The sequence below is a fragment of the Mauremys mutica genome, chromosome 13 (assembly GCF_020497125.1).
Source record: "Mauremys mutica isolate MM-2020 ecotype Southern chromosome 13, ASM2049712v1, whole genome shotgun sequence".
In the NCBI taxonomy this organism is placed as follows: Eukaryota; Metazoa; Chordata; order Testudines; family Geoemydidae; genus Mauremys; species Mauremys mutica.
The window spans coordinates 31,039,824-31,283,443 of NC_059084.1; the positions used below are offsets into that span (position 1 = coordinate 31,039,824).

At 46.3% G+C, this 243,620-nt stretch overlaps 1 protein-coding gene across 3 annotated transcripts; it reads right to left on the minus strand.

Annotated features, from left to right (window-relative positions):
* Window positions 1-27,432: 27,432 nt before the first annotated feature.
* RALGAPB (Ral GTPase activating protein non-catalytic subunit beta) lies at window positions 27,433-173,264 on the minus strand. 3 transcript variants are annotated; one of them, XM_044985326.1, is made up of 30 exons: window positions 173,114-173,264; window positions 161,812-162,027; window positions 159,664-159,866; window positions 151,285-151,448; window positions 150,317-150,503; window positions 138,395-138,526; window positions 128,561-128,739; window positions 123,846-123,994; window positions 123,505-123,724; window positions 112,766-112,967; window positions 110,085-110,252; window positions 98,936-99,050; window positions 98,023-98,173; window positions 97,036-97,100; window positions 96,699-96,831; window positions 93,954-94,087; window positions 86,948-87,130; window positions 74,662-74,813; window positions 73,120-73,307; window positions 71,068-71,174; window positions 69,167-69,319; window positions 67,932-68,141; window positions 66,507-66,665; window positions 60,676-60,841; window positions 58,701-58,823; window positions 55,998-56,134; window positions 43,509-43,617; window positions 43,205-43,283; window positions 37,343-37,491; window positions 27,433-32,351 (listed from the first exon to the last, which is right to left on the minus strand). In XM_044985326.1, the coding sequence occupies exons 2-30, from the start codon at window positions 161,995-161,997 to the stop codon at window positions 32,158-32,160; spliced, it is 4,497 nt and encodes a 1,498-aa protein (XP_044841261.1). In that variant the 5' UTR covers window positions 161,998-162,027; window positions 173,114-173,264; the 3' UTR covers window positions 27,433-32,157. The 3 variants fall into 3 exon arrangements, with proteins under 3 accessions (XP_044841261.1, XP_044841262.1, XP_044841260.1); XM_044985327.1 differs by having other exon boundaries at window positions 93,954-94,075; window positions 172,941-173,204; XM_044985325.1 differs by having other exon boundaries at window positions 172,941-173,204.
* Window positions 173,265-243,620: the final 70,356 nt, after the last annotated feature.

Here is a 243,620-nt window from a genome sequence, read left to right on the forward strand (position 1 = left end):
ACCACAGTTGGGACTGGATCACCCAGGCAACAGAAGTCAGGGACGCTTTGTGTTCTCACATTATGAGCTTGCATGGCCCAATGGAAGAGAAGATATAGTACCTCTAAGAATGTGCTTTTGGAGGGGGGTAGGATCAATTAAATTGGGGGGTTCAGTGCTTGGGAGGTGTGGGGGCTTGAGTGCCATCCATGCAATGTTCTTACGAAATATTTGATAAATTATGATATGGCGGGGATAGGAGTCAGAGTATGGGTTCATATAAGGAAGTGATTGAAGTGTGATTTGCTATACATAACTTTATAGAGCAATAATGTTTGCTTAGTAATGTCTAATTGCTCCTGATCATGTGTTTAACTTTATTATTTCAAATCAAAATTGTATGATTGTCACACTGTCTGGAGTGACTCACAACTGTCAGTGCCTACCTCAGGGCAGACTGTCAGAAAACAGGGTCGATACCTCAAACTGGTGGTATGTTCTATAACTAGATTTCACCAAGCTAGTGACAAATGTGAATTTCTGGATCACTCTACCAGTCTTACCATGGAGTCACAGACAGTCTCCTTAGACTCTCCAGTCTACCTTATCACCCAGACAAACTGGACTTTGTGATAAAAAGTCACTTAAACCAAAAAATCACACCACATCAGGTTGTGCCCTGTCCCAAGAGACTAGTCACCCCAGATGAAATTGATACTCTGATCAGCGGTTCTCAAACTGTGGGTTGGGACCGCAAAGTGGTCCACAACCCTGTTTTAATGGGGTTGCCAGGGCTGGCGTTAACTTGCTGGGGCTCAGGCTTTGACCCTGGGCAGTGGGGCTCAGGCTTTGGCTTCAACCTTGGGCAGCAGGGATGAAGCCCTTCGGCTTCAGGTCTGGCCCCCCCTCCGCCCCGAACGGGCTCAGGCTTTGCCTGGCGCCTTGGGGTCACATAGTAATTTTTTTTGTCAGAATGGGGTCATGATGCAATGATGTTTGAGAACCCCTGCTCTAGATCTTACACCAAAGACAATGCTGGGAGCCAATTCTATAGTAAACTAACTAAAGGTTTATTATCTAAGAAAAGGAAATGCGAGTTATTGAGAGGTTAAAGCAGGTAAAATAGATGTGCAGGTGAGTCACAGTTTGTAATTCCAAATGGTGGCAGTGATGTAATAAACTTCCAGTTTCCCAAAAGTCAGGGTACCCAGATTGTCTCTGGGATCTCTGGTTTGCATCTGGTACACTTCTCTGTAGGAGTCCAAGCAGTCCAGAGATGAAGGATCTTTCCCTGAATCCAGACTTGTAGCTTCTTTTCACAGAAAGATCATGGTTTCACTACCCACATGGGCTTTTCCTCTGATGATGGAGAGTGAGGAATGCATTTTGAGTCTTTGACCTCCAGTCATCATACACAATGACCGCTTCCTTTGAAATTAGCACTTTTCGGTTAAAGTTCTTCATTTGCATTTCACAAATCTTGCTTGTATGACCATGAAGCAGCTTGCTTTTCAAAAGGCTTGTTCTGGCTGGTCTCCATTGCAAACACAGAAGGCTTTCTCATGGAGTGTTTTCAGCATGGTGGTCAGAAGACAATGGAAGGATTAATGCTGATTCACTGAATTAGTGCTATGCGCAGGGGAGTGGGGTAGCTTCCATTTTCAGTTGAGTCATCTGGAAATTTTTGGGCTAGAGAGGACAAAGGAAGTTGGCTGATAGGATTGTGGGATATCTTTGACAGACTCCTGAGACACATGCCAAGAGGGGCTGTGACTATACTGTAAAGCAATAGGGCTCAAATTGCTTGACACGGGCTTGGACCCTCCACCCATAGGCTCCTGGGACCCTAGCTTCTGAGCCCGAGTCTGAGAGATTTGTGTGTAGACAGAAGGGACGTTTGGGCACATGCCTGAGTCTGAGCCCAGGTTTACATCGCACTGTAGGCAAACTCAAAGGCTTGGTGTATCCCCAGCTCCAAGTGTGGACATAGCCTTAAGTAAATAAATTGAAGATAGTAAAATCTGAAATCAGTTTGATGCTTTCAGTGAGGTGTATTATTTTTTTTGAAGTTGAATTTGTTGGTAGCTTAACGGAAAATGTTTAGGGGGGGCATTTCAGATTAGACAGTTTAAAGTAAACAACTTTAGGTAGAAAGTTCAAATTAGTTTTGGGATTAAGGTAACTTTTTTGAAGGGGAATTTAGGTTGTTTGAGTGATTTAACTGATGTGACAAAAAGGGGTGTCAAATTCCAAAACCATGCCACTGAAAATAAGATGAATGTAGGGAGAAAAATCGCCAACAAGTTCAGCGGTTTAACTGAAGTGAACAAGTTTAATCAAGAAAAATTTAAATTGACTGGCATTTTAAGAAAAACAAATGCAGATTGTGAACCAGCAGGCATTGCTGTCCATGTATGACTTTGTAAATTGGACAGCTATCAACTATCCTCCTTGCATTGACTCAGAACAACTGATTTCCTGCTCTGGGGCTTCAGGATGCTTACTTCCATTTGGTGATTCTCCCAAGTCACAGAAGATTTCTCTGGTTTGTTGTGGCAAACTGTTACTTTCAGTACACTGTCCTTCCCTTTGGTCTGTCTCTTGACCCCTGAGTTTTTACTAAATGTACAGTTGTGGTGACAGCATACCTCAGGAAGAAGGGAATCCACGTCTTCTCATATCTGCATGACTGGCTACTCAGGGGCATGTCCAGGGAAAGAGTCCTTTCTCACATAGTCATTACACTGTGTTTACTCGACTGTCTGGGTCTCATCCCAAACACCAGAAAGTCAGTGCTGGTCCCCACACAGAAAATTGAGTTCACTGGGTTCCTAATAACTGTACGATTTCATGAGCGTTTCTGCCAACTGACCATTTCCAGACAATTCACTGCTTTTGTCTCAATCTGCAGTCTCAGCTTTCCATGACAGTTTGTATTTGCCTGAGGCTCTTAGACCACATGCATGCAGGTCCACATGCATGCAGGTGGTTCAGTTCACTAGGTTGCGCCTTCACCCTCTTCAAATGTGGCTTAGGATTGTTTACTGTCCGGTCCTTCACCACCGGGACAGGTTGGTCTGTCTCCTTCCATTGATCCTGGACTTCTTGTAGTGGTGGATGGTTCAGGGAAATGTAGGTCAGGACATTCCCTTTGCCTGGCCCTTACCAACCAGGACTGTTGTCACTCCCTGGTAGGTTGGGGTCACTGAAGGTTCAGGATCTGTGTTTGGAGCAGGAAACTCTGCTGCATATCAATGTCTTGGAGCTTCAGGCCATCTACAATGCCTGTCTCGCTTTCCTAGACTTCATCAAGGGTTTGGTAATTCACATGCTAACCAACAATACCACCACATTGTATTAAGCGAACAGGCAAGGCTGAGCACACTCCAGGGTGCTTTGCCAAGAGGTGATCAGGTTGTGGCAGTCCATACTCATCTTGTGAACCATCGCAGCAGCAATTTTTCCCTGAACCACAAGTGGTCTCTGAAGTCCAGTGTTTGGAGAGTCATCTTTGCATTGTGGTATGTTCCAGTGGTCAACCTGTTTGCTACAAGGAACAAAAGAAAATGCCATCTGTTCTGCTCTTGAATGACGCTTTCCACCTCAGCTGGCGATTGGCTATCCTGTGTGCTTTTCCTTCGATCCTGATTGTTTCACAAATCATTCTCAGACTGAAAGCAGATTGGGCCAAGGTCACCCTCGCCCCAGCATAGCTGAGGTGGTGCTGGTTTTCCGACCTTCTTGCACTGTCAGTTCACCTCCGGTATCCCTTATGTTCCAGCCTGACTTGCTCATACAGAATCATGGTCACCCATGCATTCCATGCTCAGCTCCCTGCATCTCACAATATGGCTGCTCTATGGTTGAATGAGGAGGAAGAGTGATGTTTGGAGACTGTTTGTTTGATAGGTCCTACTCAGTAATAGAAAGCTCTCTACCAAGATGGACTATTCAGCAAAGTGGAAGCTTTTTTTCAATGTGGTCCTTGCCCTGCAGAGTTCAGCTTGACACTGGCTAGTATCCAAGGCATCATAGAGTATTTGTTGCATCTTCAGTTGTCAGCCTTAAGCTTAGCTCAGTGAGGATGCATCCAGTGGTGATCTCAGCCTTTCATCCACCCATTCATGGAAGACTGGTGTTTTCCAATGCGATGATGGTGAGATTCTCCATTCACTGGCATGGGAACTGGTGGGACCTTAATATGATATTAAGAGCTCTCATGGGACCTCTGTTTGAGCCTCTAGCATCTTGCCCCTTTTCTCTGTTATGTAAAAAAAATCTGCATTCCTTGTGGCAATAATACCTACGAGGAGAGTGCATGAATTGTAGGCTTTGATGTCAGAGCCTTGTTACACACCATTCTCCAAAGACAAAGTGATGGTGGAGCTGCACCCAAAATTTGTGTCTAAAGTGGTCTCTCTATTTCATTTATACCAGATTTGCCTGTGTTTTTTCCTAAGCCACATTCATCTCCCGAGGAGCAAGTGTCTTCACCCTTTGGACACCCTTCAGATGATGTTTGGTCTTTTATCTGGAAAGGACTAAGTCCTTTCAGTCTTCACCTCATCTGTTTGTGTCATTTCCAGACCATATGAAGGGACAGGCAGTCTCCTCAAAGATGATCTCTAAGTGGATAACTTCCTGCATCAAGACTGCATACAAAACAGCTTCGGCTACACCCCCTTCTATGGGTACAAGCTCATTCTATGAGAATGCAGTCTACGTCAATAACATTCTTAAGTGACGTCTCAATATTGGATATTTTCAGGGCTGCCACATGGCCATTGATACATAGGTTTATGAATCATTATGCCATTACTGTGGCATCAAGAGCAGATGCAAACTTTAGGAAGGCAGTCCTGCAGTCCTTGTTTAAATAGACTCCAAGCCCCATCCCCTGTGGGTACTGCTTGTGAGTCACCTAAGAGGAATAAACAGCTGCATTTACTCAAAGAAGAAAAGGTAACTTTCTATAACTGTGTTTTTTCTTGATGTGATACAGATGTGTATTCCATGATCACCCTCTGTCCATCCGTTGGAGTCTAGTGCAGGCCTGCACAACTCGTAAAGCAGCAAGGGCCATATTACTCCAAAGAAAACAGCTGAGGGCCGAACCCCCTGGCCCCACCGAAACGCTCTCCCTAGCGCTGCCCAGCCCCCCCTCCCATTCCTCGCCCCAGCGCTGCCCGGCCCTATGGAAACAACCCCCGCCCCCCAAGTATAAAGCCTCACCGCCACTGCCTGCCCGCGTGCTCATCATCCCCCCATGAAATAAGGGGAGGGGAAAGGGGGGCAGTGTGAAGGAATTGGATGTGACTGTCCAACACACAAACAGGAGCTGCAGGGAGCCTGGAGGGGGGGCAGTGTGAAAAGGGCCAGGGTGGGGGAAGATCTCTGGACCAGGGAAGGGGGCAGCAGTTGGAGCGGGGCAGGGCAGGTGCAACACGCGCACATACACACACAGAGACACACACACACACACGTCTCCCCTGGAGATTTCCCGGCTGCCCACAGACAATTCAACCCCCGCCCCTCTGATCACTACGGAGGCTGCCCTGGGACCAACCAGTGCAGTAGCCACCCCGCCCCCAACCAAAGGGGGGAGTTTGAGGGGAGGGGGTCTCGGCCCAGTCACCACCCCCCGCACCCGAGCTGCGGCTCGAGCCCAGGCTGGGCGCCCCTCCCCTCGCTCGGCACTTACTGGCTCTGCCTCGTGCCCAGCACTTCCCGCCTCAGTGGGCCCCGGAAGTGATGCACCCACTGTATGCCAGGCGGGGGGAGTGGGAGACGGAGATACATGCGGTGCTGGCCGTTAGGGTGGTTGGAGCGCGGCATGCGGGGCTGTGAGGTGGCCCCCCCCCCGGGCAGGGGGCGAACCCAGCAGCCCCACCCTGCCTCTTGCCCGCGGGCCGCACAGTGAGCCCGCACGGGCCGCATGTTGTGCAGGCCTGGTTTAGTCTCTGAGTGTTCACTGTGAAGGGACTGAGGGGGCTTGGGGTGGTGCCACCTAATTAGCCAGGGGAGGGGCTATGGCCATGAGGCAGGCACAAGCCCCACCCCTCTGCGAGTATTACTAGGCAAAATTGTCTGGCTCTGGTGTGCTGGGTGTGCACACACTGAAGTGGAATACACATCTGCATCACAGAATCATAGAAGACTAGGCTTGGAAGAAACCTCAGGAGGTCATCTATTCCAACCCCCTGCTCAAAGCAGGACTAACTCGAACTAAATCATCCCAGCCAGGACTTTGTCAAGCTTTGTCACATCTCAAAGAACCACAGTTACAGTAAATAACCATTTCTTTCTGACTATATGCCACTTTTATGCATCCAGCTTATAGGGAATGCTGGGCCAAAATTGGTCACTAGTCCTTGCTTGCACCAGAAAATAATGCCCCGTGCCTGCTCAAGATTCCACCATGACAGGGGAATACTTCTCTACTGCCTAGTCCTCTTTGTGCTGCTGACTTACCAGGGGTTAAGGATCTGGTCTTATGTCTAATTAGTAGGGCTGCAGATTTGTCACAGTGGAGAAAATGTCATGGATACCATGATTTTTCTGTTTGCGTGGGAAGGCTCTAGGTGGGCCACCAGCACTGTATGGAGGACAGATCTCAGGGGGGCTGTTTGGAGGGTGAGCCTGGTGTGCACTTATCCTGCAGTGGTGGGTGGCTCCTGTGTCCTGCAGGGCTTCGGGTTTGCAACTTGGCACATGAGGTTGCGGTGCCTCTCAGGTTTGGCCTGACAAAGGGGTAGGAAGGTGTGACACAGAAGCTCCTAGGAGAAAGGTCCCTTGTTCTTTGCAAATAACTCTTACTTAGACTTGACAAACTCACTATACGAAACATGTCTTACAGGATATTTATCCATAAAGGGTAACATGTAAGATATCTATGAGAAAGCTTGTAACTTGTCAAGATTCATAATCATTATGAGGTGTATGTATGGGGTAATATATAAGGAATAATGTATTTATATATATATTAAAAAAAGAGGAGTCTGGTGGCACCTTAAGACTAACATTTATTTGGGCGTAAGCTTTCGTGGGTAAAAAACCATGCATCTGAAGAAGTGGGATTTTTTACCCACAAAAGCTTATGCACAAATAAATCGGTTAGTCTTTAAGGTGTCACCAGACTCCTCGTTGATTTTGTGGATACAGAGTAACACAGCTACCCCTCTGATACTTTCAATATAAATACAAAGTATGCTTTATGGATTTGGAATAACTCCTAGTCACCAGGGGATAATACGTCTCAGCAAAAATTCAGGCAGGAAGAAATTGTCATCCTGCTCTGTTTAGCTGGTGGTGCAATGCATGGCTTAATTGTTTAGCCTTTTACCCAATCCTAAGAAGTTCATTGGAAAACCATCAGAGACAACTGCAAACAATCAAAATCTCCTGAAGGTATATATAAAAAAGGAACATTACAACAAGACAGGGGTTTGCCCTGTCTATGAACAGCAACAAAAGACTATTTAATGAAAACGTAAGCTGGGGAAAGACCCCCTTATCCTTTTTATTGAGGAGACATCCTGAGGAGCAGGGGTGTTCTAATGAAAAATTGGATTCCTGTGAAGCCAGCTCTGCAGCATACTGAACTTTGGGGGGGGGGAACCTACTTTATTAGATAGGAAAGGTACTTATTAATAAGTATAGAGACAGGTTTGCATTTTATAGTTGTGTATTTTAGCAATTTGTTTCTACCACACCTTCCTGTTTTTGTAGAATGTCTGTTTTTTCATTGCAAGTGCTGTGTGTTACACAAGAAAGGGGGTTTAAAGTAAAACTAGTAAGCTGGGGCACAGTGTTCCTCTGGGGACAGAGGATCTGGGATTTCTGTGAATATCCAGTGTCAGGGGCTGGATATCTCAGAGGAATGATTCAAAGGGACTCAGTGACAGGCTTGCATCTCTTTTTTAATCTACAAGACAAAGATAGGGCTGGTATAATCTAGAGGAAAGTGCTGAGTATCTGAAAGGCTGGTGTTAGGGCACAGACACTCAGTCAGGCACAGGCAAGACTTCCTCAAAGTGACCCAAGAACCATCACAGTGGGCCAAACCTGAGTGGCACTGCAATCCTGGAGTGAGTGTTTGTGTGGGGAGTTTGCTCTCCATCTCTGAACCCAGCATCCTGGGACACAGGAGCCACCACAGTAGGGTGAACGGAGGGTGGGCTTTCCATCCCCCTGGCCACATGGGGGCCTTCTCATTTCCCTGGCCAGGTATTAGGGTTGTGGTGCTGGGGTAGGGGGTGTTACTGCAGCTGGTTGCTGCCCCTTTGGCTTTGGTGAGAAGGACACTATAGTTGAATTTCATATGTCATGGCTTTTTTTAATAAAAAATTATGGAGCGATAAACCTGTTACTTTTACTAGATTTACTGTGACTGCTTTGTGATTTCTTAAAAAAAATAATACTGTGACAAATTTGCAGCACTACTAATTAGCCATGTATTTAACTCACTGAAGTGTGTGTTTATTGATGGATGTTTTGAGTTGTTTCCAATTCTTATGTGATGCTGGCAAACTAGATGCCAACTCATGCCAAGGACCCATGCCTCACTTGGGGTAGGTCTACACTTACCGCACGGGTCGACGGGGAGAGTTCGACTTCTCAGAGTTCGAACTGTCGCGTCTAATCAAGACGTGATAGTTCGAACTCCCCACGCGCTCCGGTCGACTCCGGAACTCCACCACTGCGAACGGCGGTGGCGGAGTCGACCTTGGAGCCACGGACTTCGATCCCGCGGCGTCTGGACGGGTGAGTAGTTCGAACTAGGGTACTTTGAGTTCAGCTACGCTATTCGTGTAGCTGAACTTGCGTACCTTAGTTCGACCCCCCACCTTAGTATAGACCAGGCCTTGGATATTGTCAAATATATAGTTGGAGTCAGTCTTGTGCACCTGTATGTTAGTATTGTTAAAATAGATATTAGAGTTATAAAAATGTGCTGAACGTTTACTTTATTGAATGCTTTTAAATTGCTGCATGCTCTAATCTCTTAAAACATCTGTATCCCATATTTTAAGGTAATATTTGAGCATTTGCATTGTAAGGCTGTATAACTGTGTAAGGTCTGGTCTACACTACAGAGTTAGGTCGATGCAAGGTAGCTTACGTCAACCTAATTATGGAAGTGTCTACACTTAAATTTCACTCCTGCCTATGTAACTGCCCCCCTATGATGACTTAATAACTCCACCTCCAAGGGTGGTGTAGAACCAAGGTCGGTGTTGTTTTGTCAACACAGTATCAGTGTAGACACTGCCTTGCTTATGTTGATTGTTACTGGCTTTCTGGAGCTGTCCCACAATGCTCCACACTGGCAGTACAATTGATACAAGTGCTCCTGGTGAGGACACGCACCACTGACACAAGAAGCAAAGTGTAGACACACACAAGTGATGTAATTTCTGCTGTGGCTGTATGCCGATGTAAGTTAGGTTGACTTAATTTTACAATGTAGCCATGGCTTAAATCACCAGACAGAAGAGAGACATTAATTAGTGTGAAATGTTGGCCTCCAACAGAAGGTGTTGTGTCCTGCCTCACAAGGAAGATCAAGCAACAGTAGACAAACTATTGTGGCACATCAAAATGGACTTTCTCCCCTCTTCCCCCACCATGAAGAGGAGATGTGCAAGTGAATTCTTCCCATCAGCTGAATTTGCAATTTGAAGCAGAAGGGGGGAAGGGATAAAAACCTCTAACAAGGAGGAACTATATCTTTATGCTGCTTGGACTATGAGGGGCAAGGATTATGAAACATAAGCAAAAGATCCACAGTGCTTAGCCTGGGTTAGCCCTAAAGGACACGCAGAGGTTGCTTATTTAAAGAACTTCTTTTGAAACTTCAAATTGGAACTCATTTGTGTATGTATATATGTTTACTTGATTTAATCTTGTAAATCTATTTCTTTTTCCTATATAATAAATCTTTAGATAGTTTATTATAGGATTGGCTACAAGTTTTGTTTTTGGCATGAAATCTAAGGTGCACTTGACCTGGGGTAAGTGGCCCTTTGGGACTGGGACTAATCTGAATGTTGCTGTGTTCTTTGGTGTAAGGGACCATCTATCATAAAGACAAGCCTACCTGGGTGGCAAGACAGATTGGAGTATCCAAGGGGACTATCTGTGACTCCGTGTTAAGGCTGTTTTAGTGCCCGAGGAATTGACAGTTGATAATTGGCTGGTAAAATCTAAGTATAGAACTCTCAGCCAATTTGGGTTTTTTTGCTGTTTCCTAACAGTCTGCCCTGAGATTGGTACCCACACTCTTCAGCCACTGCAGGACAGACTGACATCTTAATTTTGTAGGGAGACCTTATCTTGGTGGGGCTGTGTTGCAGAGGCTGCAATATTTATGAAGCTCATATGGAGCACAGACCATACAGATGCTCAGAAACTGACAGTAAGTGTTGGTGGGCAAAGGAAATGAAACTTCTTGTCCAATGGGAGGAGCAGAGCCCACTTGAGATACTCACCATGGGCTGCATAGATGGATGGTAGATGCAGTGTTGAAGAGAGGGAGTGGGGATGTCAATGCAGAATTAGGATCCTGAAGATTAAAAATGATGGGATTTGCAGGCAGATCTTGCAAAATATCTCAATGCAAAACCCACAGATTCCTATCTACAGGCACAGTGACTGAAGGTACTGTTATATCCTTGGGGCAGCCGGTGTAGGAAGCAATCACTTGAGGCCAGAGAGCAGACAGCTAACCAAAACCTCCATTTTATTTACAGACACAGAGAGCTCACTCAGCCGGTTGAAACCGGCTGAGCTATCCCTTAATAGTCTAACTCAGTTGCCATAGTAACAAAACCCATGACAACCAAATACACAACATATTCCTCCCCCCCTAATAAGAACATCCCCAAAATAAAACACACACTAAACTAGAGAAGGAGGGTAGACTGCCCCATTCCCGGCTAAACCCTGGGGATTATTTTGCCCCATAACCGTGGGTTCGCCCTAACTAAAGATCCAGCCGATGAGGAGGCCTTCTGTCTCTAGGTGGATTACGGCGAACTTCTGGTGTTGTTGCACCCGAAAGTACTAGGGGCTCAGGGTCCGCAGCACGAATAGGTGAGGAGGTGGTATCAGCTCGTGCTGGGCAAAGGGGTATCTCAGCTGCCGGCGGTAATGGAGGAGAACAGTCAGGAACAGGTGACTCATGATTCGGTGTCTCACCAGGAGGGGTGAAGTCAGACCCCTCAACTGCAGATGCATCCTGAAGACTGGCATGACCTGGCAACAGCTGATCTACATGTCGCCGCCAGGTAAGATTCTCTGCAATCCGGACTGTATAGAAAACAGGTCCTGTTTGAGTGATGACTGTGGCCAGGACCCATTTAGCTCTGGAAGTATAATTCCGAGCCAAAACTGGCTGTCCTGGGCTAAAGGTTCGGTCTTTTGCTCTGGGTGCCCGTCTGATGACTTGATATTGCTGCTGATGTTGCACAGTTTGTCTGGGTTCAGAAAGTTTCAGCAGATCAAAGCAAGTGCGCAGCTGTCGTCCCATCATTAGAAAGGCTGGGGAAGCCTGGGTCGTAGCATGCGGTGTGTTCTATAGGAAAGTAAGAAGGTATCCAGACGCTTTTGAATGGAGTGTTGTCCCTTTGCTGATTTCAAAGCATTTTTCATTGTCTGCACAAATCTTTCAGCTAATCCGTTGGTGGACGGATGATATGGTGCTGACGTGATGTGGTGTATCCCATTTGCCTTCATAAAATTTTGAAACTCCTGAGAGACGAACTGCGGTCCGTTGTCGCTCACAAGTTGTTCTGGCAGACCAAAACGACTAAAGAGTCCTCTTAGTTTTTGGATAGTACTCTCTGCAGTAGTGGACTGCATTATAGAGACTTCTGGCCATTTAGAATGGGCATCTACTGCCACCAAGAACATGCTTCCTTCAAGGGGGCCAGCAAAGTCAACGTGAATACGTTGCCACGGGTTTTCAGGCCAGTCCCATGGGTGTAGGGGTGCCAACTGGGGTGCATTTCTTACACCCTGACATGACATACAAGCTTTTGCCTTCTCTTCAATAGCACTGTCCAATCTAGGCCACCAAAAATAGCTTTGTGCAATTTCCTTCATGCGCACTATTCCACAGTGACCGGAATGTAGCTGTTCTAACATCTGTGATCTCAGGGGTGGTGGAATAATGACACGCCTCCCCCACAACAAACAACCAGATTGGACCGATAACTCCGTCCGCCTGGACATGTAGGGAACAAGGTCGGGTGAGACCGGAGAGGTTTGTCGAGATTTTCCATGCATCACCAGGTCCATAACTTGGGACAATACTGGGTCAACGCGGGTTGCCTTCTTTATCTGAGTAGCAGTGATGGGTGTATTCTCTACCTGTTCAAAGTAGAAGATTTCCTTTTGGGCACTATCTTGATGTTTGACCGGTAAAGGCAACCTTGAGAGGCCATCTGCATTGCCGTGCAGAGTGGATTTCCGATATTTGATTTCATATGTGTGTGCAGAAAGTATCAATGCCCAACGTTGCATACGACTAGCAGCTAATGGGGGAATGCCTGTGTAGGGTCCAAAAATTGATGTCAGAGGTTGATGGTCTGTAAGAAGAGTAAACTTTCGCCCAAACAGGTACTGATGAAACTTCCTAATTCCAAAAACAATTCCTAATGCCTCACGTTCGATTTGGGCGTAGTTAGTTTCTGCTTTGCTTAGAGTGCGTGAAGCAAAAGCAATAGGTCTTTCTTCTCCCGAAGGCATAATGTGTGACACGACCGCTCCCACTCCATAAGGGGAAGCATCGCAGGCCAATTGCAGGGGTAAGGATGGATCAAAGTGCGTTAGAACTTGAGAATTTAACAATGCATCCTTAGCTTTGTTAAATGCAACATCACAGGCTTCAGTCCACTTCCAGGCCTTGTTCTGCCCAAGGAGCTCATGAAGTGGTTTTAGCAGTGTGGCTAACTGTGAGATGAACTTTCCATAATAGTTCAGTAGTCCTAGAAATGAGCGCAGCTGGCTTACATTTCGAGGTGGGGGAGCCTCCACAATAGCTTTAACTTTTGCAGGGGCCTTATGAAGACCTGCAGAATCGATGATGTGTCCCAAATATTCAACAGAGGGCTTGAAGAATTCACACTTGTCTTTGCGAACTCGTAGGCCATACTCTTCCAGTCTTTGTAGGGTAGCCTCTAAATTCTTTAAGTGATCCTCTTCATTTCTTCCAGTGACCAGGATATCATCCAGATAGCACTGAACTCCTGACAAGCCACACAAGATCTGGTCCATAGCCCTCTGGAACAGGGCGGGAGCCGATGTGATTCCGAAGGGTAGGCGACAGTATCGATAAAGCCCCTTGAGAGTCACAATAGTCAACAGCTCTTGGGACTTTTCATCGACATGCATCTGTAAATATGCTTGACTCAGATCAATCTTACTGAACTTTTGTCCCCCAGCCAGGCCTGCGAAGAGGTCATCGATGCGGGGAAGCGGGTATTGCTCTGCACACAACACTGGGTTGACAGTGACTTTAAAATCACCGCAAATCCGGAGAGAGCCATCTTTCTTCACTATTGGAACGATAGGAGTGGCCCATGAGCTATGGGTAACTGGTATTAGGACTCCATTGGTGACCAGGCGCTCCAGGTTTGCTTCAACTTTTGGCCTGATGGCATATGGCACAGTTCAGGCTTTCAGATATTTTGGTGGACTGCCAGGTTTAATGTTCAATGTCACTGTAAGATTTAGTCTCAGGCTTAACAGGGTGTAGTAAGCTGCGTAGCAGAGAGTAGGTTTTAGCCCCTACAACAGTTAAGAATATTGGCACCTTCTTCGCTTCTGTAATGTCATTTGCAATACCAAAAAGCTCAAAACGCTCAGTATACACATGCCACTGCTCTGTATTCTCATCAAAAGGCTCCAGGGGCCTGGTCAGAGTAGCCATGATTTTTAGTTTCACTTTCACAGTCAGTGCAAACAAGCAGCTTTTTTTCTTTGTTTGGTCTTTACCTTGACTTCTACTTCCTTCTGTTACTGGAGCAGCACCAGGATCCCATCCTCGTCGCCAGTGTTATATCCTTGGGGCAGCCGGTGTAGGAAGCAATCACTTGAGGCCAGAGAGCAGACAGCTAACCAAAACCTCCATTTTATTTACAGACACAGAGAGCTCACTCAGCCGGTTGAAACCGGCTGAGCTATCCCTTAATAGTCTAACTCAGTTGCCATAGTAACAAAACCCATGACAACCAAATACACAACAGGTACCATTTGGAATAGGTATACTGAGTGGAGTCACCTATGGTTTCCTTTAGAAACTTTTATATTTTCAGAATTGTTCTTTGAAAATTGGCAGTGCTCAAGACATGAAACCTTAATGTTAAAGACAACCTTTTCAGACCTGATCATTAGACATTAGGTGCATCCTTTTGTGGGTTCTCAATTTGAGATGCATTGGGCCTAATATTTTAGAGGTGACGAGCAACTTCAACTCCCATTGATTTCATGTGGATTTGTGGTTGCTCAGTGCCTCTGATAATCAGATCCAAGCTATCCCAGGTTTTAAAACTGTCTGAAGGAAATTAAATCCAGCATATCAGTTCCACTCACTTAATAATTAAGGAGTAGAAGTTGGCTACAGATTTATGCTGGGAAAAAAGCCTCCAAATTTTTTGAATAGCCATGAAAGTACTTTAATGTGGCTACCTAAGTTTAGTATTTTTAAATACAATAGTTCATTTTGTGTGTGGAGTAAGTAATGATAGAAAAACAATCCTAAACTCTAAGAGGAATTTTTTTTCCTTTCAACAGTCAGCTGTGGTAGCACTAAATTGTTTTCATCTTACACAGACACGAAATGTCCCTTTTACTACCAATTTTACTACTCTCAGCAATTAAATCTCCAGTTAGTAGCAAAATGTGCAGAATTATGGGGTTAGGTTCAAGGGAGATCCAGGGTACTGGTCTGACAGGCAAACTTGCTCTAGAATAAAAGTTGTATGTATAATACTCTTGTCTTCTACTATGAATGATACAGACATGGATTGGGATGGATTTAATATTTTTAACATCTGATTTCTCTTGCTTACCTAGGTTGGTATTCTGAAAAAGATGTTTTTAAAACCTTTTACATATCCACTACCCGAAACAAGGTTTCTTCATGCAGGCAGAAGTGTATATAAACTTAAAATCAGATATGGCAACTTCCTCAGGTAAGCAAGTTTCTTACTCCTAGGTATGAACCAAACCCATACTTTCAGCCCACAACAGCATGAGGCTACAGTAAGAATGTATTGTACTGCTATCTCAAAATGAGGATTTTGGGAGATTTTTCATTTACTAAGCACTAGCACCACTTCTGAAGGTTCCAAACTGCAACAGTTCTATTTTTGGTCATGTAGGACTGGATATTTCATCTTCAAAGTTCATTAACACCAGACTGAGCATGGCCCGAGACTATGAAATGGTCTTCATGCTCTCTCTTCCAGACGAGTTGAGGACACTGCCCTTTTATTATTATTGGTGGAGCTCATACCTATTACTGTAGTTAAGATTGCCTAACACTTTCCATTATAAGGCCTTGTTTTCAGTTGCTTATAACTTTAAAGATTAGCAAATGTTTTGTCTGAAATTTTCCTGTTGAGTATCTGCCTCAGACTTTTTTGAAACTTTCATCAAAAGTAGTTCAGCTATTTACAAGAATGAAGTTAAGGAGAAATATGTTAATTCATGTTAAAATACTTACAAATGTTTAACTGAGAAGCTCTAGTGCCTCCATTGTTTGGAGCAGGGATTTGATAGGTTGCCCTAGTGTTAAGGATGTGCCTTTTGCTGTCTCTAGATAAGTTACAAGCCTCTGAAAATCTATTGATACATGCTTAGTAGAGGTTTGCTTGCTATATTGACAGCCTTATTCCACAGAACGTTACATTTGCACTGCAAGTGCTCCAGCTCCTCACAGCACTCTAGAGCTCCCCATAGAGCAACAGCATGCCTCATTCTGGGGCTGCAGGCCTTGGGATCTGGCCCTTTCTGAATATGGGATTTAAAAAATGTATTTTATTTTTGAAGATTTTCTGTTCGTGATTATGCACATGGATTCCATTCTTCATGCGCATGTGCCCCATTCATGTGAGATCAGATTCTGTTGGCCAGCGGTGTCTATTTCAGTTGCAACTGTGCCGTATATGTCCTTTTGACCCTCCCCAAGACATAAAGGGCAGAGCAGGCCCAACCATCGCTCAGTTCTTCCTTATCACTCATGACAGTGAGATGCCTGCTTTTTCTCTATGCTCAGTGCTGGAGTTATTTAGGATTATTGTTAATCAGTTTATTTATTTTGTTTAGCTAATTAACTATATAAATATAGGAATTTGATTCTTTGTTATGTATCAGAGGGGTAGCCCTGTTAATCTGGATCTGTAAAAAGAAACAGAGTCCTGTGGCACCTTAAAGACTAACATGTATTGGAGCATGAGCTTTTGTGGGTGAATGCCCACTTCGTCAAGACCCCATTCTGTGCTCCTGGGGCACTCTACTCAAAGGCCCCATTGATCTATTATTCAAGCATTTGTGTCTTCTGACAAAGGCAGAAGGAAGCACCACCCTAAGGATAAGTGAAGGATCGGGTTATAGTCTCTGGCACCTAGAAAGCCAAGACACAAGAATCATCAGACTTCTAACTTGTCTCAGGTTCAACCTTCCAAGGGCCAGAAGACTGAGAGGGCCTCTTCTGGTGCCCTGATACAAATCACTAAAATGACACAAGTGGTGTGACCTTATCTGCAGATCGTGTTTCTCTTGGTACTGACCTGTCAGCATCAGGTGTCTTAATTCTGCTGGCCATATATTTGGCCTTGTGTTCCTTGGCTTCCCTTATCAATTTTCTATAATTCCTGATTTCTAGTTTATATTCATTACTATCAACTTCCCCCTTTTTTACTTGCTATGTATTATTTATATCTGCATTCACTTTCCTTCTAAACCAGGTTGTTTTTTTTAGCCAGCAGGGCATTCTTCCTCAGTTGTGAGGATATGGCTTTTTTGGCATCTAGTAAGGTTTTCTTAAATGATTTGCAATTATCATTCAAATTTTTATGATTAAATTCTTCCTCCCAACTGATTTGGCTCATAATTGTTTTCAGCTTTGTGAAATTGATCTTATTAAAGCACTAAGTATATATATTACTGGTATGGAGTTTATTCTGTTTGCACATGATAAATGTGATCAAGTCATGATCACTTGTACCTAAGCTACTATTAATTTTTAGATCTCTGGTCAGTTCCTCTTTGTGTGTTAGGGTGAGGTCTAATAAAGAATTCACTTGTGTTGAGTGCAACGTGTTTTGAATTAGGAAATTGTCATCTATAATGTTTAGAAATTCCAAGGATGTTTTTAGTACTGGCAACATGAGACCTCAAGCTGAAGTTCCCCCATTATCACACTGCTTTCCCCCCCGTAAAACTACATATAGGTGCACAGTGAGGTAGTTATCCTATTCCCTAGTGTGATTTGGTGGTTTATAGCAGACACCAACTAATGGCCTGTCTTGGTTTTTATCTGTTAGGATATTGATCCATAAGCATTTAAGATAATTTTCATCTGAGTTATCAATCAACTTTATGACCACCCAAGAACATTAGTGAGAATATGACTCAGACTTTTGGGACCTATGATCCCATGCACCTGTGTGATGCTGTTTGGCTTTTTTCTCCTGTGCTCTATGGAAGGGTGGTTGAAATCAGTGTATCTACCCAGCAAGCAGCACATGGACATGTTGGTCATGGTCCCACAACAAGTCCTGACCTCATTAAACTGATGGAAAGACTCTCTTAAAGTGTGCACCTCCTCCTACCAACATTCTGGTGATGGATACCGCCAGTCAGGGATCAGGGCTCATCTAGATTACCTTCAGATTTAGGGCCTATGGTCCTCTGAAGAGGCTTGCCTCCCCATAAATGTTGTAGTGCTCAGAGCCATCGGACTGACATGCATCTGATTCTTGCCTCTTCTCCAGCAATCTGCAGCACATGTGCTGACAGACAACACCACAGCTAGCAAGGTCATCTCCACTCTCTCAGGAAACCATGTGACTATTGAATTGATGCATTCCAAAGCAAATCACACCGGTGGCTTTGCACCTTCTCTTCCTTATAAAGACCTAAGCTGATCAACTCACCAGGCACTTCTTAGACAACCAGGAGTGGTCTATCAAACAATCAAACCTTCAGAACATCTTTTACAAGTGTGGATGCCCAGAAATAGACTTGTACCACAGACCATAACAAGAAGTGTCAACATTCTGTTCCGGAGAGAGTGCAAGCCCAGGCTTCCTGGTAAATGCCTTTTTCATTCCTTGGATATCAAGGTTGGTATATGCCTTTCTACTGATCTCCATGATGCTGAGGGTTCTGAGGAAATAGAGATAAGATGCAGGATAGATGATTATGATAACCACAGTATAGGCCAACCAGTTCTGGTATTGGGATCTGACAAACCTTTCAGCACAGCCCTCCATCACCCTACTAGTTCTGCCTGACAGTCTCCCAGAACAACAGTTGGATCTTGCATCAGGACCCAGCTTCCTTACAACTGAAAGACTGGATATTGGCTGAATGACAAACTAAAAGAAGCTGTTCAGCTGAAGTTTGGAACATTCTGCTCCAAAACAAGAAACCCTGAACCAGACTGACTTAACGCTAAGTTGGAAGAGGTATTCTATTTAAGCATCTCAATACTTTTCCCTTGATATCAAACAATCTCCCTTTGAGACCTTAGCAATATGTTCCCTAATCATCTGTCTATATCACCTATCAATGAATAATGCTTTTTTACTAGCCATTGCATCAGCTAGAATGGTAGGGCAGATGCAGGCCCTCATGGCCCTTTATACAGTGCTTTGTAAAGATAGGGTTACTCTCAGGACACATCCCAAATTCTTGTCCAAAGTTGTTTTAACATTTCAAAGGAACTAATCCATCCATCTCCCAGTTTTCTCCCCAAAACTCACTTAACAGCAAGGGAAACTAAACTTCATACACTTGATGTATAAGGGCATTGTCAGACAACTTTATCAAGACAAAATCATTCAGGAACACACCTAGATTCTTCATGGCCTTTGCTGATAGAGCTAAGGGTCAAGCAGTATTATCTCAGAGGTTATCAAAGAGTCTCCACCGGTATAAGAACATGCTACAAGCTAGTAAGAATAGATTCTGTTAGCCACATTAGAGCTCATTCCACTAGAGCACAGGTAGCCTCTGTTGCCTGTTTGAAAAATGCCCGTGTCTGAAATCTGCTGGGTAGCTACATGTATTTCAGTCCACACCTTTACAAGACAATGTTTCTTGGCAGAAGCTTACAGATTGGATGCCTCTTTTGGTATGACTGTCCTGCAAGCATTGTTTAAGTAGGACTCCTAGAACCCACCTGCAAGCAAACAGATAACTGAGCAGCAAAGGTATGAACTGATGACCAAGTGGCAGCTCTACAGATCTCCTGTATTGGAACCTGGGCCAGGAAAGCGGCTGATGAGTCTTGAGCCCTCGTGGAGTGGGGTCGGGACACCGGCCAAGTCATAGCAAGCACGGATACAGGCCGTGATCCACAAGGCAATGCGTTGCGAGGAGCCTTTCATCCAGTTGGCCACTGCAACGAAAAGTTGGGTCGTCTTCCTGAATGGCTTCGTATGCTCTATATGGAAGGCGAGAGCCCTACGAAGGTCAAGGGAGTGCACACGTTGATCCTGCCGCGTAGCTTGTGGCTTCGGATAAAAGACAGGGAGGAAATACCATTGTCAGCGTCTTTCTGGTCCTAATAATTTTCAAAACATCGCCTTGTTGTCCTTAACTCCTCTACTGGCCATAGATTTCTCTTTATATCTCTTTGCTTTGCTTATCAATTTTCTACAATTCTTAACTTCTGGTTTATATCAATTATTATCAATTCCCCCTTGTCCCATATTATATATATAAAATAGCTGCCTTCACCTCCCTTTTAAACCAGGTTTGTTTGTTTTTTTTAAACCAGCACAGCCTTCTTCCTCAATGGTGGGATTTTGGTTTTGGGCATCTAGTATGGAACTCTTGAATATCTCCTTAGTATCATTCATATTTTTCTGATTAAATTCTTCCTCTCAGCTGATTTGGCTCATAATTGTTTTCATATTTGGAAACTGGTCTTATTAAATAACATGGTGTATAAATTACAGGTCTGAACTTTATTCTTAGTCCAATGGTGTTTTAGTCATGGCAACATTAGATCTCCAGCATATATCGCTCAAAAGTTCCCCCATGATTAAGCAGGTATTTTCCCCTACATGTTGTAGATAAGTACGTAAGGAGCCAGGCAGGAAATCCTGCTCCCCATTGTGATTTCGGGGTCTATAGCAACCACCAGTAATATTCCATCTTTACCTATTAGGACAGTGATCCATGACGATTTCAAGACCATTTCTTCTGCGTATCAGTGGTTCAGAAGTAGGTAATGTCACTTTGGATAGCGAGGGCCCTCCGCCTTTCGCCTACTCAGTCCTTCCTTAATAGCTCATAACCACTGATGTTTAACATGCCAGTTGTGTGACTCATCCACTACGTTTCAGTAATACCAACAAGACAGAATCTATGCTCATAAATGAGCAGCTACAGTTCCCTCTTGTTTGTTACCCAGGCTCCTAGTATTGGTGCATAGGCAAGTCAATAACTTATTCTCTTCATGTCCTTTGGTTCCTTGATGAATTTTGTTCTCAACATATTGATTTTGTGGTGAGTACTCATATCTCCCTTCTTTTTACCCTCCCTCTTTGCTATTAGTTTAACTCTACACTTCCTGTCCCTGAAGGAGCTTGGTCCCCATTCTACTGAGGAAGCGGCTAGCCAAACAGCATTCTCTCCCCATAGAAGTTGGACCGATGTTCCACAAAACCCAAATCCTCCACCGTACACCACTTGCCAATCCAGCGATTCACTTCCAGATTTTCCTGCCTTCTGTCTTCCTTTGTTCTTGGGACAGGAATGCTCACAGAGATGATCGCTTGGATACGCTTCTTCTTCAGCATGATTCTGAGTTCCCTGATATCATCCACCGTCTGCGAGATACCTCACAATGCACTGTGATTAGTGCTGTATGAACCATCACCAGTGGATCCTGGCCCTTTGACTTCAGAAGCCCATCCAATCGTAGAGTGACATTTATTGTCTGGGCTCTCGAAAGGGCGCGTGCTATCCTGTTGGCTGCCTGTCCCATGCAGAATGTTCTTTTGATTCTTCTGAGTATTGCATCTCCAACCAGGATTGTGTGTCAACCTTGGATGACAGGATGAACAGACGGAGGGAGTAGAAAGAACCAAGGAGGTCATGGTGGCGCCATTCTCTCCTGCTTTCTCCCCGTGAGCAATGGAGCACCCTGTTCCCGATCCCGTCCCTGCCTGTGAGCAATGGGTCAGTCAGACCCCTGCCCCCTCCCCTCCTGCGAGCAATGGGTCAGTCTGCTCCCTGTCCGCCCACCCCAAGACCAGGATATGGGATGGGTCCATGGGGATCCCACTGCAGCCCCACTAGCCTGAGTGGGGTGAAGGGCCTTGGAGCTGCAAGAGGAGCAATGGGGGGACAGGAGCGATATGGGGAGCAGAAGTGATGAGGGCAGGCGGAGCACAGAGATAGCAGATCATGAGGCTGGGGTGAAGCAGGCAGCTCTGTGCTCTCGGGCAGCAGTGAGTCCACAGCAGGGGGCTGTTGGCTGCCCACTTGTGGGTTTTGCCCTGCTGGGCATGGCTTTGGCGTATAATGGTTGACGCACATGAACTGCTGAGGAAAGTCCCACAGCAGCTAGCAAGTCTGTGGGGCAGGCCACACCATAAGAGAGGCTAACACGCACAGGCCTGGCCGCATTCATGGCTAGATGAGACACAGCCAGTGGCCAGATCCATGACAGACAGGAAAGATGTGGGGAGAGGCTGCCACTCTGCCATTGGGACGTTGCGGGGGGAATGTGCCGTGCAGTGCCAAGCCTGTGAGTAGGTGCAGCAGAGGGCTTTGTGACCCCACCAGCCATTGAGTCTGGGTGAGCAGCAGCCGAAGGGCAGGCCTGTCCCTGTAGCAGCTCAGCACGAGTGCAGCCGGGCTGGGAGCACTCAGAGGGGCTGGGCAGGGAGCACCAGTGCTGTCCCCGTTGGGCCGTTGAGCAGCAGCCAGCACACAAAGGAGGCACAGCGGAAGGGCGGCAGCAGCATAGGCAGGCTCTGCAGTGCTAATGGAGGACAGCACCTCAGTGCCCTGGTCTAGGTGATAACGGGTTTCTTCTGCTCGTCATGCTGGTTGTGGCATGGTGGCACCGTGCAGGCCGTTCTCAGCAGGGAATTCTGAGTGGACAGGCGTCTTCTGAAAGCATGCTCCACACCTCATCCCTCTCAGATTTTTGGACAGCACTTCACATTCTTAAACCTTGAGTTGAGTGCTGTAGCTGTCTTTAGAAGTCTCATATCAGTACCTTCTTTGTGTTTTGTCAAATCTGCTGTGAAAATGTTCTTAAAACAAACGTGCTGTCACCTTCCGAAACGGCTATAACATTAAATATATGGCAGACTGCAGGTAAAACACAGCCAGAATCATATAATTCTCCCCCAAGTTTGGTCACAATTTAATTGACACTTTTTTTTTTTTAACAAGCATCATCAGCATGTAAGCATGTTCTCCGGAGTAGTGACCGAAGTATGATGGGGCATATAAATGTTAGCATATCTGGCACATAAATACCTTGCAATCCTGGCTACAAAAGTGCCATTCCAACACCTGTTCTCACTTTCAGGAGACATTGTAAATAAGAAGTAGGCAGCGTTATCGCCCATAAATGTAAACAAAGTTGTCTGTGACCGATTTCAGAGCAGCAGCCGTGCTAGTCTGTATCAGCAAAAAGAACACGAGTATTTGTGGCACCTTAGAAACTAAAATTTGTTTTGTTTTTTAGTGCAGTTATGTAACAAAAAAACTATATTTGCAATTTATACTTCAACGATAAAGAGATTGCACTATAGTACGTGTATGAGGTGAACTGAAAAATACAGTGCAAATATTTGTAATAAAAAGTATATAAAGTGAGCACTGCACATTTTGTATTCTACGTTGTAATAGAAATCAATATATTTGAAAATGTAGAAAAACATCTAAAATATTTAATAAATTTCCATCGGTATTTACAGTGCGATTAATTTTTTTAAATCATTATTAATTTTTTGAATTAATCGCGTGAGTTAACTGTAATTAATCGACAGCACTAGTCTATTCTCTTTTTTCCTTTTTAGTTTTTCCATATCATATGAGAGCCAGGGGCGGGAACTGTGGCGAGAGGAGTCCGCAGATTGGATTGAACAATGCTGCTGGAGACAGCCAGAGTGCCCAGGAGCCAGGGATGTCTGTTTGTACGTCAGCAGCTTTAGCAGCAGGTTCTGGAAAGTGAAACCTCTTGCCTGCTTGAGCCGTGTGATCCCCAGAGATGCACCAGTTCTCTTTGATTAGCCAAGCATGATTCGTTCCCTCCTTGTGCAGCACTTCAGCTGCTTTTTCCTTGCCCCACCCCGCTGAAAGCTGTCAAATGTGGCGGGCGGGCAGGGGCATCTCCAGGGCAGACGAGGTCTTTAGTGCCTCATGTATCTAAAAACTTAGAACACTTTTTCAGTACAAGACAAAACCTTGGTCACTGGGCCTCATTCACTTCCTGGTTTGAACTTTGCAGCTGTGCCGGCCGCTAACATCTGTAACTTTGCCAATAGGCTGAGCAGACAGCAAATGTGAAAAATCAGGATGGGGTGGGGGGGCAATAGGAACCAGTATAAGAAAAAGACCCCAAAATCGGGATTGTCCCTATAAAATCGGGACATCTGGTCACCGAGCAGCGGCAAGCCCAGCGCTGGATCATGTGAGTGCTCTAGTGCAATGCCTACTATTGTGAGCCAGGCGCCAGCCTCGGGGCCGCCTTAGCATCAGAAACATTCCAAGCTGTCACTCAGGAACATGGCACCATTTGGACAAGTCCAGGGTGTGATTTTTCAGCGGTGCTGAGCACCTGCAGCTCTCAATGAACCAGGCCCTAGCTGTGGTGCCGTGGCTGGAGTCTGAATGCTGCTTCTTGGCGTGCTGGCGCTCAGCATTCTACCAAATACAGCAGCACTGCAGCATCCCCGGTTAGAGATTAATTACAGTGATTGACTCCAGGAGCTCAGTTTTTAACTTAAAGAGAAGGCTAAGGGGTGACTTGATTACAGGCTAAGTATCTATAATGGGAACAAATATTTGCTAATGGGCTCTTCAGTCGCACAGAGAAAGGAGTAACATGATCCAGTGGCTGGAAGCTGAAGTTAGGCCTGGTCTACACCGGGGGGGGGGTCGATCTAAGGTACGCAACTTCAGCTACGTGAATAGCGTAGCTGAAGTCGAAGTACCTTTGCTCGAATTACTTACCCGTCCTCACGACACGCGATCGACGTCCCTCGTCGACTCCGCTACCGCCACTCGCTCTGGTGGAGTTCCGGAGTAGACGGGAGCGCGTTTGGCGTTCGAACTATCGCGTCTAGATTAGACGCGATAGTTCGAACTCCGAGAAGTCGAACGCTACCTGTCGACCCGGCCGTAAGTATGGACGTACCCTGAGACACATTCAGACTGGAAATAAGGTGTAATTTTTTTTTTTTAATAGTGGAGAGTAATTAACCACTGCAACAATTTGTCAAGGGATGTGGAGGCTTTTCCCTCAGTGACCATGTTTAAATTAAAGATTGGATGTTTCTCTTAAAGATCTGCTCTGGTAATTATTTTGAAGAAGTTCTCTGGCTTGAGTTCTCCAGGTCAGACTAGATGATCACAAGGGTTCCTTCTGGCCTTGGAATCTATGAATCAAGACAAGAATCCACAGGAGAAATTTGAGGCACAGAGGGTTCGAACTGAATCTGCTGTCCAGTGTCTAAGGCAGAACACCAAATGAACTGCCACTTCTCTCTGATAGTGCCATGGTGTCCAGGTGACATTTCAGCAGGAATGCAGTACCTGGCAGTATTTCCCTTGGACTGACTTGAACTGATTCTAGGGACAAGGCTTTTTAGGTTGTGGCTTCATGACACAGTGAGAGATAAAAAGACTTCCTTTAAAAAGTGGAAGTCAAATCGTAGTGAGGCAAATAGAAAGGAGCATAAACACTGCCAAATTAAGTGCAAAGAGTATAATAAGAAAAGCCAAAGAGGAGTTTGAAGAACGGCTAGCCAAAAACTCCAAAGGTAATAGCAAAATGTTTTTTAAGTACATCAGAAGCAGGAAGCCTGCTAAACAAGCAGTGGGGCCCCTTGATGATCGAGATACAAAAGGAACGCTTAAAGATGATAAAGTCATTGCAGAGAAACTAAATAGATTCTTTGCTTCAGTCTTCACAGCTGAGGATGTTAGGGAGATTCCCAAACCTGAGCTGGCTTTTGTAGGTGACACATCTGACGAACTGTCACTAGAGGAGGTTTTGGAATTAATTGAAAAACTCAACATTAACAAGTCACCGGGACCAGATGGCCTTCACCCAAGAGTTCTGGGAGAACTCAAATGTGAAGTTGCGGAACTATGAACTAAGATTTGTAACCTGTCCTTTAAATAGGCTTCGGTACCCAATGACTGGAAGTTAGCTAATGTAACGCCAATATTTAAAAAGGGCTCTAGAGGTGATTCTGGCAATTACAGTCTAATGTCAGTACCGGGCAAATTAGTCAAAACAATAGTTAAGAATAAAATTGTCAGACACATAGAAAAATGAACTGTTGAGCAATACTCAACATGGTTTCTGTAAAGGGAAAGCGTGTCTTACTAATCTGTTAGCGTTCTTTGAAGGGGGTCAACAAACATGTGGACAAGGAGGATCCAGGGGACATAGTATACTTAGATTTCCAGAAAGCCTTTGACAAGGTCCCTCACCAAAGCCTGTTACGTAAATTAAGCTGTCATGGGATAAAAGGGAAGGTCCTTTCATGGATTGAGAACTGGTTAAAAGATAGGGAACAAAGGGTAGGAATTAATGGTAAATTCTCAGAATGGAGAGGGGTAACTAGGGGTGTTCCCCAAGGGTCAGTCCTAGGACCAATCCTATTCAATTTATTCATAAATGATCTGGAGAAAGGGGTAAACAATGAGGTGGCAAAGTTTGCAGATGATACTAAACTGCTCAAGATAGTTAAGACCAAAGCAGACTGTGAAGAACTTCAAAAAGATCTCACAAAACTAAGTGATTGGGCAACAAAATGGCAAATGAAATTTAGTGTGGATAAACATAAAGTAATGCACATTGGAAAAAATAACTGCAACTATACATACACTATGATGGGGGCTAATTTAGCTATAGTGAGTCAGGAAAAAGATCTTGGAGTCATCGTGGACAGTTCTCTGAAGATGTCCATGCAGTGTGCAGAGGTGCTCAAAAAAGCAAACAGGATGTTAGGAATCATTAAAAAGGAGATAGAGAATAAGACTGAGACTATATTATTGCTCTTATATAAATCCATGGTACGCCCACATCTCGAATACTGTGTACAGATGTGGTCTCCTCACCTCAAAAAAGATATACTGGCACTAGAAAAGGTTTAGAAAAGGGCAACTAAAATGATTAGGGGTTTGGAGAGGTCCCATATGAGGAAAGATTAAAGAGGCTAGGACTCTTCAGCTTGGAAAAGTGGGGATATGATAGCGGTATATAAAATCATGAGTAGTGTGGAGAAAGTGGATAAGGAAAAGTTATTTATTTATTCCCATAATACAAGAACTAGGGGTCATCAAATGAAATTAATAGGCAGCAGGTTTAAAACAAATAAAAGGAAGTTGTTCTTCACGCAGCGCACAGTCAACTTGTGGAACTCCTTACCTGAGGCGGTTGTGAAGGCTAGGACTATAACAGCGTTTAAAAGAGAACTGAATAAATTCATGGTGGTAAAGTCCACAAATGGCTATTAGCCAGGATGGGTAAGGAATGGTGTCCCTAGCCTCTGTCAGAGGATAGAGCTGGATGGCGGGAAAGTGATCGCTTGCTCATTGCCTGTTAGGTTCACTCCCTCTGGGGCACCAGGCATTGGCCACTGTGGGTAGACAGATACTGGGCTAGATGGACCTTTGGTCTGAGCCGGTACGGCCATTCTTATGTTCTGTTCTTATGTTAGAGTAAGGCTGGCCTTTCTGAACTGCAGTTCCTCATGCATAACAAGGGTGTAGTGAGGATAAATTACTGTGTGGTTGTGAGGCACTACCTCCCTAGATTGTGACTTGAGGGGGTCTTGGTTTACTTAAAGCCAGGCCTGTGCGCTGTAACCAGAGGAGCTCTGTAATACAGAGCAGCTATTTCAGTACCTCCATGCTGACTGTGGACATCCCTAAGGAAAGCAACTAGAATATGTTGAGTGCATGTGAGTTGGCTTGGACAAAAACGTGCTACCAAATTGACCACCACACAGGTACTAGATAAGAATGTCTTTAAAATTTATTGGACTAATTGTGTTACATTCAATATCTGATGTGTTTCTTCTGGACAAAGAATTGGCCTAAATACATACAAGCCTTTGTGCCTTCCCTAAACAAATAAGAGATAAAGTACTAGAGACAAGGGAACATAGTTCACATCTTCATATTTACAGTTTGCCTTTACTTTACAACTTAGCGCCAGTAATATTTACAGAAAAATACAATAGGAACAAAAAGATCATATCTTGGCAACATACAGAAGTTCACACAAAGTGTACATGATTTTAAGCACATGATACCTGACAATCGCATTTCAAACCACTCCTGCTAAAACCCAATGTGGAAACAGTATACGTTTGGTTTCTTCAACGACATCAACCCTTAAACTGTGTGATCATTGAATCATATCTAACTTTTTTTCACCATTAAAAGTCACATTTAGTTTTGCTATCCTTCTGGGCTAAACACCCAGAACACTGCATGAGAAAAATGCACCGCTACCTGTTGTGAAGCCAGCAATTTGATGTTAGGCTACAAATGACTAGCTTTGCTTCCTACGATTTCTCTGAAGATGCTGTCCACAGAGGTAGCTAATCTTTCACAGACATGGGTTTTCCCATTCATTTGCTGTAAGTTTGTAATACCCTTTGAAGTACTTTAAAAAAAGATACTTCATAACGCTTTAAATGAGACGTAAGGTCCTAAAATTATTGCAACTCTAATGCAGAAATACTAACAAGATGACAGTATGTTACCTTTTCTCAAATTCTACTGAAATAATTTATTAAACAGAGTACTGTCAGTTAAAAAATTTTTACAGACCCCCCCAACAGAATGTTTTCAGGATCGAAAAAGGGAAAAAAGGAATATTTCAATAGAGACCTGTGTAATGTTTGTAACCCAAATATTGTAGTGCCATGCTGGTGCCTGTTACTCGACGGAAAATAAACTATATGCAAGTGAAACAGTCAATATGTTTTCTACCAAGAATGAAATGCAAGACGTAACTAGGCCATTTAAATGTTAAGAAAATTGTGGGGCACTTAAATTTTCAGTTGTAGTAATCTATGGTGTTAGAAACGTGAGGAAATCTGGATTTTTAAGCTGTCAGTGTTCCTTTAAGCATGATCAAGTCAAATCTCTCTTATGTGGTCTAATGATTTGGGGTAAATACTCAGGGTGATATGCTGGTTCTACTGAGGAGTCATTGTGTATTTGTGTACTCACTATAGTTTTATATTGGACAGTGTCTCTCCAGAAGTTCCACCCTTTTCACTATTTCAGGCAAGTGAAAAACCATTAATGGCCAAGCAGTAACAGTCATGTTAAACAGCCAATTGTAAAACCAAAATAAGGTTGTGTCAGCAAGGTATAACGCCCCATTCCCCAGGCTCTGGCTAAATACAGCAGTGATATGGGTTCGCTCATGGTGGGTGCCTTCTTGTACAGTAAAAACTTACAACTCACGTCTCAGTTGAGCTTAGCGACTCAGAAATAAACCATGAAATAGTCTTCACCCAAGAGCAGATTTTTAATCTTGCTAAAAATAAAATGTGAGGATTATTTGGCTATCTTGGACTTATCAAAAAAAAATACTCATGCCCCTCTCAATACAGATGTCTTGATGTTTTGGACACTTTTCTTCAGGCCTGAACAACAGACAGATGTCTTTTGCAGCCCATTGCAGTCCATACGTGAACTATTGGCTTTATCTATAATATTCATACATTGGTCAAATATATATGGTGGTTTGTTTTTTAAAAAGTTATTGATAATGTGCAGACATTGATTGCTTAACATGGTCATTACACCACTTCAGTACACATGCACTGGTCATGCCATTTATTCAGTGGACTAAATGTGTTCGGTCATAATAGATCAAATAGGTACATAAAGATTGTGGTTAAATTTAGTGCTCATGAACTGAATGAGCACTGGCAAGATGCTCCACAAGCTTCCCTCTACAACTCTACCACTGGACTCCAAGTCCGACCTGCCGCAACCCCTTGCTATTTGACCCCTGGGCATGGCATGAGCAAGGGCCAGCAATCATGCAAATGTTCGCAGTGTTTCTTTCTGGTCTCATTTGTCACTTGTGATCCACCTGAATTTGAACCCAGATTCGCAGAGCTGAGTGACTAGTGCTCTAGCCCCCTGTAAGGAGCACACTCTATCACCCCGCCCTCCCCTTTGTCACATCCTCAAAAGTCCTTTCAGGGGGATTTTTAGGGCACTTTTTCCAATTTATTCTTTGTAAAAGACCACTTCTTGTTACATTAGTCTTGTGTGATGAAATACTTTCCTTACTAAGCCTGTTTGGAAGTCAGAACTGTTGCAAAAAGTAACACTCAAAAATATAAAATTGAAATAAATATCAAAACTTATTGCGATTTGCATTAAAAGTCTCTGAATGTCTTTTCATAATAAACTACAATAAACCTGCCAAACTCCTCCTCCTTACACCAATCCTTTCTGCTGATCTACTGTATCAGAAGAGCCCACACATCACCCCCCGTGCTCTGGCAAACTTTAGCTATTCATTCATGCAATGCAAATTGAATTTTTTGGGGGTGGAGGAGAAGAGGAATTCTGAACGTTGTATTACACTTTTCAGCATCATATTACAGTGGATTTTGGAATTTCCAATACTATATTTGTCAATCTGACTTCTGCCTCCCAACATGTCCCTCGGTGAGCGTTTGTGCACTGCATAAAGCAATTTTGGTATCCTAATGTAACGGCAGATGCCTGGAAAGGGGGCTGGGCACTATGAGCCCAGCAGAGGGGAAACGTTCTACCTAAAGAGCAAAAGCGCTCAAATGGAAACCCAGTAGCTTTGCAGAGGACAGAACAGGCATCAATAGTCACAGAATGCAAAATCCACATTTCATGCTACAGGCCTGTTTTATTCGGGACTAAAATATTTATATTTAATTGTTAGTTTATGACACAGAAAGGGGGAGGGGGCACACTAGAGAAAACTTTTGACCTGTGCTCACTAAAATGAGGGACTAGAGGAGTTTAGAGCTTACGAACAGCTCTCCTTGCTGTAAAGGGCAACTGGCCACTTCCATCAGTCCTTAGGAAAAGAAACCACTTTCATAAACAGTAGCCATTACTTGAGATGAACAAACTAAACACACAGCGTCTTTATAATATTTTATGCTGAATTATGAGCCAGTTGCACAATAGTCACTCTAAATGGGCTGTGGTAGCCTGGATCATCCCAGAGTGGAGAAGAAAGCGAATTTGATGGGTGATTGTTCTTTAGGGGAATAGCTGAACAGTTTGAGGAGCAGCCTGACACCTGCACAACTATCAAAGAGTTAAACATTCTCTAATGGGCAAGCCCCCAAATCATTTCTGCAAAAGTAAAGCAAATGTTCTGGACCACACTGGGTAACACGGCTCCTGGTAACAGTCCTTGTGCATACAGCTCTCTAAACAGTCTTTCTGGAGACACTCATTTTTGATCTGGTGGTAAGCAACCCGGCAATTTAATCATAATTATGTGCTATTTAGATAGCGGCATAAAACCAGATGGTGACATCTTGCAACAGACCTTAATGCCTTAGCTTTGTTTATACACAACTGTAAGACAACTCTTATCTAGTAGAAAAAATTCTTGAAAATAAGGTAAGCTCAGGTTTTCTGTGTATACCTGGTATAAGTGTAAATATGCATAAAACTCAGTCATGCGAACACCAGCAGTAATTCTGGAATTTATTGAGAGGTAACTATGGAATCACAGCACTTCAGCTATGGATTTAATGACTTGATGTTTATGAACTAACTTTTTTCTCCTTCAGTTTGTTATAGGAGTTGAACGGTCTTGGTCAGAGAAGTCTCTTCTATTGAGTTTGGAGGTATTTTTAAGAACTTCTATTTAACTCCTTACAGTGGATGGTTAATGCTCCAAGATGGGGGAGGGTCTCTCTCTTCCCCAGAAGGTATGAAGGGAAGATGACTCTGTTCCTTTCTTCTTTTGTGCATGTGTGCACTTAGACACCTTTCATTCAGATGTGGGGGCCAGGTTTATCTGTATTTCATTTTCCATCCCCCTATACAGAGATGGAGGTCTGTATTCAGTGCGTTCTTCTCACTGGATGAGATATTTGCTCCTTCCTGTAATTAGGTTGTGCTAAGAGATGATGTTTTGAGTATCCAGGAGGACTGGTGTGGAATGCAGTGGTTGGTTGTCAGTGGGTGAGTGGGCAAGGTAAGTTAATATTCCAGCTACCATGTTCTTGATTTCACGTCTTGTAAGGAACTGGTCTCAGGATTAGTTCTTGAACCGAATCTCCTGGAGCAGTGAGGAGGGAAGCCCCAGCTGTTATTTCCTGAACCTACGCCCGGCACCCGCAATTTTCTTTGAACTCGGGAAGCTGTCAAAGCCGCATTCAAGCCTCTCTCAGATATACTTGCTATATTTTTTTCTAACAGAATGGGAAAATGTTTAAATGGTGAAAGCGGGATAATTTTTGCCTCCTCTAGTGCAGGGGACATTGTGTTCAAAGATGTGGTCTTACTAGGACGTTGAAGGTTGAGAACCTATTCATTCCTGACTCCTCCTGCAGTGTATCCACCGAGTCATTTCTCTCTACTCTGGAGGACTGAGAGGGAGATTTTTTTGCAAGGTGGTTTGGGTTTTTTTGGTTGTCTAACTGTTTTGATTACTGTAGCCACCAAGCTCTGATCTAATTGTCCTGGAAGGATATTGGTCTAGGGATTGCAGTTCTTGAGCCCAACCTCCTGGAAAAGTGAGGTATAAAACTCTGGCTCCAGCTGCTTGTTTCTGTATTTATTGACAATGTCGGCTATCTTCTGTTTTCGGCGGACATGTGGAGGGTTGTATGAATCACTTTCTAACCTCTTTCTCCGACAAATATTTATTATTGTTTGTCTCACTAAGAAACCTGAAAGAGAAAAAAGTGGTGCTAAGTTTAAATAAAATCAATCCCACTTCTCCTCCTCCTCTGCTTTCCCAGCTAGAGGACGGACATTTCAATCTGGGCTCTGTCCCAGCTAGAGCCCAATGGCAACTGTTGTCAGCGCTATAGGTACAATGCCCTTGGTTCAAGGGTAGCTAGTGAGGAATCACAACTTTCCACCACCGAGAGGTCTCTTTGTTATTAAGCTTTAATGCTTTAGAGATTGCCTGTTGGGCTCCTTGTTTGGCCAAAGCAGAGCCTGGATGAAGGATCACATCTGCTATTCCTTGACTGACCAGCAAAAGAGTAGTTTGTAAGCTGAGTCTCAGCCACCCCTAGTGATGGAACATGCTGCCTGCCCCGCTCTCCCAGTCCCGAGGGGCTGAATGCACCTCCTCTATAGCATTTTGGCCCACCTGGGAGTCATGGGCAGCTGCAATCCTGCCCAGCTCTCTCGCATGGCAGTGCAGAGAATGAAAGTACTAGAGTGCGTAAAACTTAATTCTGTTAAGGCCAAGTTCTCTGGGCCACCCTACCTGAGAGGCACCAAGAGAGGGAGGGACTGACTGCATTATTCTACCTGAGTATTCCCCTGGCATGGGGAAGCCCCAGTGGGAGGAGAAGTGGCTAACCAACTCTCACACCACCCTCCCTGCAGCCCCCAACAAAGGGAGGAGCATGCTGGGTGTGCTTTCCTACCCCAGCTATCCTTAGCTGGCCAGGTGTCCTTATGGATTGCTGCCATCTGGCACACATTAGAGCAGCCCCAGTGTGCTCTCAGCTAGGCTTGGGCCTGGCAGAGAATCCAAGAGCCATAGCTGGCTCCCTAAAGGACCCTTCTCATTTCAGTCTGAGTGGAGACATAGCAAAGCACAATCAGACCCTTAACATCTAGTGTGTCCCAACTCTAAGGACTGGGGCTGCACACAAACGTGCACCTATTCAGCTACATCCATTTCCTGAAACTAATTTAATTCCAGGATAAGTCTGTGTGTGGGCTCCCGTTGAGTTAACTCAAGTTGATAAGACTTTAGCCACTTTTTTTCTGAAATAGAGCCCACACACCAGTTTGTACTGAACAACAGTGTGCATTTTAATGAACACTTTTGTTACGCCAGTGCAAGTTCATGTGTGGGTTCGGCCATAAGAAGTCACTGCAAACACAGTTTCTTCTTGCTGTTGTGCTCCCTGGCTGTGTACAGAACTAGATCTGCTAACTTTAGAGCCAAAGTATGGTTTACTCTGTCATACTTCTGTTACAACGGCAAAGCCAGCATAGCTCTGGGAGAGTGATCTTGATTCTAACCTGTTTTATGCATCATCAACAGACTTGTCTAGTAAATTACAATCAGTTACATCTGTGCAAACTCACTGAAAGACAATAGGATCGCACAGGTATCACCAATGGCCTAATTTAGCCTACAGAACCTTTGTTACCAGTGAACTGAACACATCAGACCTGAAGTAACTGAAAAACAACAAAACTAGAGCCCCAAATTATTTTCAGAGCAGTACTGTGCTTTAATGTGGTCTTTTGACAACACAGTCAATGGCATGGAATTCCCCTGCCTCCTTTTCATAGAAGTTCCATTAGGGCAGATATCTACGAAGACATAGCCATGTATCCATTCATGAGGATAGGAAAGAAAAGTGTTAAGTGCTTCTGGAAATACAAGGCACTATTTACTGGGATGCTAGGGAAAGAGGATTTTTTTTTTTTTTAGTATCTGAAGCTCAATAGCTTTCCCCTGTATCTTGGAGCTGGACTAGAAGGGATGAACACACTGCGACAAAATACTCAACAAGGGAGTATTTAACATGTATCCTTTGGTAGCTGACTACATTTTTGTCTCAGGGGATGTCTACAAAGCCCACAGCAACAAGCCTCCCAGCCCAGGGTCAAGAGACTCGGGCTCGCGAGGCTCATGTTAGCACTCTAAAAATAGCTGTGTAGGCAACACTTTGAAGTTGCAGCTTGGGCTGGAGCGTGGGCTCTGGGGCCCAGAGAAGGATTTGGTTTCACAGTGTGAGCCGCAACTTCAATGCACTGTCTACACAGCTATTATTAGAGTGCAAATGCGAGCCTTGTTACCCACATCTCTTGACCTGGGCTAAGCGGCTCACTGCTTCAGGCTGTGTAGACATTCTTAGATCTCAGGGTATGTCTACACTACGGGATTATCAGGATTTTACAGAAACCAGTTTTTTAAAACAGTTTGTATAAAGTCGAGTGCACGCGGCCACACTAAGGGTAGGTCAATACTTACCTGCCGGGTCGACGCGTACCGTTCGACTTCTCGGAGTTCGAACTATCGCGTCTAATCTAGATGCGATAGTTCGAACTCCGAACAGGCTCCCGTCGACTCCGGAACTCCACCACCGCAAACGGCGGTGGCGGAGTCGATGGGGGAGCCGCGGACTACGATCCCGCGGCGTCTGGATGGGTGAATAGTTCGAACTAAGGTAGTTCGAGTTCAGCTGAACTTGCGTAGCTGAACTTGCGTACCTTAGATCGAACCCCCCCAGTGTAGACCAGGCCTAAGCGCATTAATTTGGTGGTGTGCGTCCATGTACTGAGGCTAGCGTCGATTTCTGGAGCGTTGCACTGTGGGTAGCTATCCTGTAGCTATCCCATAGTTCCCGTAGTCTCCCCCGCACATTGGAATTCTGGGTTGAGATCCCAATGCACGATGGGGCAAAAACAGCGTCGCGGGTGATTCTGCGTAAATGTCGTCACTCAATCCTTCCTCCGTGAAAGCAACGGCAGACAATCATTTCACGCCCTTTTTCCCTGGATTGCCCTGGCAGACGCCATAGCATGGCAACCATGGAGCCTGTTTTGCCTTTTGTCGCTGTCACCGTATGTGTACTGGATGCTGCTGACAGACGCGGTATTGCAGTGCTACACAGCAGCATTCATTTGCCTTTGCAAGGTAGCAGAGACGTTTACCATCCCTATTGCACCGTCTGCCATTGTAAATTGGAGATGAGATGATGGTTATCAGTCATTTTGCACCGTTTGCATTTGGAAATTGGCAATGACGATTATCAATCCTTTTGTACCGTCTGCTGCTGTCATGGGTGCTCCTGGCTGGCCTCGCTGAGGTTGGCCGGGGGCGCATGGACAAAAATGAGAATGACTCCCCGGGTCATTCCCTTCTGTATGTTTTGTCTAAAAATAGAGTCAGTCCTGCCTAGAATATGGGGCAAGTGTACTAGAGAACCAGAGAGCACAGCTGCTCCGGGTCAGAGCCCCAGAGATCCTGCAGAAATGATGAGCTGCATGCCATTCTAGGGGGTGCCCCTGCAACAACCCCACCCGTTGCTTCCCTCCTCCCCCAACCCTCCTGAGCTACCGTGGCAGTGTCCCCCCATTTGTGTGATGAAGTAATAAAGAATGCAGGAATAAGAAACACTGAGTTTTTAGTGAGATAAAATGAGGGGGAGTCCAGGGAGTACAGAATCTTCTTTAGACATGAAAGGGGTGGGGGCTGATGGAGCTCAGCCTCCAGCTGCTATGATGAGGACAGTTACCAAGCCTTCTGTACCGGGAGTCATTCCCATTTTTACCCAGGTGCCCCCGGACGATCTCACTGAGGCCAGCCAGGAGCACTCACAGGCTGATGATGACGATGGATACCAGTCACTTTGCACCATCTGCCACCGGGAAGGGGATGCTGGTGTTCAGCGCTGCAGCACCCTGTCTACCAGCAGCATGCAGTAGACATAGGGTGAAATTGAAAAAAAGGAGTGAAACGATATTTTTCCCTTTTCTTTCGGGGGGTGGGGGTGGGGGTGGGGAGAAGGGTGTAAATTGACGACATACACCCTGAAACACCCGGGAAAATGTTTTTGACCTTTCAGGCATTGGGAGATCAGCCAAGAATGCAAATGCTTTTCGGAGACTGCGGGGACTGTGGGATAGCTGGAGTCCTCAGTACCGCTCCCCTCCCTCCGTGAGCGTCCATTTGATTCTTTGGCTTTCCGTTATGCTTGTCACGCAGCACTGTGCTGAGTCTCTGCTGTGGACTCTGTCTATCATAGCCTGGAGATTTTTTCAAATGCTTTGTCATTTCGTCCTCTGTACCGGAGCTCAGATAGAACAGATTTGTCTCCCCATACAGTGATCAGATCCAGTATCTCCCGTACGGTCCATGCTGGAGCTCTTTTTGGATTTGGGACTGCATCGCCACCCGTGCTGATCAGAGCTCCACGCTGGGCAAACAGGAAATGAAATTCAAAAGTTCGCGGGGCTCTTCCTGTCTACCTGGCCAGTGCATCCGACTTCAGATTGCTTTCCAGAGCGGTCACAATGGTGCACTGTGGGATACCGCCCAGAGGCCAATACCGTCGAATTGCGGCCACACTAACCCTAATCCAACATGGCGATACCGATTTCAGCGCTACTCCCCTTGTCGGGGAGGAGTACAGAAATCGGTTTAAAGAGCCCTTTATATCGATATAAAGGGCTTCGTTGTGTGGACGGGTGCAGGGTTAATTCGGTTTAATGCTGCTAAATTCGGTTTAAACACGTAGTGTAGATCAGGCCTCAGTGAGTCACCAACATTAGAGCCACTTAAATCTTTTCCCCACAACTTTATCCACTTGTCTTTCTCCCGCCCCCTTTCTCGCCTCTCTCTCTATTCAGTATTTGCGCCCCTTGCCTCGGTCACACCACTGTTAGTGCAAACAACAAAGTGACAAAAAAGTTTCCAAACCAGGAAGCATGGATAAAGTGCTTGTCAATTTAAATGTACTGTTCCCTCTGCAGGGGGGACTGCAGGCAGACTGCCTCCACCCACTGTGAGCCAGGAGGAAAACTCAGCAGCTATTCCTGAGTCAAAAGTATCTCATACCAGTTGGGAAGGATCCAATTCATATTTTAATAAAGACTAATCATTGAACGGTCAGGTAGCAAAGGCTCTACTAGCTCCCATATATTTTATATATATATCCTTTCACAAAACAGAACTTACCAAGAGCTCGCCTACTAACTATCATTCCATCTACCAGGGGGATGACCATGTTGAATTTCCCAGTAGCGCCTTGCACTTTTATCCTGAATAACCCAGTGTTTAAGGGATGGATGAAAACTACAGGAACTTCTCTTTCAGGAGTGGTTGATCTAAAGGAAAAAAACAAACCACTTGTTAAATTAGCAACACAAGACAGTATTTTGAGAGAACATTTAGGGGAAGGGGAATGGAGACAATGTGCTTAGCAAGAACAGACATTCAAAAATGGTTTGTAAATAGAACAAGCTTTTCTTTGTGCGAGATGGTCAATCATACTGTACACCATGTAGCTGTCGGAAGTACCACAACCTTTTAGGATGCCAGCAAAAAGGTGTCTGTGAGCCTGGCCCGTAAGAGTTTCCACTGGCCTATGATCTGTACTTAAGAATGGTGGGGGATCAACTATAACAAAGCACTTATATATCTCCTCCTGTCACAAGAGTCCAAAGTGCTGCAAACACCAATTTAACAAGTTTAAGCCATTTTGTAAATGAGTAAAACAGAGGCCGAGAGGGTTCGGTGGCTGGTCACATAACCAGGGAGAAAAATAGATGGTTACTCACCTTTGTAACTGTTGTTCTTCGAGATGTGTTGCCCATATCCATTCCACTTAGGTCGTGGATCGTCAGAGAATTTTTACCCTGTTAACACCCGGTGGGTTGGCTGTGGAGCCCCCCGGGAGTGGTGCCTTAATGGCGCTGGATATATACCCCAGCCGACCCAGCGCCCCCTCAGTTCCTTCTTGCCGGCTACTCCGACAGAGGGGAAAGGAGGGCGGGTTTGGAATGGATATGAGCAACACATCTCGAAGAACAGTTACAAAGGTGAGTAACCGACTTTTCTTCTTCGAGTGCTTGCTCATATCGATTCCAGTTAGGTGACTCACAAGCCTTACTTAGGCGGTGAGGTCAGAGTGAGACATCGCTGAGTGCAGAACCACTGAACCAAATGCGGCATCACCTCTAGACTGCTGAACTAACGCATAGTGAGCAGCAAAGGTATGAACTGATGACCAAGTGGCAGCTCTACAGTTCTCCTGTATTGGAACCTGGGCCAGGAAAGCGGCCGATGAGGCTTGAGCCCTCGTGGAGTGGGGTCGGGACACCGGCCAAGTCATAGCAAGCATGGATACAGGCCGTGATCCACAAGGAGATGCGTTGCGAGGAGCCTTTCATCCAGTTGGCCACTGCAACGAAAAGTTGGGTCGTCTTCCTGAATGGCTTCGTATGCTCTATATGGAAGGCGAGAGCCTTACAAAGGTCAAGGGAGTGCACAAGTTGATCCTGCCGCGTAGCTTGTGGCTTCGGATAAAAGACAGGGAGGAAAATGTCCTGGTTCACATGAAAAGCTGATACTCCCTTGGAGAGAAAGACAGGGTTGGGATGAAGCTGCACCTTGTCTTTGTGGAAAACTGTATACTGTGGCTCCAACGTGAGGACTCTAATCTCAGATACGCGTCTCGCTGAAATGATGGCTACAAGGAAAGCTGTCTTCCAAGATAAGTAGAGAAGTGAGCAGGTGGCCATTGGCTCGAATAGGGGCCCCGTGAACCTGCAAAGGACCAGGTTAAGGTCCCATGCCGGAACTGGTTGTCGCACTTGTGGGTAGAGGCGAACTAAACCCTTCAGAAATCTAACGACCATTGGGTTGGAGAAGACAAAGGAAGCATGTTCTCCTGGATGGAAAGCTGAGATGGCTGCCAGGTGCACCCTGACAGATGATAATCGCCAGGCCCTGCTACTTTAGGAATAGGAGATAGTCTAGGATGAGAGGTATCGACACCTGCAAAGGGGGTGTGGTACGCTGCTCGCACCAACAGGAGAATCACCATGGAGGGGTTTCTGCTGCACCGATTATGAGCAGAGTAACTCCAACTGAGTTAGCCATGCAGCATCCACGCTGTAAGGTGGAGCGATTGCAGGTCGGGATGACAGAGGCACCTGTGGTCTTGTGAGATCAGGTTCGGCCACAGCGGGAGTGTGACTGGAGGCTCTACCAATAACTCCAGGAGCGTGGTATACCAGTGCTGCCTGGGCCATGCTGAGGCGACCAGAATCATATGTGCTTTGTCCCTGCGTAACTTGAGCAGGACCCTGTGGACTAGCGGGAATGGAGGGAAGGCGTAGAACAGCTGGTCCTTCCACAGAAGTAGGACAGCGTCTGGTAGGGAACCCGGAGAACGCCCCTGGAGAGAACAGAACACTTGGCACTTCTGACTGTTGCGCGAGGTGAACAGGTTGACCTGCGGAAACCCCCACCTCAGGAAGATGGAGTGGATGATGTCTGGGCGAATTGACCACTCATGAGGCTGGAAGGACCTGCTGAGGCGGTCTGCCAGCGTGTTCTGGACCCCCGGGAGAAACAACGCCACCAGATGTATCGAGTGGACTATGCGGAACTCCCACAGGTGAATGGCCTCCTGGCATAGGGGGGACGACCGGGCTCCCCCTTGCTTGTTGATGTAGAACATGGGGGTAGTGTTGTCTGTGAGGACTGCCACACAATGGCCATGTAGGTGCCCGCAAAATGCCTGACACGCTAGGCGTACTGCCATCAGCTCTCATACACTGATGTGCAGAGTTAGTTCGGATGTGGTCCAAAGGCCCTGAGTTTGGAGTTCCCCAAGGTGGGTGCCCCATCCCAGAGATGATGCATCTGACTAGGTACAAGGAGGTTGTGGGGTGTGAAATGGTACTCCTACGCACTCCGACGTGGGGTCCAACCACCAATGGAGGGAGGTCAGAACCGATTCTGGGACAGTGACCACCATGCTCAGGCTGTCTTGACCTGGTCGATATACTGTTGATAACCAGGCCTGAAGTGGGCGAAGGGGATTGTACTTGGCCCCTGGTGTGGCCCCAAATGAGCCAGTCGTCGAGATACGGAAACACTTGGATCCATTGTCAACGAAGGTAGGCTGCCACGACGGCTATACGCTTGGTGAACCACCCTGGGAGCTGTGGACAGCCCGAAGGGAAGGGACAGCAAATTGGTAGTGTTTGTGATTGATCAGAAAGCGAAGGAAGCATCTGTGCGCTGGGTAAATCACTATGTGGAAGTACGCGTCCTTCATGTCGAGGGCGGCGTACCAGTCTCCAGGATCCAAGGAAGGAATAATGGTCCCCAGTGAAACCATGCGGAACTTCAACTTTACCATGAATGTGTTGAGTCCGCGCAGATCTAGGATGGGCCGAAGCCCACCCTTGGCCTTGGGAATTAGGAAGTAGCTGGAGTAAAAACCCCTGCCCCTTAGCTCCCTTGGAACCTCCTCAATTGCTCCCATGGACAGGAGTGTTAGGACCACCTGTATAAGGAGTTGCTCGTGAGAGGGGTCCCTGAAGAGGGACGGGGAGGGAGGGGAGAAAGAAAACTAGTTAAATTGGTGTTTGCAGCACCTTTTCCCCCATGCGAAGAACCCATCGGTCTGAAGTTATACAGGACCACGCATGGTGGAAATGGGAGACACGATCTCGAAATGGAGGGGAAGGATCCTGGATGGTGACTGGTACGCCGTCCTTGCGCGCACCTTCAAAAGTTTTGCCTAGGCCCCGTCGATGGTTTGGGAGGGCCTTGGTTCTGATCGGGTTGGTGGCCGGTGGATTTCTTTCTACCACCTTGTCCGCGTCTTCTATAAAAGTCCTGCCTTGAGACGGCCGGGGGGAGGGGGGAAGAAGAGAGAGAGCAGAGGGGGAGGGAGGAGGAGTAGAACTGTTACCGGGATGTGCATTCCCAGGAAGCACATGATAGCCCTGGAATCTTTCAGGCTCTGTAGTCTAGAGTCCATTTTGTCTGAGAACAGGCCCTGTCCATCAAATGGCAGGTCCTGCAGGGTCTGTTGTAGCTCTGGTGGTAGGCCAGATACCTGCAGCCAGGAGATGTGTTGCATGGCTATGCCCGATGCCAGGGTCCTAGCCACAGATTCTGCCGCATCTAGGGAGGCCTGTAAGGAGGTCCTAGCCACCTTTTTGCCCTCTTCCACTAAGGCCTCAAACTCATCCCTGGACTCCCGTGGAATTAACTCCTTAAATTTCACCATGTTGCTCCATGAGTTATAGTCATAACAGATCAGGAGCACTTGTTGGTTTGCGATCCTGAGCTGAAGACCCCCCGCTGAATAAATCTTGCGCCCAAACAAATCGAGACGCCTGGTGTGTCTGTGTCGACTCTCCGGGGCATGGTGTGTACCAGTACCGGGATCCAGATCTGGATTGCAAAGACAACTGCCTGCGGGAGCAGTGCTGGGATTGGCTCCGGAAAGGAGACTGGTACTTTGATTGGTGCCGGGAGCGACATCGGGAGTCCGAAGGGTACTGCGGCCCAGAGCCGTGCCGTGAGGCAGATAGGTGCCACGAGTACGACCAGTGCCACGAGTGCGAGTGGTGTTGGATCGGGACCAGCTCCGGGATTGGGAGCAGTGCCGTGTTTCCACACTAGGAGATGGCAGGCGTATTAGGGTTGGCTTGCCCCTAAACTGTACTGTACGGGTCAGAGGCGGTGCCATAGTCTGCACTGGTGCTGGCTCTGTGAGGGCGATGAGGTCTCTCGCTGTTGCAAATGTCTCTGGCGTCGACGGAAGCTGGGGCTCAGCCACGGTCCAGGTCGGGGAGCCAGTGTGCACCGGACTCAACGGCTCCTCCCTCGGTGCCGGAGTCAATGGTGCCGATATCGGTGCTTGTACCCTCGGTCGCTCCAGTGCCGGACGCGACTCCGAGGTTGGCAAAAGAGGTGCCAGCGCCTGTTGCTGAGAGACAGTCACCTCCAGCTTGCACTGTCTCTTCTGGCCTGGAGACAGGGAACAGCGCTGAGTCACTTGCACTGGACACGGTGCTGGAGAGGTCTGGTGCCACAGGCCTCTATCTGAGTCCACCCGCAGTGCAGTACCTGAAGCTGCCGCTGGGGCACTGTGCACTGACGTGCTTGGTACCGGAACTTGGCTTGCTAATGGGGGATCCGTGCTAAGGGCCGCCTCCATAAGGAGCTGCTTGAGGCTCAAGTCCCACTCCTTTTTGGTTTGAGGTCTGAACGCCTTACAGATCCTATACTTGTCGGCCTGGTGAGACTCAGACACTTCAAACAAGAGTCGTGGGGGTCTCCCGTTGGCATAGGCTTTGAGCAGGCTGAACACAGTTTAAAACCTGGAGCCTTGGACATGAGCCCGGGTGGCAGGCAGAGAGGAAGGGAGAGGACCCCTTCCAACCTGCTAAATCTAATTACAAACTTAACACTATAACTATAACAACTACTGCACTATACTAACTATGCAACTAGAACAACTATCTAAACCTGGGAAGCAAAAGCTAGGGAGAGTGGGGGACAGCTATGCCGCACTCCACAGTTCTAACGACCGCCACGGGCGGTAAGAAGGAACTGAGGGGACGCTGGGTCGGCTGGAGTATATATCCAGCGCCATTAAGGCACCACTCCAGGGGGCTCCACAGTCAACCCACCAGGTGTTGCTAGGGTAAAAATTCTCCAATGATCGTGCACGCTGTACACACACACTTAATTGGAATCGATATGAGCAAGCACTCAAAGAACCACCCCAAATTGTCTGATTCCCAGTCTCATGTTCTAACCCCTGCAACAGAAGAGTCCTTTCATTAGTGGTCAGAAAAAGAGAAAAGGGAAGACTGGAAAACCATCTGAAGAGCCTCAATGCATCATTCTGAACAAGACTGCATCTTTGACGACATTTTCATGCAGCTGTCTTAAGAAAACTGAAGAAAGCTATTGTAGCCAGTTAGGAACTATTCTGAAGCCCTGCATAAGCAGTTGCTCGCAAAAAGTAGAGAAATTGTAATGAAAAGAAATTCAAAGTCATACCTGAGGGAAGTGCTACTATTTGATGTAGTTTCTACACCAGTGCTGGTCTCAGAAACCAGATCAGAGAGGGGAAAGTTTTCTGGAAGAAAAAGAGGTTTACAGTACAGGTTAAGTATTCACTTGTAAAATTTGGACAGAAATCAAAACAACTAAAGTTTAGATAATTTAAATGTGAACTACAGTGGTAAATCACAATCTACTATTTACCTAAAAACAGAGTTCTGTTTAATAAAACATTTCACATATAACTCAATTACTGGCCCTGTTAGTACATTAATTCATTATAGAAAGCAGGTCAACACACCTATATCATCATAACGTTCAACCCAGACCACAGACACCTTGGTTTCAGGTCCCATTGGTGGAATGGTCCGGCCCCGAGGCAACTTCTTTGATCTGGAAGTAGGACTGAGCTGTTTTGAAGAAGAGTAGAATGGCATTTGCAAAATAATGAAAGTTAAATTAAACATTTAAAACAAGCAACAATACTGTAGTCACTCTTAAAAGACATTTTTGGACATCAGAGAGACAAGAGGTACACTGCTAGGAAGAACACGTGACAGCCACAAGATGGAGCTGTTGTTGTTTAGGCTACCGCGGCACTGTAGTCATCAGCCAATTATGAGCCATGATTTGGTTTTTTTTTCACATTTGGTTTATAACACTTATTTTTATTGCTTGGGAGGTTAACACTGAAATCTGTTTTGTCTCAAAGATTCCAGAGCAAATTTGCTCAGTTAAATAAAAGTATTGTTCTTAATTCCCTCTACTGCAAACTCAATCTGGAATTGACCAAAGTTCTTTCTGGCTCATGAATCATCAATCAAAGATTCTGCCATCAGTTACACGTGTTCAGCCCCACTGAAAACAGACACAGCTGTAAGTAACGGAAGGTAGAATCTGATGCTGCAATGGGAACGTAGCTCATAACACTGGGGATGATGTGTGCAGCAGAATCCAGCTCCTTTCCCCATAGCTACAGGGGATCAGCTGTGCTAATGGAAGCAAAAGGCAGTCACCCTTATTTTAGTCACTACAGTATGACCACAGAAGTGGGGAGGAAGGAAGAGCAGGGGAATGGGCATCAGACCTTTTTAGTTCTCTTACTGGCTGTGCCACTAGCTCATGTTACCTTCTTGTGCCTCGTTGATTCCACTGTACAAGGACATTGCTCAGAGACAAAGTGAGACTCAAGGTTTTTAAGGTACTTTAAGATACTATAATGAAAGGTGCTAGGAAGGCAAAGGAGTGATACGAAAAATATTTCATACCTGTTAAAAAAAAGTTTGACACCTCTCACCTATCAAACCCAAATGATTTTATTTTAACCTTTCAAACAGACACATACACAGCCCTGTAACAGTGGAGGGGGAGATTTTCAAACACATAAAAGGTAATTGGGCTCTTAACTCCCACTGACTTTCAAGGGAAGTCGGGCGCCCAACTGTCATTTGCCATTGAGTGCTTTGGACATTAGAAGAGATTTTGTTCTGAACTAAGTTATGGACAAAGAAAGCATAAGGCAGCCGGTTGGAAAATTCCATCAGAGAGAGAGAGAGAGAGAGAGAGAGAGAGAGAGAGTGTGTGTGTGTGCGCGCGCAAACACACACACACACGCGCTCTCCCCAGGGTTACCTGCTCATTGTTTCTTTTAGGGAACCTATGTTTTTATATAAGAGTATCTAGCCCTTCAGGTTCCTGAAGGCAGTCATTGAAATGTAAATGGAGATAGCAACGGCCTGGAATCTGCAGACACACGAACTGGAGGAGGCGGCAGAGTTCTCATCATACTTGGAGCAGCTGATAGTATAGCTGCAATATTACACTGAGATCATAAAGGAGAGAAGGCAATAAGCATCTAGGACAAGATCACCAGGGGGTCTTGGCAGCAAGCTAGTCTTTCACGTTTCCCTCTCCTATCATGTGCCACACTCTGGTTGTCATACGACCTATACTTGTCTGTGACCGGCCCCTGGGAAGTACTGTTCAGGCTCTCCTTGGCAGCTATTTCCCAGTGGTTTGAGATTTTTGTATTCAGTCACTGCATCAACACACAGCCTAGTAGATATAATTGCCTAGTTGTCAACATTAATCTTAACACTGCTGATTGTACCAGAATTATCCTGTTCTAGTGAAGTTGGTTAAACCTGACACATCTTGGTGATCCTTCATTTGAAAGGATATTCTATCATAATAAGGCTGCAAGTGTAAAACGTGCAGAGTCTTCTCTGTCTCACTAATCTGGATAACTGATCATCTGACAATATAAACACTGCTTTTACCCTATTACATTTAGACAGTAGCATTAGGCAGATGTTGATCCCCCATTGTGATAGGGAGGGGTTAGTGATTTTCTATAGAAATACATCCAACAGCATCAAGACAATACTGATAAATGGACCTCATAATAAGGGTTTGGGGTATGAGAATCTAAAAGCAGGTAGTGCCATGCAGAACAGGCAATGTCAGGAATAATTTGGCCAGAGATCAACTGTCCCTGGTCATAGGCATTCAGACATCTCTCCATAGTTATGGTAGCAGCTAGTTCAAGGCCCAGTGCTGCAATCTGATCTGTGTGGGCAGGCAGGCAGGCAGGCAGCCACAAGGAGCTCTACTGACTTCAATGGGGTTCTACTACCTACATGGATCAGATTACTGAATCTGGGCTTTATGAAGCGCATTTTGATTCTAGTCCTCCCCTTCAAATACCTTTAAAACAGGCCTGCACAACTCGTAAAGCAGCGAGGGCCACATTCCTCCAAAGAAAACAGCTGAGAAAACCTCCGGGCCCTGCAGAAACACCCCGCCCCAGGGCCACCCAGCCCTGTGGAAACAAACCCTCCTTCCCCAGCGCCGCCCCACCAAAGGAAGGTGGGCCAAAAAGGAAGGTTGGGGGTGGGGAGGTGATACTTTATTTTAAATCAACCGGGGGCTCCCAGCTGAAGAGGTGGCTGGGAGCCTCAGGGGCAAATTAAAGGGCCCGGGGCTCTGGCAGCTGGGGGAACCCGGCAGGGCCGGCTCTAGGTTTTTTGCTGCCCCAAGCAAAAAAAATTTGGCTGCCCCCTGTCCCAGCCCTGGGCTCCCCCCTGTACCCTCCTGCTGCCCCAGTCCTGGGCTCTCCCCCCACCCACACCCCCTGCCACCCCAGTGCTGGGCTTCCCGCTTTCCTCCCCACCAGTGCCCTCCCTCACCCCACTGCTGCCCCAGCCCTGGGCTCCCCCCCACCAGTGCCCCCCCACACCTCCTGCCGCCCCAGCCCTGGGTCACTGGTAACTCGCTCCCAGGGTGGGTCATTCAGCAGGAATTTTGGATGTGCACAAAACACAGACAGGATTGGTTCCCATATGGTTACAGAGCTGCAGTAAAGTGGAACAATTTTCAGCTTGTGTGATTGGAGAATATCTGGATGCATATTGTAAGACTGTCCTCCATAAATGAGGAAAAGTTGAGATGCCTTTATTATTCTTTTGTTCCACTCTTTCTTTCTATGGGGAATTTGCCAATGCAATATCACTGTCTTCCTTTTAAACAAACAAAAAGGCAATGGCTGTTGAAAATAGCAATTCCAGTCTAATAAGCATTTCTTGCTCAATTTTATCCTACTTTTTCTACAGCAAGTTACAGTGGATCAGTATATTTGATTTGGGAGAAATGAAGTAACAGCTTCCCAAACTGAGCTTGAGCACTCCTGAATTTTGAGGTCTTCAAATCTGGAAGGCAGGTGCTAGGGGTGTGGGGGGGGCTGTGGGCTCCGCGGGGGAGCATGGCAACAACGTGTCTGGAGCTGCTGGAGCCAGACACGCTGGTCTGAGTGGCACGGTAAGGGGGCTAGGGGTTGGAGAAGGGTTAGGGGGTTCCGGGGGGCAGTCAAGGGACAGGGATGGATGGGGCGGAGGTTCGGGGGGGGCAGTCAGTGGACAGGCAGCAGTTGGATAGGCATGGGAGTCTCAGGGGTTCGTCAGGGGACAGGTAGGGGGTGAGGTCCTGAGGGGAAGTTGGGGGGGATCTCAGGAGGGGGCAGTTGGGGACAAGGAGAAGGGAGGCTTAGATAGGGGCTGGGGTCCCAAGGGGCAGTTAGGAGCAGGGGCGGCTCCAGGCCCCAGCACGCCAAGCTCGTGCTTGGGGCGGCATGCCGCGGGGGGTGCTCTACAGGTTGCCGGGAGGGCGGCAGGCGGCTCTGGTAGACCTCCCACAGGCGTGCCTGCGGAGGGTCCGCTGGTCCACCAGACCCTCCGCAGGCACGTCTGCAGGAGGTCCACCGGAGCCGCGGGACTGGCGACTGGCAGAGCGCCCCCCCACGGTGTGCCGCCGTGCTTGGGGTGGCAAAAAAGACGGTTACTCACCGTTGTAACTGTTGTTCTTCGAGATGTGTTGCTCATATCCATTCCAGTTAGGTGTGCACGCGCCGCATGCACGCTCGTCGGAAGATTTTTACCCTAGCAACACTCGGTGGGTCGGCTGGGCGCCCCCTGGAGTGGTGCCGCTATAGCACCAGATATATACCCCTGCCGACCAGTCCGCTCTTCAGTTCCTTCTTGCCGGCTACTCCGACAGTGGGGAAGGAGGGCAGGTCTGGAATGGATATGAGCAACACATCTTGAAGAACAACAGTTACAACGGTGAGTAACCGTCTTTTCTTCTTCGAGTGATTGCTCATATGCATTCCAGTTAGGTGATTCCCAAGCCTTACCTAGGCGGTGGGGTCGGAGTGAGACGTGGCAGAATGTAAGACTGTTGTGCCAAAGGCTGCATTGTCTCTGGATTGCTGCACCAATGCGTAGTGGGAAGCAAAGGTGTGAACGGAAGACCAGGTAGCTGCCTGACAGATTTCCTGGATGGGGACATGGGCCAGGAAGGCGGCAGAAGAGGCCTGTGCCCTCAGAGCAAGCAGTGAGATGGCTAGCCTGAACCTGAGCAAGCTCGTAGCATGTCTTGATACAGGATGTCACCCAAGATGAGATCTGCTAAGAAGAGACTGGCATGCCATTCATGCGGTCTGCTACTGCCACAAAGAGCTGGGGCGAACGCCGGAAGGGTTTTGTCCACCCTATATTAAAAAGCTAGAGCCCTACGAACGTCTAGGGTATGAAGCTGTTGTTCCCGGCACGATGTGTGCGGTTTCGGGAAGAACACAGGGAGGAAGATGTCCTGGTTTACATGAAAGGCAGACACCACCTTGGGGAGGAAGGAGGGGTGTGGCCGAAGGTGCACCTTGTCTTTGTGGAAGACCGTATACGGCGGGTCAGCCGTCAGGGTGCGAAGTTCAGAGACTCGTCTCGCCGAAGTGATAGCGACGAGGAAGGCCGTTTTCCAGGACAAATATAAAAGGGAACACGTGGCCATAGGCTCGAAAGGGGCCCCCATAAGTTTGGCTAAGACCAGGTTTAAATCCCAAGTAGGGGCCGGGCGCCGGACCTGTGGGTACAATCGTTCTAGCCCCTTAAGGAAGCGGGAAACCATCTGATTAGAAAAAACAGAACGCCCACCCTCGCTGGGCCGGAAGGCCGAAATGGCTGCCAGGTGCACCTTTAAGGAGGTGATCGCGAGGCCCTGCTCCTTGAGGGACCAGAGGTAGTCCAATATCTTTGGAATAGACACCAGGTGAGGATCGAGGTCGCTCTGATCGCACCAGTGGGCGAAACGCTTCCACTTGGCGAGGTAAGTCGACCTAGTGGAAGGTTTCCTGCTCTCGAGAAGCACCTGCTGTAGTGCAGCAGAACAGTTCCGCTCCGCTTGGGTCAGCCACGCAGGAGCCAAGCTGTGAGGTGAAGGGACTGCAGCTCCGGGTGGTGAAGCCTGCCGAAGTCCTGCGTTATGAGATCTGGCCATATCGGTAGGGGAATGGGATCCGCCACTGATAGGTCGAACAGCAGGGTGTACCAGTGCTGTCTCGGCCATGCCGGAGCAATGAGAATAAGGTGGGCCCTGTCCCTCTGGAGCTTGAGCAGCACCCTGTGAATGAGGGGGAACGGAGGGAAGGCATACAGCAGGTGACTCGTCCACGGGAGGAGAAACGCGTCTGAAAGGGAGCCCAGGGAGCATCCCTGGTAGGAGCAGAACCGGTGGCATTTCCTGTTCTCCTTGGAGGCAAAGAGGTCTATTTGGGGAAAGCCCCACCTCTGGAAAACTGTGTGAATGATGTCGGGACGGATCGACCACTCGTGAGACAGGAATGACCTGCTGAGACGGTCCACCAGCGTGTTCTGTACTCCCGGGAGAAAAGACGCTACTAAATGTATAGGGTGGGCTATGCAGAAGTCCCACAGTTGTATGGCTTCCTTGCAAAGCAGGGAGGAACGCGCCCCGCCCTGCTTGTTTATGTAGAACATTGTTGTCGTGTTGTCTGTGAAGACGGACACGCAGCGGCCTTGTAGATGGACTCGAAACGTCTGGCACGCCAGGTGAACCGCTCTCAGTTCCCTGATGTTGATATGCAGAGCCAGCTCGTGTGTAGATTGTTGAGATGTGCACCGCACCCCAAGGCCGAGGCGTCTGTGGTCAGTGCGACGGAGGGTTGGAAAGGGTGGAATGGGACTCCGGCGCACACTACCGCTGGGTCTAACCACCAGTTGAGGGAGTCGAGGACTGACCCCGGGATCGTGACCACCGTGTCCAAAGTGTCCCTGTGCGGCCGGTATACGGACGCGAGCCATGTTTGAAAAACTCGAAGGCAGAGCTTCGCATACAGGGTCACGAAAGTGCACGAGGCCATATGGCCTAGGAGGCTGAGGCAGGTGCGCACCGACGTTGTCGGGAAGGCCTGGAAGCTTCGAGTGATCGAAGCCATGGCCTGGAACTGAGGCAGAGGGAGGCAGGCTCTGGCAAGATTGGAGTCCAGCACCGCTCCGATGAATTCTATCCTCTGCGTTGGAGTGAAGGTAGACTTCTTGCTGTTGATCAGAAGGCCTAGCCTGTGAAAAAGGTCTGTGACCACAGTCATGTGCTGCGACACCTGCTGCTGGGACGTCCCACGGACCAGCCAGTCATCGAGATACGGGTAGACGTGTATCCGACGATGGCGGAGGGCTGCAGCGACCATCGCCATGCACTTGGTGAAGACCCTCGGTGCTGTGGACAGGCCGAAGGGAAGTACCGCAAACTGGTAGTGTTTGTGATTTACCACAAAACGAAGGTAGCGTTGATGAGGCGGGTAAATGGCGATATGGAAGTACGCGTCCTTCATATCGAGGGCGGCATACCAGTCTCCCGGATCCAGGGAGGGGATAATGGTCCCCAAGGTCACCATGCAGAACTTGAGCTTCACCAGGAATCTGTTGAGCTCTCGGAGGTCTAGGATGGGACGCAGACCTCCCTTCGCCTTGGGAATTAGGAAATAGCGGGAGTAAAAACCCCTGCCCCTCATGCCTTCTGGCACCTCCTCTATGGCACCCAAGCTCAACAGAGTCTCGACCTCTTGTAGGAGGAATTGCTCATGAGAGGGGTCCCTGAAGAGGGACGGGGAGGGTGGGTGGGAGGGAGGGGGCGAAATAAACTGGAGGTGGTAACCTGTTTCCACCGTGCGAAGTACCCAACTGTCGGATGTTATATGGGACCACGCCGGGAGGAAACGGGAGAGAGATGGTTGGAAAAAAATGGGGAAGGATCCGGTAACGAAACTGATGGGCCGTCCTTGGGCGTCCCATCAAATGTTCTGCTTCGACCCTGAGGCAGGTTTCGTGGGCGGCTGGGGTTGGTTCCCCTGGTTGCCCGACTGCCTGTGCCGATTCACCCTGCCACGATGCCTGGTGTCTGGCCGCGGCCTGGGCTGATTGAAGGGGCGGTACAGCTGGGGCCGGAAGGAACTCCGTTGGGTCACCGGGGTGTGCATACCTAAGGAGCACATTGTAATGCGATTGTCCTTGAGGCTCTGCAGCCTCGGGTCAGTCTTCTCTGAGAAGAGGCCTTGGCCATCGAAAGGCAGATCCTGAATTGTCTGTTGTAATTCAGGTGGGAGAGTCGAGGCCTGGAGCCACGAAACGCGCCTCATAGTTATTCCGGAGGCCAAGGTTCTGGCCGCCGAGTCCAAGGAGGCCTGGAGGGCCGATCTGGACACTTTCTTACCCTCCTCCAAGAGGGCCGTGAACTCTGGACGGGAGTCCTGTGGCAGAAGCTCGGTGAACTTGGCTATAGACACCAGTGTATTAAAGGTGTATCTACTTAAAAGGGCCTGCTGATTGGCCACTCTCAACTGAAGGCCGCCAGCCGAGTAGACTTTGCGGCCTAAGAGGTCCATGCGCCTGGCCTCTTTAGACTTAGGCGACGGCGCCTGTTGGCCATGCCGTTCACGCTCGTTGACAGACTGGACTACCAGCGAGCAGGGAGCAGGGTGAGTGTACAGATACTCATAGCCCTTTGACGGGACCATGTACTTTCTTTCCACTCCCCGAGCAGTCAGTGGGATGGAGGCCGGTGACTGCCATATGGTATCTGCATTGCGCTGAATAGTGCGGATAAACGGCAGGGCCACCCGAAGGGGCGCATCCGCCGTTAATATGTCCACAACTGGGTCCTCAACTTCCGCCACCTCCTCAACCGGCAGGCTCATATTCTGGGCCACCCGCCGCAACAAGTCCTGATGTGCCCGAAGGTCAATAGGAAGAGGGCCTGAGGAGGATGTTCCTGCCACTGCCTCATCAGGGGAAGAGGAGGAGGACAGGCCCGGTACCAGAGGGTCCTGTGGAGGCTCGGTGAGCGGCTGAGGATCCTCTACAGGTAGAGGAGGCTCAGGTTCCTCAGATGCCAGTGGCACGTCTTCCAAGTCAGCGGGAGGAGGCCTGCTAACAGTGGCTTCTGGAGCTCGATGGTTGGAGGGCCTCGAGCGCTGAGCCGCAAATGGGGCACCTTGAGCCTCGTGGTATGCCCACGGGGTCCAGAAAGCCCATTGAGGAGGTCCTTGGTCCTGGCCTTGAGGCTCGGTCTGCTGGTAAGCAGCACTGTTGGCGTGGGAGGAGACGGATGGTTGTCTCGAAGGCCAAGGCGGAGCCGAGAGGCTGTGCGACGGTGCCGCCGATCCAGCCGTTCTGTCCCTGGATGGTACCAGTCTTGTCGGTGCCGGGAGCGAGATCGGGACCATCTACTGTGCCGGTGCCGGGAGGTCGACCGGGATCTCGAGTCTCGATGGCGAGAACGGCTGCGGGACGAGCGGTACTGAGAGCCAGACCGGCGCCGACCTTGTCTGTCCGGCGACCGGGAACGGGAGCGTCTCCGCGAGTACGACCGGTACCACGATGGAGAGTGGTACCGGGACTGCGAGCGGTGCCGAGATCGAGACCGGCGTGAGCGGGAACGTCTCCGAGACCGAGATCTGGAGTAACGTTTCTCCTGCTGATCAGGGGAAGGAGACCTCATTATGGTCAGCTTGCCTACTGATTTGATAACCCGCACTGGCGGCGCCGGGGGCTGAGGTTGCGTTGGCTCCGTCAACACAATCAGCTCGCTTGCCGTCGAAAAGGTCTCTAGCGTCGACGGGAGAGCGAGCTCGACTGCGGTGTGCACCGGGGAGCAGGGTGGAACCGGACTCGATGGCTCTTGCAGTGCCGGAGTCAACGGTGCAGCGCTCGGAGCTTGCGCTTGCGGTGCCGTAGGTGGCGGTGCCAGCGTAGGTGCCGGAGTCCGGCTTGCAGGCCTAGACGTAAAGTCCTTTTTGGACGAGGTCGGTGCCGCCTTGCGTTTCCCCAAAGGGGAAAGAGAACGGTGCCAAGGAGCCGATGCCGGCTGCTGTCTGTGCCGGACGTCGGTACCGGATTGAGCCGGAGCTGAAGGCGCGCTCCTCACCGAAGTTGACTGCAGGGCGGTCGGTGCTGGCGCCGCAGGGCTAAGTGCTGACTCCATTAGGAGCTGCTTTAAGCGAAAGTCCCGCTCCTTTGCTGTTCTAGGTTTGAAGGACTTGCAAATGCGGCACTTACTGGGTAGGTGAGACTCTCCTAAGCACCTCAGGCAAGATTCGTGAGGGTCTCCAACCGGCATCGGCTTCTGGCAGGCCGACCACCGGGTTGGGGAGAAAAAAGGAGGCTAGCCCCCCAATTTCCCCGTAAGCTATATACTAACTACAACTAAACTAAACTATATACAACAACAAGGTAGAAAACAAGCGAGAAGCTAGGGTTGTGGAGAACAGCAATGCCGCGCTCCACTGTTCCAACGACCGTCACGGGCGGTAAGAAGGAACTGAGGAGCGGACAGGTTGGCAGGGGTATATATCTGGCGCTATAGCGGCGCCACTCCAGGGGGCGCCCAGCCGACCCACCGAGTGTTGCTAGGGTAAAAATCTTCCGACGAGCGTGCACGCGGCGCGCGCACACCTAACTGGAATGCATATGAGCAATCACTCGAAGAAGAATTGCTAGAGCCACCCCTGGTTAAGAGCAGGGGTCTCGGGAGGGGGCAATCGAGGGACAAGGAGCAGTGACATTTAGATAGGGGGTGGGAGTCCTGGGGGGCAGTTAGGGCAGGGGTCCGTGGAGGGGGCAATCAGCAGCCACAGGCAGGGATTCAAAGGGCTCTGGGTTGCCCGCAGCCGCGGGGAGCCCAGAACCCTATGATTCCCTGCCGCGGCTGGGATTTAAAGGGCTCTGCGCTCCCTGCGGCTGCAGGCAACCCAGAGCCCTCTGACTCCCGGCTGCGGCTGAGATTTAAAGGGCTCTGCGCTCTCCGCGGCTGTGGGTAACCCAGAGCCCTCCGACTCCCAGCCGCGGCTGGGATTTAAAGGGCTCTGCGCTCCCTGCGGCTGCGGGCAACCCAGAGCCCTCTGATTCCCGGCGGTGGCTGGGATTTAAAGGGCTCTGGGCTCTCCGCGGCTGCAGGCAACCCAGAGCCCTATGATTCCCTGCCGTGGCTGGGATTTAAAGGGCTCTGCGCTCTCTGCTGCAACCCAGAGCCCTTTGATTCCCAGCCGTGGCTGAGATTTAAAGGGCTCTGGGCTCCCCGCGGCTGCGGGCAGCCCAGAGCCCTTTGATTGCCCGCCGCCGCCGCTGCGGGCAGCGCAGAGCCCTTTGATTGCCTGCCGCGGCTGCGATACAAAGGGCTCTGGGTTGCCCGCAGAGCCCCGTGTGCGGGGGGATTCGGAATCCCCCCGCGGGCCACACAGTGAGGCTCCGTATGTTGTGCAGGCCTGCTTTAAAAGGTTAATTGGGCCTGGCAGTTTGCACATGCTGTGTTTAGTTGAGGAACATGTGCTTTTATTTTCAAAGTTTTCAGACTGTTTGTGATATTTGGAGATTTAAAAGAAAGATCCAAGTTTTTTAAAATAATGCTGATGGTTTTGGTCACATTATCTCTCAAAAATGGTCAGTCAGGAAACTTCAAACTTGTCAAATTCAAGAGTCCTTGAGGAGATATCACCTGAATAGAACTGGAGGTTTAGGGTTGGAAAAACACAAAACTGAACCCTAACTTAGAATGTCCTGGCTTTCTATAATGTTTGCTTACTATCTCTACCTAAGCTCCAGTGTGGCCAAGACTCATGTCCTGGAATATATGCTGCAATAAATATAACAATCAATTACCTCAGCTCCCAGCCTGTTACCTTGTCAGTTCTCATAAGTTAAGCCGACTGGATCTGGACAGAACTGGTACACTGACACAACAACTAGTATAGCTGGGGTAAAAAAATTGCCTGTCCCTCCCATTCTGGTTGTGTGTGGAATGAGGACAAATGTGGGCATTTCCTAACTCCAGGATCAGAGTAAGTGTACAGCTCTACTCATTAGGAAGGACTTATACCTCCTCCTCCTATTGCCCTGGATCCCCCCCCAAGATTGACCAGCCTCCAGAGGGCAAGGAAGAATTGCATCTGCTTCCAGGCTTTAGTTACTGTAGCGACAAGCAGCTCTCTGTAGGAGGTACTCACAAAGCACCATGTTTAGCAGGCATTTGTTTTTAAGCGGATAAACATGTCAGATTGAAGTCCCTGTGCTTCTCATTGACTCAGGGTACTAGAGCCCTAAGGGCCCACTGAAGTCAGACCAACTTAAAGATGGAAGTTTCACATGATACTGCCTTACATAAAAGGAATGTTCTCTGCAGACATTCCCTTGACAAATATACATGGAAGACCATTGCAATTAGTTACATCAACTGTTTTATCAGATAATGCAAAATGTACCTTAAAGCAGGATCAAGACATTTTGTTAAAAATGTTTAAGGTCCCAAATCAGTAACTGAATGTACTTTTAGATTTTGGGCCAGTGTTTCATATAAGGAATGTGTAGTTTCTAAAAATCCTTCATTTACAAAGTTATGACAGGATTGGTTCTGTACCCACCATAAACAGAACTCTTCCAGGCTTGTAATTTCAGCTGCTACAGGAGGACTCAGCACCTTGAACTCTACATATGTACTGTAACTAACATGGGATTTTAAACAGAGCAGGTGGAAAAGCTCTGCAATTTCAATACATACCGGTCCATTCTGAATTTCTAGAATATGGGTTAGAGTCTAACCAGTTTCATAAGTACAGCATGCCAATTTTCTTTGGACATATTTCAGGAGTTTGGGACGTACCCCAAGGGTTAGAATATTTAATCTAACTGCAGGGTTTTAAATATATGTATAAATACCATGACCCAGCAGCCTCCTACTGCTACTGCAACTGTGGGCGTCAACAAAATCAGAACAGACACTCCAGATTGCTGTTAATAATCACTAAGGCCTATTGATGAAGAGTTTCAAATACTAAAAAGCTGGATTACAAATAACAGGGCTATAAACATCTACTGTATTTTCTCTGTATTTGCTTAGAAACAACAATTTGCAAACAAAACAGCCCTTTGCTACAAACAATATGTTGCCTTACCCGCTGCGAGGAATTGAGATTGTCTGTATGATTGGGGAAGAGTTCAAGTGTCAGAGATGGTTGCTTTAGTATCCCAGGCAGAAGATCCATGTTAGAGTCACTTTCTTGGTCTGAGACATTGCTTTCCAATGAATCAGCTGAAAGCCAAAGGAAGAGGAAAGAATTTTTTCCTTCTGGCAAAAAAGGCTAAGTTTAAGATTCTGAAGTTAAATATGAGTAATCATGGGCAGAGCACACAGCAAGGCTACACATATTGTTAAAAATGGGACTGGATGGGAAAAAAAACATTCCAAATCCAACAAAGGGTGTGACGAAGAAAGATAAGAGGAAATAGCAAAAGCTTATTTCAAAGAAGCACTTGCCTTTTACAGAGCCCTCTAGCGGTGTGTCATTAAGGGTATGTCTACACTGCACAGTTGTCGCCAAAACTTTTGCCTTTCGCAGGTAATAAAAAAGCCCCCTCCCCCCGCAAGACAAAAGTTTTGCCAATGCAAGCGGCAGTGTGAACGCGGCTTTGTCGACAAGAGCGCTCTCCTGCTGACAAACCTTACACCGCTCGCGGAGCTGGAAGTATTTTGTCAGCAAAAGTGCCGACAAAATACCACAAAAGAGCATTCACACCCGCTGACTTTTAGCAACCCCAGCCAGGCCCCCAGAGAGTCAACACTTCAGTCAACAAAAACAAAGGCTGTTGAATAATCTAATAAAACCACCATGACACATGACCCTTGTCCTTCATTAGGAGGTGATCAATGACCATAGATTTCTCTGCAGTCTTGAAGTTATGCACAGGTCTCAAACCAGACTGATAAGAGACAGAGAAACTGTAGGAATCTAGAAGACAGTAAAGTTAGCCAGTCACTGCTAACCCGGTCATCTGCCCTTTTCCTTGGCAGTTTTCTAGACACGGAAGTAGACAGCACTTGACATCAGGAAAGGTGGTATCTTGAGCAGACTCTAAACTGACTGGCACTTTGGCTTCACGAAACAGGAGACCTTAGCAATCCTAGTTAACAATAGATCCAAGCACTCTCTTCCCCCCTCCTCCATTTTTCACCAGCCATGAATGGCAAGAGTCCATCTTCCAGATGGTAGAGAGACGACCATTCACTATATTCAAAACTTTGGTCAGCAAAATGTAGGTGAAACTTGACCAAAGCTAGCAGTCTGTTTGCCACCTTTTGTTCTGACATTGCAAATCGTATTTGCAACACATACAGGATTTTCTTTCACTATTTATTTAGATTTACCTAAAACAGAGTTAGTGACTATCCAGATACTTTTAATGCTGTATATAAATCCCAAAAGATTAGATTTCCAGTGAGACCTGAAGGTCAAGAGACCTACCTATTTAGGAATCTGAGGGTGGTGAATTGGCATGAGCTCTAAAATTCCAGGCTCCTCTCAGAGAATGCCCTGCCAGTGAGTCTGGGAGCTCTAGACACTGAGAGAAGCTAAGATCACTAGGTATGGGGGTCTGCTTTTGATAATGTCCCATTAGGTTTCATGTTTCCTATGCAGTACGATTTCTCATCCTCCAAGTCTAGCATTCTCTCATTTCTGAATTCATCTGAGATTTTATCTGGGTACTGGGGTGCAGCAGAGAAGCAGTTGGATGGAATAGGCAGGGTTGGTTGGTGTGGCAGCTGGATTAGGTGAAACTGTAGTTAGCAGGATATGGGGTGGAAGCTTTGGGTGGAGAAGGAAGAGTGTGCATATGTATGCATGCTCCAGTGGAGTGGGAACAGACAGGATGAGAGATCTAAAGCAAAGGTTCTCAAACTGGGAGTCAGGACCCTTCAGGGGGTCGCAAAGTTATTACATAGGGGGGCGTGAGCTGTCAGCCTCCATCCCAAACCCCGCTTTGCCTGCACCATTTATAATGGTGTTCAATATATAAAAAAGTGTTTTTAATGTACAGGGGGGGGGGTCGCACTCAGAGGCTTGCTGTGTGAAAGGGGTCACCAGTACAAAAAGTCCGATAACCCCTGATCTAAAGGGACCCCTGAGAGAGAAGCTGGGGATTGGGTCAACGGGAGCTAAGAGACAAGGTGTGTTCAGGGGAGGGAAGGGACGTCTGGCAGTGCAGACAACAGCACAACCACTCTTTGATCCAAGAGTGACTCCACTGCATATTTTGGGGTAAAGAGTTAGCAAATGCTCTAATTCTTGGAGCACATAATTAAGCATGTATTTCTCTACGCGTGTCCTAGGGGCACATTATCCAAGAAAACCCCCACAAAGCAGTCCACTGCCTGTGGAGCTGTTCTGAACTCTCTAGCTCAGTGGACACATGCATACTGGAATCACAGCCACAGTGCAGGGGTGCCATCCCCTATTCTACGACAAGCTCAGGAGACTGCACTCCTGCAGTGCAAACCTGAATGGCAATTCAAGGCTTAGGCTCCATCATACGAAGGAGTGGGGAATAGATGATATTCCCACATCAGGATTTCTTTAATTATACATTTTAGGAACTAATTTTGTAACAAATCACTTACAACTGACACTGCTAATTTGATTCCCCCCACACATTTATATGGTCAAGAATCTATATTTGGGGCTCTGCTTCTAATTGGGGTCTCTGGGTGCACCAGTAACATAAATATTACATTATCTCTGTTAATCAAGTTCTGGGTCAAAGAAGGGCTATGTAAACAAAGTGTTTTTAAAGTACACATGGCATGTATACAGTGATCTTACTTAAGGACTCCACTGGGGAGGGAACAACGAATGCTATTTCTGTAAGGGCATCAGCATAATACAGAACCTTCTTTTGCCCATTGAATATGCTCGCTCCGGTGTCTTCTGAAGAAACGATTTCATCTGAGAATGAAGAAACAAAAGTTAAGTCAAAAGAAAGTGCTTCACAACTCCTCATGCACTTCACCAGTAAAGGATTTGCAAGCACCAAGACTCAACTGGGATAAAGGAGTAAAAGAAAGAAGTTACTTAGTTAAGATGAAAGCCAAAGTGCACACTCAAATCTAGTTATTACCGTGTAACAACCACAGCCGTGGCAATCTTCTGTACTTGCTTAGTGAGAGTACAATTAATCCATGGCCATATTGCAGTCTCCCCTCAGATATTTGTGGATAGCTATGTCTCCTCCTCTGTATGAATGCCCTCTGCTCTCTCAACCGGCCCACTCATTTCCCCACGCATTTCATCATTAATTCCTTTCCTCTGGTGGTCTCCAATTTACCTCTATTGTCAGAAATGTGGTGGCCAAATTGGAATTCAAGATTCCAACTAAGGACTAGTCAGAGCAGAGCAGAATAGTTTCCTCACTTATTTGACATTGCTTGTGTGACACCGCTATTACTACAGCCCAATATACATACTAGCCTTTTTGCAGCAACACTGCATGGTTAGCCACTCAGTTATCATCTCATCTAAGCTCTATACCAGGGCTGTCAGACATATAGACCACAGACCAGATCCAGCCTGGATGATGTCATGAGAGCCACATATACATTTAGGCTCCCCAGAATCTTGCCTTACATTTAAAAAAGCTTTGAGTCCTCATAGTCATAAAGAAAACCTTCCAAAGGTGAACCAAGTGTAAACCAACACATCGATGTCTGCCAAAGTCTCCTGACAGCCTGATACAATAGCTCTGAGGGGTGTGAACTGCCATGTTCTCCAATCATCTCATTGGAGCACCAACACTAAAGCCCAAGAATACTTCAGCCTCCACACTGCATTGCTGATCATTTGAGCTGACAGAACAGGAAAATGGATGAGAATGAAGCCAACAGAGAAGTGAGAGTTGCTGCTGGGAAGAAAAGCAGAATGAAGAACAAAGAACTCTCACAAAGAAGGAAAAAGGAAGAAAAATAGGAGGAGAGAGAGAGAGAGAGAGAGCGCGCGCGCGCAGCAACAGCAGTGGTCTAAAGGCAGCAATTTTTCCACTGAATTATACTGAATGTTACAAAAAGGGACTAAATATTAAACATAATTACTACATATAGGCTGCATTCTCCCACTGCTCTCTCTTCAAACACCCACTGACATCAGTGTGGGAGTCTGCTGTGGAACTAAGGGAGTATGAAGTCCTGAATTTATATCCTGGCCAATGGACCATAAATAAACATGGAATCCGATCCTTGCATCATAATGAATTTGACACTCCTATATGGTACTTCTGAGTAGCCAATATTACCCTAATCTATATTTTTGCTATTTCTTTTAAGTTTATCTTGATCAAATCTCAATTTAATAGATTTACAGCCAGTTTCTCAAGTTGCACAGTATTTTAATGCTGTCCACTGAGACACGTCAAACCTCTGATTCTACCTGAATATTTGCTTGTATCACATCACATTACACTCCACCCTCCAGATTGTTAATTAAAATATTGAACAGGCATGGATGCAGAGTTGACCTGACTCAATATCTGCTCTCAACAGTACACAAGACCATTATTGTTCTGTACTTCAGGTTTGAGCACTTCAGACTCAACTTTAAATAAATAGCATAATTAAAAACAAAAAGTCTTGGGTATAATAAAAGCTGTACACCAAATACTAGCAAATGTAGGCAGACTTATATGGAAAGAAACAAGATTTAAAGTGGTCCAAGGAATTAGTACATCCTGAAGCAAGAAATTTAAACAGACTATGCATTCTGAAAGAGCTACAGAGTTACAATTCTAGTACTTGTTTAGTGATCTTACCTTGCTCGGATCCCTCTTCATCACTGCAACTGTTAATGGACCAACTTGTTGAAACATGCCCAGTCCAGCCAGGGTGCTTTCCCACATCTACGGCCCAGCCAAGAGACAGCAAGAATTCTAGGAAGTGTGGCTGAACATTTCTGGAAGACTCTACATTCTTCAGAATCTGCAACATATTCCAATTCACAATATGAACAGAAAGCTGGAGGAGGCTGTTTTCACTGAATTTTTCTGTACAGCAAATGTGCTGACAAAAAGTCCTCTATTGATCCCTAGAGCAGTACAGCCTTGGCCACATTACTTAGGTGCCTCAGTTTGGTTTTAAAGAAGCTATCTCTATGAGTAACAATAGTTCAGTCTCCCTGACTCTTTCATTTCCCTTTGCTGAGACTGAGGGAGCCAATTACAAGTTGGTGAGTTTTTTGCTTTGTTTTGGGCAACACTGACATTTCCCACTCATTCCAGACAGCCCCCAGGGCCCCAATACTGCAATGAACACATCAAGAACAGACCTTGGCGCCAACACAAAGCCTCATTTAGTTCTGGGGTCTTTCTATGCAAATCTCATTGCAGGACTGAGGCAGAGAGATGTCCGGTGCCAATTAATCGCTGCTGACCTGGATGAAACCTGAACAGTGATGTAAAGGCAAGGCCCCATGTCTTACACAGCACATTAGACCGAAAGGAATGCAGCAGGAGCTACAGACCTGTCCCCTTCGCTCTCGCCTCCTGATCCTGGGCAGTATTATCAGTATGAAGTTCCTTGCTTATTCTCAGGCTTGGAAGGATTAGATTTTTAAATCGGTAAACTTTCACCACGCACACAAACTGATGAAAAAAATATTTCCATAGATGATTATCGAAATTTACAGTCAGGCAAAGTAAGAAAAATGGTGTTTGAGAACTCAGTTTGATTTACGGATATTTACATTGTGTATTTTGATATGTTGACAATGTGTGTTTTAATGGTTATAAAGGTTTAACTTTTTTGAACGTCAAATGTCTGCAGCCATTAATTGCCTGCAACTGAAAATGTAAATAAAGAAAACACTATAAACACTATAAAACTGCATAATTTTGTGTAACTGTGAAAATGTACATCTATTTTACAAATGCCTAAAAATAAACATTGATATTATCCATCAAAACTATACACAAAAATCTAATTCTGCCATGCCTTGTTATTTGGAGTCTGAGTTCAGTTTTACTCTCCCCTCCATGCTCAGTTCCACAGGTTTTATATAGAACACACAAAGAGCTGCATTTTAGGTATATCTGAGGCCAGGTGGAGGTTTTGAAAAGCGTATCGGGGACAGTGGAGCTTCTGCAGGCAGGAAGGGGTAGGAGGCACTTGTGGTGTTTAGCACATTGGAGACAGTTATGAGTTTTGATCCTGAAGAAGGGAGCAGCTCATCTCTCTCTCCTTCTTGGGACGCAGGAGAGAGGACTTTAAATTTGGAGCAAGAAGGGTCTGCAGTATTCATACAGCGTTCGCACACAGGGCCCCAGTGTGCTAGGGACTGTACAACCAAAACAAACTGCTTACAGTGTCAGTAAGAGCCTCCTTGCACCCACCCATCCCAACAACGGATACACACATTACACTGAGGGCGTTAACATGATCAGCAGCGAGACAGTTAATGTTAACATTCAGTGTTATGGTTCAGCCTCATTGATATGAGAGTTCACGAGTCTCAGAAGTATTGTTCTGGGCCATCTGCAAACTCAGGCATACACAACTGAATGGATTTCTCTCTCATTCACATCAGAAAGGCTGATCTTCAGAGCTCTAAATAAGGCTAGAGATGTTTTTAAGGAAAATTTACATTCTGGAACATAACTATGTGGCTATTTTTAAAAAATAGTTATTATGCAGCCATTTCCATTTGCCTGGATAAATAATTACATCATACGTGAGGCCCTACCAAAAGGCGAAAGAAGATCATGGGTACTAATAACACTGCCCATAAAGATGAGACACAAGACCAGTCAGGCTGGAAAACTGTTAGTTGTCTGAAGTGTGTAGCACCTGGTAATACATTGTTATCACTGTGCTTCCTTAATGAAAGCCCAAGAGTTTCAGAATTGTGCACACATTTCCAGATATAGAAATGAGCACACATTTGCACATGCACGTGGATGGTTAGATACGCTACTTCCCTGTATATGTGGAGTTACTATAGTTAAGCATGCTAATGTTATTACTGTATACCACAACTAGGCAAGCAAATGCAACTCAGATGATCAGATTTTAATGACGCAGACTTTACATGTATTTTAATGGTTCTGTTACCACATATGGACTATACCCACATTTTTTTTTTTTATACATATAGACCTCTGAAAAACAATGTAGTAACATACTGTTTCTCAGGGGGAGGAGGGCTAGCTCAGTGGTTTGAGCATTGACCTGCTAAACCCAGGGTTGTGAGTTCAGTCCTTGAGGGGGCCATTTAGGGAACTGGGTTTAAAAAAACAAACCCCAACACACACATAACTGTCTGGGGATTTATCCTGCTTTGAGCAGGGGGTTGGACTAGATAATCTCCTGAGGTCCCTTCCAACCCTGATATTCTAGGATAATTTCCTATGATATAGCAATGTTCTATTTGAGTGTACCTTTATGCAGCTGTTTACCCAATGTGTTTCTCATAGAACCTGTTCTTACACTGATTCAAACTGCATAATCTACTTTCAAAGAGTATTGAATACACATTAAATTGCTGATATGTACCTATAAATCCATGGGAGAAGTGACATACAGAAGCTGTACAGAGAGTCAAGTGAAAGCTAATTTTTCCTTAAGATGACATAAAAGTGTAGGTTTTTCCAATTCCTAAATATTTCAATTATATTCAGCAGTTTGGACTGATTGCATGCTTGCCTAAAACCAACCACAAAATTAAATAATATATTTAGAAAAAGGTGATTACAACCCCCTACAATATGCCAGCACATAATGCTGCTCATTACTACTTCAATTTACTATTCTGCCTCTGCAGCACTACAACATCATCATGTTTTTTCTGGGTACTTTTCATATCAGTGATTTTCAAGGACACTGTTGCGTGTGTACAGTGCTGTGTTGTACAGCAGTATAAGATATTATTTGTGCATTACGACACATTCAATGCTGTTCTGTAATAGCCCATGAATACTGTAGGTGACTTGATTATTGGAATAAGAACAGGAATACTTGTGGCACCTTAGAGACTAACAAATTTATTTGGAATGTGTACTGTATGCACACTGGGTTAATTCAATAGCAGGATGATCAAGAAATGAGGACAACAGCCCAGACAACTGCCCCTCAGCAAATACCCGGGACTATTGACTCTAACACTACTGCCCCCCACCCCACCCCCACGCACAAACGCTCCTGCTGAGATACCCAAACTGGTTGAACCAGGCTCAGAAAATACAGGAGAAGAGAACTTTGGCCTGAACTAAGAGAGACGCTCAGGGAGGGGAAAGGTGAACCCAGACTCCAGAGGCGAGGGGTCTAAGGGAAGTTACACCTAGCAGGGTCCCCATAAGAGGATGGTTCAGGCCTTAGTTGTTTCAAAACCTTTTCTCTTGTATTATGCTTTGTTCCTACTGTTAAGATAAAACAATACTTTGGTTTTAAGAAGCTGTTTGGAGTCACTGATTTACTGCTATTTACATGCTCCAAAACGGAAAACCTTTAGAGATGGAGTCCAGTTGGACCTGCTGGACAAACACGGTTAACGCACAGGGTACTGTAGCCTAAGACACAATCTAAGAGTGGGAGAATCACAGGTTTCCATCCCAGGAAAGGAAAAAACTATGAGGCCTAACACTTGTGGGGGTGCAATCAGAGAAGGAGTCAGAGCTGCAAACGGGACATGTGCATTTAAGGCTACAGAAACAATTTTATATTGTGCTATTTGAAAAGAGGATATGGCCACCATAAAGACAAACCATGGAACAATTTTAATGAAGCTGCTGAAGAGAGGAATAAGTTATATGCCATCCTGGCCCCTTATTCTGCAGGGCTGTTTCACCTGGAGGGAGGGCCAACAGTGCTGCTGCTACCTGTCCTCCCTCAGAACCTGACAGTAACAACAAGTTTGAAGGGAGTAAATTCCCCCCAAAGAACAAAAAAACCCAACTCTCTCCAGCTAGGTCAAAGAGCTCCCTTCACTTGCTGTATAGAGTAAAAACAACTGGGTAGGGTCAGCCAGCTAGCATTTCAGAGGCAATAACTTCACTTGGTCTTCACTCTGATCTTGTCCCTCTGCAGATAGGGCTCAGCCACTCATCTAGGCTAGCACTGGATAACACTGGAAAAGAGGTTACATTTTATCTTAAGGTGATTAAGGTCAGTGCAAACTCCATAAAAATAAAATCTCAGTACTTTTAAAAAGTGGAAATACCCTGAGTTCCTCACCTACTTCAGTCCTGCGGAGATAGGAACAGTAGTACATTTTTAATTAACTTGGCTTTGATCACCATGACTTAGTGCACGTTAGGTGATTCAGGAAATCAAGTACATTACCTGAAGACCCTAGGGAATACCCAAAACCTTTGGATAATTAGGAGTACTTGTGGCACCTTAAAGACTAACAAATTATTTTAGCATGAGCTTTCGTGAGCTGCAGCTCATGCTAAAATAATTTGTTAGTCTTTAAGGTGCCACAAGTACTCCTGTTCTTTTTGTGGATAATTAGGCTTACTAGTGCTACAGAGTCTGAAACAGTGTGCTCAGGGCCTCCTACCGTACCACCAAACATCAAAGTCTACAGAACTGACCCCACAATTATAGACTTCTGGTTGGGCTCCTGCAGGCTGTCCTTTATCTTTATCTGCCTAAGCTCATAAAAATGCATGGATTGGAACAGCTGGCTCAGCAGGAATAAGGTATTTTAACTTGAATGCCTTAGCCCTATTTTATCGTACTAAGATGTCTGGCCTGGGAAAAGCCAGGGGACAGGCTTTCTGCACCCAAACCTCACTCATCTGAAAGGTTGTCAGGTGGCATGACCCTGGTTTCAGGTAACAGTAAAAATATGTTCCACTTGTGCGTTTTAAGATAAACAAGGTTGTGCTGCATTTTGTTAGCTAAACATTTCCAAGCTTATAAGATGTGGAGAGGGTGCCTGGAGTAAACTAATTAGTTCTGTGGCAGACAGCTACATTTACACTACATACAATGTGGAGTACACAGGGAATGAGGGGAAGGCACTATAAAAATGTCTCATTAGGATGAATTTATACACTCTTTTATAATAGTGGGTTTCCAAGGTACAGTTCGGATGCAAAGTTGTCGCTGTTAGGCTCTGCAGTCCTCTAACCTGATACTCTCACTACTGATAACATCTGAATGCAAACAAGTACAGTCAGTGCAACATATACCTTACAAAGCAGTAATTCCTTTTTACTTGTACATTTAGTTTTCCAATTCATTGCCATCTGTTTGAAATGAAACCCTACAAAAGCAAACTACCTGAACTTTGCACACCACTGGAACAAGTTATGGTATTGCTCGTACATTGGGCCTGTGAACCTTGAAAGTGTCCCTCTAATGTCAGGTTCTTCAGACAGGTGTTTCCATACATTTAGAACAGTACTGGATAACAAAGCATTATTAATCCTTTCGGCATACGTAACTAATAAATGATCCTCATTTTACAGATTAAAAGAAAAACAAAGCACAGTGACTTGTTGGAGATCACACAGCAACTCAGTGCAGATCCAAGAATCCTGAGTCCCAGTCCTCTGCTCCAGCCATTAGACCGCAGTTATATAACTAAGAGGTAAATGAAGCAAAGACATACCGAGACCAATCAGTGTGCCAATTTTTCACATACCTCCTGGCTTGTTTTCTGGCCTGCCTTCATGTAGAAAATGAAAACTGTATCAAAAGGACGACAAGGCAGTAGATCCAAGTAACCAAGGTCATCAAAAAACCCAGGGAGAGCAGAGTCAAGTGCGATCAGATGAGGAGGTAGACGGCTGTTAGCAGTTTCCTACCAAGCAAAGAAAGAGGTTCAATTTATTAACTATTAAAGAACATTACCGGTGAAAAGGGATTTTTTTTGATGGTTTCACCATGATCCATTTTAAAATACAATGAACAAAACAAATGCAATTTTTTTCTAAATAAGATCAAAACCATAACTTAATCTTTAACACGATATAAACGCGACACCACAAAAGCCTTGATTTGTATGGTTTCGCAAAGAAGCCTGTACTATTTGATGTCACAGTGTCTCTGGTTCATTGAAGAAATTCTAGAAGTACCAAGAGATTTCACTGAGTGGAAACAACAGAAATAATTTTGAACTTTTTAATATTAATGCTTTCCCCCACACCCAGGCTAGTGAGGACTTGCAGCACACTAACACTGTGCTGAACTCCACATGGACTTTGTTTTGTAGATCACCACTAAGTACTTCTTGGGATTATTATTTCTGCAACAGCTCAATCCTCTGTTTGTTGACAGTCTGTACATAGCTAGAAACAAACTCCACGGTGAGATATAGAGAGCCCAAAAGCAGTGTTTCCCTCTGAAAATTGGATTATCTGTACTAACTCATAAAATGACAATTTGTACATTTAGCTAGTGTTTCCATTACATGGATCCAAAAGTGCTTTATGTAGCAACTTACAAGCTATATATGTATGGATAACTGGATCTGTTTAACAGAATACTGTAATCCTACATAATGACAGGTTTCAGAGTAGCAGCCGTGTTAGTCTGTATCCGCAAAAAAAACAGGAGTACTTGTGGCACCTTAAAGACTAACAAATTTATTTTAGCATGAGCTTTCGTGAGCTAAAGCTCACTTCATCCGAAGAAGTGAGCTTTAGCTCACGAAAGCTCATGCTAAAATAAATTTGTTAGTCTTTAAGGTGCCACAAGTACTCCTGTAATCCTACAGAAATGTTTAGGGCTGAAAGCAACTATGGCATCCAACTGAAATTGCAGGAAGAATTTCAAGTACACAATATGTAATTATCCCAATTTAGGTACCTTTTGTAAAGCCAGCTTAGAGCTCTTCAGTCAAAGCTTGAAGCATTAGACCTCTGGCTTCCAGAACTCCTGAGAAGTTCTGGGTTCATTTCCCTATATCTGAGCAGACCACAGCTATCGTAACAGTGAGTAGCTCTAGCAGTATATTTACACAAGAGAAAACTCCATTAGCAAAGCTGCTAAATGACACTGTTCTGTCCTACAGGATATTGGGGTGTTTGAAGCCATTTGTACAATATGAAGGGAGATATCAAGTCACCTTCAGTGCCTCTAGGGACAGAAATCCAAAGTGTGACAGGAAGAGGCGGGCTGTCTGGAATTCCTGGGCAGGAGGCGGGGGCTTACACTCAGTGATTGGGTCAGGGAAACTCTTCTTGCGCCACTCCTCTTCACTCTGCTGATCTATAGAAGTCTCGTAAGTGATCTGTTGGGCCATACCATTCCTCAGCTTTTCATGCCGCTCTTCCAGCTGAAACACATTATTTCACAGATATGGAATACTGATTCCAGTAACATCTCTTTCCCAGCATTTCAAAGCACCTCCCTAGCTAGTTCACAGAGCAACAAACCATAAGCTTGAACAGTTCCTGGAACATTCCCCCATGTTTATGGGAGCACTGAGTACTGAGGTCCCACAGATGTGGAGGAGGGTCAGTGGATGTGACTTGAAACCCCCCAATCAATATCATATTTCTTTAGGACAACTGTGACAAATGATCTAACCAGTGTCAACTCCAATATTGGTCCTTCAAAGGAGCTGGAAGAATGCCACATTTACAAGAGCTCTCACAAGACAGAAGAAGAGGTGCTAGCCTCTTTCCCTGGAGCAGCAGCAAGAAACAAGTCACTGCTTCAGGTCATCATAGTGTGTCAGGATTGGGGCAAAACATATTGTGTGGGGCTCCCCAATTGGCCAATAATAGGTAGGGTCATATCACAGGTCCTACTATCATCCCTGGATAGTTCCTAGACTTCACTAACCTGCAATGAGTTTGTCACCTCGTTAACGGAAGTTGGTAACGTTCTACTGCAGGGGTCGGCAACCTGTGGCACGTGGCTCACCAGGGTAAGCCCCCTGGCAAGCCGGGCCAGTTTGTTTACCTGCCACGTCGGCAGGTTCAGCCAATTGCGGCTCTCACTAGCCGTGGTTCGCCGTCCCACACCAATGGGGGCGGCGGGAACCCGTGGCCAGCACATCCCTCAGCCCGTGCTGCTTCCCACAGCCCCCATTGGCCTGGGACAGCAAATCACGGCCAATGGGAGCTGCGATCGGCCGAACCTGCCGACGTGGCAGGTAAGCAAACTGGCCTGGCCCGCCAGGGGGCTTACCCTGGCGAGCCGCGTGCCACAGGTTGCTGACCCCTGTTCTACTGCAATACCCTTTACAACAGGAAAGCTTTACAGTTAAGTGCCCCGTACAGGGTGTAATTTACCAAGTGGACTCGGAAGCTGACAGGCAAAGAACAAAGGAAATCAAAGACTAAAACCTCTTACTTCCTCATTAACAATTTCATGCAAGTCTGGAATGCTCAGGTCAGCTTTCACAAAGGGGATCTTGTCCACCTCCTCAGGAAAGGGCCGGTGTTTTACACTGTATTTGAGTCCAACATCATTTTTAGGAGCTGGTCGAGGTTCTGGTAAAAACATCTGTTACGATGAAGGGAACAATTTTATGTCCAATTTAAATGCTTTGTCCTGTAGTGCAATACATTTATATTATAGAAATAATTTTCTTTAGGTGTATCACAATATCACAGCTTCATAACCATAGGTAACAATAGGTTTTATTTATTAAGAAAGCATTCAGAAAACTAAATATTATTCACTTGTAAGAATTGATTACAAGTTTTAAAGCAAAATTTGATATTCAGTCCTACTCATTATGGTTCTGCTCATGGTACCTATGAACCGTGGTTTTCAACACAGTCTCTCTGCCATCAATCCCATTCGATTACATGGAAGTTGCAAGCCTTTCTGGGGTTACTTTAGTTTTAGGTTAAAGCAATTCTAATAATGTTTAAAGAGAGCTGAAGATTATTTCTGGTAGTCTCCACCTAGGCCCTACTGAATATGTGACTAGATGAGGGAAGGGTGCTGCATGTCAGGCTGATGAGCCTAGGGCTGCATAGGAGCGATACTGCAGGTCAGGATGAACTCACTGGCTGAGGTATGCAAGCAGCTTGCATACTGCTTGTAATTACTGTATTTTGCTCTCAGCAGTACAATCAGTTCCTCATGACCATCAGAGTTATTCAAACCCCAAAGTCTGAGTGGGAACACCACCACATAAGCCATGGGGGATAAGTGTCTTTGGGGTTGCCACGTTACTAGCTTGCTTTTTTATTTATTTATTTTAAAATTAGAGGTATAAAATGCTAAAAAGTAAGAAGTGCTGTATCCTTGCTACACTCCCACTGACACCAACAAGTATTTCACATGCCAAGAGAGAACCTTCCCATAGTCTCTATCAAACCTCACTATCTTGCCATTCCATTAAGTGTCTCAACTGTGTGACACATCTGCTTAAGTGCCAGGGTAGCTTTAAAAGCATCACAAGGATTATATGCTTCCCCAAAGCTTGCTTAGCCATCGGGGCAGCTCCAGGCACCAGCGCACCAAGTGCGCGCCGGGGGCGGTCTGCCGGTCACCGTGAGGGTGGCAGTCAGGCTGCCTTTGGCGGCATGCCTGCAGGAGGTCCGCCAGTCCCGCGTGTACTTGCCACCGAAGCCGCAGGACCGGTGGACCTCCCACAGGCATGCCGCCGAAAGCCGCCTGACTGCCATGCTTGGGGCGGCAAAACACAGAGCCGCCCCTGTTAGCCCTGGGCAGACTGCTAAGAGCAATTTAAGTTTTGCTTGGGTTTCCTATAGTTTTAGATTTGTGTAAGTGACCTAAATATAAAAGGGACAGCTGAGTCTGACAGCCCTGAATTTCAACCACAGTCTGAGTGTCCTTGTTTCACTGTAATAAATCCATTTCCAGTCATCCCAAAAAGCCAGAGAAATGTTTGTCAAAACCATAACGCTGGAAAATGTTCACAAGAGCCAAGAGTCCCAGAAGCCATGGCATCACCTCCACTCAAACAATTAATGCCTGAACACTGAAGGACAGACACAGTCCCACCACATGACACTTTCCAAACAATGCAGGGACTGTTTCCCTTACACACACACAAACAATATGGAAGTAAGTAGCATTTTTGTTCAACACTCACACTGTAGTATTATAACAAATTTGTAAAGTGCACCAGAGATGTGTCTCATTACCCACAATTAAGGGCACTGTGACTCAGCCATACATACAGTAACCAATTCTGTGGGTTATCTTGCAATTTTAGTGAAATTTCTGCTGAGCATCTGTAAGTTACAGATTTCCCACTGGGCTCTGATAGAGACCTTTTGATTTGCTTTAGCTCCTCTTGGCAAAAGGCAAAGTTGCTGGGCCCACGCAAGTCTTCCAGACACCCCACGGATCAGAACCGTGACAGAAGGGAAAGAGTCATCTGCAGAGTGCACAGATAAAACATACTTTAATATATTATGTAATAATTTGCCAATTGCATTAAACACCTAAGTGATCAGCACAGACGGAAATGTATTCATACCCATAAAAGTGTCAATATACTATATCACCATGTAAACTTGTGTGATTTTCAGGGTAACTCCTCCCATCTGACCCATAAGACAGATCCCTGAAGGGTAGCAAAAATAAAGGATGATCTTTGTTGCAACATGGAAATACTGTTCTGCTGGGCTCTCTGAAGATTTCAAGTGGACTTCTACCCTTGTGCCAGATCACCTTGGTTTGATTGCAAGAAGTGGTCAATTTCATTACAACTCAGCTAACAGACTAATTTCTGCATGCAGAAGTAAGGCCAGTAGATCAAAAAAAATCTGCCTGTTTAGATGTACAGCAAGTGGATTCATGGAGGGATAAGTATGTTTGTACATTTATTTTACTGTATAGGCCCTGATACAACATCATCAGCATCGGAGAATATAACATGGATTTGGACCAGTCCTTGGAGGATTTTAATGCCAGTGATATTTGACAATTTAGGACAAAACGTTATTCTGAGAGAGAAGAACTGCTCCCTTCAGAGAGTGTGTACACTATTCCAAGAAAGTCAAGGAGTGTTATTGTAAACTTGTTGGATTGGACAGATATGGGTGTGGGTGTTTATCAGTGTCCAAACGGAACAAAAATTATCTGCTAGAATTTAAAATTAGTGATGGTCAGTGAAGTTCCAGGAGTGCTATGGGCACTTTGGGCCACAACCTGGTAACTGGATCCATGTTTCTTTTTGGCTGGGAAAGATGACAGGCCCACTGTGGTGGATACTGTCAGTGTCCATCTGAGGATAGGGTGCCAGCCACTCTCACTGAGGCATGGGTGAGGCCCCTACTCAAGTCATCCTTGATACTGATGACCTTGTAATTATAGGCTAGTATCACATTTCCCATTTTGGAGAAAGATTACAGAGATTCCGAGTCTTCAGATTTCCTTGATCCTGGTCAGTCCCACATATGGGAATGAACCAGTGTCATTGGTCAATGGCCTTCTGGCTATGGACAAGGACCAAGTGCCCATGCAAACTGTTAGATCTGTCTGACGTGTCTATCTACGATATTTGCCAGAGAGGATGGAATCTTAAGTGGCCCCCTTTGTATATAGAAGGCCCAAAGAGTGATTTGGGGCTAGTGTTTGTCCATCTCTAGGACATGCTTGCGCAGGATATTGCAGAGCTCTTACACTAATTCCCTTCTTGTTCAAAGTGCACATGAAACTGCTAGGAGAGTTAGTAAGGAGCAGGGGTTATGGCACATATAATACCCTGTTGCACATCTCCTTTACAGCTAATCCCACTGGTGCAGTGGAATGGCTCACTCAGTGTCTGCTAGAGACTGGAGCGCAATTGAAGTTAAGCCCCTACAGATGAAAAGCAATGACACAATACAGCTGCTGGGAGTCAGTCCCCACTGAAATATTTAATAGCAACTGAGCCTTAAACTGAGCAAATCAATACCACACACAGCAGTTGCTGGTTAAACACCAATCCATATAGTCTGACATACACTTTAAACATTCACCCTTTTATGGAGTGGAACGTGTGACTTTTTAAAATGTACTGAAGTGTTACTGGTTTTATTCCTTCAGCTGTATTTACAGAGCAGTCAGCTAAAAGCATGTGATCTCACAGGTTAGTGCACATTTATTTGGAGAATTTGGCAGGGTTTATATTAATTGTAACTACAGTGACACTTTGTTGATCTTATTGCATGAATCTCTATAATTACATGCCAGGTTTCACACTTCAATGGAACACCCTGTAGAACAGGTTTCCAGTGTGTGAAAGGCAAAAGAACTGCCTAACTAAAACATTTTGCAGATATGCTACAAAGAATGGTAATCTACTGAACCAAGAGGACACAAAATGTTTAACTTACTTTGCTCATTCCCTAAAGGCTGCTCCAACATTGCCAGGATGACACTATTATCAAGGACAAAGTAGCGGAAGCTGTGTTTGTTAATGGTAGGTAGACGGGAGTATTTAATTAAGGTGGTTTCATTCACCAGGCTGCAAGGAGAAGCAGGGCCACTGGGTGAAGGAAATGCTCCAAGTAACTGCATAATACTGCAAATAAGAGAAGAATTCAGTCAACAACACATCCTAAAAAGATGCATCTTGATCCCATCTGAGATGGGAACTTTTAGACATGTTGTTCCTTTGCATCCTGACATAGGAATTTGACAACTGATCAAACCAATGATCCACATAATCCAGGTCCCATCTCAAACAGGGACCAATAATTGAAGGCTTCAGAGGATAGTGCAAGAAACCTCATGAGGAACAAATAACCTGCCCATGTGGGAAGTTACTTCTTTAACACAAGACATAAGCAGTTTGGGAATGCTTTGAAGCATGAGCATTTCTACCCCTTTTTTATTTATTTTAACTTTTCATATACACATCTGTGAATATTCTTATTGTCCATTGAAGTGTTGAATTCCTAATCCCTTCTTGAATTCCAAGCACCTGTAGCAGCCATAGTAGGTGTGCTTGCTATCACTGCTTTAGTGTTACTTTGAACAGAAATTATCCAGCAGAGCTTTCATGAACCTAGACCCCTAATTTGAGGAGTGCAGCCTTTGAAGGCTTCAGATTGCAAACTCTTCAGGACAAGGACCAGGTCTTCGTATGTGGTTGTATAGCACCTAGCATAATGGAGCCCCCGACCAGATTGGGGTCCATGGGCACTACTGCGATAAAAATATTCAATAATAATTTGAAATTATGCATATTTTTTTAAAAACTATTTTCCCAGATATTATCTGTCTCCACCAATGCAACAGCACTATCTCAGGGTTTAATTTCCAAAGAAATTCCCTGGCTAAGAACAGTGAATGAGGGTATGATCATGTCTGGTGATGATACAACATCTAGACAGAGCTTTTTTAAAAGGCGTAATTTCTGGGGGAGAGATCAGGTAGGTGATTGCTGTTGATCACCTACTTGATCTCCTCCCTAGAAATTACGCCTTTAAAAAAAAAAAAGCTCTTACTTCTGGTCAGATCACCACCAGATATGAGCATATTTAATAGTTAAAACTCCCCCCCCATTAATAATACTTATTTACATAGATAAAGGGAAAGTGCCTGGACTACAACAGTACATGCATAAGTACTTTTATGCAATACTAAGTTCATCTGCAAGTTCTGGTGAATAGTTACATTTATCTTGGTAACTACATGGAATCATTTTATAGTTCACATTAAACTGTATGGCAATTTACTGCAAGTGGAACAAAGGAGAAGGCAGGTACCCCCTTTTGCAAGCCACTTGTAAAGTTAGCAAGTTACTATCCATCCCAAGTTACCCAGTCTACCACCCATCATATCCACCCATTAAAACAGTGTTCTTCTGAATGTTAATTTCCCCAGCAGCAATATCCTGCCAGGCAGCTGACATATTCTGATGAATGCCATACCATGTTAACGTAGCTTCAGCTGCATCCTTCACCCTCATTGACGCAGGATTTGGTTCTTTATCTCCTTTGTACTTGACCTCTTGTTCACTGTTTTTGGATTTACTTCCTGAGATGCCCAATTCCACAATCTCCAACACCTCTTTTAAACAGTCCTAAAGTGGGAAAGGGACAAATTGTTTAAAGCAAAACACTCCGATCTTGTCCTCCCTAAAGGATTTCATGAGACAATGGGGAGGGATTGCCCACTGGTTTGAGCACTGGCATGCTAAACCCAGGGTTGTGAGTTCAATACTTGAGCAGTCCACTTAGGGATCTGGGGAAAAAAAATCTGTCTGGGGATTGTCCTGCTTTGAGCAGGGGGTTGGACTAGAGGATCTCCTGGGGTCCCTTCCAACCTTGATATTCTATTATCACCATTATAGCCACCCCAAGCACACCAAAAAATCTGTTATCTACAGCAAGGCACTCCGATACCACGGAATATGCTCCAAGGAGAAAGTCTGGAATATACGCCTTAACACACTCTAAACCACCTTCACCCAACAAGGATACTTCAGAGAAGTAGAGCACATCATATAACGGGCCACCCAAATACCCCAAGAAAACCTGCTTAAATACAGAAAACTCCCATCAACTGTACACTCTTAAGTTGTCACTTACAACGCCACATTGGAAGCCATATGGGGTACAAACAACTACAACCCATATTCAATGAGGAACCCACCCTGAGAGAAATCTTTCCAGAGCCCCCACTTCTGGCCTTCAAACAATCCCCCAACCTCTCCAAGATCATCAACAGAAGTAAACTCCCCACAGACGAGGACATATTAACTCAAAGTGGCACCAGGCCCTGTGTCAAACAGATAGTTAAGGGTTAATGTCTCTTTTACCTGTAAAGGGTTAAGAAGCTCAGTAAACCTGGCTGACACCTGACCAGAGGACCAATGAGGGGACAAGATACTTTCAAATCTTGGTGGAGGGAAGTCTTGGTTTGTGCTCTTTTTTTGTTGTTGTTGTTCGTTCTCGGGACTGAGAGGGACGGGACATCAATCCAGGCTCTCCAAATCTTTCTGAATCAGTCTTTAATGGTTCAAACTTGTAGGTAGCCAGGCAAGGCGGATTAGTTTTAATTTTGTTTTTCTCAACTTGTAAATGCTTCTTTTGCTGGAAGGATTTTTACCTCTGTTTGCTATAACTTTGAACCTGAGGCTAGAGGGGATTTCCTCTGGGCTATATGAATCTAAGTAGCCTGTAAAGCATTTTCCATCCTGATTTTACAGAAATAATTTTTACCTTTTCTTTCTTTAATTAAAAGCTTTCTTTTTAAGAACCTGATTAATTATTTATTTTTCCTTGTTTTAAGCCCCAAGGGGATTGGGTCTGGACTCACCAGGGATAGGTGAGTTCAGATAATCGTTCATTTGTGCCATCTCTTTTTGTTTCATCTCCAGCTCTCTCCTGTGGGCAGCTTCTTCCCTGGCTGTTTCTGCATTAATTAGTTCCATCCGTCTCCTATGTTCGTTGTCTTTCTCTGTTGCTTCCAGCCTAGCCAGTTCTAGTTTGTTAGTTGCTCCACTGGTACTCATTTCCCTGCTTTCTTGTGCTGGCCACACCCCTCTGCAGTTCACTGAAACTGGGATGTATTCAGCTCAGGGTTGTTTGGTTAACAGAGACTTTCTAACTAGCTATACTCGAGAGGTAGAAAGAAAGAAAACAATTCAGCTTGTAAATTCCTCTTTGCTGTCTGTTTGCTCCCAGCTTGAAGCCTCTTCTTTAACAAAGACCCTTGTTAAAAAAAAATTAACACCTCTGCCCTCAGGCTGCTTTCCAAGCAGCTAGAGAGGGAAAAAAAAATCTCACTGGCTTTTGGTTCTTAAAAAAAAAAATCCCACACCGCTGCTCACCATGTCAAGGTTTCCTCCCCCACTCTGAACTTTAGGGTACAGATGTGGGGACCTGCATGGACCCTTCTAAACTTAATTCCTAGCTTAGATCTGGTAACACTGCCACTATCCAGAGATCAGTGTCTGGCACACTTTCTGTTTCCCCAAAACCTTCCCTGGGGAACACAGATCCAAACTCCTTGGATCTTAACACAAGGAGAAATTAACCATTCCCCCCACCCCCAGACTTTCCCCTCCCTGGGTTGCCTTGAGAGGCTTCACACAGATCCCAACTTCTTGGATCTTAAAACAAAGAGGAATTAGCCATCCCCCCTCCTTTTCCCCCCACCAATCCCTGGTGAGTTCAGACCCAATCCCCTTGGGTCTTAAAACAAGGAAAAATCAATCAGGTTCTTAAAAAGAAAGCTTTTAATTGAAGAAAGAAAAGAGAAGAGAAAGAAAGAAGAGAGAGCCAAAGAGGCTGACCACTGGAAGGCTTTGGAGCTCCAGAAAGAGGCCCTGGAATTAGAAAAGGCTAAGCAGGATGGAACAGCCAACCCTAACAACCCTTCTCCAAGTACTGTTACCCAACCCAGGAAATTCCCCACCTACAAGGCAGGTGATGATACTGAGGCCTTCTTAGAAAATTTTGAAAGGACCTGCCATGGGTACAGCATCTCTGCAGACCAGTACATGATAGAGCTGAGGCCACAGCTCAGTGGACCCTTAGCAGAGGTGGCGGCTGAAATGCCTAAGGCACAAATGAACGATTATAAACTTTTTCAAACCAAGGCCAGAATCAGAATGGAGCTAACCCCTAAGCATGCCCGTCGGCAGTTCAGAGCCCTAAGGTGGAAACCCGATGTGTCATTTACCCGACACGCCTACCACATTGAAAAGAATTGGGAGGCCTGGATATCAGGAACAAGTACTGAATCTCTGGAAGCTCTGTCCTTCCTAATGCAAATGGAGCAGTTCTTAGAGGGTGTTCCTGAGGAAATAGAAAGGTACATCCTAGATGGGAAACCCAAAACTGTAACCGAGGCGGGGGAGATTGGAGCCAGATGGGTGGAAGTGGCAGAAAAGAAAAAAACTACTAGCAAGGGGAGCGAATATCAGAGGGGGCAAACCGACAATAAACCCTATCACCGTGGGCAACCCAAGACCCCACCTACAACCCAAGGAAAGCCCCAGCCACCCTATTGTCCCACCTCACCAGTCTCCAGCAACCCACCTCGGCCCAGTGATGTTTTAAATGTAATGAACTGGGACATATAAAGGCCAACTGCCCCAAGAACCCCAACCGAGTACAGTTCATTACACCACCATTACACCAAAGATCTCCAGGCCCAGATGCCTCTCAAATACCCTCGGAGAGAAGGGAAACCTTGAGAGTGGGCGGAAAGAAGGTTATCGCGTGGAGAGACACCGGGGCACAAGTGTCAGTTATCCACCAATCCTTAGTGGACCCCAAATTCATCAACCCAAAGGCCCAAGTGACAATTCACCCATTCATGTCAAAATCTTTAAACTTGCCTACAGCTGAATTGCCTGTCCAGTACAAGGGCTGGTCAGGAAGGTGGACTTTTGCCATCTATGACAATTATTCCATCCCCATGCTACTGGGGGAAGACTTGGCCAACCATGTGAAGCTGGTCAAGAGGGTGGGAGTGCAGCCAGGCCAAGCAAGCTTCCACACCCATCCCTGTTCCTGAGCCGTCCACCCTTCTGTGTTACCAGAGACCCAGACAGAGGTGGTGGAACCGGATCCCCTGCCAACGACTGCAACAGCCATAGTACATCCAGTCCCAGAACCGGAACTGGAAGAGCAACCAGCACCAGAACCGTTGCCAGCACTGACGCCAGCACTCGCAAACCCATCTACCACTCCAACGCCAGAGGGCACCAGCGGGCCTGAACTGGCAGAAGCAGCAGACAACCCTACCCAAGAGGCTCAGCCAGAGCCTGAAATATCACCTAGCGCACCAGCGGAGAGCGGTTCACAGTCAACGGAAACAACCTCATCACCTACATCGCTTCCACAGGGACCAAGCCCAAGTCCACAGTCTAAGGAGGAACTGGTGTCTCTAGCCTCAAGGGAACAGTTCCAGGCTGAGCAGGAAGCAGATGACAGCCTTCAGAAAGCTTGGGTGGCGGCACGGAGCACCCCACCGCCTCTCAGCTCTTCTAACCGATCCCGGTTTGTTGTAGAACAAGGACTTTTATACAAGGAGACTCTTTCTGGTGGACACCAGGAAGACTGGCATCCTCAAAAACAGTTGGTAGTTCCAACTAAGTACCGGGTAAAGCTCTTAAGCTTAGCCCATGATCATCCCAGTGGCCATTTTGGGGTGAACAGAACCAAAGACAGATTGGGGAAGTCCTTCCACTGGGAGGGAATGGGCAAGGACGTTGCTAATTATGTCCGGTCTTGTGAGGTGTGCCAACGGGTGGGAAAGCCCCAAGACCAGGTCAAAGCCCCTCTCCAGCCGCTCCCCATAATTGAGGTCCCATTTCAGCGAGTAGCTGTGGATATTCTGGGTCCTTTCCCAAAAAAGACTCCCAGAGGAAAGCAGTACATACTGACTTTCATGGATTTTGCTACCCGATGGCCGGAAGCAGTAGCTCTAAGCAACACCAGGGCTAAAACTGTGTGCCAGACCTTAGCAGACATTTTTGCCAGGGTAGGTTGGCCCTCCGACATCCTCACAGATTCGGGAACTAATTTCCTGGCAGAGACCATGAAAAATCTGTGGGAAGCTCATGGGGTGAATCACTTGGTTGCCACCCCTTACCACCATCAAAGCAATGGCATGGTGGAAAGGTTTAACGGAACTTTGGGGGCCATGATACGTAAATTCGTAAATGAACACTCCAATGATTGGGATCTAGTGTTGCAGCAGTTGTTTTTTGCCTACAAGGCTGTACCACATCCCAGTTTAGGGTTTTCACCATTCGAACTTGTGTATGGCCACCAAGTTAAGGGGCCATTACAGTTGGTGAAGCAGCAATGGGAGGGGTTTACGCCTTCTCCAGGAACTAACATTCTGGACTTTGTAAGCAACCTACAGAGCACCCTCTGACACTCTTTAGCCCTTGCTAAAGAAAACCTAAAGGATGCTCAGGAAGAGCGAAAAGGCCTGGTATGATAAACATACCAGAGAGCGTTCCTTCAAAGTAGGGGACCAGGCTATGGTCTTGAAGGCGCAACAGGCCCATAAGATGGAAGCATCATGGGAAGGGCCATTCAAGGTCCAAGAGCGCCTGGGAGCTGTTAACTATCTCATAGCATTCCCCACCTCAACCCTAAAGTGTACCATGTTAATTCTCTCAAGCCCTTTTATTCCAGAGACTTAAAGGTTTGTCAGCTTACAGCCCAGGGAGGAGATGATGCTGAGTTGCCTGAAGGTGTCTACTACGAAGGAAAAAGTGACGGTGGTGTGGAAGAGGTGAATCTCTCCACAACTCTGGAACGTCTGCAGCGGCAACAGATCAAGGAGCTGTGCACTCGCTTTGCCCCCTTGTTCTCAGCCACCCCAGGACGGACTGAATGGGCATACCACGCCATTGACACAGGTAATGCTTACCCAATTAGAACCCCACCCTACCGGGTGTCTCCTCATGCCCAAGTTGCTATAGAACGGGAGATCCAAAACATGCTACAGATGGGTATAATCCGCCCCTCTACCAGTGCATGGGCATCTCCAGTGGTTCTAGTTCCCAAACCAGATGGGGAAATACGCTTTTGCGTGGACTACCGTAAGGTAAATGCTGTAACTCATCCCGACAACTATCCAATGCCGCACACCGATGAGCTATTGGAGAAATTGGGACGTGCCCAGTTTATCTCTACATTAGACTTAACCAAGGGGTACTGGCAAGTACTGCTAAATGAACCCACCAAAGAAAGGTCAGCCTTCATCACCCATGCAGGGGTGTATGAATTTAATGTGCTTCCCTTAGGGCTGCGAAATGCACCCGCCACCTTCCAAAGACTTGTAGATGGTCTCCTAGCAGGATTGGGAGAGTCTGCAGTTGCCTACCTCGATGATGTGGCCATTTTTTCTGATTCATGGGCAGAACACCTGGAACACTTGGAAAAAGTCTTCAAGCGCATCAAGCAGGCAGGACTAACTGTTAAGGCTAAAAAGTGTCAAATAGGCCAAAACAGAGTGACTTACCTTGGACACCAGGTGGGTCAAGGAACGATAACTCCCCTACAGGCCAAGGTGGATGCTATCCAAAAGGGGCCTGTTCCAAAGTCAAAGAAACAGGTCCAATCCTTCTTAGGCTTGGCCGGATATTACAGGCGATTTGTACTACACTATAGCCAAATCGCTGCCCCACTAACAGACCTGACCAGAAAGACACAGCCAAATGCAGTTAAGTGGACTGATGAGTGTCAGAAGGCCTTTACGCAGCTTAAGGCAACACTCATGTCTGACCCTGTGCTAAGGGCCCCAGACTTTGACAAACCATTCCTAGTAACCACAGATGCATCTGAGCGTGGTGTAGGAGCAGTTTTAATGCAGGAAGGACCGGATCAAAACTTCCATCCTGTCGCGTTTCTCAGCAAGAAACTGTCTGAGAGGGAAAGCCACTGGTCCATCAGTGAAAAAGAATGCTACGCCATTCTGTATGCCCTGGAAAAGCTATGCCCATACGTTTGGGGACAGCGCTTCCAGCTACAAACCGACCATGCTGCACTAAAGTGGCTTCATACTGCCAAGGGAAACAACAAAAAACTTCCTCGATGGAGTTTAGCTCTCCAAGATTTTGATTTCGAAATTCAATACATTTCAGGAGCTTCTAACAAAGTAGCTGATGCACTCTCCCGTGAAAGTTTCCCAGAATCAAATGGTTAAAAATTGTTCTTGAAATGTGGAAAATCTTGTAGTTTTACATAAATTAGTAGTATATGTAAAGGTGCATGTGTTTTATTAATCTGTTTATTCTAAAGTTCTAGGAAGAAATCACCGCCAGTGTGGTTCCACACTGTCTGAGATTTGGGGGGCGTGTCATAAACAGATGGTTAAGGGTTAATGTCTCTTTTACCTGTAAAGGGTTAAGAAGCTCAGTAAACCTGGCTGACACCTGACCAGAGGACCAATGAGGGGACAAGATACTTTCAAATCTTGGTGGAGGGAAGTCTTTGTGCTCTTTGTGTTGTTGTTGTTCGCTCTCGGGACTGAGAGGGACATCAACTCAGACTCTCCAAATCTTTCTAAATCAGTCTTTCATGGTCCAAACTTGTAAGTAGCCAGGCAAGGCGGATTAGTTTTAATTTTGTTTTTCTCAATTTGTAAATGCTTCTTTTGCTGGAAGGATTTTTACCTCTGTTTGCTGTAACTTTGAACCTGAGGCTAGAGGGGATTTCCTCTGGGCTATATGAATCTAAGTACCCTGTAAAGCATTTTCCATCCTGATTTTACAGAAATAATTTTTACCTTTTCTTTCTTTAATTAAGAGCTTTCTTTTTAAGAACCTGATTAATTTTTTTCCCCTTGTTTTAAGACCCAAGGGGATTGGGTCTGAATTCACCAGGGATTGGTGGGGGAGAAAGGAGGGGGAATGGTTAATTTCTCCTTGTGTTAAGATCCAAGGAGTTTGGATCTGTGTTCTCCAGGGAAGGTTTTGGGGAAACAGAAAGTGTGCCAGACACTGATCTCTGGATGGTGGCAGTGTTACCAGATCTAAACTAGGAATTAAGTTTAGAAGGGTCCATGCAGGTCCCCACATCTGTACCCTAAAGTTCAGAGTGGGGGAGGAAACCTTAACACCCTGCCAGAACAAGAGATGCAAAACCCGCAGACATATTTCCACTGCTACAATGATCAATACCTCCCACAACCCACCTTTCAAGATTCCTGGGTCCTACACATGCCTATCATAACATATGTTGGACCTCATCCAGTGCACTAAGTGCTCCAGAAACAACTATGTGGGTGAAACCAGAATCACTACACACTCAAATGAACTCACAGGAAAATAATAAAAGACAAAAGCACCCAATCACCTGTGGGCGAACACTATTCATGAAGCGCTCACTTGTGACAAAGTTTCTCCTCTACCTTGGTGGGTCCTGAGCTTATTGGTGGATTTGCTCACCTCAGAGATTCACCATGTGGGTCAGGAAACAGCCCAGAGACCTTCCCCTCTGGTAGAAGCCACAGTCCAGGCCAATTCCTTCTGTGTCTGATCAGGAGTTGTGAGGTTTGTGGGGAACCAGGGTCGACCTCTACCCTGGGTTCCAGCCCAGGGCCCTGTGGATTGCAGCTGTCTAGACTGCCTCCTGGTACAGCTGCGCGACAGCTACAACTCCCTGGGTTACTTCCCCCTGGCCTCCTCCCAACACCTTCTTTATCCTCACCACAGGACCTTTCTCCTGGTGTCTGATAATGCTTGTACTCCTCATTTCTCCAGCAATATGCCTTCTCACTCTCAGCTCCTAGTGCCTCTTGCTCCTGGCTCCTCACGCTACAAACTGAAGTGAGGTCCTTTTTAACTCAGGTGCCCTGAGTAGCCAGCCTGTCCTAATTGATTCTAGCAGTTTCTTCTTAATTGGCTCCAGGTGTCCTAATTAGCCTGCCTGCCTTAGTTGGTTCCAGCAAGTTCCTGCTTGTTCTGGAACTGCCCGTTACCTTACCCAGGGAAAAGGGATCTCCTTAATCTGGGACTAATATCTCTGCCTTCTAACACTCTCCTGTAGCCATCTGGCCTGATCCTATCACACACCATATATCTGACCTATCAGTCTTCATTCTCAAAACTGCACAAGAGTTTCAAAAGAGAAGTCTGGGAGCTTAAATCCGTAACTGTGCTAAATACTAAGAATCATGGTCTTAATACAGACACTAGATTGATGGCTTATTACAATAATCTGCAACCCACTACCCCCCCCCTTTTTGTCCTAGACTGCAGGGGTGTTAATGGATCACTTCACCTTGAATGATCCCTTAGAACATGTGCTAACTACTTATGCTAAACTATTTGTTCGACCTTGCATTTAAACTGTGACACGCCTTTCCTGGACCTAAAGAAGAGCTCTGTGTAGCTCAAAGATTTGTCTCTCTTATCAACAGAAGTTGGACCAATAAACAATATCATCTCACCCATCTTGGCAGGACCAAATACTGTCTAGACAGTAGAAAGACATGAGGGCAGGGGACTGGACTCGACCTCTCGAGGTCCCTTCCAGTCCTAGAATCTATGAATCTATGAATCATGTATTGTCAATTCAAATGAAGTTCTGCCATGTGAGTTTTGCTGATCAAGTACATTTTGAGGCTCTTGCCACTGCTAGAAGACTATCCCAACTGCACACATACATGGTAGAATGCAAAAACCTAAGCCCTCAAAAAAGCTTTGACGAATTTGTACAAAAACACATTATAGAGAAAAAGTCTCTTATAAAAATATTTAAGCAGACATGCATTAAATGCATTTCAGAGAGATTGTGTCATGCGTCTGATGTTTTAAGCAGAATACCAGTGTTGCAGCTCTTTTCCATAATTTCTACTATTTCTTCACAGTCAGCTTTTCTTCTTTAAAGTTTCTAGCCCTTGTACTTGCAAAGAACCTTCATAATGTAAAATGAAACCCTTAGCTTGCTCATTCAGCCTCAATGAAAAAGCTACAACTAAATAGCTAAGCAGCATCAAATCTATTGAGACACACAAGTTGTGAATTAGTGCATCCATAGCTGTGACTGAGAGAAGGGTTGCTGGTGACGAGGCCATTCTGCTGAACTTTCTTGAACTGCAGTCATGTCACATAAAAACCCAAAGAATGAAAACTTTTCTTTGTGAGCTGTTGCAAGGTAGGCTGTAGCTCCCAGTGTTGTTGTAGAAGGGTCAAACTTGAATATTCCAGGGGAGAAATATCGTTTGCAGTAGAACCTCAGAGTTATGAACACCTTGGGAATGGAGGTTGTTTGTAACTCTGAAATGTTTGTAACTATGAACAAAACATTATAGTTGGTTTTTCAAAAGTTTACAACTGAATGTTGACTTAATACAGCTTTGAAACTTTACTACATAGAAGAACAATGCTGCCTTGCCTTTATTTTTTTAGTAGTTTATGTTTAACACAATACTGTACTATATTTGCCTTTTTTATTGGGGGTGGGGGAGTTTCTGCTACTGCCTGATTGTCTACTTCTGGTTCCAAACAAAGTGTGCGGCTGACTGGTCAGTTTGTAACTCTGGTGTTCCTAACTCTGAGGTTCTACTGTATCTTGTAGAGGAAAGCCATGGAATTTACACATGGTTTACTAACACACATTGAATTCCCTTCTATCTGGGGAGCTATAGCAATTTTTCCCCCTTATAATCCAGGAAATTCCTGATGATACACTGGTCTGCACAAGATACTGCCAAGGAATAAGGTGCCAGGCCTCTAACAGACCTAAGATGGCTAGGTGACAAAGCTCTGCACTGCTGCCATCCCACGACAGTGGCCTCTAAAATATTTTTAAAGGAATTAAAGACCACCTCATGAATCCAGAATGAGCTGGATTATATGGAATGTAAAGTGATGATCTGAGTTAACTGCATATAGTCAATGTGTGATCAATGTTAAAAACCTTCAATGTGTGAAAGAACACACAAAATCCACTGAGACCATTCTGCCAAAGACATAACAGCTCAGCCCCCAATTCACTGGGGAAAGCCATTTGATAAAAATGAAAACCTTTTAGGACTCTGACCGCTAATGGTGTATAAGTGCTACTTCAAAATACAGATCTTCATATTGCTGCGTTGAGATTGTGGAGCATTGGCAGTGTGTGTATTTGTGCACACACCTAGGCTATAACTGTTTGTGGGTGCACATTAAATATTGGCCCAGAGTGTTCAAAATATGCAGATGCAGAGACAAACTGATTTAAAACAACAAAATATAAGGAGCACTGTCACCATAATGGGTGAGCTCCTCAGCTGAGGTAGGTCAGTACATCTCCACTGAAGTCAATAGAGTAATCTGCCCCTCGAAGAATGCCCTACACTTCTATTTAAGCCTACTCTTGCTAACCACCACCTAAGACCATGATTCTCAAACAAAACACTGTTTACAGAACATCGCTAAAGGTGACCAAAGGATTTTTTTTTTTTAACTCGGCGTATGTTCTTTTTTTGCTTCTTTATGATGAAGTGGTGTTTTTTTCCTCCTGCTTATTTTATCTCAGAAATTTTATGGAATGTCAACTCTGCTCTCCTTTCAGTTTTGCTGAAGAATTTGTTGTGGGTCTCAGAGCTTGTTTACTGTAAGCTCCCACACCTTAATTGAAGGTTTAAGGATGCTGGATCTTTAAGGAAGGCTTCCTTTAGCTAAAATGTTAGGCATGGAAGTTAAATGGGGGTTAACAGATAAAACAGAGTGAGATGAGATGGGTGAGGGAATATCTTTTATTGATATTACCTCATCCACACCTTGCCTCTCTAATACCCGGGGACCCACATGGCTACAATCACACTGCATAAAACAGTTTTAAGTAATCTGACTAAAAATCCCTTTCTCCTCTCAGTTATTTGACTTTCATTTCATGACTCATCACATCATCATTTCACTAGTTCTCAAGTTATCAATCTCCCAGCCTATGCAGATGAGAGTGAGCAATGAAGGATTGTGGAGCATTGGGGAATTAGCTAGAGCCCTCACTTTTTCATTTTTGGATACTTGTGAAGGTTGTTTTTAGGCACAGATTTTTGTAAAGAAAGTGAGTGAGTGGTTTGTGTGAGTTAGTTGGACTTCACCTAAACACAACTTCAACTTAACTCCCTGACAGAAAGTGAGTTTGAAAAGAATTTTCCTGTCTTTTCAATGAGTGCCAAAATTTTAAGTCGGTTTGTCAATAAGGTCTGACAGAGAGGAGTCCTGTTCAGACACATCTGTCTCCAAGTCTCCTCTCCATGCCCACCCCAGGTACCCTCTTCCCCCTTGTATATCTATGCCCTCTTACCCCCTGAATTTGCTTTCAACTTCCCACAGCCTCCACCCATTCTGAGACCAAGGAGCACAGCTCCATGACACCCCTTTAAGCCCCTACAATTCCAAATCTGTATTCCCCCAATCTAACCCCATTTTCATAAGTCCCTCAGGTGGTTCCACTTACCCCAATCCCCTATATTTTCCCCACCACCAATGCATTTCACCGTTCTCCTACCCCTCACCCCACTCTCCATGCCCTCTCACCTCTAGCAACACAACTTAGAGTCAGACAGAAGTTAGTTTATGTTTATAGGATTTCAAATTAACTGCATTTCTTTAACGCTAGAAATATACACATGAAAAGTACACAAGAACAGGTGGTTTAGATGTGCAAGCCTTCTAGCACAGAACAGCAAGAATTTAATTTACCCTACAAACTTCCCTCCATTAAACAGGAACAGCACAGATCCTCTCACCTTCTCATCCATCATGTCGGGATGTTCAGTGAGCCAGACACAGAGGCATTGAAATGCTGCAACGATCATGGAGTGAAGATCTCTAGAGTGGAGTGGAGCTGGACGGCTGCACTGGTACACAATGTAACTGCATACTGAACTGACAGCTCGCTTTCTGTCAGCTGAATCAACAATCACCTTCACCTAAGTAAAGCAAGCAGTGGAGACACTATCAGCTGAGAATTTCTTCAGGAACTCTTTCAGAAAAGAGAAAACCTGTTTTAGTGCTTCTAAATGCTAAGAAATACAAAACAGTTGAGCGCCGCTCTCTAATATACAGGAAAGCACTGTGAGTAAGACAGGTTTAATGTAATGCTGATGTGCAATGGAACACCAAAGTCACAGTGAAGAGATTGTGCACGAATCCTACCGCAGTATGTACTGGTTTACATCTAAAGAACTGAGGACACCAGCTGGTTTACTAGTGGACTTGCTGCAAGATGGATTTCTGCTTAGCTTCCTTATTTTGGAACTTACGGGTTGTCACCTCTCTCATGCAGGTAATTGGACCTATCCACTTGTCTGGGTTTTGGCATCACTAACCTCTGACAACTCTTTTGTGTGACTTCACTCCAAAATGGAACTTTCTGCTCTCAGCCTTCAGTTAATATCGCAGCTTTCTCGCAGGAAAAGAGGAAGTGAAAGGAAAGCAGTCTGTGGAGCAGATCCTTTCAGCAGTAATTACTTTGCTTCTTTCGCCAGGCCCCTCTCTGACTAATTAGTGGGAAACTCCCCAACATATAAATGGGAAGGAACTTCTGGCCTGGTAGGACAACCATAGAGCCAGAGTCCAAGATCTTGGAAGCTAGCGAACAGTACCACAAACTAGGGGGCAAAGGTTGGCCTGATACAGAGTTAAAGATGAAAAACTGTCCTCCTGTCTTCCCTCCTCCCAAATTGGATTGCTCTAGCCATACAGCTAACACTGATGCAATCAGCCCACTTGCATTTCCCTGCTCCCTATAATTTAGCCACACCTTAGAAACATCTCATGTAACAAGGCAGTCCCCGGTGCCTAGAAGAGGGAGCTACAATTCCTGGCCTCAGACAGTACTTTGCCTGCTAGTGTATACATCTACATCATGCCTATTTAGAAAAGCTGGACAAGCACAAGTCCATGGGGCCGGATGCACTGCATCCAAGGGTGCTAAAGGAGTTGGTGGATGTGATTGCAGAGCCATTGGCCATTATCTTTGAAAACTCATGGCAATTGGGGAGGTCCCAGATGACTGGAAAAAGGCTAATGTAGTGCCCATCTTTAAAAAAGGGAAGGAGGAGGATCCGGGGAACTACAGGCCAGTCAGCCTCACCTCAGTCCCTGGAAAACTCAAGAAGCAGGTCCTCAAGGAATCAATTCTGAAGCACTTGGAGAGGAAAGTGATCAGGAACAGTCAGCATGGATTCACCAAGGGCAAGTCATGCCTGACTAACTTAATTGCCTTCTATGATGAGATAACTCTATGATGGCTCTGTGAGTGAGGGGAAAGCAGTGGACATGTTATTCCTTGACTTTAGCAAAGCTTTTGATACGTATTCTTGCCAGCAAGTTAAAGAAGTATGGGCTGGATGAATGGACTATAAGGTGGATAGAAAGCTGGCTAGATCATCGGGCTCAACAGGTAGATCAATGCCTCCATGTCTAGATGGCAACTGGTATCAAGCGGAGTGCCCCAAGGGTTGGTCCTGGGGCCAGTTTTGTTTAGTATCTTCATTAATGATTGGGAGGATGGCGTGGACTGCACCCTCAGCAAGTTTGCAGATGACACTAAACTGGGAGGAGTGGTAGATACGCTGGAGGGTTGGGGTAGGATACAGAGGGACCTAGACAAATTAGAGGATTGGGCCAAAAGAAATATGATGAGGTTCAACAAGGACAAGTGCAGAGTCCTGCACTTAGGACGGAAGAATTTCATGCACTGCTACAGACTGGGGACCGAGTGGCTAGGCAGCAGTTCTGCAGAAAAGGACCTAGGGGTTACAGTGGATGAGAAGCTTGATATGAGTCAACAGTGTGCCCTTGTTGCTAAGAAGGCTAACGGCATTTTGGGCTGTATAAGCAGAGTCATTTCCAGCAGATCGAGGGATGTGATCATTCCCCTCTATTCGGCATTGGGGAGGCCTCATCTGGAGTGCTGTGTCCAGTTTTGGGCCCCACACTACAAGAAGGATGTGGAAAAATTGGGAAGAGTCCAGCGGAGGGCAACAAAAATGATTAGGGGGCTGGAGCATATGATTTATGAGGAGAGGCTGAGGGAACTGGGATTATTTAGTCTGCAGAAGAGAAGGATGAGGAGGGATTTGATAGCTGCTCTCAAGTACCTGAAAGGGGGTTCCAAAGAGGATGGCTCTAGACCAGGGATAGGCAATCTATGGCATGCGAGCTGATTTTCAGTGGCACTCACACTGCGTGGGTCCTGGCCACCGGTTCAGGAGGCTCTGCATTTTAATTTAATTTTAAATGAAGCTTCTTAAATATGTTAAAAACCTTATTTACTTTACATACAACAATAGTTTAGTTATATATTATAGACTTCTAGAAAGATCTTCTAAAAACGTTAAAATGTATTACTGGCACATGAAACCTTAAATTAGCATGAATAAATGAAGACTCGGCACACCACTTCTGAAAGGATGCTGACCCCTGATCTAGACTGTTCTCAGTGGTAGCAGATGACAGTACAAGGAGTAATGGTCTCAAGTTGCAGTGGGGGAGGTCTAGGTTGGATATTAGGAAAAACTTTTTCACTAGGAGGGTGGTGAAGCACTAGAATGGGTTACCTAGGAAGGTGTTAGAATCTCCTTTCTTGGAGGTTTTTAAGGTCAGGCTTGACAAAGCCCTGGGTGGGATGATTTAGTTGGGAATTGCTCCTGCTTTGAGCAGAGGGTTGGACTAGATGACCTCCTGAGGTCCCTTCCAACCATGATATTCTATGCCTCTGTTGGTGGGGGGGACAGCTCTGAGCCCAGAGACAGGCAGCCTTTCCTACATCCCAGAGCTGGATGTCACACAGTGGGGCTGCTGTTAGAGACTGTCACACCTTCAACTTGCGTGTCATTGAAAGTCCGGTGCCTCTCAATTCTCCAACTGTTCTTAAGGCTGGTCTCAGGCCAAATCATCTCCAGTGATTACAACAGACTTCCCAATGGCACTCTGATGGTTATTCCCATGTTGAATTTGGATTCTCACATCGGCTGGTATTTTTATTTATTTACTGAGTACCAAACAGTCTTAGTGATGTCCAAGACACAAGTTGGGGCAGATCCTAGCCAAAGAGCTTATGTCATTTATTATGCAAGGACTTAATTGATATTATGTACGTGGGGACGTCTGGATGGAGGTCACTAGCTGACTACAGAAGGCAACAGCGGCACCAGAACAGGAAGAAAAATGGCTGCTCTGCGGGAAGGAGACCTCAGGCAGTACATAGTGCTCCACCCTCACCCAGTCCATCAAGGTCAAGAACCAGTATGCTGTACTGGCAACAGGAGGAGATGATCAGACCTCATGGATGAGGAAGAGAAGCCATCTCCCCCAAGGCTGGGAGGCTCAGGGCCACCACCCCTAAGAGGAGACAGCATAGGGTGGGGGTGATGGCGATTCCCCCCACCCCCTTCGGAAGGGGATGGAAGCATCTATCTACCAACCTGACTTGCCATCCCAGGAAGTTGCTGCCTGCCTAGAGCCTGTATCCAAGACATTACAGAAAGATTGCCAAGGCTCATCTGTCTCTCTACTGCTCTCTTATTAGTGGGCACTAATAATAATGCCAGATGTAACCCTGAGCAGATCTGTAGTGACTACAGGGCTCTTGGAGCCAGGGTGAAGGAATCATGGGTGTATGTGATATTATCATCCATCCTCACAGTTAAGGGTAAGGGCCCAGGCAGGGGCAGATGCATTCTGGAGATGAACACGTGCCTGCACAGATAGCATTGACAGGAGAGCTTTGGCGTCTGTCAAGGTTCCTCCCCCACTCTGAACTTTAGGGTACAGCTGTGGGGACCTGCATAAACACCTCTAAGCTTAACTACCAGCTTAGATCTGGTCTCGCTGCCACCATCCAGATTTCTGAGTACCTGGAACATTCTCTTTCCCCTCAAAACCTTCCCCTCCCTGGGAGAGACTTCTTCACCAAGTTCCTGGTGAACACTGATCCCACCCCTTGGATCTTAACACAAGGAGAATTTAACCATCCCCCCTCCTTTCCCTCACCAATTCCTGGTGAGTCCAGATCCAAACCCCTTGGATCTTAAAACAAGGAAAAATCGATCAGGTTCTTAAAAAGAATGCTTTTAATTAAAGAAAGAAAGGTAAAAATCATCTCTGTAAAGTCAGGATGGAAAATAACTTTACAGAGAAACCCCCTCTAGACTTAGGTTCAAAATTACAGCAAACAGAGGTAAAATCCTCTCAGCAAAAAGGAACATTTACAAGTTGAGAAAACAAAAATTAAACTAACACGCCTTGCCTGGCTGTTACTTACAAGTTTGAAATATGAGAGACTGATTCAGAAAGATTTGGAGAGCCTGGATTGATGTCTGGTCCCATTTAGTCCCAAGAGCGAACTACCACCAAAAAAAAAAAAAAAAAAAAAAAGCACAAACAAAAGCCTTCCCCCTCACCAAGATTTGAAAGTATCTTGTCCCTTTATTGGTCCTTTGGGTCAGGTGTCAGCCACGTTTTCTGAGCTTTTTAACCCTTTACAGGTAAAAGGATTTTGGTGTTTCTGGCCATAGAATCATAGAGTATCAGGATTGGAAGGGACCTCAGGAGGTCATAGTTATGACAGCTTCCTTGACCATTAGATGAACATAATTTGTTGGGAAATAGTCAACATGGTTTTTGTAAAGGGAAATCATGCCTCACCAATCTACTAGAATTCTTTAAGGAGATCCAGTGGATATAGTGTATTTAGATTTTCAGAAAGCCTTTGACAAGGTCCCTCACCAAAGTCTCTTAAGCAAAATAAGCAGTCATGGGATAAGAGGGAAGGTTCTCTCATGGATTGGTAACTGGTTTAAAGATAAGAAACAAAGGGTAGGAATAAATGGTCAGTTTTCAGAATGGAGAGAGGTAAATAGTAGTGTGCCCCAGGGGTCTGTACTGGAACCAGTCCTATTTAACATATTCATAAACGATCGGAAAAAGGGGTAAACAGTGAGGTGGCAAAATTTGCAGATACAAAACTACTGAAGATACTGAAGTCCCAGGCAGACTGTGAAGAGCTACAAAAGGATCTCACAAAACTGGGTGACTGGGCAACAAAATAGCAGATGAAATTTAATGTTGATAAATGCAAAGTAATGCACATTGGAAAACATAATCCTAACTATACATATACAGCGATGGGGTCTAAATTAGCTGTTATCACTCAAGAAAGAGATCTTGGAGTCATTGTGGATAGTTCTCTGAAATCATCCACTCAATGTGCAGCGGCAGTCAAAAAAGCAAACAGAATGTTGGGAATCATCAAGAAAGGGATAGATAATAAGACAGAAAATATCATATTGCCTCTATATAAATCCATGATACTGCCACACCTTGAATACTGCGTGCAGATGTGGTCGTCCCATCTCAAAAAAAGACATATTAGAATTGGAAAAGGTTCAGATAAGGGCAACAAAAATGATTAGGGGTATAGACCAGCTTCCTTATGAGGAGAGATTAATAAGACTGGGACTTTTCAGCTTGGAAAAGAGGCACCTAAGTGGGGATATGATAGAGGTCTGTAAAATCATGAGTAGTATAGAGAAAGTAAATAAGGAAGTGTTATTTACTCCTTCTCATAATACAAGAACAAGGGGCCACCAAATGAAATTAATAGGTAGCAGGTTTAAAACAAACACAAGAAAGTATTTTTTCACACAAGGCACTGTCAACCTCTGGAACTCCTTGCCAGAGGGTGTTATGAAGGCCAATACAATAACTGGATTGAAAAGGGAGCTAGATAGATTCATGGAAGATAGGTCCATCAATGGCTTTTAGCCAGGATGGGCAGGAATGGTGTCCCTAGCCTCTGTTTGCCAGAAGCTGGGACTGGGTGACAGGGCATGGATCACTTGATGATAATAATCTCTCTGTTCATTCCCTTTGGGGCACCTGTCATTGGCCACCGTCAGAGGACAGGATACTGGGCTTGATGGACCTTTGGTCTGACCCAGTATGGCCGTTCTTATGACCATGGGATGCTGCTCCAGGATGGAGGACGGCTGGGAAAGATGGGGTCCACCTGCTCAAGAAGGGGAAAAGCATCTTTGCACACTGATTAGACAACCTGGTGAGGAGGGCTTTAAATTAGGTTAAAAGGGGCAAGTGACAATTTCCCAAAGGTAGGTATAAAAAAAGATGGCTTGACAGATAGCTGGAGTTTTTTTGGGGGTAGGGAAAATGGTAAATTACAATAGGGTCACAGGAGTAATAAAAAAAGAGGAATACAGTGGGAGGAAATCTGCTCAGCATCTGGACTGCTGCAGGGAATGCCAAAATCCAAGCTAGTGGATTGATCTAACTACTCAACTGGGAAGAGGGGAGAAGCAGCAAGCCCAATTAGCTTCAGACTGAGGAGCAGAAATACAAATTTCAAAAAGAAAGATACTATTTCCTTATTAAAAATATAATCTGTATATTTTCAGTTTACAAGAATGACTGTTTTCAGGGCAGAAGGAAGGGGAAAAGCAGTATGTGGCCTTTACAGCAAGGATTTTTAAATGGGCTCATTGCCCTGGTAGATTTTCCAAGCAGTGAACTGCCCTGGAACTGCAGTGGTAGCCTTTTAAACCAAGGTTTCTCATTAAAAACCTGAATGTGTTATACAATTATCTAGTCTGCAAAATCATTCCAAGAATAGCAGCAAAACATGCTTCATATTTCAATCAACAGAACTCGTTTCTTTTTGTAGGACATCTTGTGGCTTGACAGAATCCCTGAATTATTTAAAACCAGAACAAGTGAAACTTCAGCTCTCACCTTTGCCAATCCAGAAAGAAGCTCTAATGCAGCTAGTGAGATACTCATGTCCTGTCTCCACTGTGAGTTGAGTCTTTGTGTTACCAGATGAATACTGCGAATCAGTAGTCCAGCCGCTGTATCTGTATTAAGAGCTAGGATATAATCCCAATACCACATCCCACAGAGAGGGAAAATAACTAAGCATTAGTAACAATAAGCAAAGCAATCTGTCAGGCACAGGCCAAAGCAGCCACAATAAGCACAGAAAACAAAATTACACAACACCTCAGAAGCTAGCAATTTAGTAAATTTCACATGGATTAATTAATTGGTTTATAACTCCAGCATGTTATATATCTAAATCAGACTAGCTTCTACTCTCAAAGCATACTCTCTTTCTGCATATGTACACATTTTACCAGATTTGCCATTTGAATGTAGTTAGAATAATTCATCTGAAAACACATTTTAGGTGTCCACTGCATGCTGCATAATACTAGCTACTACATTTAAATTGTGGAGCTGTGGAATGGCTAACAGCAGGTTTACTTTATACAGAAACTTTTTGCTATAGTGTTTCTAAGTTTCTATAAGAGTTCATAGTTTGAGTACTTATAACTTCAACTAATTAAGACATTAATATGATGTGCAAATATTACATAGCGTTCTACTTAAAATACATATGCTGAAAATTACTATAGGATTTCATAAAGATTAGCTCCAGGCATTGAGAGAATTAATCCTGGGGAGAAAAAAAGATGCAACGGCACTACAATCATTTCCAAACATTTGATTTTCCTGCACCACAGGCTTGAAATTAAATGGTACGTTTTCAGTATCTGCTTTCTTTATAATTTCATATTTGAGGGTCATTTAGGTTCAATTTGTTAAGACTGGAGTAGGGGAAAAAACTGATTTCAGAAATGAAAGCTGTTGGGACTGGAGCACCCAAAAAAAAATAAAAAAAAAAAAAATTAGTGGATGCTTAGCACCCACCGGCAGCCACCTCTTCCCCACCCAGCACCTCCCATCCCTCGCCAACCCTGCCAATCAACTCCTCCCCCTCTCTCTCAGTGCCTCCCACCCACCATGATCAGCTGTTCAACGGTGTGCAGGAGGCACTGGAGGGAGAGGGAGGAGCGAGAATGGGGTGCACTCAGGGGAGGGGGCTGAACTGGGCAGGAAGAGGCAGGGTGGGGCCTGGAGCAGGGGCAAGAAGAGGCGGGGCAGGGGTGGGGGCTTGGGAGAGGGATAGGGTGGGGGCAGGGGTGGGGCCTGGAGCAGAGTGGGGTTTGAGCACCCCTGGTGCCCAGAGGAAGCAGGTGCCTGTGACTAAGAGAGAGGAGAATTATGATGGAAAAAATGAATCTTCATTAAGAATACATATCACACATTTAAAAAAAAAACAAAACAAAAACCAGGAATTCTTAGTAAGACATTCTTTGGAACACTAGTAACAGAACTCAAAGTATCAATTATAGTTAAAATTTGAAAATAGACCATCCTGATTCTTTTGAACTTTCCTTAGAGGCTCCAGATGAAAAAACTGTGTTTATGAGCTTCCCAAATTATGTTTCTATTCTGAACACTATATTTTGTCTGTATAGGGTACAAGAATCCAATAAAATCAATGTTAACAGTGCTAAAAAGTCTTTGGCCAAAACATTATGAAAGTCAGTCTTTAGACTGTATCATAGTCACAGAATTCAGTAACTGATACATAGAAGAAAGGTCACTATGAACCCTACAAACAGATACTTTGCATAAGACATGCCAAAAGCACTTGTCTCAGTGCAAACTCATACCAATTAAAACATGCATATTAAAAACAAACCCATGTGCTGAAAAGCAGCATTCAGATATCAAGTAAGCCATTTCCAGACAAACTGAATTCCTGCACAGATACAATTCAACAGCGGACGTGAAACTTCGAGCATACATTGATTTCCCCTGCCATTGAAGTCAATGGAAATACTCATCTTCAATGGTGTAGGACCTGGCCCCTAGACTCTACATCTTTAGTAGACAGCATACTAAGGTGGTCTGTTCTCAGGTACATCTGGTTAACATTAATGATTTAATCAAAGACCGACAAATAGATACAAATGGGAATCCAGGCTTTCACTAAACTCAGCTGGATCACTGCATACTGATTTAATACGGGGTGGATTTTATTATAAGGTCAAACAAACTCCAAACTATATCAAACTAAAGCAAAACAAAAATTTAACATATTATATATCAAGTGATCTGTGTAGCTGATGTCCTGTTTTAGAGGACTATAATTAATTTTCAAACCAGAATCCTTTTAACTATGATTTAAGAATGGCAGATCATCAACTTGCGTAAATTGTCACACCTGAACCAAAATCAATGGAACTATGGCAATTTAAACTACCTGACGATCTGCCCCAGTATCAGCTGCAAATTGTAAGAGGCTCAAAAACTACATTACAAAGATAAGCAGTTTATTAACTTCTTTCCCATTTTTCATAAGCTTTCAAGCTCACTCTACTATTATAAGAATACTAACAAAATACCTTATAACAGGACTGAAAGCTAATAGATAAATACAAATAGGAGCAAAATTTAGCAGTTAACGCCAGATCCAAAGGGCTACCCACAATACCCATCACCTCTGGTTGAAAATATCCTTCATACATCTAAAGGTCTCAGTAAGTCAAACACAACCTGGAAAGGAGTTTTGTAAAATTGGGATATAATGGCAATTTAAAAAAAAATAAAAAAAGCTTCACTCCTTACCGTAATCTCTTAGAAGTGCTTGTGCTGGTCTCTCACTATCTGGAGTTGTGGGCTCTGTGCTTCCTCCACTTGCTGTACTAATGCCACTGTTAGTGCGACGGTGGTTTTTCAAAAGGTTATTTTCGCCACCATTCTGTAAATTGAAATCAGCATGAATGAGGGACAAGACTGTATAGGTTAGTGGTTCTGCATATCTGAAAACAATCTTAGAAGATGTACTTAGAAGAATAAAAAGGCAAAACCTAATGGAATCAGCTTAGATATCTTGGAAAAAGTAGGTATAATACAGTAATATGTTTTTCTAAAAAAGTTCATCTTTAACACAAAAAAAACTCACCATTTCCATCTGACAGCCAATGGCTTCTAAAAGTGCTGAGTCTTGAACAATATTTAACATCGCTCCTGCAACATTAAAACACAAGAGGTAAACTGCTTACAGTTCAAATGTGTGAAAAGCAGTGTGTGTGCTGCTTAAATCTATAAAAATGTGTCAGTGCTCACTTTTATAAAAGATCTGTTTAAGGGTTTATGATAGCCACAAGAATTTGCTTCAGACTCTGAAATTCAACACAGAGGGTGATAGACTAGCTCAGATTTTGCTATACATTATTTTAAATTCACTTGGCTTGACAAAAGTTCCTTATGCTCCTCTCAACTCGGAAAGGCCTTTGTTTTTTAATAAAGCTTTTTTTTTGTTTTTAAATCTTAACTCCTTCTTCATTAAAAACTCCCTGAACTCAACTCCGAAAAAGCTGTCCACTCTCTGCAAGCATAGAAAGTATGGAGATGGGATTTTTTTTAATGCACTGCACACACTACCTTTACAAGGACAAGGCATCAGACACTGATTTAAAAGGAGCTGGGCAGGGACCGACTTTGACTATGTGTATGTACAGCACCTAGTTCAATGGGTCCTGATCTTGACCCTATCCTCTAGGTGCTACAACAGTCCTAGTGACAGATAAATATAACTACATGTTCAGAGGGCTCAATGAACTAGCTGTGCAGACGCAGTATCTATGATTTCCCCATCTGTAAAATGGGGATAATACTTACTAAACATTACTGGGACAATTTTAGTTGTCTATCGGAATGCTTTCACAGTGAAAAGTGCAACGTAAGTGATTTCTTAAGCAAAAGAACTTAAGGCTGGAACTTTGTCTCTTTCCACTTGCATAGCAGCACATAATTGTTTAAGTCCTACATGATCCCTGGTAGTTTGCACAGTATTCTGTTGTATAATATTGAGAACTCAATCCTAGAGTTCAGGATTTTTCTTATAATCCAGCATAAAACAAAAAATAAATAAATACATTCAAATAACCTAGTATCATTTGAGTGTTGTTGGGGTCTGTTTCAGTTTGCAAAGCTCCTATTAGTATATTCACAAGCCTCAACTTCAAGGATAGGAAGGTTACTGGTTTATCATATGATGATGAGCTGTCATCATTGCTGAATTTTCCTTCCAGGACAACCTGAAGAAAGAATAAATTTCCTTTAATATCAATTAGCATAGACATGGATTTGATAATCTCAGAGCACTTGCATCGTTATTTGATTGGTTTTACTATTAAGTAATTTAACTAACCCAAAATGAAAGTATTTGTCTCTCTGCAGCATTACCAACATCTGTGATGTACCATATTATTTCTTCTGTAAGTGAAGAGCTGGATACAAGAAAGTCAGTGCTAAATGGAGCAGTTAACTAGACAGCAAAATTGGCCTTGGTATAATTGCAGCATAACAAAGAAAGCAGAGTAAGTCAAACTCCATCGGAAGATGGAGGAACCTTGTGGATTTTTAAGATATTCAGACTTTGAATATCCTTAAACTAAACTGGCCTGACATCACACGTGAGCACAGTAATATCCTAACCTACACTTTTCTTCTCTCTCTCCACAAGTACATCCCTATTGCCATAATTTCTTACCCTGAGGATGGAGGTACATCCCTTGGGAACCTTTATGGAGGCTGTTCTTATATTAGCCAGAGGGAATGCTGGAAAGCAAGGTATACCATCTGCTTTCACTTCCCCTACAGCCTGATAAGAGTTGAGCTTGCTGCTTCAACAGCCCTAACAATCTGGAAGACCGACCAAACCTGTACCCTTTTGTGCAGAGGACAAACCACAGGACCATTGAGTCAGCACTGCAACGTCACGTGTAACATTCGTAGATTATTTCTGAAAAATGCTGACAAAAATAATCTCACAGAAATCAATCATGCTAATTCGTTACCTCAGATTTTATGGTCCCAAAATGATGAGGGAGAGGCAATAATGACAGCAAAATATTGATAGAGGATCTTCTCAGCTCTGTAGGGTTTACATAGGTTTTAAACTTTGAGAGCTCTCTGCCAATAAGAAAAAGCGTTAGAAAGTTAATCAATTTTTCACAGGAGTTTGGAATTAAATGTAATTCCATACAGATTAAATTTACAGGCACAAAAGATGCTTAACAAAAAGCACACAGTATAATATGGTATCTATTTCACTTTGGGTTTAGAAGCCTTACTTTGTGTTATCAATGATCGGACTTTGAATTCATATATGTCATTTTATTTTTTAACAGAAAGGTGTATCTGTAGCTCTGGCTTCAGCATAACAACCTAAGACTTTAGAATTCAACTTTAACAACCTCGGCTTTAAGAATTCGAGCTTTAGAGCCAGAAAGACCCTCAAGGCGAATCCTCCAACTGCAACATGAAACAGTTCAACAGCTTGATATACAATGCAGTAATGAGCTAATAAGTTCCACAGAACCATGTGTGATGGAGCAAGGCCGGATGGCTATAGGAAAGTACTCAGGAACAGGTATGTTAGCCCCAGGCTAAGCAAATCCCTAGTACCATGGGAACCAAAATGGCAGTTGCTCCAGGATAATTAAGGCACCTGGGGCCAATTAAGAACTTTCTAGAAGGCACCAGAGAGAGCTACACTGATTGGAGCACCTGCAGCCAATCAGGACAGGCTAATCAGGGCACCTGATATAAAAAGGGGAGCTCACTCCAGTCAGGGGTGGAGGAGCCAGAGGAAGGAAGTGTGTATGAGGAGCTGGGAGTCAGAGACACAAGGAACTAAGAACTGAGAGGGTATACTACTGGAGGATTGAGGAAACACCATACAATCAAGCAGTATCAGACACCAGGAGGATCCTATGGTGAGGATAAAGAAGGTGTTTGAAGAAGGCTATGGGGAAGTAGCCCAGGGAGCTGTAGCAGTCAAGCAGCGGTTACAAGTAGCACTATAGAGACTGCTGCAATTCACAGGGCCCTGGGCTGGAACCCGGAGTAGAGGGTGGGACCGGGTTCCCCCCAAGTCTCGCTACTCCTAAACAGACATAGGAGGAGTTGATCCAGACTGTGGGTTTCATCCAAGGGGAAGACCACTGAGGGGAGGAAAATCTGCCAATAAGCGCAGGACCTACTAGGGGAGAGGAGGAACTTTGCCACACATGGTAAGTGTCGTCATTTCATTTTCAGTGAGTTCAAATGAAGCTTATCTACCCCAAATAAGAACATACATGCTTCCATGGCTGGTTTTTAAATGCAGTTTGAAACCCATCCATTAAGCCCTTCCAGTCTCATGACCATTTCACACCTACCATCTTCAATAGCATGTCATCTCATACTAGTCCAATAGTCCTCTTAGTCCTGATAAAACATTCTATGTATTTTATCAGGTGCCAACCCAGCAGCTGAGTGTATACTCTTTGGTACCCACGAGCTAGACAAGGATACAGCAGCAAATATTTCCTCTAAACCATTCACACGCTACATTTTAAACCAGGGATCGGCAACCTTTGGCACGCAGCCCGCCAGAGTAAGCCACCTGGCAGGCCGGGCGGGTTTGTTTATCTGCCGCATCCACAGGTTTGGCCGATCGCAGCTCCCACAGGCCGCAGTTCACTGCTCCAGGCCAACGGGAGCTGCAAGAAGCGGCATGGGACAAGGGATGTACTGGCCGCCGCTTCCCACAGCCCCCATTGGCCGAGTGGTGAACCGCGGCCAGTGGGAGCTATGATCAGCCAAACCCGCGGACACAGCAGGTAAACAAACCAGCCCGGCCTGCCAGGGGGCTTATCTTGGCAGGCCATGTGCCAAAGGTTGCCAATCCCTGGTTTAAACTAAGGTAACCAGTTGTGCTTAGGCACACAGTCACACACAAGTTAGCTATATATGGTATTGCATCCATTGCATGAGACCTAGAAACAGGATCTCTTTTTACAAAGAGAAGACAAATTGCCTCTTCAATCAAACTGAAGGAAAAAAGAAGCATGTGACATGGTTTTAATCTGTACTTTCCTTGTCAGAATAAGGCTCTTTAGCGTCCACTCTAATCTAACATTGAAACCCAGTGTGATTGTGCATACAATCAAAACACAGGGGGCAATTGACATTTAACCTCTTACACTGAACTCCCAGAAGGAATAAACACTTCTGTGAGTAAATACACAGATATACACTATATTTCAAATATAGAGATTTGGTAAAAAGGGGTTTAAGCCCTTTGGCAAAGTCAAAGCCATGCTAAAACCTGGACCCAAACAAGGGAACCCATGATTGAGAATGTGCTCTTAGTCCTTTGGAGGGATAACTTGTGCTTCTGAATGGTAGTTTAGGAGCAATATGTACAGCAAGGAAATTCACCCCATTTTCCATTAAATGCCACCTCCTTTTTAGCAAAATGTGCTCTCTTCTTTACCCTGTGCCACATACTCTCATAGAAGGTTAGGGTTGGAAGAGACCTCCCTGCTCAAAGCAGGACCAACTAAATCATCTCACCCAGGGTTTTGTCAAGCCGGGCCTTAAAAACCTTTAAGGATGGAGATTCCACCATCTCCCTAGGTAACCCATTCCAGTGCTTCACCACCTTCCTAGTGAAATAGTTTTTCCTAATATCCAACCTAGACCTCCCCTACTGCATGAGACCATTGCTCTTTGTTCTGTCATCTGGCACCAATGAGAACAGCCAAGCTCCATCCTCTTTGGAACCTCCCTTCATGTAGCTGAAAGCTGCTATCAAATTCCCCCCTCACTCTTCTCTTCTGCAGACTAAATAAGCCCAGTTCCCTCAGTCTCTCCTCCTAAGTAATGTGCCACAACTTCATCAGGTATCAGAGGGGTAGCCGTGTTAGTCTGGATCTGTAAAAGCAGCAAAGAATCCTGTGGCACCTTATAGACTGTTAGTCTATAAGGTGCCACAGGATTCTTTGCTGGTTTAACGTCATCAGATTTCTTTTGGCCCAATCCTCCAATTTGTTTAGGTCACTCTGGACCCTATCCCTACCCTCCAGTGCATCTACTTCTCCTCCCAGCTTAGCGTCATCCACAAACTTGCTGAAGGTGCAATCCATCCCATCATCCAGATCATTAATGAAGATGTTGAACAAAAAGGGCCCCAGGACTGACCCCTGGGGCACTCCGCTTGACACTGGCTGCCAACTAGACATTGAGCCGTTGATCACTACCCATTGAGCCCGACAATCTAGCCCGCTTTCTATCCACCTTATAGTCCATTCATCTGATCCATACTTCTTTAACTTGCTGGAAAGAATACTGTGGGAGACCGTATTAAAAGTTTTGCTAAACTCAAGGCATATCATGTTCACTGCTTTCCCCATATCCACAGAGCCAGTTCTCATCATAGAAGGCAATCAGGTTGGTCAGGCATGACTTGCCCTTGGTGAATCCATGTTGACTGTTCTGATCATCTTCCTCTCTTCCAAGTGCTTCAAAATGGATTCCCTGAGGACCCGCTCCATGATTTTTCCAAGGACTGAGGTGAGGCTGACTGATCTGTAGTTCCCCAGATTCTCCTTCCTTCCCTTTTTTAAAGATGGGCACTATTTTTGCCTTTTTCCAGTCATCCAGGACATCCCCCGATTGCCACAAGTTTTCAAAGATAATGGCCAATGGCTCTGCAATCATATCAGTCAACTCCCTCAGATGCATTGCGTTTGACCCCATGGACTTGTGCATGTCTAGCTTTTCTAAATAATCCTTAACCTGTTCTTTCACCATTGAAGGCTACTCACCTCCTCCCCACACTGTGCTGCCCAGTACAGGAGTCTGGAAGCTGACCTTGTCTGTGAAGACTGAGGCCAAAAAAAAAAAAAAAACACACCGAGTACTTCAACTTTTTCCAGATCATCTGTCACTAGGTTGCCCCCCGCCCATTCAGTAAGGGTCCCACACTTTCCCTGACCACCTTCTTGTTGCTAACATACCCGCAGAAACCCTTCTTGCTAGCTGCAACTCCAATTGTGCCTTCCTGATTACATCCCTGCATACTCTAGCAATATTTTTATACTGCTCCCTAGTCATCTGTCCAAGTTTCCACTTCTTGTAAGTTTCCTTTTTGTGTTTAATCTCACCGAAGATTTGTTAAGACAAGATGGTTGCCTACCATATTTGCTATTCTTTCTGCACATAAGGATGGTTTGTTTCTGCACCCTCAATAAGGCTTCTTTAAAATACAGCCAGCTCTCCTGGATTCCTTTCCCCCTCATATTAGCCTCCTAGGGGATCCTGCCCATCAGTTCCCTGAGAGAGTTGAAGTCTGCTTTTCTGAAATCCAGGGTCTGTATTCTGCTGCTCTCCTTTCTTCCTTTTGTCAGGATCCTGAACTCGACCATCTCATGATCACTGCTGCCCAGGTTGCCACCCACGTCTACTTCCCCTACCAATTCTTCCCTGTTTGTGAGCAGCAGGTCAAGAGGAGCACGGACCCTAGTTGGTTACTCCAGCACTTGCACCAGGAAGTTGTCCCCAACACTCTCCAAAAACTTCCTGGATTGTCTGCACACTGCTGTATTGCTCTCCCAGCAGCTGTCATGGTGATTGAAGTCCGCATGAAAACCAGCGCCTGTGATCTGGAAACTTATGTTAGTTGTCTGAAGAAAGCCTCATCTACCTCATTCTCCTGGTCTGGTAGTCTACAGCAGATGCACACCACAACATCACCCTTGTTTCTCTTGCCTCTAAACTTAACCCAAAGACGCTCAACAGGCTTTTCTCCAGTATCATACTGGAGCGCTGAGGAATCCTACTGCTCTCTTACATACAGAGCAGTAGGATTGCTCTGAGCTCTGCTATGAGTTCTGCTGCACAATAGGTCTAAACATGTATGACTTGCCCCTATCCTTGTCATGGTTCAGTTCACGCACATGGGTTGAAATCTTGGCCCCACTGAAGTCAATGGAAGTTTTACCATTGACTTCAACAAGGCCAGGATTACACCATGGGTATTTGGCAAGTGAATTGATGTATCAGGTATCATTCAGAGACAGAGCACCCTGAAAACAGGAACGGCACTGTCACAAACTACTACACTTATTACTTGTGAAACCAACAGTACCATCAATGATGTTAAGGTAGCTCTTCGCATGCATACTGCACCAGATAGAAATTGCCTAGGAAAATATCTTTAGATTAACTTTTTTTCCAGTAGCAAATACCAGGTAAATTCTCCTGCTCAGAGTTAAGACCTTTTCCAGGCCAAAAGGAACAGCAGCTCAAAATTTCACAAGGGACAGATTTACATAATAGTTCTTTTACATGACTTCAGGATAACAGCAATATTAATTAATATCTAAGAAATATAGTGTAGAAAGCCTGCACTGAATAAAATGAAAGATTATTAACTATTTGTCAACATGTCAGACGTATAGCCTCCTGGACATAAGGCTCAAGTAAAGTTTTATGATGTTCTTTACCATATTCAAATCAAGTTTATCTTTTATATACCAAAACAAAAAACCCTAAGTGGCAGCATTATTCTCAAAATTAAGAAATTAATTCACAGGAATAATACAAATGTAAAATAGAAGAAAAATTCCATTGTGCATCAAATCTTTAAGAATAAATAGGTTATAAGGGCATTTGGAGCTAGGCTGGGCTTTTCCATTGCTTCATCTCTCCTTTTTGCTGCATATTTTGTTTTTAAAGAGACAAGTATATAATCAATGCAGTTTATGTACACTGCCTCTTAAAATGTAATTTTAATTGTTAACAGTAACAATTATGTAGATATATATTTGAGAATCTTAAAAAAAATCAAAGTATTATTTAAAAATCGTTAACAGAGAGATGCATTGCTTACATAAAAAAGGCATTGATCGTCGGTCATCTCAGGGAAGTTATCCTTGACATGTAGGACTGAAAACATTTATTCATCAAGCTCATAGTCAGTATCGTCTCTATCCAGGGCACCACTGACGGACACGTTATCACACTAATCCTCATCCGTGCCACATCTGCACAGCTCCATACAAAGCAAGCTGCTGGTCAAACATTTGCAGGGTGGTGAGCACCTCATCTTTGCACACAAGCATTTCATTAGCTGAAGGATTGGTACAGGAGCATATAGCATTTCACATGTGACTGGTGTGATCAATCCATCCACCAAGACCCATCCATGCCTGATAGCAACGGATAGATTTGGATGCACTCAATCATCCCAGAGACATTCCGTTGCTTGATAATGTGACCTCTTCATGGCAGGTATAAATGCACTCTTTGTTGGTGGCAATTTTTCTCTGTTTATCTGCTTCTTGGAAAACCATCCACCAATGTAGCTCTGCAAATGCTGTAATGCTGGTCTTCAAATGGTAAACTCGGCATACGAACACCTCTAGTGCATTTGTTACCTCACTAGTTTTATTAGTTACGTCCAAAACAGATTGCGAAGAGTTACAAAGGGATCTCACAAAACTGAGTGACTGGACAACAAAACGGCAGATGAAATGCAGTATTAATAAATGCAAAGTAATGCATATTGGAAAACAATCCCAACTCTACATATAAAATGATGGGGTCTAACTTAGCTTTTACCAATCAAAAAAAAGATCTCAGTCATTGTGGATAGTTCTCTGAAAACATCCACTCACTCTGCAGTGGCAGTCAAAAAAGCAAATAGAATGTCAGGAACCATTAGGAAATAGATAGACAATAAGACAGAAAATATCATAATGCCACTATATAAATCCATGGTATGCCCACATCTGAATACTTCATGCAATTCTGGTCATCCCAGATCACAAAAGATATATTAGAATTGGAAAAGGTACAGGGAAGGACAACAATGATTAAGGGTATGGAGCAGCTTTTCTATGAGGACAGATTAAAAAGATAGTTGTCTCTTTTCCAAGCTGAACAGTCAAAGGGGAGACATGATAGATGTCTATAAAATTGTGATTGGTGTAGAGAACGTGAATAAGGATATGTTATTTACTCCTTCACATAACAAAAGAACCAGGGGTCACCCAATGAAATTAATAGGCAGGAGGTTTAAAACTAACAAAAGGAAGTACTTCTTCACATAACACACAGTAAACCTGTGGAACTCTTTGCCAGAGGATATTGTGAAGGCCAAAACAATCATGAGGTTCAAAAAAGAACTAGATATGTTCATAGAGGATAGATCCATCAATGGCTATTAATAGGGCCCTACCAAATTCACGGCTATGAAAAACACGTCACAGACCATGAAATCTCATCTCCCCCCATGAAATCTGGGTCTTGTGTGTGCTTTTACCCTATACTATACAGATTTCACAGTCCAGACTAGCATTTCTCAAATTGGGGGTCCTGACCCATAGGGAGTTGCAGAGAGGTCGCAAAGTTATTTTAGGGTGGGGGGGGGGGGATGCGATATTGCCATCCTTACTTCTGCGCTGTCTTCAGAGCTAGGTGGCTGGAGAGTGGCGGCTGTTGGCCGGGCATCCAGCTCTGAAGGCAGCACCCCACCAGCACCAGTGCAGAAGTAAGGGTGGCAATACCATACCATGTCACCCTTACTTCTGCGCTGCTGCCTTCAGAGCTGGGCGGCCAGAGAGTGGTGACTGCTGACTAAGGACCCAGCTCTGCAGGCAGCAGCACAGAAGTAAGGGTGGAAGTATCACACCAGGCCATCTTTACTTCTGTGCTGCTGCTGGCGGCAGCTCTGCCTTCAGAGCTGGGCTCCCAGACAGCTGCCACCACTCTCCAGCTGCCCAGCTCTGAAGGCAGCACCACTGCCAGCAGCAGCGCAGAAGTAAGGGTAACAGTACCACAACATCCCCTACAATAACCTTGCAAACCCCCAATAAACTCCTTTTTGGGTCAGGATCTCTACAATTACAACACCATGAAATTTCAGATTTAAATAGCTGAAATCATGACATTTATAATTTTTAAAATCCTATGACTGTGAAATTGACCAAAATAGATAGTGAATTTGGTAGGAGCCTAGCTATTAACCAAGGTGGTCAGGAATGCAACTCCGTGCTCTGGGTGTCCCTAGCCTCTGATTGCCTGAAGCTGGAAGTGGAGAACAGGGAATGGATCACTTGATTTCCTTTTCTGTTCATTCCTTCTGGAGCACCTGGCATTGGCCAATGTCAGAAGACAGGATACCAGGCTAGATGGATCATTGGTCTGACCTAGTATGGCCGTTCTTATGTTCTTAGTGGGAAAAGTCTCAGTCATCCTATGCACCTTCAGAGTGAGAGAGTGTATTTGGAGGCTGAATCAAATGCCTTCCAGTAAGATATTTTGATTTTTTCCAGTCAATCTTTCAGTAGTGTCACATCCTGAAAGGGCGCAGTAACCCAGCAGTGTGGCAGCTTTTAATGGTCTGACCAATAGGAGTATCTCTCTGAGGGATATACAGTGATCTGTTCCCCAGCATCGGGGTTAAAACAATGTTGAAGAAGGCTCATACTTTCCCAAAGTCTCACACATATCAACATCACACAGATCTAGACACAACCAGGAGACTAGCAAAATAATGACTTGTCTGCAGTTAGCTCTGTAATAGTCCCTGCCATCTTCACTCTGATTTTCTTCTTTGCATTCAAGCACAACTTTAGGCTGTTTTTCTTGATTGTAGCCCATGATAATTCTTTGGATTTTGAAGGCTTCATACAAGTCATGACCCAAAGTATCCATTCAACTGACATTTTTAGCTATCTCATCACTGAAGACTACTTTCATCAAAATATTAATGAGCTCCTGTCTGTCATATGTGAATGGGTTGCCAGTCCGAGCAAGCTCAACTGTAGCTTTAAAATTGCCCCTTTTTGGCATTTGACAGCACCTAATGAGTCTAGCCGGTGCTTGGTTATTTCTGGGGAAGTCACTCAAAATCTGGGGTTGGGATGCAACAGTAAGTGATGTAGTTCTGAGGTTGCCAGGAAAAACTGGGAAAGGCCATTTGGAAGCTGTGTTATGCCCACAACTCCCCTTTCCTCCCAAAAAACTTTTAATGCTCTGTTTTCCATGTTTCCATATTTTATGGCTTCGCCTGAACCAAGCACACAGAAGGGAGCTAGTGATCTTTTAACAACCCAATTTCCTTTTCAAAATTCCTCCCTGTTGTCAGGGTCAGACTTTTCTAAACCTCTTATTTCAGCGAAGCCCCAGGCAACCATTGCAGAATAGTTGGCAAAAAATATTTCAAAGTCTTCCAGTGCTGCAAGGTGCAAATTCCAATTAGTAGTCCTGACAGATCAAATAAAGGGTAGCAAAGACTCAATCATGTTCATATATTGCTGCACTATCTCAAAAGTTGGCTGATTCACCGATTCAACCTCACTGAATTGCTTGATCCATTCTGCAGTATTGCAGCTCCCCATCATGTGGCAATAGGTCATTAAGAGCAGAATGTACACTGGATGTGTGGAACTGGTCTTGCAAATCCTGTGCCCCTTCGAAAAGGACTTCAAACACATTCATCTGTTTTTCAAAGACAACATCTAGGTATCACTTTTAAAGGGCAACAAGTGTTCAGGTGTGTGCTTCTATACAACAAAAGAAGCAGGTGTTCTTTTTGCAATGCATGCCCTGGGACCTAATATAAGGTGAGTCTTGCCGACAGCTGGCCATTGTCCCAGCATCTTCAACTTTTTCTTGATGTACTTTTTCTCTAACCTTACCAAATTCAGTTTATGAGTGCACTTCTTATAGTAAGGTGCCATTGAGCCTAACCAACTCCCCTATTGGGGTATTTTCCAAAGATTTAGCTACTAGTCAGTACTCTGTCTCCCCATTGATGCCTGAAAATTATCAAGACCAAAAGTAAAAAACAAGGATTTTGTAATAAGTTATTTTGATTATAATTCATTGTGTTATGTTATGTATGTTATATAACTATGTGCATACCAATTATAGATGGATTCAAGTAATTTCTGGCTTGATGCAGACATCTTAACCAGTCTCATTACAACTCTTTTGGTATAATAAAGCAAGCTGATAATCAATACGACCGAATCACTTTTTTTGCCTATGATGGCAAATCAACGTGAAGTGCTCCTTCCATTTATAGTCATCCGTAACATTCAAAAAATTAATCAGGGATCATGTTCTGAGCATTGCCTGATAACAAAGCCTTGTCAATTGAGGGCCACAATTTAACGTTGTGAGGAGTGCATGTCTGACATGTCTGTGTTAAAGAATAATTTTTAAAAGTTGATTTTTAAACATGTTCTTGAATACATATCTACATAATTATTCTAAGTTTGTCACATTCAGTAGCATTGTGTTAGCAGCTTCCTCCACCCACGAAGATATTATGATTCAGTAGATTTTTATCAATCAAAATGACAACTCCCTTACTTTTCTATCATTAAACTCGCCCACAGAATTAAACATGCTCCCAAGCAGAGGTTTGCTGGATTCTCATGGGCACCCCAGAGACAAGAACATTATATTCTTTGGAAAGGTAACATGCCATTATTGGGTCAAAACCCCAATAACAATTAGTTAAAGCTAGGCTTGGAGGGATTCGATTTTTAATTGGTAAATGTTGATTTCACTGTGCACACACAAACAGACAATAAATATTTCCAGCAATATTAATCAAAATGTACAGCTAGGAAAAGAAAGAAAAATACTGTTTGAGAACTTATTAAAGTTGATTTAAGGATATTTACTTTGTATATTTTGACATGTGATGTTGGCAATTTGGGTTTTAACTTTTATAAAGCTTGAACATTTTGAATCTCAACATATAGAATCAATTAAATAATTATTGTCTGACTCCCTTACTGGCTGAGCTGCCCATAATTTCCCAGAAATGCAAAAACTTAAATAATTAAAAATAAAAAATGCTTTAAAATAAATATTGATATTATCCATCAAAATTATATACATATAAAAAAAATCAAATCCGCCAAGCCTTGTTAAAGGTAAGGAAATGCAAGAGCCTGTATGCACTATGATTATCATTATAAAGCCAGAGTTATTACCAAGCACTAATGTTGCTGTTTAACATATATTTACTGGGTCAATGACCCTCAGGGTACAGTTTAGAATGCACTAATGAAAACTATTCACAAGTAACATGTGACAATTTTTCTTTTGACATCTACATGGAAAAAAAAAAAAAGAAAAAAAAAAGTATTTTACCTGTCAGGTAAAATTGTTTCAAGGGCAGAAATGAAGTAAGGAACCACAACATCAATCCCTTTCAGGTCGCAGCAGAACAACGGAGGAGAGTTTAGAATAATGCTGGCCAGCACTGGGTGGCAAATGAAATCTGCTATCTGCAAACCCTGAATTAAAAGCATGTAAAATCTGAAAGAGAGAGTCAGGATTAAATGGTTTATACAACAAGAGCCTTTGCATTAGCAGTTAGACTGGTCATTAGTCAATAACTATTTTTAACCTTTTAAATTAAAATTCAGACCAAAATGTTTCATTAACCAGGAGCCTACAGTTATGCTCCTGAATCCATATGCACCTAAGGGTGGAATTTTTAAATGCTCCTAAATGACTTCGGAGCACATATTCCATTGACTTCAGACTGCAAACCCTGATGGAGTAAGATAGCCAGATCAAAGCATTTCAGCTTTGATTTGTGGGAAGTTCATATTTGGAAGGTGATGTTGGTCACAAATATAGCACAGGTTAGAGTCTTACCAATTTTGTTTGAATTCCTTAGTAGAATTTCAGATTTTTACAGATGTTTCTACTAACGTTTAGAAAACTAAAGAAAAAAATATAAAGCATTCAATTTAGCAATATAAAATGAAAAGTAAACAACAAGTATAAAAAAAAAAATCTATTTTGGTTTAAATGACTACTTTTATCCAGCCTGCGATACTTTCTACTGAGTCCTCATGCATAGGTTTTGGGGTTTTGCCATTCCTGCTTTAAAAAAAATATTTCCCTCCCACCTGTTGGTTGCGTGAATCTTCCACAAAATACAAAATGTACAGTGCTCACTTTATACTGTTTTTGATTACAAATATTTGCACTATAAAAATGATAAAAGAAATAGTATTTTTCAATTCACCTCACACAAGTACCGTAGCGCTATCTTTTTAACATGAAAGTGCAACTTACAAATATAGATTTTTTTTGGTACATAACTGCACTCAAAAACAAAAAAAGTAAAACTTGAAAGCCTACAAGTCCACTCAGTCCTACTTCTTCGCTAAGACAAACAAGTTTATTTACATTTACAGGAGATAATGTTGCCCGCTTCTTATTTACAATGTCACCTGAAAGTGAGAACAGGCATTGCAAGATATTTACGTGCTAGATTAGCTTAATATTTGTATGTCCCTTCATGCGTCAGGCACCATTCCAGAGGACATGCTTCCATGCTGATGCTTATTAAAAAAAATAATAATTACATTTGTGACCGAACTCCTTGTGGGAGAATAGTATGTCTCCAGCTCTGTTTTACCCGCATTCTGCCATATATTACGTGTTATGGCAGTCTCAGATAATGACCCAACACATGTTTGATTTAAGAACACTTTCACTGCAGATTTGACAAAAATGCAAAGAAGGTACCAATGTGAAATTTCTAAAGATAGCTACAGCACTCCACCCAAGGTTTAAGACTCTGAAGTGCCTTCCACAATCTGAGAGGGACAAGGTGTGGAGCATACTTTCAGGAGTCTTAAAACAGTAACATTCTGATGCAGAAACTACAGAACCTGAACCAAACCAAAATCAACTTTCTGCTTTTTTCATTATCTGAGTTAGATGCCAAAAATGAGTATGTGTTGGTCCACACTGCTTTGGATTGTTAGTGAGCAGAAGCAGTCGTCAGCATGGATGCATGTCCTCTGGAATGGTGACTGATGCATAAAAGAACATATTAATCTTTAGCGCATCTGGCATGTAAATAGCTTGTGACACTGGCTACAACAGTGTCATGCGAATGCCTGTTCTCAGTTTCAGGTGACATTGTAAATAAGAAGCAGGCAGCATTATCTCCTGCAAATGTAAACAAATTGGTTTGTTTGAGCGATTGGCTGAACAGGAAGTAGGACTAAGTGGATTTGTAGGCTCTAAAGTTTTACATTGGTTTATTTTTGAATGCGGGGTTTTTTTTTTTGCTTTTTGTTTTTAAACACATAATTCTACATTTGTAAGTTCAACTTTCATGATAAAGAGATTGTACTACAGTACTTGTATTAGGTGAATTGAAAAATATTTCTTTTGTTTTTTACAGTGCAAATATTTGTAATCAAAACTAAATATAAAGTGAGCATTGTACACTTTGTATTCTGTGTTGTAATTGAAATATATTTGAAAAATGTAGAAAACATCCTAAAATATTTTAATAAATGGAATTCTATTATTGTTTAACAGCGCAATTAATCGCACCATTAATTGCTTGACAGTCCTAATCATAATGGTTCTGGAAGAGAACATCTCATGATATTTCCATACTCAAATTTAAGACTACGTGGCTTCATTTTTGTAAAACTGGAGACCATATAGGAACATCTTTCAATGTCTAATACACAAACATGCCTTGTGTCTGTGTAGTAAAAAAAATTTTAGTCTTACAGTGGATAAGAGAAGAGAAAAGATCATCATGGAAGAGCCAAATAAGACCATCAAAAGGAAGGGACATATTCTGCATCCTCAAGAAAACCCTGATATAACTGAGGTCATGAGAGAGGGCAAGAAATCCCTCCTAGATGCAGCATCTTTAAAGACCTGAACAATTATCCACTGATTGGCATTACAAGATTCAGAAGCAAACTGGATGCTGTTTACTCAAAATAAGTTAGATTTTCACCACAAAATTATAGCAAGAAAGCAACTGGAAGATGCTTTAGTACCGGGATAAGTAAGCTGGCAGTATATCCTCCCCAGTCTTCTTGCTACAAAATATCCTACATAGTGTTCCACATGCCTCTGCTCTTCCTGCTTCATAGTTATCAGGAAAGTCACTTGAATCAAATGTGGAATTGGAAGTCATGGTGTCTGTTGACATTTGCGATCCTTTCCGACGAAACTCCATGCTAGCTTGGGTTGCTATAGCTGGAAAGAGAAAAAGTAAGAGAGAGTTCATTATGTTTGTCAACATACAAAACAGGCTCATGGGATCCAGGACACAAAGATCATGTCAAATTTAGGGATTATGATGAAGCTGCTAGTTTACTGTATTTGAATCACTGCCTCTGTTTAAAAACCTATTTCAGGGTATTTGATTTCTTCCCTAACACAGGAGTGATTAATTCTTCAGACCCTATGTATAAGTATATTCACTCTCAGCATTGTGTACTGAAGAAGAGTACACGTATGTTGAGTATGTGCGCATCGGTGTGCATCAGTCCAATTCCCTGAGTTGTGCGCAAACAAAAAGATCCACCATACCCCTCATCTCGCTTCCCGCCTCCTCTTCCCCTTTAGAAAAGTAGACATTCTAATTTCCCTTCCCATCTCCTAAGCTATCTTGTCACTATCTGAAGTTGTTCCATTCCCCTCCCGCCCCCCCAAAAAAGCAGAGGACTACTTTTATGCTTCCTGACGCCGATTTTTTTGGCTGTCTCTTGAGCACAGAGCTACTCTGGCCCAGCTTATCCCTCTGGCCTCTACTGTTGAAGTAAGTCTCCTGCCTATTTCCAGAAGTCAGGAGAGAGACAGGACCCATATCAGAGTGAAAGGGATGGCTGTGAGAGAGGTGGGACATGTCTGAATGTGTTGAAAGTTGCTGTTATAATCTGGTCAGTGCCTGTAATTGCCATGGGAATCTTTGAAGTTAGCCAGTCCCGGGTGTCAGCTACCAGGAAACTGGGAAGTTGCCTAGTGGCTACTTCACAGTATTAATGAAAGTTTTTAAATACACTCTTTAACATACTCTACAAACATTTCTAAAATACCAAAATGGCTTTGGGTGGCCCCATGGACCTAACTGGGGTTGGTCATTCTTTAGCACTGTTTTCTTTTCCTGCAGAATATATCTGAGAGTGATATAACAAATGTAGTTTATGAATTCCTCTTAGAGATATCCCTAGCCCCTACGTCAGTGCCACGTGCACAACATGGAGAAAGCTAGGCACTTTGCTTGCCCCATTATTTCTTCTGGAGTGGCAGCCAAGAAGGATGTACTGTGTACTCCCTGGGCAACAGAAGAGCCACTTCCCTGTGGGATCCCCAAAGACTGGGGCAGCACATTGCTTGTGATTTTCAGGAAAGGCAATCGTGCCAGTATTACTTCAAAAACCATAGCGGCTAGTTTGGTTTTGTGAAGAAGCACATCAGAATTCCACTAGTAACAGACACAATTTAGGGCCTGGGACACTGCAGGGGGGAAAAAATCAGATTTGCAAAGGATGAGGAGTTTGAAGTTGTACTAACAGAAGTCCTGATTATGCTTTGCCAGTTACATTATTTACAAATTATATGGAGGGTTAATTTTTAGAAAGTTCCTAACAAAAGTCTTTTCTCAGTTTTTCTTTTTAAAATGCTTGGGTGTAAACTATTTGATGTTTGTTACTTATTCTAGAAAAATCTTTAAGGTGACAAATAAGCACAAATCTTTATGCATCTTCCCATGAGCCATTTGTGTCCTAGCTATCCAGCAATATAGTATAGTTGGAAAAAAAAACAAAAAACACTACATGCACAATGCATACAAATCAAACATTAGGTCTGTATAAAAATAAGCTTTAAGTTAAAAAACAAAACAAAACATGGTTAGTGCAAAGTCCTGAAATTCATGACATGATCACAGACTATAGTACATAAATGATGGGACTGATTCAGGCAGATTAATTTGCTTTTGCCAACAATCTTCCCCATTCAAAAAACATACACACAAAAAAATTACTTGTCTTTCCCAAGTAAAAGTGCAAAAGCTACAGGAGACAATGACAATGACATTACAAATAAAAATATGGGATTATGAAAAAGAAAAAAAAACATGACTGCAATTAAGGAAAAGCTACTGGTTCCTACTTACAAGATTTATAAGAAAGAAGAATTTGGATAAAAGATGCTGCAAGATAATAGAAATAAAATGGAAACAAATCAAAGGACAGCAGTAGTTATAAAATACTTTAAAGATGGTGAAATTGTAATATAAGTTAAGAAGCTTTTGGCTTTTTTTAAAAAATAGATTAAAAGCTTTATGACATAGCAAGCTTGTTAAACACACAGGAAATTGGCATTCAGGTCCAAAATTATGGTTTTGAAAGTACCATGGAAAACAATGAACAAAGAAATCTACAAAATACTAATAATGTTTAGTTGTGTTCATATTAATGTACATTTGATCTTTAAATAAATGTATTAACCCATCCCAGCTCAAGCTGTGCTTCTCCTGAACTATCATAGAATCATAGAATCTCAGGGTTGGAAGGGACCTCAGGAGGTCATCTAGTCCAACCCCCTGCTCAAAGCAGGACCAACCCCAACTAAATCATCCCATCCAGGGCTTTACATGCTGTACATGAAGTATATTACAGGACTACACTAGTACAATAATCATAAGACTTGCTTACTTTGGGTGAACCCACATGGGAAAGTTACTTACCAGTAATGCTGCTTGCCCCAATTTTCCTCTTTCCCCAACCACAAATTCTTTATACTAAAGTGTTATGGCTCCAGTTTCCAGGAAGCAAGATGACAAAGAATCCTTAACAAAGGGCATTATAAATGTACAAGCCTGCCCACTTCCATCTCAGTCAAGAAACTTCCAACGCAGAAATAAACAGGTAGCAGAATAATGACAAAGATTCAACACCTTAGACGCAATTCCCAAGGAAAGGTGGAAGAGAGGGAAAACTTCAAAGAATTACCAGTAAGGGAAAAATTACTTACCTTGTAAAAACTCCTTCTCTAAATATTTTGGGACAGATCATGAGCTGAGATGCAGTCCCTCAGTGATATTCTGGAAACAAACAGCTGGGAATTCCCACAGCTGGACCCTGACTCCTCACATCACATCCCCTAGAGTAAGGCATATGTTGGGGGCAGAGAGGAGCAAGTAAAGAGCATGGCTTGAGCAAATTCTGCCCTGCCTGAGACTTACTAGACTTTCTCCTGCAGGCAGGTTATAGATCCCCAGAGAATACAAAGTGGTCCCTGGAATCCTTTAATGTGTACAAAGATTCGTCTGTGCTGTCAACAAACAGTTAAGTGCCATCAAAAGAAAGGTCTTCAACCATATTCTGGACCTCCTTTGGAAATCCCGGGACCTGAAGTAAGGAGGCCCTCCTCATAACTACTACCACAGAAATCAGAGTGGCAGTATCGGCAGCATCAAGAGAGGCCTGCAGACTAGCATTCTACAATTGCTCTCTATGTTCTGCTGGTAGATGCTCAATAAAGGAGTTAAGCCTGGTATAATTTGTATGGTTGTACTTTGCCATCAATGCCTAGAAGTTGGTGATTCTGAATTGTAAAGCAGCTGATAAGTATCAAACAGGTCAAGGTGCTTATGATCTTTATATAGGGCACAGATTTAGAGTGGTGCTGCTTTCCATGTTTATTAACTGCCTCGACCACCAAGGAGTTAGGTAAGGTATGAGAAAATAAAAATTCTGAGTCCTTAGAATGGACATAATATTTCTTATCTGCTCTCTTGCACATAGGCAGAATTGTGGCTTGGGTGTCAGATAATGGAGCCCTCCTGAACCCTGCAGAGGTTAACAGGCAGGGTAACTCAGGCAGATGAAGCTGTATGAAAGATGTCAAGCAGCTTATGATGTGATTCTTTAACATCCTCAAGAGGGCTCTGTATATCAACTCTCTTGATAAGGTCTTGAAACTGCTCAAAATCAACAGCCAGAGATGGTAGAGGTTGCATAACCGCTTCATCCATGGATGAAGAAGAGGAGTTGCTGGCTGACGGAGAGACCTCTTTATCAGCCATAGCTTCCTGTTCCTCAGTGGTTTCTTCCTGAGGTTCTGGTCTCCTAGAGAGGAGGGGTGATGAAAGTTGTCTCTCTCCATCAGGTGGTGTTCAAGGTGCTAAAGAATTGCTGGCAATACTGGGACCCCTGGTGGCCTCAGTATGGCCAAGGGGGTGATGCATGTAGCATGGGTGGAGGCATCCATTGGTATGAGTGCTCATACCAACAAGATGGTGGTTGTGGACATTTCTCACAAGCGAGATCCATTTCCTCAGAGACTCTGAAAAAAAGCCTCTCTGGGGATGGAAACGAGAGCCTTGGACAGTATTTGAGAAACCAAGGCATGGTCTTCATCAAAATCTTCCTCTTCCAAATCACTCCGACATTGTGGAGCACTGGAAGAAACATGAGTGTACTGGACAGGTGTTTGAGGATCTAGAGGTCTTTGGTACCGAGACCAGATCACAGCTGAGCAATGGCGAGCCACGTGTCTCAGACACAGCAAGGTCTTAGGGAAAACTAAACTCCTGTGATACAGAGTGTCATAGATACAGTGTTCATAGCCTGAGTTGAATTGATGGTGGCTGAGGGAGTTGACAGTACTGAGTCTCAAACACTCCAAGGGGAGTCTAGATGGGGCCTGAGTGAACATCTTCAGTATCGAGTGAGCAGAGACACCTGATGGCTTATTGGAGCCTGATAGTTTTAAGTCTTTAAGCTTAAACAGTGCCCTGGAACCTGCGGAACAAGCAACCTCGTAGGTATTGGGTAGGAGACTGACGAGTGCTGAAGTCATCAGCAACTGCGACTTCTTTGAGGCAGATTCCCTACCTGGAGAACTCGATGCACGGTCTTCAGATAACTTATGAAAAGAATCTTGGTTCATCCTATTAGTTGCCCCCAAGGACTGAGGCTCATAGGCAGCCGACTTATTCTGAGACTGGCATACTGGAAGGACGAGTCCCGCTTGCATGGATCAGAGGCTGGGCACAGCAAGCTCCCCATCATATGTAGTTGAAGTTTGATCTCCCTATTTTCTCTGGCTCTAGATTTTAATTCTACACAGAAGCTGCACTTTTAGGAAACATGAGATTCCCCGAGGCAACGGATGCTCTGAGAGTGTCTTTCACTGTCTACACTGCAATTTTAAAGCCACGTAACCCAACCCTGCTGACCCGGGCTCTGAGACTTGGTGTCGTAGGTTTATCATCACAGTGTAGACATACTACAAGAGGCAATCAAATCTCTCTGTCAGTTAACTGGACCCAAGGGATATCATCCCACATGCGCTAAAAAAAATTTAGTCTTAAAAGATAAATTGTCAAGAGGGCTGGGTTAACATCATTACATTTTACTTGACACATGGTCTGGAGAACTCAGCAGAGCAAAGCTCTATTAAGAAAATAGACTCAGCCATGACTGTAGCACTCAGGGGATAGCCTTTCAGGGTTTCCCAAATGCCCAAGAAAAACTCGTTAGCAGCTGACATTACACAACTGAGGGGAAGCATTTGTTCTAAGGCAGCCAGGATAGCAAGCCGACCAATTACTGAGATCCAATGCATCACCCATCTGGAGTTTCCAAACTGCACAGCTGAAGGTATCTGCTGCCCAGCATGTTGCATAAAAAGTCATACAGAATTCCTCACTGAATTTAAAATTACTGAAGCAGTTACAGCATACAGAGGAGAAATTAATATCTATTGTTGATCAAGTAATTAGCCACCAGCAGCTAATGGGCAGCTCTGCTGACAGAAAGACGAACTGGACATCAGACAGACTAATGAAGGAACAGTCCTTGGAGTGGGGACCTGCCATGTGATCTAATTCTAGAGAATGAGACACACAAAAAACTGACTTTCCCCACAAAGCAAGTGCCTGATTCTAGAACAGATCACTTCTCCTTTACTCCAAGACTTCATAAAAGGAAGAAAGGAAGGTAAGTCTTTTGGATGCATATTATGAAGCAGTAGATCTTAATATCATCCATCTCTTATCAGAGATGGAAATTTCTAGCCAGCTGGAATGCAACTCAGTCCACTGAATTCCTGCACTAACTGACATAGGACCCCCAAAGCATAAGAATCTTGGCTAGCCAGCAGACAAGTTGCTGCTTCTGAGTCAGAATGCAAAAGATCATGTTGAAAGATAGGCCTGAGAATGCAGTGGCAAAAGATCCTCCAGATGTACTCAGAGTCAGATGTACTCAGAATTATACAGAAGTTACCCTGAAGTGGAGTCTCATTAATACTCTTTGCTTGAAGGAAGACATGCCACACATACCCCAAAGCAGAAGCAGACAAGAATGGACTGCTTGAAAATAACTTAAGAGATGTTGCAGGCTATACTCAGCTGTGCAAGGGACATCATTGTAAGTTTTCCCAATGACAGCAAAGATTAATCTGAACTGGCTGAAAAGGGGCAGTGATTGCATTCATTGTGAATGAAGGTCCAAAATCAGAGAGTCAGAGCCCCTGAAAACAGAAAGGGTTCATTACATTTGGGTTTACCTTGCCAGCTGCTGTGGTGGCTAGTAATCTGTCATTCAAACAAAGACTGCAGAGAGATCTCAGCTCAGGGAGGAGTTTGGAGGCTGGCTGCCTAAACAAGCAGAAAAGTCATGCCATGTTGAAGGAGCCAGATGATCTGTAGGAACAGCTCATGTTTGCCAAAGGAGGCAGGCTGACCCTAAACTCCCCTCTGGTCATGAGAAGGTTAGGTGGAAGGGACAGTTTTCCTGCTAGATCCTTAGAAGATTCTCTCCTGTTTGACCAAAGATGCTTTTAGCTGTGATCCAGCTGTGGAATCTGTAGGAAAGGTTATTTGCTTGCTGTCCAACCCTCCCTCTCCCTTTTTCTCCCCAACAGCCACATTTTTCTCATTCTTGCCTTCCCTATGGAACGAGAGAGTGTTAGAGAAAAAAATTAAAGCGGAGTCATGAGGTATGGAGTTCTAGGACAAGGAGACAAAGAACTGAGGAGAACGTTTATGGGTTGGCTCCTTTATACTGGCTATGACCGACAGCTTTTTGCCTCCTTGTTTCATGGAAGATCGAGCCTTAAAGACCATCACAAGGAATCTATCGTAGGATGGGAGAAGAAGTGATGTGTGACACAAAGTTTAATAAAGGGATCTTTTTGAAATTGCCCATGTTCTCCAGGGAGTAGAATGTCAGAATGCACCTTGTTCGTATGGCAGAACACACTGTGTTGCTCTCTGGCAGCAGCCTCTCTGCTCAGGTACACAGACTCATAGCAGCAGCAGTGTGGATCTTGCTGCACTGGTGGAAGCTCGAGGTAGCCACCCAAGCTTGGACTCAAAAAGTCAGGGAGGATAGGGGTCTGAGCTTGGGTGGTGAGCCCAAGCCTCTGCAGGTGCAACAACATCCACACTGCTATTTTTAGCGCACTAGCTCAAGCCCTGCTAGCGCAAATTTGTCTACCCAGGTTGGGATGCTCTCTCAGCCTTAGCTAGACAGCATTTTATTTATATGGGACCTGGTACATGCTGAAGCATTCTAGGTGTCTCACACAATACAAATAAGGTAAGTATAGAATTCTGGGAAACAAAAAGGTCTTCAGGATCCTTTCAACAGGGAAAGTTGCAAGTGTGACCATCTGAAGGATTAAGTACAATTTTAATGCTACTAGTGGTAATTTCCCACCTCTATTTTGGTTACTTCAAATTCCTCTATTCCATTCCACAAAGTAGGTGTAAGTCCTTCAACCATCAGATGGAGACAGAAGCATAGCTCTGTGGTGTTACTCATCTATATGATGAAGATGTCTGGCTAACACTGTGCAACTAAGATCTCCTGAGCACTAAAAGTGTTATAAAATATTTAAAAAAAAAACTATTAACATTTCTGCACTGATATCACAACAGGCATGAATGTAGTTATTTAAGTGCTAGTGTATGTGCAGACAAGTCATAAGCATACAAGCCACTGTGATGAACTGAAAGCCAAAGGCCCCTAACGATCAGTACTGACCCAGAATGAAGAAGAGAGGGGTTTCAGCAAGATGGATTATTGTACAGGCAAATAGTCTGTAGGTGGCCAGCACAAAGCAAACTACCTGGACAGCTTGAGTCATGGAGCTCGAGTCTTCATTCAGCAGGGCAGCAAGTGGAGAAGGGACTTTTTACTGACTTCAGGTTCAATACAGAACGGGTCAGAATCCAAATGCCTCGACATACCAAAGAGTATGTTCTGAATCTGTTTTGTACTAGAGCTTGAATCTTTACCAGATGACTCAATTTCCTGGATTGCATTCCTTTTTGTATGAAGATGAGGAAGAAAGGTATCTCACCAGGCATATAGGCAAACTCAAGTAAGAAGCCATGAGGCACAGTGACCAGTCAGTTCACATGAAGGCAAACCACTAGAGCCTCCTAAGAGGCTGGCTGCTGTGGACCTAAGTCCATTTGTATGCAGGAGCTGCCAGGGCTAGACTAGTCACTCTTGCCCTGAAGAAAGGATCAGGCAACCTATAACTCTGAAAAGAAAAGGAACTGTATTTTCCCTAGTCTACAGGGTTTGGGAGTCTCAAAATCAAAAGGGCTGACCCTGAAAAGGATTTTTATTTTCTGGGAGTGTTATATTAGCTTTCTCCTTAACGGATATCACGATGTAAATAAGACTGTCCCCAAGAAGGCACTCCTCCTTGTGGGAATGGGAGAAATGCACAAGTAGTGAAATCAAGGAATTGCATGGACTGAGTCTGACTTCCAAATTCAGGAGGTTTCTGCTCACAAATCAAACCTCTACCACTGAGAGAAAGAGGGACACACTAGAAATAGAACACTATTTTCTATCTATCTGGATCTTCATCATTGTATCTTAAGTGCCTTCTTGCGGGGCAGTTCTTGCTAACGGAATCAGCAATACATGTCAGGCAAAGGTTGGCCTCTTCCTGTAGGGCTCTGGAGAGCATAAAAGAGGGACAGAATTGACTGCAAAGCACTCCATTCATGGGCAAAAAAGGCGGGGGTTAAAATTTCCTATTCAACTACAGACACAGGTCTACCTCAGCCATCCAGAGAGCTATGTCTAACTGCTGGAGGCAGGAAACAACTGCAAAGCATCATCCAGAAAGTCAAGTCCCTCCACTGGGGCACAAATATTACAATCTCGCTCTAATGGCATAGGACTTATATCCACTGGCTAGGCTAACACAGAGCAGCTTTGGAGAATGAAAGATTTACTTCAACCAAGTTACAATTTTTGGATGACCAGATGTTTTAGTTAACACCCCAAACTATTCCTTGGTCTCTCTCTCGGTCTCTGACATTTACTGGTATGTAAAAGTAATTTGTGTGTAAGAACTACTTATAAAAACCCACGCAGCAAGAGCATCTGTAAGGAAGTGAGTGGAGTAAACATACAGCTCAGTTGTTGTGCACACTGGAAAAACAATGCACATTTTATTCAAAAATTGCTCAGACTATATTTATATCTACACCTTGTTCTAAGAGAGTGCCTGTAAATTTTTAAAATAGTCCAACTTTAAAATAGTCCAACAAATAGACCAAGCAGTAAATTCAATGTTTAAAGTGGTATGAAACTCCTATTAAAAGGGGAATGGTATTAGTTCCCTCACCTGCGCATGCAGGTGTGAATTTACTCTTAAATTGTTCAGTTTTCCTAAGCTCAGCCACTTCTCTCTCTCTAAATGTGTATTACCGGCTTGATTTTTCAGAGAAACTGAGAACATATATTTCCTACTGAAGTTAAGGGACTCTGCAGGTGGACCTCTGAAAATCAGGCCTTATATGCCTGACATACGTATTTAGAATGAACACTGCAAAACTCACTGAATGATATCATCATATCAGCTTAACACATCTAAGAACGTATTTTCTGGCAGGACATGCATGGAAGCTAGCCAGTATAATTGCTATTGAGTGCCACCTCTAAACCTAAACTTGCTAATACAAACCTCTCCTACCCGGTAATTGATTTGATTTTTTCTTTAGACCACTAAATCTGACCTATTACATGAAGAACATGTTGAATAGACCACCACCAATACAGAGAGCACTTCTTCTGCAAGATGTCATATCTCAAACAGATCTAACCATGGAAACCAGGTACTCTAGAGTACTGAAAATAAATCTAACAGTTAGGAGGACTGAAAACTACCAGTCTGTTGATGTGGTTAACCATCACTGAAAGTGAATGATTTTGCTTGACTTTTTGCTTTTGTGAAGATGTAGAAATCCTGTTCTCCCATACTAAGACCAAGTGAAGTTACATGATGCAGAACGGCATCTGCAATGATGCTGCCAGTCTTTTCATACGTGAATTTATTAAAGCACTGCCATTATAAGAAAAAACTGTTCTTACTCAAAGTGATGCTTTTCCAAGACACAAAGGGAAACTCCCTCACTACACTGCATTTCTTTTATTTAATAACAGTCTCCTATCTGACATAGTGGAAACTGCCTGGTTATCTAATTAGTAACATTTGATTTAACAAGTATGTACTATAAAGTCTAGGTGATATTTTATTTCTAAGATAAAACCAAGCTCAAGAGATATCTTTGCTGAGCTGCTAGCAAAGGTGCCAGTTTGGGTTAGTTCAGCTGGAAAGGGTTAACCATAATAGAGTGCTTTATCAAGTTATTTATTTCTTTTTGATTAAGCAAATATTAATCTTGCAGGTAGGAAATGTCAGTAAGCAAGGAAAGAGTTGCATATATTTGGTCAGCAATATTTACCAGTCATGCTGCTGTCTCTATTTATTCCATTATGAAGTTTACAGTGAACAAATGCTGCATCAAATAACCATGATCCAAAGAGGTTCAAGATGCTGTTAACCTTTGGCCTGTGAGGAGCTGGTAGTGGTCGAGGCTCAGAACTAGTCTGGTTTGGGCTAGACAATGGAGAGGTGGAGGACGACGGCTGGTGCTGCACTTTTGATGTGTGAACAGTGCTAACCTATTTGAATAAAAGAAAAAAGTTTCACCCTATTAGAAATTTTTAAGGAAATTTTATATTCCTTCATACTCAGAAACAGATCAAATGGAAAAATACTGAAGTACTAATCATAACATCTTACAGTGCTGGTTTTCATTGTTGCCTTATTCACAGTCACGGCCCGATGCCTTCGGTTATGAGGTGGAGTTGTGTTGATAGCGGTATTCTGGGGCATGCTCAGCCTATTTACTGGCGTGGGGGGAGCACTGTCTGACCGGGGTCGTGAAATGCCTGAAGAATGAAATAAAGCAAATCTCAGTGCAAAGTACTTTTAGAGCCCTATGACATAGATATTAAGGCATTCTGTAAATCATTAGCATCAGAGATTCCCCCAAAACACCAGAGGGTTAAAAAGCATCTATCATTCAGTATTAGTAGAGATTGACAAGTGGTCCAGAAAAGCATTTGAGTTAAATCTACATGACAGACCACTGCTTATCAAAGGTGAGCAAACACCAACATAAGCACCTAAGAAAGTGGAGGAGTGAGGGCACCAACAGATGGTAAAAGGGAATGCAGACGTTTTGTAGAAAGCCATTTTCTTTCTAGTCATGGGTTCAGAACAACCAATTCACTTTTACTCTACATAGAGCGGTCTGAATGAAACTCAAAGGACAATCCACTTCACCCCCCATTTCAATGAAAAGACACCCCCTCCCCAACATCTGTCCTAGAAAATTTGTGGGATAGAGCGCTTAGTTTCTCTGCAAACCACAAAGATTCATATCTTTAAGGCCAATCTGAGAAACCCGGATACAAGGTGAAAGTGTGCTGCAAGATTGGGGGGGGGAGATTAATGATAGGCTATGGCAGGGCATTTAAGAACATAAGAATGGCCATACTGAGTCAGACCAAAGGTCCATCTAGCCCAGTATCCTGTCTTCCAGCAACTAGCCAATGCCTCAAAGGGAATGAACAGAACAGGGTAATCATCAAGTGATTCATCCCATCATCCAGTCCCAGCATTTGGCAGTCAAGAGGTTTAGAGACACCCAGAATATGGGTATGCATCCCTAACCATCCTTACTTATACTGATGGACCTATCATCCATGAATTTATCTAATTTTTTTTTGAACCCAGTTATAATTTTGGCTATCACAACATCCCCTGGCAAAGAGTTCCACACATTGACTGTGCACTATGTGAAGTACTTCTTTTTGTTTGTTTTAAACCTGCTGCTTACCCGTTTTGTTGGGTAACCTCTGGTTCTTGTGTTTTGTGAAGGGATAAACAACATTTCCTTATTCACTTTCTACGTGAGATGCTTAAGATATTGAACCTGTCCAGACACTAAATCACAGAAACAATCTACCAATATTTTCAGGACAAAGAGAAAAAGAGTTTAGTTACCACTATCATGGTTTATTACCCATATTTAGTTTGAATATTTTAAAAAAATGATGTTTCAGGTGGGTAGTCTAAGGCTCCATGCCCGCAGAGGAACTGAAGAATGTAAAAGAAAGCTACACAGAAGCAATATTGCGTATCTGAAACAAGTATTTGTAGTTAGCCCACAGGCTTCTGCTCTGAATCCCAAAGTGACCACCTTATTTTCTGCTGGGTACAGCATTCCAGACTGATACATAACTGGAAGTAGGGAGCTACAGTTGGTCCTTATTCACTTTCACCCCTGACCTTTCACTGTATAGTGTCTCTGACACTAATGGACAAAGCAGTTTTGCTAGGTTAGTTACTAGGTCGCAACAAAAGTCTCAAGACCAGCCTCCCAATCTAAGCCAGGAGTTAGCCAACCCAAAGGCTGATTTTCCCATTTGGGAAGAACCAAATATGTGGGAGCAGGCTTAGAAATGCACAATCAAGCACTATACTTTAAAGCTCCATCTCTTCATAAATATTTATACCAGTGAAGTTTCTTTTAAGATTAAAATGTAAATTCTATATCTGCACTGTTCGACAACTTACAATAAGTCTGCTGTGTAGAAGGTCACTAATCTATTATTTACAAGGCAGTACCAGGTTATTAATAGACATTTTTATCAAACTGCTGAATTATAAATTCTTCACATGTAACATATTAAAAATAAAATCAGCTCCAGGTCATTTCATAAAATCAGGGCAGGAAAACAGTGCAGAGAGTCAGGAATGCAAGACTTGGCAGCCTTATCTAGCCCAGTACAAACTGACAAGGACAATACTTTATTTTCAAGTACTTTTACCCTGAAAATTCATCCTGAACACAATATGTACTTCAAACCCTTAGTCACCAAGTAATGTATCAAGAGTATATTTAAAGTATGTATGAATCTAAACAAATTCAAAAGCTTAACCCATGTAAAACTGAAAAGACAGTGGCAGTTAGCCAATGTGTAATGTGACACCTCTGCACTTCTGCCTGCACTGGTGCAACATGTAGCACAATACACAAAGCAAATATGATTTACACAGTGTTGAGAGGATTATTAATTTTGTAATTACAAAGAAGCAGTATTCTGTATTAAGCAAACTAACTCAAACGTCCAGTTTGAACTTTATGCTTGATAGCAGTTAAACAAATTGTTTAAAGGGACACTATTGGCAGGAGCCCAGGAGCATGATTAACCTTGGTTTTTTCCCTATAAATGTCTAAGGGCACCTCTTTCACACCGGAACAAACTTGAAAAGAGTCTATATACGAAGTGAAAGTGGCTTCAAGCACTCTGTGTTCCCCACCAGAACTAAAGCTATTTTTTATTTTAAAAAGTCCACATTCATCAAAGCCCAGCTTCTATTAGATCCTGCAGTGAGGTCATAATTCTTCATTTATGACATCATTCTTAGCATGGTTATTGTAGCACAATTGCAATGTTATGACTTCACTGAAGCTCAAATAAGCAGCAACGATAGCTTAGGGATCAAAATGTTGTAATCCGTAGTAATTCTGAGTAAGATTATGTAAAACAGAAAATATTTTGTTAATACAAATATTTTTTAAGTTGATGCATTTGGAAGTTTGTTCCAATGTGAAAGTTTTACTCTACATTTGTTTGCAAAGTCACTACAATTTACATACAATGTTTTAAACACCAAATACTTCATAGCTTTGTTTAAAAGCAAAAACAAAACAAAAAACCAGCCCTGTGACCAACCCTTTGACAAACCAATGGGTAAAAAAATTGGAACAGATTTCAATTTTAGATCTCTTCAAGGCTATAATAAATAGTTAACATTTTTAAGTCACTATACCATAACAATGTCCTTTTAGCAAATTCAAATATATTTCTTATTACACAAAAATTGAAACAAACACTTTTACAAATAATGACAGAATACTGCAGCTTTTACAACATTGTTTGGTATATCAGTATTAGTTATCAACCCTTCTGCCCAGATTCTTGCTACCAAAATGAGTGCAACAAGACTTAATACCATAGCTGGGTAATCTTTCACACCCACTGTTCGTAAAGGCTGCAACTCCTAGAGAAGAAAGAAATTAATTTGCTGCTTTCTGCAATATACAATAGAAGCATTTAATAAAGCCATTCTTTAGAAAATGAAATTATGTTTGCAACAAGCAACATGCTAGTGAAAAAGGATTAGTAGTATACAAATATTACATGTTAATATAAACAAGTATTACTAGTCAAAAGAATATTCGTTGCTTTATAAAAAGCAGTGTGGCAAATAAGATTTTTCTTTTTATTTGAGGGAACTAAACTCTCCAGGTTCCTTCAAAGGAGGAAATGTAAACTAGGTAGCATTATGTTACAGATTAACTTTTTTTTCTGAGCATAGTAGTGACGTGTTTATTCTATAGTCTGCCACAACCTGTTTTATCAGTTCAGACTTCTGGGAGTCATAACAGATTATTTGGTTTTTAATATTAAAAACCATCAGTCAAAAAGCAGAGAAGGGGCAGTAAGATCTGAAGTACAATATAGCACTCAGAACTCTGATGAAGTTTTAAGTCTAGATAAACCTTCAGGAAGGCAAGAGGCATAATGCCCAATGGTCAAAAACTCTACATAAATTATATAATGTTACCAAACAACATTTTTAAACCTGGGGGCCTAAATTAGACTCCTAAGAGGCACCTAAATAAAAGTGGCTCATTTTTCACCAATGCTGAGCATCTGCAAATCCCATGGACTTCAATGATTATTAATTTGTATTGCAACAGCAATACAATCAAAGACAGTGCTTCACAGGAATAACCACTGTGCCTCAAACAGCTTTATAAATTAAATTGTTGGTGCTCAGAATCTCTGAAAAAAGGTGGTGACTTAGCCCTGTTCTACACCGGGAGGGGGGGAGGGGGAAATCAATCTAAGTTACACAACTTCAGCTACGTATCGACATACTTAGATCAACTTACTGTGGCATCTTCACCGCAGTGAGTTGACTGCTGCCTGAGCCTCTCACAGTGGTTGAATACAGGAGTTGACAGGAAAGCGCTCAGGGGCCGATTTATCGGGTTTTAGACTAGATCATTGGATCGATCACTGCCCACCAATCCGGCAGGTAGTGTAGACATATCCTTAGAGACCTGATTTTGGAGGCTCAGTTTACAAATTTTGGCCATACTGTATTAAGCCCAGCTTTTCAGAACTGTGTACACATTTGTAGGATGATTTATGCAAATATAATAACTATGCACATAACTGGCCAGTTAGAAGTCTTATTTGCCATTTGCAGGTAAATTCGCTGTGAGAATGTGGGCAATAGCGTTGTGCATGAAAAAAAACAAAAAAACACATGCACACAATTCTGAAAATCCGGACCTAAAAGCATAAACAAAGATTACTTGAAGTCTTGTATTAAATTATGACAGATAATACACAAATAAGTGGAAAGATTACCTAGGAACGCATCCACTAAACAGCTGATCCCACGCATGGCACGAAAGAATATATGAGGCAGATGTTTAAGGCAGGGATACTGATTCAATTCTTGAGTCATTCCACTCACATTCAGAAACTGCTCCTGAAATTTGGGGGTAGAGCTTATAATGGCTGGGTTACTCAAATCCACTGGATTACTATTAAAAAAAAACAAAAACAAAAAAAAACCACACACCACATTTTAGTGTACTCGTAGCAGTTAAAATCTTAACACCGAAATATGCAACCTTTGATAGTCAGACAATGTGTGTAACTTAAGAAAATTTAAAAAGGACACTCAATTTAAGATGGTTTGGTTTTACAAAATCTAATTTCTTTGCCAACACCTTAGATAATAAGAGAATTGTTTCTAGTTATTCTCTCAGCATGGACAACTAAAATCAGTTTCACTTTCAGGGTCTTAATGCTACAACATTTTGGTTTTAAGGCTGCAAGAGCATGCTTTCAGGTGTTATAATTATTTTTATTATAATTTTTTTTAGAAAGCAAAGAAATATTTCTACTGACCTGAAGTTTTTATAAAAATCATCAATTATAATCACGGTCAGTGAATTGAGCTACCATCTCAAATTAAACTTGGTGAAGATCTAGAGAATACATTGTAGATAACAATCCCGCAATTGCAGAGGGATGGATCAGTTACAGAGAAGGTCTTTTCCATACGAGTTCTGACTAGCTAACAGAACCTAACACTGGTTAAGAGCCGTAGCCCTCGTTAGGGTATTTCTTCTAAAACGACGGGCAGTGAATAAAATATTGACATTAAGCATTATAGAGCAGTGACCAAATCTAAAGCTATGCTTTGTAGAGGGTTGAGATGGCACTTATTCAGAATATTTAAATTGCTGCCATCAGATTTCAGACCTGCTAAAGAAGACCTACAAAGGAAAAAAAAGTGTGCCTTTTTCTTTTCTTATGATTGATACAAAACCCTTGAAAGCCTATTGAGGCTGGAAGAGTATGGCAAATGGAGAACTAGCCCAATGGTGACATCAAGAGGACCAGGAATGAGAGATGAGCAATTGAAGAGGGGGTGGGGAAGGGGAAGGGATTTTTAGTTAGTAACAAACAAAAACAGTTTTAACAGAAACACCTATATAACCACAATAACTAGTTACATAAAAATTTCCTTTAGCTAAAATGTTAAGATATAACAGCCATTCATAAGATATCAGAGTTCACAAAGGAATGCCTAAAGATTCTTTAAATAAACCAATGCAGACCAAACCTGACATATTTGGATATTTCTGATTAAAAAAAAACAAAAAACAAGAAATACACACACTGTAACAACCTTCCACGTCTTCATCATAGATAAACGGTTACTAACCTTCCGTAACTGTTCAAGATGTGTTGCTCATGTCCATTCCAATGTGCCACATGCACCACCGCCAAAAAGTTACCCCTCAGCGGTATATGTTGAGTTGGCTCTGGTGCCCTCTAGAGTTGTGCCCTCATAGCGCCAGTATACAGGGGCCTGTCACCCTGCCAATTCCTTCTTGCCAGCTAACTCCGACAGAGGCACAGGCTGCTGGAATGTGGAAGGACATGAGCAACACATCTCGAAGAACAACAGTTATGGAAGGTTAGTAACTGTTTTTTCTTCAAGTGCTTGCTCATATCCATTCCAATGTAGGTGACTCCCAAGCAATTATGCAGGTGGAAGGTTTGGAGTTCATTAGCATGCTGACTGAAGTACCACTCAGCCGAAGCCCACAACATCTCTGGCTTGTTGGGTGATGGCATAGTGTGACACAAACATGTGGACTGACGACCAAGTTGCCGCTCTACAGATACCCTGATTGGAACTTGTGCCACAAATGCCACCAACAATGCTTGAGCTCTCGTAGAGTGAGCTGTCAACTGAGGCTCTGGGAGCTTTGCTAAGTCATAGCATGAGCGGATACAGAAAGTGATCCGTGATGACATTCTCTGGGCCGAGACTAGATGGCCTTTTGTTCTGTCTGCAATGGGTATGAATAGCTGGGCAGTCTTCCTAAAGGGCTTGGTCCCCTTTAAACAGAAAACTAACGCACGCCTCACATTCAGTAAGCGGAGTCTCTGTTCCTCTCTGTTTGTTTGTGGATTAGGATAGAAGACTGGCAGAAAGAGGTCCTGGTTACTCTGGAATTGACAGACCACCTTTGGTAGAAAGGATGGGTGTGGCCGCAGCTGTATCTTGTCCTTGAAGAAGACAGTATACAGTGGCTTGGAGATAAGAGCCTGGATCTCTGAGACCCTTTTGGCAGAAGTAATGGCGACTAGGAAAACCACCTTCCAAGACCGACAGAACAGGGAGCATGTTGCCAGTGGCTCAAATAGGGGTCCCATTAGCCTAGTCAGCACCATATTGAGATACCTATGGGTACAGCCGTTCAGATTGAGTCTGAGAAGACCGGCTGCCCACCCAAGGGTGAAATGCAGAAATTGCAGCTAGAGGGACACTTATGGATGACCCCGTCAGACCCTCCTGCTTTAAGTGAAGCAGGTAATCTAAAATGAAGGGCAGTGATGACTCAGTAGGCGAAACACCCTTCTGCATCGACCAGATCGAGAATGTCTTTCACTTTGCCAGGTAAGTGGCCCTAGAAGATGGCTTCCTACTACCCAAGAGCACCTCATGAACCGGCCCTGAGCAAGCCCATTCTGCTGGGTTCAGCCATGGAGCTTTCATGCTGTGAGGTGGAGAGATTCAAGGTTTGGGTAACATAGGAGACCGTGATCTTTGAAGGATCAAGTCCAGAAATAGTGGTAGGGTGATGGAGGTGCCCATCGAGAGATCTAGGAGGGTGCTGAAGTAGTGCCTGTGCAGCCAGGCCAGGCCCGGCCCAGCCCGCCCATCAGGATCAGCCCTGTCCTATCCCTTCTGACCTTCAGGAGGACCCTGTGTATGAGAGGAGTGGGAGGGAATGTGGAGAAGACCTGGTCCATCCAAGGGAGGAGAAAGGTGTCTGTGAGTGAACCCAAACTGTGGCCTAGGAAGGAGAAGAACATGACGTCTGCGTGAATGGACACTCGTGATGGTTGGAAAAGGATTTGCTGAGACAATCCACTAACTTGTTCTGCGACCCTGGGAGGTAGGAGGCTTTGAGGTGAATGGAATGGGCTATAAAGAAATCCCATAGACGCAGAACCTTCTCAACAGGGGAGAGGAGCGAGCTCTGCCCTGCTTGTTTATGTAAAACATTGTTTTTATGTTGTCTGTGAGGACAGACACGCAGTTGCCCTCCAGATGCAGTTGGAAAGCTCGGCAGGCTAGGTGCACCGCCCTCAATTCTCTCCCACTGATGTGCAACTCAAGTTCCTCTGGGGACCAGCAGCCTTGAGTCCTGAAGGTCCCTAGGTGGGCCCCCCATCCCATCTCCGATGCGTTTATGACAAGAGACCTTGACGGTGGAGGTCTCAAGAACGGGACTCCTGCACACACCGTCTCCAGGTCCAGACACCAAAGGAGGGTGGAAATCACCAAACAGGGGAAAATGAGACCACCTTGTCTAGATGACGCCAACCAAGACTGGAGGGGTCTTAATCGCAGTCTTGTGCATTGCGCCACATAAGTGCATGATGCCATATGCTCCAGAAGCATTAAGCAGTTTCTTGCCGTGGTGATCTCTCAGGCTCTTTAGGAGTGCCTCTATAGCTCTGAACTGACTTTCTGGGAGAAAAGCTCTGGCCTGGTTTGCATGGAAGACTGCTCCTATGAATTCTATTCTTTGAACTGGGGAAAAAGTGGATTTTTGCATATTTGTCAATAGCCCCAGGTCCTGAAAAATTAACTGTATCAGTTTTACATCTGCTTCCGCATGGCCCCTGGACCAATCTCTGACACCAACACCCCTTGTCTCCTTAGGAAGGCTGCAACAACTCTCATGCACTTCGTGTACACCCATGGATCTGCTGACAGACTGAAATGGAGTACTGTAAACTGGTAATGTCTGTGGTTTACCACAAATCATAAGTACCCTCTGTGCCTTGAAAGACAGCAATCTAGAAATATATGTTCTTTAAATCAAGGATGGCGTACCAGTCCCCTGGATCCAAAGAACAGATAAAGGAGGCCAAGGAGACCATGCAGAACTTCAGTTTCTTCATGAATCTGTTGAGGTTTTGCAAATCCAACAATTGTTCTGAGGTCGCTGCGATGCTGTATGGAATATGATTCCAATATTATAAAATTGTAAGGAATCTGATCAGATATGCCATGTAAGGTGAAATGTTGTGATTTGCCAAGTATGATAATCTTGTTTACGTGTTCGTATCACCTTTGTATTGTGAGAGTTATAGATATGTATATCTGTATTTCAAACTTGTTCTGTGCATCTGGATGACACCCCAGAGAGACAGGCTAGACAGTGCTGATGCCAGTTTGATGGCCCATCAAGGGTTCAGCTGTACAATGAACCCATTGAAAGGAGCCAGGGAATACACTTTAGGAGTCAGCAGGACTTGTAGGGACATGCCTATGGACAGAGAAGAACTCTAAGGCTTTTCCAAGTGCTGTGAAGCTTGTGTTTGAGACACAGGAAGTACAAGCCACATGGAAAAAAGAATATAAAGGGCAGCTGCATTGTCTCCATTTTGTCTTCATTCCTGCTTCTTACCTCTGGAGTAACTTTCCTACAAACAAAACTCTGAAAGACCTATCTAAGCTGTGGATGTATTCCAGAGGGACTTTCAAGCCAGCAAACTCACCAATACTGCCAGGGGCGGCTCTAGCCATTTCGCCGCCCCAAGCACGGCGGCACGCCGTGGGGGAGGGGGCGCTCTGCCGGTCGCCGGTCCCGTGGCTCCAGTGGACCTCCCGCAGGCGTGCCTGTGGATGCTCCACCGAAGCCGCGGGACCAGCGGACCCTCCGCAAGCATGCCTGTGGGAGGTCCACCGGAGCCACCTGCTGCCCTACCGGCGACCGGCAGAGTGCCCCCCACCGCATGCCGCCCCAAGCACGCGCTTGGCATGCTGGGGCCTGGAGCTGCCCCTGAATACTGCTAAGAACCTCCTATATGGACTTTAAAGTCTCTGTATGTATCTGAGTGCTTTGTCACTTAGAACCAAGAAGAGAGTTTTTTTCTTTTTTTCCCTTATAACATAAACACTAAAGGACTGGCTGGCAGTGTGGTATTTTGGGGAAGATCCAAACTAATATTGACCTAGTAACATGGCTGACCCTTTAGGGTCAAAAGGGCATTTTGTAGATGTCAGCAAAAAGTTTTTAAATAACTTCTCACTGTACTGGACCTAGGTGCTGATTGGGAGCCAGAGAACTGGAATGCAATAAAGGAGGCGGTATGATTTCTTTTTTTAGCTTCTCAATAATCAGTGTGGGGGACCAGTAGCACAGTTTGTGACTGGTTGGTGAGTTTAACTTCAGTGTTAACCACCAGTTTTGGGAGTGTCTGCACTCTTTTTTGCAGCCTGCCCTGACCTTGGCATTTTCAGTGAGGGCTGCCCCAGGCACCCCGGGTCACGGTTGCCATTGGTCTTTGGGATTAGGAAGTAATGGGAGTAGAACCCTCAACCCCTTAGCACTGGTGGAAATTCCACCACTGCTTCCACAGATTAGGAGTGACTGCACCTCTTTGGCTAGAAGTCTCTCATGAGAAGGGTCCCTGAAGGAGGACAGGGAGGGTGGGAAGGAGGGGAACATCCCACTTCCACCATGCACAGCACCCAGAAATCCATGGTAATTCAGACCCACGCCTGATAGAAGTGGGACAACCGGTCAACAAACGTAGGGGAAATAGGCTCCAGACACTGTCCTGGTATGCCATCCTCAGGCATACCCTCAAAAGGCCTGTTTAGACACCGTCAAATGGCTTGGGCGGCAGGTGCTCGGGCACACAAGGACTGGGACAGAGGCCTCCTTCTATAGCATGTTCTTTTTCCTGCTGTATTCCTCTCTCTTCTGCGGAGGGTAGAACCTGGCCATTGGTTGGGGCTTATAGTGCTTCCTAGCAGGAGCTGATGTATGTAGACCCAAGGATTTCAGAGTAGCCCTCAAGTCTTTCAAGCTATGAAGATTCAAATCAGTTTGCTCTGAAGAGAGTGATTTGTCTTCAAAACAACAGGTCCTGGATTGCCTGCTGGACCTCATAGGGCAGACCGTCATGATCACTACCACCAAAGCCATGGAGCAGGCTACTGTGTCCAGAGCCGCCTGGAGGGACGCCGTGGCCATCGCTTTGCCTTCCTCCACTATGGCTGAAAACTCACCCCTGGATTCCTGCAGCAAGAGCTCCCTGAACTTTGCCATAGCAGGTCAAGAATTAAAGTCATACCAACCCAGGAGCACTGGGTGGTTGGCAATCCTGAGCTGGTGGCTCAGTAGAGTAGACCTTTCTGCCAAAAAGGCTGAGTTTTTTGTCATCTTTTGCCTTAGGGGCTGGCCCCTGTTGCCTCTCTCTCTCCCTTTTGTTCACCGCAGAAACAACCAGCAAGCCTGTTGGGGGGAGGGGTAATATACAAAAACGTATACCCCTTGGGAGGGACAAAGTACTTCATAGAATATCAGGGTTGGAAGGGACCTCAGGAGGTCATCTAGTCCAACCCCCTGCTCAAAGCAGGACCAATTCCCAACTAAATCATCCTAGCCAGGGCTTTGTCAAGCCTGACCTTAAAAACCTATAAGGAAGGAGATTCCACCACCTCCCTAGGTAACCCATTCCAGTGCTTCACCACCCTCCTAGTGAAAAAGTTTTTCCTAATATCCAACCTCAATCTCCCCCACTGCAACTTGAGACCATTACTCCTTGTTCTGTCATCGGGTACCACTGAGAACAGTCTAGATCCATCCTTTTTGGAACCCCCTTCAGGTAGTTGAAAGCAGCTATCAAATCCCCCCTCATCCTTCTCTTCTGCAGACTAAATAATCCCAGTTCCCTCAGCCTCTCCTCATAAATCATGTGCTCCAGCCCCCTAATCATTTTTGTTGCCCTCCGCTGGACTCTCTCCAATTTTTCCACATCCTTCTTGTAGTGTGGGGCCCAAAACTGGACACAGTACTCCAGCTGAGGCCTCACCAATGTCGAATAGAGGGGAAATGATCACATCCCTCGATCTGCTGGCAATGCCTCTACTTATACAGCCCAAAATGCCATTAGCCTTCTTGGCAACAAGGGCACACTGTTGACTCATATCCAGCTTCTCGTCCACTGTAACCCCTAGGTCCTTTCCTGCAGAACTGCTTCCTAGCCATTCAGTCCCTAGTCTGTAACAGTGCATGGGATTCTTCTGTCCTAAGTGCAGGACTCTGCACTTGTCCTTGATGAACCTCATCAGGTTTCTTTTGGCCCAGTCCTCTAATTTGTCTAGGTCCCTCTGTATCCTATCCCTACGCTCCAGCGTATCTACCACTCCTCCAAGTTTAGTGTCATCTGCACATTCCTCTTCATCTTCTTAGCAGTAAGTTGGAGGGATGTGGGAGTCTGCCAGAGAACTTTTATAGGCTCCAGGATGGCATCCTTCAATGGCAGGGCTACCCGTGATGGTCCTGAGGCCATTATAATATCCACTAAGGCATGGGAGGATTCAGAGGACTCTTCTGGTTGAATGCCCAGGTTCTGGGTTACCCTCCTCAGCAGTTCTTGGTGCACCCTATAATCCTCCTGGGTGGGCACCATAGCTGTTCCCATCACTGTCTCGTTGAGAGGGGAAGATGGAGAAGCCTGCACAGGCACCTGGCCCTATATTTCTCCCTCTGCTCCAGATGGGTCCTGTGAAGGGGCATCCTCCTGCTCAGCACCAGGCTTGGCAGAGGGGGACCGATCCTTGTTCCAAGAGGGATGGCTGGGCAGCTCATGCCGCCAATATCGCAGAATACAATCTTATGGACTGGGACCCCTGGATAGGTTGGAACACTCAGGGATTCCAAAATGGCCACTTCTGGGGCATTTGCCATTGTGCTGGTGGCCATGCCACCAGCAGCATTCCTTGGCCCATGTCCAGTCGCAGAGTGCTGCCTATCGGAGCAACATCTGCTCCTGCGTGAGGCTTAGGACTCTGCTTCCGAATCTGAGAAGTGGCTTCTTGGCAACCAAGGTGGGGCACTGCTGACCAGTGCCAGAGAGTGGTGCCATGAGTGAGGGAATTTGTGCCACACCATCATGACCAGCTTGCCCTTCACCAGCACCTGTCTTGGTGCCATGGTGGCCCTCGGTTCTGGTGCGGCCACTGACTGCTCCCGAATGGCAAAGGATGGTGGCACCATGGGGGAAAAGCAGGTCTCTCACAGCCTCCAGCATAGACAGTAAAACCAGGGCTGTCACGCCACGGTGGCTCTCCCTTAGCGGGGAGTCCAATGGTACCAGTCTCAACAACACCCTTTCCAGGGCTGGAGTTGATGATGCCGCACACCCTGTTGGCGCCTCTAAGTGGTCCACCACAGGTCGCACTCTACCAGAAGCCCTACCACCTGCAGACCTTGGGGTTGGAGGGTGCCTCCAGTCTGTCTTTTTCTGCTTTTTCTTAGGCACCGGCGATTGTGCGCGGTGCCGAGAGTCCCGTGCCAAATTGATTTCCTCTGTGCTGGGGACTTACATCGGTGCCGGAAGCCCCAAACCATCAGTAGCAAAGTCCTTTCTTGGTAACAGGGATGTGGAATGGCAATGCACCTAGGGTGACCAGACGTCCCGATATTTAGGTGTTTGTCCTGCGTCCCGACCGATCTTTGGGCAGACACCCCCACCCACCCCCATGTCTCCTGATATTTTCTCCCTCTCATCTGGTCACCCTAACTGCACCACCTTGAGAGACTCCAGAGCACTTCTTACTAACCTAGAAGTACATGGTTGCGATTCCCCTTGAGCAGCTCCAAAGGGGGACGGAGCGCTGCTTCCATATGGGGGAAACTTACGTCTAGCATCCCTGTCTTTTTTTGTCCTGGGTCTGAAGCTCCTGCACCATTCCTGCATGTGGGTCTCTCCCAGGCACTTAAGACAGGTATGGCGTGAGTCACACATGGTTTGAACCCTTGGGACTGAGGCATACTGTGGTGCAGGGCGGCCTAGCCCCACTAAGCGGGGATCACTACTACCTGTATTACACTACATAGCTAACTACTAACTTAATCCTAACAGTAGCTATGAACAATTTTTTCTGAAAAAAGTCCACTGAAAAAAAGGCATTTGCAGAATGCAAGGGATGAGCAGAAGTTCCAGCAACCATCACGGGTGGTAAGAAGGAATTGAAGAAGTGGTGGGGTGGCAGGTCCCTATATGCCGGCGCTATGAGGGCACGACTCCAGGGGCACCAGAGCCGACATGATGGATACCACTGAGAGGAAAAGAAAAAAAAAAAACTTTCCTGCGGTGGTACATGCGTACCTACATTGGAATGGACATGAACAAACACTTGAACAACAAAAAAAGGATGCACACCCATTTTAAAAACTGTGACCTACAAAGATTTAATACCCCCACTGAGATGAATGGAAGCAATTCACATCTCCTAGAGCTATTGTTTTAGTCTTCCTGCTTACAATCTCGTAAGACAATCAGGTCACATTTTTTTCCTCCAAATCATAAGTTGGAAATTTTTTTTTTTTTAAGGCAGACTCTTAAATTCTGCAAAAATCAGTAAGTTCAAAGTTGTACGAGAAGAAAGTGTTCTAACTCCCACTCACAGCGCTTGTTCTTGTGGCACTGTCACAATGAGCACTTTTGTAGTAGTCTTTATTCATTTCAGACACTTAACATTAGTTCTCTCTCCTTCCTGGGATAACTTCACTCACATCCAACATGGATTTGTTGATATTCTTGAACGCTTTATACCATGGTCATTTATAAGTATTGCATTACCTCAGCATATGTAAAAAGCGAAACCAAGTCTGTGCAATGCACTCGTTGTCCATTTCAGGAGGAATCAGACTTGCATCTTCATCAGGAATTTTAAATGGAGGAAATGAAGGTCCATATGTAAAACGCAGCAATCTAGGGGACAAGTCAGTAAAGCTGTCATTGCATTAGTACTCCTCGCACTTGCACTGTATTTACATTTGTAAAAAGATGCACCATATATTGTTTTAAGCACATGTAAAATAAAAACTACTTACAAACCTTACTAAATAAATCATGAACTTTGTACAGTCATCCATTCAAAATTAAACATCACTGAGGGATAGCTCAGTGGTTTGAGCATTTGCCTGCTAAACCCAGAGTTGTGAGTTCAATCACTGAGGGGGCCATTTAGGGATCTGGGGCAAAAATCTGTTTGGGGATTGGTCCTGCTTTGAGCAGGGGGTTGGACTAGATGACCTCCTGAGGTCCCTTCCAACTCTGTGATTTAACCCTCTCTATCCCACTCTTCTCAAAAGCTTCAGCTTTTAGCCTTGGAGCATGCCTGAAGTTCAGTGTGCTTGGATTCTGTCAGACTAAGAAGGCATTCCAGATGCCGGGGCCCTCTATGGAAACACTCTGCCAGCACACCCTCACTGTTTAAAACCAGGGGAGCACCAGCTTGTGTGCCATGTGTTTTTTAACTGACAAGATATCGCACAAGGAGAGAGGCAGTTTCTCAAGTAATTAGGTCCCAAACCACTTAGGGCTTTTATTGATTTGAATCAACACATTGAATTACACCTGGAAACAAAGAGCCAGTGCAGATCCAGGCTCTCCATGTATGCTCTCCATGAGGTGCCAAGCTTAGCAAGCAGACCCACTACAATCTGAAGAAGCTGAAGTCTCCAAGCTGTCTTGAAGTATAGCACCACAGAGCACATTACAATGATCCAATCTCAAGGTGGTAAAAGCCTGGAAAACTGAAGTGAGGTCACAGTTGGAAAGAAAGAGTGATAACCTTCTGGCCAAGCAGCGATGGAACAAACCTTTTTTACCATCCAAAAGAAACTTAGGATCCAACCCACCGCCAATTCCTCTACCTTGCAAACCCATGAGAAATGACAGACAGATTCCAATCAGAATTGTCTCATTCGTCTCCAAATTGAGTCCCTGCCACCTCAATCTCAAGTTTTTACTCTTCTCAAAATTATGCTTTGCCCCCCCAATGTGGGGGGGGGTGTAACAAAACCTCACTTGGTATTTTCTACTCCAACTAGTACCCCATCTGAGCTAATTGAGACTGCTGTCTGTGACGCTGCATGGTGTGGCAGAGCTCTGACCTTGCTCCTGTGGGTCCTGCGCTTCTAGGCGGTTTATGCTTAGCCTCAGTGGCTCACTGTGACCCTCCACGGAGCCCTTCTCTCTCTAGGGCCAGGGTTACAGTCTACTGAGCTCTTTTCATCATAGGCTGCAAGGAGGTTGGTGAGAGAACTCCCACAGTCTCTGTTCAGCCTCCTGTCCTGACAGGGACCTGACTTCCCCTTCCAGGAGCTGTTCCTGTAGTGGTGGGTTGGGGGGAACCCGGGCCCGCCCTCTACTCCGGGTTCCAGCCCAGGGACCCTAATGGTAGCAGTTGTTGGCAGCCAACCTTTCACTGCCAGAGTTGCTACATTTCCCTGGGCCACTTCCCCACAGCTCTCCTGCTTCTCCCTTCTTCACCCTTACCTTAGGGCTCCTTTAACAATGTTTTAGGGTGTCTTCAGTAACCAGCCCTTCAGCCGCACTTCCTCTCCTCTGGCTCCCTTGCTCCTCTGCCTGACTGGAGTGAGCCCTTTTTATAGTAACAGCAGGGCCTTAATTAGAGTCAGGGGATCACATTAGCCTGGAGCAGCTCCTGCTCTGGTCAGTCAGGGAACAGAAAACTGTTAATCCAGTGGCCAGTATATCTGCCTTCAGCTATTCTGCTGTACCCAACTGGCCTGAGTCTATCACATATCCCTCCCCCCTGCTCAACACCAAGGGGTTGGGCAGCCAGACAGTGTACGCGTGATAAGCCATCAGCATTGCCATGGCGACTCCCTGCTCTGTGCTCTATGCGGAACTGGAAAGGTTGGAGGGATAAGAACCACCCTTGTGTTCTTTTCCTTGTTCCGTTGCATCCATTGAAGAGGGGCATGGTCAGTCACAAGGACAAATCTGCGCCCCAGCAGGTAGTAACGCAACGTTTCCATAGCCCATTTTACAGCGAGGCACTCTCTCTACAACTGCATATTTTTGTTCCCTCGGAAGGAGTTTCCTACTGAGGTAGAGAACTGGGTGTTCCTCCTCCCCAACCATCTGCGACAGGACAGCCCCTAACCCTACCTCGGATGCATCTGTCTGTAAGATAAAGTCCTTGTTGAAATCTGGGGCTATCAATACGGGGTTACTGCAGAGGGCAGTCCGTAAGTCCGCGAATGCCCTTTCTGCTGCATCGGACCATCTGACTGGATCAGGACCACAGGCCTTCACTAAGTCCGATAGGGGACTCGCCCTTGTAGCAAAATGGGGGATGAAACGCCGGTAATACCCCACCACCCCTAGAAATGCTCGGACCTGCTTCTTAGGCCTTGGCCGAGGCCAATTTTGGATGGCCTCTAACTTATTCAGTTGGGGTTTTACCAGACCTTTTCCTACCACGTAGCCAAGATATTTAGCCTCCGTGAACCCTACAGCACACTTAACAGGATTCGCTGTAAGGCCAGCTCGCCGAAAGGTATCAAGGACCGCTCCCACTTTTTTCAAGTGGGTCTCCCAGTTTGGGGTATGAATCACCACATCATCCAAGTAGGCCGCAGCATAACTGGTATGGGGGCGTAATAACTTGTCCATGAGGCGCTGAAAGGTAGCTGGAGCCCCATGTAGTCCAAAAGGAAGGACCGTATATTGGAAGAGCCCCTCTGGTGTAGAAAACGCCGTCTTTTCCTTTGCATCTTCGGCTAGGGGAATCTGCCAGTACCCCTTCGTCAAGTCTAAGGTTGTCAAGTACCGGGCATTCCCCAGACGGTCCACTAGTTCGTCTATGCGGGGTATAGGGTAGGCATCAAACTGGGATATCTCATTTAGTTGACGGAAGTCGTTGCAGAACCTTGTGGTGTCATCAGGTTTGGGCACCAACACTATTGGGCTGGACCACTGACTGTGGGATTCTTTGATGACCCCCATCTCCAGCATTTTCCTGACTTCCGCTTTTATTTCCTCCCTTTTGGCTGCTGGCACCCGGTAGGGCCTCATAGTTACTCTGGCCCCAGGGTTTGTGATGATGTGGTGATATGTCCCGGTTCTGCGACCTGGCTTTGTCAAGAATACATCGTGATATTGGGCAATCATCTCAGTTACCTCTTTCTTCTGTGCTGTCGTTAGATCAGGAGACACCCTCACTTGTTCAGGATTTTTGTTCCCTGGGTGCAGCCCTTCTCGAATCACTGTGCATGCCTCTCGCGCATGCCATGGTTTCAGAAGGTTGACATGATATATCTGCTCTACTTTTTGACGTCCTGGTTGTCGCACCTTGTAATTTATTTACTTTCCCTATGGGTTCAACTATTTCATAGGGCCCTTGCCACTGGGCCAACAGCTTACTTTCGGCCGTGAGTACCAGTACCATTATTCGGTCACCAGGTTGAAACTGACGAAGCTTGGCTTGGCGGTCGTAGTAGGTTCTCTGGGTCTCTTGGGCCTTCTCTAGGTGTTCCCTCACTATGGGAGTGACCCGGGCTATCCGATCCCTCATCTGTAGTACATGTTCTATTATGTTCTTCCCCACACTGGGTTCCTCCTCCCAAATTTCCTTGGCTATGTCCAGGATGCCTCGGGGCTTGCGTCCATACAGCAGCTCAAAGGGGGAGAATCCAGTGGAAGCTTGGGGGACCTCACGGATGGCGAACATGAGGTACGGTAGTAGGTTGTCCCAATCTTTCCCATCCTTGCTTACCACCTTTATCATCATGGCCTTGAGGGTTCGGTTAAATCTTTCCACCAGACCATCAGTTTGTGGATGGTAAACTGAGGTCCGCAGCGTCTGGACATGGAGCAGGGAACACAAATCCTTCATCAACTTGGACATGAATGGTGTTCCCTGGTCTGTGAGGATTTCTTTTGGTAGCCCTACCTGGGCAAAGATTGCCACTAGTTCTTTGGCAATGCTCTTGGAAACTGTATTTCGTAAGGGGACAGCTTCTGGGTACCTGGTTGCATAGTCTAGGATGACAAGCACATACTGGTGGCCTTGGGTCGTTTTCTCTAACGGTCCCACAAGATCTATGGCGATCCGCTCGAATGGGACTTCGATGATCAGCAGGGGTACCAGAGGAGCTCTCAGATGTGGACGAGTGCTGTGCAGTTGACATTCAGGGCAAGAGGCACAGTACAGCCGGACGTCTTCATGTACCCCTGGCCAGAAGAACCTGCGTAAGATTCACGCCTGGGTTTTCTCCAATCCCAAGTGTCCTCCAAAAAGGTGACTGTGAGCGAGGCTTAATATTGCCTTCTGGTGTTTCCGGGGGACTAGGAGTTGACGTACCTCTTGCTCCTGCATTTGTACGACCCGGTATAGGAGATTCCTCTTGATCACAAAATTAGGCCCTGGCCCCCGGGACTTTCCCTCTGTGGGTACCCCATCTATCTCAGCCATCTCCTTCCTGGCGTTCTCGTACCTTGGGTCTTCCACCTGGTCCCGTCCAAAAGTCTCTCTCTCTGGGTTTAACAGCCTGAACTCTGGGGGATCTGTCTCCGCCCTCTCGGCTGGCTCCGTGAGATTGGGGTTGGAAGTGGTCTCTGACCCCTCCTCTGTCTCAGGGCCCTCCCCTTCAGTTGCCTGTGTACGTCTGCCTACACAGGCGACCCTCTGTCCTTGTGTCAGGATTCGGGTACCCAAGGCCTTGGTCGCCCTTCTTTCTCTTTTGGTCTTCCTGCCTTTCCCCGGGACAGGGAATAGCTCCTGGGACATTTCTGCGAAAAATGGGAGGTGACATTCTGCTGCAGAAACCCCCTGAATTTCGGGGAGCTCCTCTCCCTCTAATTCCTCCAGTGGGAGCAAGTTTCCAAACCCAGGGAAATCTCTACCTATGAGCACGGGGTATGGGAGGTTTGGGACTACCCCTGCTTTCACACCGGTGACATTTCCCTGAATTTCAATTTTTACTGGTATGGTGGGGTAGTAGCTAACAGTCCCATGGACACAGGTTACCCCTGTACGCTTGGCCTGCATTAACTGGCTGCGCTTCACTAATTTACCCGAAATCAGGGTGATATAGACTCGGGGAGTGCTGAGTGCCATGGTTTCTACCCCATTCAACTTTACCTGCCTTGTATATTTATGTGGGATGACTGTGACCCCTACAATATTGAGTAGGCTGCATGAGTCTGCCCCATTCCCCAGGTTACACTGCCTTGGCTCTATGACATTGGGGCACTGGGCAGCTATGTGCCCCAACTCCCCGCACCCATAACACCTATAATTGCTTCTAGTCATTCCCCTATCACGTGGGTTAGGAGATTTAGTCCCAGGGTTCCCCCCACTCAGCCCTTTCCCTTTCTTCTGGGTTCCTGACCGGTTTTCGACCTCCCTCTTCTTCCACCTAGGACTTCCTGGGGGATTGGCCGCCCGACCCTCCATGGTCGAGGTCAAATGTTTGTTTCATGAGGGGCCTTCCTTGGGTAGTTGGGTTAATACCCTGGCTGTTATCCGTCTTTCCACCAATGTGATCATTTCGTCATAGGTGGACGGATCGTTCTGGCAGACCCATTTTCGGAGATCTGGCGGCAGCCCCCGCATGTAATGGTCCATGACCAAAGTCTCTAATATCTCCTCCGGGCTGCATGCCTCAGGCCGTAACCACTTCCGAACAAGGTGTATGAGGTCGAATAGTTGGGACCTTGGAGGTTTCTTCTCCCTGTATTTCCACTCCTGGAACCTCTGGGCCCGTACTGCTGCTGTCACCCCGGATCATGCTAGGATCTCTGCCCTCAGCCGGTAATAGTCAGCGGCATCCTGAGTGGGCAGATCAAAGTAGGCCGTCTGGGCCTCTCCACACAAGAAAGGTGTGAGAATGCTGGCCCACTGCTCCAGGGGCCATGCCTCACGCTGTGCAGTCCTTTCAAATGAGAGGAGATACGTCTCTACGTCATCGTCTGCCGTCATCTTTGGCAGACAACCGGTGGCCTTCAGGGTTCGCGTCCCATTGGACCTCTGGGCCTGGGTGGTGAGGAACTTCAGCTGGTCCACAACCTCGCACAGGAGGGCTCGATCTTGGGTCGCCTGGCTCATTAATAATTGGTTGGTTTCCTGCTGTAACCTCATGGACTCCTGTTGTGCCATCGCCTGAGCCTGTGTTGCCTCCTGCTGGGCCACTGTGGCTTGCACCAGAGCTCTCACCACCTCCTCCATGGTGGTACAAATAACCCAAAAAAACCCACAACCAAAAACCCCAGTGCACCCCTTCCCCCCCCCCCCCCCTTCTCCCTTTTTGGGTTTTTTTTTTTTTTTTTTTTTTTAAAGTAACCACCTCTTTGTTCTGCCACGCTGTGAACAATCACGATCCCACTCCTGACACCAGTTGTGGCAGAGCTCTGACCTTGCTCCTGTGGGTCCTGCGCTTCTAGGCGGTTTATGCTTAGCCTCAGTGGCTCACTGTGACCCTCCACGGAGCCCTTCTCTCTCTAGGGCCAGGGTTACAGTCTACTGAGCCCTTTTCATCATAGGCTGCAAGGAGGTTGGTGAGAGAACTCCCACAGTCTCTGTTCAGCCTCCTGTCCTGACAGGGACCTGACTTCCCCTTCCAGGAGCTGTTTCTGTAGTGGTGGGTTGGGGGGGAACCCGGGCCCGCCCTCTACTCCGGGTTCCAGCCCAGGGACCCTAATGGTAGCAGTTGTTGGCAGCCAACCTTTCACTGCCAGAGTTGCTACATTTCCCTAGGCCACTTCCCCACAGCTCTCCTGCTTCTCCCTTCTTCACCCTTACCTTAGGGCTCCTTTAACAATGTTTTAGGGTGTCTTCAGTAACCAGCCCTTCAGCCGCACTTCCTCTCCTCTGCCTGACTGGAGTGAGCCCTTTTTATAGTAACAGCAGGGCCTTAATTAGAGTCAGGTGGTCACATTAACTGAATGGCCTCACCTGACTCTTTACAGGTTAGAGTCAGGTGTTCTCATTAGCCTGGAGCAGCTCCTGCTCTGGTCAGTCAGGGAACAGAAAACTGTTAATCCAGTGGCCAGTATATCTGCCTTCAGCTATTCTGCTGTACCCAACTGGCCTGAGTCTATCACAATGGAATAAGGGTGAACATTTAAAATACTGATACCAATATTACAAAATAGCAATTAATAGTATACAAGATATACCTTACATGGCCTCAGTGGAAAAGTTATAAAAATAGATATAATCTACCAAATATGATATCTAATCTTTGTATCATGAATGATAAATGTGTGTGCTATATCTGTATCTCAAACTTATCCTGTGTTTCTGGGAGACACCCCCAGACAGATTGGCATCAGCACTATCCAGTCTGCTTGATGGCCCATCAAGGGCAATCAGCTGTACAACGAATCCATTGAGAGAAACTAGGGGCTACACCTAGTTGGGGGACATGTAGGGACACGCTTATGGACAGGGGACTCCAAATACTTTTCCATGCCCATGTGCTGTGAGCTTGTGTTTGGGACAAAGGATATACAAGCCACATGGCAGAGGATATAAAAAGCCAGCTGCATCATCTCCAGTTTGTCTTCAATCCTGCTTCTCACCTCTGGAATGAGTTTTCTACAAATTGAAGCTTTGAAAAAAGGACTGATAGACACATCCAAGCTTTGGATGTGTCTCACAAATACTTTACAGGCCAGCAAATTCTTCAGTGCTGTTAAGAACCTGATATATGAACTCTGAAGTCATATGTACATGTATCTAATTGCTTTGACTCTTTAACAACTCTTCTCTTTTGTTTCTTTTCTTATATAATAAAACATTTAGTTTTGGATAATAAAGGATTGGCTGGCAGAGTTGTATTTTGAGTAAGTTCTAAACAAGTATTGATCTGCTACTGTGTCTGGTCCTTTGGGGATAAGAAGAACATTTTGTAAAGTGAACAGACTTAAGTAACTTCTCACTTTACTGGACTTAGTCAGTCACGGATTGGGGGCCAGAAACTGGAATGCAATAAAGGGGGCTGTGATATTTATTTATTTTTAAGCTTCTGGATAACCAGCGTGGGGGATCAAGAGCACAATTTTGTGACTGGTTAGTGAATCAAACTATAGGGTTAACCACCAGTTTGGGGAGAATCCACTCTCCTTTCACAGCCTGCCCTGACCGTGGCATTTTCAGTCTGGGCTACTCCAGGCACCTCAGGTCACAGGCCACACTTTTCATAGCAGCAAATTTGTTATACTAGGAAGAGCAGGAAAGAAGGGAAGAAAATCAAGTCTAAGAGGCCAAACTGTAGGACAGCAAGAGCAATGTCCAACTGGGTGATTACGCTTTTCTTAAAATTGTATTTTCACACCTAGACATTATAGTGATTTGCACTTGGTAAATGCTGAAGACAGATTCATGTTGGGCAGTAATTTAATTGCTTTCAAAATATGAGCTATGTTAAGGTTTAACTCTTGAACCAGTTCCCCTAACACAGTGGGGTATATCTTCACTGCAGAGTTAACTCAGGTGACCGGATTCAGAACCCAAGGTCACCTAGCCCAGGTCTAAGCAACCACACTGCAAAGCCCTACCCGAGTTAGTGTCTTCACTGGTGCTACACTTACCCATGTCTCTCACTAGGGGTGCTGGGGGCACATCCTATGGTTCTTGGTGGTGCAATAAAGTTGAGCTGCTCTGGGATTCTTTCCCAGTGAACTGTGGGAGAACTTGTCTGTCCTTATGAGCACAAGGGGCAAATTGTGGGAAGGCACTGGAAGACTACCAGCATGTGAGCAATTTAGCCTGTGTCCTCACTGCAAAATGGGTGGGTTACCAGTTCAAGTGAAAGCAGAACCTGAGTCTAGCCTATACTCCCGCAGGGCCAACTAGCCTGGGTTTAGAGCATGACTAAATTTGGGTGCAAGGTTTGTTTTCTGGTGGGAGAGCCGGTAAAGGGCAACATCTCAGAAGATTCCCAATTAATTCTGAAGTGAAGAAATACTCTTAGATATCAAAATATTACATTTTTACATGCACATGAACTCCTATGTGACTAGCCAATCACCACTGTTTTGATTCAGGAAACCTACTCTGAGCATATTACTAGCAGCCAAATTCAGGAAAGTTATTTATTAAAAAGTCACTTTACCCTTTGGAAGTTGGATTAGAATGTCTTTGGGCTAAAGGTACTCATGCACACTTGAAGCACCACTGAGCTTAAGGTTAGCATAAAAAAAGTCAGCTCTTTATATATTAGATTTAAATAAGCAAACAAATCCACAACAGAAGTACTACATTTTACACAAATGTCACAGAACCACAGGTTACTATATATGAGTGGCATTAAAACTGTTAGACATCAGAGGGCTGTAAGATCTGAGCATAAAGCGTATGGAGTAGCAGTGGAACAGAACACTGATGCATGCTTTAAGGGAGTTACAACTGTTTTCAAATCAGTGAATCATAAAAACACAAACACAGCTACATCTAAGCAGCTAAAAATAGCCAGAAGAATTGTGTATTTAGTTGTGCAAAATAAAAGATGCCTCACAAATATGTGTATATATATGTATGTATTGGGAAGAGGTGAGTAGCCCTCAGTGGTGAAAGAGCAGGTTAAAGACTATTTATAAAAGGTCGACATGCACAAGTTCGAGGGGCCGGATCCAATGCATCCGAGGGTGTGGAGGGAGTTGGCTGATGTGATTGCAGAGCCATTGGCCATTATCTTTGAAAAACCCATGGTGATCGGGGGAGGTTCCAGACACTTGGAACAAGGCAAATATAGTGCCAATCTTTGAAGGAGAATCTGACGAACTACAGCCTCACCTCAGTCCCTAGAAAAAACATGCAGCAGGTCCTCAAGGAATCCATATTGAAGCACTTGAAAAAGAGGAAGGTGATCATGAACAGTCCATATGGATTCACCAAGGAAAAGTCATGCCCGACCAACCTGATTGCCTTCTATGAGGACATAACTGGCTCTGTGGATATGGGGAAAGCAGTGGATGGGATATGCCTTGACTTTAGCAAAGCTTTTGATAAGGTCTCCCACAGTATTCTTGCCAGCAAGTTAAAGAAGAATGGATTGGATGAATGGACTATAAGGTAGATAGAAAGCTGGCTAGATCGTCAGGATCAGTGGACAGCGATCAATGGCTTCACTAATTGGCAGCCGGTATCAAGCGGAGTGCCCCAGGGGTCAGTCCTGGGGCTGGTTTTGCTCAACATCTTCATGGATAATGGGATGGATTACACCCTCAGCAAGTTCACGGATGACACTAAGCTGGGGGAGAGGTAGACATGCTGGAGGATAGAGATAGGATCCAGAGTGACCTAGACAAATTGGAGGATTGGGCCAAAAGAAATCTGATGAGGTTCAACAAAGACAAGTTCAGAGTCCTGCACTTAGGACAGAAGAATCCCATGCACTGCTACAGGCTGGGGACCAACTGGCTAAGCAGCAGTTCTGCAGAAAAGGACCTGGGGATTACAGTGGATGAGAAGCTGCATATGAGGCAACAAGGGCACACTGTTGACAAGAAGGCTCACAGCATATTGGGCTGCATTAGTAGGAGCACTGCCAGCAGATCGAGGGAAGTGATTATTCCCCTCTATTCGGCACTGGTGAGGCCACATCTGGAGTACTGCATCCAGTTTTGGGCCTTCCGCTACAGAAAGGATGTGGACAGATTGGAGAGAGTCATAGAATCATAGAATATCAGGGTTGGAAGGGACCTCAGGAGGTCATCTAGTCCAGCCCTCTGCTCAAAGCAGGGCCAATGCCCAACTAAATCATCCCAGCCAGGGCTTTGTCAAGCCTGACCTTAAAAACCTATAAGGAAGGAGATTCCACCACCTCCCTAGGTAACCCATTCCAGTGCTTCACCACCCTCCTAGTGAAAGTTTTTCCTAATATCCAACCCAAACCTCCCCCTCTGCAACTTGAGACCATTACTTCTTGTTCTGTCATCTGGTGCCACTGAGAACAGTCTAGATCCATCCTCTTTGGAACCCCCTTTCAGGTAGTTGAAAGCAGCTATCAAATCCCCCCTCATTCTTCTCTTCTGCAGACTAAACAATCCCAGTTCCCTCAGCCTCTCCTCATAAGTCATGTGTTCCAGCCTCCTAATAAGTTTTGTTGCCCTCCACTGGATTCTTTTCAATTTTTCCACATCCTATTTGTAGTGTGGGGCCCTAAACTGGACACAGTACTTCAGATGGAGGCCTCAACAATGTTGAATAGAGGGGAATGATCACATCCTGCAGAGGGCAAAAAAAATTATTGTAACAAGACTAGGTAACAATGTAACGCATTGGATAACAGAGATATTAAGATTATACACAGATACAAAAAGACAGTACACTGAACTGTTCATTTATGGAATGCTAACATTTACTAAAAATATGGACATTAAAAAAAAAATTCCATACAACCAAACTTCATAGATATTGAAGTTTACCTGGTTTTAGTAGATATTTGCTTTGTTTACCAAAAGGTTTTGGATGAGCTGCTCATTCAAATTTGCTATTATCTGCAAAAAAGTGTGACCAACCATATGATAGATATGGTTACTGTAGCTGCAGTTATGAAATAATGGACATGCAGTTATTCTGCAAATATTGGAATATATTTGTCCCTTTAAAACTGCATTCCACAAATGAACAGAAAATACAGAGCTATGAAAGACTCCATTATCACAGAAAACTGGCTGAACAACATACACTGTAAGTGTGTTCATCTCAATGTCAGTTTCTTTTGAAGTTTCACCTACCTGGAAGTAAGGGCACAGATAACCTTGCTCCACTGCTCCACTACAGCAGGGTGATGCCGCCAGTTGGCCACCATTTCTTTGGCAGTTTTCCAATAAGGGGGTGTTGGAAAGCACCGAGTGCAAGCTAGCAACCACACTTCAAACAGCACACCAATCAGTTTCTCGGCCAGATTTTCAGCAATGCCACCTTATGCAGGAACAAAACAAACATTTAAAGCCATTTAAGATGCTAGAGCTCTTTCAGCCATCTCCCTAGGAAACCCTATTAATCCTAAAAGGAATCTCATGGCTATCATGCTCATATCACTTTGAATTTATATAGATTTCATTTTATAAGCAATGTTTAAATACCCTTAAATCTATTCTGATCTACAACAGTACCATTTGCTTACTTTCTACAGGTGCATCCATGCTTTTAAAAAGTCGAAATGTTAATAACTGACAGTGTAAAGCCAAGCCATATGGGTAATGCGAACACCTATACAACAAGGGATTCACCTACTTAGACATATTATCATCACAGTAACACATCACAGAGAGAGAGAGAGAGAGAGAGAGAGAGAGAGAGAGATCTGACCATGAACTTATTAGTTTACAGGTGGGCAGATACTGACATGTCTTCATACTACCTCTCTAGCTAAGGGAAAATAAAAATATGTAGCTGACAGACAGAACTATGGGACCACCAAGACAGAAAACCCAGTAATCTGAGTTTATAGTTGGATGGACCATCATGTGTCTTGCAGAGTATGTTTTGACAATTTATATAGGACAAAAATTGTTTAAGCAGGTTCAGTTTCAGGCCATCCAACTTTAATTCAGAGTTTAAATACTAGAGATGGGTTGTTGTTCTTACATGGCCACCAGCAACTTTTGATTGTTTTTCAACATGAAAACAAACTACACTCAGGGGCCAACATCCCTTATATCCATAAGAGAAGCAAATGAAAAAAAGTTAAGACACAAACCTTGCACAGTGGGAGCTGCCAGAAGAGTGTCATTAATCTGTAGGAGAAACAACAATAAAACCTCCCAAGTTTCTCGAGCCATGATGGTTGACTCACGAGCCAATTTCTGGACAGCCTTCAAAACCTGCAAGCATAGTCTATTCTGACTGGACCCCGGGTCCTGCCTATAAGAGAAGAACACTATGAGTCTCTCAAAAAAAAAACAAAAAAAAAACAAAACCAACACCCACTGTAACTTTGAGATTGACTACAGTACCTAAAATTCACCTAAAATGCAAAAGAACTTAAAATGGCAAGATTACTGAACCAAACTTTGAGCTAAGGTGATTCATGGGAATTGAAGTCTGCCTCAGTGCAGTGAAGTATATAGTACAATAGCTCTTTCATATGACACTACACAAACATGCACTCATACAAAATGCTACACAATGTACACATTTACAGTTAGAGAAAGTAGAGCTCCTTTGCATTATATTCCAATTGCTAAGTGAATGGCTCATCACCTAATGCCATGAGATCATGTAAAACGCATAAAGACACATATGGGGTAGGCAGAATTAAAGTGTGGTATGTATTATTTTGATTTTTTAAGAGTGTTCCTAATTATTCCAGGCACATGTAAATTACAAAGCTTACCAAATAAACCAGTCCCAAATCTTCCTCACCCATTCATCCCAGGAATGATGACTTTCACCTACTCCTATCTATAGTCACAGCATCCTTATTTAATATGTATATTACACGAAGCTCAGTCAGGATGGGGATCCTATTGTGCAATATGCTGTATAATATGCTGCGAACCAGCTGAGCAGCAAACAGCAGAGAGGCAAACAGAAGGAGTTTGCCTGGGAGTTCACCTGGAGAGAGCCTACTGAGGCCCCCCCTCGCAGGTTCCTCTGAGTAGTGTCTGCCACAAGTAAGGAAGCTCTTAGAAGGAAGAGACTATGGATGCTGAGCGAGCCGCTGTTGTGACCTGCACAGGATGCGCCATGTTTGTCTTCCTTCCACAGGATAGGAGCGACTTTGTCTGTACAAAGTGCAAGCTGATCTCCATATTGGAAGAGAAGATTCAAGGTCTGGAGAAACGAATATCAACCCTGCGTTCCATAAAAGAAAATGAGGATTTCCTGGATAGACGTCAGGATCAGCTTCAGCGGGCACAATGTTCTGAAGATTCAGAGCAGGCTACGCAGCGGGGACAGAAGGCCAGTGAGGATAATTGGTGGCATGTGACTTCCAGAAGAGGAAAGAGTACCAGAAATGTCCATGTACCAGTAACACAGATGCAGGTGAGCAACCGTTTTCATGTTCTCTCCGCAGGTACTAGTGCAGAGGGTGGAGTGGATGATACATCTGAGGGAACAGAGCAGAAGGAGACTCCACTGATTGGAAGGCATGAGATGCACCGTCCTAGGGATGGGGGTTCCATGACCACCACTCCCAAGAGGAGGAGGAGGAGGAGGGTGGTGGTGGTCGGGGACTCTCTCCTCAGGGGGACTGAGTCATCTATCTGCCGCCCTGACCGGGAAAACCGAGAGGTGTGCTGCTTGCCAGGGGCTAGGATTCAAGATGTGACGGAGAGACTGCCGAGACTCATCAAGCCCTCAGATCGCTACCCCTTCCTGCTTCTCCACGTGGGCACCAATGATACTGCCAAGAATGACCTTGAGCGTATCACTGCAGACTACGTGACTCTGGGAAGAAGGATAAAGGAGTTTGAGGCGCAAGTGGTGTTCTCATCTATCCTCCCTGTGGCAGGAAAAGGCCAGGGTAGAGACCGTCGAATCGTGGAAATCAACGAATGGCTACGCAGATGGTGTCGGAGAGAAGGGTTTGGATTCTTTGACCATGGGATGGTCTTCCAAGAAGAAGGATTGCTAGGCAGAAACGGGCTCCACCTCACGAAGAGAGGGAAGAGCATCTTTGCAAGCAAGCTGGCTAACTTAGCGAGGAGGGCTTTAAACTAGGTTCACCGGGGGAAGGAGACCAAAGCCCCGAGGTAAGTGGGGAGGTGGGATATCGGGAGAAAGCACAACTAGGTGAGTGCAAGAGGGGAGGGCTCCAGCCCCATACTGGGACACCAGGACGATCAGTGAGTTCTTACATGCCTATACACAAATGCAAGAAGCCTGGGGAACAAGCAGGGAGAACTAGAAGTCCTGGCACAGTCAAGGAATTATGATGTGATTGGAATAACAGAGACTTGGTGGGACAACTCACATGATTGGAGTACTGTCATGGATGGATATAAACTGTTCAGGAACGATAGGCAGGGCAGAAAAGGTGGGGGAGTTGCGTTGTATGTAAGAGAGCAGTATGACTGCTCAGAGCTCCAGTATGAAACTGCAGAAAAACCTGAGAGTCTCTGGATTAAATTTAGAAGTATGAACAACAAGGGTGATGTCGTGGTGGGAGTCTGCTACAGACCACCAGACCAGGGGGATGAGGTGGACGAGGCTTTCTTCCAGCAACTAACAGAAGTTGCTAGATCACAGGCCCTGGTTCTCATGGGTGACTTTAATCACCCCGATATCTGCTGGGAGAGCACAGACAATCCAGGAAGTTTCTGGAAAGTGTAGGGGACAATTTCCTGGTGCAAGTGCTGGAGGAACCAACTAGGGGAAAAGCTCTTCTTGACCTGCTGCTCACAAACAGGGAAGAAATAGTAGAGGAAGCAATAGTGGATGGGAACCTGGGAGGCAGTGACTATGAGATGGTCGAGTTCAGGAGCCTGATAAAAGGAAGAAAGGAGAGCAGTAGAACAGAGACCCTGGACTTCAGAAAAGCAGACTTCGACTCCCTCGGGGAACTGATGGGCAAGGTCCCCTGGGAGAATAACATGACGGGGAAAGGAGTCGAGGAAAGCTGGCTGTATTTTAAAGAATCCTTATTGAGGTTGCAGGAACAAACCATCCCGATGTGTAGGAAGAAAAGTAAATATGGCAGGCGACCAGCTTGGCTTAACAGTGAAATCCTTGCTCGTCTTAAACACAAAAAAACAGCTTACAAGAAGTGGAAGGTTGGACAAATAACCAGGGAGGAGTATAAAAGTATTGCTCAGGCATGCAGGAGTGAAATTAGGAAGGCCAAATCACGCTTGGAGTTGCAGCTAGCCGGAGATGTTAGGAGTAACAAGAAGGGTTTCTTCAGGTATGTTAGCAACAGGAAGAAAGTCAAGGAAAGTGTGGGCCCCTTGCTGAATGAGGGAGGGAACCTAGTGACAGAGGATGTGGAGAAAGCTAGTGTACTCAATGCTTTTTTTGCCTCTGTCTTCACAGACAAGGTCAGCTCCCAGACAGCTGCACTCTGCAGCACGGTATGGGGAGGAGGTGACCAGCTCTCTGTGGAGAAAGAAGTAGTTCGGGACTATTTAGAAAAGCTGGACGAGCACAAGTCCATGGGGCCGGATGCGCTGCATCCGAGGGTGCTAAAGGAGTTGGCCGATGAGATTGCAGAGCCATTGGCCATTATCTTTGAAAAATCATGGCAATCGGGGGAGGTCCCGGATGACTGGAAAAAAGCTAATGTAGTGCCCATCTTTAAAAAAGGGAAGAAGGAAGATCCAGGGAACTACAGGCCATTCAGTCTCACCTCAGTCCCTGGAAAAATCATGGAACAGGTCCTCAAGGAATCAATTCTGAACCACTTAAAGGAGGGGAAAGTGATCAGGAACAGTCAGCATGGATTCACCAAGGGCAAGTCATGCCTGACTAATCTAATTGTCTTCTATTATGAGATAACCGGCTCTGTGGATGAGGGGAAAGCAGTGGATGTGCTATTTCTGGACTTTAGCAAAGCTTTTGATACAGTCTCCCACAGTATTCTTGCCAGCAAGTTAAAGAAGTATGGGCTGGATGAATGGACGGTAAGGTGGATAGAAAACTGGCTAGATGGTCGGGCTCAACGGGTAGTGATCAATGGTTCCATGTCTAGTTGGCAGCCGGTATCAAGTGGAGTGCCCCAAGGGTCGGTGCTGGGGCCGGTTTTGTTCAATATCTTCATTAACGATCTGGAGGATGGTGTGGACTGCACCCTTAGCAAGTTTGCAGATGACACTAAACTGGGAGGAGCGGTTGATATGCTGGAGAGTAGGGATAGGATACAGAGGGACCTAGACAAATTAGAGGATTGGGCCAAAAGAAATATGATGAGGTTCAACAAGGACAAGTGCAGAGTCCTGCATTTAGGATGGAAGAATCCCATGCACTGCTATAGACTAGGGACCGAATGGCTGGGCAGCAGTTCTGCAGAAAGGGACCTAGGGGTTACAGTGGACGAAAAGTTGAATACGAGTCAACAGTGTGCCCTTGTTGCCAAGAAGGCTAATGGCATTTTGGGTTGTATAAGTAGGGGCATTTCCAGCAGATCGAGGGATGTGATCATTCCCCTCTATTCAACATTGTTGAGGCCTCCATCTGAAGTACTGTGTCCAGTTTTGGGCCCCACACTACAAGAAGGATGTGGATAAATTGGAGAGAGTCCAGCGGAGGGCAACAAAAATGATTAGGGGGCTGGAGCACATGACTTATGAGGAGAGGCTGAGGGAACTGGGATTGTTTAGCCTGCAGAAGAGAAGAATGAGGGGGGATTTGATAGCTGCTTTCAACTACCTGAAAGGGGGTTCCAAAGAGGATGGCTCTAGACTGTTCTCAGTGGTAGAAGATGACAGAACAAGGAGTAATGGTCTCAAGTTGCAGAGGGAGAGGTTTAGGTTGGACATTAGGAAAAACTTTTTCTCTAGTAGGGTGGTGAAGCACTGGAATGGGTTACCTAGGGAGGTGGTGGAATCTCCTTCCTTAGAGGTTTTTAAGGTCAGGCTTGACAAAGCCCTGGCTGGGATGATTTAGTTGGGTTTGATCCTGCTTTGAGCAGGGGGTTGGACTAGATGACCTCCTGAGGTCCCTTCCAACCCTGAGATTCTATGAAATATGGACAGTGACATGATCCTGCTCCAAAGAGCTTATGATGCAAAAAGGGTATGCTGAAGTCACAGTTAGATTGGCAAAGATGAAGGAGCTGACTACCACATTAAGTATTTTTTTAAATGGCATAGGGAGAGCAAAAGGGATTCTGACTTGCTCTTTGTGCAGGATATGCAGATTAGACTGACTCGATACTTCACACATCACCAAAAAGGAGCCCACTTATGCAAGAGAATATATCCTAGACAAGACAAAGATAAACCTGAACATAATGGAGATGTCAGGACTCACTTATGGCCAGATGGTATCTAATTCAGAAGCAGGAGAGAATGGTGCTAGCAAACTAGTTTGACTTCTTTGCCACCTCCTCCAACACTTCCTATCCCCAACTGACCATAAACCTACACCCTCCTAAGCTTTTTAAAAATTCTAGAAAAGTCACTGGAATAGGAAAAGCAGATTAAGGAAGTCCTCTTTATATAGAGAAAGCTTGGTCATGGAAGCCAGAGTTTTAATACATTAGCTCTTAGGGTTATCCCATCATGAAGTTATTATTGACTGACTCTCACATACCACAGCAGAGTGAGTTTTGATGAGATTGTCTGGATTTCTCTACCCCTTCAAAAAGCCATTTTATGAAATACAAAGATGAGATAGGGCAAGTTACAATGACAAAAGCTTTTCCACAGCACCAGCCCTTATATATCTTCTGTCACTCCATTCTTGATGACAGGATGCCATTAACATCATAAATTTAGAGCATGCAAATGTCATGCATGAATTCCACCTGATTAGGAAGGGCAAGGCAAAACCATGCTCACATGTTCAGATTTTTGTGATGGAGGCAAACAGTTTGAAGCAGCAACAAACAAAAGGAATTCGGGGTTTACAGAAAAGGGAAATTTGGGCCAGATTAGCATATACTAGACCTATGTTTGTATGATTAGCTCTAAAGTGCAAAGCAAAAGGATATTCAGTAACTTGCTTCAAATTCTAATAGCTGAATATTTAATAATCTTAGTTTTGACTTGGTCTCAGATCACAGATAGAAGTGGCATTTTAGTTTTATATTAAAGCAAGGTCAAAAGTAAGCATAAAATGATAATCAGACTACTTAAACAAGCAAAAAACCATGGCAGAGAAATCCCCAACCCTGTCCTCCTATCTGCATTCTCAAGCACTGACTAAGGGAAACTCTCAAAGGCATTTAGTGATTTTATTATATTGTCTTTTTGTAATTACTCTGATCCCTGCAGCTGTAGACTAGGTGCTCTGTGATGGCACAATTTCTGTTAAGTCAGTGCTTGTTGTGGGTGAGATTTCACAAGCTGGTCTTGCAGGCTAGAGAAGCAGCAGTATCTAGTTAATCCTTAAAGATAACAATCTTATCTAAGATTTGTGGAGGGTACGAAGGAAATATTCAGCAGTCTCAGTTGTATGTAGGCAGTCCTACTGGCCCCCATTACAGCAGTGGGCCCTCCTTAATAATCTTTAATAGGTTTACCCTCATAACACTCTCAGGTAGGGAGGTGCTGCTATTTCCATTTTATGGGTGGGGAGCTAAGGCACAGAGAGTCAAAGTGTCTTGGAGGTTGTTTGGTGGAGCAGGGACTTGAACCAAAGTCTCCCAATTACTAGGCTAATGCTCTAACCACTGGCCATCCTTCTAAGGATATTAAACTTACTACAGACTTAAATTCTAGTTAATTTTCAGATACTCACTTCTGAGAAGGGTAAGGGAAAAGGTGAGGACTAAGAAAAATATTAAAATTAGGCTTCTGTTTTATCAATTTTTTAAAAAATGTATTATAGTAGCATCTAGGAGCCCTAGCCCCCCTTTGAAGCTGTGATGAAGACTCTGAAAGCATGAACCAAGTGCATCCTTAAAGTGTTGTCTTCATAAGTCTGTAAAGAGCCTAGTATGATAATCTAAGAGGTGTGAAGTTCTCTCTTCATGGCAGTACTGACTCAGCTGTCCAGTGATTGACATAAATCACATTACATAGATAGATTAGAATCATAGATTATTAGGGTTGGAAGGGACCTCAAGAGATCATCTAGTCCAACCCCCTGCTCAAATCCCCAAATGGCCCCCTCAAGGATTGAACTCACAACCCTGGGTTTAGCAGGCCAATGCTCAAACCACTGAGCTATCCCCCTCCCCTGCCCTGGCCCTGCATACAATTTCCCCACCCAGATGTGGCCCTCGGCCCAAAAAGTTTGCCCACACCATCCTAGATAAATTCCATTTATGACAACTGCATACCATACTCTGCATCAAACAGCAGAATAAAGTTCTGGAATGCAGCCACTCCGCAGGGATGCTCATCGCATCACAGTTACACTTGGCTGGTCATGTGTTCAGGATGAATGATACCAGAACGCCAAAGCAGCTGCTGTACAGCAAACTGGAAGTAGATAACCACACACAAGATGGCCAGAAGAAATGCTTCATAGACACACTGAAGCATAACTTGAAGCAGTGCATCATTGACGTCAACAGCTGAGAGTCATCAGTAACAGATAGATCACCTGACAAGCAGTAGTCAGCAATGGGATATTCAGAGACTAATCACAGTATGGCTCTTGAGGTACAGAGGCTGAGTTATAAACAGCAGCAGCAGCTTCAGAAGACAGACTGTAATCCCTTCCTCGATATTGAGCTACATATGCATTCAACATAGAAAGGACAAAGCGTATTACCACTGTCAGCATGATCTTCGGTCATGGACAACCACCACCTATCCAAGAATCATGTCTGCCCTCTTAGCTACAGAACCAAGGGAATGTGAGCTCCTAGTGTGGCTATCTACCATGATCCTAAGTCCTTTTCAATGTCATTGCATTCCAAGATAGTCACCCACCTTGTATGACCTACATTCTTTGTTCCTATGTATAATGATCTTACATTTGGATGTAATAAACAAAGTTTCTCATTTCTTAATCTGCTCAGCCTCTGGTGCTTTGTACTTATTTGGCACAGTCTTCAGTATCACCCTCTGTTGAGTCAAGCTAATAAGTGCTCTTGGGTTTTCTGTTTTTGAAACCACACACCAAAAGCCTGGCAGGGTGATCACATGTTGTCCAAAAACATTTTTAAATTCCCCGCCCCCAAAATCATGGACATAGTCCTTGTAAGAAGAGTTTAGAGTAGTTAGTGTGTAAGTCAAGGACTGATTTGCAAGTTAAGTTGTCTGATGGCAGCAAAAGCAGCTGCCTAGTTTGCAATTCAAAGCTGCAACAAATTAGAGTGGCCACCTCCCCCGCTCCCCCAACTTCAGAGCCAGTTGTGTTTTGCAGCAGAGACAAGTAATAGTTTCGTTTGCTAGCCAAACCAGAGTAGGATTTGTAGTAAAATAAAACTGCTGGCCTTTCTGGCAAAAGAACTACATGACTACAGCAGAGAAGCCCAGACCCAATCTCTTCCCTCCCCAGTCACTACAGATCTGTGTCTCACCTTGGTACGAAGAGATTTTGTAGATGTTTGAGAATGCTCTGAACATAAAGGTTTGGTTCCTTAATAACAGGTAAAGGAATGGAGTCTTTAGGTAACACAAGAGCCATAATCCAGTCAGTATATACATCAACACAATACTTCACAGTATCGCCCTCCAATGGGAGGGTCAGTCCATAACAAACCACCTCCATGGTCCATTTTACCTAAACAAAGAAAGGTGAGATTGTTAAAATACTGTATGTACCAAACATAAGAGCATGTCTACATGCTCCTAAACAAGCCCAATGGTGCCAATAGCCCCCTTTTTAGCTTTTAGCAATAAGCTATGAACATATGCATCCCTTCAAGAAGTATTTCAGGCTGTGTGCGTTTTATAACATATGTAAAGGGACAGTTTCCCTTAAGGGACAGGCTGGAGCTTGCAGCTTGGGGATAATAAAGGAGGCCATGCCACACCCTCATGTCAAGCTATATAGAACAGGGGAGGGCAGGGAGCAGAAGCTGGGAAGACTTGCAATCACTCCTGTCCTGAAACCTTACTAAAAAGGGGACATGGTATTTGGTTAGTGTGTGTTGGCTTCTCCTTGCCTCGGGCTATAAAAGCCAACCCATGCCTCCCCAATTATAGGAATTAAGGAAGGACACACCCACAGCACCACAAGGGGTTTGTGGGGATGGCCCACAACTTTAAAGAAACTTTTTAAACAAACCCCAACTTACAGATTGTAAATCATGCTACCTAGCAGACTTAACATGGAAACAAAAGCAACACATAGGAAAAGCTGTTTTATCCAGCATGTTGGGGAAGTGGGGGGTGCCAGTAAGTGAAAAATGTCGGTTAACTAAGAGGGAGGGAGTTTGGGTGCAGAAGGGGGCTTGGGGCAGTGGGTTGGGACATGGGAGTGCAAGGTGCCAGATCCAGGGGGGACGCCATTCACCTTGGGCAGCTCCCCACAAGCAGAGACTTGTCCCGGCTGCTCCTAGGTGGAAGCATGGCAGGTAGCTCTGTGAGCTGTCTCCACCTGCAGGCACCACCCCTGCAGCTCCCACTGGCCACGGTTCCCAGCCAATGGGAGCTGCAGAGCTAGTGCTCAGGGTGAGGCAGGGGCAGCACGCGGAGCCGCCTGCTGCGCCTCCACCTAGGGGCGGCCAGGACATGTGGCCGCTTGTAGAGAGCCACTCGAGGGTGAGCGCCCCCCAGATCCCCACTCCTGAGCCACAACCCCCTGCCCAAGTCCTCTCCCGCACCCAAACTCCCTCACAGAACCTGCGCTCCACACCCCCTCCTGCAACTCAACCCCCTGCCAGCCCTACTCCAACCAGACTATAAACCAGAATTTCAATTAAGATCAGAAATGCTGGTTTATGGAGTTGTCTGGCTGATGAAGTGCCAGATAAAACAACTTTTACTGTACTAGCCTACAATGCTATTCAGCTTGTTTTCCAACTAAAGTTTGCACTTTATAACAATCCATCATTTGCTACTGTTGCTAGTTCTGCCTTCTGCTGCCATTTGTTATTAGTAAGATACACTGACATGACATCACAGCCTCATGAAGTTTATTTCATTCTTAATAAGATAATCAAGACTTTAAGCACTTTCAGTTTGCATTAAACTGCCAGTGTAGCATACCTGCAATTTGACAACAGCCCTTCATACTTTTTAAACACGGTGCAAGACTGAACAACAGATAGGTTAACATATTGTTAGGAAGATTAAATACCCATAATACTGAGAAGAAGAATATGTATTCTGTAATAGGTAAAGACAGTGCACATGTTGGTTATATGACTGACTTTCAATATTTGTCTATTGTGCCATAGGTTCTGAGAAGTTGGCCCAAACTGAAAACAAGGAATTTAGCAATTAATAAAATTTTAATAGCTGGAGAAGCTTACTTGTCTGGAGAGCTATGTATTTCATAGAAAACATAATTCACTGGTAAGGAAAGTAATGGAATTTACTTATGCTATGAATTAGCTGTTGGGAAAAGCCTTCTACAGATCACTAGTTTAGGACTTGAATTGTACTTCAGAAAGCTTGGATTATTTAAAAAATTCAAAGTTACACTGCAGAAAGCTACACAGATCAGCTACATGGCAGTTAACATGTGAACAGAACCGGAACCTCCTTTGAGAAACACTTACTTCTTTATCTGTTTTTAGTAAACTCTCGCTGCCAGCTGCCGACGGTGTATTTAAGGCTTGCCCAAGAGGACGCACCACTGCATTTGCCACCTCCCTCCCCACATTATCAGGATAGCTGTGAAGTACACTGGTATGACCCTGATCATTTTGGACAACAAGATGCAGGGACCTCCACTCTGAGTACATAGTGCCTCTATGCTACACACCAAGCAATACCTGGAAGAAGAAAAAGCAGCAATTATTATATATGCTTATGGTACACATTAATAGAACTCTGGCTAGACGACACAGAACATACCCTATTACACATTTAAAAATGCAAATGAGTGCTTCACACCCATGGAGAACTGGAAAGAAACAAAAAATCAAACCACAGCCATTCAACTTCAAGAGCTCTCTAATATAGCCCAGTGAACCAGTATGTTGACTAAATGGAGTTTGTCCATGAATGTTGATTACAGGTAGAAAATTAGATATCAGACATCAATCTTAAGACCTTTCCTGCATTACATCGATGGTCCAGTCACTTGAAATGACCCCTGCTCTTTCCCAGCAATTATGGAACACAGTGATGAGCTGCCAAAATCTTAACAACGGATTCCCTATAAAAAGTTCTGATTTAAGGGATGTGCGACAGCATGTATTTTTTGTACCAATAGGGTTACCATACGTCCATATTTTCCCAGGAGGTGATTAAGAACCGAAAAGCCTGACATGTCCAGGAAAATACAGATGTATTTTAACCCTACCTAAAGTTCTTTTTTAAAAAGATGGGGCTGAACTAGAAATGAGCTCCGTTTCACATGTGTGGGTGGTGATCAGGGACAGTCTCAATTTTTGGGTCTCTCTCTTATATAGGCTCCTATTACCCCTCACCCCCATCCCGATTTTTCACACTTGCTGTCTGGTCACTCTAGGGTGTGCACGTGTGGGTCCCAGCTGCTCCCTGCCCCCCCCCCTCATTAAAGCACGTGTGCAGGGTTACTGCCCTGGGAACTGCAGGGCACCAGTGGATGTGGGGCTGTCTGCAGATAGGGGCGTGGGGCAGGGCTAGCTGGAGGCAGGGAGTGACACGGGCTGGCTGTGGGCAGGTGATGCAGACGGGCGGGCTGCGGGTGGCTGTGGGCAGGGGGGGGGCTGCTGGGGGCTGGGGGCGGCTGCTGGGGGCAGGGAAGGCGGGGGAGGGGCGCAGATACTCACACGGGGGGAGAGGCTGGGAGCAGCAGGAGCCCCAGGGCCAGAGGTCCAAAGAGCAGGAGCAGCAACAGGGCCAGGAGGCAGCTCACATGGCTCTCGCAGCACAGCGCAGCGCCCCCCGGCGGCCGGGAGGAGGAATTACAGGCTTCCCAGGCAGAGCCCATCAAAGCTTCCCTCGCAGGGAAGCTAGTTAACAAGCGGTTCTAAAACCGCTTCTAAATTTAACAACGGGTTCGTGCGAACCGGCTCCAGCTCACCCCTGATGGAACAGACACTGCTCTTACTCTAACACCTAACACCTCTTTTCACTTGAATGGAGGTCAATTCCAGAATTGAATTTAAGCGCAGGCTCCAATGTACATGCCTACACATTAGTTCCTGGCAACACCCATGATGCCAAGGAAAGGACACATGACAGATTTCAAGGAAATGGCGGGCTATTAAAATGTTAAGAAGATCTGTAGAGATGACCTTGTGGGAAGGCAAGTTAAATCCTGCCCCTTTACAGCTAAAGGATCCTGGGCTACTGGGAAAGAGTTGGCTAAGCAAATGAGTGAATTGTAGTGTGCACCCTCCAACTAATGTTCCACTTGAACAAGCCCCCTCTTTTGTTGCAAATTAATCCAGAAAACTTTCAAACCTCATTTAATTCTCATACATATTAAAGTATATTAATAAGTATACCAAACAGCAGTATTTCACATATGCCAGTCACTCAGACTGTAAACTCTTTGGGGGTAGAGACTGTCTTTTCCAGGGAGGGAGGTACACACACATGTAATATGCCTAGCACAATGGGGCCAGTAAGTGCTACTGCAATACAAGTCATCAAAACCAGTAGTCTAGTAAAAAATACATACAACATGCAGTGGTCTTGATTTTATCCTCTGTTCTCTCAGGGCTTGTCTACACAAGGAAGTTTACTATCTTAACTGCTTGTGTGGACACACTTATTCTGGAATAAGAGTCCATGCAGTGAGCTATACTAGTCTATTATGCCAATAAATTAAGAACATAAAAACAGTCATACTCGATGAGACCAATCATCCATTTAGCCCAGTATCCTGTCTTCTGACAGAGGCCAATAACAGGTGCTTCAGAAGGAATGAGTAGCACAGGTAATCATCAAGTGATCCATCCCATCATCCACTCTCAGCTTCAAGCAATCAAAGGCTAGAGGGACACAGAACATGGGATTGCGTCCCTGCCAACCTTGACTAATAACCAGTGATGGACCGATCCTACAGGAACTTGCATCTAGTTTTTTTTTTTAAAACCATGTTTTGTCCTTCACAACATCCCCTGGCAAAGAGTTCCACACGTGGACTGTGCATAGTGCGAAGCAGTACTTCCTTTTGTTTGTTTTAAACCCTATGCCTATTAATTTCATTGTTTGACCCCTGGTTCTTGTGTTATGTGAAGGAGTAAACTAACATTTCCTTATTCACCTTCTACACACCAATCAAGATTTTATAGACCTCTATCATATTCCCCCATTAATCGGCTCTTTTCCAAGCTGAAAAGTCCCAGTCTTTTTACCTTCTACTCATACAGAAGCTGTTCCACATACCCCGAATCATTTTTGTTGCCCTTCTCTGAACCTTTCCAATGTATCTTTTTTGAGATCTGCATGCAGTATTCAAGATGGATTTATATAGCTGCATGCTGATATTTTCTGTCTTACTCCCTGTCCTTTTCCTAATGGTTCCTAACACTGTTAGCTTTGACTGCCGCTGCACATTGAGCATATGTTTTCAGAGAACTATCCGCAATGACTCCAAGATCTCTTTCTTAAGTAGTAACAGCTAAATTTATAGTTGGGATTTTGTTTTCCAATGTGTATTACTTTGCATTTGTTACCAATGAATTTCAGCTGCCATTTTGTTGCCCAGTCACCCAGTTTTGAGAGATCCCTTTGCAACTCTTCACAGTGTGCTTTACATTTAATTATCTGAGCAATTTTGTATTGTCTGCAAATTTTGCCACCTCACTGCTTACCCCTTTTTCCAGATCATTTATGAATATGTTGAACACCACTGCTCCCAGTACAGACCCCTGGGGAACACCGTTATTTACCTCTCTCCACTCTGAAAACTGACCATTTATTCCTACCCTTTGTTTTCTGCCTTTTAACCATTTACTGATCCATGAGAGGACCTTCCCTCTTATCCCATGACTACTTACTTTGCTTAAGAGCCTTTGGTGAGGGACCTTGTCAAAGGCTTTCTGAAAGTTTAAGTACACTATACGCACTGGGTCACCCTTATCCACATGTTTCTTGACCCCCCTCAAAGAATTCTAATAGATTGGTGAGGCATGATTTCCCTTCGCAAAAGCTGTGTTGACTTTTCCCCAACAAATGATGTTCATCTGATAATTTTGTTCTTTACTATTGTTTCAACCAATTTGCCTGGAAATGAAGTTAGGCTCCAGAGGCAATCCTGGCAATTACAGGCTAGTAAGCCTTTTTCAAAAATTGGTGTCACAATAGCTATCCTCCAGTCATCTGGTACAGAAGCAGATTTAAATGATAGATTACAAACCACAGTTAGTAGTTTTCCAATTTCATATTTGAGTTCCTTTAGAACTCTTGGTGAATACCATCTGGTCCTGGTGACTAATTACTGTTTAATTGATCAAAATGTTCCAAACACCTCCTCTACTGACACCTCAACCTGGGACAGTTCCTCAGATTGGTCACCTAAAAAGAATGGCTCAGGTGTAGGAATCTCTATCACACCTTCTGCAGTGAAGACTGATGCAAACAATTTATTTAGTTTCTCCATAACAGTCATGTCTTCTTTAAGTGTTCCTTTAGCATCTCAATCATCCAGTGGCCCCACTGATAAATTTCCCCATGGAGACAAGTTCTCCATTGTTTGCAGTGTCCTCCACGCTTATGATTAGAATTAATTTGCAAGATTCAAATAGGTGAAAAGAGATTCCGATGTTTGATCCAATGATAATGTTCAGTTTGCAGCCCTGAATCCTAAGTGGAAGACTTAAAAAAAAAAAAAATAAGTTCAACAGAATCATCAGCTTAACATTTTAAGAGTTCAGGAATAGAGTCTTTTCTTAATTACATTCATCATAAAGAAAAAGTACCATCAGTCTAACATTTTCCTAGGATCTAATAAACTAAGTCAAGACACTGCTAAGTCTGGAATGAGTGCAGTTGAGCAGGCTATTTCTAAGGCTTATCTTTCTAAAAAGGGAAGTCTTGGTGTCATTCTGGGGTTGCATACACATGGCTGAAGATTTGGGCTACAGTTTTTTGAGTAACCCACATGGTAAGCTTTAAGTTACAGTTCCCACACAAAATAATCACAAGTACCATTTAAAAAAAGTCTCAGATTCTCTTCCCTTCAATTAAAGTTTACAGTTTGGATTTTGTTTTGCTTTAAGTTTGATCTACAGGAGGCAGGATTTCACAGCTCCGCTTACAGTCCTAAGATCCCTAAAAATTGTGGGCAGACACTAATCCAGTGGTTCTCGCTGGGGGTACACAGAGGTCTTCTAGGGGGTATGTCAGTTCATCTAGACAGTCGTCTAGTTTTACAACAAGCTACATAAAAAGCACTGGTGAAGACAGTACAAAACTAAAATTTCATACAGATAGTGACTTGTTTATACTGCTCTATATACTAGATCAGTGTTTCTCAACATGGTGGTGGTGATCGCTTGGGGGGAGGGGGTTGCGGGATGCGTTGTGGGGGAGGAAATCACAAGTGCACAGCCAGCATTAGGGGGTAGCAAGCAGGGCCCACACAAAGCTAAGATTCATGCTGAAGTCGAAACCCAACCCCTGCCACCCAGGGCTGAAAATCAGACTTCTGAAAGGGGTACAGTAGCCTGGAAAGGTTGAGAATCATTGTGCTAGCCCATCTTCCAGGAAACAAAGAGGTGAAGGTTAAAGTGTGGCTTGCCAGCCAAGAGAAGTAGAAGCCCATTTGTTCAAAACATTTGCACTCAACCTTTCCCCTAAAAAAGAGACTCTTGGCCCAGTACCAAATAACAGGGCATGGCTTGCAGAGATACTAGTCCTTTCAAAGAGCAGGCTCACCACCTAAACAGCTTTGTAAATTAGGAAAGTCTCAGATGAGCAACCCCCCATGCTGGCTTCCCAAAGAACATTGTAGAAAGCCTACATCTGAGATTTATTTTGCTATTTTCCAGACTCAACTGCTGCCTGGTTTGAGGCAGGGGCCAGATGCACTGCTGATTAAGTCAATATCAAATGTATCAGAGCATAGAGTCTGCAGGAAAGAGCTCTCTCCCTACATCTTCCTAAGAAAGCAATTTAAAAAAAGAAAAAAAAATTTTTGAAGTGGTGGGAGCACAGTGGCCAGAGACCTAAACCTTGGAGAGAAGAGGATGATCACAAGACAGCCAGCTCTTTGAAGGGGAAAAATGGATGAACCCCAGGTAGAAGCAGGGGAGAGGAGGTCAGGAAAGCAGACAGTGCCAACTAGTCTAGGACTGAGGCCTTGTCTACCAGTAGGGTTCAGTGATTAGGGTGCTAGCCTGGCACTCAGGAGACTTGGGTTCATCCCTTGCTTTGCCACACACTTTGTGAGGGACCTTGGACAAGTCACTTAGCAACACCTATTTCTGACAGATGGAGACCCAATGCAGAGACTGTTTTGGTGTACTTTCCTACCTCATAGGAGTGTTATGGGGAATAACTACAGTCTCTCAGATACCACAGTAATGGATAGAGCGTTATTCTGGTAAACCCCCATATGGACAAGTAGCCTAGTAGAATAGTGCTTTTTTTCATTTTAGCTTAAACTTCTTCACAAGCAACATATGGTAACCCTCCTCCCCACAGAGGACTCATACCTCAGTAAGTGTGCCCACACACTGGGTGGAGGTGTTATACCAGTACAACTATATCAGTTTAAAGTCACACCTTAGGTTATACTGAAAAAATTCACATGTACACAAGGCCTATGTAATCAGTGTGCCAGCTTTGGAGGAAAGACAGGAAATCCCAAATCCTGATTATTCTGAAAATCCATCATGGGGCACAGGATAACCAAACCTAGGAGCGACACCGCCAGCAAGTTGCAGCCTCCCATGACTGGCTCCATCCTCCCTAGCAGCAGAGCAAAGTAGCAGCAGTTTTTGGCTTGATTTCTCCTACCATCTTCCAGGGATGAAGGGAATGAATGTACAAGGGGAGGATGTAACTTTGCTGTGCGTGGGTAAAGGACAGTCCTGGAAGCAGGACAGGAATCAAGAAAGGGCAGGGCCTTCGCCGGTGCTCTGTACTCACCGCTGACTGCCTGATCTTAAGGATGTGGAAGTTTATGTGCATCTAATAATGGCTACATATCATATTTTGATCTTACTATGTAAAAAGGTTGTTTTGGTCCATTGCCTGGAAGAGTTTACTGATCAATAAAACATTTGTAAATGGTTTATAGCCATGGCAAGTTGACAGAGATGAGACTTTAAAATATACATTTTACACACACAAAATTTTTTTTTAAATATTTTGGTGTGTTCTTGAATTTTAACTTTATAAAACAACTAAAATTGATCCAAAACAACAGTTAATAGTTGTACTCCAGCGCCCTGTCCCTATGAAACTTGGGAGGATATTTAAGTTTCATAGTGATATAATCACCACTATCTTCGAATTCAACTTGCTATTAACACCCAAAGTTAAAGAGAAAACATCTGAAAAAAATATTTTCCTCCACCTAACTTCATTAAACTATTTCATAGCCTCTCAAATTTGGAAACAGGAAGTGCTTATGTCCTCAGAAGAAGCACAGAACAAAAAACATCCTCTCAAATTTCACAGGGAACTACAGAGGAGGTACAAATAACTTTGTTTAGTGGAGCAATTGAGAGGTTTTGAAGCTAAAATATTTTTGTTTAACTTTATTAAAACTAGGGATCTATTAAAATATTTTAATAGGACAGGTCATTTGGATTCTCATCTTGCTTCCTCCACATCCATTTAAATTCTGGCATGATTTTAGTAGCTGTTATCTCAGAAACCACTGCAATCAGAAATTAATGTTTTGTCAGTTGAAAACTAGACTTCCCAACTGCTTTTTAGGAAGCATAAAACACTGATTTCTTGCTCTTGCAGTTCTTGTGAGAGAAGCCTCTATATTTAAAAAAAAAAAAAAAAAAAAAAAAAAATAACCCCATCACCACACACACAAGACAGAAAAATCAAGAGATTTGGGTTTTATTCCCTGCTCTGACAGGCCTTGGGCAACCAACTGTGGCCAAAGTCTTCAACTCTGGCTAACTCAAGCTAAGCTCCTCAATCTATAAGGTACTTACCTTTTAAAAAAAAAAAAAAAAAGTGGCCTGGTTTCCTGTGAGCACCAGGTAATATCCAATTACTTCAGTGGACTTTACAGGCATTCAACTTCCAAATCAAACCACTTAAAGTTCATCTCTATTTAGGAACCTAAATTAAGATCACAAATTTCAAATGCAGTGTCTAGTCTCCGTAAAATGGGATAATAGTGCATACCTACACCATAGGAGGGCTGGGAGATTTAACATGGTTTGCAAAACCATTTGACATCCTCAATTAAAATCCCTATAGGAGGGCAAAATATTAGGACACGTGGAACTGCCTGAATTCCTGGGACAGAGAGGCAAAGCCTTCCGAAGCTTCAGGGGGGTAACAAGATTGATGCTAGAGTAGATACAGAATGAAAGTCAGCTGGCAGATGTGCAAGACTAAATCCTGAAGTCAGGATGGTGGAAGTTTGGGGCCCCTGCTACAAACTTTTGGAGAGCTCAAGATGCACTCTGAAAGATTTTATTCCAAAAGAAGGGAGTCTTTTCTCTCTCTCTCTTTTTTTTTTTTAAATTTATTTCCCACCTCCTTTCAATTCCACTTTAACTACCCCTTTAATGTGCTGAAATCTGCCCCTTTAGAAACTGCATTTACTGTCACAGGATATGTTTCTGCATCTAGAAGCCTAAGGGCATGTCTACACTACAGCACCACACTGCAACTGTCCTGCTATACTGTAAGCGCATCCTACATTGACAGAAGGGGGTTGTCTCATGATGTAGTTAATTCACCTCTCCAAGAGGCAGTAGCTAGGTCAACAGCAGAATGCTATCAACCTAGCACATCTACACCAGGGGTTAGATTGACCCAACTATGGTGCTTAGGGCATAACATTTTTCCACAGACCCGAACAATGTAGCTAAGTGGATGTAATAAATAGACAAGGCCTAAGTCTTGTTGAATGTTAATGGGACTTAGGTTCCTAAGTGCCTAAATCAGTATGGAAAATTCTACCCCTTGTCTTGTTTTGCTCTCCCATTTATAAATCACACCACCACTTTTCTCCCCACCACCTTCATCTCTCTGTCAATTAAGAGTGCGACTGAATGACATGGTTGCTTCTGATGGTAGGGGGCAAGCCTCAGCCTTGAAGCTTACTTCCAGTTTATGTCTTATATTCCTAAAAGCTACCTGCAGGGATCAGGAAGGGATTCCTCCCCCCCCATGTATTCTAGGTTTGTTTGTTTGTTTTAATCTCCTTCCTCTGAAGCGACATGGATGGCCACTGCTGGAGATGGGTCATGGAGGGTCAGGGCTCTGAGATGGCACCAAGTATTCTCTCTCAGGTGCTTGGCTGGCCAGTTCTTGCTCACATACTCAGGACCTAACTGATTGCCATATGTGGGGTCAGGAGGAAAATTTTGCCCCAGGGCAGATCGACAGCGACTCTGGAGGTTTCATCTTCTTCTGCAGTATGTGCATGCGGGTCACTTGCCAGGATTATCTGGGTATGCCTTACTTAAACATTTCCCAACTATTGACAGGGCCGTAAGGCATTGGTGCACCTCAGTCCCTCCTATTCTCCGCATGTGGCACATAACAGTCTAGTCTCCTGAGGGCCACGGTACTTTCGTCTGATTTCAGCTGTTGGGTTTAGTGTGCAGGTGCTGGGTGTAGGGTGACCAGATATCCCAATTTTATAGGGACAATCCTGATTTTTGGGTCTTTTTCTCACATAGGCACCTATTATCCCCGCACCTCCTGTCCCGATTTTTGACACTTGCTATCTGGTCAGCCTAGCTGGGTGGTGTTGGTGACCTGTGCTACACAAGACATCAGACTAGATGCTTTGGTGGTTCCTTCTGGCCTTAAGCTCTAGGACTATGACTTGTACCCTCCAGTCCAATCTGCTGGATGTATCAGAGAGCAATGCTGAAGTGGGTCTGCTAGAAAGACCACTTCATCTTTAACAGGATTGGCTGAGTTCAGCTGACCACTGCAGCTTGTTCCACTGGAACCTTCAAAGAAAGATCGGGGGGGCGGGGGGGGGCGGAAGAGAATCTTATAAGTTAGCCACAAGAGTGAGCACTTGGCTATTAGTAGGTAGGCTAAATTTCTGTAGATAGCACTTTGGCCATTCATGAGTCAATAATCCAAATTCCACCATTTCTTCTGTCTCTCGTTTTAGTATCGAGATGAAAACCTTGTCTTGTGTCTCTGTGACCTTGAAGTAAAACTATTATCTGAAAATTTGGAGTTAATCTCAATACTATCTAGTCTACAGTCACCTTCCATGCTTCTGCCATTCTCATAACTTTGCCATACAACAGCATAGTTCACTGATACCAACAGTTCTGAATATCAGCTGTGAAAATCAACAGTCATGAAAGAACAGGAGTACTTGTGGCACCTTAGAGACTAACATTTATTTGAGCATAAGCTTTCATGGGCTACAGCCCACTTCATCGGATGCATGTAGTGGAAAATACAGTAGAAAAAGCTAGTTTTCCTGAGCAGCAACAACAGAGGCAGGCACTGAAGTTATTCCCGGGGGAAATCTAATGAAAGGGGAAAGTAACAGAAACATTCCTTGCTCCATCAATATACACTGTACTCCAACTTGCAGCAATCAAGGAGCTGTGGACAGGGGAAGAGAGAGAGAAAGCTCGCTCTCTTTCAATAGCTAGTTAAGGCAAATCTTCAAATTTATAATACTTAATAGTCTGGAGCGAATATAAAAGACGGAGTTCCTTTCCCACAGCAGAATTCAGAGCAAGCACCTTTGCGGAAATCCCAGCTTTGTTCTCCCAGCAGCTTGGGTCATTGGGCACCTGGGTTTCCCAAATGGTGCTGGCCCAAGGCCTAACCAAAGAGGGAATCCTCTTTTGCAGCTACTTATGGCTAGATGGTGTCTGGCAATTCCAAGGGTCTCTCCCAATGCAGTTTTATATTATAAACCAACTGAAGGCTAAACCCTGACTCCTAATAATCTGTTCAAACCCCTTTCTAGTTCATTGCCTCATGCTTCGTCCAAGGGCACTTTTCTGTTCACCACCCTCTTGCCCTCACTGTATCACTTCAGCCTAAGCCATAACCTCTAGTGTAGGCATTTGCTAACATGCCCGAGATGTAGGCAGCTGCCCGCGCTGCCTACAGGAGGCCGCTGAGAATCGCCACCCCCCATCAGTCCCCAGGGACCCGCTCCTGAGCCCGCTGCTTTGCCAGGATCACAGCGGACCTGCCCCGCCGCCCCCGGTAGGCAGCGGCCAGCAGGGTGCCCAGGACAGGCGCTGCCTCCGGAGATGGGCCGGGCCCAGGAGCGAGGGAACACCGTTCGCTGCGGCGGGAGCCGCGCCCCTCGCGGCCCGCGAGCTGGCACCTCTCAGCGCGGGCAGCAGGCGACACCACGCAGCCACCCCGCGCAGGGCCGGGCCGGGCCCAGCCTGCCGAGCCCGCCCTGGGGCAGCCGGTCGCAGCCCCTCTACTCGGCCAGGGCCTGCAGCCACCGCGGCGCCCGCAGCCCGAGGACGGACACGGCCCACCCGCGGCCCGGGCCTCCCCAGGGGAGCTGCCGCGGTGCGGCCCGGCCCGGCCCGCTCCCTCCCCGCAAGGGCGCCCAAGGTCCGTCGCTGCCCGCCCGGAGGGAAGGGCCAGTTACCTGCGCCGATGGGCCCGGCTGGCATGTCGGGGGCAGGGCACCGCTCCGCCCTCAGGCGCCCGGCTCCATGGTGCCCGCAGTGGGTGAGGCCGGCGACACACCACAGGAGGCTCCGCTCAGCTCAGCTCAGCTCGGCTCTCTCCGGACACTTCCGGCAGCGCCAGAAAACTCACCTTGGGGGTAACCCGGTTTCTCAGCACACGGGGCGCATGCACCACACCGCACTGACTGCTTCGCGAAATAAGTTCCCTCTTATCTGCGCTCCACTTATTGGGAAGTGCGCGTGCGCGTGACATTTTCCTCGTTGTCAAATAAGTCTCTAGCGTAGTCGTTTGCGCTTGCGCACTCTATACTGTCAAACCCGCTTTCTCCACCTTTCTCTTATTCTTAAAGGGGCAGTGTGCACTTTGACACGCCCTGGAGTGTTGCCCCACAGATTACCTTTACACTAAGGGCATGTCTACACTATGAAATTAGGTCGATTTTATAGAAGTTGATTTTTTTAGAAATCGATTTTATACAGTCGATTGTGTGTATCCCCACTAAGTGCATTAAGTCGGCAGAGTGCATCCACAGTACCGAGGCTAGCGTCAACTTCCGCAGCGTTGCACTGTGGGTAGCTATCCCACAGTTCCCGCAGTCTCCGCTGCCCATTGGAATTCTGGGTTGAGCTCCCAATGCCCGATGGGGCAAAAACATTGTCGCGGGTGGTTTTAGGTACATGTCGTCAGGTTCCCCTCCCTCCATCGCTCCATGAAAGCAACGGCAAACAATCATTTCTCGCCTTTTTTCCTGCATTACCCATGCAGACAACATACCATGGCAAGCATGGCGCCCGTCAGCTCGCCATCACTGTACATCTCCTGGGTGCTGCTGGCAGACGTGGTACTGCATTGCTACACAACAGCAGTTCTTTGCCTTCGCGGCAGCAGTACAACTACTAGCTGTCATTGGCGTCTCCTGGGTGCTCCTGGCCGACCTCGGTGAGGTAGGTAAGGGGCGCCTGGACAGACATGGGTGGTCCTGGCAGACCTCGGTGAGGTCTGTCAGGGGTGCCTGGACATAAATGGGAATGACTCCAGGTCATTCTCTTCTTTAAGTTTTGTCTCATGGAAATTCAGTCCTGCCTGGAATATCATGCGAACTGGAGGCTTGTACCTCAGGCTGCTCTCCCAGCCGGCAGCACCGTGCAGTCACACCTACTCCAGCCTACCCCTTGCTCCCATGGCTCGTGAAGCCTGAACAGTAGTTAGGAGCAGTTCAACTATAGGCTGAGCAAGTGCAGAACAGTGATAGAATGTGCCTTTGGATGTTTAAAAGCTCGCTGGTGCTGTTTGCTGACTAGGCTGTTTGCGATTAGAAGAGCACAGCAAGGCATGCTGCGCATCACAGAGGCTTTGAAAACCCGTTTAATGACTGGCCAGGCTTCGGTGTGACAGTTGTGTGTGTTTCTCCTTGATGCAAACCCGCCCCCTTTGTTGATTTTAATTCCCTGTAAGCCAACCCTGTAAGCCATGTTGTCAGTCGCCCCTCCCACCATGAGAGCAACGGCAGACAATCGTTTCGCGCCTTTTTTCCGTGAAGACGCCATACCACAGCAAGCCCACTCAGCTCAGCCGCCGCTGTTGTGTCCTGGGTGCTGCAGGCAGCAGACGGTGCAGTAGGACTGCAAACTGTCATCATCGAACGACCACTTACGCTGCCATTCTGCTCTTCTGCAGACGCCATACCACAACAAGCATGGAACCCGCTCATATCACTGCGGCAGTTATGAGCACTGTAAACACCAAGTGCATTATCTTGCAGTATATGCAGCACCAGAAACTTCAAAAGCAGGTGAGGAGGCGACGGCAGTGTGGTGACGAGAGTGATGAGGACATGGGCACATACTTCTCTCAAAGCTCGGGCCCTGGCAATTTGGACATCATGGTGTTAATGGGGCAGGTTCATGCCGTGGAACGCCGATTCTGGGTCTGGGAAACAAGCACAGACTGGTGGGACCACATAGTGTTGCAGGTCTGGGATGATTCCCAGTGGCTGTGAAACTTTCACATGCGTAAGGGCACTTTCATGGAACTTTGTGACTTGCTTTCCCCTGCCCTGAAGCGCAAGAATACCAAGATGAGAGCAGTGATCCAAGTAGCCGTGATCACTGATCTGCTGCTATCAATGGTAGTGACTCTGGGAAATGTGCAGGTCATAGTGAATGGCTTTGCTGAAATGGGATTCCCTAACTGTGGTGGGGTGATAGACAGAACGCATATCCCTATCTTGGGACCGGAGCACCAAGGCAGCCAGTACCTAAACCGAAAGGGGTACTTTTCAATGCTACTGCAAGCACTGGTGGATCACAAGGGACGTTTCACCAACATCAACGTGGGATGGCCGGGAAAGGTACATGATGCTCGCATCTGTAGGAACTCTGGTATGTGTGAACGGCTGCAGCAATGGACTTACTTTCCAGACCAGAAAATAACCATTGGGGATGTTAAAATTCCTATAGTTATCCTTGGGGACCCAGCCTACCCCTTAATGCCTACCCCTTAATGCCATGGCTCCTGAAGCCATACACAGGCAGCCTGGACAGTAGTCAGGAGCTATTCAACTATATGCTGAGCAAGTGCCAGAATGGTGGTAGAATGTGCATTTGGATGTTTAAAAGCATGCTGGCACAGTTTACTGACTCAGTTAGACCTCAGCAAAACCAATATTACTGCTTGCTGTGTGCTCCACAATCTCTGTGAGAGTAAGGGGGAGATGTTTATGGTGGGGTGGGAGGTGGAGGCAAATCACCTGGCCACTGATTATGCACAGCCAGACACCAGGACGGTTAGAAGAGCACAGGAGGGTGCGCTGCGCATTAGAGAAGCTTTGAAAACCAGTTTCATGACTGGTCAGGCTATGGTGTGAAAGTTCTGTTTGTTTCTCCTTGATGAAAACCCGTCCCCTGGGTTCACTCTACTTCCCTGTAAGCCAACCGCCCTCCCCTCCCCCCTTTGATCACTGCTTGCAGAGGCAATAAAGTCATTGTTGTTTCAAATTCATGCATTCTTTATTAATTCATCACACAAATGGGGGAATAACTGCCAAGGTGGCCCGGGCGGGGTGAGGGAGGAGGGAAGCACTGGGTGGAGTGGTGGAGAAGGGGAGGAGGGAAGGACAAGGCCACACTGCACTTCAAACTTATTGAATGCCAGCTTTCTGTTGCTTGGGCAGTCCTCTGGGGTGGAGTGGTTGTGTGCCTTGTGCGCGTTCTTGGGTGTCTGGGTGAGGAGGCTATGGAACTTGGGGAGGAGGGTGGTTGGTTACACAGGGGCTGCAGCAGTGGTCTGTGCTCCTGCTGCCTTTCCTGCACCTCAACCATACGCCAGAGCATATCAGTTTGATCCTCCAGTAGCCTCAGCACTGCTTCCTGCTTCCTCTCATCATGCTGACGCCACCTATCATCTTGATCCCGCCACCTGTCCTCTTGTGCGTCCCTCCTGTCCTCAGGTTCATTTTGTGCTTTCTTGCACTCTGCCATTGTCTGCCTCCACACATTCTGCTGGGCTCTTTCAGTGGGGACTGCATGAGCTCAGAGAACATTTCATTGCAAGTGCGTTTTTTTTGCTTTCTAATCTTCGCTAGGGATGGAGATGATAAGTGGAGTGTTGAAACATTTGCAGCTGCGAGAGGAAAAAAAGGGAGAGTAGTATTTAAAAAGACACATTTTAGAGAACAATGTGAAGACTCTTTCACTGTGAACCAAGCTATTAACATTACATAGCCTCTTAAATTGAGGGCCTGCCGGTTTGGTGTGAGATATCACACACGCAGGGCTGGCGGGCAACAGAATTTGGCTTGCAGGCAGACATGGTAAGCACAGTCTTTTGGCTTCTTTAACCTTCATAATATGTGGGAATGGTTTCAAACAGCAGCACCCTCATTTTCCATACCAAGCACCCATTGGGTTGGCCATTTTAAATGGGTTGGCCATTTAAAAGGAGGGGATCCGGTTTTCGGGTTAACGTGCAGCACAAACCCAACTAACCCCCCCCACACACACCCAATTCTCTGGGATGATCGCTTCACCCCTCCCGCCACCGCGTGGCTAACAGCGGGGATGATTTCTGTTCAGCCACAGGCAAACAGCCCAGCAGGAACAGCCACCTCTGAATGTTCCCTTAATAAAATCACCCTATTTCAACCAGGTGACCATGAATTATATCAGTCTCCTGAGGATAACACAGAGAGATAAAGAACAGATGTTGCTTGAATGCCTGCAAAAACCAGGATCATACACTGCTATGCTTTGTTATGCAATGATTCCAGACTACGTGCTACTGGCCTGGCGTGGTAAAGTGTCATACCATGGAGGATGGAATAAGGCTGCCCTCTCCAGAAACCTTTTGCAAAGGCTTTGGGAGTATATTCAGGAGAGCTTCAATGAGATGTCCCTGGAGGATTTCCACTCCATCCCCATACACTTTTACAGACTTTTCCAGTAGCTGTACTGGAATGCCCCCCAAGTCTTCAGGGCAAATTAATCATTAAACACGCTTGCTTTTAAACCATGTATTATATTTACAAAGGTACACTCACCAGAGGTCCCTTCTCCGCCTTCAAGGTCCGGGAGCCCACCTTGGGTGGGTTGGGAGGGTACTGGCTCCAGGGTGATAAACAGTTCCTGGCTGTTGGGGAAAACAGTTTCTCCACTTGCTTGCTGTGCACTATCATCTTCCTCGTCCACAAAATCCGCATCCCTGTTGCATGAGAATCCATTGACGGAGTCCACACACAGGGGTGGGGTAGTTATAGGGGCACCCCCTAGAATGGCATGCAGCTCATCATAGAAGCGGCATGTCTGGGGCTCTGACCCGGAGCAGCCGTTTGCCTCTTTGGTTCTTTGGTAGGCTTGCCTGAGCTCCTTAAGTTTCACGTGGCACTGCTGCGGGACCCTGTTATAACCTCTGTCCTTCATGCCCTTGGAGATTTTTTCAAATATTTGGGCATTTCGTCTTTTGGAACGGAGTTCTGATAGCACATATTCCTCTCCCCATACAGCAATCAGATCCAGTGCCTCCCATTCAGTCCATGCTGGAGCTCTTTTGTGATTCTGGGACTGCATGGTCACCTGTGCTGATGAGCTCTGCTTGTTCACCTGTGCTGATCAGCTCTCCACACTGGTCAAACAGGAAATGAAATTCAAAAGTTTGCGGAGCTTTTCCTGTTTACCTGGCCAGTGCATCTGAGTTGAGAGTGCTGTCCAGAGCGATCACAATGGAGCAGTGTGGGATAGCTCCCAGTGGCCAATACCGTTGAATTGTGTCCACAGTACCCCAAACTCAACCCAGCAAGGTAGATTTCAGCGCTAATCCCCTCATCAGGGAGGAGTACAGAAATCAATTTTAAGAGCCCTTTAAGTTGACAAAAATGACTTCGTCATGTGGACGGGTACAGGTTTAAATTGATCTAATGCTGCTAAATTCAACCTAAACTCGTAGTGTAGACCACGGCTAAGTCCTAAACCTTCCTTGACCCCCACACCTGCCAGCAATGGGGTTCAAACGGTTATGCTCTGCTCAGCTCCCCAGACAGCCCAATGCATTAAGTTTCCTATAGCAGCATTCTGAGGGAGGCACTTAATTGTAATTTGTGACAAATTTGGAGGAATTTGCTTAACATACCCTTGAATCCCTGTAAGTCCTCTTTGTTTGGGGCACTTTCCATTTGCAGAGTGGCCTGTATATTCCTTGGGTTTCTCAAACTCCTGCATTACTGGGTATGTGTCTTTTGTGTTAGGGCATATTATGCCTCTGAAGACTTAAAAGTCAAGAATGATAGCAGAGACGGAAAGCCCCAAGATTCATGGTGAGGGTTATAGGCAGGGAGGGAAGGGTTAACCAGCAGATCCTAGAAATAGCTGCAGCTTGTTAGCTTTCGGGAAACCACCTTGGAACATGTAAATAGAAAAGAAAGGTGTCTGGAAGCAATCAGGCAGCAGGTTTTGGGAGTACTGTGTGCACCAGTGAATCTTCAGGCTGGTCTGGATTTGAGTTATGCGTTGTTTAAAGATGTTGTCCTAAATCTGTCTAGGGTTTGTATGATATTCCTCTGAGAAAAAGAAAAAAACTAGGATGTGATCCATGAAGCAATTTAGGTGTGTAAAACATTCCAGAAGTAGGCACCTACGTCCCCATTACTCCTGGTGGAATTCTGTGCCACTGTGCAATGCAGAATTTTTCAGAAGTTAACATTGTGCGTGCAGAATTTCCTTTCCCCCCACAAAAATGGGCTGCAGTGCTGCTGGCTGCTACTAGGGGCCACTGGACACAGCAGAGCCCAGCTTGCACATAGAAGACACTGCTGAGTGGGAGAGGGAGGGACTGGGAACTAGAGGGTTCCTAGCAGTGGCAGCTGCAGTTCCCAGCATGCCCTGAGGGAAGGAGATGGTGGCATGCAGGAAACTCCATGCAAGCCTGGGACCAAGCATCAGGCTGTTTCTCCCTCTGGATCCCTGGGTTCTGGGGCGGGTGTCTGGGCTGGGGGGGGGGCACAGTTGGGCTCTGGGGGGAGGGGTGTGGGTATCTAGGCAAGGAAGGGCCTTGTGGTTAGGGTCTGGGGGGAGGGGGTGCAGGTATCTGGCTGGGGGGGGGCACGACTGGGCTCGGGGAGTTGGGTGTATTGGCTGGGGGGGTACCATGGCTGGGCTCTGCGGGGAGAGAGGTTGTGGGTGTCTGGTTGCCGGCTGGGCTCTGGGTGGGGGTGGTAATCAGGCAGAGAAACAGGAACTGGGTTGTTGTAGGGATTTCTTTAACTCTCTACTCCTGCGGGAAAATTTGTGCATCTGTATGTGCATTTGTGCCAGACATACTTGCTGGCAGGTATTTTGAAATCAATTACCAAAATTAATGAAACTGGTTTGATTATGTAGTGTTATTTTGACAAATAAAATCTCCAGAATTTTGCAGAATTTTAAAATGTCCGCAGAATTTTTATTTTTTTGGTGCAGATTTTTTTTTTGGCACAGAATATCCCCAGGAGTAACCCATGCTCAGCATTACTGCAATCCATGAAATTCCCACTTGACTTCTACCTAATGCTGTAGGAGCCTTAGCTCAGTCAGAACCTAACTCTCTGCTTTAAAAATTTCTTAGGTGTCTAAGTTTTATGATTAATAAAAAATTAAAGGAGGGTAACATAATTAATGCCAATCAACGTGGGTTTATGGAAAATACATCCTGCCAAACTAAGTAGATCGTTTCTTTTGATGTGATTACAAGTTTGGTTGATAAAGGGAATATTATTGATGTAATATACTTGTACTTCTGTAAGGCATTTGACTTGGTACCATGACATTTAGATAAAAAACCAGAATGATATAAAATTAACACTGCACACATTAAATGGATTAAAAGCTGACTAACTGATGGGTCTCAAAATGTAATTGTAAATGGGGAATCATCAAATGGGTGAGTTTCTAGTGTGGTATTATAGGAATTGGTTCTTCGGCCTATTATATTTAACATTTTTATTAATGACCTGAAAGGAAATATAAAATCATTACTGATAAAGTTTTCAGATGACACTGTGTAGGCATAACTTGGTGTGAGTAGGCCTCAGTTACCAAGGACAAGGGAGAAGATAAGCTGTAAAAATAACTCAGTAAAATGTAGCAGTGGTAACAATGAAAGATCTGTTGAAGGACAATAAGCAGATAGGGAGGAAACTTATAAAATATGTTGTGTATAAGAAGCATGTGAACAAAGCATGGTATGTACAGGGATTAATTCTGAAAAGAACTTTACCAATCCCAGAGCATGGGATAAAATGTGCAAGGGAAGACGCATGTGTCAGTATATAGTTAATCCTGTATATCAAGTAGGTAGACCAGACAGCAAGTGTGAAAAATAGGGACGGGGGTGGGGGGTAATTGGCACCTGTATAAGAAAATGCCCCAAATTTTGGGACTGTCCCTATAAAATCGGGACATCTGGTCACTCTAATATAAAGTAACCAGTACCCATATTCTTTGGATTTGTGGTATTACCCTGTACCCTTCTCCTACACTTAAGCCTGATCAACTCAAGTGTAGTTTAATTGTATGCCAATAAAGCATAATCTGAGTGACGAGCCTGGGGTTTAACTGAGTCCTTGGGAACCCAGAGGAAAAGGACTCAGAGGGAATCCCAACATACAGAAATTGGAGGAATGGTAAATAATGAAAGAGAACAGATCACTGGTACAGAGCAATCTGGATCTCTTGCTGAGCTGGTGCAAGAAAACTGTATGTTTTAATATGGCTAAATGTAAATGTATACGCGTAAGAACAAAGAAAGACACCAAACTTACAGGGAAACAGTGACTCTGAAAAAGATTTGGGGGTTGTGGTGGATAATCAGCTGAACATGAGCTCCCACTGTGGCACTGTGGCCAAAAGGGCTATTGCAATCCTTGGATGCATAAATGGGAATCTTGAGTAGGAGTAATGAGGTTATTTGATCTCTATATCTGGCACTGGTGCAACTGTTGCTGGAATACTGTGTCCAGCTCTGGTGCCCACAATTCAAGAAGGATGTTGGTGAGGTTTCAAAGAAGAGCCATGAGAATGATTAAAAATCCTGCCCTACCAATTTCATGGTCACAGGATTTTAAAAATCATAAATATCATGATTTCAGATCTTTAAATCTGAAATGTCATGGTGTTGTAATTGTAGGGGTCCTGACCAAAAAGCAGTTGGGGAGCGTTGCAAGGTTATTGTAGGGGGGGTTGTGATACTGCTAGCATTACTTCTGTGCTGCTGTTGGCTGGTGGTGGCTCTACCTTCAGAGCTGGGCAGCTGGAGAGTGGCAGCTGCTGGTCAGGAGCCCAGCTCTGAAGGTAGAGCCACCACCAGCATCAGCGCAGAAGTAAGGATGGCCTGGTCTGGTATTGCTGCCCTTACCTCTGTGCTGCTGCTGGTGGGCTGCTGCCTTCAGAGCTGAGCGCCCGGCCAACAGCTGCCGCTCTCCGGCCACCCAGCTCTGAAGGCAGAGCAGAAGTAAGGGTGGCAATACCGCAACCCCTCTAAAACAACTGTAACCCTTCTGCTCCTCTGAGCTGGCAGCAACAAGGGCCGGGTTCAGTATCCAGGGGTTCCTTTTCAATAACACAATGCAAAACTGGCTCGAGCCCCCTCCCAGTGACCTGGCGCCTCTAGGAGGCAATACTTCCCCACTCGCAAGCACAGAGTCCGAGTGTAGCAAAATCCTTTTAATAAAGGAGGGAAACAATGCGGCATCACGTTGTAGAGACACCACAAACAGGACTATACACAAACCATAAGCAAAAAACCCACCTCCAAGTACATTTGGCAATGTCCTTTCCCCCTTAGGGTCTTAAGTCCAATCACCCCAAAGTCCAACAACCCAAAAGTCTGTGTCTCTGGTTAGTGCCACCCCAGAGTTCAAAAGTTTATCTGCAGAGTTTTACCCCCCCCCCCAGCCTGGGTGGAAATGGGGGGGACGCACACACAGGGTGTTAAGGGGCACCTTACATGGGCCAGGGCCGACTGCTCCGCCTCTCCGTGGAGTTCTGCTGCAGCCTTCACCACGACTGGCTCCACTCCACCAGCTGTGCCGCTCCTCCAGCCAACCCGTGAACTGTGTCAGCCGTCCTTGCAAACCATTCCACACTGCTCACTGGTCCATGGGCTGTTCCAACATACTGCAGACTGCTCGCTCTGCCAGCCGCTTAGCAATAGCTCTTCAGGCTCCCCCACTAGTAAACACAGCACTCAATGATTCCAGCTCAGTAAGCTTAGCTCTTTTAGTGATTTCAGCTCTTAATGGTTTCAGCTTGTAGTAGGGGAGCCCTGGTGCTGGCGCACCATTGGCCCAACGTGAATTCAGGTCAGCAGTCTCTAGATGGACTCCTAAAGGATTCAAAATTAGCTCTGCTCTTCAACAGTGGAGAGAGGAGGATGTGCAATTGGTGTTCCAGACCCTCAAAAGGGGCCCATACCATCAGGCACCACACCAGTCCCCAACCTCTCTCAATTCACTGGGTTTTGGAACCCATGTCCCTTGTCTAGCAAGTACTATTTAATGTACGTTGAGTCATTTCTGTCATAAAGCAGTCTCATAGTTCCTCATTCACATAATTAAGGTAACAGCACTTTTTTTCCTTCCTGCCCCAATAACAAAGAAATTGGGGATCCCACAGCTGTGAAAATAACCATCCCAGGCTGCTGTGTGTTATGCTAAGTGGAGTGGGTTTACCAATGCAAATGCACATTCCTGAAATTCCTTTGCCCACTCCTCATAATTTACCACCAGATGTCAGGGTAGAGCTCATCCTGACTCTGCTTACACAACCTTGTGACCCCCTGCAACTCCCTTTTGGGTCAAGACCCCCAATTTGAAAAACACTGATCCCCCCCCCCATGAAATCTGTACAGTACATGGTAAAAGCACACAAAAGACCAGATTTCACAGGGGGAGAACAGATTTCATGGTCCGTGACGTGTTTTTCATGGGCGTGAATTTAGAAGGGCCCTACTTATAGTCATAGACTAGAGGAACTAAATTTATTTAGCTTAACAAAGAGAAGGTTAAGGGGTAATTTGATTACAGTCTATAAATAGCTACATTGGGATCAAATACTTAATAATGGGCTCTTCAGTCTAGTAGAGAAATGTGTAACACAATCCAATGGCTGGAAGTTGAAACTAGACAAATTCAGATGGGAAATAAGGCGTAAGTTTTTAAGAGTGAAAGTGCCAGAGGAGGAGAAAGGATTTGAACATGGGTCTCCACTCACAGGTGGATGCACTAACCACTGAGTTTATTCTGAGATTTTCTGATGTGAGGCTCCCTCAATCTCTCCTATTGAAGCTGTTCTAGTGGACACCAAAACTGGACACAATATTCCAGCAGCAGTTGCACAAGTACCACACACAGAGGTAAAATAACCTCTCTGCTCCTACTCGAGATTCCCCAGTTTATGCATTCCAGGATCACATTCGCTCTTTTGGCCACAGTGGGACTTCATGTCCAGCTGATTATCCACAATGCCCCTCAAGTTTTTTCAGAGTCACTGCTTCCAAGGATAGAGTCCCCCATCCTGCATGTGCCCTACATTTTTTGTTCCTTGGTATATACACTTCTATCCCGATGTAACATGACCTGATATAAGGCGGGTTCGCACACATGGCGGTAAAGCTCTGACACGCTGCTCTGAGCAGCGTGTTAAGGGTGCCGGGCCACCCCGGGGCAGAGGGGTTCAATAAGGGGCAGAGGGTCTCGGGGGCAGTCAGGGGCTTCCCCCTTCAAAGTCTGGGGGGCAGAAGCTGTGGGAGGGCACTTTTGGGGGCCCCGCAGTCCCAGAGTGGCCCGGGGGATTAGCAGGGGGCCAGGAGCAGCCCACTCTGCTTCCCTCACCCCAGCCATGTCGCTCGGGAGAGGGGACTTGGAGGAAGGAATCCCCCCCTGCACTCACTGGCCCGGCCCCAGCCCACTCCGCTCCGCCAGCTCCCAGCCACAGCGCTTGGCTTCCCGCCGCATGTGAGTATGGGGGGCATCCTTTCCCCAACCTCCCTACACTCACCTGCTGTGGGAAGCGGAGTGCCGCGGCTGTGAAATGGCAGAGTGGAGCGGGCTGGGGCCGTGTCCGTGTCGCTCCATTTCCTGCCGCAGGTGAGTGCGGAGGGAGTCCTTTCCCCAACTTCCCTGCACTCACCAGCAGCAGGAAGCGGAGCAGCCCAGCCCCAGCCAGCTCCACTCCACCAGCTCCCAGCCGTGGCGCTCCGCTTCCCGCCGGGCAGGTGAGTGCAGGACCTTTCCCCAGCAGCCCTCCAGTGACATAGCAAGGGCTGGAGCAAGAAAAGTGAAGTGGGCTGGGGCCGCGTCGCTCCACTTCCTGCCGCAGGTGAGTGCGGGGGGGCATCCTTTCCCCAACCTCCCCACACTCACTGGCAGCGGGAAGCAGAGCAACGCGGCTGGGAGGTGGTGGAGTGGAGCAGGCTGGGGCCGGGCTGCTCGACTTCCCACTGCTGCCGGTGAGTGCCTGTCAGGGGGCAGGGAGGTGGGGTGGATAGGGGTTGGAGCAGTCAGGGGGTTTTTGTGGGGTCCTGGGGGTGATTAGGGACAGGGGTCTCTGGAGGGGGCGGTCAGGGAACAAGGAATGGGGGGGGCCAAAGCAAGTTTGATATAATGCGGTCTCACCTATAACGCGGTGAGATATTTTGTCTCCCAAGGACCATGTTATATTGGGGTAGAAGTGTATTTACCAATTCCCCCAACAAACGGATTAGGCCCTTAAGCTACCTGACTCCAAGCTGCTGGTTACTGTTCCTGGTTTGCTAAGCAGAGATGGGTACCTCCTGTGTTGCTGGCAGACCAAGTGCCAGTTCCTGAAAGGTTTTAGGCTTCAGCCGAACACTGACAAATTCCTTGCTGGAAACCAGTCTGTGTCACGTGGATTTACAGCAATATGTTTAGTGTTTAGACTTTAACAGATGCTGTCAAGGTTTCCTCCCCCACTCTGTACAGATGTGGGGACCTGCATGGACCCTTCTAAACTTAATTCCTATCTTAGATCTGGTAACTGCCACCATCCAGAGATCAGTGTCTGGCACACTTTCTGTTTCCCCAAAACCTTCCCTGGGGAACACAGATCCAAACTCCTGGGATCTTAACACAAGGAGAAATTAACCATTTCCCCCCCCCCCAGACTTTCCGCTCCCTGGGTTGCCTTGAGAGGCTTCACACAGATCCCAACTTCTTGGATCTTAAAACAAAGAGGAATTAACCATCCCCCCTCCTTTTCCCCCCACCAATCCCTGGTGAGTTCAGACCCAATCCCCTTGGGTCTTAAAACAAGGAAAAATCAATCAGGTTCTTAAAAAGAAAGCTTTTAATTAAAGAAAGAAAAGGTAAAAATTATCTCTGTAAAATCAGGATGGAAAATGCTTTACAGGGTACTTAGATTCATATAGCCCAGAGGAAATCCCCTCTAGCCTCAGGTTCAAAGTTACAGCAAACAGAGGTAAAAATCCTTCCAGCAAAAGAAGCCTTTACAAGTTAAGAAAAACAAAATTAAAACTAATCCGCCTTGCCTAGCTACTTACAAGTTTGGACCATGAAAGACTGATTTAGAAAGATTTCAGAGCCTGGGTTGATGTCCCGTCCCTCTCAGTCCCGAGAGCGAACAACAACAACACAAAGAGCACAAACAAAGACTTCCCTCCACCAAGATTTGAAAGTATCTTGTCCCCTCATTGGTCCTCTGGTCAGGTGTCAGCCAGGTTTACTGAGCTTCTTAACCCTTTACAGGTAAAAGAGACATTAACCCTTAACTATCTGTTTATGACACGCCCCCCAAATCTCAGACAGTGTGGAACCACACTGGCAGTGATTTCTTCCTAGAACTTTAGAATAAACAGATTAATAAAACACATGCACCTTTACATATACTACTAATTATGTAAAACTACAAGATTTTCCACATTTCAAGAACAATTTTTAACCATTTGATTCTGGGAAACTTTCACGGGAGAGTGCATCAGCTACTTTGTTAGAAGCTCCTGAAATGTGTTGAATTTCGAAATCGAAATCTTGGAGAGCTAAACTCCATCGAAGAAGTTTTTTGTTGTTTCCCTTGGCAGTATGAAGCCACTTTAGCGCAGCATGGTCGGTTTGTAGCTGGAAGCGCCGTCCCCAAACGTATGGACGTAGCTTTTCCAGGGCATACAGAATGGCGTAGCATTCTTTTTCACTGATGGACCAGTGGCTTTCCCTCTCAGACAGTTTCTTGCTGAGAAACACGACAGGATGGAAGTTTTGATCCGGTCCTTCCTGCATTAAAACTGCTCCTACACCACGCTCAGATGCATCTGTGGTTACTAGGAATGGTTTGTCAAAGTCTGGGGCCCTTAGCACAGGGTCAGACATGAGTGTTGCCTTAAGCTGCGTAAAGGCCTTCTCACACTCAGCAGTCCACTTAACTGCATTTGGCTGTGTCTTTCTGGTCAGGTCTGTTAGTGGGGCAGCGATTTGGCTATAGTGTGGTACAAATCGCCTGTAATATCCGGCCAAGCCTAAGAAGGATTGGACCTGTTTCTTTGACTTTGGGACAGGCCACTTTTGGATAGCATCCACCTTGGCCTGTAGGGGAGTTATCGTTCCTTGACCCACCTGGTGTCCAAGGTAAGTCACTCTGTTTTGGCCTATTTGACACTTTTTAGCCTTAACAGTTAGTCCTGCCTGCTTGATGCGCTTGAAGACTTTTTCCAAGCGTTCCAGGTGTTCTGCCCATGAATCAGAAAAAATGGCCACATCATCGAGGTAGGTAACTGCAGACTCTCCCAATCCTGCTAGGAAACCATCTACAAGTCTTTGGAAGGTGGCGGGTGCATTTCGCAGCCCGAAGGGAAGCACATTAAATTCATACACCCCTGCATGGGTGATGAAGGCTGACCTTTCTTTGGCGGGTTCATTTAGCGGTACTTGCCAGTACCCCTTGGTTAAGTCTAATGTAGAGATAAACTGGGCACGTCCCAATTTCTCCAATAGCTCATCGGTGTGTGGCATTGGATAATTGTTGGGATGAATTACAGCATTTAGCTTACGGTAGTCCACGCAAAAGCGTATTTCCCCATCTGGTTTGGGAACTAGAACCACTGGAGATGCCCATGCACTGGTAGAGGGGCGGATTATACCCATCTGTAGCATGTTTTGGATCTCCCGTTCTATAGCAACTTGGGCATGAGGAGACACCCGGTAGGGTGAAGTTCTAATTGGGTAAGCATTACCTGTGTCAATGGAGTGGTATGCCCGTTCAGTCCATCCTGGGGTGGCTGAGAACAAGGGGGCGAAGCGAGTGCACAGCTCCTTGATCTGTTGCCGCTGCAGACGTTCCAGAGTTGTGGAGAGATTCACCTCTTCCACGCCACCGTCACTTTTTCCTTCGTAGTAGACACCTTCAGGCAACTCAGCATCATCTCCTCCCTGGGCTGTAAACTGACAAACCTTTAAGTCTCTGGAATAAAAGGGCTTGAGAGAATTAACATGGTACACTTTAGGCTTTAGGGTTGAGGTGGGGAATGCTATGAGATAGTTAACAGCTCCCAGGCGCTCTTGGACCGTGAATGGCCCTTCCCATGATGCTTCCATCTTATGGGCCTGTTGCGCCTTCAAGACCATAACCTGGTCCCCTACTTTGAAGGAACACTCTCTGGTATGTTTATCATACCAGGCCTTTTGCTCTTCCTGAGCATCCTTTAGGTTTTCTTTAGCAAGGGCTAAAGAGTGTCGGAGGGTGCTCTGTAGGTTGCTTACAAAGTCCAGAATGTTAGTTCCTGGAGAAGGCGTAAACCCCTCCCATTGCTGCTTCACCAACTGTAATGGCCCCTTAACTTGGTGGCCATACACAAGTTCGAATGGTGAAAACCCTAAACTGGGATGTGGTACAGCCTTGTAGGCAAAAAGCAACTGCTGCAACACTAGATCCCAATCACTGGAGTGTTCATTTACGAATTTACGTATCATGGCCCCCAAAGTTCCGTTAAACCTTTCCACCATGCCATTGGTTTGATGGTGGTAAGGGGTGGCAACCAAGTGATTCACCCCATGAGCTTCCCACAGATTTTTCATGGTCTCTGCCAGGAAATTAGTTCCCGAATCTGTGAGGGTGTCGGAGGGCCAACCTACCCTGGCAAAAATGTCTGCTAAGGTCTGGCACACAGTTTTAGCCCTGGTGTTGCTTAGAGCTATTGCTTCCAGCCATCGGGTAGCAAAATCCATAAAAGTCAGTATGTACTGCTTTCCTCTGGGAGTCTTTTTTGGGAAAGGACCCAGAATATCCACAGCTACTCGCTGAAATGGGACCTCAATTATGGGGAGTGGCTGGAGAGGGGCTTTGACCTGGTCTTGGGGCTTTCCCACCCGTTGGCACACCTCACAAGACCGGACATAATTAGCAACGTCCTTGCCCATTCCCACTCAGTGGAAGGACTTCCCCAATCTGTCTTTGGTTCTGTTCACCCCAGAATGGCCACTGGGATGATCATGGGCTAAGCTTAAGAGCTTTACCCGGTACTTAGTTGGAACTACCAACTGTTTTTGAGGATGCCAGTCTTCCTGGTGTCCACCAGAAAGAGTCTCCTTGTATAAAAGTCCTTGTTCTACAACAAACCGGGATCGGTTAGAAGAGCTGAGAGGCGGTGGGGTGCTCCGTGCTGCCACCCAAGCTTTCTGAAGGCTGTCATCTGCTTCCTGCTCAGCCTGGAACTGTTCCCTTGAGACTGGAGACACCAGTTCCTCCTTAGACTGTGGACTTGGGTTTGGTCCCTGTGGAAGCGATGTAGGTGATGAGGTTGTTTCCGTTGACTGTGAACCGCTCTCCGCTGGTGCACTAGATGATATTTCAGGCTCTGGCTGAGCCTCTTGGGTCGGGTTGTCTGCTGCTTCTGCCAGTTCAGGCCTGCTGGTGCCCTCTGGCGTTGGAGTGGTAGATGGGTTTGCGAGCGCTGGCGTCAGTGCTGGCAATGGTTCTGGTGCTGGTTGCTCTTCCAGTTCCGGTTCTGGATGTACTATGGCTGTTGCAGTCGTTGGCAGGGGATCCGGTTCCACCACCTCTGTCTGGGTCTCTGGTAACACAGACGGGGCCCTGGTGGACGGCTCAGGATCAGGGATGGGTGTGGAAGCTTGCTTGGCCTGGCTGCGGGTGACCACTCCCACCCTCTTGGCCAGCTTCACATTGTTGGCCAAGTCTTCCCCCAGTAGCATGGGGATGGAATAATTGTCATAGATGGCAAAAGTCCACCTTCCTGACCAGCCCTTGTACTGGACAGGCAATTCAGCTGTAGGCAAGTTTAAAGATTTTGACATGAATGGGTGAATTGTCACTTGGGCCTTTGGATTGATGAATTTGGGGTCCACTAAGGATTGGTGGATAACTGACACTTGTGCCCCGGTGTCTCTGCACGCGATAACCTTCTTTCTGCCCACTCTCAAGGTTTCCCTTCTCTCCGAGGGTATTTGAGAGGCATCTGGGCCTTGGGATCTTTGGTGTGATGGTGGTGTAATGAACTGTACTTGGTTGGGGTTCTTGGGGCAGTTGGCCTTTATATGTCCCAGTTCATTACATTTAAAACATCGCCCAGCTGACTGGTCACTGGGCCAAGGTGGGTTGCTGGAGACTGGTGAGGTGGGACAATAGGGTGTCTGGGGCTTTCCTTGGGTTGTAGGTGGGGTCTTGGGTTGCCCACGGTGATAGGGTTTATTTTCGGTTTGCCCCCTCTGATATTCGCTCCCCTTGCTAGTAGTTTTTTTCTTTTCTGCCACTTCCACCCATCTGGCTCCAATCTCCCCCGCCTCGGTTACAGTTTTGGGTTTCCCATCTAGGATGTACCTTTCTATTTCCTCAGGAACACCCTCTAAGAACACCCATTTGCATTAGGAAGGACAGAGCTTCCAGAGATTCAGTACTTGTTCCTGATATCCAGGCCTCCCAATTCTTTTCAATGTAGTAGGCGTGTCGGGTAAATGACACATCGGGTTTCCACCTTAGGGCTCTGAACTGCCGACAGGCATGCTCAGGGGTTAGCTCCATTCTGATTCTGGCCTTGGTTTGAAAAAGTTTATAATCGTTCATTTGTGCCTTAGGCATTTCAGCCGCCACCTCTGCTAAGGGTCCACTGAGCTGTGGCCTCAGCTCTATCATGTACTGGTCTGCAGAGATGCTGTACCCATGGCAGGTCCTTTCAAAATTTTCTAAGAAGGCCTCAGTATCATCACCTGCCTTGTAGGTAGGGAATTTCCTGGGATGGGTAACAGTACTTGGAGAAGGGTTGTTAGGGTTGGCTGTTCCATCCTGCTTAGCCTTTTCTAATTCCAGGGCCTCTTTCTGGAGCTCCAAAGCCCTCCGGTGGTCAGCCTCTTTGGCTCTCTCTTCTCTTTCTCTCATCTCCATCTCTTTTTCTTTTATCTCCAGCTCTTTTTGTTTCATCTCCAGCTCTTTTTGTTTCATCTCCATCTCTCTCCTGTGGGCAGCTTCTTCCCTGGCTGTTTCTGCATTAATTAGTTCCATCCATCTCCTATGTTCATTGTCTTTCTCTGTTGCTTCCAGCCTAGCCAGTTCTAGTTTTTTAGTTGCTCCACTGATACTCATTTCCCTGCTTTCTTGTGCTGGCCACACCCCTCTGCAGTTCACTGAAACTGGGATGTATTCAGCTCAGGGTTGTTTGGTTAACAGAGACTTTCTAACTAGCTATACTCGAGAGGTAGAAAGAAAGAAAACAATTCAGCTTGTAAATTCCTCTTTGCTGTCTGTTTGCTCCCAGCTTGAAGCCTCTTCTTTAACAAAGACCCTTGTTAAAAAAAAATTAACACCTCTGCCCTCAGGCTGCTTTCCAAGCAGCTAAAGAGGAAAAAAGAAATCTCACTGGCTTTTGGTTCTTAAAAAAAAAAATCCCACACCGCTGCTCACCATGTCAAGGTTTCCTCCCCCACTCTGAACTTTAGGGTACAGATGTGGGGACCTGCATGGACCCTTCTGAACTTAATTCCTAGCTTAGATCTGGTAACACTGCCACCATCCAGAGATCAGTGTCTGGCAAACTTTCTGTTTCCCCAAAACCTTCCCTGGGGAACACAGATCCAAACTCCTTGGATCTTAACACAAGGAGAAATTAACCATTTCCCCCCCGCCCCCCAGACTTTCCCCTCCCTGCGTTGCCTTGAGAGGCTTCACACAGATCCCAACTTCTTGGATCTTAAAACAAAGAGGAATTAACCATCCTCCCTCCTTTTCCCCCCACCAATCCCTGGTGAGTTCAGACCCAATCCCCTTGGGTCTTAAAACAAGGAAAAATCAATCAGATTCTTAAAAAGAAAGCTTTTAATTAAAGAAAGAAAAGGTAAAAATTATCTCTGTAAAATCAGGATGGAAAATGCTTTACAGGGTACTTAGATTCATATAGCCCAGAGGAAACCCCCTCTAGCCTCAGGTTCAAAGTTACAGCAAACAGGTAAAAATCCTTCCAGCAAAAGAAGCATTTACAAATTGAGAAAAACAAAATTGAAACTAATCCACCTTGCCTGGCTACTTACAAGTTTGGACCATGAAAGTCTGATTTAGAAAGATTTGGAGAGCCTGGGTTGATGTCCCGTCCCTCTCAGTCCCGAGAGCGAACAACAACCTGGTCCTCTGGTCAGGTGTCAGCCAGGTTTACTGAGGCCTGGTCTACACTACGCGTTTAAACCGGTTTTAGGAGCATTAAACCGATTCAACGCCACACCCGTCCACACTAAGAGGCCCTTTATATCGATATAAAGGGCTCTTTAAACCGGTTTCTGTACTCCTCCCCAACGAGAGGAGTAGTGCTAATATCGGTATTGCCATATCGGATTAGGGTTAGTGTGGCTGCAAATCGACGGTATTGGCCTCCAGGCGGTATCCCACAGTGCACCACTGACCGCTCTGGACAGCAATCTGAACTCAGATGCACTGGCCAGGTAGACAGGAAAAGCCCCGTGAACTTTTGAATATCATTTCCTGTTTGCCCAGCGTGGAGCTCCGATCAGCACAGCTGGCGATGCAGTCCGAAAACAAAATCCAAGAAGAGCTCCAGCATGGACTGGACGGATGTGATCGCTGTATGGGCAGGCAAATCTGTTCTATCAGAGCTCCGTTACAGAAGACGAAAGTCCAAAGTATTTTAAAAAAATCTCCAGACAGACGCCATAGCAGAGACTCAGCACGCTGCTGCGTGACAAGCGTAATGGAAAGCCAAAGAATCAAATGGACGCTCATGGAGGGAGGGAGGGGGGACTGAGGACGCAAGTTATCCCACAGTTCCTGCAGTCTCCGAAAAGCATTTGTATTCTTGGCTGAGCTCCCAATACCTGTAGGGTCAAACACATTGTCTGCGGTGGTTCAGGGCATAGCTCGTCAATGTACCCCCACTCCCCACCCCCAGAAGGAAAAGGGAAAAAAATCGTCTCTTGACTCTTTTAAATGTCACCCTGTGTGTACTGAATGCTGCTGGTAGACGCGATGCTGCGGCACTGTACTGTAGCATCCTCGCCCCCCCTCCTTGGTGGCTGATGGTACAGTATGGCTGATATCTGTCGTCATCATCAGCCTTGTGGCAGATGGTGTAGTGCAATAGGACTGCTATCCGTCCTTGTCATCAGCCCATGAGTGCTCCTGACTGGCCTCCCAGTCATTCCCAGTAGACGGTACAGAACGGCTGTTAACCGTCTTCATCATAGCAACAGGGGGCTGAGCTCCATCAGCGCCCGCCCTTCATGTGTAAAGAAAAGATTCTGTACTGCCTGGACTATCATAGCAGCAGGATGCTGGGCTCTTCTCCCCCACACTGCTTAATGTCCTGTCTGGACTATCATAGCAGCTGGAAGCTGCCTTCCCCTCATTTCATTTCACTAACAAGTCACTGTTTCTTATTCCTGCATTCTTTATTACTTCAGCACACAAATGGGGGGACACTGCAACGGTAGCCCAGGAAGGCTGGGGGTGGAGAGAAGCAACAGGTGGGGTTGTTGCAGGAGCACCCCCTGTGAATGGCATGCAGCTCATCATTCCTGCATGATCTGACACGGAGCGGCTGTGCTCTCTAGTTTTCTGATACACTGGATCTCTAGTACACTTGCCCCATATTCTAGGCAGGACTGATTCTATTTTTAGATACCATAAAGGAGGGATTGACTCGGGGAGTCATTCCCATTTTTGTCTTTTGCGCCCCCGGCTGATCTCAGCCAGGGGCACCTATGACAGCAGCAGAAGGTATATGGAGAGACAGACAGCGTGGGACTGGTGGGGGGGTCAGACAGTGGCTCATAAGGGCTAGTCAGGGAGGACAGATTGGGGCAGGAGCTGAATTGGAATGGAAGCACAGGGCCACAGCAGGGAGGGAGGTGCAGGGCCTCAGCTCCTGCCCCAATCTGTCCTCCCTGACTAGCCCTTATGAGCCACTGTCTGACCCCCCCACCAGTCCCACGCTGGGGGTACTGTGCCACATAGAGATGGGGTGGCTGAGTGGGGGCACAGAGACACATAGGGACAGGGGGAGGGGGTACAGGGCCACATGGGGATGGGGGGAGTGGATGTCTCAATGTGGGTGGAGGGACACATGAACAGAGCATGCAAGGACACATGGTAATACAGGGACACATGGTCCATCTTACCTGGGTGGCAAGATAGACTGGAATGCCCAAGGGGATTGTCTTTGATTCCATGGTAAAACTGTTATAGTGCTTTAGGAGTTCACACTTGTCACTAGGCAGGTGAAATCAAATTATAGAACATAAAACCAGTTTGGGTGCTCTGCCCTGCTTTTTGACAGTCTGCCCTGAGTTTGGTACTCATGGTCATGAGGCACTCCAGATAGTGTGACATGTCTCTATAGCCCAGCATTAGGCTTCTATCTCTGCAAGAGAGGAGGAACTTGGCACACACCCCTCTGTTCGGCATCTCCCCACCTAGTGTGTTGACTTTTGTGGATTGCAGTCTAAAGAGCATCTGTCTCCCCAGTCATTGTACAGGGCGCCTGGGCACCTAACGCAGCTTTGTGGATAGCAATGTCATCCCTGTGATTTTCTAGATGCTTAAAAGTTAGGCAGTATGATCTCAGAGCTCCCCAATACCAGAGGGGAAAGGGCTCCCCGCCATATGAACAATAAAGCTCAGCTAACCTGACCAGCTCAATACACCTCACACCCTGTCAACATGATATTTATTTGAAAGGTGTCATGTAAGACATCATCTGAAAACTAATAATACACTGGTCATTAATACTCACTGAAATATCTATAACAGCACTGTAGGTGAAATTATGGATACTCCCTACATAATCAATCTGACTGTAGCCCTGACACTTGCTTTTGTTCAGTTTCCAGTGTTGGATTTGGTGTGGTTTGAGGTTTTTTTGCATGTTACACAGTCACATATTGTAGTAACTCCTGTTCTGAATCAGCAAATCCTCAGAGATGTGAGACATGCTGTTTTGGTTTCACTCACATGCAGCGGTAATCTAGAGAAGTCACCTAAACACAGGGACCCAAAGGGGAAGTGAAGGGGAAGTCTAGCACTTTGAGTATGAAGTCAGAATTTTTGGCTTGTTTCCAAACCTGAAGCTGTTTACTACATTTCTGTTACCATTTGGAATTACAGACTGCCACTCCCCTGTATATGTATTTTACCTGCTTTAACCTCTCAATAACTCTCATTCTGTTTTCTTAGCTAATGAACCTTTATTTAGTTTACTATAGAATTGGCCACCAACACTGCCTTTGGTGTGAGATCTAGGATGCAAATTGACCTGGGTCAGTGACTGGTCTCTTGGGACTGGGGGTAACCTGGAATATGTTGTGATTTTTGGTGTGTGACCACTTATCACATAGACTGGACAGTCTAAGGGAACGGTCTGTGACTCCATTACAAGACTATTGGGAGTTCACATTGGGTACTGAGTTGGAAATCTTATTATAGAACACACCAGTCTGGGGTGTCTGCCCTGCTTGTGACAGTCTGCCCTGAGGTAGGCACTCATGGGCGTGAGTCACACCAGACACTACAGCGTGACACAAAGGTTTAATTTATGACTAACAGAATATAAACATCCCTTCACCCATCTCAAGGCTCCAGTCACAGTACCCTGCCCCTTCCTGTTTGAGTGCTTCTGAGCTTTCCTCAGCCTTTCTTCTTGGCCCTCCACAGAGCGCCTTTCCCACCACTTGCTATGTGTCTCAGTGTGCTGGCTCCTACTGGAGGGACAGGAATATTTATTTCCTGTAGGTCACATGCTTGCTCCTAGTCATGTGTCCCAGGACTTCAGCTCCAAACTGTTCCTCTGGACTGTATCTCCCGGAATTTTCAGCATTAAATAGCCGGGTTCCCTAACAGGCATGCATGCCACACGTGCCCAAAGGTTCAGTGCCCTGTCATAAGCTATATACCCATCTGACAACCTGTACTTTCAGACAGTTCTTCAACACAAACAATCACGGGACTTCCTGTTCTGCTATTTCAAACTGTGAGGTGGCATCTGTCCTCACACAGATGTGCCAGTGTAGCTTAGCCACAGAGGCTCATTCTGTGCCCACTTCATGAGATGAGCTTGTTTTGTTTTGTTTTAAATGTGGTGGCCACTAATAACTTTGTGATTCCACTGTACTCAGCTCCAGGATCTATTTTGAAAATCACCTTTGGTTAATTCTTTCCAGTGTCATAAAACAACTTACTGTCAAACTCCTGCTTTGTAAACTTAAGAGAGCCAGCAAAGAACTCTGTTCTGCATCATTTTCGGAGCTTTGTCTTCCATCGGTATGTCCATTAATGTACAGTATCTTGCTTTTGTATTTCTTTACAACTTATGCTGCAAATGACAGGCTTTTGCAAAATGGCTGCTTCTGTTGCATGAATGCAAATCCACCCTGTGTGCTGGACACCTCTGTCATGTGTTATGACTGCCTCCAGACATTTGGCAGACTGTAGCGGAGTGGCTATCCGCTCCCGCCTGGTGGGGCTTTAAAACAGCCCTGGGAAGGGGCTTTTGGCTGAGCTGACTAGGGAAGTGGCTGCAGCTGGAGGCCACGCCCCAAACTGAACAGGGATTATAAGAAGGCATGGAAGCCAGGAGCAGATAGTCTCTCTCTGTTGCTAGAGGGAGATGGGCCTGGCTGCTTAGGGCTTGAGACTAGATACCTGAGTGAAGCAGGGCTGGGGGACAGGCTGAGGAGCTAGGGAAGCTCCAGCCTGGAAAGCCCCAGGCTGCGGCCTAGCAAAGGGCCAAAGGTACTGGGAGTTGCAGAGGGCAGCCCAGGGGTAGGACAAAGCAGCAGGTCCAAACCCCTATTGTCTGTGATGAGTGGGCTGATACTGCAGTCTGCCCCAGGGTGTGGGGCTAGACCATGACTGTCAGTGGCCACTACTGAGGCAAAGTGGGGATAGTAAGGTGGGGGTTCCCCTGGGAGGGGGAGACCCAATTATAGTAAAAGGGGCACCGGGTCCTGGGAGGGACACGGCGCCGATAGTAAAAAGGGGGATCACCGGCCTGCAGAGGGCGCTCCGCGCTGAAAAAGAGCCAATTCCCCAGGAAAACCAGCAGGAGGCGCCGCGGCGGTGAGTCGGCCCGTTTACAAGTGGCAAGCCAGGCAGGAGAAAGAACTGCCCCTGCTACAGGGGCCAGGGCAAGGACTGTGGGACAGTTGCCCAGAAACGGAGAGTTGAGAGATGGTGGAGAAACTGAGGCAGGGGATGATGGATCCCTGTTATGCGGGGGTCTTCTATGCAGAGGCCCCAGATGCAGTCTCTGGTTGGACCCCGATGTCAGTGCCCCAGAGAAAGGGGACTGACCATTTGCAGGGGATCCGGGAGGCCCACCAGGACATGTGGGAGGTGCAGGAGGCCCTCCAGAAACAGTTGGGCCAGCTGTTAGAGGAACAGCGGGCCCTGGTAAACGTCCTCAGGACGGAGTTCCGCAGGCGTGGTGAGGACAGACAGGAGAGGCGGGGAGCCGGGACCAGGAGGCCCGCGGCTGAGCGCCGGACCTGTTATGCCTGTCGAAGGCAAGGACATCTAAGGAGGGACTGTCCCTACTGGGGTGGGAGCAGGATGCCTCACCCAGGGAAGGGGCAGCGGCAGGTCCCTCGGGCAGTCTGCCGGGTGAGGGAACCCAGGCAGCTGCCAGCGTGCTGGACTTGTGGGCAGACGGGCCACTTTCGGAGGGACTGCCCAGGCCCAGAGAAAACGGCGCAGGGCAGCCTAGGGAAGTCTAGGCCCGTGAAGGGACACAGAAGGCCCAGGGAAGTGAGGAGGCAGAGAGCCTGCTGGGGCTGCCAGAAACCGGGCTATATTAGGAGGCACTGCCCCCTCAAGAAAGCTGAGGGTCGGCCCAGGGAGGTGCCGGGAGGTCCAGAAGGGGCCACGTTGGATCCTGGGGAGGTGACACCGGCGGAGATGGCAGCTGTGGGGACCCCGCAGGAGATTGGGACCCAGACCATCGCCCTGCCAGTCACAGAGAAAGAGACCCAGATGGAGTGGGCCCAGCAAGAGGCTGCGACCCAGGAGCAACGTGTCCAGGGGACAAAATGGACACAGGTGGTGCTGGGACAGGCCACCAAGGAAACCCAGACCCTGAGGGAAGAGGGCCTGGGGGACTCAAACCTACGGGCACGGCTTGAGGCTGCAGAGCGGGCCCTCCGCGAGTCTGAAGCAAGTGGAGTGGAACTTGCTAAAGACTATGCAGCGGTCGTAGAGGAGGAGGTCCGCTTGAGAAAGCTGTTGCAGGAATCAGAGAAGAAGCGAGTGGCACTGGAGGCACATGGGCGCCTGAGCCAGGCCAAGAAACCTCCCTATCCCCAAGGGTGGGGGTTTTAAGGGGGGAGGTGTGTAGCGGAGTGGCTATCCGCTCCTGCCTGGTGGGGCTTTAAAACAGCCCTGGGAAGGGGCTTTTGGCTGAGCTGACTAGGGAAGTGGCTGCAGCTGGAGGCCACGCCCCAAACTGAACAGGGATTATAAGAAGGCAGGGAAGCCAGGAGCAGATAGTCTCTCTCTGTTGCTAGAGGGAGATGGGCCTGGCTGCTTAGGGCTTGAGACTAGATACCTGAGTGAAGCAGGGCTGGGGGACAGGCTGAGGAGCTAGGGAAGCTCCAGCCTGGAAAGCCCCAGGCTGTGGCCTAGCAAAGGGCCAAAGGTACTGGGAGTTGCAGAGGGCAGCCCAGGGGTAGGACAAAGCAGCAGGTCCAAACCCCTATTGTCTGTGATGAGTGGGCTGATACTGCAGTCTGCCCCAGGGTGTGGGGCTAGACCATGACTGTCAGTGGCCACTACTGAGGCAAAGTGGGGATAGTAGGGTGGGGGTTCCCCTGGGAGGGGGAGACCCAATTATAGTAAAAGGGGCACCGGGTCCTGGGAGGGACACGGCGCCGATAGTAAAAAGGGGGATCACCGGCCTGCAGAGGGCGCTCTGCGCTGAAAAAGAGCCAATTCCCCAGGAAAACCAGCAGGAGGCGCCACGGCGGTGAGTCGGCCCGTTTACACAGACAAATCTAGTCTCTGCCGTGTGTTTATTCTTGCATTCTGTCTTTAAGCTTTGGGATGCATGTTTAATTAGACACACATCTGTTCTTTCAGTATTTGCTAAAACATTCATTTAGGAAGCAGCTTTTGCAGGCCCTGCAAATACCCACTCAAAAGATCACACTTTGATCTGACCAGGTTATCAAGTACTTCAGGAATAATTCAGTTAGTCTACTTGGCGGATGTTCAGTTTTATACAATTTAGTTTATTATGTAGCGCTGTAGCAAAATAATCAATCATCTCACATAGTTCCTTATTCTTCTAAAGAAAATGTGCTTTTCCCAAGTGACATCTGGGCACTCTTGAAACTTCTGAATGCCTCTAACAGTCTGCAGTCATCCTCATGCTCCATGCCTCTTGGCCTGCTGATTGTGGTAGTGAGGGAGATTTCACCAACTCCTGTTTATCCACAATGGTACTTGCAATCCTACCACACTTTGCAGGAAGTAACCAAACATTTTCATCCAATTCTCAGCCAGGTTCCCTTCCAGACAGGAGGCTTTATTTGTTCCATTTTTGCCAAAACAAGCCACGTTCAACAAAATTAGACAAATCAGGTTCAGCACCATTTTGGTTTTAACTTTTGCTTTTCAATCGACACTTGCCCCTAACCTGTGTTCAGTGCCAACTCAGCTGCACCTGATGCTGACATCCATTATCAGCAAGGAGTTGTTTTTCTGGTGTAGGCAAACCAAGAGTTGTGCATGGTAGTTCTCTTCCAAACATATCACCACAGGAACAGAGGAAACTTCACAGCTAATGGTCTTCTGGCCTTTCAAGGGACTTGTTTCACTGGCAACTAAGGACTGGCTGTTAAGTGGTCTCCTTGACATAAGAACATAAGAACAGCCATATTGGGTCAGACCATGGTTCATCTAGCTCAGAATCCTGTCTCCGACAGTGGCCTGTAACAGACCTTCGGAGGGGGGATGCGGGGTGTACAGAAAAGAGCAATTATGGAGTGATCCACCCCTACTTTTCACTCCTGCCTTCTGGCAGTCAGAGATTTATGATGACTCTGAGCATAGGGTTGCATCCTTGACCATCTTGGCTAATAACCATTGATGGACTTTGTAGCTTATAGATGATGCTTGTTTATGTTTATATAGAAATGTTGAAATGTAAGGAGGCCCAAAAATCTATTTCTTAAAAACAGATGAGGCAAGTGAGTCCTGGTAAAATATGAGTGAAGTGAAGTGAGACAAGTCAGAGGCAAGTTGGAGATAAGTTAGGACATAACTCAGGTCCTGTAAACATGTTTTGGTCCTAACTGATTTTTACAAGTGTTTCAGATAAATTGTTCATGTTTTGGAAAATGCTATCTATTTTTATAGTTATTGGCACATGAGATAGTTATGCATATGTTAATTAAGATGATGTTTAATGTAAAATAGCAATGAAAAATTGGAAACTATTTAATTATGGTAAAAAGGTGGAGTTCATATTAATTAAGGGGTGTTATTATAATTGATTATAAAGAGGGTAGAATGTTAATTTCAGATTAGGTGCACCCATCTGCCTTCAAGGTATCATTAGAGAAAACACACCCATTCTCTTTAGTTAGGGATTCATCATCCCTAAATGCATTATTTCATCTTAGAATGGGAGTATCAGTGGAGTATGTGGTTCCATTGTAAGGCCTATTTGCTTAACTATTTCAGAGTAAATAAAGTATTTTATTTTATCACTTGTGTCATTCACAGTCCTCCACTAATTAAATTATCTGTACCTGCTCTACAGACTGGAACCTTAAAGAATTCTGACTATAAAGAATTCTGATTTTAAAGTATCAGAAGGGGTAACCATGTTAGTCTGGATCTGTAAAAAGCAACAAAGAGTCCTGTGGCACCTTATAGACTAACAGAAGTATTCTATATTCACTTTTGGCATCATTCATTATTAATAGACCTCTATCATATTACCCCTTAATCATTTCTTTTCTAAGATGAACAACAGTAATTTCTCTAGTTTCTCCTCTTATGGAAGCCATTCCATACCCTTGGTCATCTTTGTTGCCCTTCTCTGAACCTATTCCAGTTCCACTTTTTTTGAGATGGGGTGATCAGAACTGGACACAGTATTCAAGGTGTGGGCATACCCTATATTTATGTAATTGCATTATATTTTCTGTCTTATTTTTATCCCTTTCCTAACAGTTTCTATCATACTGTTAGCCTTTCTGACTGTTGTGCATTGACTAGAAGTTTTCAGATAGTTATCCATAGTGACTCCCAGATCTCATTCTTAGGTAGTAACAGCTAATTTAGAATCCATCATTGTGTATGTATATAGTTGGGATTATTTTTTCCAATGTGCATTTCATCTTCTATTTTGTCATCCAGTCACCGTCTTTGTGAAATCCCTTTGTAACTCCTTGCAGTCTGCTTGGATTTAGCTATCTTGAATGATTTTATATCATCTGCAAACTTTTCCACTTCACTAGTCACCCCCTTTCCCAGATATTAATGAATATGTTGAACAGCACAGTCCCAGTTCAAATCCTTAGGGGACTCCCAATATTTACCTCTATCCATTGTGAAAACTGACCATTTATTCCTACCCTTTGTTTCTTGCCTTTTAACCAGTTATTGATCCATGAGAGGACTTTCTCTCTTATCCCATGAGTAGTGTCCTACCAAATTCACGGTCCATTTTGATCAATTTAACAGTTCCACTCTGGGATCCCCTTTATAGACTCTTGCTGGGGTCACCTGCTTGTTTTGTTCTGCCTTTTGGTAATTTTCCACAGCTCTAAACCCACCTTCCCTTCAGACAAGAAGAGGAAGTGTCTTCTCCGAGCTAAAGCAAAGCCATTGTCCCAAGGTGTTTGACTTTGAAGAGACAATCACTCACCATTGTCTCTGGCCTGGCAGAGCTGTGACACAACCCTGTTAACTCAGGGGGAGCCACACACACAGGCTTTCCAGGACATGGTAATTTCATGCTACAATTTCATAAAATCGCCCACAGTTCAGAAGTGATGGTGACAGACCCTTCAGTTCATCACAGCTCCATGCTCAAATAACATGGAGAGCAGAAAGCTGATGATTCAAGCCAGGTTCCTGCTGTCTCTCAGCCCTGAAATATCCAGCTGTGTTCACCAGTTTGGGCCCAAAAGAGTTGACCTTTTGACTTCAGAACTAGTGTAGTCAGGCTTGTGGTTTGGTCTGCACTGTAGAATTATTGAGTACCTCTATCCCACTAGTCAGAGCTAGAGCTATCATCCTGTGACAACCATAGGTTTTCCCAGCGCCGGTGGGTGCTCATGACCCCCACCTCTGGCCCCGCCCTGACTCCACCCTTTCCCTGCCCTCACATTCCAACCCATTCTCCAAACTCCCCGCCCCAACTCCGCCCACTCCCTGCCCCTATTGGACCCCTTCCCCAAATCCCCGGCCCCGACTCTTCCCCGAGCACGCTGCGTTCCCCCTTCCTCCCAGTGCTTGCCACGTGAAACAGCAAAAAAGCTGTTTCACATTCTAACGAAGACTCTGTTCCCTGTCAGTAGTTCCCAAGTGTCTTGATCAAGCCTAGCAAGGGAGTCTCATGCTCCACAGGGGGAGCTGTGATAGCCCCAGCACATTCTTGCCTACAGCTGTAGGGCAACAGGCACAGCAGTGCAGTGCCTCTTTAATTTCTTTGGCCAGAAGAGGCAGCTGTTCTTAGAGGCCCTGTGCCCATCTCTCTCTCAATGCCAGGCACTTTCAGCCAGCCAGGCATTCTCTGGGAGACTTTTAAAGGGCCTATCCACATCATGGTGCCCCTTCAGTAACTGACCAGCCCAAGGGATATGCTGGGAATGGTCCCCAGCATGTTCACGCACCTCGTAGCAGCCAAAATAAAAATGGGCTGTGGCTCCTGTATTTCTGTATTTAGATCCTGGCCTCCTGATTTCAGCCTATGATGCCTCTGGTGTAGAGGCTGGGGAAGTGAATTTGCATTGTTGGCCCCAGTGTCCCATTCCATATGCCTTTCATGCCATCTGCCCAAAGCAGTACACACTACGAGTGGAGGATGCAGTGGCATTAGAGATCACGATTCTCAAATGTCATGGTTACTCTGTGGTAGGAAAATTATTCCTCTCATTGTCCATAAATCCCTTGTCAAGATATTTGGGCCTAGAACAGGGCTACTCCCAAATGACAGCAGCACATTTCCAGCAGTGGGCACCAGACCCCTCTTGCGAAAGGAGGGCTCTGCATGTATGATGGTGGGCATGCTCTCCAGATTACCTCACTGTAGGTGTGTGTCATTGGGGTCGCCCCTCTCTGGGGCGGCTGAAAGCCAGGTGGCCTCCTTACACAAGTCCGGTGAGTCGGGGAGTTAGCCTGGTGGGGCAGGAAACAGTCAAGGGCTCAGGCCCTCAGGCAGGGGCTGAGCACAGAGATCAGTAATAAGCCCAGGTCCTAGGTCAGGGCGGGGCAGCAAACAAACAGTTCAAGAGCAAAGCCCAGGCTACTGGTCCTGAGCGTGGGGGAGATGGGGAGACTGCCACCCGCGAGTTGGGTGACAGGGGGGACGCAGGCCCGCCCACTCCACTGCATCCCAGCCCGGGGCCCTGACAGCGGCAGGCGACCTGCTGCTGTGTCAGTGGGGATCCTGGCTGCAACACACTGACATCAGCTCTGGATGTGCCCCAGCCAGACTAGAGTCGGCTGCCCCCGGGCTACTTCCGACCTCCCCCTCTAGCAGTACCTGCATCTGGTTGGCGTCCTCTACGGCATCGAGCACCATGGGCTCCTCGGGGTACTCCGCGAGCGGTAAGCTGGGCAGCTCCTCTGGGTCTCTTCTCACTGGTAGGCTTGCTGGCTTCTCCGGCATCTGGTTGGCGTCTGGCTTCGACGGGTATGGCCAATCCTCGGGGCGGTCACAGGCAGCAGGAGTCTCCCCAGCGGGAGCTAGGGCACCAGCGTCCGGCCTCTCCAGCGGCCATGCAGCTTCTGAGCCCTGGGGTTGGGCTTTTATACTTCCGGTCCTGCGCCTTGACCTCTGGGGGGCGGGTGCAGGCTCCAGTGGCTCCGCCCACTTTGGCATCCGGAGGGGCTCATCCCTCTCTGGGGCAGCTGGGAGCCAGGCCGCCTCACTACACCTCCCCCCCACACTCAAGTCTGGCTCCCGTTCAGTGGGGCCAGACCCTTCCATGCCTCCCAAACGGGACAGAATGTCAGCATTTGCGTGGTAATAATTGGAGATATACCAGTCTCCTAGAACTGGAAGGGACCTTGACAGGTCATCAAGTCCAGCCCCCTGCCTTCACTAGCAGGACCAATTTTTGCCCCAGATCCCTAGGTGGCCCCCTCAAGGATTGAACTCACAACCCTGGGTTTAGCAGGCCAATGCTCAAACCACTGAGCTATCCCTCCCCCATAGGGTGCTTCCCAGCCCTATGGTGAACTGTAAAGGCATAGGGCTGTAGTGCCAGGTACCAACACTGTAGTCTCATATTATGATCCTTCATTCAGGCCAGCCACTGGAGTGCGGCATGATCGGTGACCAATGTGAACAGGACTCCGAGGAGATAGTAACGCAAAGCGTCACAAGCCCACTTTACTGTGAGGGCCTCCTTCTCCACCACCGCATAGTTCTTTTCCCGGGGGAACAACTTCCGGCTGATATAGACGACCGGAAGTTCTTCCCCGTCTACCTCTTCGGAAAGGACGGCCCCGAGTCCTACGTCTGTTTGGAGGATGAAAGCCTGGTCAAAATCGGGGCTATATAAGACCGGTTCACGGCAGAGACTTGCCTTGAGCGTCTGGAATGCGTTATCGTACTCTCGGGTCCACTCTACTTGCCAAGGACAGTCCTTGGTCAACAGCCCGGTCAAGGGGGCTGCAATCGCCGCAAACTGGGGAATAAACCGCCGATAGTAGCCAGCAAGCCCCAGGAACTGGCATACCTGGCGTTTTGTGGCCGGCGGTGGGCAGGTTGCAATAGCCTGAACCTTTCCCACTAGGGGCTTTACTTGTCCGTTTCCTATGGTATACCCCAGGTAGGTAGTTTCTTGCCAGCCAGTGCAGCACTTCTTTGGGTTGGCTGTTAACCCGGCTACCCGCAGGAATCTCAGGACCGCTGCTTCCCGCTTTAGGTGGTTCTCCCATTGGCGGCTATAAATAACCACATCATCCAGGTAGGCAGCAGCGTAGTCCCGATGGGGTCCATCAGCCGCTGAAATGTGGCCAGGACCTGATGGAGGCCGAAGGGCATCCGAGTAAACTGATACAGACCTGTGGGGGTGGCAAAAGCAGTCTTCTCCCTGGAGGCTGGCTCGAGAGGGATCTGCCAGTATCCCTTGCTCAGATCAAGGATGGTGATGTAGCGGGCCTCTCCTAACCGGCTGGGCAGCTCATCTACCCAGGGCATAGGATACGCATCAAACTTTGAGATGGCATTGACGCGTCAGAAATCGATGCAGAACCGTTGTGTGCCATCGGGCTTTGATACCAGCACTACCGGGCTGCGCCATTCACTTTGTGATGGTTCGATGACTCCCAGGTCCAGCATGGCCTGTACTTCCTCTTCAACGACCTGTCACACATGATATGGCAAGGGCCTGGTTGCGCCCCGGATCCCCACCCCAGGCTCTGTCTGAATTGTATGATGGACGAGGGTTGTGTATCCCGGTTGGGCTGTGAAAGTGCGTGGGAACGCTTATAGGAGACATTGGGTCTGTTTGAGTTGCTCCTCAGTCAGCGTCTCTCCGAGCTGGGGTCCTACGGGGTCCTCCAGACGTGTTACATGGGGACCCAGCTCAGGTTCCAGCGGGTCCGGGTTAATTAAGAGTACCTCTTGCTCCCGCCAGGGTTTGATAAGGTTAACATGGTACCGTTGCATTTTCTTGCGCCAGTCAGGCTGGTTGATCTCATACGTGACAGGCCCGGCTTTTCGGACCACCTCATAAGGCCCTTGCCATCGGGCCAGAATCTTTGACTCACTTGAGGGGAGGAGGAGTAAAACCCGATCCCCGGGTTGGAAGTCGCGAGTCCGTGTGTCTCTGTTGTAGGTCTGGGCCTGAGCTTCTTTGGCGGCCTTCAAATTCTCCCGCACCAGGGCCCCAGCCTGAGTAAGGCACTCCTGGAGCTGGAGTACGTATTTTAAGAGGCCCTGGGTAGGCGACGGGGCTTGTTCACCATGTTTCCCTCATTAGGTCCAACAGGCCCCATGGGCGCCGACCATATAGTAGTTCAAAAGGGGAAAACTTTGTAGAGGACTGGGGGACCTCCCGAACCGCCAGGAGCAGAGGTGGAAGTAACTGGTCCCATCGGCGGAGATCTTCTTGAGGGTCCGGTTAAACCGTTTGACCAACCCGTCAGTCTGGGGATGGTAGACCGACGTACGTAGTTGCTTGATCCCCAGAAGCTCTCACACCTGCCGCAACAGCCGAGAAGTAAATTTGGTGCCCTGGTCCGTGAGAATCTCCCGGGGCAAGCCTACGCGAGCGAAGACCTTCACGAGCTCACCTGCGATGGTGTGGGCCGTGATGTTTCGGAGGGGTATTGCCTCTGGGAAACGGGTAGCATAATCCACCATGACCAATATATACGGAAACCCGGTGATGCTTTTTGGGAGAGGCCCCACCAGGTCCATGGCCACACGCTCGAAGGGGGTTTCGATTAAGGGCATGGGGATCAGGGGGGCCATGGAGGTCTGCGGAGGAGCAGCCAACTGGCATTCCAGGTAGGACTTACAGTAGTTCCTCACGTCCTGGTGTACGCCCGGCCAGAAGAAGCGCATCAATATTCGGGACAGAGTCTTATTGTGGCCCAGGTGTCCGGCCGCCGGGACGTCGTAGGCTAGTTTCATGACGGCTCGCCGGTGGCACTGGGGCACGAGTAGCTGGGTCTGGGAATCCCCCGTGCAGGGGTCCCACTCAACCCAATAGAGGCACTCCTGCCGCAGTTCAAAGTGTGGCCACTGTGCCGCCCGGTGTAGATAAATGATGGTGCCATCGACAGTGGCCAACTGCTCATACACCCGCTTGAGTGTGGGATCAGCCCTTTGATCATGGCAAAAGTCGGTGTGGAGCGAGGGTTCACCAATAACTTCCGGGGGAGAGTCCTCAGGTTCTCCCCCCGGTTTAGTATGGTCAGGTGCTTCCCCTTCCTCTACCCAGGTCTCAGGGGGGTCTCCTTCCAAGACTGGGGTGACCCTCGGGCGTTCCCCGGCATTGCAACGGAGGACATCTGGGAACTCCGGCCAGTCCCGCCCCAGGATCACCGGGAATGCGAGGCGCAGGGCTAGACCAACCACCATAGGTCGGGTGACCCCATCCACAGTTAGCTGGGCTCGAGTACTGGGGTAGGGCCGTACGTCCCCGTGAATACACTGTAACCGGATCGTCCCCAGGTGGGTGTCGGCCTGGGAGCCTAAGTTTTGGCGAATCAGCATCTGGCCACAGCCTGAATCAATGAGGGCCACCGTTGGGTAACCCTCGACAACCACCGGCACCGTGATCTTGGTGGTTTGTGGACGTCGGGCACGGGCTTCCCCAGTGCAGACCTGGCCAAAGTTGCACTCCATCACTGTGCAGTCCCATTGTAAATGGCCGTACTCCCCGCAGGAAAAACAGGGCCCAAGGTCTGACTGTCCCGGCCATGGTTGTGTTCCCACCGCTCCCCGGGGAGGGCTCCGGTTGATCCCTCGAGAAACTGGGGAGGGGGCTGGGGCTTGTCACACTGGGGTCTTAGCCGGATGGGTTCGGGGCTCCAGACCCCACGAGGGAATTCGTGAGTCGGTCCGGGTGGGCGCCCCCCTTCTCTCTGCGTTAGGGCACCCCAACCCTGATGGGGCTGCTTGGATAGTCGGACCCACTGGTGTTTCAGCGGCTAGAAAATCCTCCATCAGGGTGATGGCGGCGGCTAGCATCGCAGGCTGATGGCGGAGGACCCAGGCCCTTCCTCATGGTGGGAGTATGTGGATGAATTGTTCCAGCACGATTTGTTCGGTGAGCTCCTCCAAGGTTCGTCTTTCGGGCTGCAGCCACCTCTTGCACACCTCCCTTAGCTCCTGAGCTACCAGCAGGGACCGGGCACCTGTAGGGTAGGTCAGGCTCCGGAACCGTTGCCGGAAGGTTTCCGGACTTACATCCAGGGCATCCAAAATTGCTGCCTTTACCTGACTATAGTCCCGTGCCGCGTCTGTGGACAGGCCCTGATAGACAGTTTGGGCGGTCCTGATCAGGTACGGGGCCAGGAGGGTAGCCCATTGGTTGGGGGCCCAGCCAGCAACTACCGCCATCCATTCAAACGTCACCAGAAAGGCCTCTGGGTCGTCGTTGAGGCTCATCTTCGTCAACCGAATAGGCGGGGTGCTGCTGGGTGGTCCCGGGTGGGACCGGCTGGGGCTCCATGGGATGGGGCAGCAGTGTCGCCAACTGCTGCAGGCATTGTTGCTGGTGGTCCTGGTTCTGGCGTCCCAGTTCCAGAATCAGCTGCTGCTGCTGTGTCCCGAGCTGCTGGACCAGTTGCTGCTGCTGCTGGAGCTGGGCGGTGGCCTGCTGCTGCTGAAGCTGGGCCGCCTGCTGCTGCTGTTGGCTCTCTTCCAAAAATTTAATAAGCTTGTCCATGTCCATAGCTGCCTTGGATAAGCCTCCTCAGATCCCTCCTCACAGGGATCGGGGTCCTGGACGAACTCCCCACTTCTGGTACCACATGTAGGCATGTGTTGTTGGGGTCTCCCCTCTCTGGGGCGGCTGGGAGCCACGCTGCCTCACTACACAAGTCCGGTGAGTCAGGGAGTTAGCCTGGTGGGGCAGGAAACAGTCAAGGGCTCAGGCCCTCAGGTCGGAGCTGAGCACAGAGTTCAGTAGTACGCCCAGGCCCTCAGTCAGGGCGGGGCAGCAAACAAACAGTTCAAGAGCAAAGCCCAGGCTCCTGGTCCTGAGCATCGGGGTGAAGGGGAGACTGCCACCCATGAGTCGGGTGGCAGGGGGGACGCAGACCTGCCCACTCCACTGCGTCCCAGCCCGGGGCCCTGACAGCGGCAGGCGACCTGCTGCTGTGTCAGTGGGGATCCTGGCCGCAACACACTGACATCAGCTCTGGGTGTGCCCCAGCCAGACTAGAGTCAGCTGCCCCCGGGCTACTTCCGACCTCCCGCTCTAGCAGTACCTGCATCTGGTTGGTGTCCTCTACAGCATCGAGCACCATGGGCTCCTCGGGATACTCCGCGCGCGGTAAGCTGGGCAACTCCTCTGGGTCCCTTCTCACCGGTAGGCTTGCTGGCTTCTCCAACGTCTGGTCGGCGTCCGGCCTCGACGGGTATGGCCAGTCCTCGAGGCGGTCACAGGTGGCAGGAGTCTCCTCAGCAGGAGCTAGGGCACCAGCGTCCGGCCTCTCCAGTGGCCAGGCAGCTTCTGAGCCCTGGGGTTGGGCTTTTATACTTCCGGTCCTGCGCCTTGACCTCTGGGGGGCAGGCGCAGGCTCCAGTGGCTCCGCCCACTTTGGCATCCGGAGGGACTCGTCCCTCTCTGGGGCGGCTGGGAGCCAGGCCGCCTCACTACACTCACCCAGACATGAGAGTGTTTCCTGCATCAAGCAACAGGGTGTCACAGGGGGAAGACGTACCCATTACAGCTAAACAACTAGTAGCTACTGTCACAAACCTCTTTTTTCACAGGGTATGAATTTGTAGCCAGGAGGTGGCCACACAACCCTGTGATGCTGCTGTTAGGGCCAATCTGGCATTGCAGACATGAGTAATCTACAGTGCAAGACTGTTTACTGTGAGGCCTTCAAATGGTAGTTCAAGATGTCAGGAGTGAGCTCCTTCAGCTGAGGACTAGCCAGCCCGCCTCCAGACAGATTAATCAGCTCAGCTGGGTCCTGGCTGAACCACCTGATTGGCTGAAGGGAGCCAGCAAGCCTGCTTTTAACCCCAGCAGCAGGTCATTGGCTGCTCAACAAGTAGTTTTTCCTGTGTCTGCCTTGTTTCCTGTCTTGCTCCAGTCTTATTCCTGTCCTGCTTTAGTCCGCTCCAGCCCTGTGTCCCTGCTTGCTTCTGACTCTACTTCTGACCCTCAGCTTGAGTCCTGGTTCCTGGCTCCAACTCTGACCTTTGACTCTGGTTCTTTACTCCTGTTCTAGCTCATGCCCCAGTAGGACACAAGATGCCTTACCACAGGCAGTGATGTGGGGTTTTACTGGGGCCTGGCAGAACTAAAACATTAATGTGCAGCTGACTGCGGTAGCTGTCCAGTAGATTAGTAGAAGACAGTTAACTGAGTTTGGAACTACTTGCCGCCCCCCCCCCCTTTAGTTGTTCTGTAAATAGCCAGCAAAGGCTGCCATGCATGAGCGGGAAGCTGGGGTCTGGCCTCGTCTGCATGTAGATCTCAGTGCAGAGTCTGTGATTGTATTTATTGGTTGATAGTGGGTGTCTCTGTGAAATAGGTGGGAGTTTTGCTAATGGTTGACATCTCCAGTGACCTGATAGTCAAACTCTTATAGATACTACTAGTCTTCCAGAATGAGTTATTGTTGGCCCTGGTGTGGCTTGTGGTCTCATTACCTTAGCCAGCCAAACAATATGTCAGTGAGTTTGGGGCAGCTTTGGCATTCCCAGACTCTGATATGGGTCTACTTTCCTTAGCTGCCTGCTGTGACGCCAGTTCTCCCTCTTTCTCACCATTTCCAGTTTGGCCGTTCAGGCTTCTGCCATTGGGTCAAGTAAGTTCCAGTCTAAGAAGCAGGTGTTGATCTGCCGACAGCACTGACCCCAGGGACTGACCAGGCTGCACTAGACCAGTCACACACTTGGTGCAGCTGACTGGAGATCTGGGCAGTCTGAAGGTTCATGTGCATCAGTTGTAGCCACACTGTATCCCTGGAAGGCAGAAGTTAATTGGAGGATGTAAATTCTTGGGTTGAAGCTGAGGTGGTTTCCTCCACTACAGCACCCTGAAAAAGTGCCTGACACCTGTCCTTCCCAAGGTACCAATGAGTTCTGTGGGCCTCACTACAGGGATCCAATCTGTGCAACAGTTGGCCTTGTGACCCTTTGGGATACGGGTTGTGGATGTTTTACTTATTGTTCCTATAACCTTCTATCTAACAATGGTGCTAAGAGGTCAGAGGTCAGGGAAGGTTAGTTTTGTCTGTAAATGCTTTTTGGGGTGCTTCACTCTCATAGAACCTGACCTCCCTGACTTTCCTTGGGCTCCCAGAGGACAGGGAGTCTGCTCTGGGCAGCCCTGAGCTAGGCAAAAGAGTCTCCTCTGCAAGAGGTATATTGTAACAAACAGGTTCCGCTGGATCTGCTGCATGCCTCTTCCACTGCTGACACAACAATCATCAAAGGGAAGAGTGTTACAAAGCAAAATCGAAACCTCTCCCACAGCAGCCTTCCAGTTTGATCACATTCTTTGAAGACAGGATCCGTTTGTCAAAGCTAGTGTCCCTGGCAGATATTTTCACATTTGAAAGAGCTCTGTGCAAGTAGGTGGGGAAAATGCTCCAGCATCTACAAACATGGCTTTAAAAAGCCCAGCATTCAAGAAAATGTGACTTTTTATCTGGTGATTCACCCCTTTGATGTTCCTGGAAACAGAATTTATAATATTAGCCATAAGGAGTGTTTAGATCAAATGTCTTTTTATCAGCACCCAAATAGTGTCATTGCTTGAGCCATTGTTAGTTCCAGTTCTAGGAATGATATATCTGGGTTCCCCCTCACTGTCCTGGAGACATGAAGGGGAGGGAAAACGAGACCGGGTAAGGCAGAGCAGTAAAGGTAAAAGATAGAGAAAGAAATTAAGTGATCAAAATTGGCTAAGGACCACTTACAATATACTTGACACTGACCCAATCAGAAATAGGACCTAAGTGCAGGAGGTTTACAAGAGTGTAGCCTCGTCTCTCCCCTTCATCCCCCAAAACATCCAATTGGGGTATAGCCTTTTAGCAGTCTCATAAGGGGAGGGCCTGATTTCTGTACTATTCACAACAAAATTCCTCAGCGAGCATGGATGAGTCAGTAACTGGTCTCTCAACAGGGCTCTGATGGGATGGATGCCGTTGCAGCACTGCAGAAGCTGGTAGGGCTCACAGACTTTAAGGTTGGAAGGGACCATCATAATTGTCTAGTCTGACCTGCACCTTGCAGGCCACAGACCGTCACCCACCCACTCCTGTAATAGATCCCTAACCTCTGGCTGAGTCACTGAGGTCCTCAAATCATGATTTAAAGACTTCACACATTACAGAAAATCCACCATTTACAGTAGTTTAAACCTGCAAGTGACCCAGGCTGCAGAGGAAGGCGAAACACCCCCAGAGTCTCTGCCAATCTGACCTAGGGGAAAATTCCTTCCCAACCCCAAATACAGCCATCAGTTAGATCCTGAGTACCTGGGAAAGACCCAACAGACACACACCTGGGAAAGAATTCACTGTAGTAACTCAGAGCCCTCTCCATCTAGTGTCCCATCACCGGGCTCCTTAGGAACAGCCTGCCACATATGGATGTTGGAGTCCTCTCTCCTTGTTGTGGATTGTCTCTCCTTGTTCAGCTACCATGTTGATCTGACACTGTGACTCATTGCTGTTGCTCCTGCTCCTCACATTGTTGAGGGATGTCTCTCTTCAGTTGCAGGACTTGGTGCAACTGCCTCTGGCTTGTTTCCCTCCTTCTCCATAATGGTCCCTTCCAAGCCTTCTGAGTTAGGCAAGGTCAGGAATCCTTCACCTCTCTACTCCAGCTCTTGTACTCCAACTCTGCTCCATCCTGCAGGCCAGAGGTATAACTATGATTAAGGCTGCAATTCTTTCACGGAGGTCTAGGAAGTCACGGATTCTGTGACTTTGTGTGACCTCCGTGACTTCCACAGAGGCTGGTGCAGCTGACTTCAGGGCCACCCGAGTAGCTGGCCCCATGACCCCAGGGGCAGCTGCTCGGGCGCCCCATGGCTGGCCACATCGGCTGCTGCTGGAGTGACCCAGGGCCAGCTGCACCAGTCACTGCTTGGGAGACCCCGGGCAGCGGGCTCTGAGGACTGCCCAAGCAGTGGCTGGTGCGGCTGGTCCCGCAGACTGTCCAAGCAGTGGTCCTGGGACCGCTGGAACAGTGGCTGGTATGGCTGGCTCCAGGGAGTGCCCAAACAGCAGTCCTGGGGTTGTCCTGGGGACCACCTGAGCAGCAACGGTCCTGGAGTGTCTGGAGCAGGGACCACAGGAGTGCCGGGAGGCCATCCAGAGAGTGGTCCTGGGAGCAGCTGCTGGGGGGCAGTCAACCCCCAGCACTGGAGCAGGGCCTCCCAGAGTAGCAGGGCCCCAGAAGTAGAGATTTAATCATGGGTATTTTTGGTAAATATCATGGTTAGGTCACGGACAGTGAATTTTTATTTATTGCCCATGACCTATCCATGACTTTTACCAAATATACCCATGACTAAATCTATGATTACATATTATTTCCATAGAGATTAAAGCATGAAGGAACCATTAGATCATCTAGTTTTACCTCCCGCATATCACAGGGCATTAAATTTCACCCAATTACTCCTGAATTAAACCCAATAACTTGTGTCTGACTAAACTAGAGCTTTGAGAAGGGCCTCCAGCCTTGGTATGAACATATCAAGAGATGGAGAATCCACCACTTCCCTTGGCACTTCAGTTTGTTCTAACTGTTGTTCTCACTGTTAAACATTCGTGCCTTATTTCTAATCTGGATTTTTCTGGTTTGAGCTTCCAACCATTGGTTCTTGTTCTGTCTTTCTCCGCTAGATTAAAGAGCTCTTTAGCACTTGGGATTTTCTGCCCATGAAGGCATTTTCTCCAGCCCTCAAATAACGTTTATGCCTCTTTCCTGCACCTTCTCCTATTTTTCATCAAATGTTGACACCAGAACTATATGCAGTATTCCAGTATTGGTCTCTGTATATGGCATTGGTGAGGTAAAGGCCCGTCCCTATTCTACTCACTACTCCCCTGTTTATCCATCATAAGAACATAAGAATGGCCATACTGGGTCAGACCAAAGGTCCATCCAGCCCAGTATCCTGTCTACCGACAGTGACCAATGCCAGGTGTCCCAGAGGAAGTGAACCTAACAGGTAATGATCAAGTGATCTCTCTCCTGCCAACCAGCTCCACCCTCTGACAAACAGAGGCTAGGGACACCATTCCTTACCCATCCTGGCTAATAGCCATTAATGGACTTAACCTCCATGAATTTATCTAGTTCTCTTTTAAACCCTGTTATAGTCCTAGCCTTCACAACCTCCTCAGGCAAGGAGTTCCACAGGTTGACTGTGCGCTGTGTAAAGAAGAACTTCCTTTTATTTGTTTTAAACCTGCTGCCCATTAATTTCATTTGGTGGCCCCTAGTTCTTATATTATGGGAACAAGTAAATAACTTTTCCTTATTCACCTTCTCCACACCACTCATGATTGTATATACTTCTATCATATCCCCCTTCAGTCTTCTCTTTTCCAAGCTGAAAAGTCCTAGCCTCTTTAATCTCTCCCATTCCAAACCCCTAATCATTTTAGTTGCCCTTCTCTGAACCTTTTATAATGCCAGTATATCTTTTTTGAGATGAGGAGACCACATCTGTACACAGTATTCAAGATGTGGGTGTACCATGGATTTATATAAGGGCAATAAGATATTCTCTGCCTTATTCTCTATCCTTTTTTGAATGATTCCTAACATCCCATTTGCTTTTTTGACTGCTGCTGCACACTGCGTGGACATCTTCAGAAAACTATCCACGATGACTCCAAGATCTCTGTCCTGATTAGTTGTAGCTAAATTAGCCCCCATCATATTGTATGTACAGTTGGGGTTATTTTTTCCAATGTGCATTACTTTACATTTATCCACATTAAATTTAATTTGCCATTTTGTTGCCCAATCACTTAGTTTTGTGAGATCTTTATGAAGTTCTTCACAATCTGCTTTGGTCTTAACTATCTTGAGCAGTTTAGTATGGTCTGCAAACTTTGCCACCTCACTGTTTACTCCTTTCTCCAGATCATTTATGAATAAGTTGAATAGGATTGGTCCAAGGTCTGACCCTTGGGGAACAAAGACAGTTACTCACCTTTGTAACTGTTGTTCTTCGAGATGTGTTGCTCATATCCATTCCAATTAGGTGTGCGCACGCCATGTGCACGTTCGTCGGAAGATTTTTACCCTAGCAGCACTCGGTGGATCGGCTGGGCGCCCCCTGGAGTGGCGCCGCTATAGCGCCGGATATATACCCCTGCCGACCCATCCACCCCTCAGTTCCTTCTTGCTGGCTACTCCGACAGTGGGGAAGGAGGGCGGGTTTGGAATGGATATGAGCAACACATCTCGAAGAACAACAGTTACAAAGGTGAGTAACCGTCTTTTCTTCTTCGAGTGCTTGCTCATTTTGATTCCAATTAGGTGATTCCCAAGCCTTACCTAGGCAGTGGGGTTGGAGTGAGACATCGCGGAATGTAAGACCGCTGAGCCAAAGGTGGCATCGTCTCGAGACTGTTGGACCAATGCGTAATGTGATGCAAAGGTGTCGATAGAAGACCAAGTAGCCGCACGACAAATTTCCTGGATGGGATCATGGGCCAGGAAGGTGGCAGAGGAGGCTTGAGCCCGAGTAGAATGGGTGGTGAGATGTCCAGCCGGAACATGTGCCAAGTCATAGCATGCCCAGATACAGGATGTCACCCAAGAAGAAATCCGTTGGGAGGAGACCGGCATGCCCTTCATTCGGTCTGCGACCGCTACAAAGAGCTGAGGTGAACGCCGGAAGGGTCTGGTTCTCTCAATATAAAAGGCGAGAGCCCTACGGACATCCAAAGTATGCAGTTGTTCCCGATGTGATGAGTGCGGTTTCGGGAAAAAAACTGGGAGGAAGATGTCTTGATTGATGTGGAAGGCAGAAACCACTTTAGGGAGGAAAGCTGGGTGTGGCCGGAGCTGTACCTTGTCCTTATGAAAGACAGTATAAGGGGGATCCGCGGTCAAAGCGTGAAGTTCTGAGACTCATCTAGCTGATGTGATAGCGACGAGAAAGGCTGTCTTCCAGGAGAGGTACAGCAACGAGCAAGTAGCTAAAGGCTCAAAGGGGGGACCCATGAGCTTAGCCAACACCAGGTTTAGGTCCCAGGTAGGGGTTGGGCATCTGACTTGAGGGTACAGTTGTTCCAAACCTCTAAGGAACCTGGAAACTATATGGTGAGAGAAAACAGTACTGCCAGCCTCGCCCGGATGGAAAGCGGAAATGGCTGCAAGATGCACCCTTACAGACGAGATAGCCAGGTCTTGCTCCTTGAGGTACCATAAGTAGTCCAAGATAGTGGGGATAGACACATGACCCGGGAGGAATCCCCGCTGGGTGCACCAATAGGAGAAGCGCTTCCACTTGGCGAGGTATGTCGCTCACGTGGAAGGTTTCCTACTTCCCAATAGCACTTGTTGTACCGCATCCAAACAACGCAACTCCGATTGGCTCAACCAGAGAGCAGCCATGCTGTCAGATGGAGGGACTGCAGGTCTGGGTGGTGAAGCCTGCCGAAGTCCTGGGATATGAGGTCCGAGTAGAGTGGCAAGGGGATCAGATCCGCCACTGAGAGGTCGAGCAACAGGATGTACCAATGTTGCCTCGGCCACACCGGAGCAATCAGGATTAGGCGGGTTCTGTCTCTGCAGAGCTTGAGAAGGACTCTGTGGACGAGTGGAAACGGAGGGAAGGCATAAAATAGGTGCCTGTTCCACGGAATTAGGAATGTGTCCGAGAGGGAGCCCGGGGAGCGACCCCGCAGGGAGCAGAACACCTGGCATTTCCTGTTCTCTTGGGAGGCGAAGAGGTCTATGTGGGGAAACCCCCACTTCCGGAAGACAGAATGGAGAACGTCCGGACGGATGGACCACTCGTGCGAGAGGAAGGATCTGCTCAGTTGGTCTGCCAGAGTGTTCCGGACTCCTGGGAGAAAGGATGCTACCAGGTCTATTGAGTGGGCTATGCAAAAGTCCCATAGTCGAATCGCCTCCTAACAAAGAGGGGGAAGATCGTGTCCCTCCCTGCTTGTTTATATAATACATGGCCGTTGTGTTGTCTGTGAAGATTAAGAAACAACGACCCTGCAGCTGGCTCAGGAATGCCTGACACGCCAGGCGGACTGCTCTGAGTTCTCGGACATTTATGTGTAACGCCAACTCTCGAGATGACCAGAGGCCTTGAGTGCGAAGGTGCCCCAGATGAGCACCCCATCCGAAGGATGACGCGTCCATTGTCAGGGACGCGGAGGGCTGTGGTGGATGGAACGGCAGGCCTGTACACACACGGGACTGCATCCGCCACCAGTCGAGGGAGGCTAGGACGTTCGGTGGGATGGTGAGTATCATGTCCATGGCGTCCCTGCCGGGCGGTAGACCAAGGCGAGCCAAGTTTGAAGGGGACGCATGCGCAGTCTGGCGTGCCTTGTCACAAATGTGCACGCTGCCAAATGGCCGAGGAGGCGGAGGCAAGGGCGGGCCGAGGTTGTCGGGAAGTTTTGAAGCGTTTGTATGATTGATACGATTGCCTGAAAACGAGGCAAAGGCAAACTGGCTGTTGCGAGAGTGGAGTCTAGTGTGGCTTCGATGAACTCTATTCTTTGCGTAGGCACTAGAGTGGATTTCTCCAGATTGATCATCAGGCCTAGAGGCATGAATAGGTCCTTGATGATTTGCACGTGTCTGGTGACTTGTGCTTCGGAGGTCCCCCGAATAAGCCAGTCGTCGAGGTATGGAAAAACATGTATCCGTCGACGACGGAGGGAGGCTGCGACTACAGCCATGCACTTCGTGAAAACCCGCGGGGCCGTGGAGAGGCCAAAGGGGAGGACTGTGAACTAAAAGTGCTGGCGGTTTACCAGAAATCGTAAATATCGCCTGTGTGGAGGGTAAACTGCAATGTGGAAATACGCATCCCTCATGTGGAGAGCGGCGTACCAATCTCCGGGATCCAGAGAAGGGATGATAGTCCCCAGGGATACCATGCGGAACTTGAACTTTTTCATGAACTTGTTCAGTCCTCTCAGGTCCAGGATAGGCCGAAGGCCACCTTTCACCTTGGGGATTAGGAAATATCGGGAATAAAACCCCTTGCCCCTTGATTGCTCCGGTACCTCCTCTATAGCCCCGATTGTCCGGAGCCTGAGTACCTCTTGCAAGAGGAGTTGCTCGTGAGAGGGGTCCCTGAAGAGGGACGGGGGGTGAGTGGGTGGGAGGGAGGGGTTGAAATAAACTGCAGGTGGTATCTCGACTCCACCGTGCGAAGGACCCAACGATCCAAGGTTAGTTGGGACCACGCAGGGAGGAAGGAGGAAAGGCGGTTGTAGAACTGAAAGGGATCCGGGGAGGCCATTGGTACACTGCTCTCGGGTGCACCCTCAAAAGTTTGATTTGGGTCCCAAAGATGGCTTGGTGGAACCCGTATTGTTACCCCCTTGAGGTCCAGACTGGCGTCTGCGGTTAGGACGACCTCGATGTCTGGCAAAGTCCTGCCTTGGCCTAGGTGGGGGGTAAGGGCACTGAGCTTGTGGGCAGAAGGACCGTCTTTGAGTCTGTGGCGTATGCATTCCGAGCTAACGCATGATTACACGATTGTCTTTCAGACTCTGAAGCCTGGGGTCTGTCTTTTGTGAAAATAGGCCCTGGCCATCAAATGGTAGGTCTTGGATCGTGTACTGAAGCTTAGGTGGCAGGCCTGACACCTGAAGCCATGAAATATGTCGCATGGTGATGCCAGAGGCGACTGTCCGAGCTGCCGAATCTGCGGCGTCTAGCGAGGTCTGGAGCAAGGTTCGCGCTACCTTCTTGCCTTCCTCCAACAATGCTGAAAATTCTTGCCGGGAGTCCTGTGGAAGTAGTTCTGAAAACTTCCCTACTGACTCCCAGGTACTATAATTGTACCTGCTCAGCAGGGCCTGCTGGTTCACTACCCTGAGTTGGAGGCCTCCCGCAGAATAGATCTTTCATCCCAATAGGTCCATTTGTCTGGCCTCCTTTGATTTTGGGGCAGGGGCCTGTTGGCCGTGGCGTTCCCGTTCATTAACAGACTGTACCACTAACGAAGATGGAGGGAGGTGTACATATAAGTACTCATACCCCTTGGAGGGTACCATGTACCCCTCTAGCTGTGGGCGGGATGGATGCCGGAGATTGCCAGATAGTATCTGCTCTAGCTTGGATCGAACTGATGAAGAGTAGGGCCACTCGGGTGGGTGCCTCCGCCAATAATATGTCTATTACTGGGTCCTCCACTTCAGGGACCTCCTCTACAGGCAAGCTGATATTCTGTGCAACCCGCCGGAAGAGGTCCTGATGTGACCTGAGGTCAATGGGAGGTGGTCCCGACGATGATGTCCCCGCTACTGCCTCGTCCGGGGAAGAGGAAGAAGAAAGTCCCGGGACGAGTGGGTCCTGAAGAGGCTCCTGGTCCTGGGGGAACCAGGGAACTGGAGAAGCCTGGATGTCTGGTGCGGGGGCTGTAGCTTCCTCCGAACCAGCCGGTGGAGGCCTGCTGACCATTGCTTCTGGCACGCGGTGTTCTGAAGCAACAGAATGCGATGTTACAGCAGGTTCACCTTGGGCCTGGTGATATGCCCAAGGTGTCCAAACGGGCCACTGTTGTGGTCCATGGTCCAGGCCGTGGGCACTTTGGGTGACTCTGCTGTGATTATCAGAGTCCCCATAGGAGGCACTGTCCGCATGGGAGGAGACCAATGCATGCCGAGACGGCCATGGAGGAGCTGAGCCCGTTTGGGGAGGGCCTCTGTATCCCGACGATCCGTGTACCCCATGCAGCACCGGGGAACGGTACCAGGAGTCGTACTGGTACCGGGAAGGAGATCGGGACCTGCTACCAGCACGGTGCCGGGAGGTCGACCGAAGTCTCGAATCTCTAAATCTCGACCGGCTGCGAGAGGTGCGGTGCCGGGACCTAGATCGGTGCCGAGAGTACCGGGTCGGCGAACGGGATCTTGACCGGTGCCGCGAGTATGACCGGTGCCTAGATGGATAGCGGTACCGGGACTGCGAGCGGCGCCAGGACCGGGATCGATGACAGGACCGTGAACGTCTGCGGGATCTGGACCTTGAGCGACGACGTTCAGTGGCGCCCGGCGAGGGAGGTCTCAGCAGGGCAGGCTTGCCTAATGATTGAGCAGCCCTCACCGGCGGTGCCGGGGGCTGAGGTGGCCCGGGGTCCGTTAAGGCAATCAACCCCCTTGCCATAGAGAATGTCTCTGGCGTGGAGGGCACGATAAGCTCAACCACGGTGCGTGCCGGGGAGCTGATGGGCACCGGACTCAACGGCTCTTGCGAGACCGGAATCAACGCTGCAGCAGGTGTCGGTGCCGCAGCAGTTGACAGTGCCGGGTGGTCCGACTTCGATGCGCGCTCCGACTGCGTCGCAGGTGCGGGGGCCGCAGGAGCCTTGCGCTTCTTGCCACGTGGGGAGAGTGAACGGTGCCGGGCAGGAGTTTGGGCCGGTGACGGCTGATGTCGAGGAGCCTTCACGGTGCCTGTGCGCTCCGGTGCGGAGGAGGCACTCATCCCCGGTGCCGTGGCCGGTGCCGAAGATGGAGGAGTGAGACCTGCCTCCATCAGGAGCTGCTTGAGGCGAATGTCCCGCTCCTTTTTCGTTCGGGGTTTGAACGCCTTGCAAATGCGGCACTTGTCCGCGAGGTGGGATTTGCCCAAGCACCTGACACAGGAGTTGTGCGGATCTCCTGTGGGCATCGGCCTATGACAGGTCGAGCACGGTTTAAAACCCGGCGAACCGGGCATGGGCCCTGGTACCGGGTGAGGGGAAGGGGCTAAGCCCCAATCCCTCTTAACTAACAAAACTTAACTAGAAATATGAAATATTGAACTATATACACAATAACTATGAAAAAAACGAGTGAATAGCTAGGGAGGTGGAGGTCAGCTAAGCCGCGCTCCACTGTTCCAACGACCGACACGGGCGGTAAGAAGGAACTGAGGGGCGGATGGGTTGGCAGGAGTATATATCCGGCGCTATAGCGGCGCCACTCCAGGGGGCGCCCAGCCGACCCACCGAGTGCTGCTAGGGTAAAAATCTTCCAACTAATGTGCACGCGGCGCGCACACCTAACTGGAATCGATATGAGCAAGCACTCGAAGAAGAACCACTAGTTACCTCTCTCCATTCTGAAAATTTACCATTTTCCTACTCTTTGTTCCCTGTCTTCTAACCAGCTCTCAATCCATGAAAGGGTCTTCCCTCTTATCCCATGACAACTCCAGGGATAGCATTAGCCCTTTTTGCTACAGCATCACACTGGGAGCTCATGGGTCAGGCTTTTTTCTCTATTATGACCCTTAAATCCTTTTCAGAATCACTGCTTTCCAGGACAAAGTTCCCCATTTTGTACATATGGCCTGCACGTCTTGTTCCTGAATTTATAACTTTGTATTTGGCAGGATTAAAAACTTATTTTATTTGAAAGGACCTAGTTAATTAAGCAATCTAGGTTGCTCTGTATGACTGCCCTGTCCTCAGCATTATTTACCATTTCCAACAATCTTTGTATCATCTGCAAATTTTCTCAACAGTGATTTCATTTCCTTCCAAATCGTTGATGAAAATGGTGAATATTATCAGACTGATCCCTGAAGAACCACACTAGAAATACCCCCACTTGATGATGCTTCCCCACTGACAACTTCTTTGAGATCAGTTAACCTGTTCTTACTCCATTTAACATGTACTGTAGAACCTGAGTTACGAACTGACTGGGCTAGCACACACCTCATTTGGTGCAATGTATGCAATCAGGCAGCAGCAGAGACAAAAAAAAAATACAGTACAGTACTGTGTTAAACATAAACTACTAAAAAAAGGGAAAGTTTAAATAAAAAGATTTGACAAGGTAAGGAAACTTTCTGTGCTCATTTCATTTAAATTAAGATGGTTAAAAGCAGCATTTTTCTTCTGCATAGTAAAGTTTCAAAGCTGTATTAAGTCAAATGTTTGGCTGTACATTTTTGAAAGAACCATAGTAACGTTTTGTTCAGAGTTACAAGTATTTCAGAGTTACAAATAACCTCCATTCCCGAGGTGTTCGTAACTCTGAGGTTCTACTGTGTGCTAAAAATAGCACTATGCAATATCAATAATCAGAATATTATGCAGTACTAAGGCCTGGTCTACACTAGGACTTTAAATCGAATTTAGCAGCGTTAATTCGAATTAACCGCTCAACCGTCCACACTAGGAAGCCGTTTAATTCGACCTAGAGGGCTCTTTAGTTCGAATTCGGTACTCCACCCCGACGAGGGGAGTAGCGCTAAATTCGACATGGGTATGTCGAATTAGGCTAGGTGTGGATGCAAATCGAACTTACTAGCTCCGGGAGCTATCCCACACTGCACCACTCTGTTGACGCTCTGGACAGCAGTCCGAGCTTGGATGCTCTGACCAGCCACACAGGAAAAGTCCCGGGAAAATTTGAATTTCTTTTCCTGTCTGGACAGTTAGAATCTCATTTCGTGGTTGGACATCGGGGCGAGCTCAGCAGCACCGGCAGCGATGCAGAGCTCTCCAGCAGAGGAGTTCGTGTAATCTCTGAATAGAAAGAGGGACGCAGCATAGACTGACCGGGAACTCTTGGATCTGATCGGTGTGTGGGGCGAGGAGTCTGTGCTTTCGGAGCTGCGCTCCAAATAACGGAATGCAAAGACCTACGAGAAGGTCTCCAAAGCCATGAGAGACAGAGGATACAGCCGGGATGCAACGCAGCGCCGCGTGAAAATCAAGGACCCCAGACAAGGCTACCAAAAAATCAAAGCGGCAAACGGACACTACGGAGCCTGCCACCACTGCCCCACCAGCGACCATGGACTCTGACGATGGGACAGTGTCAACGGCCAGTTCCTCGGCGATGTTCGCGGATGGGGAAGATGAGGAAGGGTTTGTGGAGGACGAGGCAGGCGACAGCGCTTACAACGCTGGTTTCCCCGACAGCCAGGATCTCTTCATCACCGTCACGGAGATCCCCTACCAACCCTCCCCGGCCGTTAACCCGGACCCTGAATCAGGGGAAGGATCACTCGGTAAGTGCTTTAACCATGTAAACTTTTATTCTTAATATAACAGGAATCTGAAGTATGTGAAAAGGAGGTCTCTCTATATATGGGGATAGAACAGAAATCCTCCTGGGAGATCTCCACAAAGCTCTCCTGGAGGTAATCGAAAAGCCTCCGGAGGAGGTTCCTGGGGAGAGCTGCCTTATTGGGTGCTCCGTGGCAGCACACTTTTCCGCGCGAGGCTTTCATGAGGTACTCAGGGAGCATTGCCTCCCCGAGCACGGCTGCATAGGCCCCTGGTTTGTGCTGGCTTTCACGCAGCATGCGCTCTCTATCTCCTTCAGTGACCGTCCTCAGGGTGATCTCGCTCGGAGACTCCTGCATCTAATTAGGGGAATTACTGTAATGTTACACCTGGTCCAGAGTATTTTTCAAAAAACTCCGGACAGACGGCATAGCACAGACTCAGCACGCTGCTGCGTGACGAGCGTAACGGAAAGCCAAAGAATCAAATGGACGCTCATGGAGGGAGGGGGGACTGAGGACGCAAGGTATCCCACAGTTCCTGCTGTCTCCGAAAAGCATTTGCATTCTTGGATGAGCTCCAAATGCTTCTAAGGTCAAACACAGTGTCCGCGGTGGGTCAGGGCATAGCTCGGCAATTTTCGCACCCCCCCCCCCAGAAGTGAAAGGGAAAACAATCCTCTGTTGACTCTTTTACATGTCACCGTATCTTTACTGAATGCTGAAGATAGATGCGATGGTGCAGCACTGAACACCGACATCCTCACTCCCCCCACGCTATGGATGGCTGATGGTACAATAAGACTGATACCCATCGTCATCATCAGCCTATTGGCACATGGGGCAGTGCAAAAGGACTGGTAACCATGCGTACTAGCATCTGTGAGGTCGATCAAGGGCGCCTGGCCCTAATTTTTCCTGGTAGATGGTGCAGTATGGCTGGTAACCGTCCTCATCATAGCAACAGGGGGCTGAGCTTCATCAACCCCCACCCTTCATGTGTAAAGAAAAGATTCAATTGCCCCTGGACTAGCAGCAGGATGCTGGGCTCCTCTCCTCCACACTCCTGAATGTCCTATCTGGACTATCATAGCAACTAGAGGCTGCCTTCCACTCATTTCTCACTAACAAGGCACTGTGTCTTATTCCTGCATTCTTTATTACTTCATCACACAAGTGGGGGGACAATGCTATGGTAGCCCAGGAAGGCTGGGGAAGAATGGAATGAACAGGTGGGGTTGTTGCAGGAGCACCCCCTGTGAATAGCATTCAGCTCATAATCTATGCAGGATCTGACACACAGAAGCTGTGCTCTCTGGTTCTCTGATACAGTGGTTCTCTAGTACACTTGCCCATATTCTAGGCAGGACTGATTCTATTTTTACATACCAAAAAGGAGGGATTGACTCAGGGAGTCATTCCCAATTTTGGCTTTTGCGCCCCTGGCTAAGAGCAGCCAGGGGCACTTATGACAGCAGCAAATGGTGCAGTGCAAAAGGACTGGTAACCATGCCCATCTTATTACCAATTTATGGTATGGTAGATGGTACAGTATGGCTGGTAACCATCTCTGCTATCATGCAAAAGCAAAAGCATGCTGCTGTGTAGCGCTGCTGGACAGCCTCTGTCAGCGGCATCTAGTACACATACGGTGACAGGCACAAAAGGCAAAATAGGCTCCATGGTTTCCACGCTGTGGCGTCTGCCAGGGCAATCCAGGGAAAACGGGCTTGAAATGATTGTCTGCTGTAGCTTTCCCGGAGGAAGGGATGACTGACGACATTTACCTAGAACCACCCACGAAAATGGTGTTTGCCCCATCAGGCACTGGGATCTCAACCCAGAATTCACAGAGACAGACTACACTGTGTTCATTGTTCGCCAAAATTTATCTTTGCAAGGAATTCACTCCCTTTTTCCCATCACACAGCTTCGACTGTCTCCAGACCTGCCACAGCATCCCCCTCACAGAGGCTGGCAAAGATTAGGCGGCGAAAGAAAAAGACAGGGGACGAGATGTTCGCTGAAGTTACGGGGTGCTCCCGAGACGAGGCGGACCAGCAGAGCCAGTGGAGGGAGACCCTCTCTCTGTACCAGCGCTCACACAGCAAACGGGAGGAGAGGTGGCGTGAGGAAGACAAGCAGTCGACTCAAACGCTGCTTGGACTAATGAGGGAGCAAACGGACATGCTCCTGCGCCTTGTGCATGTTCTGCAGGACCTCAGGCAGGAGGACAGAGCCCCCCTGCAGTGTATCTGCAACCGCCCTCCCCCGCCACAAAGTCCCATACCCCCCTACCCAAAATAACCAGAAGGAGGGGCGCCAGAGGCCCTGTAAACTGTCACTGCACCCCAGCAGAGTGCTCAAGTACCGAAAAGCTCTCATAGCCTAATTTTTGAGAAGTCCTTTCCTTCCCGCCTCACCCAAGCCCCCATCCTGTTGCGTCTCGGTGCCTCTCAGGCGGGCACGGACAGAGCCCAACAATCAATGTGATTGGTAGCAAAGTCATTTATTTCTCTCCAGCATGCTCTTATATACAATTATGGCAGGCAATCAAGCAATTGCTAATTGGTTAATAAAATACACACAAGCACAGCTATAACTTCATAGGGTAATTGTCATCCTGTACAACTTTCTGATTTATTATCCTGTTTACTGCCTACTGGCAGATGAGAACCAGCCCAAGGCCAGCATCTCACTACACAGCTCACAGCCTAATTAGCCCGTCCTTGAAGCCTAAACACTTCAGCTTCTCACATTCCCATCTGCCAAGTTCCCACACCATCCCAGTTTCATCCCCTAACTGTCTAGTTGATAATAAAAAATACTTTTCTGTTAATTACTTTTTCTGTCATGTTCTTTTAGAGGAGACTGTGTTTGAAGGGGGGGAAGGGGGTTGGTAATTTGACAGGACAATCACCTTTACCAGGGTACAGACATGGGGGCAGGATCAGCAGCAGGTCACACACACACTGCAGTCAGTACGCACCCTGGTCGGTATGGGAGGTGGTTTGCAGGTTCTGTGTGGGTGGGGGGGTACGTGACTTTGTAGCGGGGGAGGGGGGTTATAGATCTCATGCAACGGTCCCTGTCCTGGACCACAGAGCCACGCAGCAGAGGAATCTATATCCGTCCTCCCCAGCCAAAAGGCCACATAGCCCACGCACACAGAGTCCCAAAAAGGAGGGATGGCAGGCTCCGTTGAAACATCCAGTCCGGCACTGCAGACCGCTCTGGGAGCAGGAGCCTGTCATTCCTCGAGTTTACAGGCGGTCTTTACATCACCGCACACCCTACCCAGCACAGTCCGTGTCCCAGTTTCAACCCTGTAACGCAAAGTCATCAATAAAGAAACCTTTGTAAAGTTACAGTGGAACATGTATTTTATTTTTATACGTGTGTTGGAAGTTGGGGAAGCGGGGTGGGCGGGGTATGTAACTGCAGATGCTAGTCAACGGTAACTTGGTAAAGAAACAGGGGCAGGTTCAGCTTCTCTGTAAAGAAACTGAACAGTCACAGGTCACGCTGCTCACTGCTCGCTGGTACTTGAAGAGTTCCTTGTCACTGTGCAAGGCGCCTGCACAGAGCTTCACGAGCCAGGGCATTAGTGGGTAGGCTGGGTCCCCGACGATCACTATAGGCATCTGCACATCCCCAAGACTTATTTTGTGGTCCGGGAAGAAACTACCTTCCTGCAGGCGTCTAAACAGACCAGAGTTCCTGAAAACAAGCACGTCATGAACTTTGCCTGGCCACCCGACGTTGATGTTGGTAAAACGTCCCCCATGGTCCACCAGTGCTCGCAGCACCATTGAAAAGTAGCCCTATTTCTCAGCAGCTGACTGTGGAAGAGGTGGACGATAAGGTGCGAGGAGTTGACAACGGCCATAACTGCAGCGGGATCCGTGCTCAAAGTGCTGTGGCGCCCGCGCTGTCACTGAGCAGAAAAGTGCACGAACAGATTGCCCGCAGGCGCTTTCAGGGAGGAAGGGAGGGAGGGAGGGAGGGCATGATTGACGGTTGAATGATGACAGTTACCCAAAACCACCCTCGACACATTTTTTCCCCCAGCAGGCATTGGGGGCTCTACCCAGCATTCCAATGGGCAGCGGGGAGTGCAGGAACTGTGGGATAGCTTCCCACAGTGCACCGCTTCCAAAGTCGACGCTGGCCCCGTTACTGTGGACTCAGACAGTCGAATTAATGTATTTAGTGTGGATACACAAATTCGACTTCATAAGGTCGATTCCACAAATTCGAATTAAGTAGATTCGAAATAGTCTTGTAGTGTAGACGTACCCTAAGTCAAAGACACGACCTAAGTCTAAGTGTATTATATCTATGCAACTACTTTTATCAACCAAACCTGTAATCCCCTCACAGAATTAACTGAGGTTTCTGTTTTCCATTAAGTTATGTGGACAGCTCTCAGTTTTGCTTTGCTCAGGGCCCCATTCTCATTATCACCAACCACTCCAGCCTCCATGAGGCAATATTAAACAATTGCAGAGCACACCACTTCTTTCTAATGCTGAACAAGGAGCTTCATCATAACAAGGAAACATTATTATCCCTAAGGCTACTCTGGTTCTCTCTGCTACACTGCAGTACTTCAGCTAGAACCTGCCTCAGACCTGTCCTGCCTGGTTTCCTGCTACAGTTTTAAAGAAATAGTACACAGTCACTCATTCTATTCTTGGGGGAATGCTTAATCTTCCTTCCCCTCCATACAGGATGCCCCCACACCCATTCAGCATGCTACTTCTCTTAGGCCAGGGGTTCTCAAACTGGGGGTTGGAACCCCTCAGGGGGTCGTAAGGTTATTATATGGGGGGTTAGATGTACTCAAGTCATAGAATATCAGGGTTGGAAGGGACCTTAGGAGGTCATCTAGTCCAACCCCCTGCTCAAAGCAGGACTAATCCCCAGATCCCTAAATGGCCCCCTCAAGGATTGAACTGATAACACTGGGTTGCAAGGTGTCAGCCTCCACCCTAAATCCCGCTTTGCCTTCAGCATTTATAATGGTGTTAAACATATTAAAAAGTGTTTTTAATTTATACGTTGGGGTGGGGGAATCGCACTCAGAGGCTTGCTATGTGAAAGGGGTCACCAGTACAAAAGTTTGAGAACCACTGTCTAGACAGTCCTTGCTCTTTTATGAAGGGAATTTAATTAGAAATACTATATCTGATCAGTGGATGGCGCCAGAAACCAGAATTTGGGCCAGGCTAGCTTGTTAGGGTGTTGTTTTTCTAACTATTTGTGGCATATTTACTGAGAATGAATAAGAAAATATAAGTTGACTGTGCACTGTGTGAAGAAGTACTTCCCTTTGTTTTAAACCGGCTGCCTATTAATTTAATTGGGTGACCCCTGGTTCTTGTGTTATGTAAAGGAATAAATAACATTTCCTTATTCACTTTCTCTACACCAGTCAAGGTTTTATCTACCTCTATCATATCCCCCTACCCCCTTAGTTGTCTTTTCCTAGCTGAAAAGTCCCAGTCTTTTTAATCTCTCCTCACTGGAATGTAAAGTAAGAACAAACAAGTGTGCAAGTCTCAAGTGTCTGTCTGATAATGCAGGACAGGATGGCACCTGCTCCTCCATGATGGTAGGCACATTAAAAAGAACACTTAGGATAGCATAACATCCTAGTCATTCCAACCCTCTGCTATCTCAAATTTTTTAAATGTGCCCACTATCTCAAAAAAACAAGTGCCATCCTTTCCTGCACCATCAGACACTGAAACCTGCACACCAGCTTGTCTTCCTTTAACCTTCATTTTCACAAGGATTTGAAATTTCTCCCTATAAAAGTAATTAGACGGTTTTCTAGAACAAGAATGTTTACTATTTCACCAATTCTAAATTACTTTTAAACAAGTTATATTTGTTGGGTGTTGCATAACTGATTATAATGAAGGACAGTTTGTTTAAGCATTCATGTTGGAGATGGACCCATGAACAGGGATACACTATGCTAACAATCTATATTCAAACTATTTTGTTGGGAAATGTCTATTGAAAATCCAATTCCTAGTCCTTCATCTTTGTTTAGCAGAAGCTATGAGATCACTAAGTGTATGCTATTGTTCGAAACAGTGCTGAGAACCTGAAGAAGAAATATTCCCTAAAAAGGCTTCATACCACCAGTATGCAGTGACAAACAGTAAAAAAATTGTGTTAAAAATATAAAGGTAAAATCTTCAAAGCTGGTGTATTTTAATGGACTGCATCCAAATTAAAGCATCTAACATGTTTGGATCTAAGAGCAAGGGAGCCAACAGAGGAAGTGGCTAATCAGCATTCAAAGTCAAATCAAATCTCACTGGCAGTAGGAAGAAATAGGTTTCCTACTCAATAAATACAGGAGATTTGGTCTTGGACATGTAAAGTTAGAGAGTACTTTGGGACTAATCAATCTTCCACTCTAGTTTAAGCCCCTAACTATGCTACAGCTTAAGTTGTTAATTAGCTCCTAGCACAATTGGATCCAAGTACAGGTTATGTACACATGCCACATAGTTAGAGGCTGTTACTACCTGAGACAGTTAACAGCATTTCATTCCTGGTAGATGGTTGCCTTCCTATAACCAGTTCAATCCACTTTCCTACTGCATGGACAGGATCCTATAACCATGTATGGGTAACCAATTTAACTGGCCTTCCTTCTTCACAACAGCCTACGTACTGCGACACCCCAGAACACATTACCATACATATCGGCAATACAATTCCATGTGCATGTCCTGCTGGTAACTCTTTTCCTGGTTAAGGCTGCCTAGATTTTCCTAAAATGCATTGCTACAAACAGTAAGTGCTGACACATATGCACAGTTGAGATAACAAAAGCTGTTGTGTGGACAACCTATATTACTTATAACCAATTAAGGTGACCTAACTAACTGGATATAAAAATGACAGTAAAAAGCTGTAATGAAGACAAGGCCATATATATAACATAGCTCTTTGCATTATTGCTGTGAAACCAGTGCACTTGCTACCTCAGCTTGCTGTTTTCATTGTGTCATATACAATATTTCACAGCAATAATGCAAAGTGTTACATGCAAACACTGAATTTCATATGGAGTTTTAGATCCCCTCGGTTTACAATTCATTACTTTCATAAGAACATAAAAACAGCCAGACTGAGTCAGACCAATGGTTATTCCAGCCCAGTATCCTGTCTTCTGACAGTGGGCAAATGCCCACTGCTTCAGAGGGAATGAATGCAACAGGTAATCACCAAGTTTCCATCCCATCACCCATTCTGCGCTTCTGGCAAACAGAGGCTATGTATACCTCAGAGCATGGTTTTGCATCCCTGCCCATCCGGGCTAATAGCTAATGATGGATCTATCCTCCATGAACGTATCTAATTCTTTTTTTAACTCTGTTATAGTCTTGGCCTTCACAACATCCTCTGGCAAAGACTTCCATAGGTTGACTGTGTGTTCTGTGAATAAATACTTCCTTTTGTTTGCTTTAAACCTGTTGCCTATTAATTTCATTTGGTGACCCCTACTTCTTGTGTTATGAAGGAGAGTAAATAACACTTTCTTATTTACTTTATCCATACCAATCATGATTTTACAGACCTCTATCACCCAGTTTTGTGAGATCCCGTTGTAACTCTTTGCAATCTGCTTTGGACTTAACTATCTTGAGTAGTTTTGTATCATCTGCAAATTTTGCCACCTCACTGCTTACCCCTTTTTCCAGACCATTTATGAATATGTTGAACAGTACTGGTCTCAGTACAGACTCATGGTGGATACCACTATTTACCTCTCTCCATTGTGAAAACTGACCATTTATTCCTATCCTTTGTTCCCTATCTTTTAACTAGTTACAGATCCATGAGAGCATGATCCCTCTTATCCCATGACAGCTTACTTTGCTTAAGAGCCTTTGATGGTGGATCTTTTCAAAGGCTTTCTGAAAATCTAAGTCCACTATACCATTGGATCCCTCTTGTCCACACGCTTGTTGACCCCTCTCAAAGAATTCTAGTAGATTGGTGAAGCATGATTTCCCTTTACAAAAACCATGTTGACTCTTTCCCAACAAATCGTGTTCATCTATGTGTCTAATAATTCTGTTCTTTACTATAGTTTCAACCAGCTTGCATGGTACTGAAGTTAAGCTTACCAGCCTGTAATTGCTGGCATCACTTCTGGAGCCTTTTTTAAAATGGGTATCACATTAGCTATCTGATACAGAAGCTGATTTAAGCAATAGGTTTCATTGCACAGTTAGTAGTTCTGCAATTTCACATTTGAGTTCCTTCAGAACTTTTGGATGAATACCATCTGGCCCTGGTGGCTTATTACTATTTATCAATTTGTTCTAAAACCTCCTTTAATAACACCTCAGTCTGGGACAGTTCCTCAGATTTGTCACCTAAAAAGAATGGCTCATGTGTGGGAATCTCCCTCACATCCTCAGCCATGAAGACCAATGAAAAGAATTCATTTAGTTTCTCTGCAATGCCCTTATTCCCCTTGAGTGCTACTTTGGCCCTACTGGTTGTGTAGCAGGCTCCTTGCTTCTGATATACTGAAAAAAATGTGCTGTTAGTTTTTTAATCTGGCTAGCTATTCTTCAAATCCTTTTTTGGCCTTTCTAATTATATTTTTATACTTCACTTGCCAGAGTTTATGCTCCTTTCCATTTTCATCAATAGGATTTAACTTCCACTTTTTAAAGGACACCTTTTTGTATCTAACTGCTTTTTACTTTGTTTAGCCATGGTGGCACTTTTTTGATTCTCTTACTGTTTTTTTAATTTGGGGTATACATTTAAATTGAGCCGCTGATATGATGTTTTTTAAAAGTTTCCGTGCAGCTTGCAAGCATTTCACTCTTGGGACTGCACCTTTTTATTTCTGTTTAATTCATTTTTGTGTAGTTCCCCTTTCTGAAATTAAATGCTACTGTCATGGGCTGCTGTGGTGTTCGCCCTCCCCCCCCCCCGCCCCCAGGAATGTTAAATTTAATTACATTATGGTCACTATTACGAAGCAGTTCAGCTATATTCACCTCTTGGACTAGAGCCTGTGCTCCACTTAGGACTAAATCAAGAATTGCCTCTCCTCTTGTGGGTTTCAGGACTAGATGCTCCAAGAAGCAGTCATTTAAGGTGTCAAGAAACTTTACCTCTGCATCCTGTCCTGAGGTGACATGTACTCAGTCAATATGAGGATAGCTGAAATCCCTCCATTATTATTGAGTTTTTTGTTTTTATAGCCTCTCTAATCTCCCCAAACATTTCAGTAACTATCTCCATCCTGGTCAGGTGGTCAGTAATATATCCCTATTGCTATATTCTTATTACTGAAGCCTGGAATGACTATCCATGGAAATTCTATGGTACAGTTTGGTTCGTTTAAGATTTTTACTTCATTTGACTCTGTGCTTTCTTTCACATATAGTGCCACTCACCCACCAGCACAACCTGTTCTGTCCTATTCACAGTACCCGAAAGTTTGTGGGGCACATCAGAGAACAAATAGCTGGACCCCAGGAGTGGCGGGTGAACCACTGGCTGAGGGAGGCAAGCCTCCAGCCAGCCCTGCACTTCCTCCCCCAGCCCAAGGACCTGTCCCCCTGCCCTGCCATAGCTCCCCTAGCCCCGGAGCACAGGGCAGGTGGTGCATGGCCCCCCGACCCTCTAGCATAGGGCATGTGGGTGACACATGGCCCCCCCAAGCACAGGGCGAGCATGCAGCATGCAGGTCCCCCTCCCCCAGTCCCATAGCACAGGGTGGGTGGGTGGCCCTCCAGCCCCTGAGCACAGGGCAGGCAGCCCCAGCACCTCCAGCCCCAGCAGCATTGGAGTGGGGGCAGGGCCTGGGCAGAGCCAGGGGGAGCACCCCCCAGAAGATTAGAAACTCAGCATCTATGTGCCTTATCCTCCTCCCCTCTGCAGTGCTCTGCCAAAGGTTTCTAGGGATGGCAGCCTTAGTTCTTCCTCCACAGCAGGACACTTTTTCACACTGCTCTGCAATGAGGTGCTGGTTTGTCCATCCTGAGGGGGTTGCACTATGGACACTGCCCCAGTCCAGCAGTCTGAGTGGGGTGGAGAGACAGAACAGTTCATTAGAAGAAGTAGGGAACATGGGCACCTGCCCCCTTCTCCTCAAACTGTTCTGAACCTCGCTGCTGCGTTCCACTGCAGCCTCACTCAGGCACTGCTATTCCCTGGCACTTGTGTGACTGGAGGAAGATAAGTGAGGTGTAGTTCCTTGGTTGACCCTCTGGGCAATCCAGCAGAATGCAATGCTAGCCTTCCCTTTAGGGCTTGTGAGTCTAGTACCAGAAGTACCCTTCAAATCCATCCTTCTCTTTGACAGCAAGCAAAGGGTCTGGCCTGACACTGACCCCATGTCTGGGGACCTGGTGCCACCATCTGCCCCCCCCCACTTTAGCTGGCTGCATCAGTGCCCCATGGAACTACATTCAAGGGCTTCTCCTGTAGAACAAAAGTCCCTCCCAGGCTCTGGCCCAGCATCTGTATGTGCAGCTCCCTCCAATCTAATGTCTCCCCCAGGCTGCTGCTGTCCCAGAGCCCCAGCCTTGTGAAGGGGCCATCTCTCCTTGAAATCGTCCCCTAGCCATTCAAGCAAGGAATGGGTTAAAAACCTGCAGTGTGACTATGGAAGAAGACAGGCCCTAAGCTGGAAAAAGGGCTGGGGCTGCCAGTAATGGAAAGCGCCTGCTAGCTGCGGGGGGCTCTGGCGGGAGCAGGAAAGGATGAGGTAGCAACATTCCCAGAGAGCGCTTATTACATGAACCCTGGAGCCAAGGGCCAAGTGAAGTGCTACAGAATGGGAAGGAGAAGGGAGGGCAGGAGCAGCAGCTGGCTCCCTAGGGTGGGGGGCTGACTGGATCACTGGGGAGGTGGCACAACTGACTCTCTGGGATAAGTATGTGTAGTAGTTGGAGATTTGCAGGCGCAGGGTTTCTAGGGCAGTTCCGTCCCATCCAGGTAGCTGTCACGTGGGCTTCAGTGGCTCCAGTCACTGAGCACTGTTTCATAGGAGCACTATAGCCCAATGATCTGTATAGTGGTCAGTCCCGTGTCTGCCCTGCCTCTGCCCAGCTCCAAACCTCACTGGGCTAGTGTGCGCTGGGGATGCAGAAATCCTAACCCATTCAAAACTGAGCCACACCACTTCTGCTGCTCTAGAGCCTGGGTGGAGGGGGCAGGATTTTACTCTAAAGCCTTGACTCCATGCCAGAAATTGACCAGCAGAGCTATTACAAAATAACTACTCCCACATAGCCATGCCAGAATCGAGCTATTCCAGAGGAACTTCTGCAGGTGGCCTCTCTGTTTCAGGTGGAAAGTGACTTTATTCCAGCCATTTTAAATTCAGATTAGTGTCCACATTGGGAACTATCCCAGACTAGCTACAGCCAGCTCGTTGTTCTGGGATAGCTATAGCAGAGTAGTTATTTTAGATTAGCTATGCTGTTTAATTTCCCTGTGTAGGCGTGCCCTAATTTTCCAAACCTTTTCCTTATTGTCCAGAAATAGCACCAGGTTTGTTACCAGGAAGCCAAGATGCATTGCTAAAGGACTCTGCCGGCAGCAAGATCCCAAAACAATTTACAGATTATTTCCCTCTCAAACGTTATTCCATCAACCTCCCAGTTCACCAGCTATGCAGTGTGGGTGTCAGGTTCAACTTCTCCCTTTCTACGTCCCTGCTGTCAGTAAACCCCGCTGTTTGGTTTTCTTGCCCAAAATCTGTCGAACCCTTTCGATTCCTATTGCTGTAACCTTGCTCCATGCCTCAATCTGCTCCTGCCTCAAGTATTCATCATAGAATGTTTGGTTTGTGTTTCTCGGATTTACAGGATTTAGGTGGGAAGCCTATGACAGATACAGAGGCAGCAGTGGTAGTGACCCAAGCAGTGGAAGACACAATGAATATGACTGGATGTGGAAGCTGCAGTATGTACATGATCCTGGAGGGGGTACCTGAAAAAAGTTTTGTCTGCATGAACTGCCACCTGATAGAGCTGATGGAAGAAAAGATCCGAGGATTGGAGATGCAGGTGGAAACTCTGGTTGAGTTTAGAAGGCAGATGATGGAGCAAAGACATGAGGAGGCTGAAGGGAAAAGCTCAGACTTGCAGATGGAAGCAGGACCAAAGAACTCTGAGGAGAGACTGCTGGGTGAGGAAAGTGGACAGTGGAAGCATGTGACTAAAGGAACCAGGCAGAGGAAAAGACGGGCTAGTGAAGGAGAAATAGAGCTCAGGAACAGGTTTGCCGAGTTGGAAAATGAAGAAGGGGCACAGCAGGTGGTCACTGAAGGTGAGAGTGTAAGGAAGAAGAGAAGAGCAGCTAGTCCTACAGGAAGAGGGGAACAGTCAATGGAGATAATACCAAATATGAGCCTGTAGCAGGGTGCTGGTGCAAAGGCACCTAATTAGCCCCTGCTCAGCCAGCCCCAATCAGGGGAAATAGATTGGGGCTGGGGAGAAGTCTGGTGCCTGGCCTTTAGAACTGGCCGCACCTGTGGACTTGAGGGTTCAAGGGCTATAAAGGCTGGCGGCAGCCAGAAGACAGGAGAATGGACAGAGGAAGGTCAGTCTCCAGGCTGAGGGCAAACTCTGTGCGGAAAAGGAGACTGTAAGGCCTGCTCTGTATATAGTATATCACTGGTGGTGGGAGATCATATGTAAATAAAGCCACAGGTGCTGCAGAAGGAGAAGCCTCTCTGTGTTTTATTGGGGCAGCCAGTGGGCCCCAGGAAAAGAGGTGGGCAGAGGACCTGTTACAGAGCCCCAGGAAGATACGGGATGGGTTGCGGAGGATTGCAAGGGAGAACAGGAATCAGAACTTGCAGCCAGAGGGAACAAAGGATAGACCTGAGAATCACACCATCACCAGGAAAAGGCAGGTCTATGTGATTGGGGACTCCTTACTGAGAAGAATAGACAGGCCTGTAACCAGAGCTGATCTGGAGAACAGAAGGGTGTGCTGTCTGCCGGGTGCTAAGATAGGGGATGTGGACCTGAGGCTGAAGAGGATCCTAACGGGAGCGGGAAAGAATCCGCTGATTGTCCTTCATGTGGGAACAAATGATACAGCTAGATTCTCACTGGAACGTATCAAGGGAGACTATGCCAGGCTGGGGAAGATGCTTAAGGAAATCGAGGCTCAGATGATCTTCAGTGGGATTCTGCCTGTTCCTAGAGAAGGGCAACCAAGGTGTGACAAGATTATGGTGATCAACAGATGGCTCAGGCAGTGGTGCTATTAGGAAGGCTTTGGGATGTACGGCCACTGGGAGGCATTCATGGACAGAGGACTGTTCTCTCGGGATGGACTTCACCTGAGTAGGGAGGAAAATAAACTTCTAGGATGGAGGCTGGCATAACTAAGAGAGTTTTAAACTAGGAATTGGGGGGAGATGGTTGGGAGATGTCCGGGTAATCTCCACGCTGGATTTTAACATTGAGAGGGAAGAAAACAAAGTAAGAAAGGATTCAGCTGTAGACAGGAGAATGGACATACGGAGGAAGGGTAGTGTAGATACCAGTCTAATAGGTGATACTGGCAGTAAAATGTCTGTGTCTAATCAGGTAAAGAATATGAGCAAAGCCAAACAGCAAAAATTAAGATGTTTGTACAACAATGCGAGGAGCCTAGGTAACAAAATGGAGGAACTAGAGTTACTGGTGCAGGAAGTGAAACCAGATATTATAGGGATAACAGAAACATGGTGGAATAGTAGCCATGACTGGAGTACAGGTATTGAAGGGTATGTGCTGTTTAGGAAAGACAGAAATAAAGGCAAAGGTAGTGGAGTAGCATTGTATATCAATGATGAGGTAGACTGTAAAGAAATAAGAAGTGATGGAATGGATAAGACAGAGTCTGTCTGGGCAAAAATCATAATGGGGAAGAAAGCTACTAGAGCCTCCCCTGGGATGTGCTTAGGGTGTGCTATAGACCACCGTGATCTGATTTGGATATGGATAGAGACCTCTTTAATGTTTTTAATGAAGTAAATACTAATAGGAATTGTTTGATCATGGGAGACTTTAACTTCCCAGATATAGACTGGAGGACAAGTGCAAGAAATAATAATAGGGCTCAGATTTTCCTGGATGCGATAGTTGATGGATTCCTTCACCAAGTAGTTGCTGAACCAACAAGAGGAGATGCAATTTGAGATTTGGTTTTGGTGAGTAGTGAGGACCTCATAGAAGAAATGGTTGTAGGCGACAACCTTGGTTTGAGCGATTTTGAGCTAATTCAGTTTAAACTAAATGGAAAGATAAACAAAAATAGATCTGTGACTAGAGTTTTTTATTTCAAAAGGGCTAATTTTGAAAAATTAAGGAAATTAGTTAGGGAAGTGAATTGGACTGAAGAACTTGTGGATCTAAAGGCGGAGGAGGCCTGGAATTACTTCAAGTCAAAGTTGCAGAAACTATCAGAAGCCTGCATCCCAAGAAAGGGGAAAAATCTCATAGGCAGGAATTGTAGACCAAGATGAATGAGCAAGCATTTCAGAGAGGTGATTAAGAAAAAGCAGAAAGCCTACAAGGAGTGGAAGATGGGAGTGATCAGCAAGGAAAGCTACCTTACTGAGGACACTTTATCCCTACATGTTCTGAGAAAGGCCAAAAGCCAGGGGTGAGCTGGAGCCGGTTCGCGTGAACCCGTTGTTAAATTTAGAAGCGGTTTTAGAACCGCTTGTTAACTAGCTTCCCTGCGAGGGAAGCTTTGACGGGCTCTGCCTGGGAAGCCTGTAATTCCTCCTCCCGGCCGCCGGGGGGCGCTGCGCTGTGCTGCGAGAGCCATGTGAGCTGCCTCCTGGCCCTGTAGCTGCTCCTGCTCTTTGGACCTCTGGCCCTGGGGCTCCTGCTGCTGCCTGGTGAGTCCCCGGCTGCGTCCTGCTGCTCCCAGCCCCCCCCGCCGTGTGAGTGTCTGCGCCCCTCCCCCGCCCTCCCTGCCCCCAGCCAGCCCCTGCCCCCAGCCAGCCCCTGCCATAGCCACCCCCCTGCCCCCAGCCAGCCCCTGCCATAGCCACCCCCCTGCCCCCAGCCCCTGCCCCCAGCCAGCCCCTGCCCCCAGCCAGCCCCTGCCCCCAGCTGCCCCCAGCCACCCCCTGCCCACAGCCACCGGCAGCCACCCCCTGCCCCCACCCCTACCCCCAGCCACCCCCCTGCCACAGCCACCCCCCTGCCCCCAGCCAGCCCCTGCCCACAGCCACCCCCAGCCCCCAGCCAGCCCCTGCCCCACCCCCAGCCGCCCCCAGCCAGCCCCTGCCCCCAGCCGCCCCCAGCCACCCCCTGCCCGCAGCCACCCCCTGCCCACAGCCACCGGCAGCCACCCCCTGCCCGCAGCCACCCCCTGCCCACCCCCTGCCCCACCCCCTGCCCACAGCCACCCGCAGCCGCCCCCTGCCCGCAGCCAGCCCCTGCCCACAGCCGCCCCCCTGCCCACAGCCACCCGCAGCCACCCCCTGCCCCACCCCCTGCCCCCAGCCAGCCCCCTGCCCACAGCCACCCCCAGCCACCAGCCACCCACAGCCACCCCCTGCCCACAGCCGCCCCCTGCCCCACCCCCTGCCCCCAGCCACCTGCAGCCGCCCTCTGCCCGCAGCCACCCCCTGCCCCCAGCCACCCCCAGCCACCCCCTGCCCACAGCCGCCTCCCTGCCCACAGCCACCCGCAGCCCCACCCCCTGCCCACAGCCACCCACAGCCACCCCCTGCCCGCAGCCGCCCCCAGCTACCCCCAGCCGCCCCCTGCCCACAGCCGCCCCCTGCCTGCAGCCAGCCCCTGCCCACAGCCGCCCGCAGCCAGCCCCCTGCCCACAGCCAGCCCCTGCCCACAGCCACCCGCAGCCACCCCCCTGCCCACAGCCACCCCCCTGCCCGCAGCCGCCCTCTGCCCGCAGCCGCCCTCTGCCCCCAGCCACCCGCAGCCAGCCCCTGCCCACAGCCAGCCCTTGCCACAGCCATCCTCTGCCCGCAGCCAGCCTCTGCCTGCAGCCCCTGCCACAGCCACCCCCTGCCCGCAGCCACCCCCTGCCCACAGCCGCCCGCAGCCACCCCCTGCCCACAGCCACCCGCAGCCCGCCCGTCTGCATCACCTGCCCACAGCCAGCCCGTGTCACTCCCTGCCTCCAGCTAGCCCTGCCCCACGCCCCTATCTGCAGCCAGACCCACATCCACTGGTGCCCTGCAGTTCCCAGGGCAGTAACCCTGCACACCTGCTTTAATGAGGGGGGGGCAGGGAGCAGCTGGGACCCACACATGTGCACACCCTAGAGTGACCAGACAGCAAGTGTGAAAAATCGGGACGGGGGTAAGGGGTAATAGGAGCCTATATAAGAAAAAGACCCAAAAATTGAGACTGTCCCTGATCACCACCCACACATGTGAAATGGAGCTCATTTCTAGTTCAGCCCCATCTTTTTAAAAAAGAACTTTAGGTAGGGTTAAAATACATCTGTATTTTCCTGGACATGTCAGGCTTTTCGGTTCTTAATCACCTCCTGGGAAAATATGGACGTATGGTAAACCTATTGGTACAAAAAATACATGCTGTCGCACATCCCTTAAATCAGAACTTTTTATAGGGAACCCGTTGTTAAGATTTTGGCAGCTCATCACTGCCAAAAGCCATGTAGAATTGGACCTTGCAAAGGGAATTAAAACCAATAGTAGAAGGTTCTATAGCCATATAAATAAGAAGAAAACAAAGAAAGAAGAAATGGGACCGCTAAACACTGAGGATGGAGTGGAGGTTAAGGATAATCTAGGCATGGCCCAATATCTAAACAAATACTTTGCCTCAGTCTTAAATGAGGCTAATGAGGATCTTAGGGATAATGGTAGGATGACAAATGGGAATGAGGATATGAAGGTAGATATTACCACATCCGAGGTAGAAGTCAAACTCGAACAGCTTAATGGGACTAAATCGGGGGCCCCAGATCATCTTCATCCAAGAACATTAAAGGAACTGGCACATGAAATTGCAAGCCCATTAGCAAGAATTTTTAATTAATCTGTAAACTCAGGGGTTGTACCATATGACTGGAGAAATGCTAACATAATTCCTATTGTTAAGAAAGGGAAAAAAGGTGATCCGGGTAACTACAGGCCTGTTAGTTTGACATCTGTAGTATGCAAGGTCTTGGAAAAAATTTGAAGGAGAAAGTAGTTAAGGACATTGAGGTCAATGGTACTTGGGACAAAATACAACATGGTTTTACAAAAGGTAGATCATGCCAAACCCACCTGATTTCCTTCTTTGAGAAGGTAACATTTTTTTTTTTAGACAAAGGAAATGCAGTGGTTCTAATTTACCTCAATTTCAGTAAAGCATTTGATATGGTTCCACATGGGGAATTATTAGCTAAATTGGAAAAGATGAGGCTCAATATGAAAATTGAAAGGTAGATAAGGAACTGGTTAAAGAGGAGATGACAATGGGTCGTACTGAAAGGTGAACTGTCAGGCTGGATGGCGGTTACTAGTGGAGTTCCTCAGGGATTGGTTTTGGGACCAATCTTATTTAACCTTTTTATTACTGACCTTGGCACTAAAAGCAGGAATGTGCTAATAAAGTTTGCGGATGACTCAAAGCTGGGAGGTATTGCTAACACAGAGAAGGACCGGGATATCCTATAGGAAGATTTGGATGACCTTGTAAACTGGAGTAATAGGAAGAAATTTAATAGTGAAAAGTGTAAGGTGATTTAGGGATTAATAACAAGAATTTTAGTTATAAAAAGTTGGAAGTAACATAGAAGGAGAAGGACCTTGGAGTATTGGTTGATTACAGGATGACTATGAGCTGCCAATGTGATATGGCCGTGAAAAATGCTACTGCGGTCTTGGGATGCATCCGGCGAGGTATTTCCAGTAGAGATAAGGTGTTAATACCATTATACAAGGTGAGACCTCATCTGGAATACTGAGTGCACTTCTGGTCTCCCATGTTTAAGAAGGATGAATTCAAACTGGAACAGGTACAGAGAAGGGCTACTAGGATGATCCAAGGAATGGAAAACCTGTCTTATGAAAGGAGACACAAAGAGCCTGGCTTGTTTAGCCTAACCCAGGGGTCCCCAACGTGGTGCTTGTGGGCGCCATGGTGCCTGCAGGGGCATCTAAATGCACCCGCATCCTGGCTGGCGGTCGAGTATCCGCCGAAATTCGGTGGCGACATCTCTGGATGACGCCGCTTGCCGCCAAAAGCGACATCATCCAGAGGCATCGCCGCCGAATTTCGGCAGATGCTCGACCGCCGCCACGGTTCTTCGTCTGGCGCCCGCCAGATGAGAAATGTTGGGGATCACTGGCCTAACCAACAGAAGGCTGAGGGGAGATATGATCGCTCTCTCTCTCTCTCTCTATATATATATCAGAAGAATAAATACCAGGAAGGGAGAGAAATTATTTAAGCTCAGTACCAATGTGGACACAAGAACAAATGGATATAAACTGGCCACCAGGAAGTTTAGACTTGAAATTAGATGAAGGTTTCTAACCATCAGAGGAGAGAAGTTCTGGAACAGCCTTCTGAGGGGAGCAGTGGGGGCAAAAGACATATCTGGCTTCAAGACTAAGCTTGATAAGTTTATGGAGGGGATGGTATGATGGAATAGCCTAATTTTGGCTATTAATTGATCTTTGACAATTAGCGGTAAATATGCCCAATGGCCTGTGATGGGATGTTATGAGCATGTGGGCAAAAATCACCAGCCAGACACACAGGAAAAAATTCTCTGTAGTAACTCAGATCCCACCCCATCTAACATAGAATCTAACATAGAATCATGAGCGAATGTGGGCTAGACTCACCAGTCTGACCCCAAATATGGCGATCAGCTAAACTCTGAGCATATTATGGGATGTTATGATTCTATAACTTTGCTCCATGCCTCAGTCTACTCCTGCCTCAAGTGTTGCAACATCCTCCTTCATTCTTTCATCACCAGGTCCAACATCACTATCTCAGATGCTAAGAGCTACTCAGACCTCCCAACCTTCCTGAGAGGGTTCATGGCTGTGAATCCTAAATCAATACAGGCACTTCCCTCTGATTTAGGCACCTAACTCCCTTTGAGGGGCAGGGCTTTGGCATTTCCTATTGTCTTGTTTAGGTGGCTCTTTGCTCAGCTTGCTGGCTTTTGTGAATCCAGTTCTTAGATGCCTAAGGTCTTGTCTACACTACAGTTTTGTCAACAAAAGGCAGCTTTCATCTACAGAACAGTGGAGGTGTACACACTGCAATGCTCCTCCTGCCAATTTAAGTCTCCTGCAACACTGTGGCGGTGTGTACTTACCCCGTACCAGCCCCGAAAGGCTAACTGAAACCAGCTGCTGGTCTGCACGGCCCCGAGAGGAAAGGCCGCTTACTGACTCCAAATCCCAGTGTGCCTTGCTTTCACATTGCTGGGTAGGAGAGAGGATTCCAGTATTTGAAACCCATGTAATCTGCATTGCACACCTACATTCCTCATAAATTATAGCTGATTTATAGTATTGTCTACACAAAAATTTAAAACATTTCCTACTGTGACTAACACGGGTTAAGCTCCTTCTGAGTCAGTACCGTTGGGAGCTCTAGTATACACAGGCTAGTAGGTGCTTACAGCACTATGGCTGTATACACTGCACACCTTACAATAGCTGCAGTGTTGTAAGATGCACAGTGTAGCCACTCTTTGTCACTGGGAGAAAGCTCTCCTGGCAACAAAATAAAACCACCTCCAATGAGAGGCGGTAGCTTTGTTGCTAGGAGCGTGTCTCTCGCCGACTAAGCGGTATCCACACTGGCGCTTTTTGTCATTATAACTTTTGTCATTTGGGGGGTGTTTTTTCAGATCCCTAAGGGTACGTCTAGACTACCCGCCGTATCGGCTGCTAGCGATCGATTTCTCAGGGATTGATATATCGCATCTCATCTACACGCGATATATCAATCCCCGAAAGCGCTCCTGTCGACTCTGGAACTCCACCAGCGCGAATGGCGGTAGCGGAGTCGACGGGGGAGCCACGGACGTCGATCCCGCGCCGTGAGGACGAGAGGTAAATCGATCTAAGATACTTCGACTTCAGCTACGCTATTCACGTAGCTGAAGTTGTGTATCTTAGATCGACCCCCCCCAGTGTAGATCAGCCCAAAGTGACAAAAGTTGTAATGGTGAAAGTGCGGTATAGTCATGGCCTATGTCATCTAACCTTGCTCAGAATAGGTCTAAGCACTTGTAGAGGTATTAAGGCTGTTAGGTGCTTTAGAGAAGGATTTTTAATATACCCACCTCATGGACCAGTCCCAGGCAATAAACAAAAAGACTGGTATTGTTGAGAGGTCCATTCCACTGACTATGCCACAGGGGTGAAGCTGTTGACCACGCTCTTTCTCCCTGAGCTTTAACCAGTCTGTTGAGACTCCATGGGGCGCTGTAAAGCTAAGCACCGAGACCTTAAACTTGAGCTGCCATTGTACGGGAAGCCAGTGCAGAGGACGGGTGCCGTGCTCCCGGTGGCCTGTGTCACTGAGGAGACGCACTG

Bases quoted from the DNA above. Each gene is read 5' to 3' on its own strand.
- RALGAPB (XM_044985326.1), bottom strand. From the start codon at position 161,997: ATGTACTCAGAGTGGAGGTCCCTGCATCTTGTTGTCCAAAATGATCAG. The intron at 123,725-123,845 runs GTAAGATGTTAT...TTATTCAAATAG, and splicing joins CAACAATGAAAACCAGCACT to GTTAGCACTGTTCACACATC. The intron at 60,842-66,506 runs GTATGTGAAAAA...AATATGTTGCAG, and splicing joins GCCAGAAAACAAGCCAGGAG to ATTCTGAAGAATGTAGAGTC.